At 39.0% G+C, this 263118-nt stretch overlaps 3 protein-coding genes, 1 long non-coding RNA gene, 2 other non-coding genes and 1 pseudogene across 15 annotated transcripts; 5 read left to right on the forward strand and 2 right to left on the reverse strand.

Annotated features, from left to right (window-relative positions):
- The first annotated feature begins 25001 nt into the window (after window positions 1-25001).
- LOC116597981 lies at window positions 25002-25105 on the forward strand. The gene has a single exon (XR_004288894.1). It is a non-coding gene; the product is annotated as a U6 spliceosomal RNA (small nuclear RNA).
- Window positions 25106-61408: 36303 nt separating this feature from the next.
- Window positions 61409-144061, reverse strand: METTL8 (methyltransferase like 8). Of its 7 annotated transcripts, XM_032355925.1 has the most exons (12): window positions 143840-144059; window positions 133115-133304; window positions 114111-114169; window positions 106943-107097; window positions 87559-87650; window positions 76834-77201; window positions 74587-74636; window positions 70340-70403; window positions 68067-68206; window positions 64153-64259; window positions 63967-64032; window positions 61409-63258 (listed from the first exon to the last, which is right to left on the reverse strand). In XM_032355925.1, exons 3-12 carry the CDS (start codon window positions 114141-114143, stop codon window positions 63068-63070), a joined length of 1266 nt encoding a protein of 421 aa, XP_032211816.1. In that variant the 5' UTR covers window positions 114144-114169; window positions 133115-133304; window positions 143840-144059; the 3' UTR covers window positions 61409-63067. The 7 variants fall into 7 exon arrangements, with proteins under 7 accessions (XP_032211816.1, XP_032211815.1, XP_032211817.1 ...); XM_032355924.1 differs by lacking the exon at window positions 133115-133304; XM_032355926.1 differs by lacking the exons at window positions 133115-133304; window positions 143840-144059 and adding an exon at window positions 143292-143324.
- On the forward strand, window positions 83317-85187 carry LOC116597767. Its single transcript, XR_004288776.1, has 2 exons — window positions 83317-83404; window positions 85039-85187. It is a non-coding gene; the product is annotated as an uncharacterized LOC116597767 (long non-coding RNA).
- DCAF17 (DDB1 and CUL4 associated factor 17) lies at window positions 143330-181668 on the forward strand. 4 transcript variants are annotated; one of them, XM_032355921.1, is made up of 14 exons: window positions 143330-143540; window positions 145049-145152; window positions 153188-153278; window positions 156919-157055; window positions 157975-158053; window positions 159225-159314; window positions 161507-161611; window positions 161912-162017; window positions 169761-169903; window positions 173145-173254; window positions 176517-176607; window positions 177301-177384; window positions 180105-180260; window positions 181044-181668. In XM_032355921.1, the coding sequence occupies exons 3-14, from the start codon at window positions 153219-153221 to the stop codon at window positions 181188-181190; spliced, it is 1308 nt and encodes a 435-aa protein (XP_032211812.1). In that variant the 5' UTR covers window positions 143330-143540; window positions 145049-145152; window positions 153188-153218; the 3' UTR covers window positions 181191-181668. The 4 variants fall into 4 exon arrangements, with proteins under 4 accessions (XP_032211812.1, XP_032211814.1, XP_032211811.1 ...); XM_032355920.1 differs by lacking the exon at window positions 143330-143540 and adding an exon at window positions 144172-144646; XM_032355923.1 differs by lacking the exon at window positions 145049-145152.
- A 32384-nt stretch (window positions 181669-214052) lies between these two features.
- Window positions 214053-251799, forward strand: LOC116597768 (cytochrome b reductase 1). Its single transcript, XM_032355932.1, has 4 exons — window positions 214053-214351; window positions 230282-230490; window positions 250339-250493; window positions 251019-251799. The coding sequence occupies exons 1-4, from the start codon at window positions 214159-214161 to the stop codon at window positions 251314-251316; spliced, it is 855 nt and encodes a 284-aa protein (XP_032211823.1). The 5' UTR covers window positions 214053-214158; the 3' UTR covers window positions 251317-251799.
- Window positions 220013-220116, forward strand: LOC116597970. The gene has a single exon (XR_004288883.1). It is a non-coding gene; the product is annotated as a U6 spliceosomal RNA (small nuclear RNA).
- LOC116596854 lies at window positions 222505-224963 on the reverse strand (annotated as a pseudogene).
- Window positions 251800-263118: the final 11319 nt, after the last annotated feature.

Genomic DNA, 263118 nt, shown 5'->3' on the forward strand with positions numbered 1-263118 from the left:
GAGTCCTCCTTTTCTGTGGCCAGCTTAAACGGTGACCAATGGTGGAGGGCGATCACCAGATAACCGCTCATCAATTCTCTGTTTGAGAATGACTTCTGTAAGGTTATCTTAAAGGGAGTGATTGCTGCTCAAAACACAGCCACGGAGTGGTCATCAGAAAGGCTTTTTCCGGCACAGTTCCCAAAGGAGATATTTGTACCGAATAACATATTTAAAACAAACCTACTCTGAAGAATACATTTCGGTTCTCTCATAATGCTTCTGCTTTCTATAAAACTCAACTCTGTAAAGAGTAGCTTGAACAATCATAGCTCCCAGGATATCAACCCGACAACGGTAATGTGCATTTAATGAGAACTTCAAGGAACGTTCCTTAATTTGGAAGAGGTGCTGTCTACAGGCAATGGTTGAAGTTATTGCAGGCAACCACTGAGAGTTCAGCTGTTGTGTTAAAAATAAAAGGTCGGATTCCATCTTGGAGTTTCTCACAGATGATGTTCTATTCACGCTGACAAATAACAGAATGCTTTGCGAAGTTAATTCTTTGGTGAGCACTGCTTTAATTCTGGCTTTTGTCTAGATTTAGTTTAAAAATGTATGGTTGCTCATTTAGATCCTCTATTATCTGGCCACAGATAAGAAGCGGCAGATTGAAAGAAGCGTCCATAGCAACCGTTGCCCTTGCCTGTCGCTGGAGGGCTGGGGAACAAGTCTAGCAAAAGGGAAAGCAGATTTCTTCCTTTTGAATAAGCTTTTTATTTAAGACAGTTTTAGACTGATGGAATTATTGTGAAGATGGTACTAAGAGGCTCCATATACCCCTGACCTATTGTTAACATCTCATATTAGTACATCTGTTAGAGTTAATGGACCAATATTGATACATTACTATAAACCAAAGTCTACAATTAAGTCAGATTTCTTCCGTGTTCCCCTAAAGTCCTTTTTCTGTTCCAGGATCCCACCTAGGATGCCTCACATTCAGTTGTCGTGTCTCCTGAGGCTCTTGGTTCTGAGAGTTCCTTAGTTTTTCCTTGTTTTTGATGACCTTTTGAGGAGTACTGGTCAGGTATTTTATAGAATGTTCCTCAAATGAGATTTGTCTGATGCTTTTTGCTCATGATCAGACTGGGCTTAGGTTGTGGAGGAGGAAGAACACAGAGCTAAAGGGCCACACTCTTCCTATCATATCAGGGGTACAGACCATCAACGTGACTTCTCCTGTTCAATGTTAGGGAAGGACCACTCCTTCTCCCAGTCTTTGGTACTTTTTTCCAGGTCCCCAAATAACACTGACTTGCTTTCCCTTCTGATTACTTAATTATTATAATTTTGAAAGTAAAATTGAAGATCTAATATTCAAAAGTAGAGGCAGTGCCTGATGCAGGCTGGAAGTCTATAAATTCCAGACCTGCTCCCAAGGAGATGGCAGGGGGAGACCTTTTTGTCTGAGCCTCTGTCTTCTCATTGTTCCCCTGACAAATCAAATCACCGCAGACTGATGAGACTCCTCTCACATCGGAATATAAACCAGGTGATACTGTCAGGGAAGGACAAGAGGCATTGCCAGTCGTGTCAATCATATTGTCCAGTAGATTTTTATACAGCTTCGGTTTAGCTAAATATAGTTGTAATCCGTTTCTGTTGCTAAGCATTGTATTTTTATTAGGCAAGTTACTCTACTTGAAAATGCAAACAGAGTCTGGGTTTTGTAGTGAAGTGCCTGGAGGGAAGAAAAAAAAAAAAAAAAAGAGGGGGGACGGGACTAAATGTCAACGACTTTGGTCAGTCTGAGCTTCTAGAATAGTGTGGTACAGTTTCCTGAATCCACCTTTACAAATGAGTCCAGGGAATGACCTGCTTTCATCTTGCAGCCTACTTTATTTTATCGCCATCCCTGTATGTCTTATTTCACAGATCTTTCCTGTCAGCTACGGAAAGGCTGAGCTACGGCTATGGCTGCCGAGCTCTGTCTATCCACAGTCATGTGGTTCAGGTGACAACGAAAAAATGGCTCACGCAGATGAGCAAGGGCTCTCCAGAGCAGAGTAATCTATAGGAGAGGGAAACAAAAAGCTATTTAAAATCCTTTCTCATGAGGAGACTCTGGAAATATATTAGACAGGCAAGGAGTCTAAGGGTTGCTAAAAATTGCAGCAGGTGACTCAGGGAGGCTTATGTAGAAAATTCTTCTCTGGCAGCTGAAGAAAAGCAGAATGGGTATTTGTCTATCTCCGTGGCTTAAGAATAAGCTTCTCTTAAAACAGGCATAGACTAAATGTATTAGTCAGTGTTCTTAGTTGCAAATGAGAAACTGACAGTAGGTTTAAGCAGAGAAGGAATGTTTTCACAGAGGTCAGCAAATGTGACCTGCTGCTTATTTCTGTATGGCCCACAAACTAAGAATAATTTTTAAAGAGTATTTCATGACCCGTGGAAATTATATGAAACTCAAACTTCCATGTCCCTAAGTAAAATGTTATTGGAACACAGACACACTCGTTTATTTATATATTGTCCATTACTGCCTTCATGTACTAGTGGCAAAACTGAATAGCTGGGACAAAGACTGTATGTCCCATAGAGCCTAAAATATTTACTAATGCCTTGGTCAAATTGGCTGCCATAATAAAATACCATAGACTGACTGGCTTCAACAACAGAAATTTATCTGCTCACGTTCTAGGCATTAGAAGTCCAAGATCAAGGTGCCAGAATGGTCAGTTTCTGGCCAGCGCTTTCTTCTGTGGCTACGGACAGTGGCCTTCTTGCTGGTCCTCACATAGAGCAAGATCTCTGTCTCTTCCTATAAGGGCACTAATCTGGGTCCCACTCTCCTGACCTCATCTAAAGCTAATTACCTCCCAAATCCCAATTTGATATATCATTACATTACATTGGGAGTTGGGACTTCAACGTATGAAATTTGGGGGGACACAATTTAGTCCACAATCCATCCTATAAACTACCCCTTTATGGAAAAGTTTTGCTAATCCCTGTATTAAAAGACATTAATACACACACAGATTCTCCAAGAAAGCCAGAGTATTGGGCTACACACTGTGGGAAGCAGCACAGCTGGGACATTCACAAAATCACACTGTAGCCAGGTGCAGGGAGACTCCACTTCCACCACCCTAAAGTGCTGCTAATACTTCCAACACCAGGCACTAGACAGAACTCTAAAAGCATTAGTACTGCTGCCTCTGTAAACTGGAATGTTGCTCACCAGAATAGATTAACCCAGTGCCTGCTACTCGCACACAAATATTTGACTTAAAGTCTGGTGTGGGAGGGGGTGCCTGGCTGGCTCAGTCGTGGGAGCATGTGACTCTTGATCTCAGGGTCATGAGTTTGAGGCCCATACTGGGTGTAGAGATTACTTAAACAAACAAACAAACAAACTTTAAATAAATAAATATTTAAAGTCTGGTGTTGATGGATCTGATTAATGTGTTCCAGATCACATGTCTATGTTATCTACAGCTACATGGGAGACGGAGACAATGAGTGTCTGGTTTTTGCAGTGATGGCAGTGGGGAAATCCATAATGTGGGGAATTCCCTAAATATGTAACAGTACTATCTAATAGCAAGACACTGTTAAAATGACTTAATGACTTGCTTCTGCTTTTTTTTTTTTTTTTTACCTTCAGCATTTCCCCTGACGGTTGTTACGTCTTAAATGAACTCCTGTTCTCTTTGGGAAGTATTTCCATGTGACATCCCAATATTTGCCAAGCCTTCATAGATACAGAGATTGTTCTTGACAAGATGGGCTCGGTGATGAGGAGCCCTTCTATAGTGGCACGATGTGCTTGAGACTCTCCCTCCTTTCCTTTCTAAATTCTTTGCACCAGAGATGAGCTGCTATCAGGCTTTCCCACTTTGGAATTAGGATTTTCCTCCTCTCCTTAGGCCAGAGTCTACTTTGATTCTCTCTCACCAAAACAACAGGAGACATTTGGAGATAACTAGACAGAGAAAAATCAGAGGGTTTCGCATTTCCTTTATTCTTTTTAAAATCTCATGTCAGGTGAATTTCCACTTGTAGCCAAGATGGGGTAACAGAAACCAGCTTTGATTTCGTGCACAGAACAATCAAATCTCCCCACTTCCACCACCACAACAGCAATGACAACATCAACAAAAACCCAAACCCATAAAACACCACACAAAATATATAAAATAATAGGTTTCAAAAACTGGACATCAGGCAGTGAAAGATAGGGTGTAAGCCCTATGACGATCTACCTACCTCGTCCTCATATAGAAAGAAAGAAAGAGCTTACAGTGTTGGAAAAGTTTCTAGGCAACACTATATAGGGGGAACCTAGGAGGACTATGGATGGCCCCCTCTCTCAGTGTTGAAGAGAGCCAGCTGAGCGTCCTGGTTGATCAAGATGTCCAGTATTCCAGGAAAGAAAGAACTTCACAGAGAGAGAACTCTGCAGTCTGCAGGGAGTCCCATTTGAGCACGAAGCAGAGTACTCATCAGCTCATATGGGTATTGTCCAAGGCTAGAGAAAGAGCAATCTTAGCATTTGAAAGAATAGTATTCATTGGTCACACAGGACCAGGAATATTCCTGCTGAACTTTGAGGTTTACCAGTATAGCTGCTCTTATCAGCTATACTGGTAAACCTCAAAGTTCAGAGGGCATTTAGGAGAGAAGGAAATAAAATCTTAGCGGGCAACTGGTCCTACCTAACAAAACTTAATGGCAAGATAAAAAAATATTTAAGGTTTTTCCAAGTAACTTAACTGTATCCCAGAACAAAGCTCAAAAATATTTATAAGACTACAAAAGTATTCAGCACCTCATAGAGTACAAATCACAATATCTGCATCTAGTTAAAACCTTCCAGGCATACAAAGAAGCAGGAAAATACAACCCAAAATAAGGACAAAAATCATCCAACTGAAACCGATACAAACTGACACAGATATAGGAATTAGTGAGAATGACATTAAAACAGCTATTATTTTATTCCAGATGTTCAAAAAGTTAAGCAGATACATGAAGAAAAAACCCAAATATCTAGAGATCAAACCTATAATATCTGAGATGAAAATTACATTGCTGGGATTAAGGGCAGAAGAAAAGATTAATGAACTTGAGACACAGAAACAGAAATGAAACAGTAAAGAAGATTATAAAACAACAGAAAATAAATCAGTGATACAACTTCAGGCTTCCTCATATACATGTAATCAGTGTCTCCAAGTGGCAGGGTGTGGGGGGAGCAGAAAAACGATTTGGAGAAATGATAGCTGAAGATACTCCAATTTTTTCAAAAACTATAAACCCATAGATCCAAGAAGCTCAGCGAATTCCAACCACAAGAAACATGAAGAAAACTACATTAAAATACCTCAGAACCAAATTTTTCAAAATCAGCAACAAAGCAAAAATCTTAATAGCAGCCAGAAAACACACATTATGTATAGAAAATCAAAGATAAGAATGTTTCCCTAGGGAAACAATGCATGGATAAGATAGTAGAGCAACATCTTTATAAACTGTTGAAAAACACACTAACTATGACCCAGAAATGAATACCCAGCAAAAATATCTTTCAAAAAGGAGGGCAGAACAAAGACTTTTATGGATATACAAAAACTGAAAGACTATCACTAACAGACATATGCTACAATAAATTGTAAAGGAAATCTTTCAGGTAGAAGGAAGATAACATCAAATAGAAATATGGATACACACAAGAATGCAGAGCGAAAAAAAATGGTAACTATGTGAGCAAAAATGTAAGATTTGTGTTTTTATAGTTTGTTTTGGTTTTTGGTTTTTTCTTTTTCTTTTCTTTTCTTTCTTTTTTTTTTTTTCTCAGTACGATCTATGCTCAACATGGGGCTTGAAATCATGACCCCAAGGTCAAGAACTGCATGCTCTACCAGCTGAGCCAGCCAGGCACCCTGCAAGAGTGTATTTTTTTTTTTTTTTTAATTTGAGTACCTTTAAAAGATAATTTATGACTCGAACAAAAATAATAACAATGTATTGCAGGGATTATAACTTATACATTAATAAAACATATAAAAACAATAGCATAACTATTGGGATGGAAAGATGGAAGTATACCATTATAAAATTCACATTAATTCAAAGGGATACATGTACACCTATTTTTTAAAAAAGATTTATTTATTTATTTATTTGACAGACAGAGATCACAAGTAGGCAGAGAGAGAAGGAAGCAGGCTTCGTGCTGAGCAGAGAGCCTGATGTGGGGCTCAATTCCAGGACCCCGGGATCATGACCTGAGCGGAAGGCAGAGGTTTAACCCACTGGGCCCCCGAGGTGCCCCACACACCTATGTTTATTGCAGCATTATATACAATAGCCAAGCTATGGAAGCAGTCCAAGCATCCATTGAAAGATGAATGAATGAATAAAGGAGATGTGGTGCATATATGTATATACACAACACGCATGCACACACATTCACACTAGAATGTTATTCAGCCATAAAAAAGAATGAAATCTTACCATTTGCAACAACATGGATGGAGCTAGAGAGTATAAAGCTAGGTCAGTCAGAGAAAGACAAATACCATATGATTTCACTTATATGTAGAATTTAAGGAAACAAATGAGCAAAGGGGGAAAAAAGAAAGAGAGGCAAACCAAAAAATAGATTCTTTAAAAAAAAAAAAAGACTTTATTTATTTGACAGAGAGAGAGAACATAAGTAGCAGAGAGGCAGACAGAGTGAGAGAGAGAAGCAGGCTCCCCGCTGAGCAGAGAGCCCAATGTGGGGCTCAATCCCAGGACCCTGAGATCATGACCTGAGCTGAAGGCAGAGGCTTACCCCACTGAGCCACCTAGGTGCCCCAAGAAATAGATTCTTTTTTTTTTTTTTTAAGATTTTATTTATTTATTTGACAGGCAGAGATTACAAGTAGGCTAAGAGGCAGGCAGAGAGAGAGGAGGAAGCAGGCTCCCTGCCGAGCAGAGAGCACGATGCGGGGCTCTATCCCAGGACCCTGGGATCATGACCTGAGCCGAAGGCAGAGGCTTTAACCCACTGAGCCACCCAGGCACCCCAAGAAATAGATTCTTAACTAATAGAGAGTAAATTGGTGGTTATCAGAATGGAGGTGGGGGAGGAATGGGTGAAATAGGTGATGAGGGGCACCTGGTGGCTCAGTTGGTTAAGCATCTGCCTTTGGCTCAGGTCATGATTCCAGGATCCTGTGATAGAGCCCCACATCAGGCTCCTTGCTCAGCGGGGAGCCTGCTTCTCTTTTTGCTTGCTGTTCTCCCCCTGCTTGTATTCCCTCTCTCAGTCTCTCTCCTTCTCTCTCTCTCAAATAAATAAATAATACCGTATTTTTTAAAAAAAGAAATAGGTAATGAAGATTAAGGAGTGAAGTTGTGATGAGCACTGGGTGTTTTATGGAAGTGCTGAATCACTATATTGTACATCTGAAACTAATATAAGACTGTAGATTAACTAACTGGAATTAAAATAAAATAGGGGCGCCTGGATGGCTCAGTGGGTTAAAGCCTCTGCCTTCGGCTCAGGTCATGATTCCAGAGTCCTGAGATCAAGCCCCACATCAGGCTCTCTGCTCAGTGGGGAGCCTACTTCCCTTCCTCTCTCTCTCTCTGCCTCTCTGCCTACTTGTAATCTCTGTCAAATAAATAAAATCTTTGAAAAATAAAATAAAATAAAAACTTAAAAATAAAAGAAAGTAAGAGCACCTGGTTGGCTCAGTTGGTTGAGTATCCAACTCTTGATTTCTGCTCAGGTCATGATTTCAGGATCAGGGGATCGAGCCCACATTGGGCTCTGCGCTCCGTAGGGAGTCTGAGATTCTGTCCCTCTCCCTTTGCCCCTCCCCTGCTCTCATGCTTTCTCTCTCTCAAATAAATTTTAAAACCTTACCAAAAAAAGTAGACTGTTAAGTAAAACATATAATAACAACCCTTAAACAGCCACTAAAATAACAAACCAAAAAGTTATAGCTAATATGTCAACAAAGGAGACAAAATGGAATCATAATATATACTCATGTAAACCAAAAGAAGACAAAGAAAAGAGGAATCAAGAATATAGGTGTCGGGCACCTGTGTGGCTCAGTGGGTTAAAGCCTCTGCCTTCGGCTCAGGTCATGATCTCGGGGTCCTGGGATCGAGTCCCGAGTAGGGCTCTCTGCTCAGTGGGGGAGTCTGCTTCCTCTCTCTCTCTGCCTGCCTCTCTGCCTACTTGTGATCTCCCTCTGTCTGTCAAATAAATAAATAAAATATTTAAAAAAAAAAGAATATAGGTGTCAAATAGAAAACAAATAGTGAGATGATAGATTTAAATCTAACTGTGGCAATAATTACATTATATATAATGGACTAAACACCCTAACGAAAAGGCAGAGATTTTCAGGCTGGATAAAAAAGCAAGACCTTCCTTTATGCTGTCTAAAAGGAATCCACATTACATAAAATGGACACAAACAGGCTAAAAGAAAAAGGAGGGCAAAATATATACCTTATTAGCACTAGTCAAAGAAAGCTGGAGTGGCTATATAAATAAATGAAAAGTAGATTTCAGAATAGAAAGAGAATATTGCCAAGGGTAAAGAAGGTTATTTTATAATGATAAAAGTGTCAATTCATCAATAGAACAAAATGATGTACTGCAAGGAGAAATCAACAATTATATCCAGAGATTTCAATAGTATTCTTTCAATAATTGATAGAATAATACTAGCAACCAAGACTTAATTGGCATCAGAAGACATCAGCAAAATAACATTCTTTTAAATTGTATACAAATTATTTACCAAGATGGACCTTGGTATAGGTCTATATAACAGGTCTCAATAAATTTAATAATTTAAATATATTCTCTGACCACAGTAAATTTGTATTAGAAATCAAAAAGTTCCCAGATATTTGGGAATTAAATAATATACTTCTAAGTAATCCATGGGTCAGAAAAAGAGTCAAAAGAGAAATTAGAAAGCTCTTTGACTTGGATGTAAATACAACATATCAAAATTTGCACAGTGCTGCTAAAAGATGTACTTAAAAGACAACTTATGGCTCCAAATACCTATATTAGAGGGGAATAGAGGACCCAAATTATGACTTCACTTTCCACCATAAGAAATTAGGAAAAGAAGAGAAAATGATACGCAAAATGGGAAGAAGAGCAGGTATAATAAAGATCAGAGTGGAAATCAATGAAACAGAACACAGAAAACCAATAAAGAAAAATCAATGAAACCAAAAGCTGGTTTATTATCCTTATTTGAAAATGGAGTCTTACAAATGGGATTTGCAGAGCCTCTATCTGACAAAGGATTTGCATGTAGAATATATTTTTTAAAAGCCTTCAAACATCAATAATAAGAAAATAAGCAGCCCAATTAAAAAAAAAAAAGGGCAAGAGATTTGAACAGACATGGAGGGCAGATAAACGTATTTTACGGGTGCCTGGCGGGCTCAGTCAGCTAAGTGTCTGCCTTCGGTTCAGGTTATGATCCCCAGGTCCTGGGATTAAGTCCTGTGTCAGGCATCATGCCCAATGGGGAGTTTGCCTCTCCCTCTGCCCCTCTCCCTCACCCTCTCACTCACTCTCTCTCTCACTCTCTGCTCTCTCTCTCTCTGTCAAATAAATAAATAAATAATCTTAAGAAAGCATATTTTTAAAAATGGTAAGCATCAATAATTACTAGGAAAATACAAATTGAAATCACAATTAAATACCTCTATATACTTACTGAATGGCTAAAATTAAAAAGACTGAACATACCAAGTGTTGGCAAGGAGGTAAAGGAACTTGAACTCTTGGTGGGACTATAAAAGAGTACAACCAATCTGAAAAACAGTTGGGTACTTTCCTAAAAAGTTAAACATACTCCTACTGTATGATCTAGACATTCATTCCTGGGGATTTACTTAAGAGAAAATAAAGCATACATCTACACAGACTTATACATGAATGTTCATAGTATCTTCATGTGTGATGGCCCCAAACTGAAAACAACCCAGATGCCCATCTATAGGTGAGTAGATAAACAAACTGTGGTATATGTACCCGATGGAATACTCCCCAGCAATAAAAAGATTGAATGCTGATACATTCAAAATAATTATGTTGAGCAAAAGAAGCAGGCAAAAAATGTATTGTATGAGTCCTTTTATATAACATTCTAGAAAATTGAAACTAATGTATAGTAACAGAAAAGAGGTTAGTGGTGTCTTGGAGGATGAGACGGGCAGGTGCGAGAGGAAGGGATTACTACAGGGTGTGAGGAACCTTTTGGGAGTGGTGGGTATTTAAACTATCTTGACTGTGGTGATGATATCATGGGTATTTTCATATATCAAAACATCAAATTGTGCATTTCAACCATACGTTATTTACTGTACGTCAGTCATACATAATAAAAATCAATGTTTAAAAATAATAAATATCAGTTATTTTTTTAAAAAGTCAGTGTACGGGATGCCTGGGTGGCTCAGAAGTTGAGTGTCTGCCTTCGGTTCAGGTCATGATCCCAGAGTCCTAGGATCGAGCCACGCATCAGGCTCCCTGCTTAGTGAGAAATCTGCTTCCCCCTCTCCCACTGCCCCTGGTTGTGTTCCCTCTCTCACTGTTTCTCTGGGAAAATAAATAAATAAAATCTTTGAAAAAAACAAATCCATGTTAGGCATCACCCATACTGTGACTGACCTCACTCTCTGAAGCTGGGATTCTTGAGTCATCATAATGCTTAGTGCCCAGAACTCATAGTTCTTTTGTGAAGTTTGGTCTGTTCTCTTAAAGCCAGGTCTCTGCAGACCACCCAGGGTGATAAGAACGGGTGAGGGGCCATAATGTTGAGCTTTTGCATTTCTCTCTTCAAGGTAGAAATTAAGGACCCTTGGGGTCCTCCAGTCACAATTCCCTTATCTCATTCCAATCATTGCAGGCAGGTTACTTTGTTTTATTTTATAGAAACATAAAGAATGAGCATGATTCCTAAACAAAGTAGGATATTTGTAAATGTTCTTGTCCTTCAGTGAAGATATAAACCTATCTCATGAGAAAGGACACCAAGAGTCCCGTGTGCCTTGCTTGAGAACAATAGACAGATGCCTCAGTTTGGTAAGTCCATCTGTTTCCCAAGAGAACAAAGACTTTTTACAATGAGGCCTCAGAGGGTCTTCAGCTCCCAAGGAAGGGATTTTCCTAAGGGGATGCCTTAACAAGCTCTCTGTATCTTTAAGCCAATAGGCTCTCCCTCCTAGGGTACTTTGCTTTGTCTCTAACCCTGGAATAAAAAGCTTTGTCTTATCCAGAGAATTTGAGTCATGGGGACAATGGAAAGTGTTTTGGTTAATGGGCTGTGAAGTCACATGGCGGCATTCTTCCCTGGCCAAATCAATTGTGTAGGGGAGAAACATCCAAGGTAAAGTACTGTCAGCTACCATATTCCAGAGATCATTAGCTTTCTTGAGGCCTTCAGGGACTGGAGCAGATAAACTGCTGGCAGAAGATAGTAAGGACCATAAAAAGCAAACAGGTTCAACTTCTTAGCCCATATTTGTCCATTCTTTCTTTTCTGTGAATTTGTGGGGATATGTTTGCATAGCAAGGGGTACCCTTTTCCCCCTTTCCCTAGTACAACTTCCCAAACCTCGGCTCCCACCCAGGCTCCAGGGCCTCTATCTCAGCAGGCAAGAGGCAGGCCACTCTGCAATGTGATGTGTGGATGTTCAAAGGGCTCCTACCCAAAGAACTTTCCCTTCCTTTAGGATGATTCTAGCATTCTTCCTAGTCTTCTGCACATGTGGAGCATGTGAGAGGAATCCTCGAGGGGGAGCTACTCAGGATTGCAGACTGTACTCCTGGCAAGTTTCCCTGACAGAGAATTGGGCTTTGGCTTCAATCAGCTGGATGCGGCTGAAATGCATTTTGCATGCCTGGGTTCCCAGGATATGGGTTCCTGCTTCATGAGAGCAAGGAACTGAGGGTCAGCTCTATGGTTGGGGATATGTGTGGAAAAAATTGTCTGGGTATTTTGTGTGAAAATTACTATGCAACTCTAGGGAGACCCTCAATAATGAAGAAAATGACCATTCAGTCTTTTAGTAAATTAAAGCTCTCCTCATAGAAGTATCTCAGAAAATATTTTCAAAGGTAAGAGCTGAGTAAAGTAATAAGTGTTACTTTTATCCCTATTACTTGAGGGGCTACATTAAGTTATTCTATTCCTTAAGGCCTAATCATCAGTCCCAGAAATCTTCTGAGTAAAGGAAAACTTTGGGTGGACATAAAACATTAAAATAAACTATATTGATCAAGCTTCAGTAAAACCCAACTCTATATTTTGTTCCCCCTCAAAAAGTACCTAGTGAAATATTTTGAACAAAAATGAACCCCAAATGTAATTCAATTGAGAAAGAAATACATAAACATGAAAAATATTCAATAATAAAAAAGGAGACTATAATAAAATTAGTTTCTCATCTAATCTCTGTCCCTTGTTCTCCTGTCCCTGCCATGGAGCACTGTCAACAATTATTCAATCTATACATAATCTGTACATGATGTTGATGTATACATTATGTGTATACAAATACATACACATACACAGAGCAGATAGATAAGTAGATAGACTATAGATCTCTCTCTTTTTTTAAGATTTTATTTATTTATGGGGCACCTGGGTGTCTCAGTCGGTTGGGCGCCTGCCTTCGGCTCGGGTCATGATCCCAGAGTCCTGAGATTGGCCCCACATTGGGCTTCCTGCTCAGCAGGAGACCTACTTCTCTCTCTCCCACTCTCCCTGCTTGTGTTCCCTTTCTTGCTGTCTCTGTCAAATAAATAAATAAAATCTTGAAAAATAAAAAGATTTTATTTATTAGAGAGAGAGGGCACATGCGCATGAGTGGGGAAGAGGGGAAAGACAGGGGAAGCTGGAAAAGCAGGCCCCCACTGAGCAGGGAGCCAGACCTGGGGCTCAATCCCAGGCCCCCCGGGATCATGACTTGAGCCAAAGACATTTGCTCAACAGACTGAACCACCCAGGCACCCCTAGAGAAATCTCTTATATTCTTTTTGTTATTGTCAATTTTTTCATATTACAGAAGAACATAATGTATAGGGACGCTTGGGTGGCTCAATTGGTTAAGTGGCTGCCTTCGGCTCAGGCTGTGATCCCAGTGTCCTGGGATCGAGTCCCACATTGGGCTCCTTGCTCGGCAGTGAGCCTGCTTCTCTCTCTGTCTCTGCCTTTGCTCGCTCGTGCGCTCTCTCTCTCTCTCTCTCTCTGACAAATAAATAAAATCTTTTAAAAAAAAGAATATAATGTATAAATGGTAGACAAAGATTATGACTCACATGAACATTGTTGTGTCAGTCATGGTACTGGAAACAGATGGCATGCTGAAGTGGGGAAATTGAGTAGAGTTTCATAAAATAATTATTTACAGAGTTGCAAGCCAGTTTAGGGAAACCATTAAGGGATAATGCAGTACTCAATGGTTTACCCAGGTTTTGTGGGGTCTAAGGCATACTCAATTTTTAAAACCCTCTTTAAGAAAAAGAAGGCAGTGGGGCACGTGGGTGGCTCAGTCATTAAGCATCTGCCTTCGGCTCGGGTCATGATCCCAGGGTTCTGGGATTGAGCTCTGCATCAGGATCCCTGCTCTACGGGAAGCTTGCCTCTCCCTCCCCCACTCTCCCTGCTTGTGTTCCCTCTCTGTCTCTCTCTCTGTCAAATAAATAAATAAAATCTTTTTTTTAAAAACCCACAAAATCATTAATCCAAGAAAAAAAATTTAGAGGTTAAGATGAAAAAGAAAGCATATCAAATCACAAATCTGTAAAACTACAAATACTACATGTCACAAAAGCTAGATAATGCCATCTTCATATCACTATGAAATGTATGACATCATTTTTAAATTAAATGTATCACATCTCTGTCACAGTTTTTGCCTACTTTTTTTTGCTTTTGTTTGGTTACAGGCTTTTAGTCACCACTTCATATGGCATTGACATTATCCTCTATGGAAAGAATAGAAAGCTTTGCTCTAACATAGTCTCTTTCTGGATTCTCTACTCTGTTCAACTGGTCCATGAGTTCCTCCCAGCAAGAGGATGAAAACAGCCTAGTGTCACAATTGGAAAAATAATTTATAGCACATGTCCTGCCAAGCATTGCTCAGAGACACCTTTTTTTTTTCTTCTTCAAGTGCAAAGGCCAAGGCATTTTACAAAGCTGAGGAAATGTAGTCCACCTTCCATGTCTAAGAATGGTTTTGTCACTTACTTGTGCCAGTGGCTCCTTACCCCTTCAGAATAAAATCTAAACTTTTCTGCATAACAAATGAGGTTTTTCTTTACTTTTAAGATTTTTATTTATTTGACTGGCGGAAGGGGGTAAACAGAAGGAGCAGCAGACTCCCCGCTGAGCAGGGAGCCCGATGCAGGGCTCTATCCCAGGACCCTGGGATCATGACCAGAGCTGAAGGCAGACGCTGAACCGAATGAGCCACCCAGGTGTCCCCAAATGCAGCTTTTCATCCTCCCATTGCTTCTTGCCAGCCTGGCCTCCTCCCTGACCACCTTCCTTCTACTACCTCTGCCTGTTCTGTACAGATTATCCCACAGTAACACAGATCTCTATAGCTCCAGAACATGCTATGCTCAGTCCCATCTCTGAGCCTTTGCACATGATGTTCTCTCTGCTTGGAATGCCCTCCCCAGCTTGTCCACCTGGCAAACCTACCCCATGCCTTCTGGCCACAGATGAAATGCTATTCCCTTGGTACAACTTTCTTTGACTCCCTCAGACAAATTTTAGGCTTTCTTCTCCTTCATCACAAGCCCACTGACATGACGATCTTATCCTCAAGCACAGCTTTCTGGAGATCACAGACTGAAACTTCTCAAATTCGTATCCGGGCAATCAGCACAGGGCCTGGCATGCAGTAGGCACTCAATGAGTGTGTTTTCTATGAATGAGCATTGAGCAAACTTCTTTATGCCTAGCGCTGTGTTATGCCCCCCGCAAAAATGGGTCCGTGATTAAAGGAGCGAGGCTGATACAAAGTGAAGTTGAAGCAAAGCTTTATTTCGCGCCAAGCATCAAGAATCAAACTGACCCGCCCAGGGCCGCGCCTCTTACAGAGAGGGTGACCCTTCTCTGTTTCACAGACTAGCTTTTAAGGGCAAAGGCCATGCGTTTGGGCCTGGCCATGCACAGGTGGCCAATGAAACTGTAACACACAGAGAAAGCTGCACAGTCATGCTAGGTGACCAACTGAATTACAATTTACCCTAGTAGACATTTGAACCAGCCTATCATCTTGGTCAGAATTGGCGCCCAAAAGGTGTCCAAAGGGCGGGGCCCATACTCCTTGGTAGCTAGGGAGACAGTATGCAACCCCCCACTGATCGGAAGTCTCCAGCTGGCCTGACCCACCCTTGCATTTGAGCTTTGTTACCTGGGGCTGGTTTCCGGGACTTGTTTTTAAGTAAATCCCCTGGGGGAAGGGGAGCAGGGACAGTTTAAGGGTTAAACAACAAGGTTATTGTTTAACTATAATGAAAGCCTCTTGCTAAATAGGTCCTTACAACTGTATTAAAATGTTATCTCATTTTTTGCTTTTAATAATCTTATGAAGAAGTATTATTACCCTTATTTTACAGATGAAAAAACTGAAGTTCAATGAGTTTAAATAATTTGCCCATAGCTACTTTAACCCAATTCTGATGCCAAAAAGGTATGTTGTTTCCTACATTGTGCTATTCCGCTCCCAGGTAAATTATGCAGTTTGGGTAGCACTTAAGCTAGCTGCATACAGCAGGTTGATCCAAATTTTTCTGAAAGAATGTACTATTGTTCTTCATTCCTTGAGAGAGATCAAAACCCTATTATATTTCTGAACAATCTACCCCTACTGCATTTGTTCTTTTTTCAAGGTCACAAGTGATTTTCTTGTTGCTGAATTCAATAACCACATTTGTCTTTTTGACTCCCAACAGTTTTCTACAAAGTTGACTCTCTGTTCATTCTGGAAATAAGTTTCTCTCTTGGCTTTTGGGACAAACCTCTCTTGGCTTTTCTGTTTCTTTTCTTGCCTCACCGGGCACTCTGTCTCAATTCCCTTTTCTGTCTCTTTTTCCTCTTACCTACCACTAGGGACTGGACTTTTTCAGAACAAGGTCTTGAATAGACTCTCTTCTCTGCCCACTCATTGCCCTAAGTGGACTCACGCAGTCCCAGGAAAGTAGATAGGATCCATATGCTGTTCACCAATAGAATAGCTCTAGCCCAGCTATCTGCTTATACTTGTATGTCCAACAAACTACCTGATGTCTCTCCTCAATTGCTTTACATTTTGCCCTCAGTTTTCATTGGCATCTCTTAATTTCTCCCTTCAAAGGTGTTCCTCTCCTAGTGGTCCAGTTACTGTTTTCTATATGACAAACCACCTCAAAACTTAATAGGTCAGGAATTCAGAGAGGGCACAGCAGGAATGACTTATCTCTGCATCAGGATATCTTGGGACCTCAGTTGGGAAGACTCAGAGACTAGGGGTGACTTAATGCAGGGCTGGAATCATCTGGAGACATCTTCATTCACACACCTGATTTGCAGATCCTGGCTGTTAACTGGGATCTTAGCTGGGAGTGCTGATTGGAACATTTACACATGGCCTCTTCATGTGCTGAGGCTCCTTCATAGCCTAGAGAAGCCTCAAGGTAGGTAGACTTCTTGTGAGAAGCTATGGCCTTTCATGGTCTAAATTCAGAAGTCCCAGGGTCAATTCCACTGCTACTCTATTGGTAGTAGTAGTCACAAACTCAAACTCAACTCAAACTCAAGAAGGGATGTAGATCCCACTTCTCAGTGGGATAGATACCCCTGGCGCAAGTCACCATTACCTTGCATTTCCTTACTGGTCTCACTGTTTCCATGTTTGTTCCATTCCAATATACCTTCAACAGAATAGTAAAGTGATTTACTAAAATGTCAAATCTTTTTCTTCTGCTTCAAAGCCATCAATGATTTTCCAGTGCACTCAGAATAAGATCCTAATTCTATATTTCTTTAACCTCATCTAATGTCGCTCTGCCCTTAACACATATACCACACTAGATATATGTTCCTTCTTTTCTACTTTATGGCCTTTGTACTTGGTATTACCTCTGCCTGAAACATTTCTTCCTTCCCTGTTGCTTCCATAGGATGAGTTCTTTCTCATCCATCAAGACTTGGCTGTATGTGACCTGACCACTCATTATAGTGAACTTTATTCACTTTAGTGACCTTCTTATTCACTCTCTCATCACCCTATTTTCCTGAGAGCTCATTTATAATCTATAAGTATAATATTTGTGTACGTGTTTATTCTGGGACTTCTCCATTAGAAGGGAAACTCCATGAGGGTCTCATTAACTCCTTAATCTTTAGCACCCACAGTGCCTGACACATAATAAATGCTGAAAAAATATTTGTTGAATATAATACATAGGTAGATGGATGGTGGATCGTCTATTTATCCAATGGCAGCAAAAGAAAACACGTTTCCTTCTGAGTGCTTTTTTAGCCAAGAAGAAAAAATAATTTCCTTAAGAAGTCCTCCCCCATGAGAGCCCAGGTCCAGTTCCCAGACTTCCTGAGATTCCCAGGCTTCTTGAGACTCTAGGCATCAGAGCCAGGTCCTAGAATGTACTTTGCATCTTGGATCACACTCTGTCCCTGAAGGGGGGGGGGGGTATTCTTGTCAAATGATCAAAGCAATATATCACCTGCTCTCTCTTAGAGGCAGTGACATCATTAAACCAAGCTGGTTTCTAGAGCGCAGAGAGGTCTGTGATGGGTTTCCTAAAATCAGACAACCTTTCATTCAGACAACCATTTGAAACCAGGCCTGACCGTCCACTTTTAGATCATCATCTTTGCAAACATCTTGCATTCCAAAATGTCTTCCAAATCTCTCAGCTCATCACAATAGCATATCTATGCATCTTAGTTCCTGCTCATCTAAGAGCTATTGGCGTCTATTTGATTTTCCCAAGCACAGAGAATCAGAATGAAGTAATTTTGAAAGTTTTTTGTTTTTTTTTTTGAGAATTTTTCTATTTCTTTAAGCTTAGTAAATAGCTTCAGGTGTCTAAAGACCAGTACTCCAGATCATCCACCGAAAGGCTTCTTGACAATCACACCAGTACTGAAGGTTGGCTTACCGTTTCATTTGGCCTTATCAAGATGTTATTTTTTTTTTCCCTTTTGTTCACACTGGATCTTCAGCCAAGGAAATGTACTTCCAGTTTCCATTCAAGGAAGATTTTGTTTTTATTGTTTTCACTTCACTTCTTTTTTCTTTATTTTTTCTTACTTTATGATAGCTTGCCATGTTCCCTCTATGGCTTACTCTTAAAACAGTATTTAAGCTTTTTACAACTTGCTACCTTTATTGATAACAAAATGGAAGCTTATTTGTCTCTTCCTTTTCAAACTCAGGAAGGATTTGTCAAGTGTGATGTTTAAAAAAAAAAACCCCAACAAACCAACTGTGTCTGTTTGGCAGATCCACTGCTGCATTTGCGATTCTCCTCTCTAGTACTTTTCCTGGGACTGACAGTTTTTTGGTCTATTTCACTGGCTACCGTTAACATGTTCCCTTACACTGTCTCATTCCCAGTGGTTTGGTAGCAAGTCTGTGATGAATGATTCTGGTGAGCTGGAAAATAGGATTAACACCTGGAGCCCTCCACACTCTCCCTCCACTCCTGTATAGGTCACTTCTCATCCTTTACCTGTTGCAAAGAGCCAGGCAATTACTGTGGTACCTATTCAACTATCTACAAGTGGAGAGATGAAGCCTTTATGAGTGCACAACATGGCTGCCATATGTGGGAATTTCTCTGCTATGTTTTCCCCTTGGAGAGTTTAACTTTTCTGATATTTAAAGGATAGGTTTATAGCAAGAAAAAAGAGAGAGTGAATGTTAACGAGCAACATTTTTATCAATTCTCTCAGGCTTTCCCCAAACCATTCAACTATTTATTTCTAAGAAGAATTCTACAAAGTCTTTTCAGATGGAAATTCTTTGGACTGGTGCCTTACAGACCAACCTTGAGAACAATTTAATGTGACTGGGCTTTTATTGTTTTCAGTTCCTTCAAAGAAAGGCAAATATTTACTACACTTGATACTTTGTCTCTAGTCAACTGATTTTCTTAAAAGACGGGGTCTTTTTGAGCACTTTTATTTTCTTCTAAGTACTCTGAAAAGTATTCTATTTTTCAGTGCTCTTCGTAATGTTCCATCTGTTCTGATTTTTCAGAGGCTTTTTTTTTTTTTTTTTAATCTCCTCAGAAAATTCAATGAAAAAAGGTAAAGGCTTTACTGCCAGTAAATTTTTGTTTCTCTTCTTTCTGGGAAAGAGCCAGTTTGAGTTTAAAAATAGACCTGAGAAATGTCTACAGCTTGAGATTCATTCAATCCACTAATATTTGCTCTAGAATAATAAGGAGATTTGATACATCTGAACTAAAATGATCCCCATATTTGTCACCTTTCCATTTCGCATCAAATAAAACACCACGGCAGCCTTCTGTCAAAGCAATTCCATTATGTTAACCACCCTGTCTCTCTTATTTTTAACTTATCCTGAAAAAGGTGAAGTTGGCAGTATAGGTCATTTTAGTGTCCTATGTTAAACATTCATCAACTGATGCTATTTATTATTACTTTCCAAGGGCAGTTACTGTGGACCTAGTATTAGATATCCACTGGGATAAAAATATTGGGGCAATAAAAAGAATGACTTAATTTTATAAAATTTTTTTTTAAATCAGCTCTATTGAGGTATAATTGACTACAGTAAAATTCGCAAAATTTAAGTGTACAATCAATGAATTCTCACAAGTACATATATTTGTTTAACAACCCTCACAACTGGAACATCAGTGTGGTTCAGTCGGTTGAGCATCTGACTCTTGATTTGGGTTCGGATCATGCTCTCAGGGTCATGGGATCAAGCCCTGCCTGGAGCTCCACCCTTGGTGCAGAGTCTCCTTGGTATTCTCTCCTGCTCCCTCTGCCCCGCCCCCCAATCTCTCTCTCTCAAATAAATAAATCTTCAAAAAAAAAAACCCACCTCTCACAATTAAGGCACAGGACATTTCCATCAAGCCTCAAAGATTCCCTCCTGCCCCTTTGCAATTCTCTTCCTCTCTTTGGCACCAGGCCACCACTAATCTGCTTTTAGTAACTCTAAGTTTTGACTTTTCCAGTATGTTACATAAATGATATTACAGTGTGTGATCTTTCGTGTCTGCCTTCTTTTTCTTAGCATAACACTTTTGGGATTCATCCACGTTGTTGTGTGCGTGAGTAGTATGTTCCTTTTTATTTCTGAGTTGTATGCCACTGTACGGACATAGCACACATTGCCTATTCCTTCATCAGCTGGTGGACCTTTGGGTGATTCCAGTTTTTGATGATTATAAACAAAGTTGTTAGGAATACTCAAGTATAAGTCTTTGAGTGAAGTATGTTTTCATTTCTCTAGGGGAAATATATAGGAGTAGGATTGCTGGATCAGATGGTAAGTGTATGCTTAATTTTCAAGAAACAGTCACATTGCTTTCCATAGTGGATGTACAATTTTGCATTCCTACCCGCAATGTACAGGCATTGTGGCCATTCCACACTCTTGCCAACTCTTGGTATTAGCAGTGTTTTTAAAATTCTAACCATCTTAGTGCCTGGGTAATGGTATTTTATTGCCATTTTAATTTTCATTTCCGAATGACTTACGGTATTAAACATTTTTTGATGCATTTATTTGCTATGTTCTTCTTTGGTGAGATGTCCTCCTATCTTTCACCTTTAAAAAAAATCACATTGGGCGCCTGGGTGGCTCAGTTGGTTAAGCAACTGCCTCCGGCTCAGGTCATGATCCTGGAGTCCCAGGATGGAGTCCCACATGGTGGGGGGGTCCCTGCTCAGGAGGGAGTTTGCTTCTCTGGCTGACTTCTCTCTTACGCTCTCTCTCATTCTCTCTCTCTCTCTCAAATAAAAAAACAAAATCTTTAAAAAAAGAAAAACACCTAAAAACCTAAAAAAATCATGTTATATTCTTATTATTGAGGTTTAAGAGTTCTTTATTCTAGATATAAGCACTTTATCAAATTTATACTTTGGAAATACTTTCTTCCAAAATAATGATGTAATTTAGCTAAAAACCAGAGGAGTTCTGATAAGCTGGTAAATCTAAAATTGTGGTTTCTTGAATTTCTAATTTCAAATTGGAGTTCTAGGTATTAATACACTAGTACTTTGATATAGACTTAGGAACAATGTCAAAAAAACTTCTATAATAAGATGATTTGGATTTTTTGCCCTACAAGTGGTTCTTCTATGCTTGTAAAATTAATTCTAAAGTTGCTGTCGGTAAATTCCATATAAAATGTTTCCCCCACAGTCGGGATAATTTTAAATAACTGACAACTTTAATGCTTACAGGAAAAGCAGAGTGTACTCTAGGAAGAAAGGCAGATAAAGGACGCTTAGGCAAGCTCCTATATGTGCCCTTCTGGTTTTTGTCTTACTTTCTTTAAAATACACGTTTCTTCTTTTTCTTAGCAAGTTTTAATTTTTATAATTTCAAAATTACAGAAAATATACAAGAATAATACAAGGAACTCCTAAATACTCTTTTCCAAATTCACTGATTTTAATATTTTGCTCTAATGTAAATACATTTACATTTAATTTTTCAAATATTTCATAAAAAATTAAGGCCTGGTTCTTTTTGAAGTTTTTATTTCCATTTATCTAAGTGGTAGAAAAAGTAGTAATTAACACTCCAATTTTATACTCTGGAAGACAGACATAAAGATCCTGTCACAGAGCTCTAGAAACCCAGCACTTTCTGCAGGCACCCTAATGAAGCCAACTACCATTCAGTTTTGTAGTCTAGCTTTCCAGAGCATTTGCCGACCTCTTTCTGGTATCACTGGTGCCCACCTAAAGCCCTTATACTTGACTCTTAGTCTTGATAACTGATACTGCTTTTATTAACCTAATCTCTGATGTGTCCTCTACTGTTTGTAATTCTGGGAAACAGCCAACCCAATTCAACCCATCAGGACCTTAACCTAGTACCCTGCTTTGCCTAAGCTCTAGTAGCAGGCAACATGACAAGCAGTAGTATTTTCAAGTACGTAAAACTAATGATACTAGGTATCCCAGCACTGAGATTCAGAGAACCAAGACATCTTAGCACTGAAAGGACCTTGAGATCATTCAGTACAACTCTTTCATCTTCAGGTGAGGACACTGAGACCCTAAGAGATTCAATATTTTATTCAAGGTCACAAGTAAGTTGGTAGCAAAGGATTAACTAAAATTCCAGTTTCAAGCTTTTTTTCTATAATATAATGCTGTCTCAAATAGTTATTATTACTAATAATTAATTTTCAGGAGCAAGAATTCATGTATTTGCTCATGGAGTTGACATATATTTATTGAGCATTTATAACATGCTATGCGCTATGTATACAAGAGACTTAATCTGCCTTCCCGGAGCTTACATCCTAGCCAGTGAAATTGATGATTAAAATGTAATTACACAGAGCACCTACATGGCTCAGTTGGTTGAGCATCCAACTCTTTTTTTCTTCAATTATGTTATGTTAGTCACCATAAAATACATCATTAGTTTTTGATGCAGCGTTCCATGATTCGTTGTTTACATATATAACACCCAGTGCTCCATGCAATACATGCCCTCCTTCATACCCATCACCAGGTTCACCCAACCCTCAATTCCCTCCCTCCTAAAACCCTCAGTTTGTTTCCCAGAGTCCAGAGTCTTCTCATGGTTTATCTCCCACTCTGATTCCTCCCCTCCTTTCATTTTTCTCTTCTCCTAATGTCCTCCATGCTATTCCTTATGTTCCACAAGTGAAACCATATGATAATTGACTTTCTCTGCTTAACTTATTTCACTTAGCATAATCCTTCAGTCTCGTCCATGTTGATGCAAAAGTTGGTATTCATCCTTTCTGATGGCTGTGTAATATTCCATTGTGTATATGGACCACAGCTTCTTTATCCATTCGTCTGTTGAAGGGCATCTCAGCTGATTCCACAATTTGGCTATTGTGGACACTGCTGCTATGAATATTGGTGAGCATCCAACTTTTAATTTGGGCTCAGGTCATGATCTCGGAGTTGTGGGATAAACCCCATGTCAGGTCCCACACGCAGTGCAGTCTGTTTGCCCCTCTCTCTCCCCCCCAGCTCACATACACTCTCTCTTAAATATATATATACATATATATGTGTATATATGTGTGTGTGTGTGTATATATTTTATATATTTTTTAAAAGATTATATGTATATATAATCTTCATTATATATACATATAATCTTTTATATATATATATATATATCAGTGAATTTGGAAAAGAGTATTTAGGAGTTCCTTGTATTATTCTTGTATATTTTCTGTAATTTTGAAGATTATATATACATATTATATATATATATAAGATTATATATACATATAATCTTTTAAAAAATGTAATTACCCACAGCAGAAAACAGTATAGAAGTTTCTCAAAAAATTTAAAGAAGTTCCACTTCTGGAACTGAAAGCAGGGACTCGAAACAGATATCTGTACACCATACTAGTCAGTTCAAGCTCCCATAACAAAGTATCACAGACTAGGTGGCTTAAACAACAGAAACTGAATTTCTTACAGTTTTGGAGAAGTCCAAAACCAGGTATCAGGGTGCATTTCTGGTGACATCTGTCTTTCTAGCTTGTAGGTGGCTGCCTTCTTGCTGTGTCACTTAGCCTATCTGCATGCAGACAGATCAATCTCTGATCTGTCTCTTCCTCTTCTCCTAAGGACAGCAGTCCTATCAGATTAGGGTCCCACCCTTATGATATTATTTAACTTAATTCCCTTCATAAAGGCCTTATCTCTAAATATAGTCATATTGGGGGCTAGAACTTTAACATGAATTTTGTGGAGACATAATTTGGTCCATAATATAACCAATGTTCATAGCAGCATTAGTCATAGCCAAAAGGTGGAAACAATCTAAATATCCATTGACAGATGAATGGATAATAAAAAGTGGTATATACTTACAATGGACTATTTTTCAGCCTTCAAGAAGACAGAAATTCTGGGGCTTCTGGGTGGCTCAGTTGGGTAAGCATCTGCCTTCAGATCAGGTCATGATCCCAGAGTCCTGGGATGCAGCCCTGTGTTAGGCTTCCTACTCAGTGGGGAGTCTGCTTCTCCTCCCTCCCCTTGTGCTTTTTCTTGCTCTCTCTCCTGCTGTCAAATAAATAAATAAAATCCTTTAAAAAAAAATAAGAAGAAGACAGAAATTCTGACACGTGCTACAACATGGATAAGCCTTGAGGATATTACACTAAGTGAGATAAAGGGCATCTGGGTGGCTCAGTCAGTTAAACATCTGACTTTGGCTCAGGCCATCATCTCAGGGTCCTGGGACCGAGCCCCGCCTCAGGCTCCATGCTCAGCTGGGTGTCTGCTTTCCCTCTCCCCCACCCCTCTCCCCACTTGTGTTCTCATTCTCTCTTACATAAATAAAATCTTTACACTAAGTGAAATAAGCCAGACACAAAAGGACAGATATCATGATTCCATATACATAAGATACCTAGATTAGTCAGATTCATGGAGACAGAACAGAACAGTGGTTTTCAAAGGCTGAGGAGAAGAGAAAATGGGAAGTTATTGTTTGATGGGTACTGGGTTTCAGTTTGGGATAATGGGTACTGGGTTTCAGTGGTGATGGTTTACACAACAATGTAAATGCACTTAACGCCACTGAACTGTACCCTTCAAATGGTTAAATGTAAGTTTTATGATATGTGTATTTTACCACAATAAAACAAAAAAATAATTTTGACTTCAGTATGTGGCCATAACACTGAGAAACTGGATTTACACTTTCCACTTAAAATCGAGAAGCAAGTGCTCACTTTGGCAGCAAATATACTAAAATTGGAATGATGCAGAAATCAGCATGGCCCCGGTGCAAGGATGACAGGCAGATCTGTGAAATGTTCCATTTTTTAAAAATTGAGAAAAAAGACAAGGAGTGATGGTTTTCAGCCATTGGACACATGAAACCTAGGGCAGTAGTCCCTCAGAAAAAAGAAATAAAAGAGGTGAGCCCTGTGATAGCCCTAGTTTTGTGCCTAGAGAGTTTCCAGGCTATCGCATAGGGAGGAAAATCCCAGACAGAACCTGGTAATGTCCCTGAGCTGAGTAGCCAGAGTTGTGAGTTCGGAGGAAGCAAGGTAGACAGAATTCACAGGGTAGAGTGCCAGAGAGGAGAGAGCTGCACAGAACTCTGAGACAGAGCAAGGGCCCCCAAAACCATGGTTCCTTTTCAGTCTTCAGGTAAGTAGCTGCTGGATCTGTGGTATTTGTTATAACAACTGTAGAAGGCTAATATAACAGTTCAGAGCGTTCCCATTTTTTAGCCATCCACTCACCTGAACCGGACATCCAGTTTCCCCTATTATAAACATCTTACAATAGTATGGTATATTTGTTACAATTAATGAACTCATATTGATACATTATTATCAGCTAAAGTCCATAGTTTATTCAGATTTAATCTCTCCGTAATATACTTTTTTCTCTCAGGATTCTTCTAGTACACCAAGTTACATTTACTTGTCATGTCTCCTTAGGTTCCTCTTGGCTGTGACGATTTCTCAGAATTTCCTTGTTTTTGATGAACATGAAATCTTCAGGGGCACTGGTTTGGTTAAAATAGGATGCCCAGCTATTGGAGTTTATCTGGTTTACTTTCATAATTAGATTAGGGTTATGAGTTTGGCCATAACAAAACAATAGCCTTCTGAGCATTCTTCTTGATAACCAATGTAGCACAAGGTTTTTCCACTCTGGGTGCGAGGAACATAAATTACTCTGGCCCTGTGTGAAGTCTGAAGACTATGGGCTCCTTTCCAGTGGGTATTTTCCCTTACTTGGGTAGGTTCCTCATTCACATATCCAGTTGCTACTTACTATGAGAAACTTATTTTCTTACAGTTCTGGAGGTGGGAAGCCCAAGATCCTGGTGCTTTCAGGGTTGTTTCTAGTAATCTCTCTCTTCTGGGCTTGTTGACAGCTGCTTTCTCACTGTGTCCTCACTTGGCCTTTCCTCTGTGCATGTGTGTAGAAAGAGACTCATCTCTGGTGTCTCTTCCTCTTCTTACAAGGACGCATACCAGTACCTCACCCTTACGACATCACTGAACCTTAATTGCCTTCGTAAATGCCCTCTTTCCAACTACAGTCACATTGGGGGTTAGAGCTTCAACATATGAATTTTGAAGGGACAAAATTCAGGCCATAACAGAGAAGAAAGAGATGGGAAGACAAAACATTTTGAAGAAATAATGGCTGAAAAATTTCTAAATTTAATGAAAATCCTAGGCCCACAGATCTAATGAGCCCAATAAATCCAAGCATAAGCAACAAGAAGAGAACCACACAAGAAATGCTAAAGGACATTCAGGAAGAAGGAAAATTACACCACATGGAAATCTGGATTGCACAGAGGAAACAAGAACACTGGTAATGGTCACTCTGTGGGTGGATATAAAAGACCTTTTTTTGGTTGGCATTTTCTTCTAAATCTCTTTAAAATATAATTGGTAATTTAAAGTAAAAAATATATATATATTGTGGGGTTCTGGTAAATAATTATAATAACAGTGAGTTCAGAGTGATGCTATGGCAATGACCTGAAGCTATGAAATAGGAAGAGAGCTTTAAGAAGAAGCCATTTTGATGCTCTTTCAGCATCAGTTTGTTCACAAAGCAGATGATTACATTTCATTGGATCTTTTTACCACTTGTTATACCTCAAGTATAGTGATCCCTAGGCTCATAACTCCTCTGGAAACAAGACTCCATTTTTAGTAATGTCTGTCTGGGAAAGCTGGAGTGGCTCAGAGTCCTGTCTTTACTGATTTCAAGCAAGAGTCATTTAAAATAAACTTAGGCTTAGCCTCTGGTACAAACATACTCTTTTTTTTTTTTTAATAATTTAGAAAGTTGAGGTAGAAGTATCTCTTTAAAAGTTAGAGGCAAAAAAAAAAAATTAAAAAAAATAAAAGTTAGAGGCAGACATTTCGTTAGGGACATTGTACCTGGCACAACTGATTAGACCCTTTGTAAAAAAAACTTGAGATTAGTGGAGGAATGGAGGGAAAAATTGGACATAATAGGCTGGGTTAAAGATGGGATAGTGCATTTGGATTTGTAAAATGTTCTGCATGTTTCCTTATTCCCACATATGTCCTCATTGGAAGCACCATTTTGCATCACTTTCTTATAATCTAGTCTTTTTGTGTTTTTCTCAAGAATATGGGTCTTCCTTCCTCAAGTAGAAGGCTGAGTCTTTGATCGTAGGGACACCACTTTGTCCTTTCAAAGTACAGCACTACTCCATGATAGGTGTGGCAAAATGAATAAGGAGAAAAAATGCTTCATATTTATGTAAAAATAAATGCTTTAAAAGTGATTGTCTGGAGGAATCAGCCCTGTGGGTTGGCAGGTGGTTGGGAAGAAATCAGTTACAATTTGGTATCCATTTGTTTTTTCCAGTTTTTTTGAGGTGTTATTCACATATAAAATTGTAGGATATTTCAAGTGCACATTGTGATGATTTGCTATATGTGTACATTATGAAAGGATGTAATATGCTATTAATAAAATAAGCAGGTAACAAAATAGCGTATAGTGTCAAAAGATAAATATTCATCAAGCTGAGTGGTGTGATTTTAGATGTTTTTTCCTTGTTTGCTCATCTATATGTCTACTTTCTTTTTTTTTTTTTTTTAAGATTTTATTTATTTATTTGACAGACAGAGATCAGGCAGAGAGGCAGGCAGAGAGAGAGAGGGGGAAGCAGGCTCCCTGCTGAGCAGAGCACCTGATGCGATGCAGGGCTCAATCCCAGGACCCTGGGATCATGATCTGAGCTGACAGCAGAGGCTTTAACCCACTGAGCCACCCAGGTGCCCCTCTACTTTCTTTATAAGACATATGTTTTATTTACAAAATTAGGAAAAATTACAAGGTTTCTTCTTTAGTTGAGTGGAATTCTAGATTGTCATTGAGAATCTGGACACTCAAGGAGAATTTTCTGAATTATCTGTTTTCAATGGTACAGGGGTGTTTTTACCTGGTGAGAGGTATGTGAGCACATTCTCTTCCATAGAAAATAAGCTGCTCTCCAATAGCGCAGGGAGCTCTTGAAATTATGAAGCTAAGGAATCCTCAAGAAACCAAAAGAAAAGTCTCAGTTACGTTGGAAACAACCAACAGTCCAGTGTTAGGAGATTTTAAAAGTAAATTTTGATACCTCCAGATAACTAGAATATTTGCAGCCATTAAAATCTATTTTCAAAAGAACATTTTTTAAAAAATATCTTATTTATTTTTTTGACAGAGAGAGATCACAAATAGGCAGAGAGGCAGGCAGAGAGAGAGGAAGGGAAGCAGGCCCCCTGCTGAGCAGAGAGCCCGATGCGGGACTCGATCCCAGGACCCTGAGATCATGACCCGAGCCGAAGGCAGCGGCTTAACCCACTGAGCCACCCAGACGCCCCTCAAAAGAACATTTAATATCATGGGAAGATGCTCAAATTTTAACATTAAATTTAAAAATTTATATGTAGTGTTATATATTTGAAAAGAGAATTATATATGTAATTTAATTTCTAAAAGGAAATAGACCCAAGTATTAATAAAACTTATTTCTGGGTGATAAAAATATGGAAAATTTCAGCTTCTTTACTCCTCTGTTTCAAAAATTTCTACCATGGGGGCACCTGGGTGGCTCAGTCATTAAGTGTCTGCCTTCAGCTCAGGTCATGATCCCAGGGTCCTGGGATCGAGCCCCACATGCCTGCTCAGCCAGAGGCCTGTTTTTCGCTCTCTCACTCCCCCTGCTTGTGTTCCCTCTCTTGCTGTGTCTCTCTTTGTCTAATAAATAAATAAAATCTTTTAAAAAATTCCTATTATGACTTACTTTCATAATTAGAACACACACACAATGTTATTATTCTAATTATTTTTAAAGAAGTTGGCTTCTACATTCTGAAAAATAGCATGGAGTTTCCTCAAAAAATTGAAAATAGAGCTACCCTATGACCCAGCAATTGCACTACTGGGTATTTACCCCAAAGATACAAATGTAGTGATCTGAAGGGGCATGTGCACCTGAATGTTTATAGCAGCAATGTCCACAGTAGCCAAACTATGGAAAGAACCTAGATGTCTGTCCATCAACAGATGAATGGATAAAGAAGATGTGGTATATATATACAATGGAATACTATGCAGCCATCAAAAGAAATGAAATCTTGCCATTTGCGACAATGCGGATGGAACTTGAGGGTATTATGCTTAGCAAAATAAGTCAATAGAGAGAGACAACTATCATATGATCTCCCTGATATGAGGAAGTGGTGATGCAACATGGGGGGTTTGGGGGGTAGGAGAAGAATAAATGAAACAAGATGGGATCAGGAGGGAGACAAACCATAAGAGACTCTTAATCTCACAAAACAAAATGAGGGTTGCCAAGGGGCGGGGGGGTAGGAAGAGGGTGGTGGGGTTATGGACACTGGGGAGGGTATGTGCTATGGTGAGTGCTGTGAAGTGTGTAAACCTGGCAATTCACAGACCTGTACCCCTGGGGCTAGTAATGTATAATAATACATTATATGTTTATAAAAAATTAAAAATTATTAAAAAGAAAAAAAGAAGTTAGCTTCTAAAACAAAAAAGTTGGCTTATAGAGCTGGAGAGTGGTTCATCTTACCAGGCTTGAAGCAGCATAAATTTAAATACCAGTTCTGCCAGGTAGGCAAGCCGCTATCCCTTTCTGTGCCTCAATTTCCTTTTTCTTTTTTTAAAAATAAATTTATTTATTTATTTTAAAGATTCTATTTATTTGTGAGAGAGAATGTGTGCACAAGATGGGGGGAGGGTCAGGGGAAGAAGCAGACTGCCTGCTGAGCAGGGACCCTAACACAGGACTTGATCCTGGGACTCCAGAGTCACGACCTGAACTGAAGGCAGTTACTTAACCAACTGTGCCACCCAGGTGCTCCGCCCCCTTTTAATGATTATTTAGTTTAGAGAGAGAGCGAGAGAAGTGCGTATGTGGGCACATGGCGGGGTGGGGCAGAGGGAGAGGTATAGAGAGTCTTAAGCAGACACCATGCTGAGCACAGCACCAGATGCAGGGCTCCATCTTATAACCCTGAGATCACAACCTGAGCCCAAACGAAGAGTCAGTCACTCAACCAATTGGGCCACCCAGGTACCCTGTCTGTGTCTCAACTTCTTTATCTGAAAATAGAGATAAATGATAGCACCTACATTACAGGGTGGTTGTAAGGTTAAAAGAGTTCATTCATAATAAAGTGCTTAACACAATGCCTGGTGTATAGTAAGCACCCTCAAATTAATCTATTATTATTGTTGCTGTTGTTGTTGTTATACGTTAAAAGTTCTAACTTCTACCTATTCACAAGTTCTGTTATTTCAAAAAAGGCCACTTTCCGACTATAATCACAGACCTCCAAGACTCAGTGGGGCCTTTAGACAATATTTATTGCAAAAAAACCTAACAATTTTCTTGAGTATCAGGTATTTAGCTTGCTGAATTAGGCAACTGAGAGCAAACTAGTTAGAGACCAGCCTCTGGCTGCTTTTCCTCTTTCTTGATGGCTTTAATGCTGCAGGTGTGATCACTGAGTTACACTTGTTAATTCAAAGAATAGAAGGATAAAGGAGGCTTTCCTGAGTTTTTCCATGGTGGGCTCCAAATTGAAAACTGTATCTCCACTTCTCTGAGTTTTATTCGATCCTGTGATACAAATTTGGGACAAGAGATTCCATGCCCAAGGTCACCCAGATAACAAAGGGCAGACAGAGGATTTGAACTTATGTGTATCTGGCTCTACACTTCTGTGTTCAACTTGTATCTTGCAATACTTTCCATATGAAAGAAGAAAAGCTTAAAGAAGGCCATTTTATCCATCAAAACCCAATAGTGGGACATGAAGAAGATCAGTTTGCTTCCCATTTCTTATTCTTAAATGTCATCAACATAAAATAAATCAAGATCCACACGGCATCAGTGCAAAAATCAGCTCCTGACTCTAAAACAGAGCACAGAGCAGAAGAGACCTATTTCCTTCATAAAACGGAGCATGAATTATAAAAAAGGCCCCATGTGCACCATGAATTGGGCTAGAAATCTGTGTCTCAGTGTCATTATCTCAGGGAAATCAATTTTCTCAGTTGAGGCAACAACCCCAGGTGAATGCATAGGAAGGGAGCAGTACCTTGGTGCTCTGAGAGCCTGGAGTTCCTCTAGCTCCTGCAGCACTTACAGTCTGGGCTGTCCACCGCTATCTGTCCGCCCCTGTCTGTATCCCTGCCTGCCCAGTAGTATGTCTTTGACATATCTTATTCCTGCTTTAAAACTAAAATGCCATCACTTCTGTGAAGCCTGATTCTACTCTCTGGGGACAGTTAAGTGTGCCCCCCTCTACTGAGCTTCCCATCTTTGGGCCTGTTCCTTCTCAGACTATATACGGTTGTTTTCCATCCTGTCATATCCTAATTAAGTCTCTGAGTTCAAAGTTTACAACTTTATATTTAGGGTTGATGGGAGAGTAAACTAAGATGAGGAAAGTAAAGTGATAGTGTTGGTACATTACAGGTTTTTAATAAATGTTCTGTTTTGTTGGTTCTCCCAGTTGAAGAACCAGGACCTAGTGCAATTCCTTCAAGGCCATGGTTACGAAACAGATTTTTCTTTTTTCTTCTCTCTCTCTTTCTTAAAGATTTTATTTATTTGACAGATAGAAAGAGCGCACAAGCAAGGGGAGTGGCAGGCAGAGGGAGAAACAGGATCCCCACTGAGCAGAGAGCCCGATGCAGAGCTCAATCCCATAACCCCCGGATCATGACCTGAACTGAAGGCAGCCACTTAAGCGACTGATATACTAGGCGTCTCTTCTTTTTTCTTTCTTTCTTTCTTTCTTTTTTTTTAAAGTATTTTATTTATTTATGAGATAGAGAGTGAGAGTGAGCGAGCACAAGCAAGGGAGCAGCAGGCAGAGGGAGAAGCAGGCTTCCCGCTGAGCAGGGAGCCCAACGTGGGACTCGATCCCAGGACCCTGGTATCATGACCTGAGCCGAAGGCAGACGCTAAACCGACTGAGCCACCCAGGCACCCCCTTTTTTTCTTTTTTTAAAGAAAAAAAAAAGAGAGAAAGAGCTGGGGGGAGGGAAGAGGGAGAGAGAGAAAGAGAATCTTTTTTGGGGGGTGGGGGGAGAAAGAGACTCTTAAGCAGATTCCCCACTGAGTGGGAAACGTGATACAGGGTTTGATCCTATGACACTGAGATTATGACCTGAGCCAAAATCAAGAGTTGAACGTTTAACCGACTGACCCACCCAGGACCCATAAGCAGATTTTTCTTGAATGAATAAATGAGTAAATTAACAAATGCATTCTACCTCCTGCTTCCACGGCAGGCATCATATCTTACACTGATATAGATCACTTCAATATCTTCTTTCTTTCATTTATATCCTCCAAAATATCCATTAGCACACTGGCCGTATTGCTGAGTACAGTGAATAATTTGATTGATTTTCTTTGTTGTAAAGGATATTGATAGATTGACTATTTACCTCTGGGGCAGCTACAGGCAGCTATATGTCTTATATTGTCTGTTTGGTCTTAAATAGAGTAAAATTGCCAAGGGTCTTACAGACTTAGTTTCAGTCCCTCTAGTAAAACTTGGCTTAACCCACTTGCCAAGGTCTGTTTTCCTTTCTTTCTTATTTTTTTTTTTTTTCTAAACAGCTAATAGCCAATATAAACTCTAGAGGAATAAGCCCTCCAAAGTAAGAACCCTGCTGAAATCCAAGTATTTATTGTTATGATTCTAAATAAGCATTGGAGAGTCTCATTTATTTCTCTAAGATTTATTTATTTGAGAGAGAATCTCAAGCAGACTCTGCGCTAAGCGTGGAGCCAGGTGCAGGGCTCGATCTCACGACACAGCAATCATGAGCCGATCCTAAAGCAAGTCAGACGCTCAAACGACTGCGCCACTCAGGTGCCCTGAGTCTCATTTATTTCTATATCCCCAGTGCCAGCCTAGTAGTTAGTACATAGTAGGTACTCAAAAAGCATTTCTTTAATAAATGAAATCCCTTTTAAAGAAATGAAGAGAAGTTACAAACTCTATAGTGTAATTTTGTGAAGTCTGTGGTCTTAAAGCCATACAGTACAGAGGAGAGATGAAAAAAAAATAATTCACATACCTGGATAGCATTATTCACTTGCAAAAGCATTTTCCCATGTTACATAATATTACTTACATAACATGAATTGAGCTCCTATTGTATAATAGGTGATTTAAATACCATAGTGTCTAATCCTGACAAATCTTGAATTATGACAATGCCCATTTTATAGGTGGAAAAATAAACTGAGATGAACTAAATGATTCACTAAGGCTAGGACCAATTAAAATGTGAGCTTCACAAGGGCAGCCTCTCTAGCACTGAGCACAGTACCTGACATATAGTAGACGCTAAATAAATACCTGTCAAGGAAATGTTGAGATTGGGTGACTCCAAAGCCTTTGCTCTTTCTATAACATCACCTGCAATTCTGTAAAATAGTCTTTTGAAGCATCCAGAGAAAACAGTACCTCTTTTTGCATGCATGAGGAACTGAGGTCCTAGGAGATGAAGTTAACTTGCTTACAGCTCACAAGGGTGGCTGGGCCAGCACTAGAACTCAATGTTCCGGTTTCCTGGCAGTATTTTCTGTCGACCAGTCTGCAGAGAGACCATAAGGCAGAGACAAGTTGTAGCCCACTTCCCTTCCCCAGGAAAATCCAGGGATCCTGGCCCAGAGTTACATCCAAGACTTTCTGCCTAGAAACCAAAAGGCATCCTGAAGATGGAAGGCAGTTATGTCCCCCAGTAGATGGGTGGGCATTTTGGGGTTCAGTTTTTAATTACACCAGAATCTGATGTTTTGTTTTAATTACACCAGAATCTAAGTCTTGTGATGATGTCCAACCAGGCAGCCGAGATCTGACAATAGCTACTTCATCACAGGATTCTTTACTCTTGATTGCAACATTTTATTTTATTTTTTAAGATTTTATTTCTAAGTAATCTCTACACCTAGCGTGGGGCTTGAACTCACAATTCCAAGATCTGGAGTCACATGCTCTACTGACTGAGCCAGTGAGGTCCCCCAGTCATATCATCTCAAATAGTCATGAGTGGGGGCGCCTGGGTGGCTCATTGGGTTAAGCCGCTGCCTTCGGCTCAGGTCACGATCCCAGGGTCCTGGGATCGAGCCCCGCATCGAGCTCTCTGCTCAGCAGGGAGCCTACTTCCTCCGCTCTCTCTGCCTGCACTTCTGCCTGCTTGTAATCTCTCTCTGTCCAATAAATAAATAAAATCTTTAGAGAAAAAAAAAAAGTCATGGGTGAAGTTTTCAAGTAAGAGGTATGTGTTCAATTAAACATCTTAAGGTTAAATGGACCTCTCATATATATATTTTTGCCAAACAGACCTTTTCTTCTCTTTTTTCATTTTATTTTCAATACCAAAGAAAATGCCTATGTACATTCTACTATGGCAACTCCTTTTTCTATTTGTTAAGTACCCAACTCTTACGTTCCTAGGCTGGGTACAGTAAAAAGTATGGAAGTAAATATATACATAAACAAGTAAAAGTACATAATATTCCATATAGCATTAAAGGGGCCATGTAAAAAGAGGCAAACATATACCAAACCATTCATAATCAAATAAACCTATTGTTATCTCATCTAACGGGACAATGAAGTTTTTATAGCTATAGTCAAGGGACAAGCCCATCTCAAGTGTCATTTCCCCTTTGCTTTCAGTCTGTCTTTCCTCTTTTCTTCTGCTGCTTCTTCTTGTTTTAGTCTCTCAGTTTGTTGCCCATTAATCTTTTCAGAGGATCAAAATCCTTGGAGCCAAACCAGAGCGTATTCTGGTGACATTGACCTCTGGAATCCCCAAACTTAAGTTTCTGGTCATGGGGCACCTGGGTGGCTCAGTGGGTTAAAGCCTCTGCCTTCAGCTCAGGTCATGATCCCAGGGTCCTGGATCGAGCCCCGCATCGGGCTCTCTGCTCAGTGGGGAGCCTGCTTCCTCCTCTCTCTCTGCCTGCCTCTCTGCCTACTTGTGATCTTTGTCAAATAAATAAATAAAATCTTAAAAAAAAAAAAAAAAGTTAAGTTTCTGGTCACAGCTTGCCGAAGAGCCAACAGACTATTCCTGGTGGGGAAAGAAGTCATTGACCTCCCCAGCAGCTCATATGCTGACAAAGCCACCAAAAGAGAGATTATGTGTGGTTATTATAGCACATGGCTATGTCCTATAGCTGACGCATCAGTCCCTGTATTCTCACTGTTTCTGTTGTACGCCCTGGCAAAGCTTGCTCAGAGGACACCATAGAAAACCGCAGCCATGTTTTCTTTGGCTATTGTTCCTTTCCTCATCTCCACACTTAATAACACCACATTGTGCAGTGAAACACTTGGCAAAGTAAGAAAGAAATCAAGCCTGGATGCCAGGGGCAGCTCTTGTCATCGGAAAGGACCTGTGACTGTCTCTTGCCCTTCTGCCTCCTCCTCTGTGCACTTTTGCTCTCCTCTAATTTTTCCATCTTATACATCTTTTATTGTTTTCTAAATATAGACATGCTAAAACCTCAGTGGAAAGACCATCTATTGAAACCAGAGTGATAGCAAGTAATGTGCCCAGCAGGCAAATCGCAAAACAAATAGAGGGTGCACTCAGCACTTTTGCTTCTGCTGCACAAAAGAACCCAAATAAGGCTCCTGGAAACATGGGGTGAGTAATCAAGTCCTTTTCCTGGATGTACAACAGCACAGCTTTGGGAGATAACGAATTCAGCTCATGTAACTGTACACCCGTCTAGAAGAGCAAAAGGAAGCACAAAAAGAGAAAAAAAGCGAATGGGCCAAACTTTTAACTGCTTGCCCTCCTTCTGCACCTGCCATGACTTGCACGCATAATATTGTGTCCCAGCTGGCCACTTGTCCTGAATTCTGAGACCCCAAGACACCCATTACCCTTGGAATTAAAGAATTACAAATGGAATTTTTGCACCTGCAGATTAAAAAAAAAGATAGTGAGAGAACTTAGAAAAGATCCTTTGAAACATTTCTATCACCCTTGTCAGGCTGTTTTCTGCCCCTGGTGAATACTAACCAGACATATGAGTAAGGACTCCAGAGGACCATTTGGCTGTTTCACTGAAATTAATTTTGGTTCCTACAGATTAACCATAAAGACACGCACTGGCTGCAGGTGTGCCAAAGCCAGCATCGGGAGCAAACCCAGCAAATTTTGCAAAGATGGTTAATGACTCTTGCAAAATTAATTTAAATTGAAATAGGATAAGAACATATGGAAAAATCAATCATTCTTCATTTTGAGTGAATATTATTTTAGCATGCATAGATTTGATAAAATTTTCTTTCTTTCCCTTAAGGGTCAGGATATACTCATATACTAAGTCTTTTTGCAAAAGAGAAAGCTTTTTGTGTGTGTGTGTGTTTTTTTTTCCTCCCCAGGAAAGAATAGCTATGTGTTTCATAAATCTTTCTCCTTGTCTGATGCTGGAACATACATCTGGGGCTCCATAGACACTGATAAAAGCCCTTCCAGAAAACATAACTCTGTTCTTTGGGTAATTGTGCTTTCCTAGAGTCTGGACCCTGGTTCTGGCTTCCATTTGGAATAAGATCTGGGCCCACTTATTATGCATGTCCACATTAACTGGACGGTTTATAGAATTTAAATGTGAAATGAGGAAAAAGCACAGAGGCAATGGCAATAGAATGGAAAATATAAAAGAAAAATATTTTTCAAGTGTTTGGAAGGAAATGACTACATTAACAAAAACCCTGCAGCCACATGTTCACACTCTTTTATACTCCCATTTCAAAGCCATCTCCAAATTTCGTCTCCAGTTTCTCTCCAGGGAAAAGAAACAGAAGTAGGCACACCCATTCTAAGGGATGGGTTCCCAGAGTAGGAGTCACACCACATCAGTACAGTCTCTTCTCCACAGACATTCTTTTAATACTATTTATAGTCTGTTTACCTAGGCTCCTTATACCTTGTTGATGGTCAATGGAATATTATTGATATAAATCCTCATCTCTAGCATCCACAGATATTTAATGATATTTATTCATTCTTCATTCAACAGGATAAACTAATATTTGTTCTGTACCAGATATTGTGTTAGGCACAGGGTAGTGGATAATACAAAGAAGGGCAAAGACTAGTTCCTATTCCTGAGGACCAGGATAATTTAGGAACAAAACCTATAAGTAACCCCTTAAATTTAAGTACAGCAACACTGTTCACGCAAAAATGGTCTACCAATTTTTTTCTCTCTTTTCATTATGGATTTATTTTCACATACACTTACTGGACTTCTATTATGTGCCAGGGAACATGCAAGGAATTGAGGATATAAATTTGGATACAAAAATCCAAAGAAGAATTTCAAAACAACATTCCACAATTCTAGGGACAGCAGAAAAGAAGTCAGAAGACATCTATCTGTACATATCTGTGCCAATGGAAGTGGAACAGAGAACTAAGAAAATACAAAAAAAAAAAAAAATCATTCCTATGTGGCTTTGGAAGAGATCCTGAATTTTGTAGGGAGTGGTGAAGAATTAATGACTGTCTAATTCAGCTTTCCTCAGGCTAATGTTACCATGAATCCCTGTTTGTTGAGCCTTTGTTAGCTGGGGACTGGGGGAGGAGGGAGAGCTGAGGGGGAAGATTAAATCCAGATTTCAGTAGTCAGGGTTCAAATGTTAACTGTACAAAATACACAGAAGAGAACATCTTGAATAAGCTGTAATTATTTATAAATCATACAACATCAGCAAAGAAAGGGGACATGAGACCCCTAGACAAGGAAGTCCCCAAGGGAAAAGGAAAGCTGGAGGAGAGTAAAATAAAAGACAGAATCAGATAGTAACAGACCAAAAGAATAGTAGCCTTCTTCCAGAATTACTGATTAGAATCCTGATGTCAGCACTTAACCAGTCAGTGTAATCAGTTTATGTGCTTCATCTGCTAATCCCTATGGGGCTGTGACTGAGCTCTGGTCATGGTATTGCCAAACCTTAGCAGTACCTGGCCTGAAGGTGGCCTTCAGTAAGTGTTGGTTAAGTAGATAAGACAGTAAATCAAGTGAGGAAGACAGAAATAAACAAACACATATATTCTGTATGTAGGAGGTTTTAGCTGCATCCCATAAATTTCAGCGTGTTCTATCTTTATTTTCGTCATCTCATTTCAGATTTTTTCTTTGACCCATTGGTTATTTAGGCATGTGTTGTTTAATTTCGCACATTTGTGAGTTTCCCAGATTTTCCACAGGGAAATGATAACGTTAAATTTGCATCAGTTTGGGAGGCCCAAGATGAACACGATTTGGAGAGGACATGCAGAGAGTAGCATCAACACAAGGTTTCCTGGTGACCTCTGCTTAGAACTGAACTCATCCATATAAACCAGGTGTCCTCCAGCTCTCCATCCAGGGGACACAGATGCCCTCAGTAAATGCATATTCTTCCAAGTTACAGATGAGAAATATATGTCCAGTTATACATGGTGGCAGACACGGTGAGGTGGGGCACAGGGCAGAATCAGGATTCCAGCGTGGGCCACAAAGCAGCATGGCTAGGAGCTTAGGTCCAAATTCCTATTCTACCATTTTTAGGCTGTATGATCTTTGGAAAGGTACTTACTCTCTCGAGGTTTCAATTTCCTTATTTATAAAATGGGGATAATGGTAGTATCTATCTTATAAGGTTATTGTAATAATAATAATTCGTATGAAACACTGCACCATAAGCTGTCATGAAATGTTAGCCAGTATTATTGTTGGCACTTTGGACTCTGAAATCTGGAGACTTTAAGATCAACTGTGCTGCTGTATCTCTGGGTCCCCAGTGGGTAAAAGAACTGGAGCAAGACTTCCTGGTTTGAATCCTGGCTCTCGCATGTAATAGCTACGGTCGTGACCTTTATCAGATTATTCATCTCTCAGTATCAGAGTCTTCATCTCTAAAAGGGGGTTCAGAAAGACCCTCACAAGGATATTATGAACAGGTGAATTAATACAGGTAAATGTCTTTACAATAATGCCCCACTCATGCCAAGCCAGGGACCCAAACCCAGCAATAATGAGATTTCAATTTTTGTTAAGGAAACAGACAAAAATCAGTGAGGAGCCAATGAAACAAAACAGTTACAATAAAATAGGGCTGAAATAGAGAATTGGGAGGCGAACCTAATTAAGATACTAGGCGATTTGAGGAATCGCCTTCTGAGAAATATCCTAATCTCAGCCTTGCCAAGAACTGAAGGAATCATCTTCCAGGCATAGGGAATGGGAGATGCAAATGGCCAGAAGTGCATTTCAAATGGAATTCCCTCACACTATGTACAACTGCATAATTCTTTAGCATAAATAGATCATGTTTACAGAAACATGATATAAAATGATATAACATGACTAGACATGAGAATGCGGGCAGATACACGTGCTTGAAACTTGCCAGGCATTTTGCTGAGCTATGCACATGTGCTACCGTGGTCTCCTAATACGTATAATTTTCTGAAAGTGGACACATATGGACTTGCATTTTCATAGAAGACTAATGCAGATGGAAACACTCCTAACTAATGATCCATTTAAGACCTTCAAATAAAAGTAGAGAAGAGGCAGGGGGACTCTTATTTTTAGGCTTGCACAAAACCAAATTTACCCACAGCACAAGCTGGTGGTGACATATTTCTCATGTTTTAAAAATGCTGATATATAACACAATTGGGTGTACATGTTTGTCTAGCAGAGCACTTTGGTGATTACATACATATACAGATGTATGACAAAAGAAGAAATGGCTGCGGTACTCCTAAAGTAATTTCAATAAACTCCTAGTGTCACAGAATAGTTTGAAAAACACCACTGCAAAAAGATCCCAGGTGGAAAATATTATCACTGTCCCCATTGGCTAGTTTTATCTCATTCTGTCATTTAACTTTTATTAAGTCTTGTGTTGGTTATTCTTTATCGCCTGCCCTCTTTTTGCTGTGATCAATTCTCTAGTCTTCTCTCACTGTCTAGTGCCTTGGAAGGTAGGAGGTGACCTCTAAGGATGGCATCATTCAGGATCCCCCATTCTTGGGCTTTTGATTCTCTACAGCTAGTGGGGAGCACAGCAGATGATTAAAGGCCAGTTGTGTCCCTGCTCGGTTCCATGGTTCTGGCAGTGACTGGGTCCCTTTATAACTAGAGCTCCTGATCCTCTAAAGTACCTCCCGTGCTCACCAACTCTAGTGACACCACCTTCTCCCTTTGTTCAGGCTGAGTGTTAACTGCTCCCCACTGTTGCTAGTCTCTTGATGCTTCAGCATCCTTTGTGGATTTCCTGCCCACACTTCTGGAAATCGTCCCTTCATTAACATTTCTTCAAAATCCAAATGGAGTAGATTTTCTTTTTGCTGCTAAGACCCCGACTTGAACAAGCCTCTGCTAGGTTCTAAACCAGTCTTCTCCAGTAAAAGATATAATGGGAGTCACATATATAATTTTAAACCTTTTAGTAGTAAAAGAAAATTTTGATATGTTTTATTTAACTCAATGTATCCAAAATATAGATCATTTTGATGTATTACCAATATAAAAATTTATTAATAACATTTTACATTCTCTTACTGGTATGTGAAACTCTGTATTTTATACTCAAAGCTTGTCTCAATTAGAATTAGTCACATTTCAAATTCTCAGTAGCCACAGTTTCAGCTACTGTGTTGGGGCTGGAGACACAGAGATAAAGGATACTGTCCCCACATCACAGAGCTGATGGTCCAGTAAGAATGATGGACGAGAAAATCATCACAAAACAATACAGTAAATGCATAATTAGCACTGTGAACAAGATCATTTGGAAATAGAGCCCCTTCTAAAGACCAGTGGTGCTTAGAAAGGACATAATAGGTAATACTTGTGTGGATCCTGAATGCAGATTACGATTCCACCAAGAAAATGAGAGTGAAGAGGGCAATGCAAGCAGGTAAGAAGCCCCACCTTTGCATCTGCTCTAGCTACACCGGCTCTTCTTTGACTCTACACCTAAGCAGGATATGCTGACCACCGAGGCTACATTTGGATCTCCCCAGTTATCCTGGTCCAGATTTGGGTAGATCTTAGCAGTCTTAGCACAGGCTCTGGAATGAGACGTTTTCAAAGGAAACTCAACCAGGAAACAATGGAGAGGGTGCTGGTGACATGTATGTGTGTGAGGAAAATGCCTACTAACAGACACGTTGATAAAACCTGGATCCATTTTCCTACAGCAATGTAGATCCGACGGCTGATTGGCTTAGCTGGCTCAGGTTCCTGGGCACAAAGCCCAGCTTTATTTTCCACCTTTCATGTTCCCTTTGCTATTCAATAAGCATTGTCACTGGACTGATATTAAAACATATTTGTTCCAAACGTTTGGAGATGCTTTTGTTGTTGTTTTTCATCTCTTGTCCTTACATGAACCTTATTTCTCTAGTGGTTCCGAGTTCTTAAGGACCAAAGTTGACATTCCCAAAGTCTGTCTCTTTTATATTAAAATCCTTCTGCCTTTAGCCACATAGGTCTGTCTATTCCCGTTTCAAAACACAGACTCTCAATAGGACAGTTCAAGAAGTTCTTCTTGTCCGAGGGACACTGACAGTTATCTGCCCTTTGAAGGGAGGATATAACTTAAGTGACAGTAAGGAATGGTCCTATCTTTCCTTCCTCAACTTTCCTTCTCAGTATACTTTGTTGGGGATTTTCAGAAGATTGACCTGGCTCTCCCGAATCCCCCAACTTCTGTTTTCTAGTGTAACAGTATTTCACACAGATAACATTAACAAAATAGAGCTCCCACCTTTCAAACCTAGGACCTCAAGTGAGGTTCCTTTGATGCTAGTAAAGTATCCTACTGATCTCTTTGGGAGACTGCACAATGCTTAGAAGCTGGTGATAACAGCTTAATAGATGGATTCTAAAGGACACCCAAACAGTAATGGGAGAAAAAAGGAGGATAAGGCACTATTCTTAGATACTAAAAAAGAAGTATGCACTTAACTCAGACAAACATTCTGGCGCCTTTCTGTACGAGCAGACTCTGATTTCCAGGAGGCTGGAGAGCTATGGCTGTTTACATCCTTTGTCTGAAACAGTCAGATGGTATACACTGTAGCCTTATTTTCCTTGTCTCCTTAAATCAACCATAAATCATTTTCAGTGCTGAACTTTCCACAAGAATTCCCTGTGGTTTCTTTCGGTCTCTCACTCCAACTATCATATTGCGATTCCCATTGGCAATAATGTCAGCATCTGTTCTCCATACCAGCACTATTTGCAAATACTTTGAGACCCAAGTCCTTGATTACCACTCAAAAGTTCAACTTCTGTTTTTTCAGAGCCAAAACACATACTGTAGTATCCAGTTTAAACAGTTTCCGATCCTCATCTGGGTAGTGGACTTCTTTAGTCCTCCCATTACTCATATTTTATTATATTTTATTGCTCTTTATCCTTTTCCTTCAATTTGCTCACCGTATAGATGATTAAATTTGGTCTTGAACATCACTAACCTTCCCATTCTCAGCTGCACTTCCTTCCCTCCCTAAGGATCTCTTCCAACCATGATGTTGTGGAATCTAAGAGGCTCTTTTATTCCCAAAGGCTATTTAATTCTTTATTTTCAAATTCTATTTAAGTAATCTCTACACCCAACGTGGGGCTCCAGCTCAGAACCCCAAGATCAAGAGCTGCACGCTCTTCTCACTGAGCCAGGAGGGCATTCACCCGGCCACGGGACGCAATTTATTGATGCCCCCCTTTTTGCTTTTCCTTTGAGTGGTCTAAGTTAGATCTCCCTATGCCAGGAATCAGGCAATAATTGCACACAAAGAATCAATTACTCTTAAAGAGAAATTTCCATGGCTTACATCTGCCTTTCTCTCATCTCTCTGGCTTAAAACAGCAACAGTTTTGTTGTTGTTTTTTTTTGTCATGTGCATGTATGTACATGGTTTGTTTTTGGTTTGGGTTTTGTGAATGAGTATATGTATGGGTTTGCTTTTGGTTTGTGTTTGTTATTTTTGTAAATGACTTGGTTAGACAGTTCTTCAGCAGATCTGGATGTGCCATTCTGAGAATGGTCTGCAGTTGGCATTTTGAGGGTTTGCCCTTTTTGCACTGGTACTGTCTTTGTGGACTTGTGAGAAAGCACATACTCATATGCTCATGTGTGTGTGCATATACACACATGCAGAACTCATGGGAATTAAAACTATGATCAGGGTAAATACTTTACCAAATCCAGCAGACCAAAGGAGTCATATCTATATTATATAAAGAACTCTTTCATAAAAGTTAATCAAAGATATGTATGCATTTGCATAAGAACTGAAGAAATCATATAAATTATAAAGAAAATGACTACTATCCTGTTACATAACTAATATAAATGCTATTACTAGCACTAATACTAGCATTTTTGAAGGTTCTCCACATGCCAGATACTATTCTATATGCTTCACATTTAGAAATATGTTCAATCCTTACAACAACTCTGTAGACAGGAACTATTATCAACCTGTGTACAGATGAGAAAATGGAGCCACAGAGAGGTTAAGCAACTCATCTATGGGTACACAGCCAGATAGATGGCAAAGGGCAAAAATGAGCTAATTCACAGAAGGTAAATTGCAATGGAAAAATATTCCACAAATGGAAAAATATTCAAGATTGCCAGTAATCAAAGAAATGTGCATTGAGACGTGAAGTATACTTTCAGACCTCATCTTTAGTGAGGCTGTGATTAAGATGTTGCTCTCAGATATGGTGGCAACAATGTAAATCAGTGCTAGCTTTTAGAAAAAGCCATTTGTCAGTACTTACAAACAACCATAAAGGGGCTCCCTTTAACTCAGTAATCATATACCTAGAAATTTATTCTTAGAAAGTTATTCAAACAAAAGTCATATGAGTAGAAAATGTGCCACAGCATTCTTTATGTTATCAAATATTGAAAGCAATCTAAATTTCCAAATACAAGAAATACTTGGGCAAACTTTGGTACAGGAATGAAATGGAGTATCATACAGCCATTGAAACTATCATTATGAGTGATAATGGTAATATAAGAATGCTATATAATGTCAAGTAAAGTAAGCCACATATAAAATTTTACCTATTATGGTTACAGTTATGCAAAACTATGTATGGTTATGTTCAAAGACCAAAATGGAACACAAAAGTGATAATACTTGAGATGTTAGGATGGCATCTTATATCCATTTTTTAATCTAATTTTAATTGGCTTTATTTTCTGTTGCTTTCCATATGTTGGCAAAACCAAAAGTGGGGAACAAACAGAAGACGATGTTTTGCCCTTTGTTAATACATAATTTAGCTGAGAGGGGCTCCTGGGTAGCTCAGTGTGTTAAAGCCTCTGCCTTCAGCTCTGGTCATGATCCCAGGGTCCTGGGATAAAGCCCCACATCGGGCTCTCTGCTCGGCAGGGAGCCTGCTTCCCTTTCTCTCTCTCTGCCTGCCTCTCTGCCTACTTGTGATCTCTGTCAAATAAATAAATAAATAAAATCTTTAAAAAAAAATTAGCCGAGAATTCAAAGAATCATTGACTTTTAGAGCTGGAAGGGACCTTATCGAACTCTTGGTACAACTTCCTAATTTTGCAGCTAAATACCTGAGGCAGAAAAAGACTGACTTCCTCAACGACACATACTGAATTTAGAGCCAGAACTTACAACCCAAAAATGCAAATCAGTCTTGGGTACATTTAGGGTACACTTCTCAATAAGAAATTAAATTATTAGGACCCTATCTTCAAATATATCATGTCAATAAAAAAGACTATCTAATTCTATTCTCTTACTGCACTATCAGCTGTGTTCTTTCCCCACCTGAAATAAGCTTTATGCCAAAGCAAGAGCCCTGTTTAATTCTTGACTGTATAGTACACATCATGCATATTTTTGGTGTTTGAGGCATGTCAAAATATTTATAAGGAGATGAGCATTTTAGTAACAATGGGGAAGCTGCTAGTTATTTTCCTTGATGGTAGCAGCAGGAATTCAATCAAGACTTGATAAATCAATTAAGTTGAATTTCACTTTCAAACATTAAAAAAAAAATGTTTTCCAACACTGGCTAAAAAAAAAATCTATCTAAACTTCTTAAAAACTAGTTTCTGGGATAGAAATTCAGAATATGGGTGAATATATAAATATTTACTAAGCCTTGCTGAGAGGCCCTTATGTACTCACCTGTGACCACAGAAGAAAAGCATGTCTTCAAGAAGAGACCTATGTAGCAGGTGAAGCTCTCTACTCTTAAACCCATTTAAGATTACGATAGATTTTGGCTGGGCTTTTTGAAAGGACACATGGAAAACGATAAACACAGGAAAAGGCTAAAGAAATTGTGAAGACGGCAGATTGGTGTGGGGATACTAAAGTTTTTCAAGTTTGGCGGGGGGTTGCAGTTTATACCAAGTTTACAAGGCTGATTTGCAAGGAGTACATAAATACACAACTTGAGGCTATGGTTTGCTTCCTACTGGGATTCAAACCTGCTTGGGCAGAGTGGTATCAACCCACTAATACTAACAACCAGTCATAGTGATTGCTGCTCCCACCAGTAGTACCCTGTACCTGAGCCTTGTCAGCAGCAGGAAGCAGCACCAGCTTTGGGCACTGGGACAGGATGGAGGCCCTCTCATTGGACTTGGTGGAAAACACTGGACGCCATTTAATAGAAGTTAAGAAAGCCATTGAAGGACTTTAAGGACTAAAGAAATAGAAAATAAGACAAAAAATAAGGAATGAAATAGGAAGAATTTAAGAAGTTACTTACATATGTAATCCATAGTTTCAAGTTAATATTCACATATTTAGGTTAAGAAACCTAAATTCAAATTAAACAATCTTACTCTCGTTCCCCACCCCCCCACATCTCTAAAACAGTTTAAAATTCATGGAATTCTCTGGGATATTTTCCTTTAAGTTACACTCTAATTCTGTGTTTCTCAGCTGGGCTAAACAACAAATCTCTAAGAGAATAAAAACCAACCAACCAGGGGTGCTTGGCTCGCTCAGTCAGTGGAGTGAGTGACTTTTGATCTCTAGGTAGTGAGTTCCAGCCCCACACTGAGTATAGTGATTACGTAAAAATAAAATCTTAAAAAAAAAGCCAACAACAACCAATTGATGCTCAGCATCCTTGTAGATGGATGAAATCAGAATCTGGTGGTGGGACCCCAGCATCAATAATTTTAAGAGCTTCCCAGATGTTTCTAATGAAGAGCTAAGGTAGCGATCCATTTGCTCCAGTTGGAGCAGTTAGACAACTTCTAGAACAGTTCTAGATTTAATGTGTATATAAATTACCAGGGAGATATTGTTAAAATGCAGATCTTTATTTGATAGGTCTGGCATAGGGCTTGAGATTCTGTATTTCCTTCTTTTCCTTATTTCCTTTTTCTTTATTTGAGAGAGAGAATGCTTGAGCTGGAGGAGGTGCAGAAGGAGAGCGAAAGGGGAAGCATACTCCCCACTGACCAGGGAGCCCAATGTGGGACTCTGTCCCAGGACCCTGAGATCATGACCTGAGCTGAAATCAAGAGTCAGATGTTCAATTGATTGAGCCCCCCAGGCACCCCGAGATTCTGTATTTCTAACAACCTCCCCTGGTGATGCTGACACTGCTAGCTGGCAAACCACCTCTGAGTACATAAAGGATTTAAGAAAATTAAGACCAGTGGTTAGTCACAGAATAGAATGGGCAGAGATAAACAACCAACAAAATAATGAACTTTTTACAAAAAAAGGGCAAACTAGGAAGTGTATATGGTCTCTTTAATACAATCAAAACTTTTAGTTTGATCACCTGACCTAAATATTCTTTAAAGCCAGAGAAATATTGAAATTGGTAGCATGGACCTTTTTATATTGCACCCTCCCTTCCTGGTTGGCCATCTGTGACTTCTGGTCATGTCATATCTGTTCAGAAGGGCCTGCTGGGAGTGGTACTCCCTGGAACCAAGCTGTCACTGACACAGCTGGAGGGGACACATTTGGACTGAAATAGCAAGGAAACTGAGGTAAGAGAGAAGATAAGCATGAACTCAGAAAAAGGAAAATGAATCCTCTGGTCAGAAGGCATGAGGCTAGGAACTACAAGAAGTGTAGTGTCTGGAATTCCAAATTAAGGTCCCCAACAAATGCTAGGGTTCTTTTTATGTCATGCCAGCACACCATGTAGGGAAAGTCAAAAGTAACACCTTTGCTTCTGGCCCTTTTCTATCTACCCATCACTTCAACCATGAGGACTTATAAAAGGGCTGAAATTTTCCCAGGTTTTTTTGGTGAGGGGTTTTGATTATCTGTACTTAGGGGTGGAAGGTTATGAGAAAATCCCATGGAGGTGGAAGCCCAGGATCTCCTGTGCTTAAGTCCTCTCTCCTGGGATCAGGAATGAGTATGTATGGAAACGGTCAGCCCAAGTACAAATAGGCTGGGCATGGTGAGGAATGGCAGGAGACAGGCTGGTGTATGTGGAGGTGGGAAGAGCAGAGAGCTAGAGATAGAAGGCAGCAAGTTCAAGATTTTGGAAGGCCAGGCTAAACATAAGGGCTAGTTTTCTTTTCCAGTTTAAAAATTGTGGTAAAATACACTGTACATAAAATTCACCATCTTAGTAATTTTTAGTGTACAGCTAAATGACGTTAAGTGCATTCAGTCACATTGTCCTGCTACCTTCACTACCAGTCAGTCATCCACAGGACTCTTTATATTTTGCAAAACTAAAACTCTACCCATTACATAAGAACTCCCATTTCTGGGACCCCAGCCCCTGGCAACCACAATTCTACTTTCTGTCTCTGTGAATTTTACTATTCTAGGTATCTCAAATGGAGGTGGAGTGGAACCATACTGTGTTTGTCCTTTTGTGACTTATTTCACTTAGCATAAAGTCCTCAAGGTTCACCCATGTGTCCGGATTTCCTTCCCTTTTAAGGCTGAATTATATTCCTTTATATGTATGTGCCTTGTTTTATTTATCCATTCATCTCCTGATGGACACTTGGGTTGCTTCCACCTTTTGGTTATTGTGAATAATGTTGCTATGAATATGGATGTACAAATATGTCTTAGGGTCTCTGCTTCCAATTATTTTGGATATATATCCAGAGGTGGAGTTTCTGGGTCATATGGTAACTCTATTCTAAATTTTTTGAGGCACCACCATAATGTTTCCATAAATGCTGCACGATTTGTCCTTCTACCAAAAGTGTACAAGTATTTTAATTTCTCCATATCCTTGCCAACATTTGTTACTACTGTGTCTCAGTGATGGTCATTCTAATAGGTGTGAGGTTCTATCCCACTGTGATTTTAATTAGTGGTGTCCAACATCTTTTCATATGCTTACTGGCGATCTGTGTATCTTCTCTGATGAAATGTCTATTTAAGTCCTTTGCTCATTTTATAATTGGGCTTTTTGTTATTGTTATTGTTATTCAGTTGTAGAAGTTCTTTATATATTCTGGATATTAACCCCTAATCAAATATGTAATTTGCAAATATTTTCTCCCATTTTGTGGGCAACTCTCTCACTACATTGAGTGTGTTCTTTGATGTACAAAAGCTTTTACTTTTGATGTAGTCTAATTGGTCTTTTTGGATTACAAAAAGATTCTTTTGTTGCTTGTGTTTTTAGTGTCATATTCCAAGTAAACATTGCTAAACTTGTGTTATGAAGCTTTTCTTCTGTGTTTTCATTTAAGAGTTTCATAGTTTCAGGTGTTAACATTTAGGTTTTTTAAATCCATTTTGAGTTCATTTTTTCTGTATTGTAAAGTAAGGGACCAACTTAATTATTTTGTAGGTAGATATTCAGTTTTTCCAACACAATTTGAGAAGATTGTCCTTTCCCTATTGGTGTTGGCATCTTTATTTCTTTTTTTAAGATTTCTTAATCTATTTTAGAGAGAGAGCATGGGAGCAGGGGGAATAGGGGGAGAAGAATGCAGATTCCCAACTAAGTGTGGAGCCCTATGCTTGGTTCCATATGGGGCTTAACCCCACAACCCCAAGATCATGACCCTGAATTCACAACCTGAGCTGAAATCAAGAGTCAGATGCTCAACCAACTGAGGCACTTAGGTGCCCTGGTGTTTTGACCATATATGCAAGGTTTATTTCTGGGCTCTGCAAGGACACGTTTTTTGAGATTATGTGAGAATTGGGTGACAACTGTAAAAAGACCAGGTTCTTGGTTTGGAGGACCAACTCTGGTGAATGGTGCATGGTGCAAGGAGTAGAGCTTTGTAGCACTATTAGTCTTGTAGATCTCTTGAAGGTAGCCCAAATTTCATCTCAGTTGTGACCAGTCAGATGGATTATGGTGATGGTGAATACTGCTGAGAGCCATTGTGAGTGGAATCCCTAAATGCTGTGAAGGAAGTGGTCTGTGGAGAGATAGCATTGTTAGAAATGACCAGAGGGCATGACACCAGAGGGCATAGGTGCAGGGGTTATATCTTTTTTTTTTTTTTAAGATTTATTTATTTATTTGAAAGAGAGAGAGAGAGAGATTACAAGTAGGCAGAGAAGTAGGCAGAGAGAGGGGGAAGCAGGCTCCCTGCTGAGCGAGAGCCCATGAGGAACTCGATCCCAGGACTCTGAGATCATGACCTGAGCCAAAGGCAGAGGCCCAATCCACTGAGCCACCCAGGTGCCCCTGCAGGGGCTATATCTTGGGGACTTGTTCCACATGCTTTGTTTGGCTTTCACTGGGTAGCACATGGATTAGATGTGTTCACGCAGGGCCTTGGAAAGGGTCTAAAGGCATCCAAATCAGCAAAGAAGAAGTCAAACTATCACTCTTTGCAGATGATATGATACTTTTTGTGGAAAACCTAAAAGACTCCACTCCAAATCTGCTAGAACATGTATAGGAATTCAGTAAAGTGTCAGGATATAAAACCAATACACAGAAATCAGTTGCATTTCTTTATACCAACAACGAGACAGAAGAGAAATTAAGGAGTCAATCCTGTTTACAATTGCACCCAAAACCATAAGATACCTATGAATAAACCTAAACAAAGAGGCAAAGAATCTGTAGTCTGAAAACTATAAAATACTCATGAAAGAAATTGAGGAAGACACAAAGAAATGGAAAAATGTTCCATGCTCATGGATTGGAAGAACAAATATTGTGAAAATGTCTATGCAACCTAAAGCAACCTATATGTTTAATGCAGTCCCTATCAAAATATCATCCATTTTTTCCAAAGAAATGGAACAAATAATCCTAAAATTTATATGTAACCAGAAAAGACCTCGAATAGCCAGAGAAATGTTGAAAAAGAAAGCCAAAGTTGGTGGCATCACAATTCCAGACTTCAAACTCTATTACAAAGCTGTCATCGTCAAGACAGTATGGTACTGGCACAAAAACAGACACATAGATCAGTGGAACAGAATAGAGAGCCCAGAAATAGACTCTCAACTCTATGGTCAACTAAACTTCGACAAAGCAGGAAAGAATGTCCAATGGGGAAAAAAAAACCAGTCTCTTCAACAAATGGTGTTGGGAAAATTGGACAGCCACATGCAGAAAAATGAAACTGGACCATATCCTTACACCACACACAAAAATAGACACCAAATGGACAAAAGACCTCAATGTGAGAAAAGAATCCATCAAAATCCTTGAGGAGAACACAGGCAGCAACCTCTTCGACCTCAGCCGCAGCAACTTCTTCCTAGGAACATCACCAAAGGCAAGGGAAGCAAGGGCAAAAATGAACTATTGGCACATCATCAAGATCAAAAGGTTTTGCACAGCAAAGGAAACAATCAACAAAACCAAAAGACAACTGACAGAATGGGAGAAGATATTTGCAAATGACATATCAGATAAAGGGCTAGTATCAAAAATCCATAAAGAACTTATCAAACTCAACACCCAAAGAACCAATAATCCAATCAAGAAATGGGCAGAGGGCATGAACAGACATTTCTGCAAAGAAGACATCCAGATGGCCAACAGACACATGAAAAAGTGCTCCATATCACTTGGCATCAGGGAAATACAAATCAAAACCACAATGAGATACCACTTCACACCAATCAGCATGCCTAAAATTAACAAGTCAGGGAATGACAGATGCTGGCAAGGATATGGAGAAAGGGGAACCCTCCTACACTGTTGGTGGGAATGCAAGCTGGTGCAATCATTCTGGAAAACAGCATGGAGGTTCCTCAAAAAGTTGAAAATAGAGTTACTATATGGTCCAGCAATCGCACTACTGGGTATTTACCCTAAAGATACAAATGTAGTGATCTGAAGGGGCACGTGCACCCGAATGTTTATAGCAGCAATGTCCACAAAAGCCAAACTGTGGCAAGAACCTAGAGGTCCATCAACAGATGAATGGTTAAAGAAGATGTCGTATATATATACAATGGAATACTATGCAGCCATTAAAAGAAATGAAATCTTGCCATTTGCAATGACAGGGATGGAACTAGAAGGTATTATGCTGAGCGAAATAAGTCAATCAGAGAAAGACAATTATCACATGATCTCCCTGATATGAGGAAGTTGAGAGGCAGTGAAGGGTTTGGGGGGGGGGGGTAGGGCAGAAAAAAAAATGAAACAAGATGGGATCAGGAGGGAGACAAACCATAAGTGACTCTTAATCTGAGGAAACAAACTGAGGGTTGCTTGGGGGGTAAGAAGAGGATGGTTGGGTTATGGACATTGGGGAGGTTATGTGCTACAGTGAGTGCTGTGAAGTGTTTAAGCCTGATGATTCACAGATCTGTACCCCTGGGGCTAATATGTTATATGTTAATAAAAAATTAAAAATTAAAAAAAAATAAAGACATGGAAGATCGAAAAGAAAAAAAAAAAATGAGGATGCCAACAGTAGGGTAAGCTGTGCCAGTGCTGGCCAATGGACCCAAGAGCTCTAAGTAAGTGGCCAGCTGGAGCCAGGCAATTCAAGTGGGAGATACCACATTTCAGATAAATGGGCATCCATCCTATGTTGCAGGCATCTAAGGAGCAAGGACCAAGTCTTATTCACTCCAGTACTGTCAGTGTCCAGAACACTTTCTGGCACACAGTCCATGCTTAATAAATGTTTGAACAGAACTGAACATAAGCAAAGGAAACAGCATTTACCTACTAAATTTTTTAAAAAACCTTAATTCTTGGGGTGACTGAGTGACTCACTTAGTTGAGCATTCAACTCTTAGTTTTGGCTCAGGTCATAATCTCAGGATCATGAGATTGAGTTCGGCATTGGGCTCTGTATTCAGTGAGGAGTCTGCTTGAGATTCTCTCCCTCTCTTCCTCTCCCCACTCATCTGCATGCATGCTCTCTTTCCCTAAAAGTAAATAAATAAATCTTAAAAAAAAAAAACAAAAAACCCTCAACTCTTCATAGTTAGGAAGTTTCTTACGGCTAATTTAAATTATACTATACTGCAGGAGGAGTCCATTCTGCCCCTCCCTTCAAAAGAGACAAAGACTTGATCACCATCTTTTGTAAAATAAAATAAAATAATCTATTAGTGATAGATTAAATAATTACCACTTATTAAGCATCAATCATCTCCAGGCCCCAGCCTTACATTCAGTGTGCTTTGTCTTTTGTCCTTGCAACAATCTTTAGGTAAGCAATATCATCTCCAATTTATAGTTGAGGACACTGAGGCTCAGAGATGTTAAGTATTTTGCTTAAGTTTACACAACCAGCAGCAGCAAAACCAGGCTTTATATCCAATGGGTCCCTGTTTCTTCTCTGAGGACACTTTTTGCCTGTTTCTACCTGGGAGCAATCATTCCCATCTTCTAGTGTGCTCTTCTTCTATGGTAATTAACACATGTTCTTCAGCTTCTAATCATGGCCCTTACAAACAAACTATTAATAATCTTTTATCTATCTCTGGCCTTTCCCCAAGTTCTCCATGTTCTTTGAATTTGGCATCAACTCAGTCCTTAAAATACCATTCAATGGGGGGGAAAAAATCACAAGTTTTGACTTCAGTAAAAGAATAGAATCATCTCCCTTCCCATTTTAAATCAGCCTAGAAACTATTATGCACCTATTGACAAAAAATCATTTTTAAAAAAGTGAAAAAGGAAAGGAATAATAACCACCAGGAATCCTGGTGAAAGCCAGGTGTCACAATGTAGTTTTGTGTGCTTCCCACAGCCAACTGCATGAAAAGATACCAGGAACAGCACAGAGCACACCTGAACTAACCATTTTCCAGGTGCGAGCACCCACACCTGGGAGCGGATGCCTCATGGTGAAGAAAGACCATGGGGTTCAGGAGGTGAAGCCAACCAAATACTGTGATGTGGAGTTTTAGTCTCCCTATGGTCTACAGTCGGGTGGTTCAAGGTGGGGGCTGTGGGCAAGCACTGGTCCATTTCATTCCTAGCCTGTGACACGCTAAGTAGAGTAACAAAATACTTTTTCATCTCTCAAACCTAATAAAAATCTTGGGTTTATATATTGCCCATCTTTATTTTTTCTGCTCATCGCTTCATTCCCAGACGCTAGAGCAGGGCCTGACATGTAGCTGGTATGTACTGGCTGCCTGGGAGATCATAAGAGAATGTTGGAGAGAGGGCAGAGACCAGGAAACACCAAATGCCAGCAAATGGACTTTTTTTTTTTTCCCTAGTAATTCATTTTTATAAAGCATTGGTCTATGACAGGTTGCAAATATGCAGAACAAAACAAAAAGCAAGAACTGGTCCTTTACCTCAGGTAGTTAGAAAAGTGCTGGTCTAGCAAGTAAATGTAGAAATAGTGCTTGGCAGAGTTGCTAGAACTCCCAGCCATTTATTTAGCGTCTAGTAAAGATTTAGGTGTGCTAATGTTCCCAGAATAAGTCACCAGTAATACCTTCGGACACTCACTTTTAGTTCCCCGTATTCCAACCATCTACGCGTATCAGCGCATTCCCTGAAGATTCCATCCATCCCTGAGGCAGATGCTTATGACCCCAGGCTTACAGGGAAATGCTGAAGAACTACTGATGGGCTCTCTAAGCAGACTACTGAGCGAGTCACAAAGGGCACAGGAGAGTCCACTGCACATTGCTCTAGCCCGCGTAAATGAGACGTAGGTTTCCTCAACTCTTAAAAAAGGTTTAGGTAGTGTCCACTCCTGTTGTTTTTTGCCATGTGGAGGGACTCACCTGGTTTCTTCATTCCTGGGAGAAGTGCCTTATAGAAGTGAGTTTGGGAAATGAATTAGACATGTTTAACCTAGTCCTTCTTCACTCTTGGAAACTAGCTACTCCGTACAAGGCTACACAGGGGCAGACCCCCAAGAGCAGAGTCCTGTGGCTGTTCAGCTGTGGGTGTTGATTCCTGGATTCAGTCGTAGGAAGGGAATTGTTCCCATGTACCCTAAGCCAATTTCTCCAGTATCAGCTTCTCTCAGTTGGCTTATAGTTTGGGCAGGAATACAAAGGTATTATTTGGAAGGCTTCTCTCAAGCCTCACCAAATGGCAGTGATTATACATTAAAGGTTTGTCTCATAGGCTTTGCTGGCCTATATTCTTCACTTGCCTTCCATTAGCCTTCTCGGAGAAGAGAGCAAATCCTGAAACACTCATGTGGTGACTATGCTGTATTGATACCTATTCTGTACCTTCTGCCAGGTAGAAGCCAGAACTTCCTCTGCCACATTGGTGAGTGACGGCAATCTCCTGGCTCAGTCAATGCCCCTTTCTGCCTGTACTTTTCTGGGTGTGTTTCTCCTAAAGTTGTGGCTCATCTTTCCAGGTTTTTGAAGATCAATAAGCACATATTTTGGGACACATCACGATGGAAAACACAAGGGCTCTAGAATCAAAAGGAAGAATCAGATAAAAGTGAGTCTTAGCTCCTCTACAAAGTATCAAGAAGAAAATGTCTTTCCAGGCATTTCTATAGTTCACTTTGGGTAAACAGAGAAAAGCTCATGGCCTCTGCAGCCTTCCCATTTCCAAGACCCAGTTAGGACTCTTTCTTTGGCTCTTCCTGAGTTAGGCCAGGGAGCATTAAAACTTACAGTCTATTTCTCTGAGATTCAGTTACAAGTCACTCTTGCTACAATTCTCTCTGACCTTGCATTTTTCTTTGGGTCACTGGAGTACTTTTTGGCTAATCGCCTGTGAACACTGCCTACCTTTTCTAAGCCAGAATGTGGCTTGCTTCTTCTGGTAGCCCTTCCTCGTGATGACTGACTATGCCTGGCTGAGCTGGAGGAATGAATGACCCTAGATTCTTTGTCACCGTATTCACAGCATTATGTCTCCTCAACTAGACCTTGTCTATGCCAATAGCTTTGTCTGTATTTTCCCCACCCCCAAATATGGAATTATATTTGTGATATTACTTTATGTTACAGATTAAGTCCCTAAAGAAAGATAGTACCCACCCCCTTGATGTAGTTAAGATCTTCGTCAGTGTTTTTCATTCAACTTTGCTAGTTCAGGAGCACCTGGGTGGCTAAATCTGTTAAGCGTCTGCTTTTGGCTAACGTCATGATCCCGGGGTCCTGGGATCAAGCACCACTTTGTATCTGGTAGCATGGCTTTGGGCTCCCTGCTCAGAGGGGTGTCTGCTTCTCCTTCTCCCTCCTACCCCCCAATTCATGCTCTTCTCTTGTTCACTCTCTTAAATAAATGAATAAAAATCTTAAGGAAAAAAAAAAAAAGAACTAACTTTGCTAGTCCAAACATACATTTTAATGTAAAAATGCATGAATATAGAGAAGTATAGGCTTCTGGTTTAGAAAGCCCGCCTCTTTGGAAAGTTACTGACCTCATAAGAAACTATGAATAAATTCCCCAAGGTAGGATGAACAGAAAGTAACTTATACTCACATACAAACATAATTAAGTATAGATACAATTGCATAACTAAAATGAAATTTAATGTAGATGTGCCAGAAGAAAGCACAAAGAAATTTATAGAACTTATATGAAGTAGGGATGCTCAGTCTGTTAAATGACTGCCTTCTGCTCAGGTCATGATCCCAGGATCCTGGGATCAAGCCCCGCATCAGGCTCCTTGCTCAGTGGGGAGCCTGCTTCTCCCTCTGCCTGTCTCTCCCCCTGCTTGTACACACACACTCTCTCTCTGACAAATAAATAAAAATCTTAAAAAAAAAAAAACAACCCGAAACCAAACTTACATGAAGTAAGAAAATGTTCAACTGGGTAATAACCAAAACTTCATTAACTTAGCAGTCTTGGGGTCCCAGAAAGTAAGGTAGCACCGGCCAGATTCCTTTGGTGTTGCAGGTCCTTCTAGACCAGGCCAGGCAAGTGACAGTGGATTTGGAGCTGGGGCAAGCCCACCCCATGTTGCACAGCACACTGCACTGCAGATAGAACCCAACAAACAGGGAATCCATTATAGTTGAGAGTTGCCCGGTGCAGACAACCAGCTTCTGCCAGCACTTGGAGGAGAGACAACCCTATTAAAATACCTTTTAAAAAGCTAAAGCTAAATGACTGAACATTAAAACTTTGAGGAATGGGGAGGAAAAAAAAACTATGAGGAAACGTCAGCTTGCTTATGCAGGGAATGAGCAGAACTTAATTCTCATTCCAGCATGGAGCTGTTGGGCGCCCAGCTCCTTCCACTCTGGATAGAAAACAAATCCCCAAGTTGCTACTGAGCCAAACTTGAAAGGCCAGTCAGGAAATGAGCAGCACTCCCGCATAGGAAAGACTGGATCAATGTTTTTTCTAAAGTAAACAAAAGATCTGCAAAAGTGTTTCCCTGCACTATTTGGCAAGAGAAAGAAGCACCTGGAGAGTGAGTTAGGATGAGAAACCGTATAAGAAATGGGAGTAAAACAAGGATGGTTATAATGAAGCTTTGTCTCGCTAATCTCCAGAGCCCAAGTGTTCTATTAGGAAACAAAGCTGCAAATGAAGAGACAATCAGGAAGACAGTTGATTAAGAATACATTCATGGAAAGGATAAATAGAATAAATACTTTTCTGGATCCTGAATCTCATCTTTGATTTGGATTTTTAAAAAACTTTAAAAATACCTTCTACAGAGTCAAAGTGGAATATATACATTAAAATAAATGAGGGCTGTGGAGGAAAAAGTATGAGCAATGAGAAAAGCAATTATCCTTGGAGACAGAAATTTCTTTGCTTCAATGCAGCCTGTGATGCAGGCAATTTCAGCCATTCTCTTTCAGGTTGATTTTCCATGCGAGTTCCAAATGCTGCTTGAGGGGACGTGGTCTCAGTTCACCTGAGGGACTGGGGCATAACTAAAGATGTATGGAGAGCTATCAGATTCTTTAAGGCAAACATTCTGTTTCGGTAGGACAGCCTCAGGAGGAAGTCACCCTTGGGAGACAGGTAAGAGCAATGAGGCAGCAACTGCATAGTGTTGTCTGTGTTAAATACATAACATTTAAACCACCCCCCAAAACCAATGCAAAGGACTCGGCGGCATCTCCTCGTTAATTTTATGAAGTCACAGAGTTTTAGCTCTTTTTCCCAATGAAAAAGGCTTAACAACCACAACCAATAATCAATAATACATAAAGATTAACTGAGAAAGAAAATCCATTTCTGCTTTTTCTGCAATGAGCCTAGGGGGTGTCACATAAAGGAGCAATAGATTGAGAAAACTGCCCAAGAATTTGTATAAGCAGAACAAAACTCATAGTTTCCCTGGACCAAACCCAACAGCCCAAGCAGGAGAGTGATGCTTGGGGGCTTTTTAGGAGGCGATCAATGGCTCACTTGATCTGGTAGGCAACATTTGATAGAAAAGCATATATTTTCCGGGGCCTAGGCTCTACTTAGTGCCTACCTGCTGGAGAAAATCAAAGATAAAGATGCAAATCCCTGGGAAGCCAGGGACACAGCTAACTGGACGCCATTTGTGACTATTTGAAGTCCATGAGTTCCTCAAGTATTGATCTTTTTTTCTCCTTATGAAATGTTAACGCGTGTTTTTATTCATTCACCTGCCTCTGGCTGTTCCTTACTAAAGGTTAAGTGGTTGTGAAACCACATGCACTACAGAATCCAAAGCAGCTGTTTGAAACTCTTGAACAAGGAGTAGTGCCTTGTAGCTCCAGGGGCAGCTGAGGGTGGGCTCTCTCTGACCATCTGTAGGTTTTAATGTGCTCCGTCCATCTCGTGCCAGAGTTGGAGTCACTGTGCTCGGAGACACTGCAGGAGGGGGCTGGCGGGGGTGGGGGGGTTGCTCTGCAGCCTCCTGGGCCTCTCCAGCAGGTGCACTTGCCTTTTCATTCTGAGGCTGTTTTTCTTACCCTCCGCAAGCACTCATACACAGAACTGTTATTACTTGTTACCGCATGTTGCTGATTCATACTCAGAGGAAAAAGTAATTTTGTCTTCAACACCTCTTCCCTGTCATGTAAGGCATATGTTAATGAAAGACAGATTTTGGCATCCACTCTCCTCTGTAGCTTTGAAGCCACAATATAAGATTCATTATAAATGAAGATGCAACTGTTATTTTACTTCTATTTATATTTATAACAACACCAAAGCCATCTTGCAGGTACCTTTGTGCCTCTCGAATCCCAAACCATATTCCAAGAATGCTCAACATTTTATGCTCGAATTGGCATTAATGTGGCATTAACGTACATACAATGTTTTAAAATAAAGATGTTTTCACTCTTATTTTGTTGCTGACAATCCCTGAATTCACATCTTTTAGATTATACTAAAGCTGAATCCCTTGGAAGACATTTTAAGGCTTTTCAGACTGCCTTTTTCCCCCCCCTCTCTGTTTAGTGAGGAGTATGCAGGCGATGGGTGCTCGGCTTGCTGGCTCGGCTCGGAGGGGAGCCAAGTGGAAGCCAGAAGGGGGTGGGGCAGGAGCAGAAGTAAACATATGCAGAATGCTGAAAAGAACTGATTGAAAGCTTTTGCTTTGTCATTCCTCTTAGTTCCTTTCCTTCTTTTCCTTCCCATTTTGTAACTGTGGACCAGCGCAACGTACTTATTTCATAGAATCACTGGATCTGGAATGAGCTGTCACCTTGTAGATTGTCTCATCCAAACTCCTACCCATTGCTATAATTCTCTGCTTGATTCAGGAGCTCTTTTTCTTCTCCAGCAGCTTTCCCAGCAGCATGTGAGCTATCGATTAAAAGTGTGCTGATGAGACTAGAGTTTTTGGAATCATACAGTTCTGGGTCCAAACCGTGGCTCTGCCATGGATTGGCAGTGACATCTGGGCAAGTCTCAGAGCCCCAATCTGTTAAATGGTCAGGACAGAAATGAATTCATAGGCGTTTGAAGATGAAATGAAGTAATAATGCAATACTTAAAAATATAGTATATAGAAGACTCAGCACTGGTTGCTAAATTAAGAGTAGTTAAGTGGTTCAAAAGGAACCAAGACCCATACTTTCTGTTTGACTCTGAGGCAATTCTTTCCCACCGCATCTTACTGTCTTTCTCACAAGGTCTCATAAAGCCACTGAAAAAGTTTGTATTGCTGGAATACTCTCCATATGTGGCCTTGTAGACTATAAATGCTGTTATTAATAACAATACCTCCCATATATTCAGTGCTTTAGAATTTACAACTCACTTTCACAAGCGCAGGGCGGGGAGGTAGGGAGGGGCGGTAGGGGAGTACCCAAGCCAGCTCGACGTCTACTGGTGACTAACAGAGGCCGGAAGCAGGAGCTGCGGAGGCTCTGAAAGAGGTCTATTAGTGATGCAAATACGAAGTTATCTGCACTTGTGAGGAGCATAATAATCATTAAAACCAATTAGAAGTAACAACGAGTGATATATTCAGGCTTCAGAACTTGGCTTTGAGGAGTTGGCAAACCATAGGAATACAGCACGGGAGTTTGGGGGCAAGAAATTTACCTGAAGTGTAGCAGTCTAAATATGGGTGAGTTTTCCCATACAAACTAGAGTATAGTGACTATTTAGATTGCAGAATGGTAGAAACCTCCATGTGTTCATAGTTTAGAGACAAAGCATATGGAATTGAATCAAGCAAAGCAAGTAATTTTTCAGAAATCAACATTCACTGAGTGCTTCAATACGATAAATCTATCACACTGAAAGCAAAACTTTTAATAATAGAAACTGTTACCTTGACATTCTTACAAAATTCTGAAATAGTTCTTCATGTGTGAGAGTTTTTTTTACATTTGGAAAACGCTCAAAAGCGAATTTTTAGAAGTGGAGAGAAAAGAGGCTGCATTTTTAATATAGACTATTTCATTGTTTCTGTATCGTAAGAAGATGAAGGAACATCTTTTTCTGTTAGAAAGAAAATGGTCCTTTTGAAATTCAGCTCCCTCAGAAGATGGGAATTTTTAAATCTCAAATTCTGTCTAACTAACTGGTCCTAGCTTTATGTCCATGCGGAAAAAATAAGAATTTCATGCAGCTATCAAATATTTTAAACTAATATCCAGGCAGATACATTTGCAACACTTCATGATTTTTTAATACCTACAGGCAATATTCCAAATCAGGTCTTTCTCTCCACCGGCCTCCCACCGCCACCAAAAATCTGTATTTTGTCTAGTAGCAAACTTTAAGTAGGGGGCTGATTTAGGTGGGCTAAGCAAGAGAAAAGACTGACCAGACAAGTGGAAAGACACTTGTAGAAATGGCCCTACCGAGTAGCCATGTGGCACGGGAGGTCTATGCTAGACAGAGCCCAGAAGAGCCCAGTTTGTGTCTCACAGTCCAAATTTGGCTGATGTATTTTTGAAGTTTCTAAAGGTTAACTACGTGCTATAATACATTATAGAAAGACACAAAGCTGAATTTTACTCTGCCAGTCAAAAGCCTGGCTTGAAACTGCTATTTAGGACTGAGAGAGAGAGTACAATTTACATGTGTGAGAATGTGAGAATGATTTTACCTTCTGTTGTTTTTAAAACCACCTTAGGCCACGGTTTTTAAATTGAGGCACAAGAAGATCTGCTGAGGTTCCCATAGCGACATTAACGTGTTTAACTGCCCTAGTTGTATGTAATACTTTCAGGACTAGTTTGGCATTTAAATATATTCTTTAATTATGAAATACAACTGAGTGAAGAGTCTCAGGCACATTTTAACTTCTGCATTTATTGACTGATGCCATGTATACAGAAAGCTTGATATTGTACTTCTGAGGAATTGCCACCAAGGCAAGTGTATGCAAAACCCTTTATGTGGTCTTCCTGCCCCGATGTCTGGCCTCACTGCATTCCATTACATATGGGATACCTCAATCTCTCTAAATGTATTTATAACATGAGTAGAATAAAACAGAAACAAACTAACCTTGGATTGCTCCAGACTAGAGACTAGAAGCCCACGTGCCCTCTATTCAAGGCTGTCTAGCAGCTGACTCCTACCCCATCTTTTCTCCACAATTCATCATGGGGAATGGCCCACACCAAACACACTTGTCTTCTCCCCATCAGGGACTAGGCTGACATCCACTGCCCCCCAGAACCTGATGTTTCCCCCTTCCTTCCCACCAACTAATCTTTCTCTTTGGAACCACTATTGCTGCCACTAACACTACTCTGGGACGTGCTGTTTGTGACTGTTTCTTTTGATAACAGTGTCTTCCTTTTCCTTTGAGGAACTTTCCTGCACCTCCATACATTCAGGTGGCACCATCAATGAAGCTTCCCTGCCCCAATCTGTCGAGAGATGAATCCATGACTCAAGTTAGACCAATCACATTCTTCCGAAAACTGAATTTTAAGTGCATTCAAAAAGGAAAAAGAGTGGGAACTGAATTTTTCCAATGGTAGTCCTTCAAGAGATTTCCATTTCTTCTAGATTTCTGTGGCTCAAAGTCCGCTAGCTGCTAAGTTCCTTATTTGAGTACCTGTTTATATATTATCTGAGATTGTGATTTAGAGGCTTGGGATGTGCATGTTTTGCTTTGACAGCCAGATTCTATCTATGCTCTCTGAAGACAGGGCTGGGTCTATGTTTATTGTATTAGTCCATATAATTTCGCACAGTGTAAAGTACTCAGTATATGTTGTATGACAAATGAAAAACCAATCTTAAAAACTCCATTTTTACAAAGTGCAATTTGCAAGCCAACTTAAATCCTTTTTGAGGCAAGGTGGTAATAAGAATTTGGGGGGGGGTATAACAGTTGACTTAAAGAGAGCTTACAATAAGTTGTACACCTAATAATAGCCTGAAAATGATGTTAGCGTGGGTCATACTTCCCCAATTTTAGGAAACAGAAACTAAAATTCTATTTCAGACATTAGTCTCTGAATTAAAAAAAAAAAAAAAAGAGTTTTGGGGTAAACAGAAAAGGTGAAAACAAAAAATTCACCTAGGCCTTGTGACTTGCGGGGGAAACAAAGGAGTACTGTCTCTCTGCTATCAGATAAGAGAGGAAGAGAGTTTAACTATATTAGACTAACACATAAACATATTTTTTTTTGCACTTCTAAAAAATGTCAGGGTATGGTTTCTCAGAATCATCTGACTTATAGCAGTAATTTAATTGAAAGCTTATAAATTTCAGAGAACAAACAAAATGGTTAGACATAAACACAAACAAGCTTGAGCACATTAAGCTTTGAAAACACGGAATATGGTACACTCTTCCAAATCATTCACGAGTGCTTAAACAAAAGAGCTCACCCATGATAAACAGCAGGATATACAAATTCTCTTTTCTTCTGGTTGTCCTTTCAAAAATGAAAGATCTACAGAAGTCTTTGTACAGTGTAATCCTCATGATTCAGCCATGAAAAAGGAGTGAAAATCCCAACTTGGAGGTTTTTTGAATCAAGTGTAATGGTTTCTGGAATTTGCCTTGAACCCACACTCGGTGCATTTTCACTTGTTTTTTCCTATTCACTTGTAAACGACGATCAACCAGATTTTGCTTCTCTTCTAACCCAGCCTTGCAGAACATATTGTGGACTTCCCCTGTGAGACAAAAATGGCAATCAAATGTATATGTGACTGGTGCATGGTGGTGGGAGAAGGGGGACAGTCAGGAACAATGGAATATTAATGGAATGACTGACCATCTAAATTTCAGTTATACTAAGAGACTCCCCAGTACAAACTGGTTAGGGAAACCTGTAAAACCAAGCGGATTTCTTCTACTTCACAAAAATACACCAAGTATGAACAGCTTAACATGGCAGGCATAAACAGATATACAATACTACTGGTTGCAGATTTCAATATTTTGAAAGGTGCCCTCTGTTCTGAGGTTTTTTTTTGTTTCCAGAGACCTCAAATGGCACATTATAAAAGTACTCACATAAGTTTGGAGAAAATCCTTGAGTGGAGAATTCATTTAAACACTCATTCATTTTTAAAAATGAGAAATTGACAAGAGATAAGTAATTTTCTATGGACTCTTAAAATCAAGTTCCCTCCTCTGGCTGTGGTATGTCATCATTTTATTCATATCTGGGCTAACAGTATTTCCAAAATGGAACAGACTACACCTTCACTTGGCCATAAGAATGAAAGAAGCGATTCTTTAAAGCAGTTTCAACTGGAGAAAGATTAAAAGACAAAAAGGCCATTTTCGAGCTTTCACAGAGAACAGTTACAGTGTGGTTACAGAGTAACCAAAGAGAGTTCCTTCAGCTAATTACTTTCCCTTAGAGATAAGCATACCTTTTGTAAAGAAATATACTCTGGTACCATCTCCTCGAACATAAAAATTTTCAGATAAGCAATGTCCTAAAAAACATAATTGTGATGAGAAAAACTTAGTATTCCTTAAAACAAAACAGAAATGTGACATAAAATATAAACACGGCATTTTAAAAACACATGAAAAGAATTCCAAACTGAATATACCCCTTTTAAAACGAAGCTGAGTCTTATCATATCTTCCATAGTCCCGAAATAATAGCACTCCTCCAGGTTTCAGTAAGTTGGACAGTCGGTTTACAACGCCTTGCATCCTTTGAAAACAAAGCAAGATACTATCTGCAGAAGTCTTGCTTTACATGCCACATTTAACCTTTTAAAAGATAAAATAAGGTAAGTTCCATGGGGCCAAAAAAATCTCACCACAAACCTAACGGCGACAAAACCAAAAATATTTTGTACAGAAAGGAAAATGGATATCAAAACTTGCTAAACGATTAGACTCAGAAGACCTAGAGTATAAGGTAATCACCCAAATGACTGAGTGGTGTCTTCGCAGAGCTTGATGATGTTAAAGCTGCACTGCAAAACTACTTAGATAGTTCCTGGTATTTCTATCAAGTTACGGTAGTCCCAAGGCAGATAAACACTGAAGTCACCTCATTTTCCTTGCAAGATAAAAAATATGGTGGAGCTATCCCAAATTGCACATATCTAAACAGAGATCATGTTTCCTCCAAAACTAGCCCCTTCTCCTTTATTTAGTTCAAAGGTGCCATCATTCACTGAAGTGCTACACCTCAGAGGTATTTTTAACCCCTTTTCTTTTCCTCCTCTTTCACTAGACTCTCCATAACCAGTGGTCATCCAATTCTAGGTCTTCTTTTTTTAAATGATGTTTTGTCTCCTTTTTGTTTCCCTTTTGTAGTCCTTTAGTATAAATTGACACGTCCTTAGGCCTGGAAACAGAATACTTTCTAACATCCTTTATTATTCCCCTGTTAATTCTTCCTGCATATCAGTGAGGAATTATTCTACTTAAAATGATGGTTTTGTCAAATCATCCCTTTGCTCAAAAATGTTCATGATTTTAATCCATAGGATAAAATCTCAATTTCTTAGCTGGGCTCTTAAGATCTTCAACTGGCCTCAATTTCTCCAACATCTTTCCCACTACATCGTAATGTGAAGCATCAACTCTGCCCAAACTGTTCCAAGCTTGGCTTCGAAGAAATCCATGCCCTTGTTCACGTGGTTCCCCTCAAAGAATTCTCTCTTACTTTCTGCCTATTTAAATTCTATTCACACTCCAAGCCCCAGCTCAATACTGGGAAGCCTTTACTTACTTTCTTTTATTATTTATTCTTTTCATCTGGTTCCCAATCAAATACAACCCCTTGTGACTGCTCTTGACTTAATGTTTTTGGTTAAATGTTCATGGTCTTATGTGTGATTATGGGTCAGAGATGGCAAAGATTTCAGATCTCATATCCATGCCGAGTGACTGACATGGGCTGCCTACAGAGCTCAGTGGGAATGACAATTAGGGTACAAAATCAGTTAGGAGTGTCTGCCCTGAGCAGAGAATGGTAAATGGAAGCCTGTGTGCTGAGTCCTAGCTATCTCTGCGTTATCCACGCTACTTAAAGCTTCTAGATTTTCTTATTTTAAAAATGAGGAGTTTGCATCAGATAATCTGTAAATTCCTTCCAATTAAAACAATGTTCAGTGGAATAAAGGAGAGAAAAGCCAGATTTATGTCAGGTTATGAAGGAAGTAGTGAGAAAATGAAAGTCACTATGAAAACAAGATAGAAATGTAACATAAAGAGGTGGCATAATTAGATGAAATGCTCTCTTAAAAAACTGGAACATAAGTACATGAAAGGGAAAAAAAGAAAACTCTTTTTCCTTGTTTATTTTGTTAGAGGTTATTTTCACACTGTGTTTATGGCCTTAGAGTTCGGCAATTAAAGAAAACCATATCTAAACCTTAAAATATTCGCATTCAGGATAAATGTCTTATGTACAGATAATACCTTTCTGTAATTACTACTAAAACAAAGTATGAAACATAAATGCAGAAAAATAAACAGCCAAATATTTCAAAATGCAGCCATCTCCCTCTGCAAATCCTTTCTTCCCAACTATCCTTTAACATCTAGGGTTGTAGGTAAAAGCAAGGGTGGGGGCTGCTTTTCTTCATCAGCGCACTTTGCTTGGCTCAGTGCCAAATTCCAGAACCAGTTCCTGAGGACTGCAGGTGAGCGTGGGCTGGGGGAAATGGACAAGACAAGAAATGGGAGAGGACCCCTTTTCTTTCTTTATCTGCCTTGGGCCAACTCTGCTATCCTCATCTACCTCTAGATGGAGGGTAAGGAAAAGGAAAAGAAGAGATTTTAAAAAGGATTATTTGTTGATTGCCTACTCTATGCTTGGATCTGTGGTAAACATATTGTACTTTCTTTTATTTCAGTGGTAAGGACAGTTAGCTCTTCTTTTTTTAGCCTCTTATAGTTTATTCCCATTTAAGCTGGATTCCCCAGTCTCAAGGTCTAGCAGAACTGCTTGCCATTCATTTGTGCATGGATTTTTCAAGCTGGTAGGAAGCCACTTTTCTAAAACTTCCACGGGGCTGAATATACCACCAGAGTCCCAAATGACCCTAAAGATACCGTCTTTTCACTTAGTAGTGCCTTCCTTCAACTTACTCACCTTATTTTCAGATCATTTCTATATAGGTAAGAAAGTGGCTAGGGACAGGATACATCTGAATTTATTTTATACGTAGAATAACAGTAATCTTTCCAAGACATCTGCTTCCCCTTCTTTTTAACATTCAGTTCAAATCATGAGAAAATACATTATCTACACTAATTTTAAGTAGAATTTTTGTGGTCTTATTTGGAATTCAAACATTTCCTGTTATAGGTGTCAAATAGAAAATCTTGTTCTCTAACCACCTACTCCATCCTTTTAACTATTCATTCTTTTAACTATGAAACAAAATACATAGATGACATCTCTCTACCAGTACCTGAATGATGCCAATATTCTAAACAGATTAGCAGAAAGACACAGATTATAGAAAGTGGGAGGAAAAAGTGGCTTCAGGGAATGTGATATGTCTCACCAGGTGCAAAAATATGTTTCATTCGGATTTATTTGGAAATTTAATTTGTCTTTCAACAAGCAATCAAAGTGCTCATCTCTAAAGAAGTAAAAAGACTATAAAGGGTCCTAGTGAGTTTGTAATTGCAAAGGGAAAAGCACACGTTAACTCGGTTTCTTTGGGAAAGGGTCACACTTATCAAACAAAGACTGGTTGATGTCAAGTCTCTATCTACCAGCAGAGGAAATTTTCGGGGTTGAATCTACTGCCGCAGCAGAAAATCCAATTTTAAGAAAACTTACACATGCACAACCCTTGCCACCACACGTGTGTCTTAATACAAACGAAGTGGCAGAATTTTAAGAGAGGTGATCATTTTAACAGCTGGTAGTATCTCTTTCTGTTTCCTCTCTGGACAAAAGCTATGTCGACTGTTTCAAAACAATATATGAACAAAAACTTTAAGTCATAAATATTTAAATGATGGCAATGGCCAATCTTAGATGATAAAGGTCCAAGGTTAATCTAGCAAATCTTGAGTACCTCTAATTCCCTGGAGAACTACTTTAACACAAATTTTTTAAAGCCTGTCGACAGACCGGTGTGAAACCAAACAGATTCACAGCCCACCTCTTCACGAACATTCAGTAAGATACTAAATCAAAGATGTTTGTTTCTGATCACCAAGTACAATTTCCCTCTTGGGAGTCTATTAGGCTGTTCTGAATTTGTAATTTCCTTGAAGCACCGTCACTTTTAATAGGAATGTGTCTAGCCAGAGAATGCTCACTTCTCTGACAGTGATAGAAAGCTCACTAATGAAGCAGTTTGACCAGTTTCTTTCCCAAGTCGGAAGAAAGGAAAAACTGCATTTAAAAGGCTGCATGTTCTACACAGTGTAGTTCACTAAATCATAAATTCAAGAATTGTCACTTTTTAAAAAATATTTCTGAAAACTACAACTGATAAAGGGGCTTTACACATTGCTTTGCCCTTCTGTCTTTGGTTACCTGTCAGGATGAATGGAAGAGAGCACAAAGACAAGGAGAATGACGTCCAGTATCCCATCTGGAAAAGGGTAAGGTAAGCCCTCATCACAGACGTCATGAACAAAGGCATAGCACTGGGCTGCTCTGTAGGACGAGTGCAACTATCATGATAAGGGAATAAAAACGGGGAAATAAGCAGTTAGCAGACTTCTAGCATTTTTCTTAAAATAAAAAGGTCAAACTTTATATTTCTCCTAGTGCCTTTTTCCTCTGTAAATCTGGATGCACTTTATTTCAGATTCAGTATTCTGTAAGCTTATTTCAAGTTGCCATAAAAAATTAAGTCTTGTGCTTAGACTCACAGCATTCTTCACAATCCCTCTTTCGTTTAAAAAGAGGAATAGGGGGGCACCTGTGGGCCTCAGTCGGTTAAGTGCTTGCCTTAGGCTCGGGTCATGATCCCAGGGTCCTGGGATTGAGCCCTGCATTGGGCTCCCTGCTAGTGGAGAGTGTGCTTCTCCCTGTCCCTCTGCCTGGTGCTCCTCCTGCTTGTGCTTTCTCTCTCTGTGTGTCAAATAAATAAAATCTTAAAAAAAAAAAAAAAAAAAAAAAGGTCCAGAAACTCCAAAAAAAAATAAAAATAAATAAAAAGAGGAATAGGGCAGGCCTTTGATTCAGTAGGCAACATTGTTGAAAGACTACCATATATTATTTCAGAGGCACTGAGATGATCCTCAGCTCTCTTTCCTACTGCTTGTTCCATGCCTCCTTTGGCTTAAAATACAAATATCCTCTACTAAATAATCAAAAATTAGATAATGGCACTGATAGCACAACTTTATACATATACTAAAATCAGTGAATTGTATAAAGTGGTGAATTCCATGGTGTGTGAACTGTATCTCAATAAAGGCTGTTATTAAAAAAAATTAGAACATACATACACACAAATTTGCCCATAAAACAATACCAGAAGGATATATACCAAAATACCTAACCTTGATTCACCATAGGACTCTAAGAAGTATGATTATAGGTGAATTTTATCTCTCTGTTTAGGCTTTTCAGTATTTCAGAAAATGTCTACCATGATTAACTATTACTCAATATCAGAAATTAAGTTACAAGTACTGATTATACATTTCTGTTAGCAGAATTTCCATTCCTTTCCCATCTCCTAAAAATACTTTTTGCTAAGGTAATGCTTACTAGCTTTTGGGGATTGGTCAAACAAGTCCAGGCTCCCCACTGCTTTTCCAACAGTCTAGGACAGTTTACATTTGTATTATGTGCCTTCTCAATTCTTTTTAACTTCATAATTTTTATTTTTATTTATTTATTTATTTATTTATTTTTAAAAAGATTTTATTTATTTATTTGACAGACAGAGATCACAAGTAGGCAGAGAGGCAGGCAGAGAGAGAGGAGGAAGCAGGTTCCCCGCTGAGCAGAGAGCCCGATGCGGGACTCGATCCCAGGACCCTGAGATCACGACCTGAGCCGAAGGCAGCGGCTTAACCCACTGAGCCACCCAGGCGCCCCATAACTTCATAATTTTTAATTTAATGAGTACCTCTTACATGTTAGACTGCGTGCAGGGATCTAGGGACATAAATATGAATAAGATCATCTTGTAGGGGGACCTGGGTAACTCATGGTGAAGCATCTGATTCTTGGTTTCAGTTCAGGTCATGACTTCAGGGTTCTCAGATCAAGCCCCATACTGAGATCAAGCCCTGTGCTGGGCTCCACATAAGGCATGGAGCCTACTTAAAATTCTCTCCCCAGGGCATCTGGGTGGCTCAGTTGGTTGTATGTGACTCTTTAGTTTAGACCATGACTTGAGTGTGTGACTCAAGTCATGGTCTTAGGGCTGATGAGACCCACGCTGGGATTCACGCTCAGCAGGGAGTCTGCTTGAGATCCTCTCCCTCTCCCTCTGCCCCTCCTCTAGCTTGTGTGCATGTACTCTCTAATAAATAAATAAATAAATAAGATTCTCTCTCTCTCTCTCTCTCTGTCTCTCCCCGCTCTTAAAAAAAAAAAAAAAGATCACCTTGTAGGACCTGTTGACCTTTCTGGGTGTACCAGTGCCTTCAACTTTAAATACAAAACAACTTTTATCATTTTAAGGTGATATCTTAGGTATCAGCTGATCATATGATTCCCAGAAATAGTAAAAGCTCAGTTAAAAATGGTCACAGATAACATCTGAAATATTTCAAAAATATCACAGCAGCAGCAAATAAATTAGATCCTTACCTGGCTCTCCTTAAAGAAAATATGAAGCATACCTTTACTAGCTCCACAGCTCTGGAAGCAAAATCACAACAGTAAAGAAAGGACTCTGGAACATTCCTATGAAAATGAAACCAATATTTAAATCTAGAGTTAATCTATGCTCAGGTTACAGAAGGAAACTGTAGGCTTGAACTTGTTAAAAAGTATTTCTTTAATAGAATTTTGGATGACACCTGGGTTGTTGTTTCTTCCTTTTAGACATTATTCTCTATAATGGCATATGGGTGCCTTCATGTTGCTTCTGAAATAGCATTGTCTCAAATGCTTACCATTAATTACAGGGTAACTTTCAAATTCCTGTCCTGCTTTTGAAGTTCTCCATTATGTAAGGCCACCTACCCTTACATCCCATCACACTCTCACATGGGAAACCTCCAAAGCTACCCATCATCACTGCTCCATCTTTCTCCTGCTCCCCCCACCTCCCCACACTCTTTCTTCTGTGCCTCCAGCCAGTAAGGCCTATAGCTCCTTCATAGCTTAGTCAAGTTCGACCTGTGTGCAAGGACTCTCAGACCCCTGTGTCCTTGGTGCTTCAGTCCCCTTTCTCTGTGTACAACTCATTTGGTTCTTGACCCTCTCAGAGAGGCTCTGATGCCCCTAATGGAACAGAAACATATATATATATATTAATATCATGTAAACACAACTTCTAAACATTTATTAGCCTCATTTATGTACGAAACATTAGAATACAAGGTAGTAAATGAAATTGTCTAATAAAATAGTAAAAGTATATATTTTGGAGCCAAATAGACCTGTGTTTAAATCCTGAATTTTCCATTTATTAACTCTGTGAATTATTTTATTTATAAATTTAAAGTCAGTCATTTTTTGGCAGGGGATGTTTATCCATATCAAAGTCTTGAGTAGTTTTAAGTGGCCTCCACTGAACTTGTAGACAAGTTCTATTTGGCCTTTACCTAAAATTCAGTTACAATGTCTGGATCGCGGTTACTCATGGGCACACATATACTCTGAATTTTGTGGACCAGTACCCTTACTGATTATCCCTAGTATGATGGTACCAAATAATCCTTGCATCATGTTACTTAATACCATGTCTGAATCCCAGAAAGAGATTAGTTTGTCATTAAACAATAATTATAATTATGGTCCTAGCTCTTGTGGGTTTTATAGCCTAGCTGAGGACATGATTGGTTTTATATAGCTTTTATAGCATTGTGGATAGGGCAGAGTTCCAAAGGTGTTAAGTCTTCAGAATTTTGTAGAAGGTGAATAACATTGCTGAATGGGGAGAAGGGTAAATGGTATAAGGGCTTAGAGATGGGAGTCCTATGCCAGGGATAAGAAGCAGAGTTGATCCTGAGAGCTCAAACCAGTATGTAGCAGATTATATAAGTGGGCCTTAAAACACATAATTAGAACTTCTAATTTGGTTCAGGAGACATTTCAAGCAAGGAGAACTACTAAATACATATGAAATACAAACACAAATATGTATTCCACAAATAAAATCCCACCCAGGCTCAGATTATACTCTTAAATGCTACCCATTGATGGATAGATTAGTTAAAATATGATAAATAGGATTTGGTTATGACTTGTGCTGCTTGCCTTTTTCATCTGTTCCATATAAAAAACAGTGCTTTACTCCAGCTGATACCTGTACTGTTTCCTATGAAATCCATATATTTGTGACCGCTAACTTCCTGGGTGGTCGGTCACATGTGTTTGAACTTTCTCAGGAAGCACTAACATGCATATAGACCTATGTGATATGATGGCTAAGGGCAAGGGCTCTGGAACCAAACTGCCTAGGGTTTGAATCCTGGCTTTTACCACTCCGTTGTATGATCTTGGAATAGTTACTTAATTTCTCTGTAACTCCATTTCCTCATCTATAAAGCAGAGATAAATATGGCACCTAAGGTCATTGTAAGGATTGGAGAAATTCATTTAAGTTTCCAAAAAGGTGCCAAACTCAGAGTAAGCACCTGCTAAATGTTAGTCATTGTTGTAACTGTTGTTGCTATTGCTATTATTTTTATTATAACCATCATATTATTATTATAGGAAGACCTGCCTCTGCCTTCCAGGAATTTAAAAACTTAAGAACTTATCACAGTTCTGTAAAAGCTTCCATATAACTCAAAATGCTTCTCTGGACACTAGCACATCTAGCTTCTTATAAAAGGTATGCAGTCAACCTTTGGGCACTAGTTGCTAAACACCCACAAGATACAGAACAGTCTAGTAGCTAAAGGAAAGCATGTGCCATTTGCCATGTGTCCTCCCAGGACAGCAGCATGACCTCTGAGACTGAATTCCCACTGCAATAGCAGCCCAAGCTGAGGTCTTGTGACCACCCAATGACTTTCCAGAGCTTTTCTGTAAAATCAGCTGACTGCCTTGGCCCTTCTCCCAGGAAGCAGGTGTAAATATCACTACTACCACCACACCACTCTCTTGGCAGGGGGTTTAAGCATTAAATGATCCTTGGAGAATGATATGACCTCTCAATTCCAGAGGTCTAATTATGGTAAAATATTCAGAAAATGTAAAATATTAATCCTATACTCTCCAAAAGTAATAAAACATAATTTTTTAGGTGAGGAAAAGAGTCTAATTCTCCCTTTGGAAGGTGAAAAAAAAAATCACTGATTGCTTTTTAAAAATGAATTAATTATCTTAGGTTATCAAGCTACAATGATTAAAACAAAACAATACAGCCAAGAAGTATCAGGATGTGAGGAAAAAAGTGCTTGCAATCATTCATTGGAGGGAGAAGAGGGAAAAATAGAACAACTAGGAATTCAGAGATATTATCCAATATGTATTGAACTCTAACTACCTGTATTGCACTGTTTGGTTACCTGGAAAATCAGATTAGGATAAAATATATTTTCTATTTCAAGGAATATATGCAGTGGTTGGAGAGACAAGATTAAATAAATGATATGCTAAATAATACCTTGAGATGAGTCATAAAGCAATTCATTATCAATTGCCAAAGTAGTAAATTTATTGGTATTAAAAGATCAGAAGTTACTGGGGTGAAGGAAACTGAGTATGTGGTATAAAATAGCAGGAAATGTTGGTCCAGAAATGGGGAAAAGGGAAAACAAAGAAAATAAGTATGAAAAGAGAACTGCAAATTTGCTGCTATCTTTTGCCTGGCCACTTTAACTGGTAATCTACTGGTATTAGGAAATTACTATTTATTATGTTAGGTTTAGAATAGTAATGAAGAATGTACTGTTTTTTTTTTTTTGGAGAGATATCATAAGTATTTAAAAATAAAGTGTCATGATGTTGGCATTGTGTTAACTGTTAAATCAAGGTGGTGGGTTTATGAGAATTCACTGTATTACTCTTTACTTTTCTGAATGCTTTCACATTTTCATAAGGAAAAGCTAAAAAAAAACCCATCATTAAAATTTAAAATACACATAGAGAAAAGACTGAAAGGAATTATAACAAAAATGCTGACAGCAGCTATGTTAGGATGATGGGGATGATGGGTGATTCCTACCCTCCTCTCCTTTAATGGTAATGTTCTGCAATGTGCTCATGTCAATTTTATAATGGAAAAATAATGTGAAAGCTACTGTGTAAACTTAAAAAAAAGAAGACCAGCCACAGGTACAAGTGCTAGAAAAATCTTTGTCAGGAGTGTTGTCTTCATCATGGAAATACCACAACACATATGTGAGGCAGTGAACAGGAAGGACGCATAAGGAGAACACCTCTGTCCCGATTATCTACACCTGCTTTTTTTGTCTTAGGGATAGTTGCTGTTACCTCTAAACAATTCCAAGTCTAGAGACAATCATTGGACAAAGGGAAGTCTTAATACTGGGTGTGGCTCCAGAAGTGATGACAAAATAAAATGAGGTTAAAGTATAATCTTTAAATTCAATTCTCTCTGTGGGAAATGGCTCCTACAGACCTGGAGGAGCAAACGGAACTCTGAAGTTTAGCAATTCACAGCTTAGTGGAACGGTCAAATCTCTGGTTCTTTTCTTATTCTCTCATCCACACACACACACAAGCTTAAAAAATTACTTCAACCCACAGCTGTGAAACACTCTTTTCAGAGTAATTCCTAGTTCACACAAAATTTGACACTAGGACTAAGACAACTCTTTTGAAAGCTGTTTAAGCCATTGTTTATATGTGAACAAGAATACTACTGGCATATAGATGACATTTTCCCAGAATTTCTTAATGCCCCATACATATGTAAAATTTTGCAAGAGAAAACTTTAAAACTCACTGTAAAGTGTTCAAAATTGGAAAAACACTATTTCCAGCTCCACAGCCAACCTAAAAAAATCCAAAGAATAAACAAATATCATGAAAACAAGGTTAAATTTTCCTCACCAATGTTAGACTTTTTTTTTTAATTAAAAAAAAAAACTAGAAAAAAATGTACCGGATGTCTAGGTGTCGAAGGGTCTTTCTTTCTTTCTTTCTACTTTTTAAAAGATTTTATTTATTTATTTGACAGAAGGAGAGAGAGAGAGCGCGAGCAAGTGCACACAAGCAGGGGGAGGGGCAAAGGGAGAGGGAGAAGTAGACTCCTTGTTGGGCAGGGAGCCCATGGGATCATGACCTGACCAGAAAGAGATGCTTAACTGACTGAGCCACCAAGGTGCCCCAGAGGAATCAGAGGGTTTTCTAAACTCGAAAGCAATGGAATAAGTCACAAGAATAATACTGATAAATTTAACTATGGAAATATTTAAAATGTTTACACACCAAAACTCAAACCAAATTAAAAGGTGACCAACACACTGTAAAAAAAATTGGTGGGGTGCCTGGGTTGCTCAGTGGGTTAAGCCTCTGCCTTTGGCTTAGGTCATGATCTCAGGGTCCTGGGATGGAGCCCCGCATTGGGCTCTCTGCTCCTTGTAGGGAGCCTGCTTCCCCCCACCCCTGCCTGCCTCTCTGCCTACTTGTGATCTCTCTTTCTCTGTCAAATAAATAAATAAAATCTTTTTTTAAAATTGGCAATGAATACAGTAAAAAGATAGTATTCATTAAAAAAATAACATAAATAAGCAAAGGAAATAAATAGAACACAAAAGAAGTGCAAATAGTTTCTAAACATTTGAAGAACGATGTGACCTAGTTAACAATCAAAGAAATGCAAATTAAAACATGGTATAATTTCATCTGTCAAAGAGGAAATCACTTAAAATAAGAACACTTTTTTAAAAAAGATTTTATTTATTTATTTGACATAGAGAGTGAGCAAGAGCAAGGGGAGGGGCAGGGGGAGAGTAGGACACTACCCACTGAGCAGGGAGCCCAATGTGTAACTTGGTCCCATAACCCCGGGATCATGACCTGATCTGAAGGCAGGTGCTTAATCAACTGAACCCCTAAAATAAGAATATTCTAACCAATGAGGGTATGATGAAACAGACATACATTGCCATGAATTGGTATTAATACAACTTCCTAAAAAGTGATTTGGCAATATATACTAAGGGCATTAAAATTTTTTTAAACTTTTTTTAAAAAAGATTTTATTTGACAGAAAGAGACATACCAAGAGAGGGGAACACAGCAGGGGGTGTGGAGAGGGAGAAGCAGGCTTCTCGCCGAGCAGGGAGCCTGATGCGGGGCTCCTTCCCAGGACCCTGGGATCATGACCCAAGCAGAAGGCAGATACTTAATGACTGAGCCACCCAGGCGCCCCAAGGGCATTAAGTTTTTAAAATAAATTATGAGCTAGTAAATCTAACCCAAGATAATAAAAGAAAATGGAGAAAAGTCTACACCCAAAGATATTTTCTGTAGAAAATCTGAAAACAATTTAAATGTCTAGTATTGTAAAAACAGGTAAGCAGAATTAAAGTACTTTCCATAGGAAAATATTTTGCAGCCACGAAAATATTTATAGAATTTTTAAGATAGAAAAACTGCTTATGTTGTTTATGTTATAATGTTAAGTAAAAACAAAGCAAAACCCCAAAATACAGGTACAGTATTGCTCAACTGTATAAAACAGTGTAAACAAAAGGAGAAAAGTTAGTAAAATGTTAAGCGTGGTTAACTCTCTGGTATGTGAGATGGTAGATACTTTTATCTACTCTTTTGCAAACTCTCTAATCAATATATATTACCTTTATAACAGAAGAAAGAGATTTATTTTTAAAAATAGGAAGTCAATGTCTATACTGGATTACAGTTAATTATATATCTCATTATTTCTAGTTCACTTAAAAAGGGTTAATAACAGGAAGAGATAGAAATTAAGGCCAAAACTTAATTGGAATTTAAAACTGCCTTCAAGTTAGAAATGAAAACAAATTAAAAAAAATTAAAAACCAAACTTAGAACCTGATGATAGACATGAGTCCTTTAAATATTCTTTATGCACAGAAGTATACTGAACACTTATTTAGACTTGATAATTTTCCCCCTAAAAAATCTGGATTATTAATAAAGTCATGTGGAATGCACATTTCAAAGCTATTTGCCACCTCCCATCTTTGCCCCGGCCAGACAGTACCTCTAGGATTCTGAAAGTGGCGTTGCTACCAGGAAACAGTTCTGTCTTCAGAGGTCCTTTTCTGTTTTCTTTAGATTCCAGGTTGGAAAAATGTGATCCCACTTTGCTTTGACTACCTGATGGACCACAACTTTTCTTATGATTGTTTTCTTCAGGCATAGTAGGGCAGTGCCTTCTTGAGAAACCATCTGCAGCACTAGTTTTTGCATGATCCCATGATAATTCCTGCAGCTTCTGTTCAGTTTTTTGATCAACTGGAATAATTTCAGGAAATTCCCTCAACAGCCAATTACGATCCTTGAAAAACTTATTCTTATGAATCTTATAAAATGTGTTCCAATATTTACTAGCTTCATTCTCATACTTAACTAAAAGAAAAAAGAAAAAAAGATTTATTTTACTATGAATTATGTTTACTATTACTTACTATTTTAATAACTAAATATATTTAATAAATATTGTTAAATATATTACAGACATTATGATTTATAATAATTATATTTACTATTGAGTAATTTTAATATTACAGTTTTTATCTGATTTTTTTTTTTTTTTTTTGCCTCTTACAGGTTAACACTATAGAGTATTGATTCTCTCAAAATATGTCAATGTGTGGGGTATTAGTTCCTATCCCCATAAATCTGCTTCTGCTTCAAGAGTTTGGCCAATAAATTTTTGTGAGGAATATAATCATTGCAAACTACTTTCTACAGTCTGAATCTTGGATTCCTAATAATCACATTTTCATCAATAACCTGTAAGGCTCTTTATCATCTTAAAGGAAGGACACCTCATTTTTTTATTTCTCTATAAATGTGGTTTCAACACAAGTGTCTTGTAATTGGTAATCAGTCAGGAAACTGCAGAATTATAAATGACATAATCTTAGAGCCAGAACAACCCATTGAAATAATCTACTCCAACTCCCTATTTTGCATTTGAAACTCCTGGAATCTAGGGGCCTCCCATTCTTCCTCCACCTCCAGAGAAATCTTCCTATTGAGATCTAGTATGAAGCCTTAGGAGATATGCCTTTTTTTTTTTTTAAGATTTTATTTATTTATTTGACAGATAGAGATCACAAGTAGGCAGAGAGGCAGGCAGAAAGAGAGGAGGAAGCAGGCTCCCTGCTGAGCAGAGAGCCCGATGCGGGGCTCGATCCCAGCACCCTGGGATCATGACCTGAGCCGAAGGCAGAGGCATCAACCCACTGAGCCACCCAGGCACCCCGAGATACGCCTTTTTAAAAGAAATTAGTGTTTTTAATTTTTTTAGAGGTTTTATTTATTTATTTGAGAGAGAGAGAGAGAGTTAAAGAAAGAGCATGAGCAGGGGGAGAGGCAGAGGGAGAGGGAAAGGGAGATGGAGAAGCAGACTCTCTGCTGAGCTGGAAGCCCAACATGGAGCTTGATCCCAATGACCTGAGCAGAAGGCTCAACCATCTGAGCCACCAAGGTGCCCCAAGAAATTCACACTTTATGATGTTAACCCTTAGATTTCCCTCTATCCCAGGGTCAGGTTAGGTCAACAGTCTCAGAACTTCAGACAATTCTTAGCTTTCTGCCTCTTTTTATTTGTACCTTAAATTAATAAAATAATAAATTCACTCACTCCTTCACCCCTTCACTCAACAAACATTTCTTGAATGCTACTATGGACCAGGTCTGATCCCTGGGTTAAGAATTACTCTCACCCACTCGGGGCACCTGGGTGGCTCAGTTCGTTGAGTGGCTGCCTTTGGCTCCGGTCATGATTCCAGGGTCCTGGAATGAATTGGGCTCCCTGCTTAGCGGAGAGCCTGCTTCTCTCTCTCTCTCTGCCTGCTGCTCTGCTTCCTTGTGCTCTCTCTCTATCTCTCTGTCAAATAAATAAATAAAATCTTTAAAAAAAAAAAAAAAGAAAAAAAGAATTACTCTCACCCAATATAGACATGTGACATTTTTAAAGTGCTTTCAAAGAATAAAAAAGACCATCTATTGATATAATTTAAAGATTTCATGTTGGATGAAAAAGCAAAGTATAGAACAGCATATCTATGACACAAACATTTGCTAGGAAAAGAGAAGATAAAGAACACGTATGCATACACAGAAACACAATCCACGTACACACATATTTACTTTATATGTACAGAATACTTCTGGAAGGAAAATCACGTAATTAGTAATACTGGCTGTCTCTAGGAAGGGGAACCGGGTGGCTGGGGGCCAGGGTTTGTAAAAGAATTATTTGAATTTTGATCTTTTTGAAGTGACTATCCTCCCCCAAATAAACTAAATTATAAATAAAATCAGTGGACTCAATACTTTCATAATTTTAAAGAAGCTCCAACCCTCAGAACAAGCAGCTGCCCACAGTCAGGTTCATCCTTGTTATAGAATCCTGTAGCTTTCCTTTTCTTTCCATTTTTTATCTTTATGGCCTTGTACATGGATCTCCACCCATCTGGCCACGAGACTTCCTTCCCATCAAGGCTGAATCGTATCCGGTAGCAGCACTGCTATAAAGACAGAAACTCCCATCTGTATTTAAGGTCTGAGAAATGAAAGTAGATCTCTGTAACAAAAGAACTATGTGAAGTTTAAGTCCAAAACATGCTCACATCTGCACCAATGGAAGGAAGACTATATATGGTTAATCTAAAAATGTCATATATTATCTTTAAAATAGTCCTATCTCTACTTTTAAAAACTGGAGTATACCTGCTATACTGTATGAGAAAATAAAACAACATTCTGAAATCAGATTCAGGAGGAATTAGCAAACTATCAAATTTCCCCAGGGTCTTCTCACACCTTCTTCTTTCTACCTTAAAAACTGTCTTTGTAACTCACTCTATGCTGGTAAAAAATATTTCTGTTTAATAAAAAGCAACCACCTAAGAAGAACTACCATTAGTCAAATCTCTAGTATCTGAGTTTCAATACCAAGCTACTGTGAGGTGAATTTGAACCTATCAGTAACTAGCATGTAGTATTACACCTTGATTAATTTGTGGAAATATTCCCCTAGGAATTAACTGCGGGGGGGGGGGGGGGGGGGGGGGGGGGGGCGTAAATAGCAGGACCGCACTTGAAAGAAAAGATGTTCATAGCAGTGCCATTTAAAATAGAAAGAAGTGGGAGGAAAACTTAAATACTCAACAACATAGGAATGACCAAGCAAGCCATGCAGGTCAAAACACAATAATCTTCCGTAGCAATTAAAATTTAAAGGATAATGATATTAACAGAAAACATTCACACAGACTCATCTATACACTGCAACTCTAAAATTTATTTTATGCTGATTTATAATAATCAGACGAAAATTTAGAGCAACAGTAACAATGTAATGATTATTAGGTAGTTCGTTCTTTTAGAAAGGTTCACTGCATCTTACACATAAAAACAGAATCTTAGTTGAATGCTTCATCCAACTTGCCTATGGAGTTTCCTCATTTGATGAGAGGTTGAATTAGGGTATCTCTAGGTTCAATGTCTAAGAAGTCTATGTACCTTATTAAACCCCATGAATTTATGGAGAACATTAAACAGTGTCAGTTCTACAAACTACAAAATCTTGGCTCAGACTATGATCTTAAGTATGAGCCTGTATTACTACATTTTAATATTTCCAGCTTGTAAAGAAGGTGAATGTGCTGCAAGGTGACTGGAATCTGGCTCAGATTCCAAATATATCAAGCATCTAGATTCAACCCTAGACTATGCAATCTTTAAAAAGGATCTGATTACTATGGGAAGACCACAGTCAAGGGCTGCTAACATGTATACTTCCAAGCCTTTTCCAAGTATTTCCCAAACTTCAGGAATTAAGAGAAACAAACAAACAAAAAAACACAATCATTATACCAATAACAACAATAACACATATATTGTTCATTATGTACCGGGTACTATGTCAAATGCTTTACTTGGATTTTTTCCCCATTTAATCCTAATAATCTCTCTCAGACAAATTACTATTCCAATTTACAGACAAAGAAGTTCAAGGTCAGAGGAGACAGAAAATTTCCCAATGTCACCCAGCTAGAGCCAGGACCTGGATCTATTGGACTTAAAAACTCATGTTTTTGGAGTACCTAGCTGGCTTAGTCGGAAAAGCATATGACTCTTAATCTTAGGGTTTTGAGTTCGAACCCCTCACTGGAGGTGAACCCCTTCACCCAAAATAAATAAATAAATAAACTTAAAAAAACTAAATAAATAAAGCTCATGCTCTAAACCATCACACTACATTGCCAACCTAACACAAAATCAATATTAAACCTCTTCAAAATATCCCTGAAAATAACCTGTTTTTTTTTTTATTTTGTACTTTCATTATGAAGCATCAAACTGAAATTAAAACTCCAGTATGACATAATCAGTATGACTGAACTGTAAAAATAATGCTGATTGAAGGGAACCTTCATAAAAACAGATAAAAAATGCAGAATTAATTAAACACCATTTGATTTATATAAAATATAAGCTATGCAAGATTATATGATGAAATTATGATGAGCGATGGGGAAACATAAAATGCTCTATGAGAACAGACTGGCTTGTGGGATAGATACAAAACAGAAACAGCACCCAGCATAGGTTGGGGTGAAGGCTAAAGGGCTGGAACTTTTTTGTTCTTTGCTTTTAAAGTTGTGCGTTCAGCAGTTATCTCAATCAATGCTGGCAGCTCATAGTTCCCAGTAAGATGTGACAGCTCCTGAGATGCCACAGAAGCTCAATCAGACTCACAATTATGGTTATGAGACAATGTAAACACCTTCAGCATATGAATTAATTTCCTGAACTTTGAAGGTGTCTGTGATAACGGGAAGTGGAAGAGCTATTCTCCTGACCATGAGTGAAAAATTTAGTTTTGACCTGCTGTTAACTCATTTCAAGTTCAGGCCAAAAAGTTGAATATAGTGTGGACAAATCTGCCCTGTGTTAATCTTGTCCAAAAGATTTTCTATTTATTTATTTATTTATTAGCTTATTTTAAAGTAAACTCTACCCTCAACATGGAGCTCAAATTCATGACCCTGTGATCAAGAGTCACATGCTTTACTGGACTGAGCAAGCCGGGAACTCCCAACCGATATTTTTTTTCTTTAGCAAGTGACTGATTTTCTGACCTTTTTAAATTATTATTTTTATTATGTTATGTTAGTCACCATACAGTATGTCATTAGTTTTTGATGTAGTGTTCCAAGATTCATTGTTTACATATAACACCCAGTGCTCCATGCAATCCATGCCCTCCTTAATACCCATCACCAGGCTTACCCATCCTCCCAGCCCTCTCCCCTCCAAAACCCTGTTTGATTCCCAGAGTCCACAGTCTCTCATGGTTCGTCTCCCCCTCCGATTCCCCCCTTCATTCTTCCCTTTCTTCTCCTACGTCCTCTATGCTATTCCTTATGTTCCACAAGCAAGTGAAACCATATGATAATTGACTTTCTCTGCTCGACTTATTTCACTTAGCATAATATCCTCCAGACCCATCCATGTTGATGCAAAAGTCCAGCTGATTTTCTAAACAGGTGTATCAATGATCAATTTTTCTTGGAGAAAGTTTTTTCCTTTCATTTTCCTAGGCTGTGGATTCAGAGTTAATTGGGTTTTGCCAATGGCAGTAAAAGGGTTGTAGTGATGTGTTTAATGACAGATGAAGCAAATTCTCAATTATTCACTGATTAAATTCAATACTGCTGAGGGGAAGAGGGAATGTGACATATTAACTATACTTAAATATTCAGAATTCACCCTGAATCACACTGAATATCATAACTAAGAAATAGAACCAAACCATTTATGTATCTGCCATATATACGATTAATATTAATTATGAAAAATTATCCTGTTACAATGTAACAAAAAGTTATTTAGAGTTATTTTTGCACATCAATTACATCAGATAACTCTCAAAGTTAGAAATTTCCACGTATCACTGATGAAAGTTCATTGTCTATACTTAAGAAAAAACTCTTGGGGCACCTGAGTAGTTGGTTCTGGTGTGGATCATGATCTCGGGGTCATGAGATCAAGCCCTCTGCCAGACTCCTGCCAGGGCCTAGCCCGTTTAGTCTATTTGACTTTCCTTCCCCTCCCTCCCCCCATCCCCCTGCTCACTCTTGTGTAAGCAGATGTTCTCAATCTCTCTAAAGTAAATAATTAAATAAAACCTTTTATAAAAGAAAGTTCTTATGAAAAGTGTATATATATTTGTGTGTGTGTGATATGTATATAATTTAAGATTTTATTTTTTAGTAATCTCTACACCCAACATGGGGCTCAAACATGGGGCACCCAACTTTCAACCCTGAAATCAAGAGTCACATGCCTCACTGAATCAGCCAGGTGCCCTGTGAAAAGTATATTTCTAACAGTATTGCATGAAATTTTAAACAATCAAAGCTGACTTAAAAACAAGTACTCTAAATTTATTAGTGTACAAAACTTTCAACTACTCTATTTTTTTTTTTTTTTTACATAGGACACTTTCAAGTGGTAAAGGAATTCACAAGGTAAGGTACGGTGGAATTCTTTTACGACTTTGCTGGACACAGACAACTCACTCTAGATAGGTAACTATTTGCAAGAATATTTTAAAGTAAAGTGGAAAAAAAAATAGCAGCTGCATTTGTTATTGAGTTTTAAAAACTCATTACATTTTCTAAATAACCAGCTGAGCTATAACACACTGGAGATGTTTTTAGGAAATTATAAAATATAATCATGTTAACTCAAAACTGCCAAATGTATTTTCCTTATTTCTCTGAATTAACCCGCTTTTAAAAGAAATATGAGCTATCATAAAATTTAAAGGAAATTACCAAAAGGAAATGTGGAATTAAAATGATTAATTTGGGCATCTAAGTGAAAGAAAAATTGCTCACGAGAGCTCGGATGTTATACATTTTAATCACAGGAATGAAATGTCAACTATCTCACATAAGAACACTGCACTATTGGTGATGCTTAAGCTCTTATTTTCAGAACTGTGAGGGTGTTTCCTGACTTCAGTTCTCACAACATCTGAGACAATAGGTGAGAAATGAGAAATGGGAGCAACAGGAGAGAGTGACACACACAGAGACCAAAAGGAGTGTGCTAGAGAGGAGGCTAGCATAGCTGAACCACCAGTATTTCCTCCCAGGGGCATTAAAATCAGTGAAATAAGATCAATAGACAGTGTTTATGCTATATGTCTGCAAATAGAAAGCTCTGTGATGGGAGAAAATGTGCTCTTTCAAAGACTGAGGACTCTCCTGGATAAGAAGAGATGGTGGTTCCTAAAAGGCACAGAATAAGAACAGGGTCAGAGCCTCCTTTGGGTTTTCACAAAGTTTGCTAGTTGAGCTTTTAACCGGATCCATTCACCTTGACCTGTATTCATCAGAGATGCTACATATCAAACAGGAGGCCTCGCCCAGGGCTTCTGCTGCCCATCAGGTCTCCGATGAATGGAGGAGCCAGGCAGGGTGGGTGGGAAGGTATTTACTCTCAGTTACGTCCTGTCACTCAATATAGTTCCTCAGAACAAAAGTTCCCTTTCTCTGCCATCCTCACAGCACCCTCGCTGACATGTGATCACAAAGTCACCCGGACGGTGGGGTCCTCTCCTTGTGCCGGTTTCCTGACATGTGTGAAGTTCACTGCACCGAGTCATGCTCCAGGGCGGGGTGGGGCCCAGCAGAATCCTGCATCACTTTGAGCCATTTTAAAATGTCTTTAGTTCCGTGTCTCCACGGCAGCCAGAAAACTTGCTTCAAAAAGTGACTGGACATGCTAATAAGCAAACCAAATGCTTCAAAGCAGTATCATCAGTCCTCTCCAGCCTGCTTTTCCTGCTTCTGTAGAGAGGCCAGTCACCACCTTTCTATTTCAGTCACACTATAGTTCTGTGGGAACTGTCATTTTCCTTTACTGCGGTTTCCAAGGCTCTAAAATAACCTTCTCATTAGCTTCACTCAAGTTCATTGTTAACATAAATAGGCCAAAATAGGCAGCCTCGTACAGTACAGAGCACTTTAAGGGAACATTATCAGCACTGCTCATCTATTTATGTCCTAAACAAATATTCAAGACAGCATGAAAAAATCCTTGATTTTTCATATCAGGAAATATACTGGAGATAGTTCTTAACTTCCTGGAAATGAATTAAGATGACTGATAACTTTTAATTCTGTTTAGGCTTGATGCTTTCTGTCACATCCAGGTGGCCACTAGCAGAAGCTTGAGTAATGTGGAAAATATGTCTGTGCAGCTGCTGGCAAAGAAGCAAAATTATACTTCCTCAGAAACAGTGTGACAGAGTTCCTGCAAAGGAATGCAATGTTGGCTGATTTGTAAGCAGAACAGCCACTGGTATGTACCCTTCAATCCAGCGCCAACACTCCCTGGCCATATCCCACTCTGGAACTGCATGGAGGGAGCTCATAAAAATAGAATGGTTCCATTGTGGCTCAGGTGCTTTTCTTTCCTGTCCACCCTCCAGGATACATTCATGCTTAGGATGAGGAAGGAAAACTAGCTCTAATGAAAAGCAAACAATGCCAGAGGATAAAGTAAGTCATCAATGGTGGCAGAGGATAAGGTAGGGCAGAAGTGCCCCCTTCGCTACCTAAGAGCTTCTCTACCTAAGGAAGAGCTCCCCTTAGCTCAGTGTCCACAGCTACCTCTGCTTGCAAACCTTAGCCACAACCATATGACTTCAGTCCATCAGTGAGATTAGAGATTTGCACTATGCTGGGCTTGCACAGAAGATTTCAAACATCTTCCCCAGGGGCGTTTCAGAACACAGGATCAATCTGGAAACAAAATTCTATTGCAGGGGTTGGCAAACTTTTCTGTAAATGGCCAGATAGTGAGTAGTCTTTGTGGGCTATGTATGGTCTGTTAATCACTACTCAACTGTGTAGATAGAGCTCAAAAGCAGCCACAGACAATATGTACACAAATGAGTACGTCTGTGTTCCAAAGAAACTTTATAAAAACAGGCAATCGGCTGGATTTGGCTCCTGGCCATAGTTTTTGGACACTCGCTCTATCTAGTAGGTAGACTGATATTGCTACAAGAGTGATGAAGAAATTATGATGACCAGAACCAAGCTGTTCTGGTAAAGCTAACCTAGGGTATTAGAAGCCAGAATAATACTTGCTCTTCATGGGGTCAGAGGGGTTGGGGGAAGTACTGTTGTTGGGACAGAAAATGAGGAAGTTTCTGGGTTAATAGTAATATTCAGTTTCTTGATGTGGATGTGGGGAAAATTTATCGAGTTTTGTGACAATTCATTTAGGAGTTGTGAAAATTTCTCTGTGTTTGGTACTTCAGTAATCTTTTTTTTTCTTTTTTTAAAGAAAAAAGAACCAATCTGTTTTAAGGAAGAAATCATTTTAAGAGAAACAAGGTAGAAAAGCTTATCTCAAGAGTGTACATGTTGGTCAAAGTATACCTGGATTCCTAGCTATGGCAGTGAGAAGAACACAGACCAAATTTTTTTTAGCATGCTTTAAAAGAAAAAATGTGGTAAAAAAAACACATAAAATTTGCCATCTTAACCATTTTTTAGTGTACAGTCCAGTAGTGTTAAGTATATTCACTTTGTTGTGAAACAGACGTCCAGAACTTTTTCATCTTGCAAATCTGAAACTCTCTGTTAAACAACAACTGTGTTTCCTCCTCCCTGCAGCCCCTGGTAACCACCATTCTACTTTCTGTTCCTATGAATTTGACTACTTTAGATACCTCATATAAGTAGAATTGCCTTGTTTGTGACTGGCTTATTTCATTTAGCATGATATTCTCAAGGTTCATCCATGTTGTGGAATATGACAGGATTTTCTTCCTCTTTAAGGCTAATACTCCATTGTCCATATATACCATATTTCATTTATCCATTTATCTGTGAAAGAATATCTGGGTTGCTTCTACCTTCTGCCTATTGTGACTAGTGTTGCTATGAACATGAGTGTGAATACATCTTTAAGACCCTGTTTTCAACCCTTTTGGCTCTATATCTAGAGGTGGGATTGCTAGATAGGTAGCTCCATTTTTAATTTTCTGAGGCACTTCCATACTGTTTTCCATGGAGGTTGCATCATTTTACAAGTTTACCAAGTCCGCAGTGCCAAAGGGTTCATTTCTCTACATCTTTACCAAAGCTTGTTTTTTTTGGTGTGTGTGTGTGTGTGTGTGTGTGTGTGTGTGATAGTAGCATTAGCCCATTTCTTCAGAAGCCAGCTTTGAAGGTTGGCAAGTTCTTACCTCAATTAAACCCAGAGTATCGAAAGGCCTTTAAGAAAAGTACTTTGAATCCTTATGAAACTTGAGGTTTATCCTAAAGGGCCACAACATTTTGATATGACTTTGCCATTTTTGCTCTAAGTTTCTGAATTTGTTAAACACTCCTTGCCAGTATAATGCACAACAGCAGACTAAAAGATGTATAGCAAGAGGAAAATTTTAAAATTTCCTTGTGTGTATCTCCCAAAAAAAGGTAATACCATGATTACCAAAAAAGCAACTAAAGAGTTATCTGTAACTTATTTCACTAACTTTGGTCCCACTACACTAGAATAATGGAATTCTCCCAAATGGAGCAAGTGGACTGGCACAGGTAGAAGCAAAGAATACTCCAAAGTAATGACACAATTAGGAAGAGAACGTGTGAACTGAATCATTGGAAGGCCAAACAGAAGAACCAAGCTCCAGGAGCTACAACATGTAGTTGCCTACCTTGTTCTTCCAGAAGGACTCGCACAGCTGAGTTTTCCTCTACTTTTTTCCCAGCTGCTGCTTCTTCTTCTTCAGACCATTGCATGTGATCCCTACCAAAAAATGAAAAGGTTGTAATACTGCCTCATAACTGAAGGAAGAAAAAGCATGACAAGGGATACATCTTTCTTTCTAGAATAATCAAAGGCAAATGATACAGACTAATTCCATGTTGAATGAATATATTTTGTGTCAGATGTTTCTTCTGGTAGTGCTGGTACAACCATATAACTCATACAGATCTTCTGTTAAAATATGACTGGGCTGTAAGTCCAACCACTTTTTGGAAATGACTGCTGAAGCCATGTCCCAGGAGTACTACGGTGTGTGATTATTTGGGTGCTAGTATGGTTTGCTGTATTTTACTCTAAGGCTATATTTATTTGCCTTTTTGTTCGTTTATGAATACATCATTCTTTTTAATAGTTTTAAAATCTCCTCTTATAATACTTATATTCTAATACTTCACTATCATAGAGATGAAAGTTTAAAATTATTTTGTATTACCCTCATTTTTTTATTATGTTCAGTTAGCCAACATATAGTACATCATTAGTTTTTGATGGCGTGTTCAATGATTCATATAATGCCTAGTGCCCATTACAACATGTGCCCTCTTTAATACCCATCACCTAGTTACCCCATTCCCCCATCCCTTTCCCTCCAAAACCCTCAGTTTGTTTCCTGGAGTCCAGGGTCCTTCATGGTTTGCATCTTTCTCTGATTTCTTCCCATTCAGTTTTCCCTCCCTTCCCCTATTGTTCTCTGTGCTACTCCATACGTTCCACATTTGAGTGAAACTATTACGTAATTGTCCTTCTCTGCTTGACTTACTTCACTTAGCATAATCCCTTCCAGTTCCAACCATGATGATGCAAATGGTGGGTGTATTCATCCTTTCTGATGGCTGAGTAATATTCCATCGTATATATGAACCACATCATCTTTATTCATTTCATCTGTTGAAGGACATCTCAGCTCCTTCCACAGTTTGGCTATTATGGACATTGCTGCTATGAACATTGGGATGCATGTACCCCTTCTTTTTACTACATCTGTATCTTTGGGATAAATCCCTAGTAGTGCAATTCCTGGGTTATAGGGTAGGTAGCTCTTTTGTTATTGTTGTTGTTGATTTTTTTTAAGTTGGGGTATCTCTATTTTTAATGTCTTTCCATACTGTTTTCCAGAGTGGCAGTATAGCTTGCATTTCCTCCAACAGTGTAAGAGGGTTCCCCTTTCTCCACATCCTTGCCAACATTTGTTTCCTGTCTTGTTCATTTTTGCCATTCTAACTGGTGTAAGGTGGTATCTCATTGTGGTTTTGATTTGTATTTCCCTGATGGCTAGTGATGCTGAACATTTTTTCATGTGTCTGTAAGCCATTTGTATGTCTTTGGAGAAGTGTCTGCTCATGTCTTCTGCCCACTTATTGACTGGATTATTTCTTTGGTATCCTCAGTTTTTTAAGTAACTTTAGATTTTTCTCACTGGTCATCTTAATTTCTGTAAATGGATTCTTTAACATTTAAATGATAGAATAGTTGATATAGTATATAAGAAGGTCAACTTTCCAAGATCTGGCACTTTCTAAAAGTATTTTCAGTTTCAGAATTTATATTCCTATGCAAGAAGATATTATTTTCTGCTGCTAAAATGTTTTCAAGCAACATCTTTATACAAAAAAGGTGGGGTTTCTTGGGGTTTGTTTTTACAAAATTTGTATTTCCTTTTTTGCAATAGGTAAGGTAATTTCCTGGAATAAACTATTTTTCTAAACAACAAAGAAGCCACATATCCAAAGTTCAAGCTCCACATATCCTATTGATAACTGTAAGAAAAATCACTCCCATTGTTATCTTCATATATTTGTAGCTATCTCACTGATGAAAAAGGGTGAAATACCAAATTCTTGACATGCCTCATAATGGTGGCTAAAAAACATTAATTGAGCACTTAGGATGATCATAATTGTTATAATGATAATTACTACTATTATTTATTTTGCTGCTAGGCATTGAGCTTCCATATTACACACATATATACCTTACTTAATCCTTTCAAAAACCCTATGAGGGGGTTATAATCATGCTCATTTTCATAACAGAAACAGAAATTTAGTAACTTACTCAAGGTCATATAGCTTTAAGTGACAGAACCAGAATTCAAACCCTGGTTTGTTTCACTTCAAAGTCTATCTTCTCGACCAGTAGTCTATTACTGTCTACTATGACAGTGGGGGATCCTGAGAGATTTAAGACTTTATCCCTGTCCATAATGGGTTTTATATGATCCTGATGCAGGCAGATTAACAATGTAATGATAATACACTAATATTATCAATGATAATATGTAAATGACAATACAATACAGCCTACTTGATTAGCATCTAATGTATGCAAACATAGCCAATTAATGTTAGCGTGGGGCAGACAGGAAGGCTTGAGAGGGAGGTAAGTTTGGACTCATCTTAGGGAGAAAGGAGGTGGGCAATTTGCATGTTTCATTAGGAAGCTGACAGCTGGGTAATGGTTAGATTTCAAAGGATCTTAAGTATGAACAGTTTAGTAATGTATGAGATAAAATGAAGTGGGAGGGACTCGTGGAAGGGAGACCAATGAGAAGCCTATTGCAGTGGTCTAGGAGTAATGAGTCCCAGGACTAAGATGGTGGCAACGGCAAACAGAAACACAGGGAGCCACTGTGACAAAAATTGTATCTGTGACCTGGAGGTTAATTAGCTGGAGGGAGAGAGAAAGAAGAATAGAGTCAAGAATAAGTCTAAGGTCTTAAAATGGATTTCAAGGAAAGTGCGCGTGTGTGTGTGTGTGTGTGTGTGTGTGTGTGTGTGTGTGTGTGGTGGGTAACCAAGACAGAATAAGGAGTTGCTCTGGGTGGAATGATGATAAGCTTCATACTATTTTAAGTCATGTTTATGCAACCAGGATATAAAAGGGTGTATTCCAGTGGCCTGGCTATAAATACACCACCAAAAGGTGAGAAACTGCTTTCTTTTAAGAAGGATCAAAATTGGGGCGCCTGGGTGGCTCAGTGGGTTAAAGCCTCTGCCTTCGGCTCAGGTCATGATCTCAGGGTCCTAGAATCAAGCCCCTTATCGGGCTCTCTGCTCAGCAGGTAGCATGCTTCCTCCTCTCTACCTGCCTCTCTGCCTACTTGTGATCTCTATCAAATAAATAAGTAAAATTTTTTTAAAAAAGTAAATAAACTCTTAAACACACACACACACACAGATTTTTGTTTTGACTTATTTTAAGATATGTGAGCAATAACATATGTAACTTGGACCTGGCAATTATATTTTATAATTTATATATATGAATACATAGGGTATTATTAAATGATAGTTATGGTATTAAAGGCAACAAGTAGTTTATTAAAAAAATAGGATTTATAAGGCTGGGTACAAGTTTCTCATCTATAAATTTCTACAGCATATAAGAAAGAAAACAGAACAATCCATTTCCCTGTAAAAAAAAAAAATCAAGCTTAGAGACAATAAGGGTATATATGGTCTTTAGCTTTAAGCATTTGTTTTAATGTTTAGTTTAACTTGCTTCTTCCTGAGTATTTAATAGATTTAGTTATTTCTTAAATTGCTGTAACTTCCTTACACTGTTCTTTATATTACTTCATTTTCTTAACTGCTAAGTGAGGGGAATATTATATCCTAAGCCCCTGAAGAACAGATTTTCCACTGTATAGTTACAGAATCCCCACAGAAACCTATAAAACGTTCCTACTGTATTTATGGGGACTTCCTTCAGACCTGCTGCTTTATGGCATTTCTTTATATTAGAAGAGTCTGATTCACATACACAAAAACCCAACAGACAGCAATAAGAATCATTTGGGCTTATAAGTAATAAATACAATTTCAATAGAATTTAAGCACAGAGACAAATAACCAACAGAAATAATCACGTATTTAACAACCATTGCCATTACCACCAAAGGAAAAAATGGTTCATACTGTTTGACCTAGAGTTGTGCTTCTAGGAAATTATTGTAATAAAGTAACTCAAAAGAACAGAGAATTTCTGTATAGAAAAGTACCTGTAAAATGATATTTGCTAGAATACCAAATATAATAGCAAAAATGTGGAAGCAATCTCAGTGATAGGGTAATGAAAAAATTATGGTAACTTAAAGGAATATTATGCAGATACTTAAAATGATAATAGGAAGTTTATGTGGCAACATGGAAAAATGTTTATGAGGTTAAAACAGCAGTTCCCAAAATTGTATATGTATTATAATCACAACTAAATAAAATTATAGAGACATTGGGTGAAATAAAAACAAGAACATTAGAATAGTGGAATTAAAATGTAATAGTCTTAAAATTTCCTTAATATTATAAAGCTGCTTCAATCAGAGGTAATTTTTTTTTGGTGGGTGGGGAGGGGGCAAGGGGAGAGGGAGAGAATCTTAAGCAGGCTTTACGCCCAGAGTGGAGCCCAATGCAGGGCTTGGATTTCACAACCCTGAGATCATGACCTAAGCCAAATCAAGAGTCAGATGCTTCATCAACTGAGTCACCCAAGAACCCCTCAACTAGAGGTAACTTAAAAATATACATAGTTACAAAAAAACTATATGTTTAAGATATATAACAATGGTCAATAAAATTTTTACGTCATCCTTTTTTTTTTTTTTTTTTTAAAGATTTTACTTATTTTCTGGGGCACTTGGGTGGCTCAGTGGGTTAAAGTCTCTGCCTTCGACTCAGGTCATGATCCCAGAGTCCTGGGATCAAGCCCTGAATTGGGATCTCTGCTTAGCAGGGAACCTGCTTCCTCCTCTCTCTCTCTGCCTGCCTCTCTGCCTACTTGTGATCTCTGTCTGTTAAATAAATAAATAAATAAAACCTTTAAAATTTTTAAAAATTTATTTTAGAGAAAGCACGTGAGTGAGAGAGAGCATGAGAGGGGAGAAGGTCAGAGGGAGAAGCAGCCTCCCTGAAGAGCTGGGAGCCCAATGTGGGACTTGATCCCAGCACTCCAGGATCATGACCTGAGCCGAAGGCAGTGGCTTAACCAACTGAGCCACCCAGGCGCCTTTACGTCATCCTTTTTTTTTTTTTTTTTACGTCATCCTTTTTAACAGAAAATCCAGCAATACTTACAATAAAAAAGAAAATATGTTTTCTTAAAAAAAAAATTAAGCAGAAAATTCAAAATATACTTAATATTTTTTCTGAAAACGTGAATTTGAGAAAAAGAAATCTCAAAAATAAAAGATAGGATTTTTGAGTAAGAAATTTTTACAACATGGTTGATAGAATTTGTCTTGTCATTTTGCAGTAGTTGTCAGTCTTATGACCTCAGCTCGTGAATGTGCATATATATTTCCTATTCCTTATTTATGTAAAGTATAACTCAATGATGATTCCTTGCTTTCACAGTTGATTGCAGTAACAGTCTAAATAATTGTGCATCTGGTTTAGTTTTGAAAACACACACACACACACACACACACACACACACCCCAATTGTTTAGCTTGGGTATTACCATTTTTGAGGATCATACCTACCAAAAATTCTGCCAAAATGTACCACTTACTATTGTAATTTTTAATAATCATATATAGACTAAAGTGCCCAGTGCAAGCTACGTGGATAGAATGTTTTTCCGTCTGTCATCTACTGTGTATATATGAGTATCACTATAAAGCAAAATTTAAAGACAAACTTAACAAATTTCAGATCACTCGTGAATTAAAAATAAAATATTCTTGGGGATTACTGGGTGGCTCAGTTGGTTGGCTGGTTTCGGCTCAGGTTGTAATCTCAGGGTAATGAGATTGAGCCCTGAATCAGGCTTTTTGCTCAGCATGGAATGTGCTTGGGACTCTCTCTCCCTCTCCTTTTGCCCCTCATTCATGTTCTCTCTTTCTTCCTCTCTAAAAAATAAATCTTTGGGCACCTGGGTGGCTCAGTCAATTAAGCATCTGCCTTTGGCTAAGGTCATGATCCCAGAGTCCTGAGATCAAGCCTGGCATGGGGTTCCCTGCTCAGCAGGAAGCCTGCTTCTCCCTCTCTTTCTGCCTGCTATTCCCCTGCTTGTGCTCTCTCTCACCATCAAATACATAAATAAAATCCTTTAAAAAAATTTTTTTAAAATCTTAAAAAAATACAATTTATGTAAAAGAAAGAAGTGGAGGTTATTAGTTTCAGCTTAAAATTATTTCAATAATCCTTAATTCCATAGCAAAACCATATTTATTACATAGTTAAAATTACAATAATAATGGAAAAATCTAAAGACAAAAAGTTTAACCTTTCATTTAAATAACAGATTAACAGTCCTTAATTTTTCAAGTTCCTTTCCTGTATGTGTGTACACACATATACACCAACATTTTTCTATATAGCTATAAAATCTTCATAATTATGACTTAGAACTGCTGAACAGGACTTATAATTTTGGCCATGACAGAGTATGGGTTTACCATCCTACCAAAACCAATGATAAAACAAAACAATATGTGAAGGAATTGTTTTTAGATGCTGGATTACACTTCAGACAGTGCAGGACTGTGATCCTTTAAAGAAGAGAAACACAAAAGGTCAGTCACCACATTCATCCTGGTTTTCTGTCAGGATCATGTTCTAGACTACAGGGCAGAGGTAGAGCCCAAGCAAAGAGTGGATGTCTTACTGAGTGGCACTTTTGTGACTTGAGAAGACAGAGATCAGGGTTCAGAGTTCCTGAGGTGTGAAACTTTATGCATTAGAATACTGAAAAAAAGGGGACTGGACAGAGGGGCAGGCTCCTAAAGTTTGCAGGAAAGTTCTCCTAATGCTTAACTAGCATTGGCTATTCACCAACAAGACAGAACCTACAGGTCCTGATGGACAGAGAGGATTCTGGGAGTGAAGGTAGCAAAAAGAGAACTGACTGGACATAGGCAGTGCAGTACTTGGAGATAATGGAATTCTGGCTAAGCCAGAGTGGAGAAGCCTCTCTGAACACCTCCATTATTCAATTAAGACCCCAGATATGCCATACTATAGGAATAGAGGAAATAGGAAAGAGGAAATAGAAAATAGGAAAGAGCAACTGTAGACAAACTATAGCTATTCAGACTTGGGGATCTGGTATATCTCAAAAGTAAGTAAAATGAGGGGTGCCTGGTAGCTCAGTGGGTTAGGTGTCCAACTCTTGATTTTGGCTCAGTTAATGATCTCAGAGTCGTGGGATTAAGCCCTGCATCAGGTTCTGCACTGGGTACGGAGCCTGCTTAAGATTCTTTGTCTCCCTCTCACTCTGCCCCTCTTGTCCTCTCTCTCTCAAAAAGGAAAAAAAAAAAAAGTAAATGAAATGAGCCTACACTTTAAGGAAAATAAATGACAGTTTTTGCTGCCAAAGTTAATTTTGTGTTTTAAAGCAAAAATTAGAATTTTGAAAAGTTATGCCCACCACCATGAATTGACAGCTTCCCAATACTTAAGAGATTTTCCTGATGAAAAAAGTGGTAATATTACAAAAATGATTTTTAAATACTGTAAATAAAATGTGTCAACATTCAAAAGACTTACATAAAAGAGGGAATCAAATTTTTCCAAATTATCCAAGCAAAATGAACATTTTTAAATGATGCAGAGGTAAAATATCCAAAGTACAAGATACATAAATGAAATATAATTGATATGATTTCATATTCCATATTACAACTAAGAAACTACTGTTGCTGAGATGTAGTGTAATATCAGGAAATATACCTACAATTATCTTAAAATGCTATTAAAAAACTCCTTTACTAAGGGCACCTGGGTGGCTCAGTGGGTTAAGCCTCTGCCTTCTTCCGCCTCCTCCACCTACTTGTGATCTCTCTCTGTCAAATAAATAAATAAAATCTTAAAACAAAAAACAAACAACAACAAAAAAACTCCTTTACTAGCGCATATCTGTGTGTGGCCAAATTTTCTTCACATAATTCAATCTAAACAACATATCACAACAGATGGAAGGAAGAAACAGATATTTGAATCTAACTTTTTCCATTAAGCCAGAGATTAAAGATGGGGCACCTGGGTGGCTCAGTTAGGTGGCTGCCTTTGGCTCAGGTCCATTATTGCAGGGTCCTGGGATCCAAGCCCCACATCAGAGCCTGAGAAGCAGAGAGCCTACTTCTCCCTCTCCGTCTGCCCCTTCCCCACACTGTGCTCTCTTGCTCGCTCTCTCTCCCTCTCAAATAAGTAAAATCTTAAAAAAAAAAAAAAAAGTCAGACATTAAAGAGACTTGCAATTATTTCAAACAATGGCACTATGGGGCACCTGGGCAGGTTATTAAGGACCTGCCTTCAGCTCCGATCATGATCCCAGAGTCCAGGGACTGAGCCTTGTCCTGGGCTCCCTGCTCAGGGGGGAGCCCGATTCTCGCTCTCTGCCTGTTGTTCCCCCTGCTTGTGCTCTTTCTTCCTCTCTTTTGAAATAAATAAATAAAATCTTAAAAAAAAAAAACAACCCCGAAAAACAATGCCATTCTTTTTGGGAAACAGATATTTTCATTAAAATATATAATTTATATGAGATGTAATGGATAATTGTTGGTTTAGAATGAATTAAATATTTTTAACGTCTCAGTTTTAATTTCTAATATGGGAAAAATCAATAAATACAATTTAGATAAAAGTTTTTTCAGATCCTCAAAGATTTGAGTGAAAGGGTTCTGAGACCACAATTTTGAAAATATTTTTCTAGAATAACATGTAAAAATAATGTAAAGATATATAGCTAAAAAGCTAGTAGAGAAAATAACAGAACAAATGAGACAAATAAAAAATATAAAGATAACCTGGTTATATTAATTTACAATGCTAATCAGTATTGAGTGTTATTTGAAATTTCTTTCTTCTTTTATCTTTCTATTTAGAGAGAAGGAGAAAGAGAACAGGGGAGCGGTAGAGGGAGGGGGGAGAGAGAATATTAGTTGGATGTTTAACTGAGTCACCCAGGCCCTCCCTCTCTTTTTCTTTTTTTATATTATTTTGATAGATATAAAAAGGTACCTTATTGTTTAATTTGTACTCGTTTTACTGTTGTCTATTTCTGCATATGTTTAATGTGCTTCCTTCTGGATCAACTTTCTTTGTCCACTGTCCATTTATCCACATAGCAAAAGACTTAAATGCCTTCTTTTCTAACAATGTAACAAATATTCTATATGTTAACTCTGATATATGGTCATGAAAAATCATTTTGTGTCTCTCAATTTTTGTATTAGTAAAACAATAATTCTCAAAATGGTATATAATTAAGTGCTTTGAAATTATAATTATCCTATTTCTTCAAATCTAAGATACCATTATTTTCTGTACCAGTAAGAAAGGAAAAAACACTCCAATTACAATTTTAAGATGTATCACGATTTCAGATATGTTAATTGTGAAACAAATGTGAGTCTCAGATGAATGAAATACAGTTATTATAGGTATATCAGCTAATAATTTAATTTCAATTAAATCCTTTCTACTATCGACACTAACTTATACTAATGACTCCTGGCTATCCACTTCCCTTTTCAGCCATAATAAATATTTCCATTGATTATTTTTGTTAGTTTATCAGTTTCTTACTTAGGACTGAATGACTTATAAAGGACACACAGAAAGAAACAATGGCTTCCCATTTCTGTATATAATGGAATAGAGATCATAGCTGCCGGAAGAAACCAATACCATTTCTCTCATTAAACATTTATTGAGAACCTGTATCTTTCAGGCACTGAGCTGTGAATTGGGAGACATTAAGATGAAGACGATTTGGTAGAACTCAAAACTGTTAAAGAGACGAAGAGTTGTAATCAGTTATTAAAGAATAAAGAATTTATCAGGTAGACAGTGAGTTGAGAAAAGGTACATGGAGGGCCTTCTTTAAAAAAAAATTCAAACCTACTAATGCATATAAAATATAAAGTTCAATCCCTACTTTCTCTCATGCTCTTGCCCATTCCTAAGATAAACACTTATCAAGATGATGTGGACATTTCCAAACTTTCTCCACGCATATAAAAACAAAGATTTGCATATACATGTAGCACATGTACAAGAATTCCTTAAAAATAAGACATACTAAAGATAGCTTGCTGCAACTTGCTCTTTTGATTTAATAACATGTCATGGCCATTTCTTAATATTAATATACACGGATCTCTCTTATTTTTATTAACTGTGCATTATTTTCAAATGTATGCATGTAACCATATTTTTCATGGTTTTATTGAGGTATAAATGACATACAGTAAACTGGACATATTTAAAGTACACAATTTGGTAAGTTCTGACATATGTAGACACTCATGAAACCATCATCACAATCAAGATAACGAATACATCCATCACCCTCAAAACTTTCTGTGTACACATTTATAATTCCTCCTTTCTAGTCCCCCTTTCTTTTTCTTTTTCTTTTTTTAAAAATTTTATTTATTTATAAATAAATGACGGAGAGAGAGAGTACAAGCAGGCAGAGGAGCAGGCAGAGGGAGAGGAAGAAGCAGGGAGGGAGCCCTATGTGGGGCTCAATCCCAGGACCCTGGGATCATGACCTGAGCCAAAGGCAGACGCTTAAAGACTGAGCCACCCAGGCACCCTGCAGTCTCCCCTTTCTTATCACTACCCCCCAACTCCACTGACAACCACTGATCTGCTTCCTGTCTCTATTTTTAGTTTGCATTATCTAATATAGTACTAAAAGTATAACATATACTCTTTATTTTTAATTTCTTTCAGTCAGCATATTTTTAAATCCATCCATATTGTTGTATTTATCAATAGCTCACTTCTTTGTATTACTGAATAGTATTCCCTAATATAGATAGTCCATTTACTTGTTCATGGGCATTTGGGTTGTTTCCAAATTTGGCTATTAAAAATAAAGTTGCTATAAATAATCATGTATAAATATTTGTATGGACATATGCTTTCTTTTCTCTTGGGTAAATATCCAGGAATGGAATGGCTGAATCATATTACATGCTTATGTTTAATTTTTTTAATAAACTGTCAAGCTGTTTTCCAACACGGTTATACCATTTTACATTCCCATCGGTAGTGTATGAAAGTTCCAGTTCTTCTACATCCTCTCCAACAGTCAGTACAGTATTTTGCGTTTTAGCTATTCTAAATAAGTTTGTAGTAGTATTTCACTGTGACTTTAATTTGCACTTCCATCATGACTAATGATGTTGATCATCCCTTCATGTACTTATTACCTGTGTATCTTCTTTGGTGACGTCTGTTCAAATACTTTGCCCATTTTTACTGGGCCGTTGGTTTACTGAATTTTGAGAGCTTTTTAGATATTCTCAAGAGTTTTATATTAACAATAAAAATTATCAAATTATTGACACATGCAACAACATGGATAAATCTCAAAATAATCACACTTAGTGAAAGAGGCCAGAGGGAAAAAAGAGAATACAAATTGTGATTCCCTCTACACAAAATATTGGAAAATGCAAACTAATCTATAATACATGCTATGTTCTTTCTCCCTCCTTCCTTCTTTCCTTTTGTTTTTCTGAGGATAAATTTTCTTGACACTCAACCTTTCTCAGAGACCTGTTTATCTTTCAGTGTAAACTCTAATTTGAAGGCTCAGTATTATGTATTTTCTTCACTTTCCTATATTCTTTTTTTTTTTTTTGAAAGATTTTATTTATTTGAGAGAGAGAGCACAAGAGATGGGAGAGGCAGAGGAACAAACAGACTTCTCATTGAGTGGGAGCCCCGCGCAGGCCCATCCCAGGGCTCTGAGATCTTGACCTGACCCAACGTCAGACACGTAACTGACAGAGTTATCCAGGCGCCCCTCCGCTCTCCTATAATCTGAGGGTGGAAGAGAAGGGAAGATTCCACAGGGTAGTAGACAACCTTTATAAAGGTCTGAATCTGCTCTTTTCCTCTTCCCACTTCCCTTCTTTCCTTCCTTTCTCTCTCTCCCTTTTTTTTAAAGATTCATTTAAGTTGGGGATGCCTGGGTGGCTCAGAGGGTTAAGCCTCTGCCTTCAGCTCTGGTCATGGACTCAGGGTCCTGAGATTGAGCCCCACATGGGGAGTCTCTGCTCAGCAGGGAGCCTGCCTCCCCTCCACCCCCCGTCTGCCTCCCTGCCTACTTGTGATCTTTCTCTCTGTGTCAAATAAATAAAATCTTAAAAAAAAAAAAAGATTCATTAAGTCCTATGTTTGGTTTCACTTATCTAGTTAAGACGTGTCCTATTCCTATTCCTTAGGCTTGAGATAGTTCTCTCAATTCAGCAAGGAACCTTAGAAAAATGGGGAACCGCAGGACTTTTCTTGCTCTGCTGAGACCTTACATTCTGCTGCCACAGACAAGGCATTTATTTTCAAGAGTTCATGGCTTCCAACAGGTTCTTTCTCAACCTTTGCCTAGGCTGCTAATGAGTATTAGTAATGATAGGACGGCTGACCCCCTTTTCCTGGTACTGCTTCTGAGAGATGAAGATAAGGTTAGGGGAGCCACTCTGAGCCACACATGAATCTACAATTTCTTGCCTTGATTGTAATTTTCCATGTTTATGGACTTTTGTGGTTGCTGTTGGTATAGTTCTTGTTTTTACTACTTCTCATTACTTTTCTTGGAGAAGGAACACTTTGTCTTTCAGATTCACCCCATCTTCCATATCTGGAGGATTCAGGTTTCTTAGTGAAATGAGCTGGAGTTCCTTTGGAGCAGTAATCATTTCCTCTCTTAAGTCCTCCATAGAATTTAACCTAGTGATGTGTATATGTCAATATACAAAACATGCTGGAGATAAAAGATACCACTTCATGTTCAATTATGGTTAATTCTAAGTATCCTGAACAACAGAGCCTGATTAGTTTTCCTAAAATACTTCTTTTGTCACATCACTCATCCACTTTCCAAATAAGGAACCTCTCTTTCAACTGGGCTGGTCCATGTGCTTGCTTTGGAATATACCTCGTGTATTCTCAAATGCTCATGCTGCCACTTGTCTAGAAAAGTCTTCACTATTCAAATACTCCTCATCCTTCAGAGTCCAGGTTAAATCCCACACTCTATGAAGTTTTACTGACTTTTCTTACAACCTCATCTCAGAAATCTTTTCCTGTTCTAAAGCTCATTCCTATGTTCTTCACCTCCTTCTCTGTGTGACCTTGAATACTCTATACTGTTTATTTATTCATTGGTATATATTTTAATTCTCCATCTAATAATAACAAGGACACTTATTTCAGTGAACACTTACTATGACTAAGAGTCCTAAACATTTATTGCCTTTAATACTCATAATACCCACGAAGGAACTTGCTCAAGTTCACATAGCTGGAAAGGGATAGAGTCAGGATCTACATTCACATTATTTGGATTCTGAAACCCATATTTAGCCATTATATTAAGTCTTGGTCTAGCTGTACAATTCTAGTAAATATTCATTCACTCATTCAAATATACTTATTGGGTGGGTAATATATGGGAAATGTAGTTATGAAACAGATATAAACTAAGAAGACTCTGAAGGATCATACAATCCAATAATGACAATAAAACAGATATATAATAAGTAACTTAAGTAAGTACATGTTGGAAAATGATAATATATAATTAATTCTTATGTGTTGCTTATTTACTATGTGCATACTTTTATATTATATATATTAATTTAATCATTACAGTAACCCTTTGAGGTAGATAATACTATTATTATCCCATTTTAGAGGAGTAGAAACCAGGACACCTGGGTGGCTCAGTTGGTTGAACATCTGCCATCGGCTCAGGTCATGATCCCAGCCTCCTAGAATCAAGTCCTGCATCAGGTTCCTTGCTCAGCAAGGAGTCTGCTTCTCTCTCTGCCTGCCCCTCCTCCAGTTTTGTGCTCTCTCTGATAAATAAAATAAATTTTTCAAAAAATAAATAAATAAAAATAAAGATGTAGAAACCAAGGGACAGATTAATTTCCCAACTAGTCAGACAACCAGTCAGTCTGTGCTCTCAACATCGAGACTACTACTCATGACAAATGCTATAACAGAGACAGATAAAGAAATTACTTATTAACTGTATTCAAGAACTATGTATGAAACAAGGTAAGAGGAATCAGATAATACATGTATAAGGAAAATTCAGACCATATAATATGAAAGATATCTTGATAACTAAACTCTATTGGCATTCTGCAAACTATTATTTAAATGGGTTATATAATAGGAGGTTATGTTGCAGCATACAAGTCCTATCTTGGATCCATACAGAATGGTTTAGCTCAGTATTTTTTAAACTAAAGGTCATGATCCTTTTAGTAAGTCATGAAGTCAATTTCATTAATCTAACCAATTCTTAAAATGAGAAAGAAACAGAAATGGAGTAGAAAAGAATAAATGGAAACTATTAGTGAATGTCTCACATGGTAAAATCATAAAAGAAGCTTTTGTTCCTGTTTCATATATGTACATATGTTATGTGTACATGTACTGGTCCATTATATAAACTGTACTTCTTACTGTGGATCATGCTAAAATGCTTGAAAGCCACTGGCCTAGCTGATTAGGTCATACAATTATATGTGTTTATTACTTCCTTATAAATTTCAAAGATCTTCTGAAAAATTACTAAACACTTAAACCAAGAACAGTGTGAAATAAGGAATGATTTTTCCAAGTAACTGGAATTTGCTCGATATAATTAGAGCCCTGCCCACCCCGCTCCCCTCCAAATTAAAAACTTTGCTAAGTATAATCAAAAGACTTAAAGCAGAATGTAGAATGTTTCAGTCACTGGGGAAAACAGCTTGGCAATCCCTCAAAAAGTTAACACAGATTTATCATATTACCCTGAAATTCCACTCCCAGGTATATACCTCAAAGAACTGAAAACGAGGACTCAAACAAGTACATGAACATGCATGTTCACAGGAGCTCTATTCACAAGAGCCGAAAGGTGGAAATAGCCCAAATGTTCATCAGTGGATGAATGGATAAACCAGTTGTGGTATATACATACAATGGGATATTATTCAGTCATAAAAAGAAATGAAGTAGTGACACATGCTACTTGGATGAATCTCCAAGACATTATGCTAAGTGAAGAAGCCACACACAAAAGATCACATATTGTATGATCCCTTTTATATGAAATATCCAGAAGAGGTGAATCCATGGAGCTAGAACACAGACTGGTGATTGCCAGGGGCTGGGGAAAGGGAGTATGAAGATAAACCACTTAATGGGTAAAGGACTTTACGTTGACAGAAATGTTTTGGAACAAGACAGAGGTGCTAGTTGGATAAAATCATGAATGTAATTAATGCCACTGAACTGTTCACTTTAAAAGTTACTTTTATGCTATGTGAAATTCACTTTGCTAAATTATCAAAAAATAAGACTATAGGGAGATGTAAATACTAGTAACACAAATATACAGAATCTGGAGGGCAACTCTTTCTCAAGATATTAGAAACTGAATAAAAAATGGGAATCTTAATTTTTTCCTCAAAAACATTTTTTATTAAAAAGAGGGTCATATATTGAGGAAGTGGTGATGCAACATGGGGGCTTAAGTGGGTAGGAGAAGAATAAATGAAACAAGATGGGATTGGGAGGGAGACAAACCATAAGTGACTCTTAATCTCACAAAACAAACTGAGGGTTGCTGGGGGGAGGGGGTTTGGGAGAAGGGGGTGGGATTATGGACATTGGGGAGGGTATGTGCTTTGGTGAGTGCTGTGAAGTGTGTAAACCTGGTGATTCACAGACCTGTACCCCTGGGGATAAAAATATATGTTTATAAAAAATAAAAAATTAAAAAAAAAAGAGGGTCATATATAAATAGTACTAACTAAACTAGAGACTAAACAGAAAAATAAGTTGTAGACAATTCTACATCTCCGAGAGAAAACTGACAGGTACAGTAGTTTTCTAGAAACACCTTTTTAAAATCAAAATTCAACAAGAGAGGAAACATTACTCTTAAATACAAAGGAGAAAATAAGGGTCAGAACTTTTGGATAGAACTCTGGACTTGAAGGAAGGGGAAAAGTCAACCAGTATTCTGGTTTTCAGATTAACATACAAATCTTCACTTTAAAGAAAAACAAACAAAACCCCCGAGGCCCCTAAAAAACAAAAACTAAAACAACAAAACAATAGGTACCTAAGGAGATGACAGGAGGCAAATACTCTCCTCTTCATTTGGAGGAAATTATTTTATTATTATGGTATGAATCTGCTTCTGGAGAGGGTCCACTACAAGTATCCCGGCACAGGCTGTATACCCTTTAAGGGGGTATGCTGTGGAGGAGGATAGCTACTGAGACTAGATCAAGGTTTTTCAAACTTTGATCAACAGAACCCCAAAATCCTTGAAGCTGCTACACTGAGGAGGTGAGGGGAGATATGGGAGGTGGAGCTGTTGATGCCCCGGGCCTCTCTACGTGCTTCATTAAGATCCCAGTCCACAATATTGGGATTCCATGTTAGGACTTCACTTGGAAAAAAATTCTACTGCTAAAGAAAAGTTTGAAAACCACTGGACTGAATCTAAGAGTCCTAAACCTGGCTGCTCAACAGAATTACTAGAAGAGCTTTTTCAAATTACGAATTCCTAGGCCATACCTCTAGCCCAAGGGACTCTTGTGCAGCATCCCAAAGCTACCCCACAGTGCTTGAGGGGCATTGACCCAGAGGACCCTTGCTTCCCTGAGAGCCTATGACAAAACAGAACTTAAATGGGTAGGCAGGAACCTTAAACAAAAGAGTCGGTGGTAGCAGATAGAAAAAGAGAACACAGACAGCTAACTCACTAGACTCTAATGAAGAATAAAAAACTGGTAGACGAATAGCTTGTCTAGGACCAGAAGTTCCTGTGGAGGTTTAATTGCCTAGCAATGATCTCACAACCTACTGTTACTGTCCATATTGGTGATGGCAGGCAAAGTAGTTTAATTCAGGAACTGGCCAAGAAAGTACAATGTCAGCCACAGATGTAATTTAAGATTTTCTAGTATCCATCTTTAAAAATGCTAGAAGAAATGAAATTTTAATAACATATTTTAATTCAATACTTCCAAAATAATATCAACACAAAAGTCAGTATAAAAAATGTTAATGACTTAAAAAAAAATGTTAATGATATGTCTTACCTTTTCTTTTTGTACTGTTTTTTCCCCTTTAGCTAAGACAGAAGAGATGATTTATTGTACATGTATTATATTCAGCCACAAATGAAAACAGAATTAGTCTTGAAAGTCACAGGTCCAGGGCAAAAGACCGAAAGTATGTTTTGGTATAAGCAAGGTAGGTCTCTCAAAGGTGGTCCTTGAGATCAGATGGTGATGGATGTTCTAGAAAGTATATATGCAGTTCAACAATTTGTACCAGTGTCCCTGGCTTTGGCTTTCCTTTATTTCTGCTCCTGTGGCTTCCATGGGTGCACAAGCTAGTGGTTTACTTGAACCTCTGCCTCTCCTTTCTTCTTTTACAGTTCAGCCTGCACATTTGCTTCTTCTTCCACTTGGCTCTCATGATACAGAGGTTTCCAAGAAGATGGTGCTAAGTCTTCAAAATGTTACACCATATCTCAATTCAGACTACTCAGGTTTCAGGTGCTCAATAACCACCTCTGGCTAGTGGCAACATATTGTATAATGTGGGACTAATTAATAAGTTTCTATTAGTCGCAGAGGATCAAAACTTTTTTTTTTTTTTTAAAGATTTTATTTATTTATTTGACAGAGAGAGAGATCACAAGTCGGCGGAGAGTCAGGCAGAGAGAGAGAGAGAAGCAGGCTCCCGCTGAGCAAAGAGCCCGATGCGGGGCTCGATCCCAGGACACTGAGATCATGACCTGAGCCGAAGGCAGCGGCTTAATCCACTGAGCCACCCAGGCGCCCATAAAACTTTATAGCCAAATATTTTGTTTTCCTTTATTCTACAAAAGCACCAAGCTCTACTTATTCTTCCTTCAAAATCTCTCTCATTGGCACTTTCCTGCTTCTAGTTCTACCTGTTAATCTGTCTAGTTCGCATAATGTTAACCAAATACATACACAGTACTTAATAGCCCATGTATAATGTCATGTCTCTTCAGGGGCTTCTGTAATGTCTTCCACTTCAGCTGTGAATTCAAGAATTCATGCAATCTTGCCCCCCCACCAACCCCCATACCTGGCCTATATCATTTCAATACTTTATCATTTATAAATCTCCTAGGACAGTCTTTATTTTAGGCGATACCCTGTTCACGGTCTTCTGCATATGCCTCATACTTCTTTATCTCTATGTTTTATGAATTTCTACCCACCAAGAATGCCCTTATTCCAGCCTTAACTATCCAAGTCATTACTTCACAAATATTTATGTGTCAGGCACTGTATTATGTATTGGAGACAGAATAAATTATCCTGATCTCAATTTCTCCACTTAAAGAAGTCTTTCTTTACATATCAATTATATGTCAATAAAATGGAAACTGAAAAAAGAAACAAAAAAGAAATCTTCCTATGTCAAAACAGAAGTGTTTTTGCACAGTTGAGTTGTTCTTATAAGACAAACACTGTATGTGCCTTACAAGAACACATTGGTCCCTTACAATTTGCTGCCATGTATTGCTAATTATCAACTTTTCCTATAATTGTCTACCTTTGCAAATAGAGGACAGATTTCCTGAAAGCACAGAATAGAGTCAAACCAGTGTGTTTCCCTTGGTCTCAGTAAGGGCAGGTGTGCAGGTACAGAATACACATTTGCTGATAGACAAGTACTTGTAAAATGTGGAAGGGCCTGCAGGGCAGGAGGAGGGCTCTACCTAGAAAAGAGCCTCACTTCCCACAATATGCCGGCAAATCAGGACCAGCGGTGAGCAGGGAGGGTCTGCAAGAACCCCAAAGCTGTGGAAAGCACTTGGGAAGTGTCATTTTATCAATTCTATTTGCAAAGAAATTCAGAATTGGCAACAATTAAGTTAGGATCAGTTACTCTGCCTTTCAGACCCTCAACCACACTGATCAACTTTAAAAATCTTTTCTTGGCTTTAAGTGAAAATACACCACTGCTGGGGAGCCCAGGTGGCTCAACAGGTTAAGTATCTGTGTTTGGCTCAGGTCTCGATCCCAGAAACCTGGGATCGAGCACCACATCAAGCTTCCTACTTAGCAAAGAGTCTGCTTCTCCTCCCTCTGCCCCTTCACTCGGGCTTTCTATCTCACTCTCTCTCAGTAAAATCAATAAATAAAACCTTAAAAAAAGAAAGAAAGAAAAAAAGAAAATATACCAATGTTTCATCTATCTATCTATCTATCTATCTATCTATCTATAACATCAGATGTCAAAAGGTAACTCACCACATGTTGTGTTCAAAAACTTTGGCTGGGTCAGTTAAAATCCTTGATCCCAGAGGGACCATTGGGTGATTACCACTTTGGTATCTATGTGGCACCTTTTTTATCCTCAGACAGGAAACAGAATTTCTCCAAATCACATTCATCGTAATCAGTACCTGGGAAGTTACAAATGATTAATTAGTCAGTATGCATTGTACAGGGTATTATTATTTTTTTTTTTTTTAAGATTTTATTTATTTATTTTACAGACAGAGATCACAAGGAGTCAGAGAGGCAGGCAGAGAGAGAGGAGGAAACAGGCCCCCTGCTGAGCAGAGAGCCCGATGTGGGGCTTGATCCCAGGACCCTGGGATCATGACCCTGAGCCGAAGGTAGAGGCTTTAACCCACTGAGCCACCCAGGTGCCCCATACAGGGTATTATTTATCTAATAGACAAAAACTGGTCCAAAAGGTTTACAACCCGAGAAAAGACACGAAAACTAAATATTTTTAAATGAAAAGTGGGCATGATAGCTTCTGTCCTAAAGTATTTTCAGGCCAAGAGAAGCAAAAAGAATATTTAGAGTGTGTACCATTGGCTGACATTCTTCAAAAGTCACAGCCTTGGCCAGCTTTGCTTTGTTTGGTATTTGTTCATTTAATTTTTAGCAACAGCCAAAGCATGTCAGCCTAGAATCTGAATTTTGTGTATTAAAAGTTTAATTTAAGTGATTTTATTATTTTGGCTTGGGGATCCTAAGGGAACATATTTCTTGGGAATATTTTATGACCACTAGACCAAAAACCCAAGTACAGTAGTAGCAGAATAAGAAAACAAACCTACAAAATCTCCTCTGAGCTGAGCTGAATAGTATGAAATTTAGTCAAATAATAAGTAAATACTGAAAATATGATCCCAGCAATTTTTAAAAAAGATTTTATTTATTTATTTGACAGAGAGAGATATTGAGAGAGGGAACACAAACCAGGGGAGAGCAAGAGGGAGAAGCAGGCTTCCTGCTGAGCAGGGAACCCAATGCGGGGCTCCATCCCAGGACCCAGGGATCATGACCTGAGCCAAAGGCAGACACTTAATGACTGAGCCACCCAGGTACCCCTACTCCCAGTGATTCTTAATTCTAACAACCCTGTATACATAAATTTGTAAGAATAGTTAGTAATACATTTGTAAAAACAGATTTCCCTGTACAAAAAAACATACAATCCTAGCTTAAGAGGAGAATCATCAGTTGGTTAGTCAAGTCCATCCCCATTTTTGGAAGAACTTGAACATTTAAAGACAATGTTGCCTTAATTATGTACTGACAAATATGTTGGCTTACAATCTTTATGGAAAAGTATCAAAAAGAAGCTCTGAAGAGCTTACCTTTTTTTTTTTTTAAATAAAAATCCATTGTAAGAGTGCTCAGCATTTCATCCCCATTCAATTGTTCATCATAACATTGAGCCTAATGCTGTAAGCTTCCTGGTAAAAACAGATGCTAAAAGGTGTGTATATCTTATACACACTAGAGACTATCTAAGGGACTATTTTGTGTAAAAATGACATGTATTGTACATCCTTTACCAACTTACTGAAAGGCAATGGGTTTTAAGATGGTGATTTCCAAAATGAACTGCAGAATGTCAAAAACTTCTCATTGTGTTTTCAAACACAAAATTCAAGATTTTCCTTTTGGAGGAAAAAAAGGGCTTAGTTATACACCAAAAAGAGTGTAATGGTTCCATTCAAATGTAACTAGCAGTGATGAGAAACAAAACACTCAATAGCTAGTGCAGATCTCCTGTTTGTTTTGTTTTTCTTTCTCTGCTAAATGCAAGCTCTTTGGTGGAGGCAAATGAGATGAAATGCTCTGCCAACCATTACATTTCCTCTGATGTGCCTTTGTTCTTATCTCCTGCCTGTGCTCCACGTAAGACTACAACAAAACCCTACCTGCACAATTATTTTTAGAGCTCTTTCTGCACTGAATATTATTCATAAAATCTGTATGCTTAAGAGTAGAAACTGATTATACCTAGAAAGAGAGACAATTCATGCTCAAAAGTGTAAAATGAGGTAAACGTTTTCCACCCAGAAAAGCCAAATCAAAATGAAATTTTAATCTTCAAATAATCATGTGATACTTATCTATATTTATCTATATAGACAAGAGAAAGGGGAAAAGAAGATATGAGTTTCTCTCACTAGAAATGATCAAGAATCTTGATAGGCTGCTGTTTTTCTAATTAACTACAAAAACACCTTACCTCATTTTTTATTATCTGTAACAGTCACACACAGCCTTGCATTGCTCTTTGTCTTTTTTATTATATAAAAATGATACATTTATATAATAAACACAATACAGAAAAATACATAATAAAATTATATGTTTTCTCAACTAAATTGCAAGCCTCTAAAGTTGCTTGTGAATTAACTGTTTGATTGATAATATAAAACTGATACCTGTCTGACATAAATTTAGTTTTTGTTTTTCTTTAAAGATTTTATTTATTTATTTGACAAGAGATTACAAGTAGGCAGAGAGGCAGGCAGTGTGGTGACCGTACCCAGGCAGAGAGCCCAATGTGGGGCTCAATTCCAGGACCCTGAGATCATGACCTGAGCCAAAGGCAGGGACTTAACCCACTGAGCCAGCCGGGCGCTCCACTGTCTGGCATAAATTTAATTAGAAGGAAACTATATGAAAATATTCATATTTTCAGGGTGGCTCCTAAGATCCTTACAGTGTGGAAGAAGGCAGTGACAGGAAAGTATGACAGTATATAGGCAGCAATCCAGTTACACCAGTAACAATGATTCAAAAAGTGTGTGAGAAGAAACAAAACACTCAATAGCTGGTGCAGATCTCCTGTTTCTTGTTTGTTTTTCCTTCTCTGCTAAATGAAGGCTCTTTGGTGGAGGCAAATGAAATGTTACGACTATCATGTTAGCTGAATGCCTACTAGTTCCTGGTTCCATTTTGTGATGGGAAAAGAAAAGATGGGCAGGGTCAACCCCAAACACAATTCTGGTAGAGAAAGTAGATTTCTGCCACCAGATTGTTCCACTCTCTTTATCCTTTACCCTCTCTGAACTCTTTTGGCATACCCTAACTTGAATTGCAGTTTAACTAAGATATTATTATTATCTGCATAATGAAACTGTATGAAGAAGCAGTATTTTTATTTGAAATAAAACAAATAAGTGTAGCTAAAAATATTCCAATCACCCAAAAGAAGGCAGGAAAGGAAGCACAGAGGAACTAAAACCAAAAAGAACAGTAAGAAAACAAATACTAGGATGAGATATTTAAGCCCAACTATATTAATAATTACATTAAATGTGAATGAAGTCCAATTAAAAGACATAGATTATTAATTTGTATGAAAAATCAAGACCCAACCATAAACTGTCTATAAGAGAAGCACTTTAAATACGAAAATACAAACATATTAAAATAAAGACAGATACTATATGAACGCTGCATGAGAAAACCAATGGAGCTATATTAATACTGTTAAAAACAAAACCACAGGCCCCAAATGGCATCACTTAGTTAAGACCCCAAGTCAGTATAACAAGAATTAATACCTAACATAATTGCAGTTTTAATCCCTCAGAAATGTAACCTTTTACCAGTCAACATGAGAATTTCCTGGTGCACTAGGGACTTAATTGGAAGACCCCTTCAGTTCCCTTAGGAGGGCAATGTTGCCTAAAAAAATGGATTCTTTGCTAATAATTTCCTTGTTTCCAGCCCCTCTTTACCTTTAAAAACCTTGTCCTTTCTGCAGTCCTTTGGAACTCCTCTCTACATGCTAGAAGGAATACTGCCCAATTTGTGAACTGGTTAATAAAGCCAACTAAATCTTTAAAATTTACTCAGGGGCGCTTGGGTGGCTCAGTTGTTAAGCATCTGCCTTCAGCTCAGTTCATGATCCTGAGCCCCCTTACTGGAACTCCCTGCTCAGCAGGAAGTCTGCTTCTCCCTCTCCCACTGCCCCTGCTTGTGTTCCCTCTCTCACTGTCTCGCACTCTGTCAAACAAATAAGTAAAATCTTAAAAAAAAAAATTATCCAGTTGAATTTTTGTTATTTAATAACAAAGTAGACTTAAAAAAAGACTGTTACAGAGATAAAAGGGGACATTTAGTAATGATGAGCCAATCTGTCAAGACATAAAATCCTAAATGTGCATGTACATAATAATAGAGCTTCAAAATACATGAAGCAAAATTGGACAGAACTTTTTAAAAGGAGAAATTAGTAAATTCACAGTAATTCTTGGAGATTTTAATACCCCCCTCTCAGTTATAAATAATACATTAAGAAAACAATAGAAAAAATCAATTAGGATATGGAAGAATTAAATATTATCAACTTGACCTAAATGACATACAGAAAGAACACTATATCTAGTAATAGCCAAATGCCCATTTTTTTCAAGTGAACATGAAACATTTGCCAAGGCACACCACACATGCAGGGCTGTAAGACAAGTCTCAGTATATTCCACAGTATTAAAATCCTACAGGGTATGCTTTCTGGCCATAACAATATTTAGTGTTAATATATATATTTCTAAAGATTTTATTTATTTATTTATTTGAGAAAGCCAGAGAGCATGAGATGGGGGAGAGTCAGAGGGAGAAGCAGACTCCCTGCAGAGCAGGGAGCCCGATGCGGGACTCGATCCCAGGACTCTAGGAACATGACCTGAGCCAAAGGCAGTCGCTTAACCAATTGAGCCACTTAGGCACCCCCTAGTGTTAATATTTTTGATGAATTGACTCATTAATAAATATTCCTCCTTATCTCTGGTAATACCTATTTTCTTCAAGTCTACTTTGTCTGATATTAATATAACCTGACCAGATGTCTTATGCAGTATTTTATATATTATATATATATTTTAACTGCATTTATATGTTTACATTTAAAGTGCTTCTCTTAAAAAATATACATAAAGTGCTCTTATAGGAGCATAATGTTGGCTCTTGCTTTTTTATTCAAACTTTAAATAATAATAAGATATCTAGAAAGTTCCCAAATATTTAGAAATTAAGCTTCACACTTTAAAAAAAAATAATTTATTTATTTGAGAGAGAAAGAGAAAGCGAAAAAAAGCAAGAGAAGGAGGAGAGGGAGAAGTAGGCTCTTCACTGAGCAGAGAGCCCTATGTAGGGGTGGAACCCAGGACCCTGGGATCATGACCTAAGTCAAAGGCAGATGCCCAACCAACTGAGGCACCCAGGTGCCCTAAGCAACACACTTCTAAATAACCTATATGTCAGATTTACATGAGTTAGTAAGTCTTAAGGTAAATTAGAAAATATGTTGAACTAAATAACAATGAAATCTTAAAATATTAAAATTTATGGGATGCAGCTGGAGCAATGTTTAGAGGGAAATTGATAGTTTTAAATGTTTCTATTAGAAAGGAAGAGAGATCTCAAACCAATGATCCAGTTTCAATCTTAAAAAGCTAGAAAGACAGTAAATAGGATGCAAAGTGAGTAGAGAGAAGGAAGTAACAGAAACTAAAGGCAGAAATCAATGAAACAGAAAGTGGATAAAACAGGGAAAATCAGAGTCAAAGCTGACTCTTTAATAAAACTAGTAAGCCTCCAGCAAGACTGATCTCAAGCACTTGTATTTCAGAAAACACAGATTTCTAGTAATAGGAATAAAAGAGAGGACATCACCACAGACCCTACAGACATTGAAAAGCTAATAAGGAGGTATTATGAAAAATTTTATTCCATTTATAGATGGGATAAATGCCTTCAAAACCACAATTTACCAATAATTACTTACCAAAACAGTGCAAGAAAAAAAATTTAAATAGCCCCAAATGTACTAAATAAATTAAATTTGTAATTAAAAGCAAAACAAACATCATGCCCAGTAGGATGGCTATTATTTTTTAAAAATGTATTTGTGAGGATGTGGAGAAATCATAACCTTGGTGCATTGCTGGATGGAATGTAAAATGGTGCAGATGCTGTGGAAAACAGTACAGCAATCCCTCAAAATATTAAACATAAAACTACCATGCGATCCAGCAATTCTACTTCTGGATATATACCCAAAGCAAGTGAAAACAGGGACTTGAAGACATATTTGTATACCATGTTTATAGCAACATTATTCACAACTGACAAATGGTAGAAACAAGCTGAGTGTCCACCAAAAGATGAACAGATAAGCAAAATGACATATACATAAAATGGAGTATTATTTAGCCTTTAAAAAGAAGGTAATTCTGACACATGCTGTACCATGGATGAGCCTTGACGATATTATGCTAAGTGAAATAAGCCAATTATCATAAAAGGAGAAATGTTGTATCATTCCTCCTCTATGAATTTCCTAGAGTAGTCAAAAATTCATAGAGGCAGAGAGTAGAATGGTAGTAGGTTGCCACGAAAGAATTAAATGTTTAATGGGTATAGGACTTCAGTTGGGGAAAATAAGAAGTCTTAGAGATAGATAGTTGTGATACTTACACAACAATGTGAATATACTTAATGCCACTGGATTGTATATTTGCAAAAGATAAAAGTGGTAAATCTTACATATATTTTATCACAACAAACCCCAAATAAACAAAAAATCTGCCTACAAAGAAAACTACAAGCCTCTATGGCTTCACTAGTGAATATCAAATACTTAAGGAAGAAATAGCACTAATCTTACACTGACTCTTTCAGAAAATAGAGGACAGAATACTTATCATTCTGTTTCATGAGGCCAACATAACCTGGGTAAGTAGTATACTTGTATGAAATAAAGGTCTGAATATTAGCCAGATAGTTACAATGCAGTTTTTCTAACAGACTTAGTGTTTCTCATAATAGTTTCAAATTATCAAGTGTTTGTCAGAAACAAAACTTGAGGCTATCTAAAAGTGAGAAACACAGGTAAGAATTTTCTAGGCATGTTTTAGTGTGCTCACTGCTAAGGCTGATATTTAATTTGAGTTCCTCCAGTTCAGAGCAGAGCAAAATGAAGATAACAAAAATCTCCGCAAATCCTTGTTTGGTGTTCAGAAAGTTTTTATGTACTGCTGGAAGCACCTGAAGAGTTCTGAGGTCCTCACCCTTCATTTAACTTAGCTTAAACTAATTCTGCCATATCCAATTCTAGTCCATACAATCAAATGGTATTTCTTTTACTTACTTTGTCTATAGGTTCCCAACTGCAGCTCACCATCCCAGAGCGGTTCTTCCTATCAAGTCCTGTCAAGGTCAAAATGAAACAGAATGAGCATGACTTTAGGGCAAAGGCCCTCTGAGATTTCAATGCCATGACTCAGTCATGAGTAGTTAACTGGCTAGAGAAATCACAAAGGAACAGATTCAGAAAGGAACTGAAGCTCATACAAATATCAGAATGACAGAATTTCATTATCAATAACAATACTATACTTATAAGTATACAGAAGTATGTCGTGAAATGCTGACAGACTTCCTGCCAGCTTAGATATAGCTAAGTGTGCACTTATATTAGAATACACGGAAAAGCGCAAATACACAAAATGACTCAGGTTCCACATACAGTATGACAAGCCAAGGAGAAGACAGTTTTTATACCACTTTTCTGGACTCATCATTGCTACCACATTGTGTGTAGCAAAAGCAGCCGCCTTGGTATAGGTTGACATATGAGGAAGAGATCTCTGTCCTACCTCCAAATTTTGGCTAGATGATTTGCTTTCTACTAAAAATGGATCCCTTTTCACAATGATTCACCTGTCTTACATACCAACAAACTATACCATATTCTATCAGAATATGTAATGTACAAGGATATTTCATGTTACAAACATGAAAAAGTGTTTAAGTAATTGTGAATTTAATTTTTGTAGAATAATAGTTTTAAGTACTTTTTAAATAAAAAGGATAATTTCAGTTGAAGGAAATACTCCATACTAAATTCTGAAAATTGAAAAAGTCTTTAAGGAATAAATGCCCAATCCCAGTTTATCTTTTATGTAAATCTCAATTAATAAAAGAGTCAAGTATTTGCCATGTGTGAGGCACTATTTCTTTTTTCTTTCTTTCTTTTTTTTTTTTTTTTTGAGAGAGAGAAAGAAGAGAGAGAGAGTGCGTGAGGGGGAGGGGACATGCATGCAGGGTGAGAGGGAGACAGAGAGTCCTAAGCAGGCTTCATGCTCAGTGTGGAGCACCACATGGGGCTGGATCTCACAACTCTGAGATCATGACCTGAGCTGAAATCAAGAGTCCGATTCTTAAAGGACTGAGCCACTGAGGTGCCCCTGAAGGCCCTATTCTAAGTACTTTACAGGTATTACATATATATGTGTGTGTGTGTATATGTATGTATGTATATATATGTGTGTGTGTGTGTGTGTGTATATATAGATAGATAGATAGATAGATAGATATAAAATTAACATATAATGTATTATTATTAGCCCCAGGGGTTCAAGTCTGTGAATCGTCAGGCTTACACACTTCACAGCACTCACCACAGCACATATCCTCTCCAATGTCCATAACCCAACCACCTTCCCCCTACCCCCTTACTCCCTGCAAACCTCTGTTTTGTGAGATTAAGAGTCTCTTACGGTTTGTCTCCCTCCCAATCCCATCTTGTTTCATTTTTTTTCTACATGTATTATCTTAAAAAAAAAAAAAGATTTTATTTATTTATTTGACAGAAAGAGAGAGCACAAGCAGGGAGAATTGCAAGCAGAGGAAGAGGGAGAAGCAGGTTCCTGCCTAGCAGAGAGCCCGACGTGGGACTCAGACCCAGGACCCTGGGATCATAACCTGAGCTGAAGGCAACTGCTAAACTGACTGAGCCACCCAGGCACCCCTACATGTATTATCTTATTTAACCTCTATTTTCCTATCAAGGGGTACTGCTTTTATACCCACATTATAGAGGAAAAGTCCATACAGGATGACATAAAAGAACATGTTTAAGGTCACCCAATCCATAACTGATGACACTTCAATTTGAACCCAGTCAGTCTAACTGGAGAGTCCAGGCTCTGTTTCCTTATTCTGTTTTTTTACATCCTTGCTATTCACATACATACAGTTCACCCATTTGCTTTCTACTTTTGTACACCACACATGCAAGAAGGATCACAGCACTGATTCTCCAGTCTTTACTGAGGTTGTTAATTTGTTGTAACTAATTTAAGGAGACCCAGAATTCCTTCTCCCTCCTTACCCCCTTCATCTTTTGCAGTTCCGTTTCTTCTCTTGGGCCTTAATTAAATAGGAAGCAATGCCAATGGGAGACACTAGTGCCCAGATTTAGGAAAGCATAGGTATTCTTTTTCCAGTATTCCAAACTCAAGATACAGACAAAGCGCTGTTGCATCACCTAAATAATGGAACATTTTAATACTGGTCTTCTACTTTTACACAGCTGAGGAGTAGAGGCAAAGAAGGACTTACTTCTTTCTATCTAAGCTTGATCCTATGACTGCCTTTTTACATCTCAATACTGCTAGAAGAGCACCAAAGAACTAGAGCAAACAGTACTGCTGTTTGTGTGAGTCTATAACAATTATCCTTGGAGCAGTCAGCTGGCTCTGAGCAAAAACTATTTGTTAGGCTCCCCAAGAATGATTCCCAGTTGTCTCAGCTCAGTGAAATCTCAGGGAAAGAAACCACTGTTAATCACACACTAAATGCCTGCCCTCCATTTAAAAGTTAACTCCCCTTTGATGTTTCCTGGGTTCTGAACATCTTTTAAATAAATAAATTAGTGAGACATTTGTGTTTTTCTCTTTGTAACTGTTTAGCTTTTCTTCTCAGCTGGGAAGCTGGTACAAAGGTTTCATTCAGAGGAACAAACATCATCTAGATAAAACTGCACTAACGTTACCTGAGAGGCTAGCATTAATGAGAGCAAATTAAAGTGCTATTGTTGTACTGTTTTTGGATAGTGAGAGACTACAGGTAAGAAACACTTAAGTATCAACTACACTGCAGTGAAGACTGAAGCTTCAATTAACCCTAGCAATTTTGGAGAACTCCAAGGGTGACCATCTGTGAGGCAAACAGCTCAGAAAACTCATACATCTTGTTTTCATCTTTGTTTGGATGATTATAATTTCAGGGTATAAATAAGGCTATTAGCAAGAACAGAACAACAACAATAATTACAGTAAGTATTTGCAGAGCACTTTGATCACACTATGACATCAGTCACTCTGCAGCTTCAAAATGGAAAGCTCATGTTCAGTGTTTGCTCACCATGACCACCCTTAAAGGTGGCCACACCAGGTACTTACTAGAAGCTACTGGGATTCACAAGTTATTTCTTTTTTTTTTTTTTTAAAGATTTTATTTATTTATTTGTCAGAGAGAGAGCGAGCGAGAGCGAGCATAGGCAGACAGAGTGGAAGGCAGAGTCAGAGGGAGAAGCAGGCTCCCTGCGGAGCAAGGAGCCTGATGTGGGACTCAATCCCAGGACGCTGGGATCATGACCTGAGCCGAAGGCAGCTGCTTAACCAACTGAGCCACCCAGGCGTCCCTCACAAGTTATTTCTTTAATGGATTTCATGTCACTCCATCTCAAAGCTGCCTCAATCCATACCATTCCAATTACTCTGGAAGCTGTTTCCAAAATCATGATGCTGGATCAGAATGAAATCTATTTTAACTCATCCACCTTGCATTTCAAGTTTGTATGCATTGTTTAATTTCTAGAGGCATTAATCAGATTTGGTGGGCTGAGAAAGGGTACTAAGTTACATATATACTTTATGTGCTATCAGTCCTTATAAATTCTAGTAAAAAAATGTACAAGGATGAGATTAATGTAGTTTGTCCCTTAATGAGACTTCTGTTTTCCTGTTCATTACAAAGGTCCCTATCTCTAGGTATACCAGATGGCAGGAGGTACATGTACCTGTACACAGGGTTTACCCAGTCATGTTTGGACTAATGTGTCAATAAGGCTGCCCTGTTATAAAATGGAACATTATTAAAAAATTCAAATCATAAATAGTTGTTAGATATAAAAAATCTGAAATACAGTGAATAAAGGTATCCAAATGACTGTATCTCCTTAATTTCAAAAGAACATAGAATTTAGGTAGTAGAAGTTATGTTACTAGTTACAACTAGTTACAGCTTGCAAAAAAGCAAGGCAAACTTACCATGGGCTGTCAGGAAACATTTTGACTGCAAAAGCATAGGAGGCATGATACTTAGAAAAGGGGCCAAAGAACAAAAAGTAAAGTTAATAGGAACAATCCGATTTCTAAATGAGAAGACAAGCTGAAAGTTTCCAGAGCAATACAGAATTCTCTAAGATTTTAGAGTGGGTGGCCAGAGTATGTTAGATTCCTCAATAGATGAACCTGTAACGGTGAGGTACTCCACACAGTGGGAGCACTGGGATCATTCATTTTTTTCCCTCTTGTCTTGAAGAGACTTCTTGGACTGGTCCTCTGTCAATCCTCAGGTCTTTTAACCAACAGGAAACAGATCCCTGATTTCCTTGCAGTCTTGTGACTACTTGGAGCATCTGTGATTATTCCAACATCTTGTTCTCATTTAAAAGATTAGTCTTCCTAAAAACTCAGCTTTCTAATTTCTCTTGCAGTTAGAGGAGACATGGTACCAAGTTCTGGATGAAAAAAGTCTGCTAAGGGGCTAAAGTCTTTCTTCCCTATGGAGGGAAAGGGACCAGAGGATAGCTTCCTGGCACAAACTCACCCTACCTCTTTCCTGAACTTAGATGCAATGCATCTAAGCTCAGGATGCAGTGCGCATAGGAGGGAAGTGTTCCTCCTCTGCAGCGTGCAGAGGAGGAAAGGGGTCTGATTCTTTTTTTTTTTTTTTAAAGATTTTATTTATTTATTTGACAGAGAGAGATGACAAGCAGGCAGAGAGGCGGGCAGAGAGAGAGGAGGAAGCAGGCTCCCTGCTGAGCAGAGAGCCCAATGTGGGGCTCGATCCCAGGACCCTGATACATGACCTGAGCCGAAGGCAGCAGCTAACCCACTGAGCCACCCAGGCACCCCAAGGGGTCTGATTCTTGATGGCACCAATGAACAGGTAAACCAATGTTAGTTACCACCTTCCTCTGGACTTCTTTGTAGGTAAGAAAAATCCTTAAATATTTTAACCATGGTTAGATTTTCTGTTATTTTTCATCCAAGAGGATTTCTAACATACAATATATAACACAATAGTGTTAAGTCCTGGGAATCCAGGGGCAAATCCATTTGATTTCCGCCTTCAAGAAACGTACCATCAAGTGAAGCGACATGAAATGCGAATAGTCCTGACACACATGTGGTAGAGGTGGATATAAGGTACTATCAGAGCACAGAGGAATGAGTGACTGAAGTCTATTGGCAGTGGCCAGGGAAAGTTTCCTGGTACAGGCAAAAATCTGTGCTGGGTCTAGAAGAATGAGTGGCAATATTTCAAAGAGATAAGGACAAAAACCAGGGTGTCTCAGGCAGAGGGACTGGCACAATTAAAGACAAAGAAGTGTGAAAGCATATGCTAAATTCAGGAAATAAAAAGTAATTGGGAAAATTAAAGTAAATTTGAAAATGAGTTGGGGTCTTTAAAGGCAAGAAGAAGTATAATAAGCATGTATTCCAGTTGAAAGGAGGTTAACAATTCTGAAACCACTATAAAAAATAACGGAACTGAACAATTAAGAAATAGATAGTAGATGGTGGGAACAGACCAAGTTTCTCACTGGGAATCAAAGGTTACAAACAAATGGAGGGAGAAGGTTGAAATGATCCATATAGTAATAGATTAGAATTGGAATCATCAGTATGAACTCATGTTTAACTTAATATAAATACAGATATTATATGTAGAAATATTTGTAGATATGTATATACACAAGTTAGTACACAAACATATAGTTCCCTACTCCGCAGGCTGATAAGGCCTAGAAGCTACCACATCCCAGTAGCAACAAGCCCAGGAAGCACCCAGATCTTGGTTTCTTTCTTTCTTTCTTTCTTTTTTTAAAGAACAAAGTTTAAGATTTTTTTTTTTTTTAATTTATTTGATAGAGATCACAAGTAGGCAGAGAGGCAGGCAGAGAAAGGAAGGGAAGCAGATTCCCTGCAGAGCAGAGAGCCCGATGCGGGGCTCAATCTCAGGACCCTGGAATCATGACCTGAGCCGAAGGCAGATGCTTAACCCACTGAGCCACCCAGGAGCCCCATATCTTGGTTTCTAATACCATTCTCTAACAAAAGGAACTAGGGCTCCTTGGAGAAATGCTAGCTAGGCCTAGGGCAGGGAATATACAAGATGAGCCTGAAGCATCTTTTAGTCCCAGAAAGTAAGGAAGTGCTCAAAAAGAAAACAAAACAAACAAAATTCAAAACCCCACAATGAAAGAGGTACGTCAAAGGGACATGTGAGCCAACTGAAAGAGCTCCTAATGGCCAAAGTTGAAACACTTTGAGCAACAAAATAGTTTTGGGTTATGATCCCCAAAATAAAGTATCTGTATGTCCATATGGATATAAATGATTGATTGAATAAATAATAAGTGCAGGAAATAATAAGTGCAGACAATCTCCCAGGCAGAAGAATTCCAAATAATTTATGTAGATACTCCATCCTCAAGGAGGTGGACCATAACTTCTCATTCCTTAAGTGTGTGCTACACATAGTGACTTCCTTCTAAAGAGTACAGTAGGAAAGAGGGGAAACTTAACTCTGCCCTGGAGAAACTTGACCAACACTACTCAGTCAGGTGATCAAAGTTAACATCAATAGTGGATGTCATGTTGACAGCATGTACTCTTGATATGATATAATGAGAATGGCACTTTGCCTCTGTGTTCTTCTTCCTCCCCCAAATCCATAACCCCAGTCTAATCATAAGAAAAACATCAGACAAACCCCAATTTAGGATCATTCTATAAAATACCGAACAGTATTCCTCAAAATTGTCAAGGTCATCAAAAAGCAATTTAATCTGAGAAACTGTAAGGGCCAAGAGGAACTTAAGGAGACATGATGACTAAAATGCAATGTGGTGTTGCAATGGGTGGTGCAGTCAACTGAGTGTCCTTTGGCTCTGGTTGTGATCTCAGGGTTCTGGGATTGAGCACCCTCCCCTCAATCAGGCTCCGTGCTCCATGCTCCGAGTCTGCTTGGGATTCTCTCTCCCTTTCCCTCTGCCCCTTCCTTCTATGCTCATGCTCTCTCTCCCTCTCTCTCTAATAAATAAGTCTTCAAAAAAAAAAAAATGCAATGTGGTGTCCTTAGAGTCTAGAACAGAAAAAGGATATGTGAAAACTAAGGAAATCTGAGTAAACTATGTATTTGAGTGAACAGATAACAGAAATATATCAATATTGGTTCATTAACTGTGACCATACTAATGTAAGATGTTAATAGTTGGGGAAACTCAGTATGGAGTATATGGTAGTTATACAAATTTCACAATTTTTCTATAAAGCTAAAACTGTTCTAAAATTAAAAGCTTATATTAGAAAATTAACTTTGGGGGCGCCTGGGTGGCTCAGTGGGTTAAGCCTCTGCCTTCAGTTCAGGTCATGATCTCAAGGTCTTGGGATTGAGCCGCATTGGGCTCTCTGCTCAGCAGAGAGCCTGCTTCCTCCTCTCTCTCTCTCTGCCTGCCTCTCTGCCTACTTGTGATCGGTGTCAAATAAATAAATAAATAAAATCAAAAAAAAAAAAAAAAAAAAAGGAAAGAGATAAATTGTTGACAAGCTTTAAGAAGTGGGAGGAAGGGGGGCACCTGAGTGGCTCAGTGGGTTAAACCTCTGCCTTCGGTTCAGGTCATGATCCCAGGGTCCTGGGATCGAGCCCCACATCAGGCTCTCTGCTCAGCAGGGGGCCTACTTCCCCATCTCTCTCTCTTTGCCTGCCTCTCTGCCTACTTGAGATCTCTCTCTGTCAATAAATAAATAAAATCTTAAAAAAAAAAGTGGGAGGAAGGGAAGGGACACCAAAAATGTGTCAGTCACATAAGGTGTCTAGAACAATTTCATTCTCTCACGAGTGAGAACAGGTAAGTTTGTAGTGGAAGTCCTTTCCCAATGTTATTATCCTTGTGTAAAGTAAGAGACTGCAAGGTAGGGAACTTGAGGGAGGAACAGAGAAAAAAAATGGAAAAGAAAACTAACAACATTTGAGTAAAGGAATGTTAACAGCTAACTGGCCCAACTGAAGTTGCAACTCAAATTAGCAACCACTTACTGGTTGCCTCCTGACCACTCACTCTCCATTAATAGCTCATGGATTTGAGATCTTTGAGTCTGTAGAGACATGGAGACATGACCGAAACCAGAATTTATTTTCTCACAGTACTGGTATCAAAGTTGGTTTCTGGTGAGGTATCACTTGCTGGCTTGTAGACAGCTGCATCCTCACATGGCCTTCCCTCTTGCATGCTGTGGACAGAGAAAAATCTCTCTGGTATCTTGTTCTTTCTTGTAAGGACACAATTTTATTGGATTAGGGGCCCATCATTATGACCTCACTTAACTTTTATTACCTTCATAAAGGCCCTATCTCCAATAACAGTCACTCTGGGGGCTGGGGTTTCGGTGTGAATTGGGGTGGGGGTGGGTCACAGTTTAGTACACAACAAAAGCCATCTTAGAGACTTGAGTGGCCAGGTCTCACCATGGTACAACTTTAGGATGAAACTAACTTTGAGGAAAGAAAATTGTAAAGATAAAAGGAGGTTCAGTGCCATTGTTAAGCAGCTGGGTTATGTTTTATTTGAAGCCCAACCCACCTCTGGCTTTTTCAGTTATTGAGCCAATACATTCCCTCAATTATTTAAGCCAATCTGAGTTTTCTATTATCTGCAACTAGAAGTAACCTGACAGACCCGTTACATGATTTCCTCTACCATCTGGCAGTCTGGGGGCAATATATTTGTTTTTATCTGTATTAGGCCTGTCCAGGCTGGTAGTACAAAAAGTAGTGGTGATTTAAGATGGTGGAACTGAGGGAGAATATAAATGATGACCATAAAGTAAGCCCAAAATGACCAGAAATAAAAAATAAAGAGGACAGAGGAAAAGGAGGGAGGAGGGCGAGATGTAGCTGATGGACATGATGTGGCTTAAGTCTGGGGTAAATAGAAATAAGGGGAAAGGAGGGGACGCCTGGCTGGCTCAGCTAGTGGAGCATACAACTCTTGCTCTCAAGACTGTAAATCAGAGCACCATGTTGGATGTGCAGATTACTTAAAAATAAAATCTAAAAAAAGAAAAGAAAAGAAATAAGGGGAAGAGAAGAGAAATAGAACCTACTGGTTAGTAATTAGGCCTTCTGAGTTGGATAACCCATGTCACCTAGTAACAAAAACTGTGACACTGTAACAATGAGAAGGAAATCCTGCTTTGAATGAGAAGCTCTTAAGTGTGGCTAGAAAGAACCACAAGGTTATAAACACCTATGAAATAAAAACACTTTAGAGTAGACAAAAGCTAAAACATGGACTGCCATTCACCACCTCATTTTAACCTTCTTAAGGTCATTACAATAGATTTCCATTCCTTGCTCTTCAGTAACAAACACATCTATTAAAATGGGGTTTGGGGCGCCTGGCTGGCTCAGTCAGTAGAGCATGCAACTCATGATCTTGGGGTTGTAAGTTAGAGGCCCTTGCTGGGTGTAGAGATTACTTAAAAAAAAAAAAAAAAAAAACACCCACACACATTTAAAAACAAAAGAACAAACAGGGTTTGTCAAACTCAGGTCCTACTGACAATTTTTTTTCTGACAATTTATTAAAATCATGTTTATATTATGATAATGATCTAAAAATAAAATCAAAAGGAGCAAATGTATCACTGCTACTTGATTTCAGCACCTATGTCTGCATTTATGATCTTGTTGGCAAAAAGCAGCACAGCTATATAATATGGAGATGATGCATCTGAATATACTGTCAAAGATTCTGCAGTATTTCAAACTGAGAAAAGTGGTGAGGGAATTGAGAAGACACATAGCGCACAACAGTAAAGATGGGCTAAAGTCAAAAGAACCTGTGTGGTGGTCAGTACCTTGTTAATAATGAGAGCTACAACTGGGTTCTGGTAACACATCAGCAGTCACATTATGGTGGAAATTTGAATTTTATTGGCTTTGTGATTATATCTGCACTTTTCTTTAAAGATTTCATTTACTTATTTGTCAGAGAGAGAGAGTCCAAGCAGGGGGAGCAGAAGGCAGAAGGAAAGGGAGAAGCAGACTCCCCACTGAACAAGGAGGTGGATGTGGGGCTCTATCCCTGGACCCTGGGATCATGACCTGAGCTGAGGAAAGGTGGACAGCTGCTTAAGTGACTGAGCCACCCAAAAGTCCCTCATTTGTCCTTTGATTTTATACTTGAACAAGAGCTTATATACTTTATACTTGAACATGGAGCTTATACCTAGATTTGTGTAACAATACGTCAATTTAAGTCAACCCAGGGGCCTAAGAATTTTTTTTTCTTTTAAATGGAGGTGTATACATTTTTCAATATTAAGAAATACTATATTAGGAGATTCTGTTCCAGAGAAGTCTCCTCTTATTTCTCCTTAATAGCTGAAATACCCCCAAAGTAGGGTAGAATCACCTCAAGTCTTCTCAGAAATCAATTTCAGGTGAAGAGGCAAAGGTTTTGGACTAAGTTGAATCCAGGCTCTGCGACTTGCTACCACACAACCTATGATATGATATTTAACTTTGTTAATGTCAATTTCCTCAAAATGTGGCTAATAAGATTATTTTAAGATTTAGGAAGGTCAGAGAAGGTGATCTATGTAACACATATATGTGACATAGTGCTGGGTACACAGTAAGTGCTCAATAAACTTTAGCTGATATTATTTTTTTTATTATTAGTCTGGTTCATCTTACAACTTCCACAGGGCTTCATGGACACCAAAGCACCAAGCCTTCCATTGTGCTGCTTAGCTTAAACAGACTTAAAGTAGTCACAGCTTCCCAAGAAGGTAAAAAAACTAATTTACCAGTGAAGTAGGGAAGTAAAGTAGAAAGTGCTGAACCAAGTATATAAGAAGCCTCAAATTCAAGTCCTGGTCCAACCCTCTATTATCATGACTTTTAGAAAAGTCACTTACTTTGCCTGAACCTATTGGCTCATTTGTAAAATGCAGATAATTCTTAAGTTACAAAGTTCTTGCACAGAACACTATAAACTACATAGTACTTCACAAATGTAAAGTCAAGTTACTATTTGGTGAATTCCAGAAACATTTCTAAATGGCACCCCTTAAAGCCTGAAAAGGAAAAAAATGTATCACACAAAAAATTCCCACCTCCCACTGCTAAGCAATCAGGTTTTGAGGTGGGGAATGAAGACAACAAGCCAAACTGAAAGTAACAGTCAAGCCTTTACTTACTGCAACAGGGCAAACAAGAGGCAAAGAGAAGCACCAGCTCTGAGTGTTATATTTTGCCCTATGGAACGGCACTGGGTGCGGATCACGTAGATGCAGCACTGATGGGGGAAACTGTGTCCTGTCTTTCCATAGATCCATGGGCTAGAAGGGGGTTGGTGGTGGGGGTAGAAGAGCAAGGAGTGGAATGGTACTGAGCCAAAGTGGAGAAAGTATCTCAGCAGCAGTCCCCATTATTGAGCATGACTGCCCAGGGGAGCCTTGACTACAATCCCCCCCAGAAAACTGCAATGCACTGGCGGTGAAAATGGCAGCTTCCTCCTGTGAGGCCTTCCAGGAAAAGTCTTGTAATTGCCTGTAGTCAGGTCTGAAATACCATGCATAGGATTCTGACCTACAGCCGGACTCTTCACCCAGAGAAATAAAAAAATATGAACATTCCCTTCCTAAAATATAATAAGCCTTATTGCAAGAAATTATATAAACTAAAAAAAAATCAGTAAATTTAAGAATGATTTTCTGAAGTCCATGAATAATAATGCCATAGCAAGTTGCTTAAAAATAATTGAGAATATTATATTCTTTTTTTTTAAAGACTTTAAAGTAATCTCTACATCTAACATGGGGCTTGAACTCACAACCCTGAGATCAAGAGTTGCATGCTCTACTGACTGAGCCAGACAGGAATCACAAGAGAGTATTATATTCTTAACCTTCAAGGATCACATCATGTAAAGAAACCTCAGTAATCTTCAACCTAAAAGGTCTTATTTCTAACATCATCTGTAACTCAACTGCTAAGAGCTCAGCACCACATTTTCTATAGAAACATTTAAAATGGTGATTAAGATACAAGGTTAGCCCACACATGCTTTTTAAATCTATAATGTGGACGAAAAGAAATTTGTTTGTTTATTTTAAATGATCTTAGAAGACTGGCAAATTCCATTTTCCCAACAGTTGAAACACTGCCAATCCATACTGCCTGGGGCAACATGAATCTTATTTAATATAAAAACAGTATGATTAAATGATGATTCTTTTAAAACAACAACAACAAAACCACATAAAACCTGTCAGCCATTTCTTTGCCACCTGGTAACACTAAGCGTGTCTAAAAAGTGATGCTGTTTAAGAAGTAAACCTGTGCATCAAAATAAGTGTTGACCCTTCAAGTAAGTCACTTTGAGGGATTACTACTTATTAAAGTAATAAACATCTCTGAAATTCCATTTTCAGATAATATCCTTCTAGCAAGCTTACTGATTCTTTTTATTTTTTTAAATTTAAACTCAATTAGCCAACATATAGTTCATCATTAATTTCAGAGGTAGAGTTCAGCAATTCCTCAGTTGCATGTAACACCCAGTGCTCATCACATCACATACCCTCCTTAATGCCTGTCACTCAGTTACCCCATCCCCCATCTCCCCTCCCCTCCAGCAACCCTCAGTTTGTTTCCTATGATTAAGAGTCTCTTATGGTTTGTCTCCCTCTCTGATTTCTTCCCATTACGTTTTCCCTCCCTTCCCCTATGATCCTCTGTGTTGTTTCTTCTATTCCTCATATGAGTGGAACCAGATGATTACTGTCTTTCTGACTGGAGCTTATTGATTCTTTTTCATATCCTTAGTGGTGTCAAACCGTTTGCTTTAGGATAATACCTTTTTTTTGAGTCAGTTGTTGTGGGGTTTTTTGCCAGAAAAATATAGACTCCCAATATAACCAGCTTGGAAAGATCATGCTCATTGAGATATAGTTTCTGGTATGTTCTCTTTCTTTAAGCAGAACCTCATACTTCATAAATCACACAGTACACATTGTACTACCACAAATGATAGTGTCCTTTGTGCTTACTGTTTTTTAAGAAGCCAAAACTATCTGGAAATAAGAGCTGAATTTTTTTTGTAAGTTTTTTTTTTTTTTTAACAAATATCAATAGCAAAAATAGAAAATATATAGGGAAAAAGATTCCTCTTATGACTGCAACAAAAGTAATATGAAATACGAAGGAATAAACTTAGCCAGAAATACACAGGACTGATAGGAAGAAAGCTATACAGCTCTACAGAGGGACGTGGAAGATAATTTTAATAAATAGGAAGACAATATATGGGTTTTTGAAGCTGAAGATTTAATATTGTAAAAATGCAAATTCTCAACAAAAACATCCATAAAATTAGAGAAATGCCACTCAAAATTCCAAAAAATGTTTTTGAGGAACTTGAACAAATAATTTAAAAGTTCATCTGGAAGAATAAACGTGTAGGAAGTGCCAGGAAAATACTGGAAGGGAAACAGTGATGCTACTTGTGGTAGGATTGGGTTAAGGGGGTTAGAGAAGAGCTTACCCTTCCAGACATTATAATACACTATAAAGCAAGTATATCTTCTGTCTACAGTGCCAGGATATACAGTCAATGCAGTGAAACAGGATAGATAGTCCAGAAACTAGGGTAAAATGTATGGAAGAATTCTTGTAATAAAGCTAGTATTTCAAAGCAGTGGTTAAAGGTGGACTAATCAAAAAAGTGTATTAAGAAAATGCGCTACCAGGGAGCCTGGCTGACTCAGTCAGGAGAGCATATGACTCTAGATCTTGGGGTTGTGGGTTTGAGCCCCACCTTACACTAGAACTAGGAAGGAAGGAAGGAAGAAAGGAAGGGAGGGAGGGAGGGAGAAAGGGAAGGAAGGGAAGAAAGAATGGAAAGAAGTAAAGGGGCACCTGGCTGGCTCAGTCAGTGGAACATGGGACTGTTGATCTTGGGGTTGTAGGTTTGAGTCCCATTTTGGGTGTAGAGATTACTTAAAAAAAAAAAAAGAAAGAAAGAAAAAGACTACCTATTTTGGAAAGAATAAAGTTATATGCCTATGTTATACCTAACACCAAAATAAATTCCAGGTAAGTTTAAGTTTTTAATGTAAAAAATACTCAATAGGCCTAAAAATATACAGGTGAATACTTACTTAAAAGTGGGAGTAGAAAAGACTCTTTTAAACATGATACTAAAGCTATAAAGTAAAAAAGGAAAGAAAAAGACTAATAGATTGCTTAAAAGATGTATGGGAGGATATGCTATAGAAGACTCTGGTGGAGATACTTGCAAAACACTACAATGTATTACTAATATGTAAGGAATGCTTTAAAAATACTAAGGAATGCTTAGGAAGTACTTAGAAATGACCTCAGTACAAAATACACCAATGCCACCAATAAACATTCACAAAAGAAATGCAAATGGCCACCAGACACTAAAAAATATTCATCACGCTAACAAAAAATGTTTTGGGGGATGCTTCCAATGGCAAGTAACAGAAGACCCTATCCAAACTGGCTTAAATAATAAGAGAATAATATCTCTCATAACTAGAAGTCCAGAGGTTGGGTAAGCTCTAGGTGTGGTTTCATCTTTAGTTCTATAATGTCAGCAAGGACCGAGGTTCTTGTCATTTCTCTATCCTGCTCTTAACAGGATTACTTTCCTCCCTAAGGCTGGTTTCCTTTGCCACAAAATGGCTGCAGCAATTCCAGGTATCACAACTAATACGGTAATACCTAGAGGAAGAAAAGGACCATTTCTTCCTTATATCTTTGTAGGAATGGGGAAATTTTCTCACAAGCTCCTCAACACATTTACTCTCAGATTTCACTGGCCAGAAATTGAGGGCACAAACTATTGCTACATCAGTTTCTGGTAAGAGAATGGGTTCCTACAATTACCTTAGAGGTTCTGAGAGTGTGATCTGGGGATTCCTAGGGGTCCAAAACACTTTAAGGGGGTCTTCAAGAGGTCAGAATTATTTTCATAATAATGTCAACATATTATATATATTTTTTTACAGTGGTGGCAATTGCACTATGGTGCTCAGGCAATGGTGGATAAAGCTGCTGGCATCTTCATTTGAATCAAGGCAGTTGCACCAAACTATACTGCAGGTGACTATTTTCTTCACCAACCATGCAATGACAGGAGGGAAAAAAAAAAAAAGCCAGTTTCACTTAAGCATCTCTTTGATGAAGAAATAAAAATTGTATTCATGGAACACCATTTTTACTTTGGCATTTTCTCAAAAACAAAATAAGCCTGTCAGGAAAACAACTGACACCACTTGTTGCCATTAATAAAATTCAAGCTTTTAAGCAAAAAATTAGAATTCTAGAAAACTTATGCCTACCACAGTGAGCTTAACAGCTTTCTGACACTTAAACACTGTTCCGATGAGAAAAAGGTATTTTTGATACGGTATAATGAAATGTGTCAACTGCACAGCTCAGTGAACCAATATATTCCAGATGAGACACATGATATCACAAAATCATGCCTGGGTAAAAGATCTATTCAAAGTGCAAGACAGTCAAAGGATTTTAATGTAACAGAATATGAAAAGTTCACTGACATGGTTTCAAATGTTATATTGTAATTAACCTTTACAAAACTACTGCCTATTGGAATTTGGTATAGTATCAAAGAATATTCTCATTCATCCTAAGAGACCTTTCAAGTACTCCTCCTCTTTCTAACTACTTACATTGTTTTAAATTTTATTTTTTAAAGTTCTTACTTATTTGAGAGAGAGTGAGAGTGAAAGGGCATGAGCAAGGGGAAGGGGCAAAGGGACAGGAAAAAACAGATTCCCTGCTGAGCAGGGAGCATGATGCAGGACTCGATTCCAAGACCCTGGCATCATGACCTGAGCCAAAGGCAGATGCTAAACTGACTGAGCCACCCAGGCATCCCTAAGCACTTACATTTCTGCATGAGATCAGATTTTCTTCATGCATATAAACCAGAACAATATATTATAAACAACTCAATGAAGAAACAAGCCTAAGAATCCAGTGAAAGAGGTAGGAGGATTAAGAGGTGCAAACTTGTAGTCATAAAATAAGTTGCAGAGACAAAAAGTACAGCACAAGAGATATTAATAGTCAATAATACCATAATAACATTGCATGGTGACAGACAGTGACTACACTTATCACAGTAAGCACCGAGTAATGTGTAGAATTGTTAAATCAGTATCTTGTACACCTGAAACTAATAAAACATTCTATGTTAAACATACTTAAAAAAAAAAAAAAGAAAGAAAAAGAATCCAGTCATCTTCTCTTAGGCCAAATATTGAGGAGATTTTCAAAAATGTAAAAATATGCCACTCTTCTCATTAATCTTTTTTCTTTTGGAAAAGGATTTTGAAAAAAAAAAAAAGAGAGTTGGAAAGAGAAAAAAGATTAAAAAATACTTTTAATAAAAATGGTATTCATGCTAATATGCAATGGATCTATTATTGTTATTTTTAAATTACTTAATATTTACATTTTTTCTTGGGTTTAATTTCTAATACATTAATATTGACAACTATGATCCATATAAATAAAAGCTCTTGGTATAATTTTTCAGTGTCAAGGAGTCCTGAGATCAAAAAGTTGGAAAACCACTGCCTTAGACTAATTTTTCTGGGGTGAAACAGAGGACGGAAAGTCCATTGATTCTTTTAAAAAAGAATATGATGGGGGCGCCTGGGTGGCTCAGTGGGTTAAGCCGCTGCCTTCGGCTCAGGTCACAATCTCAGGGTCCTGGGCTCGAGTCCCGCATCGGGCTCTCTGCTCAGCGGGGAGCCTGCTTCCCTCTCTCTTTCTCTGCCTGCCTCTCCGTCTACTTGTGATTTCTCTTTGTCAAATAAATAAATAAAATCTTAAAAATAATAATAATAAAAATAAAAAAGAATATGATGGCTTACTTAAGTATCTGTCTTACCATTTTGGCAAAGTGAAATGTTGTGATCAGTGATGTGCAAAAACAAGCATCCTCACACATTATTAGGGGAGACTGCACTGAAAGACCCTTCCAGAGGAAAGGCAATACCTATGAAAATTCTTTTTTTTAAGGGGGTAAAGGGGCAGGGGGAGAGAAAAAAATCTTAAGCAGGCTCCACACTCAGCACAGAGCCTCATGCAGGGCTTGATCTCACAACCCTGAGATCATGACCTGAGCCAAAATCAAGAGTCGGACACTTAACCAACTGAGTGATCCCGATGCCCCATATATATGCAAATTCTTAAAGAATAAATTTGATTGAAAATTCAATTTCTAGAAATATATCCTAAGAATATAATCAGAAGAATATAAAGATTTTGTTTTTGTTTGAAAGATTTTATTTATTTATTTGGCAGAGAGAGAGAGCATGAGCAGGCAGACAAGGGAGAGGCAGGGGGAGAAGCAAGCTCCCCGATGAGCAGGGAAACCCATGTGGGGCCTGATCCCAGGACCTTGCAATCACAACCCAAGCCAAAGACAGATGCCTAACTGAGCCACCTAGGCAGACCAGTATATAAGAATTTGTTACAGCATTGTTGTACATTATCCTGAAAAACTGTAGGCCATTAAATACTCATCTTTAGAAAACTGACTAAAAAAACTGACTAAATTACTATATATCCATAATAGATAGATATATATACACATACATGTATAAGAGAAAAACACATCGAATGAAGAAGAAGGGAATTTGAATTAAGTATGGACTTAGATTTATAATAATGTAGTAGTATTGCCTTATTAATTGTAACAAATTGTCATGATAATATAAGATTTTAATAATACAGAAACTATGTTAGGGGGGTGCCTGGTCATGATCTCGGGGTGGTGAGATCAGGCCCCATGATGGACTGCAGGACCCAATCCTATATATTTAAATATACTATAATAATTATATATATTAAAATATTGCTTATAAACCTAAATTTATTGATATGGAAAGAAGTCAATTATTTATTAGGTTGGGGAAAAAATCAGGTACAGAATAGTAGCTATAGTAAGATCTCATTTTTAAAAATTAATATATATAAAAACAAATACACATATGCATAGAAAAAGTCTGGAAGAATTTACAGTTTTCTCTGATTGAAAGACTCAGGGAGATCCTTCTATTGTTTCAATATGTCCCCAAAATGTTCTTTTCTTTTTCTTTGTAAGTAAACCCAAATAACCTTTATACTCAGGAAACATAAATTTTTTTTTTTAAAGATTTTATTTGACAGAGAGAGAGATCACAAGTAGGCAGAGAGGCAGGCAGAGAGAGAGAGGGGAGAAAGCAGGCTCCCTGCGGAGGCGCCCCAAAAGTTTTTTTTTTTTTTTAGATTTATTTATTTATTTATTTGACAGAGATCACAAGTAGGCAGAGACAGGAAGAGAGAAAAGAGGAAGCAGGCTCCCTGCTGAGCAGAAAGCCCGCTGCGGGGCTTGATCCCAGAACCCCAGGATCATGACCCGAGTCGAAGGCAGTGACTTAACCCACTGAGCCACCCAGGTGCCTCCATAAAAATATTTTTATAATCGCTAAGTATATAAACTCTACACAATATCTATGGGTAGAGGATTCATGCTTGGAAAGGAAGGGGGAAAAAATGCTATGGGCAGTAGTGATAGTAAAACTTGAAAACTGTATATTTTTTTTAGAAGTCACCCATTTACATGGAGGAAAAGATGCCATGGAATCTGTGAGAGCCTGGTAAAGGGACCCAGGCAGCGTGCTGTGGCCAGTTGGATCCAGGACCCAAACACCCTACGGCCAAAAAAGTTCAGAGAAAGACTAGTTTTAAAAAACTCCAATTTGTTAGACCACATAAGGCCGACAACTGCAGATGCTCTGAAGGTGGGGGCAAAGAACCCTGAAAGGGAAAGCAACTACTGGAAAAGACAAAGAGTAGGAGGAGGACATAGAAGACAACCTATGCTACAATACCAAATTCCAATTACCTAGAAACATCCTATTTACCAGCTACGGTGGGTAAGTACCACATTGTTACCTGATGTTATGGCTGCTCTCTCTTTCCATTTGGTAACTGTTTTTGGTGTGCCAGAACCTTTTCATTTATAGTACTTGTTAATCATCAGACACCAGTCCCGTCTGCCCAGCTCGCCTTTGAGGCCAGCTCCTGGGAAAGCTCGTGCACCCTCTGCTGGTCAGCTTTACTCCAGGACAATAGGGTCTATGTCCTAAGGAGACAACAAATTAGAGGGATATGCTTTTGTGTTCTCTATACAGCTAATTTCGGTGAAGAGTTTGAAGGCTAGTTCCTCAAACTGCTACCTGAAGGAAACAATTCCAGATAAAAACAATGCCCTCCTTTGTCACACCAAAGAAAAACATCATAAAAACTGAAGTGCTGTGAGAAAATACACCATCAAAGGCATGTTAAATTCAAATGATTTCATCTTATTGCATAATTAAATAAGTAAAGGTGTACAACACCTAATCTGACTCTAAAGCTCCATTAGAGTCTTAATCTGGTCAAAAGCCTGAGAATGACTAGAACAATAAAATTTGTATAGGCTTTACGATTCACAAAAAGCTCTCATGTTCATTTTCACACCTAATCCTTACAACAGTCCTATAAGTAAGGGAGGAAGGCAGGACAAGCATTTTGTTATCACCATTTTACAGATGTGGGACATGAGGTTCAAACAGGTTACATGAATTGCCTTGTTCACACAGCAATAAGACCCCAGAGTCCAAGCAGGATTCCTGACTTCGAATTCTTTGTTTTACGCATTACACTATCACAACTGAGCTGCTGATGTATGAGGAGTTTCCTATCAGTGTTTGTATGTATTTCACGCAGAGAAGTAAAAGGCCTCAAACATGTTTTTATATACATTTTTTAAATAATACAATCCATTTTGTTTCAAATGTCACGAAAATTTTAGATGCTGACCCCTAAATCTGAGGGATTTGTACTGTAGGCAGTACCTTGCCTTAAAAGGGGAGTAGACATTTCAATAGTAAATCTACTGAAAAACCAAATAAAGTTAACTTCAGAATTTATGTATGTGGCATGTCTATGCCCATAAAAAAGTAGATCCTGCCAGGCTTTGTAGCATCTGCATTCACTCGGCCAATACTATTTATACAGCATGAAACTGGGGGTGGCAATCCACCAGTTCTGGCCTTGCTTTCTCTTGAATCTTTATAATCTTAGTAATTTCCCCCTATGAAAAAAGCATTATAGACACTGTACTGTTGGAGTGACCAGCTAAAAATCAGTATGCTAAAGAAGGGAGATTCAGTAAAATTCAGCTATAAACACAGAGCTCCCCCAAATTAAGATCCAAACAAAGTAGTAATGATAAATGGAATCAAACATTTCTTTAGTATCTGCTATATGCCAGGCATTACTTCCAGTGCTTTACATATGATAACTCATTTAGACCTCCCAAGAACCCACTTAACAGATAAGGAAATGAGGCACAGAGAAGTTAAAGTAATTCTAGTTACTTAGCATACCCAGGCTGGCACAGCTAGCAGGTTGTGAGGCTGATATCTGAACCCAGGCAGGCCGCTGAGTTCCTCTTAACCACTAAACATTATGCTGCATCTATACAGTGGCATCTACCATATTCCTATTGCATTTTTAAAGCAAACTTTTAATTTTAGAACAGTTTTAGATTTACAGAAAAGTTACAGATGGTACAGAGAGCTCCCATATTCTAATATAGTTTCTTTTCTTTTTCTTTTCTTTTTTTTTGAGAGAGAGGAAAGCAGGGGTGCACAATTGGGGGTAGGGGAGAGGGAGAGAGAGAATCTTAGGCTCCACATCCAGAGTGCAGCCCATGCGGGGCTTCGATCTCACCACCCTGAGATCATGACAGGACACCCCAATACTACTACATTATTATAAACCTAAGTCCATATTTTATTCAAAATCCCTTTGTTTTCATCTGATGTGTTTTTCTCTCACAGAATTCCATCCGGGGCACCATATTATATTTTGTGATTAGGTCTCCTTAGGCTCCTCTTTGGCTCTAATAGTTTCTCAGAATTTGTTTTTGAAGACCTTGACAATTTTGAGGAATACTGATCAAGTATCTTGTAGAATGCTCCTCAAATATTTTCGAGATATTTTTCTCATGACTGGATTGGGGTTTGGGTTTCAGAGAGAAAAAAAAACCCACAGAAGTAAAGTGCCATTCTTATCACATCATTATCAAGGGTATGCATGGTATGAACATGACTTAACATGGGTTGATGTTAATCTTGATCACTGGCTGTGGAGTGATTGACAAGTTTCTCCACTGTGAAGTTACTTCCTTCCCTCTTTCCACAGTGTATTCTTAGAAGGAAGTCACTACAGGAAGCCCACACTTATGGAGTAGGGAGTTATGTTCCACCTCGTTAAGGGCAGAGTATATACACAAATTATTTGGAATTCTTTTGTGTGAGAGATTTGTTTCTTCTCCCCCACTTACTTATTTAATCGTTTGTTTCTATCAGTATGGACTCGTTTATTTATTTATTTATTTATTTATTTAGAAAAGATTTTATTTATTTATTTGAACGACAGAGATCACAAGTAGGCAGAGAGGCAGGCAGAGAGAGAGGGGGAAGCAGGCTCCCCGCTGAGCAGAGAGCCTAATGTGGGGCTCAATCCCAGGACCCTGGGATCATGAACTGAGCCGAAGGCAGAGGCATTAACCCATGGAGCCACCCAGGCGCCCCATCATGTTTATTTTAAACTGTGGATTATTATCCACCACTACTTTATTTATTGCTCAAACTCTCCCTGTTTCGGCCATGAAGAGCTCTTCCTCCTATAGTTTCTTCTATAGTTAGCTCCTGTATCTTTCTGACATATTCCCATCATTGTGTTCTGTTTTTGAGCACTTCCTCACTTTCCGGTACTACAAGATATTGCAGGCTCATGTTGTATATTCCTTGACCCAGTCCTAGAATCAGCTAGTTCTCCAAAGAGTACTGGTTCCTTTTTTTGGAGAACAGACCAGGTGCTGGGTGTGCTCCTTGCTACTAGGCTGCTTATAGGCCCTCTCAATTGACAAAAGAAGGAAATACATGTAGGTATACTAAACCTTGGTTAAATACATGTCTTTATAAATGTTTCTATATATATCCCTCTCTATCTATAGCAAGCTAGAGTTCATACTTTTAACATCTGGAGTAGAGTGCTTATGTACAGTTCCTATTGCCTTTAGTTTTAGTCATATTTTCAAAGTTACTTAGGTCAGCTTGGCCCCTTTCAGTGAGGTTATTGCATAGATTCTTTTATCAGTCAGCCTTCTATCCAGAACCCTATTTCTCCTTATTTATTTTTAAAATTTTGCTTATGTCAAGATAATTTACTCTTTGTGCTGCAGAGCTCTATGGATTTTAACAAATGCAGTGTCATATATCCACCATTCCAAAACCATGAAATAGTTTCACCACCCTAAAAAAATCCTCTGTGCTACCAAATCAACCCTCTCCCTTCCCTAAACTCTGTTTCAATTACATTTCCCTAACACAGAATGTACTCAACATCATTGCATCTCATCCTTTCCCTTGACAACACGTTCACATTTATAAACCCATATAATTCTCACTTCAATCCTGAGTATTTCCTCCTAGCGGATGGTTGAATGAAACTCCCTGAGAATAAGTAGCTTGGTTAAGATCTCACTAAGTGGTGGTGCTGACACTACAACTTGTGCCTTTTGACTTCTGGTATGACGCTCTTTCTACTACACAACACTGCTGCCTTATTTCCAGCTGGATGGGGGATGGTTATGCAGAGAGACAAGAAGAAGAGCAGACAGAAATGCTGGTAGTGATCATATCTTACATTAATGGAAACTTTTACACTAAAAATACTGACGTGGAATTCTAGTTCTGGTAATTTGGTGAAATGACACCCTGAAAACCTTTCTGTTATAAAATACTCCCAAAGGCAGAGTAAATAGATAAAAAAGTATGTATCTTATTAAAATACAGCACTAAGCCAAAAACAAAGAAAAATGCTTGGAGATCAAAAGCTAGCAAAAGTCCAGAAAGCTGAGTGAGAACTGAAGTGACCAGAGGCCCAAATGCCACAATGTATAAAAAAAACATAACACAAAAACTTATCAAAGTAAACTAAACCTTATTTTAACATTAGAAAATATATTTAGGTAATTCACCACATATCAGATTAAAGGAAAAAATTATATTATTATTACCTTAGCAGATACAGAGAAAGTAGCTGATTAAATTCAACACCGTTCATGATTAAAAAATCAAATATACAAGACTTTTAAGCACATATGGAATGGAAGAGAATTTCATTAACCTGATAAAGGGTAGTGACCAAAAACTTACAATGTTATCCTAATGGTGAAATATTAGAAACATTGTTTATAAACATGAATAAAACAAGAATGTCCACTATCACTGGTTTTATTCAATACTGCATTCGAGATTCTGGCCAGCAAAGTAAGAAAAATGTAATAAATAAAAGGGTAATAAATTTGAGAAGGAAGCAATGAAAGTGTCACAGTTTCCTGAGGACATGATTATCTATCTACATGGAAAAATCCTCCAAACTTTACAAATGCTTTTTTTTTTTTAAAACAAATGACAATTATTACTACTAAAGATAAAGTCTGGCAAGGTTGCTAAATAAAAGACCAATATACAAAAAGAAAATTTGCATTTTTATGTACTTGCAAAAATATAGTTAGAAAATCTAATTTAAAAATTTACCATTTATAACACTGACCAAAAATATAATGTATTTAGAAGTTTGAAATATGCAATTCCCTCAAGAAAAAAATTATAGAACTTCATTGAAAGACACTACAGATCTAAATAAATGGAGAGACATATGGTCTTCATAAGTAGGATAATTTGATATGGTAAAGATGTTAGTTCTCTTCAAGTTGATATATAGATTTAATGCTATTAACAATCAAAATTTCAATAAGGTTTTTTGTGGAACTAAAACTGATTTTAAAAAGTATATGAAAATGCAAATGGCAAAAAAGAAAATACTCCTGAGAAAAAGGAATAAGGTAGAGGAGTTGTCCTACCAGCTCTCAAGCCTTACTACAAAAGTGGTGGGGTATTAGCCCAGGAATAGAAATAGACCAACAGAACAGAAAATAGGGCCTAGAAACAGACCTAACTATGAATGTAAACTTGATATACAATAGAGTTAGCACTGCAGATTTGTGAAGAAATGAGGGCCCTTCAAAAAAATGGCTCTGGGACAAGTGGTTATTGATGTAGGGAAAAAAAAAACCTAGAGATAATAAATAGGTGTTTGTTTAAACTGTTAAATTTGTGGTAATTTGTTACAGAGCAATAGAAATACACTCTTTAACATGTATGCCAGGAGACAGGTTTAAGGATGTCTACAGCAATACCTTTCTAAGAATAAAAAACTTGAAAGAAACAAAATCCCAGTCAATAGAAAATGGATAAATTATAGTAAATTCATACAATGAAATACTATATAGCAGTAAAATAAATGAACTATAGGTACTTTGTCAAATGTTGAAAAAACGTTGAAGAAAAAATAGGCAAGAAGAGTAGAAGAACCTGTAAATATAGTATGATTCAATTTATATGATGTTCAATATACTCAAAACAATTTTTAAATTTTTTTATCTTTTTAAAAAGATCTTATTTATTTATTTGAAGGACATAGTGAGCAAGAGAGAGCATAAGCCAGGGGAGGGGCAGAGGAGAAGGAGGAGCAGACTCCCTGTGGACCAGGGAGCCTGATGTGAGACTGATCCCAGGATGCTGGGATCATGAAATGAGCCAAAGGCAGACGCTTAACCAACTGAGCCACTCAGGCACAGAATATTTTATTTTAAAGAGGAAAGAAAGTTCTGGGAACCAGGAGAGACATAAAGGAGATGTCAAAGTTTTAGGTAATGTCCTGGGTCTTTCTTATAAGTTGATGATAAATATATGGGTATTCCTTTTATAATAATTATTTATATATTATGCTCTGTTACCTACACATGTTTTTGTTTATTTGTTTGTTTTTTAAGATTTTTATTTATTTGAGAGAGCCAGTAAGCTAGAACCTACAAGCAGGGGGGCAGCAGAGGGAGAAGGAGAAGCAGGCTCCCTGCTGAGCAGGGAGCCCCATGCAGGGCCCTATCCCAGGACCCTAGGACCATGACCTGGGACCAAGGCAGATGCCCAAATGATTGAGCCACCCAGGCATCCCATACATGTTTTTTAAATAATAAGATAATTTAAAAATAAGAATAGTTGACAGACTTTACTACCAACCTTTAAACCTAAATCTTTCTGGATTTTATACATGCATGAATGTACTCCATGTTCAAACAAATATGAAAATATACTGAGAAAAGGAAACATAAAAACCAAACTTGTGGTCAAAAGCCTCAATAATTTAAAAATAAATTTCCAAAAGTGATTCTCACCTAAACTATACCAATTACCTGTTAAATGGTCTATTTCATTCTTGTTCCTAAAGGGAATGTCCTATCACTAGTGATTTTTCCATTAAATTACCATGGTCCCACATGCTCTGACTCCTGACCCACTGGGACCTGATTTTATTTCCTTCTTCCCACATGTCCTAACCACAGAACAGATCCTAACATTCCTTAGCATTAATATCTAAAAAGCTGATGTGTAAGTTTAATAAAAGGTAGATACTGCTTCATAGACATCACATTGTAAGTTGTTCCCTGCTTTCCATTTGTTCTGAGGAGTTTAGGGATGCTTATTTGTGGTTCTGCTTAATACGATTTCACTTGAATCTTTTCTTCATTGTTAGTATCTACTACACTAGAAGCCTTATCAACTCTACTTCCAAAATATATCCTGAATCTGTTCAGTTCTTTTCATTTCTCCTGCTACCATTCCAGCCCAAACACTATCATTGGTTACCTGAACCAAATGAACAGCCACCTGTTTTCCTTGCTTCCATTCTTGTCTCCCCACAGTACATTCTCCACATTATAGACATCAAGATTTTATTATAACACAAATCAGATCATGTCACTCTCTTTGTTCAAATTCTCCTTTGGCTTTCTATTACAATAGAATAAAATCCAAAATTCCTTCCAGCCTACTTCTCCAAGTTCATCTCTCTCATGCACACTAAAGCACCACACTGACCTGACAGTTTTAGAAAAAACCAAGGCTGTTATTGCCTTGCAGACACATTCAAGCATCTTCCTGCCTGGACTACTTTAACCTCAGTTTTTTGCAGACTGGCCCATCCTCATTATTCAGGGCTTAGCTCAAAAGTCCATTCTCTTAAAAAAAAAAAAAAAAAAAAAAAAGTTCAATCTCCAAAGGCCTTCTGTGACTACTTTGGCTAACACAAAGCTTCCAAACACACTCTATCAAACACATCACCCTGTTTTATTTTCATTACAGCCCTTATCACTACCTGAAATCTTATTTTAAAAATCTAGGTATTTATTGTCTATCTCCCTCCATATGTAGGGACCTTGTCACTGTTTGACCTATGCCAAAATAGTTCCCAGTATAATGTACATGAAAATAATTACATGCTGACTAAATGACTTCTTGTGGTTTTGGTTCAAGTTTATCTCTGAACAAATGTTCAAGTTTAATAACCTGAATGCTTTATTCGGTTATACTATGCTTCTTTAAACAAAGTATATGAACAAAAAGCATTTTACTAACTTTCGAATTCATATCTCTTCTTCTCAATCTTTAAAATATCATGGTAGGGGAGCCTGGCTGGCTCAGTCCGTAGAGCATATGATTCTTGATCTTGGGGACATGAATTCGAGCCTCATGTTGGAAGCAGATTACTTAAAAAAAAAAAAAAAAAAAATTAAAAAATACATTTAAAAAATCATGATAAATATGGTTAATTATTCTGTAAACACAAAGGCACAGACTGAAAAAGAAAAAACAAAAACAAAAAACAATGTTTGTTTTATGTCTCAAAAGAGAAGGTACTTCCAAACCCTAAACTAGGGATATCTGTGCAAACCAATTTACTGTCAACAAATGGAAAAAATATCTACTTTATAGGTAGAACTGTTGGGGATTTAAGTTTTTAAAAAGTTATTTCTTCTTATGAACATTGTGGTTTCCTACTGATTTGAAGAATAAAGGGATTCTATACATTGTCCTTAGAATAGTCATTTAATCAACGTATATATGCACCCTTCATATACAGCCTAAAATGTGGTCAATGCATATGTATGTTGAATGAATGAATGGACTACTCTAAAAACAGTATGTTGGGGGGCACCTGGCTAGGTCAATCAGTAGAACAAGTAATTCTTGATCTTGGGGTCATGAGTTAAAGGCCCATGTTGGGAATAGAGACTCTGGGTTTTTTTGTTTTAAAGCTTTCATTTATTTATTTGACAGAAAGAGAGATCACAAGTAGGAAGAGAGGGGCAGAGAGAGAGGGGGAAGCAGGCTCCCTGCTGAGGAGAGAGCCCAATGCCAGGCTGGATCCCAGGACCCTGAGATTATGACCTGAGCCGAAGACAGAGGCTTAAGCCACTGGGCCAACCAGGCACCCCTAGGGAATAGAGCCTCCTTTAAAAAAAGAGAGAGAGAGAGAGAGAGAGAATAAAAACAATATGTTGGGAAAACAGACAAACAACAATTCTAATATAGTGCAGCAAACAATGTATGCAGAGTAACATGTTAGAAGAGGCAAGACCATAACTAAAGTGAAGGGGTCAGGAAAAGTGTCGGAGTAGAGCTGTGATACCTGGGATGAGTCATGAGATAAACAGAAAAGAGAAAAAAAGGAAGGAAGCATCAAAGATACAAAGATGTATCTTTGAGATGCAAAGATACACTGGCTTAAGCAAGTGAGCAACATTCAGAACCACAATAGCAAATGTTAAGGATGGGCAAAGAAATAAGGCTGAAAGTGTGGGCAAGATGCAGATAACAATGCCCTGATACTACTTTAAGAGATTCAGATTTTGTCTTATAAGGCACCTACACAGACCCCAGATGTAGCCCCAAGGCCATGTTTCTCCTAGAGAAACCTTTTATTTTCAGCTTTGATTAAAATAAAAAACAAAAACATTTTTTAAAAGGATATTCTGGATCATCTGAATGGCCACCTTTTAACTGATTACTGTCATAAGATTTCAGTTCACATCTTTGTGTTCAGCAGTGCACTGGCAAACAACTGGTACCATTTGTGACTGGCACAGGTTAATGAGAAAGAAATGGGAACTACTTTATGTAAAGAATGGTGTTTGACAAGTGAAGGTCAAATAAAATCATGACACGTTGAATAAAGGAAAGCTTTGCAGTGGTTTAAAGAAAGAAAAAGACAGACCCTTTCTAAGGAAATTATGCTATGGAGAACAGTGAACATTTGCTTTTGAAGCTTATTAGGTCCAGCAAAAACAGTCTCATTGGTAACAAAGAATATGTATTCATTTGAATTTATTTGTTTTATAATTGTGCTTCATTTAACTTATAACTGGAAGTTACAGTCGTATAAGATATACAACATAAGGAGTTTATATATAGTTTTATATTTGCATATATTTAACATACTGAAAATATTTTAAGTTAACAATAGAGAATCCTGGGTATCGACTCAGGCTTGAGAAATTCTGTTCTGGGAGCCACTGAAAGATGTTACTGAAAAAATGACAAATTTGTGCTTTAGAAAAACCACTCTGCAGCAGCATGGAGGGTTGGAATCGCAAGTACTTAAGCAAGGCAAGAAGGAGGATACTTAATATAATAATGTGATAAAATTGTGAGGCCCTAAATTACTTAGGTGATATAAAAAGGAGACGGATAGGAGTTAGAGTCAAAAAGATCTGGTTGTGGGTGAGGAAAGGAAGGTATTCAGGAGGACAGCCCTCTGGGTGAGTTGGTGGTAGGATAAAAACCACAGGAAGACAAAACAAGTGAGGGTGAAGGGGAATGAGAAGTGAGAGATGATGAATTTAAGTCAGCAATGATTTGAATTTCATTCCATCCAAAGAAAATCCAGTTCTCGTTTCTGGGTCCCAGTTTTCTCGGTGACAGCTGCATTCATGAATTACCAAATTAACTATTATAGCGCGCTCTAAAAATACACATAGCACTCCACAGTATGCTGTAAATAAGTCATGAAAAATCAGCAAAAGCCCAGACCCTGAAGGAAATTCGGCAGGGTTAAAAAGAGATGTGACAAATTGTTACTCAACACTTAAATTGTGACCCAACGCACTCACCCAGTACGGTACTCTGCTCTGTCAGTCAGAGGCGATCGTTCTCTCGCCCAAGTAGGAACGAGAGGTGGCGAGCCGAGCCCACGTGGAAGATGCAAAGGCACCACCCTCAAGGGGCTCGCAAAGCAATGGGGCACACCGAGTGACCGATTACTGAAAATGTAGTGTCGTGGGAACTTTGATCCTACAGGCAGGGGTCGCTGACAAAGTTACCTTTTACTTAGACGAATCAACGTGGAATATCTTAGTCCGGTAAGAATGTAAACATTTCCTATTTTATTACCAAAAGAAGGAAAGGGGAAGAAAAAAAAAGAGGAAGAAGAGGCGAGAGGAAGGAAAATAATTATCGCGAAACCAGCCTGTGTCCCCGCAGGCCACGGAAAGGCGAGCTCTGGAAAAGAGTAATTCAACCCTAGTTCGGTGGGAATGCAAGCATCTTCCACCACTAACTCATCATTCAATAACATAATGTTCCTAGACCCAAAATGTTTAACCGTCAACCTCATCCACAACGTCCAACGTGCGACTGGGGGGAAAGCCGCGGGGCGTACCTTTAGCATGGACGCTGCTTTGGGGGAGGGGGGTCGCACTCGATACAGCGCCCCTCTCGGCACCCGGCCAGGGCCTCCCAGAACGAAAGTCGGGGGAGTGAGGGTACCGGGGCGGCACAATTCGTACTGTAAACCGACACCAGGAGGCGGCAGCACAGCGCCCCCGGAGCTCTGCCCCGCGCCGCGTGCAGAGCCGGAAAGGGGTGTCCTCCGCACAGCGCAGCCTCTTCGCGGCCGGGCTGGGCGGGGCCACGACTGGTTGGAGGCAGGGCCGACGCAAGAGCTCCCTTCGCGCCGCCTGATGGGAATTGTAGTTCTGGGGATTAGCCAGGCTCCCTCAAAGGGCTCTGGGAACTACACTTCTTGTTGAGCGAACGGCTCCGGCAGGCCGCGCGTTACGGGGGCGTCACACTGCCCGCACCTGGGTCCAGAGCTGCAGAGTGTTTGAGGGGCAGGTCGGAGGGGGGTGCCTTTTCCTTCACTCTGCGCTCAGGTGGTGCGGATCCGTGTTATCTCGCCCCTCTGCCGTGCGCTCCTGGCCCGGCTCCCGGTGTCCGCTTTTCCTGGGCCCCTCAAGGAGTTGGGGCCTGGAGGTTCGGAGGTAACGGCCGCTGCCTGGCGCGGGAGCGAGGGGCGCTCCCCTCTTCAGCCCAGCCAACCCCGCACCTGGCCCTTGCCTCCATGGGCCCAACTCAGAAACCCAACGTGTGCCGCCAGCTGAGTCGCCGGGCGCTGGGCTTCTTCTCGCGGGACGCAGGCGTGGTGCAGAGGACGAACCTGGGCATCCTGAGGGTGCTGGTGTGCCAGGTGATCGCCGGCGGCTGGGAATGGGGCCAAGGGCAGGGGGCGACTGGCGGCCAAGCCTCCTCCCGGGGCGCAGTTTTTATGTATTAGAGCCCTCTTTTAAGAAGATCACATGTCTTGAGCAGGGGAATCCAGGCCCTGAACCTGGGGAGTTAGTAAATATCTGTTAGAACCGGCAGATGCTTTTAGTTTTTAAGCTTCTTATGTCTTCCTGCAAATGATCTTCCAGAAATTTGGTCACCCCGCTTAACACGTGAGGGCAGAGTGAGGAAGATAGGAACATAATGTTTTAAATAACGTACGTAGGATTACTTTGAATACTGTAGGTTTAACTATCCCACTTAAAATCGGTGCACGGTAGAGACTTACGAGTTATTCCTTAAACCAAAATTCCTTGTCTTTCAGGAAAGTACTAAATTTAAGAATGTGTGGACAACTCATTCCAAGTCACCTATAGCCTATGAGAGAGGAAGAATATATTTTGACAATTATCGGTGCTGTGTCAGCAGGTATCTTTTTGATGAACATTTTTGCTTTAATTCACCTCACTATTAATCTTGACTAATTTTTATAGAACCACATGCTATTTCGGTGCTTAATGAAATAGGAAGAATGAAAAAATTAGCCCAAAATAAGAGTAAGTGGTAAAAATGGGTTGTAATTTTAAAATCTTGTTAAATTCGAAGTTAGAGATTTCATCTTTGCAAATACCAATTTAAAACGAATTTAGAGTGCAGGCAAAATGATGGGTTGCTCAGGGTATGGTATAATGTTTTATTATGCTTAAAAGATATCAGAGTTAAGGAAGCCAGGTATCTAATAATTAGATACTGCTTTAGAGAGTAATTTTTTTTTAAGATTTTTATTTATTTATTTGAGAGAGAGAGAGATAGCAAGAGAGAGAGAGCAGGAGCAGGGAGGAGTGAGAGAAGCAGGCTCCCTGCTGAGCAGGGAACTCAATCCTCAATCCCACAACCCTGGGATCATGCCCTGAGTCACCCAGGCACCCCTAGAGAATCTCCCTGTTTTATTTTGGAAGTACTTGCCTTTTCTTGTTTGTTTTTAGAGAAAAACTTAAACTTGCTTCAAAGAGAGTAGTATAAGTGAACCTCCCTATACTCATTACCTAGATTCAAAAGTGATCCACATTTTGCTGCATTTGCTTTTCTAACCCATTGCCACCTTTTCCTTGACCTTTTTACTAAGTATTTTAAAGCATATTTGAAACACCACACCACACTTAAGTTCACTTCTCTAAAAAAGAGGGAATTTTTTCTTTCTTTTAATAGCTTTATTAAGATATAATTCATATACTATACAGTTCACCTATTTAAAGTATACAATTTTATGGTTTTTGTTGAAATTCATATTCAATGATAGGAATTTTGGTGAACCATTGTGGTTCATATAGGTAACCATCACTACAGTTAACATTTTCATCACTTCAAAAAGAAACCCTATTCCATTAGCTGTAGCCCCATCAACATTACCCATAAGCAACTACTAGTATACTTTATGTTTCTATAGATGCACCTGTTCTGAACATTTCATCTGAATTGAATCACATAGTATGTGGTTTTTTGTGATTGACTTATTAGTAGATTACCAGTATATTATAAGAGAATATAACTCAAGAACAGCCAGATAGATGAGATATGTGGATATGTGGGAAGGGGGATGGTATATCCATTCTTTTTGAGCATACTACTGTCCCTAAATCTGTATGTGTTCACCAACCCAGAATTTTCTCTTCTTTGGTAATACATACATTTAGTGCTATTCATTTCCCTCAAGCTCTGTTTTTGCTGCATCCCACAAATGTTCATATATTTTATTCATCTTCATTTTGTTAAAAATATTTTAAAATTTCTCATGAAACTTCTTTGACCCATGTGTTAATTAGAAGTCTGTTGTTTAATCTCCAACTCTTCTGGGATTTTCCAGCTTTCTGTTATTGACTTCTTTTTTCTTTTTTTTTTTTTAAGATTTTATTTATTTGACAGGCAGAATCACAAGTAGGCAGAGAGGCAGGCAGAGAAAGAGGAGGAAGCAGGCTCCCTGCTAAGCAGAGAGCCCAATGTGGGGCTCAATCCCAGGACCCAGGGATCATGACCTGAGCCGAAGGCAGAAGCTTAACCCACTGAGCCACCCAGGCGCCCCCCTGTTATTGACTTATCATTTATTTCCACTGTGGTCTGAAAGTAATACTTTGTATTACTTCCGCTCTTAAATTTGTAAAGGTATGTTTTGTGGCCCAGATTGTGGTCTCTTGGTGAATTTCATCTGAGCTTGAGAAGAATGTGTATTCTGCAGTTATTGGATGAAATATTTTTTGGAAGTCAGTCGGATCCCATTGACTGAAAGTACTGTTCATTTCAACTATATCCTTATAGACTTCCTGTTTGCTGGACCCACCAGTTACTGACAGACATGTTGAAGTCTCCCAACTATAATAGTAGATTTGTTTCTACTTGTGTCCTATCAGTTTTTGTCTCACATGTTTTGACATTGTGTTGTTAGATGGTATACACATTAAGGATTTTTATGCCTTCTTGAGGAAGTGACCCCCTTTATCATTATGTAATGCCACCATTTATCCCTCAATTTTTTTGTGGAAGTCAACTTTGTCTGAAATTAATATAGCTACTCCAGCTTTCTTTTGATTAGTATCCGCATGGTATACCTTTATCCATTCCTTTACTATAATCTGTTTCTTTATATTTGAAATGGGTTTCTTGTAGACAACATGTATTCGAGTCCTGTTTTTTGATCCACTCTAACAGTCTCTGCCTTTTAATAGGTATAGACCATTCACATTTAGAGTGATTATTAGTACAGTTGGTTTAATATACTCCCATGTAACTATTTTGTATTCATTGCTTTTTGTTCTTTTCTTGTCTTTCATTCTTTTTTGTCTTCTCTGCTTTTAACTGAGCATTTTATATGATTCCATTTTCTGTCTACTTTAGCATATCCATTATACTTCTTTTAAAAAATTTTTAATCGTTGCCTTAGAACTTGCAATGCATATTTACAACTAATTTAAATCACTTTCAAGTAGCGCTATAACTCTACATGTGTAGCATAGTTACTTTATATTAGAGTATTTCTAATTGCTCCCTCCTGCCTTTTATAACATTGCTGCCATTCTTTTTATCCATGAGCTATATTCCCTGAATACCTTATTGCTGGTATTATTATGACAATAATATTATTATGTTACTATGCTATTATTATGACAGATAAATTTTTCTCTGTTAAATCAGTTAAGAATAAGAAAAATAAAGGATTTTATTTTACCTTTATTTATTCCTTTTATTTATTTATTTTATTTGAGAGAGAGAAAGAGAGCATCATGCACATACATGTACATGAGCAGGGGGAAGGGCAGAGGGAGAGAGAGAATCTCAAGCAGATACCCTGCTGAGTGTGGAGCTGGATTTGGGGCACAATCCTGAGATCGTGACCTGAGCCACTTACCTGACTGAGCCACCCAGGTGCCTGTATTTATTCCTTTTCTAACATTCTTCCTTTTTTAAGGTAGATCTGAGTTTCTGACCTATATTATTTTTCTTCTCTTTGAAGGACTTTTTTGAACATTTCTTATAAAGCAGATCCGCCGGCAACACATTCCCTCCATTTTTGTTTATCTGAGAAAACCTGATTTCTTTTTGACTTTTGAAGGATAACTTCTCAGGATACAAAATTCTGGATTGGTTGAGTATATTATAAGTATTTATAAGAAATATATATTTGGACGTGATGTGATGAACACTGGGTGTTATATGGAATGAATCATTGAACATTATATCAAAAACTAATGATGTGCTATATATTGGCTAATTGAATTTAAATTAAAAAAAAAATCTATATTTGGTCATTCAGATGACCAAAATATTTTTCTCAGATATAATTGCTTTTTATCTATAGTTACTGAAAATACATCAGACTTGTAAAGGTGAAGGTAGGTATCTTGTTATTAATGAAGGTAACTTTCAGACCCCACCCAAGTATAATGACCTATTGCCTGGAGGACCAACTATGTGATTAGGGGGTTGGCACTGACCCCTGACCTCCAGGCAACAGAGGGGAGCTGGAGATTGAATCAGCTAGAGGCTGATGACTTAGTCAATCACAACTATACAATGAAGCCTCCATAAAACTTCAAGAGGACTGGGTTTGAAGAGCTCTGGGTTGGTGAACACTTGGAGATGCAGGGAGAGTGGCTTTCCTGGAGAGAGCATGGAAGTTCCATGCCCTCTTCCCATACCTTTTCCTATGTATCTCTTCATCTAGGTGTTGATTGTATTCTTTATCATATCCTTTAATAAACTGGTAAACATAAGTAAATGCTTCCCTGAGTTCTATGAGCCACTATCAAAGAAACTAAAGAGAAGGTCATTGGAAGCTCAATCTGTAGCCCATGGGTCAGAAACACAGGTAACAGCCTCGGGTCAGTCTTACTGGATTGAATCCTTAACCTGTGGAATCTGATACTATCTCCTAGTAGACAGTGTAAGAATTAAGTTGAATTCTTAGATACTCTACTGTATCTGAGTGTTGTGTGTGGGAGAATTCCACTCCCCTCATATTAGAATTGGGTGCAGGAGTCTTAAAGGACTGCGGTTGGGGATTGTTTCATCACTTTAAATATTTTATGTCACTCCCTACTTGGCTTGCATGTTTTCTAGAAAAGTCCAATCTAGGGCACCTGGGTGGCACAGTCGGTTGGGTAGCTGTCTTTGGCCCAGGTCGTGGTCCTGGGGTCCTGGAATAGAGTCCAACGTGGGGCTCCCTGTGCAGTGGGGAGTCTGCTTCTCCCTCTGCCTCTGCCCCTCCTCCTTGCTTGTGTGCACTCTCTCTCTCTCTCTCTGACAAATAAATAAATAATATATTTTAAAAAAAGAGAGAGAAGTCCAATGTAATTCCTATCCTGTTTTTTTTTTTTTAGAGAAGGTACTTTTTTCCTTTGGCTGCTTTCAAGATATTTTCTTTCTTTCTTTCTTTCTTTCTTTTTTTTAAGATTTTATTTATTTATTTGACAGAGATCACCAGTAGGCAGAGAGAACGAAAGGAGGAAGCAGGCTCCCCGCTGAGCAGAGAGCTGGATGCGGGGCTCGATCCCGACCCTGGGATCACGACCTGAGTGGAAGGCAGAGGCTTTGACCCACTGAGCCACCCAGGCGCCCCATATTTTTTATTTTCTATAGTTGGAATAATACATATCTAAGTATAGGTTTTTAAATATTTTTCCTCTTTGGTGTTCTGTAAGCTTTTGGATTTGTGATTTGGTGCCTGTGATTAATTTTGGAAAATTCTCAACCATTATTGATTTCAAGTATTTCTTCTGTTCTCCTTTTCTTATCCTTTTAGTATTCCCATTATGTGTATGTTACGTCTTTTCTAATTCTCTGTCAGGATGTTGTGTTCTGCTTTTATCATTTTTTTTTTCATTGTTTTAGTTAAGTTTCTGTTGACGTATCTTCAGGTTTACCAGTCTTTCCTTGGCTGTGTCCAGTCTACTGATGAGCCCGTCAAAGACATTCTTCATTTGTATGGATTTTTTTATTTTTAGCATTTCCTTTTGATTTTGTTTTTAGGGTTTTTGTTTTTCAGTTTTGGGTTTGTTTTTTTTGTTTGTTTTTTTCTTAAGATTTATTTATTTATTTGACACATAGAGAGAGAACACAAGCAGGGGAGTGCCAGGCAGAGGGAGAGGGAAAAGCAGGCTCCCAGTAGCCCCTCGATCTGCCTCCCTCAGCAAGGAGGTTCTGATGTTTGCTTTGTCTCTTCAGTCTTTGCATTCTGCATTTTGCAAATTGCAGTTTGCTTTGTATTTTTTTGTTGTTAGTTGTATGTGATGTAAAAGTGATTGTAGTAAAAGGGTCTTTAGAGTGAGGTTTTATGTTGTGTTTGTTGTTTGCTGAAGCAGTAGGTGTCAGAGGCTAAAATTTCCTCTAGTGTCCTTGTTTTTGTTTAACTGGTACTGATTCCATTGGCTTACTCCTGCTAAGCTGTGATTCACCTCTCTTTCTAGTTTTGGGTGCAGCAGTTTGCTCTGTGATCTTAATTCTCTGATGTAACTAGGAACAGTTGTTGATTTTGTTTAACAGCTATTTTTTCCGTAAGGACAGGAGTAATGACTCTTAAGCGCTTTACAGGATCAGAAACCAGAAGTTAGAGAAGATAGTTTGATATTTGTGCTGATCCGAGGAGGGATCCTGCCAACAGTCTTTTTCTGATTCTCTCTAACAAATTAGCCAGCCTACAATTTAGCCTGTGTGACCAGTGAATCTACAAATTTCTTCTCATTTGCCTTTCACCACAAACTCCACTGGTTTTAAGAGTGCTTTTAGGCTAGAACTTCTCCATACTCTGTGAAATGAAGTCAGTTCCTCTGGGAAGAGAATAGGGCTATATGCCTTAAGGCCTGCTTCTTCTGCCCAGGCAAAATCTTCAACCCAAGTCTTTAGAGTTGGTAGTAGGAGGCAGGTTGAATCAATCGCATTCTTCTCTTTGAGTGACGCACATGCTCTAAAAACTGAGCATCTGGAATTGAGGCAGACATTAGCCTCCGCTTTTCTTGCCTTTCTTAACGTGGAACCACTACTTTATGAGGTGGGCTAAGGGTAACTAGAGCCTCTCTATTCTTAGGCATGCCACGGCCAAGATAGAGTTAGGACTAGGTGGAAGAAGGGAGCCCCACCTTTTGACTGCACTCACCAGCTGGGAGCTACATGAGAAATGCTGTCATCCTGGTCCCCGAAGAAGGTGGCCCTCTGGGAGCTGGAGGTAGAGGGAGTCCTGCGCTCTTGGCTATACCAGTCTGGAGTAGTTTTCATCTTGCTGAGCTAAGAACAGTATGGAGAGAGCACATCCTAGTTCAAACATCATTGAGTCACTGTTCTTAGTGAACTCTAGCAGATTTTTTTGAATAACTGTTTGTTTGCTATATGCTCCTAGGACCATTTCCAGAGACGTTAAATAGTTGTCCTTTTATAGTTTTCCTGGAGAGCATGCCTATAGAGCTCATCATGCTATCACATTGGAAGTGGATATCTGGACATTTCTTTATCTGATCATAATGTCATTACCACATCTAACAAAATTAGTAATAATTCTTTGGTAACACTTAATGCCTATTTCATAACTTACCCAATTGAGAAATATCTGCTTTACTTAAAAAAAAAAAAACCAAAAAACCTTAAATCTGGGAGGGTGACATTGGTTGGTGATCTAATAATAAAATAGTTGGACTTCTTTACTATGGCATTAATGGGTGTTTTACCCATAGTTTAGAATCACCTCGTAATTTAGAAGTTAAGGCTTGCTTTCAATCCTGTGAAATTCTGTTTGGTTTAAAACTTTGAATCAGAGAGGGGCTCAGTGGGTTAAAGCCTCTGCCTTTGGCTCAGGTCATGATCCCAGGGTCCTAGGATCGAGCCCTGCATCTGGCTCTCTGCTCCGCAGGGAGCCTGCTTCATCCTCTCTCTCTGCCTGCCTTTCTGCCTACTTGTGATCTCTGTCTGTCAAATAAATAAATAAAATAAAATAAAAAAAATCAGTTGATTCTTCACTTTAAAAAAAAAAACTTTGAATCAGAGAACATCAAAGGTAAATAAAATTGTCACTCTGAAAAAAAAAAATTTTAAGATTTTTGTTTATTTGAGAGAGAGAAAGCACAAAGAGGGAGTGTTGGTAGAGGGAGAGAGAGAAACAGCCTCCCCACTGAGCAGGGAGCCTGACAGGGGGCTTGATCCCAGAACCCTGGTATCATGACCTGAGCCGAAAGCCGATGCTTAACTAACCGAGTCACCCAGGAGCCTCTGAAAATTGTTTCTAAACTGTAGTTTAATTTTAATGTTAATCAGTTAAAAAGGGGGAAAACATCTATGATCATATATCGATAGTAATCAGGTAAGTATAAACTAAAGGTAAGGGACTATTTTTCATATAAAAAATGTAGTGTTAACTACTGGTAGAGGTACAAACTTGTTTAACCTTTCTGAATGGGAATTTGGGAGTAGAAAAACCCCTAAAGGCATTTCCTTTTTTACCTACTAATTTTTATTCTAAAATAAAGGGACTCCTTATCTAATTTTCATTTTATAATATTAGAATAACAGTTTAGGAACCCCATGGAACTCAGCAGACATATTCACAGTTAAGGTCCAAGGGTAAAGAAAGTCTAATTCAATATGATCCAATTTTGGAAAATAATCTGAAGGTAAGTATATGTATATACAGAAAACCCAGAAAGAAATGAACCAAAATGTTAATAATAGTTATTTTTGTAATTATATAGTATTATGATCTATTTTATTTTTCCAATTTTCTTTTTTTTAATTTTTTAATTTTTTTTTAAAATTTTATTGTGAATTTTGTGATCAGAAAAAAAATGTTAATATTTAGTTAGGAAAAGGAAAGCAAAATAACAAGTTATATCTTGGTATTCCAAATCTCTGGAAAAAAGTCACTGAGAGCTGGGCAAACACTATCTGAGTTATCAAGAATAATAATCGTTGATTTTTCTTTTTTTCCCAGTGTTGCCTCAGAGCCAAGAAAACTTTATGAAATGCCAAAGTGTTCCAAATCAGAAAAAATAGAGGATGCATTATTATGGGAATGCCCGGTGGTAAGATTTGCTTTTAGAGTATTTGTTTCTGACACATTTTTAGCCTAAAATAATTGATTATTGTTAATATATGTAAAAAAAATAATAAAGCTTAAATATCATAGTTATTTCTGACTCCTGAAAGGAGTCAAGAAGAGAGTATATCCTTTGCTTACTTTTCTCATGAAATAACTTTTATTTTTAAAAAATATACATTAATATTATGAAGGCATTTAAAAAACGATGTCATTTATAAATCTTGAAAACTGGAAAATGTTATGAACTGGTTAAAAGTTTTATAAGCAATGTAAGGAAGTTATTCTCAGTGTTTAAGAGATTTTTCTACTGATTTAAGAGATCATTCTGTCAAAATAAAATATTAATTTAGGCTACAGTTATATTACATGGCTCTTTGAAAGTAGATTTTTTTTTTTTAAGGGGTTAATCAACTCTTTATGTTATCAGTAAGGCTTCCAGTCAACAGGTGACTATTGGTAGTTCAGTTTTGGGGGAGTTAAAAGTTATACACAGATTTTTGACCTTGAGAGTCACAGGAAATTGACAAGGATACTTCTTTCTTTCTTTTTCTTTCTTGCTTCCTTTCTTCCCTTCCTCCCTCCCTCCCTTCCTTCCTTCCTTCATTTCCTTGTTTCTTTCTTTCTTTTTTTTTAAGATTTTATTTATTTGACACAGAGAGAAAGATTTCACAAGTAGGCAGAGAGGCAGGCAGAGAGAAGGGGAAGCAGGCTCTCCACTGAGCAGAAAGCGGACTCCAGACTTGATCCCAGGACCCTGAGATCACTACCCAAGCCGAAGGCAGAGACTTAACCCACTGAGCCACCCAGGCACCCCCATTTCCTTTCTTTCCTTTCCTTTCCTTTCCTTTTCTTTTCTTTCCTTTCTTTCTTTCTTTCTTTCCAAAAGTAGATTTTTATGAGTTTACTCCATGAATCTTGTTAGAAAAATAACAAGTCAAAAATAAAAAATAATAAAAAAAAATAAAATAATAGGCTAACTCATTTTATGAGACAGACCAACATTGTCCTGATGTGTATTTTTCAGAAGACTGTTTTAATAAAATGATAGCACCTTATATTTGCTAGAGGAGTTGAGAGAATTGAGTTGTAGACAAAGTAAGTGGGATTTTCTGAGCTTAAAACGTATAACAAATTTTATATAATTACTTCTTAAAGCCTTTAATAATATTGTACAATAGTAATAATGTTCTTGGTGATTTTGACAACCACTTTGAAACTCTTGATCATAGAACTTCCTTTTTTGAGGTATATTTCTACATACTGGTTTTCCATAGGATCAGTGTTTTTAAAACAGCACTTAAGAAATGCTGCAGCGGGCTGCCTGGGTGGCTCAGTTGGTTGAGCATTTGCCTTCAGCTCGGGTCATGATCCCTGGGTCCTGGGTCTCTCTTTTTTAAATATTGTTGTTTTTACATAAAACTAGTTTTTCAGAGCTGCTGCTTTTTATCTAGACACTTACTCTTTTTAAAAAGAGACACCTATTTAAAAATCAGAAAGCTTTAAATCTATGTTTTCTCCCTTAATCCCTTAATTACTTTTTTTTTTTAAGATTTTTATTATTTATTTATTTGACAGAGAGAGAGATCACAAGCAGGCAGAGAGGCAGGCAGAGAGAGAGGGGGAAGCAGGCTCCCCACTGAGCAGAGAGCCTGATGCAGGGCTCGATCCCAGGACCCTGAGATCATGACCTGAGCTGAAGGCAGAGGCTTAACCCACTGAGCCAGCAGGCACACCTCTCCCTTAATTTCTTATTAAAAGCTGAAAATAACTGTTGTGCCTCCAACATCTAAAGCCTTTTTTTTTTTAATTATTTTTAAAAGTATTTGTTTATTTATTTGGGAGAGAGAGAGCATGAGCCAGGGGAGGGTCAGAGAAGCAGGCTCCCTCAGAGCAGAGAGTAGGGCATGGGACTTGATCCCAGGACCCTGAGATCATGATCTGAGCCAAAGGCAGACGCTTAACAGACTGAGCCACCCAGGTGCCCTCTAGTAACCTAATTCCTGTTCTCACTTATCTTTTACCATTTTCTTCTCATTTGAAGTTAAGCAAGATTTTCTATTAAGAAAAACTAAGAAGCATATCGTATTGTTGTTAACATTCTGGTGTGAAACCACATTTAAATCAGCACCTTGTTTTTCTGAGACCATGTATGAAATACAACTTTTGGTTTAGGAAAATAGCTCAAACCTATTACATATGCTATTTTTTTCTTTCTTTCTTTCTTTTTACATACGCTATTTCAAATTCTTCTTTAATAAGCAAGATATAAGTAGTGTATTTTTTTTTTTTCCCCTAGGCTTTTTTTTTTTTTTTTTTTTTTATTTGTCAGAGTGAGAGAGAGCGTGAACACAGGCAGACAGAATGGCAGGCAGAGGCAGAGGGAGAAGCAAACTCCCTGCCGAGCAAGGAGTCCGATGTGGGACTCGATCCCAGGACGCTGGGATCATGACCCGAGCCGAAGGCAGCTGCTTAACCAACTGAGCCACCCAGGCGTCCCAGTAGTGTATTTTTTAAAATTAAAAATCTCCAGGAGATGATATATAATACGCCATAGAATAAAAATAATTGCATCATTGCATGTAATTTTAATGTAAAACCTCCAGTAGTTAATAAGCTTCCCTCCCCCTACACACGCAACCAAAAAATAAACACAAGACAAATCTTTAAAAGCATATATAAGGGGCGCCTGGGTGGCTCACTGGGTTAAAGCCTCTGCCTTCAGCTCAGGTCATGATCCCAGGGTCCTGGGATCGAGCCCCGCATTGGGCTCTCTGCTCAGCAGGGAGTATGCTTCCCCCTCTTTCTCTGCCTGCTTCTCTGCCTACTTGTGATTTCTGTCTGTCAAATAAATAAATAAAATCTTAAAAAAATATATATATATAAAATAACTGTGCCTTCATTATTTTCTATTCACTTTTCAGCCTGAGTGAATACTAGATTAATTCCAACTTTTCTATTTTTAACGTTCTTTTAGGGGTGCCAGGGTGGCTCAATTGGTTAAGCATCTGACTTTTGGTTTCAGCTCAGGTCATGATTTCAGGGTGGTGAGATCAAGTCCCGAGTGGGGCTCTGCACCCAATGAGGGGTCTGCTTGGGATTCTCCCTATAGCCCTCCCTGCACTACACTCTCTCTCTAATAATTTTTTTTTAAGGGGAGGGAACTTCCTTTTTATTTTACAAATCAAAGGAGAACTCCTTGCTTCTCTTTGTTTTCCTGCGTTAGATTTCCACCTTGTGGCAGCTGCTCAGTTGCAGGTATGCCCAAGTAGCTATTCTCTCTGATTTTGGGGGGTAATTCATTGGTGACAGAGAATATCTTTAAAACCTGGCCATCTTCTGTTTTTCTTTGGCTGCCTTGAGTCTGCATTCTAGCTTTGCATTTGGAGTTACAGTAGAGCCTCAGTGAATCATGGAACAATTTGTCCTTTACCATTTGACATCTATCAAAAGGAAAACAAGTCTTGGAATAATATTGGAATAAATATTCATTGAGGGGGTGGGCAGAAGGAAAGGGAGAATCTTGAGTAGCTAAAAAGTAGCTAAAAAGCTGTTTTCTTTGATTTAGATTTCTGCAGATTTGTTTATGATGAACCAATTTCATTTTTACACCTTGTATTTTTTAGGGGGAAATACTTCCCAATTCATCAGATTATAAATCTTCACTCATAGCACTGACTGCTCATAATTGGCTATTTCGCATATCAGCAACTACTGGGAAAGTACTTGAGAAAATATATCTTGCTTCATATTGCAAATTCAGGTATTAACTGTGATTTTGATACTCAAATTTTATTAAAATATATAAAATATAAATATATATATAAATTTGAGACTTGTGGCCCCAGAAATTTCAAGGTTTTTTTTTGTTTGTTTGTCTTTAAGTTTGTATATCTGAATCTCAATTCATAAACCTTTCCCCTTTTTCTCTTCTTATTATTACATTTGAAGATCTGAGGATATAGACCCTTTATCATTTATTTTTGTATCACTCATAAGTAACTAACCTTGGCAGATATCTCTCACCCCCCCTTTTCAAATTTCTCTTCTACATATAGTATTTTATATGTTCTGCAAATAGTATTTTATATGTAGGTTACATTTCACAATAGGTTTTCCTGAAGCGTAGTCTGTTTCAGTTAAATCATCTGCCTAGTATAGTCTAAGAACAGTTGTTGTTTTTAAGTGATCTCTATACCTGATGTGGGGTTCAAACTGATGACCCCAAGATCAAGAATTTGATTCTGACTGGGCCAGCTGGGTATCCCTAAAACCTCTTATTTTAATTTAGTAGTTTTATATATTATTTATAGACGTATTGGGAGGGAATATATGTATGTAGACTATGAAAAATAACATTTTTAATGCTTTTTGTAATATTAATGTCCATTTTAAAGTAGGAATAATCTTTTGTTTTCTAAGTTTTGAATACTGTTTCATCAAACACAATTTTTATTTACTGACACTCTAGAAGGATTAAAATTAAATATATATATGTATTTTTAATAGGATTATATCCATATAAGCATGTAGAGGGAATTTTTAAGTTACTTGTTTTTTAAAATAAATGACTTTGCTTTTATAATTTAAATAAAGAACTGTTTATTTATGAAATACCTATTTTATCTTGGTTATAAGGAAACTTAACCAAATGAATAACCTTCTCTTCATTATTTTACAAGATACCTGAGCTGGGACACTCCTCAAGAAGTCATTGCAGTTAAGTCAGCTCAAAACAAGGGCTCAGTATTGGCCCGGCAGGTAAGACATATTTAAATATCAATAAATAAATATTTAAACATCAATAAGATGAGGAATTTGTTTCCAGAGGAAATTGGCTGCAAATTTGTTAGGAAAGAGCTAATCATCTTAGATTCTTAAAGAATGGTATAAAAATTAAATGGTATAAACTTAAGAAATACACTTTAAGCCACTTTGGGGAAGTATAACAGATTATTTTACATTCCATAGTGGAAAGAAATTGACAGAACCTGTTCTTTAAAGTAAGGGAGCTTTTTCAAGCAGAGAAATCACTCATGCGTTTAACTATTGATAATTTTTTCTCATTTCATATAGACATGTCAGTGTAATTGTACTTTCAGATGATGTGACTATGATAACTGTGTCTTTTGATTAGGCTCTTTATTATTAGAATTCCAATTTATAATATAATTTATATTATGTTAATATAACAATGTATAATAAAACAATATGTGATATATATCAGAAGTATATATTTATTTATAATATAGAAATGTTTTAGGGATGCCTGGGTGCCTCAGTGGGTTAAAGCCTCTGCCTTCGGCTCAGGTCAGGATTCCAGGATCCTTGGATCGAGCTCTCTGCTCAGCGGGGAGCCTGCTTCCCCCCTCTCTCTGCCTGCCTCTGTGCCTACTTGTGATCTCTCTCTCTCTCTCTGTGTCAAATAAGTAAATAAATAATCTTTAAAAAAAAAAAAAGAAAGAAAAAGAAATGTTTTATTATGCATTTAAGAGTTTTTGTTGTATAGTATATATGTTTCGATGCTTAGAAATGTTTATTGTTAGTGTTCATTTATTTTTATTTTTTTTCTTTTTTAAGTAGGCTCCACAAAGTGTGGGGCCTAATGCGAGCCTTAAACTCATGACTCTGAATTCCAGACCTGAGCTGAAATCAGGAGTCAGACACTTCGAGCCACCCAGATGCCCCTATGTTTACTTTTATGGATTTTTATGTGTATGTGCATGTACATCAAAGGACTGAAGGTTTAATGGACATATTTTGAACATGTATGCTTTCCTGTTTAAGTAAATTTGCAATGTAGATAAATGTTTTCAATTCGTGCAAACATCTACATAACTGTATGCTAGGACAGATGGATGCTTTCAGCTCATGAAAAGAGTGTTTCTAAAATTCTTTTGAGAGCTGCCTGTAATTTCATCTTTCCTTTTAGGCGGGCATTCAACAGCCTGTTTTGCTGTACCTTGCAGTGTTCCATGTTTTACCTTTTTCACTCATAGGGATTCTGGAGATCAACAAGAAGGTAAGAACTTACTTGTTATTTGACTGCAGTATTAATTTTTTGATAAAAGATGGGATGTCAGTATATGTTTGTTTATTAGGTGTTTTGATTGCAAATATTCCCCTGACTGTAAAAAGCTTTCTGAACTAGTTTGTTTCATAGCAAAATTCATGAGAATGTTTCATTTAGGAAGAAAGCCTAATCATCCTTTCATCTTTCTGCATGTTCTTATGCTATTCAAATGGATAGTATTGAATACCTTTGGTGTCATTAACAAACCACTACTTTATAAAATTATGAAATGAGTAAGGTGGTTTTTTTTCAGAGGGATATTCCAAAGCTTGTTAAAATGACCATTAGGAAGATAAAAAGCTTGAACAAAATGAATCATTTTAATTGCAAAATATAGATCTAAAATTTGTTTTATGTTACATAAACAAGACCTGTAATTAAATTCATGAGTTTTCCAACTTGTTCAGTTATAGGTTTTATTCTTGACATTTCTCTTGATTTATGGTATGTTATATGGGAAGAAAGAAAGGACGGAGTTCCTTTGAGTAAAAGAATCAATAGCCTCCTACTTTCCATTAAAAACTTGTTACTTAGTCTAGGCAGAGAGTTATTTATTGGTCTATTCTACTAGTCTTTAATTAAGCACCTCAAGTATTACTGAGGTCAGATCTTCATGGTCCACTAAGAGTCATTAGCAAATAAGATGAACATATTAAAAAGAAATTTGTATAAGCATAATATACTAAGCTACAGGAAGGTGAATGAGTAGTGTCAGTTGCTTATTCATTGTATTGTGCCAGGCTCTTTGAGTAGTTTATAACTTTGTAACATATAGTGGGTTCATCTAGGAAGGTAAGCAGCTTCCAAAATCCTAAGTAAATGGAGAAGCTGGAATTAGAACCTAGATTTGACTCCAAAGTATGAACCAAGTTTTAAAATAGAGTGGCTACTTTATTAGAGCACTCATTATTTGAAAACTTGCTTGAATTACACAAGTCCTCCTTTTCAAAGTGGGAAACAAAGATCAGCAAATAAAAAAATCATGAATTAGTCAAGATTGAAGCAAAGCATAATTATCTAAGAGATGACAAGAAACACAACTTATGAATTTAACTATTTTCTTTTTGCTTGTGGATTGAGTAGTTATGTGTGCTTATTATAGTCTGTAACAGGAATGAACACTTAACTAAATCATAAATTGTTTTTATTTATTCCTAGATGCCTATGATAATCACGGGAAGGATTTGGTTTTTATTAGGGTTAGTTGGAATTGAAGCATATCTTCCACTTCCCATGTATAGAAGACTACCCAGGGGCCAAGCCCAATATATTCTTTAAACTAGTTATTGGGGTAGTAAATATTCACTAAATAATCTGTGTTGAGTAGAAACAGAAACAGATTTCCACTTAATTTCCTCTTGTCCTTTCATTGCTATGAATATTTGTCTATGTTGGGTTTTGTTAAATATTAAAATAGGCACAGAATCAAGTTATTTTATCAGAGCTCTGTGGAGGACTATGGCAGGATCCAGTCCATTGAACAAAAACAGAAAGGAAGCAAAGAGCCAAAGCCTTACTCAAGGTTAGCCAGGCTAAATGTCTCTAAAGGTGCTTCCTTGGGCTTTAACATATTTGGTTTTTATATGACCAAAAAATTAAGCGGTATTAGATATTTAAAGGACAAAGTAGTGATAAAAATCTGGAGTTAGCTGTTTTTCATTATAAGTACTTTCTTAGATTCAATCTTTTCACTTTGAGGTAAAAAATAAGTCTCTTTATGAATAACATTTTAGCATGAAGAATAGGTCCCTATATTTACTCTACCGCATATATCCTGCAGGGTAGAATTAGATGATCTCACTGTATGCTGATGTCCACGAGGAATAGACTATGTTATTAAAAGATACTGACAAAACTGTATAGCGAATGGATGAAGCAAGTGAATGCTGCTGAATCATTTTGAGGGTTAAGTGCTGCACCCCCATCAGTGCTCCACTCCCAGTAGTGCTTCTGTTCAAGACTCTAGAGGCCTACTACCCTAATGACGTCTTAACTTCAAGTCTCTAAATTGTAATTAAGTCAATGATAAGAGCAGTGTTGTGGTGGTGACCCGAATATTAAGCAACTGCCCAAACCACTGTGAACACTCAGAGGATTGGCCTTCTGGTCTTTTCTCAGGTGATATCTACCTTTCCCCTCAGATTTTCGGGAATGTTACAGATGCTACCTTGTCTCATGGAATACTGATTGTGATGTACAGCTCAGGACTGGTCAGACTCTATAGCTTCCAAGCCATCACTGAACAGGTAGAGAAGACTGAAATTTGCCATATTATAATATCTCGAGGTTTGGACTGAGGTATGATTTTTTTTTTTAATGAAATGCTTCTAGAGTAAGACAGTTGTATAGATTTTAACTCTACAAAACTGTACAAATGCAGAAAGACAGAGTAACCTTTAAAAGAGGGGAGGGGAGATAAACAGAGAGGCCCTCAAGTCAGTGAAGATATTTTCTCTGTCATATACGTGTGAATTTGACTTTTTCTCTCTTTAGACAGCAAATAAGTAGGTGCTAAAGCCACCATTTTTGTTTTGTTTTGTTTTTAGTTCATGCAACAGAAACTTGACTTAGGGTGTGCATGCAGATGGGGTGGGACTGCTGGAACTGTAGGAGAGGCTCCTTTTGGCATTCCTTGTAATATTAAAATCACAGGTATGGCTACTATGTAGCATTTTTTTCACCTTAAAAAAATAAGTGGTCATATAAGTATTTATTGTAATCATCCAGATGTTTTCTCATAATTTAATTATAAACTCAATTCATTTTACTTCTCTACAGCATATTCCTTGCTATTGGATAGGTATTATCAAAATCTATCAGTTATTCATTAAACTGAAGGCCTGGGGATACTGAATCTCATTTGGCTTTTAATTAGGGGAAGGTGAAACCCAATATCACTGATAAGATAAATGCGGATTAAAATTATCATAGGATAGGGGCACCTGGGTGGCTCAGTGGATTAAGCTGCTGCCTTCGGCTCAGGTCATGATCTCAGGGTCCTGGGATCGAGTCCCACATCAGGCTCTCTGCTCAGCGGGGAGCCTGCTTCCCTCTCTCTCTTTGCCTGCCTCTCTGCCTACTTGTGATCTCTGTCTGTCAAATAAATAAATAAAATCTTTAAAAAAAAAAATTACCATAGGATAGATCTTTTCAGATTCTCAAATATCAAAAAGTTATATAACAGGGTTGTTAAAAGTATAGAAGTATGTAAGAATCTAACAGTATATTCATTTATTGTTGGGGTCCTTTGTGGAGGACAGTTTGTCACTGTGTACCAAAGCTTTAAATGTATATACTCCTTGAACAATTACGTGCCTAGGAATTTATACCAGATATATTCACGTGTGTACAAAATGACAGATGTACAAGTACAACATTCTTTCTAATAGCAAATGATTGGAAATAACGTGTACATTGATAGATGACACTAATATTATCTCATTGTTTCACTGTATCATAAATTTAATTGTTTTTTTATATTCATTTTTTTCATAAATCTCATTGTTAAAAAATATTTTTTTGCATTGGTATAGAGCAGTTCCTAATATATATTACTAAGTGAAAAAAGGAGTATAAAATTGTATATAAAAAGCTTCATTTGTATAAAGAATTCATATTCACATGTTAAAAGTGTACATATAAGCATATGCATTTAGATTTGCTTGAAATATATGAAAGGGCACCCAAAAACCTGATAAACATTAGTTACCTCTGAGGGATACAAATGAAAGGAAGACTTAGTTTTCATTATATATCTTGCGATACTTTTTGAATGGGGTGCTTACGTTGTGATTCCTTGTGTATGCATGTACACACATAGCTTCTTGAAATTTTAAGAACTTGACATATACTATTTTATTGATGAACTCTAAATTTGTTGAGCCAGTTCACTGCTTTGGACATGTAGGTTGTTTTTAATTTTCTGTGATTACAGATAATATGAGAATATTCCTGTAACTATTCGTGATTCTTGCCTGAACCAGTTATGTCATTTGGGGTGGCAGAATAGCCATTTGAAGGATTCTGTCATTCCTTCTCCCTTTAATAACTGACATTTTTCTATAAAGGAAAACTTTCATTTATCACCTAGGGATGAACTATAATTCCTCCTAAAAAGTCAAAGTAAATACTTACTCCTTTTCTTTAATTATCAGTTTTTGAACAAGGAGTTGGTGTTATAGTTACTTCCAATGGTGGCAAAAATTTTTAGAGGTCAGCACACATTCATAATCAAAAAAGACTCAAGGATTTTTATTTATTCAAAATTATATAGTTACAGTCATTATTCTTTTTTTTTTTTTTTTAAGATTTTATTTATTTGACAGACAGAGATCACAAGCAGGCAGAGAGGCAGGCAGAGAGAGAGAGGAGGAAGCAGGCTCCCCGATGAGCGGAGAGCCCGATGCGGGGCTTGATTCCAGGACCGTGGAATCATTACCTGAGCTGAAGGCAGAGGCTTTTTTTTTTTCTTTTTTAAGATTTTATTTATTTATTTGACATAGAGAGAGAGATCACAAGTAGGCAGAGAGGCAAGCAGAGCAAGAGAAGGAAGCAGGTTCCCTGCTGAGCAGAGAGCCTGATGTGGGGCTCGATCCCAGAACCCTGAGATCATGATCTAGGCCAAAGGCAGAGGCTTTAACCCACTGAGCCACCCAGGCACTCCTACAGTCAAATTCTTAATGATGTTCAAATTGCCCCAAATTTGGCCAGTGAGAACTCCATGTTGACATACCTCAATAGTCTTTGAGAATTTCCCTGCTTTCTGGAACAATAATATATCCCAGGTTTATGTTTTACTTTCCTTGTCCTAAGTCTGACAAGAAGCCATTTTAGTAGAGAACATTATCATTGACTGCGTTAGCTTCCTAGGGCTGCTATTAACACCACAGACTGATAGCTTTAAAATTTAATCTCTTATGGTTTTGGAGGTTAGAAGTCTGAAAATAAGTTGTTGGCAGAGACAACCTCCCATACTCTAGGAAGGAATCCTTCTTTGCCTCTTTAGCTTCTAGTTTGTTGCCGACAATCCTTGGCATTTCTTGGTTTGTGGCAGTGTAACTCCCATTTCTGCTGGTCCTTATAAGGCCTTCTTTACTCTGGGGCTTAGGACCCACCCTTATCCAGTATCACTTGTGCAAAGACCCTGTTTCCAAATAAGGTCACCTTCACAGATTATTAGGGGTTAGGACTTTGACTTATCTTTTTTGAGGAACACAGTTCAACCCGCAACACAGACCAAGATCTGATTGTGCTCAGTGCAATTGGTTGTCTTTATTTTTTGGTGAACAGAGCTGGGAAATAAAGTAAAACAAAAATTCATTAGTTCATTCTCATATTTCCAATTTAATTGTTCTTTGATTTTATATTTGTATTTCTTTTGGCTCCCACTGAACTTCTTGATTCCTAGTAAAATTTTATTTTAGTATGTATGTGATAATCTTAAAATTGCCTTATCAGCGCTACTACTAAAAACTATAGTGTGAAGGTTAAGATTTCTATACCGTTGCTTTTGTCCTTCGTGTACAGCCCAATAAGTGTACTACAGAGTAATGTGTTAAAAGATTATTTGAAATTATTTTTCTATATGATTAGATTACCAGTTTTATGTAAATAGATTCATTTGTTTTAGTTTGTTTTTAATTTTAGGTTTGTTTTTCCCTTTCGATTTTATTCTTAAAGTTGTAAATGTGTATATTTCAAAGGTCAAAAAAAGATATTGTCTGAGAAATTTTGCTTCCATATATAGTACTTTTATTCTCTTACTTCCCTCCCCCTACCCCACCCTGCCCTTATAAGTAATCATTATTTTTGGTTTCAAGGTATCCTTCTATTGTTTGTTTTATAAAAATAAGCAAATGTGTGTATGCATTCTTTAAATGTTACCTTCTTTCTTATACCAAATGTAGTATATCATATACTCTGTTATGTACCTTGTATTTTCACTTAACATGTATCTGAGTTTTTTTAATTTTTTTTTAAAGATTTTTATTTATTTGACACAGAGAGACAGCGAGAGAGGGAATATAAGTAGGGGGAGTGGGAGAGGGAGAAGCAAGGGAGCAGGGAGCTCAATGCGGGGCTCAATCCCAGGACCCTGGGATCATGACCTGAGCTGGAGGCAGATCCTTAATGACTGAGCCACCCAGGTGCCCCTAAACATTTTTTTTAGTAAAAGAAATATATAAGATTGACTACCTGTTTTTCTTATTGAAATAACATTGATACGTATATATATCATTTGATTAGTTTCCAGTGTACAGCATAATAATTCAGTTTTTCCCAGGACAAGTCATCTCCCACTTGCCAGTGAGTCTTCATAATTAGGATATTACTAAGGCTAGACATCAGTCAAAGAGGGATTCTTGATGGCTTTATCCCTTAGCCATATTTGTCCCAGAAACGTCCTCTCTAGCTGTAAAATTACAAATAGAGACTTTAGCCAAGCATGCAACGGCCATCTTTAACCAAACTCAACATGCAGTCACCCACAAATTTGAAAGGTGGCCCTCCAAAACCAGGTGGGCCTTGACATCCTGATTGTAACTCAAGAAAAAACTTATACTAATATTGAGACTAAATATTTTGTATATATCCCTGATGACTTTAACATATCCACAGTTTTAGCAGATACACACACACAAATTAAAGCAGTATCTGTCTCCTCTAATTCTCTCAGTGATTGGATTTCTTTCTGGTTAAGCAGAAATGGATAGTCTTGGTGGAAAACACTTCTTTTCCTAGCTATGATAATTATGCTAGGTTTCTTTCTTTATTGAGGGAGCTATTGTTATTACATGCTCTGTGTAAGTATGTCAGATAAATTATCTCAATGGAAACTGTAGGAAGCATCTCATTCTTATGATGCGACCTCATGATTGCCTCCAATGCAAACAATCTGCCACTAGGGACCCTTCATTTAATGAGATAGCTCAGGATTTTTAATGTGTCTTAGTAGGTAGGATCTACAATCTTTTTCAGCCTGAAGAAGCTACAGAACATGAGACTTTCACTCTTCAAAACCCCTTAAGAATTAGGAGGATAAAAATCTTATAGTAGGGAATGAGAGAGAAACTGAAGGGGACCCAAAGAGAAAAGACTGCTTTTTTCCTTTGCTTCTTTTCCAGTTTCTATTCATGCTAGGACCGGCACCCCTACCCCACTTTACACATGCCTTATAATGCAAATAGTACATGTCCTCCTTGTAAGGGACAAAGAGTTAATGATTCTCTAGAATAAATAACATCTAAGGAAGAACCAGGTGAGAATGACTGGATGAAACTATCATATGTGCATTCCAGGCCACTGGAGCTAGACAGCTCCATGCCAAGACCCCCTAACTCCAAGGAATAACACCTGAGCCCTCTTCTTTGTTCTAAATGGTTCCTGGATGCCAGAGAGGACACATATGCCAGATCACCATCTTCAGTAAAAAACCCCAGACCCCAAACAAAGATGAGACTCATGCTCCTTTCCTTTCCAAGTCCCGTGGAGTGTCTGTCTATATCTGCTCGCTCTATATCTTCAATAAACTCTGCTTTCGCCACAAAAAATTTATTTTTGTATACACTGCTAAGTGATATGTAGTATAAATCTGCATGAATCCACAGTAAATCTAGTTACCATTTATCACCATACAGTTGACCCCCTTCATCCATTTCACACACCCTTCAGCCCCTTCCCCTCTGATAACCATCGGTCTGTTCTCTGACTCTATGAACACCTGTAAATAATGCTGCAATGAACATAGGGGTGCATATTATCTTTCCAAATTAGTGTTTTCATTTAATTTGGGTAAATACCCAAATATTCCAGTAGTGGAATTGCTAGACCATATGATAGTTCTATTTTTAATTTTTTGGGAAAGATTTCATTTATTTATTTGACAGAGCACAAGGTGAGGGGAGTGGCAGGCAGAGGGAGAAGCAGTTTCCATGCTGAGCAAGGAGCCCGGTGTGTGGCTGGATCCCAGGACCCTGGGATCATGACCTGCGCCAAAGGCAGATGCTTAACCAACTGAGCCACCCAGGGGTCCCCTATTTTTAATTTTTTGAGAAACTTCCATCCTGTTTTCCATAGTGCCTGCACCAATTTGCATTCCTAACTGCAGTGCCTAAGGGTTCCCTTTCCTCTACATCCTGTTGTCATTCTTTTTCTTTTCGATAATAGACATTCTAATAGGTCTGAGGCAATATCTCACTGTGGTTTAAGTTTTCATTTGTCTGTTATATACCTATATTTTAAAATTGTAGAAAAATCATATCCTATTATAGTCATTCTTTTATAAACCATACAACATTTTGCACAATTTGTATTAGAACTCTAAAGTATCATTGATTGACCTTTTCACAGACTCAGAGCATTATAATAATTATTATTTTCTTTTTAGTGCCTCTCTTTCCACAGTCTAGCCAGTAGGAGTCCCTTTTGTTGGTTCTCTGATTCTTTTAACACTACACTGACATCCTTATAAATATCCTTTATAGCAATACTGGATGGTTGAGACCTATCCTAAAATTTCCTCACTACAAAACATGGAATCAGCTACTCTCAGAATTTCTAGGACCCTCTCATCACTCCTTGGCCTTTTGGCTAAGATCAAGTGTAGAATTTCTAGGAATCTTTAATTGAAAATAGTATTAGAGATCAAAATTCGGGCTCTTGAGGTTAGTGGGGACCCATTAGAATTATGATGAACAGAGTCCTGCTGTTACTTTGGGGCCATTTTTAGCAACTGCTGGAAAAGCCTTTCTTTATAAATACATCTTTTTGGATTGACTTATTTTTCCTATTGTTCATACCTATTTTATATTCTCTACGACATACCTACTTGAAACTTTAACTGCAAATTCAAACTCTAATTATATTTTTTATTTTTATATTTCTTTCCTCATTCACCATCATTTGATAGCTACCATATTATCACATATGATATTTGTACTTCTTTCATAATTTACTTACTGATTTTTTTTTTGCCCAGTTTTCTGTTGGGTTCATATTTTTCTTATTAAAAAGACTCCTTTATATATTAAGAATATTACTCTTCTCCTAAAAAGGTTTTTAAGAAAAAAGCACTTTAAGTATGCTTAATATGTTTATACTTATCTCTTTCTCAGGATTGTCCATTTGTGAATTCACTTTTCATTATTTTTCTATATATAGCACCAAGTAGTAAATTGTCCTTATGAAGAAGCCTAATAGAGTCAACGTTTCTGTATATAACACGTGACTCTTGAGTGAATGGTCTTCCTATGGCAAGCCTCTTTACTGACAGTGATGGCCTCATAACTAAAGAGTATACTCTTAAGGTAGAAGGATTAAAAAAAAAGAGTCCTAGATTATCCACCTACTGAAAGACTGTGTGCTTTGTGGTGTTTCCCAAGGACTGCCCAAATGGTATTCTGGTCTTCTAAAGCCATAGTACCTTCAACTTCTGCATTTCTCTAGGAGTACATCTGTTTCGCTCTACTTAAACTTAGTTGTCATCAAGAAGACTAAGAAGCACCAACAGATATCTTTTTTATGGTGTCAGTCTTTATTTTATTTTATTTTAAGATTTTATTTATTTATTTGGCAGACAGAGATGACAAGCAGGCAGAGAAGCAGGCAGAGAGAGAGTTGGAAGCAGGCTCCCTGCTGAGCAGAGAGCCCGATGTGGGGCTCGATCCCAGGACCCTGGGATCATGACCTGAGCCGAAGACAGAGGCTTTAACCCACTGAGCCACCCAGGCGCCCCTGGTGTCAGTCTTTAAATGACAGTAACTGACTAGGTGTATCTAAACTAGTTAACTTGTCTAAAGATGATACTACTACTGGTGGATATCTTTTAATAAAGCTTTCACTATGACAGGACCTGTCCTAAGTGGTTACATTCATTATGACTAATATCACTTCTACACTGGAAATCTTAAGACTTCTCTCATAAAGTTTGCTAAGTGTAACCTGCTAGTCTGGAAGATCTCTTCCTCACATCTGAGGGAATTATTAGACTTAATTACCTATTAGGATTATAATGAGTGTTGCAAATAGTATCTAACCCAGAGTCTGAGACATACATGCCTAGTAAATAGCAGCTCCTTTTATAAGGTGTACTTTGTCATTTTTTTCCCCATCATGGGCACCTTCAGCCCACTTTTTATCTCCACTTCGTTGCAGGTCACACATACTCTGAAAACAGATGTCTAGATTTTGACCTCATAACATTTGTTTCCTACCAGCTTTCTCTTTTCTTAGCCATCAGCCTCTTTCCTGGATATATTTTATTTCCTGAACATAGTAATTTTTCATTAATGGAAATTCACTGATGTGCATGCCAAGAAGGGTTGAATTGAGTTCATGAATGTTCCAAGGCTACCAGAGCGGAGAAAATAATAAAATTCCTTTTGCCCATCTCTGCAGACACACCACCACTGCTCTTTGAGGTGTCCTCCCTGGAGAATGCTTTTCAAATTGGAGGCCATCCTTGGCACTACATCATCACACCTAATAAGAAGAAACAGAAAGGGGTTTTCCATATTTGTGCCCTGAAAGACAACTCCTTGGTAAATCATAAGTAGTCAAACTTTTTAGTAGTAAATTTGTATCAGAAATTCTTTATTTTCTACTTCTGTAACAAGAATTCCTAAGAATTAGTTTTTGTTTATATTAGTAATTGGTAAACAATGTTAGATACAGAAGGATACAAAGAATATAACAAACACTTGTGTGTACTACGAAGAACTTATAAGATTCGAAAATTTTTGGAAACCAAAGATTTCTTATGGGATCTCTGCAAAACATTTCTGAAGCTCTATAGTAGAAATTATTGATGGAATATATTCAGGCTGCTTCTGAAATTGTTGATGCAATGTGTGGTTGGTTCTGTTTTGTCATCGTTTGGTACTATTAGCTTCCCAGAGCAGATCCAGGTAGAACCCTGTTGGTCACAATGTAAGCATTGAAACATTGAATTTTCAAGAAGATTGTTAAGTTACTTATGGCAGAATAGGAAGAAATGGTACATGGTAAGACAATAGAAATTTCTACCCCTTGAATTAATTTTCTTTTTGAAAATGATTTACACATGATTTATAATTTAATTTAATTTAATTCAGTTCAATTCTTTGAGGGCCTAATGTGTGCCAGGAATGGCTGCATACATATTCTCTTCCGTCAAGTTGCTTATGCTCTTGAAAACACACATGTAGTTAAATAAGATGCAGCGCAAAAGAACAAGTGCTCTGGGAGTGGTGGAGGGGTTCCCCTTTGCTTTGTATTGCTGAGTTAGTGTAATTCATTTCTGGGATATCAAACATATAGGTTCAGCTAATTCCACACCCATCTCTTCCAGGATCACGCTCTGTCACTGTTGGACTCAGTGGCTTTTAGTCATAGGCCACCTTTCACCACACCAAAGATCAATACAATCTTGGGTCCACTTACCCATTTCCTTTGATGTCACTACCAGGGAACACTGTGTATAGTGTCTTATAGTTTTCTTTTATGGGGACATTGTCCCCTTTCATTTTTTCATTTACCCATCACATGTAGCAGCTCCTGTTTGCCCCAACCCAGTGACATCTTCTTTTAGAGTGGCCTCTCTAGGGACTGTTTCCCGGCATGACAAGTCTGTGATTTGATTGTTCACCTCTCAGCCAGGGAACATTCTTCAGCCACCAGGACCTGTCACATCTCTCTTTAACTTAACTTTTCTATCCAGTCAAACCCTGTACGATTCACATTCTGGATATTTAGTGCATATTCTTTTTATAATAGAACTGATGATACATATTTGTGTGTGTGTGTATGTGTGTGTGTGTGTGTAAAATGGCCTCCAAGATTTATATCAAGCATGCCTGTCAAGTACTCACTTTCTGTAATAACTGATAACATCTAGTCATATCTATATTTCAACATATTCATGAGCAATTGCCAAATCCAGAGGAAGTTTTCAATCCTTTTGCCAGACAGCTTAGATGTAGTCACATTAACTTAAGGATGCTTATGCCCATTACTTCCTCACCTGTCAGTCAGAACAGTAAGTAACCCACAAATACATGCAGCCAAACTGAAGAATTCAGAAAATGTTTCATAGCTTTCTATTAAACTGAGGTTTAAAATCTAGCATTCCAGCACATAACATAAACTACAGAGGCTGGTAATAATGCCGCCTTATATTCAACACAAAAAGAGATAGTATTTCTTTTGCATGTTATAATAATTACAATAAAGGGAATTGTCTAAGGAAAGATGTGTATAGTATGTACATGTTTTATTTTAAACAAAGGGACATCCAGAGCTAATACCATCTTGGACACATTAATTTCAGTGGTTTCAACCACGGTGTTTAAATTGATTTCCTTATACGTACAATGTAATAATTACCACCATTCCTATTAGAAATTATTAGAATACTTATAAAAATTCCTGAAAAATTAAAACTCACTAATATAGAAAATGTGTTAAAATTCATTTTTTTAGAAAGCGTGGCATACAAAGCACTTTAGTAGGTGACATAGCCCTCACCTACTTTTCTAATCATATTTCTTTTGTAGGAGCCAAAATTAAAATTTTTATTCATCTGTACACATGCACATGTTACATGGATTAACATTTCTGTGTTTTGTGTTTTGGCATCTCTTCTTTTTAGCCATTTTCTGCTCATCCTTTAAGGCTTAGTTTAAGTTCTGTTTTTTCTTCTGATATTCTGCTCACCTGAGCTGGATGCTTGAAAATATCCTGTGCATGGCTTGATTACTTTGTTTTCTATACCATCTTTTTGTTTGTTCATTTTTGGTTTTGTTTTTTACATTGTCTTATTTCTGTTATGTTTCTGCCTCCCTTCTTGATTATGAGCTTTTTGAAGGCAAGAGTTATGTTTAGTTCATGTGAGGTACAAACACCTACTGCGATACCTAAAACATGTCCTGTCAGTATGTGCTAATGAAATTAATAAGTTAATATTTGGAAAATTTGTATGTAATAGGAAAGGTGGTGTCACTTCATTTTACATTGAAGAAATTAAATGAAATCAATGTATCCATGCTGGTGTTAGTTCCCAGTGCTCCTGTGTGTAAGGTAAAACATTTATGTACATATGTGATCATATAGCCTGGAGGTATCTTTTTCTTTATTTTAATGTCTAAATATCTTACCGTGAATAAATCTTTACTTACCTAAAAGGCTGAGCAGTATTAGACCATTTCTCCATTATTAGAGGTTTATATCTGACTTATCCAAAGAGATTATATGACCTGTTTCTGAGATTTGGGGTTGGGGTGCCTGTTTATCTTTGTGTTAACCACTCCTTTTGACAGTTTATTGGGGATAGGCAAGGGAGGAAGTTAAAGGGAATTATGTGTGCAATATTTGTACAGAGCTATATCATGGAACAAGTCCTTGGATCTCAGAATCAGAGCAGCTGTTTAGCACGTGTAAAACATCGAGCAAATGATTCATTCTTTTTGTATATCAGTTTCCTCATCAAAGTGGGGATAATAATATATGCTTTGAGTGTTATTAAATGAGATGACTAAAACATTTACTGCAGTGCCTGACGCAAATTAAATGCTTGAGATATGATTACTGTTAAGTTATTATTTGTGAGGCAGATTGTATGGTACAGGGTAAATGTTCTGAATTTCTCAAGTAAGAATGGCTATATTCAATTCTTATACATATCCCAGTCCAACTGTTGATATTTCCTCTTCCCTGTACCTTTGATTTACTGATCTGTGAGTGAAATTAGATTTGAAAACTTATTTTCCCCTAATCTCTATTTTCAATATTTTTACCCAACTTCAGGCAAAAAATGGGATCCAAGAAATGGAATGTTGTTCTCTAGAATCTGACTGGATCTATTTTCATCCTGATGCTTCTGGTAGAATAATACATGTCGGCCCAAATCAGGTCAAGTGAGTATTTTTATTCATTACTTTAAAGTGAAAGGTAGCTTTTAGAAGCATTTATTGACATGTTTATTTTTGCCAGCCAACTGTTGACTCAATTATAGAAATCATTAGCTTGTTATACGTTGTTTCCTCAGAGACTGGCATCTAGAAGACTATTCTTTCAGCCTCATCATTACTCTTTGTAGACATTAAATTTAGATAAATTCTTTGATGGATGATATATGGGTAAAAGGAGATTCAGATTGGCTTGTCCTCATCATGTTTTGATTCTCCAGGATTAAGGAGAGAAGTGATTTCTTTGTTCTAAAAGACGGCTTTAGAACAGGAGTTGTTTGAAGTAAACCTTGTTTTGCTTTGTTGACCCACATCTTGCATACAGTTGACCTTCCCTTCCTTGAAACATTCTTCATTTGGCTTCCCTGACACCAGTTATGAATATTTTGCTCCTTAATACCCTTTTATGTTCTTTCTCTTCTACCCAGACTTTAATTATTGGATGTCCTCAGGATTTAGACCCTATTTTCTTCTCATTCTTCATTCCCTTTCTGCATGATTCTGTTTATTGATTCTTCTTATTCCCTTGGCTTCATAAATCACATATACACCAAAACTCCAAAATTTATCCTAGCCGAAACCTCTCATCTAAGCTCATGCCAGAAATCTGGAATGATTCTGAGCACTTTGTTATACTTTTTGTCTTTCATCCATACATATACATATATACTCGTGTGCATTTTCTCTCTCTCTCTCACACACACCCACAGATCCTTTGAGTCCTTCTTTTTCCCTTTTTTTCTTTTCCTTTCTTCCTTTCTTTTTTTTTTTTTTTTTTTTTGTTGTTGTTGTTGTTGTTACTAAATATTTCTTAAATCAGCCTCTTTCTGCCCTTGGCCTGTTACCATGTTGGTCAGACCATTGCCATCACTAGCCTGAATAATAGTAATAGCCTACTTACAGGACTCCTGAGAATCCTTTTTTGCACTCTTTAAGTCTGTTTTCTTCTCAGCAGTAAGAGTGATTTTTAGAACTATTAACAAACACAAAAACCTAAACAAGTGGATTCTGCTTTAACCTTTTTATGGTTTCTTGTTCCTGAGATAAAGATCATCATACACTTAGCATGATCTGAAAGACCCTCCTCCCACTCAGTTTATTGCAGTCATGCTATCTTTTCAGACAGTCAGGGACCTCTTTCCTCCATTTGGAGTGTGTTTCCCCTTCCTGTTCTCTTAATCTTAATCAGTCCCTGTTAATCGCTGTTCTCTTAATCCCTGTTCTTCTGATTTCTATTTATATTTTGTCCCCAGCTTAAATATCCCCTTTTAACAGAGTCCTTCCCTGATACCCCTCATTAGATTAGCTCCCCATCTTCTTTTTTTTTTTTTTAAAGATTTTATTTATTTATTTGACAGACAGAGATCACAAGTAGGCAGAGAGGCAGGCAGAGAGAGAGAGGAGGAAGCAGGCTCCCTGCAGAGCAGAGAGCCCAACGTGGGGCTAGATCCCAGGACCCGGGATCATGACCTGAGCCGAAGGCAGAGGCTTAACCCACTGAGCCACCCAGGCACCCCCATCTTATTTTCATACCAGCCACTGTGTTACCTTCCTCTAACACAGCAATTTTAATTAATTATTTGTTTGATTATCTGTTTAAATATCTAGCTTTGGAGTCATCAGCTCCATAATGACAGGGAAAGAGTCTGTTTTGCTGACTATAACCCCAGCACTGAGCATAGCACTTAGTAGCACAGAGTAGGTACTAGTAAACTGGTTGAATAAGAAAGACATTATCTGCCTTCTCTATTCCTTATGTTTCATTTTAATTAGTTTACTTCTCTGGAAAGAAGATAAAGGGACTTAATTAAATAAGATTATGAACTTTTCTAAAAAGTCTTAAAAACTGTAGTTCAGCTTTAATAAAGCTTGGATTTTAATGCTTATTGCCTACTCATGTTTTCTTTTTTCTTTCTTTCTTTCTTTTTTTTTTTAAGAGAGAGAGGAAGGGATGGGCAAAGGGAGAGTGAGATCTTAAGCAGGGTCCACTCCCAGTGTGGAGCCTGATGCAGGGCTTGATCTCATAACTGTGAGATCATAGCGTGAGCCGAAATTAAGCATCAGATGCTTAACTGACTGAGCCACCCAGGTGTCCCATAACCCATTTTTTTAAAGATTTTATTTATTTATTTGACAGAGAGAGAGAGATCACAAGGAAGCAGAGAGCCAGGCGGCAGGGGGAGGCGGGGAGCAGGTCCTCTGCTGAGCAAAGAGCCCGATGTGCGGCTTGATCCCAGGACCCTGAGAGCATGACCTGAGTCGAAGGCAGAGGCTTAACCCACTGAGCCACCCAGGCGCCCCACATAACCCACCTTTTTTAATAGTAGTTTGAGCTTAAGAAAATAAGGTCCAAATATACTGCGCCCTTTTGCCAGGTTCTAGAGGATAGGCACTTTTAAACATTGGCATGAATTAAGATAACAAATTGAGTAATTTAAAATCTAATCTGATTTCTTTGCCTCTGGCAAGCTCTAAGACTTCTGGCTCTTTGTAGCCACGGTATCTACTCCTCCCTGCTATTCTCTTTACCTGTGTCTGAGACTTTAAGCTTTGGGAACATTGTGCTTTTGAAGCTTGTTAATGCTGTGAACAGATTTGTGTGGGCAGTGGACAAATTATTTTCTTTTCTCTTCCTTAGTAAGCTTGATCCATTAAGCCATTTGTACTCAGAAAACCCAAATCTTTAAATATAATCCTACAATAAAAGTATTAAGTAAATTGGAGTTTTTAAATATTACTCTTTTATGAAAACTCTTAGTTTAGGTTCAGTTGCTTCCAGTCTGCCTTTTAGTTAACTCTGAGTGTTGTTCATTGATATCTCGTTCTATCTTCAGAAGTAGAAAATGCCAACATCTACTCTAATGCCACCGTTAAAGCTGAAACCTTAAAGGCCTATTGCAGGATGACAAAGATGAGGTCCTTTAGGGGAACTTTCATTAAGCCAGCTTGGAAGATGGCCTAAACTTGAGGAAGTAGCTTCATTATCTACATCAGGAATACCTATTGTCACAGGTTTTTTTGTTTAACAAAATCTGAATTTGAAGTTTATAGACACTAAAGTGATCAGACATTACTATTTCAGATTCCACAGGAGGAAACAAGAACTAACAGTTTTTCCTGTAATTTACATTTGTTGAGTTTCATTTCAGTAGTTCAACTTGGGTATTCTGATGATCTGTTGAGGTCTTAGGTTCTTTATTTCCCTTTTCAGAGTTCTAAAGCTAAATGAAGTAGAAAATAATAGTGCCCAGCATCAGATCTCTGAAGATTTTGTCATTTTGGCCAACAGGGAGAAGAACAAAGTAAGCCAGGAGTACTTTAAAATTCTTTGTGTATCACTGTCTTTCTATTTGAGAATATAGTATATAAATGTGTTTGTCTTTTAGTGTGCTGAAAAGAACAGCACAATAAAAATCTGGGTTTTTTGTCTGTGCGGGTAACTGGTCTCAGCCCTGTGCACAACTGAGAATTGAAAAGAGCTGATTATATTGAGCTTAACTTTTGCTAATATCTGTTCCCTTTCTAAATTTCTCTTTAGGTTTTTATTGATGAATTTTCAACCTTTGGGTTTAATTTATTGTGCAAACATACAGTAGGTTGGGGTACATATGAATCTTTAGAAATCACATGCCATGCTTTAACTCCAAATAGTTCTTTCCCTTTAGTGTGCAGATTAAGAACATGAAGAGAATTATGCAGAGAGAAATTTCCAAAAGCATATCCAGTGTAGCATTGCTGTACTTATACTAAAGCAAAAATTAGAAGGGCGAGTGTATTTATTGTTTGTCTATTTTGGTATTTTATCCATTAACTTATTACGGTCAAGTATTTTTGCTAATTGGAAGATCAGAAATTTGATTTAGAATTTTCTCAGTAGAAGAAAGAATTGTGGATGTTGGATAAGGGTTAGTTGTTTAATGAAATTTGGTACAGTTTTGCTATTTATTGCACATAAAAGGACTCATCGTATCTTTTTATTTCTCTCCATGTGATAGAATGAAAACTTACCCACTGTTACAGCTTCTGGACGGGTGGTGAAAAAAAATTTTAACCTTTTGGATGATGACCCAGAACAAGAGGTATTACTTTAGCCAGAGATAACAAATCAAACTAGTGTGTACTAGCCCTGTGATTTTTAAACGATGTTTTCCAGACTCTGGGATAGGGGTTGGGGGTGAGTAGTTCCATGCAGACTTCATTGGTAGGATTGTGCATGGTATTTCAACCAGTGCATCCGCATCACCCTATCTTCTCATACTGGAATTATTCATAAGATTATGTTTGCAGAAAGGTTCTTAGGACTGAAATAATTTGAAAAAACTACTACTAGCTTATTGTTTTGTTAATGTGCACATTTACAGGGAAATTTCTTAATAGAAAATACTTGAATCACATCCTGATGACTTTATGGCTTTTGCTTTTTTTTTTTACTTACAAGACATGAATATGTATGTTAATGATCGTGGGCCAGGGAAGAAGGGTGTGAGGGTGTGATAAATTCAGTTAGCCTCAAGCCTGAACTTGACATTGCCAGTCACTGAGCTATTACATTTTTATCCTTTCCTTTTAAAGAGGAATTGAAAGTTCTTACAAAATCAGCTGATAGTGATCATGCTTCAAATATATATCATTGCATGAATTCTGATCTGTTTGGAGCAGAAAACTATTTGCTTGTATGACCATTTCTAGGTAGAAACATTAGAGTAGGCTTCTAAGGATAGTTTTTGAAACTCTTTTAAAAAGGTTGGAGGTGGGGGCGCCTGGGTGGCTCAGTGGGTTAAGCCGCTGCCTTCGGCTCAGGTCATGATCTCAGGGTCCTGGGATCGAGTCCCGCATCGGGCTCTCTGCTCAGCAGGGAGCCTGCTTCCTTCTCTCTCTCTCTCTGCCTGCCTCTCAGTGTACTTGTGATTTCTCTCTGTCAAAATAAATAAATAAAATCTTTAAAAAAAAAAAAAAAAAAAAAAGGTTGGAGGTGGCGCACCTGGGTGGCTCAGTGGGTTAAAGCCTCTGCCTTTGGCTGAGGTCATGATTCCAGAGTCCAAGGATCAAGCCCCACATCTGGCTCTCTGCTCAGCAGGGAGCCTACTTCCCCGTGTCTCTTTCTCTCTCTCTGCCTGCCTCTCTGCCTACTTGTGATCTCTGTCAGATAAATAAATAAAATCTTTAAATAAATAAATAAATAAATAAAAAGGTTGGAGGTGACTCAGTATGTTGCTACTCTCAAAAAAATATATATATGTACGTTTGTGAATTATATATTATATATGTACATATTTTATAAAATATGTCATGTAAAATATATAAAAATATAAAATAAATACATGTATTTTTTTGGACCATAGAAATCTATTGAGAACAAAGCAGAAAGCTCCCTGTAGATAAACCATATTCAAGAAAGACATACTAAAATTTCTAAAAGATAGCAAAAAATAATTAACAAGGAGAAGGTGGTAGCAAAGAGAGATATACTCTACATCAAGAGATTAGAAAACAAAAACGTTTAGCCTGTAAAAGAGAAGCTGAAAGAAGTTGGGACTCAAGACTATTAAAATCACTAGACCCAGGCAAGAAGTCTACTCTTTGAAGTTTGACCAAAGTGATATTAGGGCAAAAAAGTAAATAGAAAGGAGCCATGTGTAATAAATCTCTGTAAATTTTTATATCATGGGTAGTAAAGGCAGAAAATATAAATAGATGAAAAAGAAGTTTGACCAAATGTGAGTGAAGGCTTAGTATGTGGTGGTTCAAAGAAACTTGTTGTGCCTGCCAAAATGTCCCTTCCTGTGGTCCATCCCTGGATGGCTGCCATGGATCTGCTTCCCCTGTGAGGTTGCTGGAGTCCCAGGTTTACTTCCTTAAACAGAGTTTGAGGTTAGATTTTTTTCTTCCTTAAGACTTTACCATCATGAATCATTTCCAGCTAACATCTCTCATCCCAGTTCTATTCTGTGGGTTGGATTTCAGTTCCCAAATAATATTCTCCCTCAAATATAAGTGGCCATTTTTGCTTTCTTTTTTTTTTAATATTTTATTTATTTATTTGACAGACAAAGTGAAAGAGGGAACACAAGCAGGGGGAGGGGCAGAAAGAGAGAAAGAAGCAGGCTCCCTGTGGAGCAAGGAGCCTTATACGGGGCCCAATGCGGTACTCAATGCAGGACTCCATCCCAGGACCCTGGGATCATGCCCTGAGCCAAAGGCAGATGCTGAACAACTGAGCCACACAGGTGCCCCATCATTTTTGGTTTCTTTAGGAAACCGAAAAACGTTGAAAGGGGAAAAAAAAAAAAGATGGCAAATAGAGTCATAAATAGTATGTGATAGGCTATCAGTTCTTCTTAAAATGACTTGTGTTTTTCTGAGGAAAGATCCTTCTGACAAAGTGGGTCATTTTTAGGTTTCAGAACTGAACTTCATATTTTTTTTTTCTGAACTTCATATATTTAGTCCTCTCTGGAAGCTAGTGAACACACATGTCAGAGGCAGCAGTTGAATACCTCTTTGAATTTGGAGAAGTTCTAGTTTGCTGTCATAATAGAGAATTTCCGTAACACTTTGGCTGAGAGCTACATAGACTTTGTTCTGTTAAAATCTGTAGGATACTGCTGCAGTCTTCAGAATCTTGGGACTTTACTAGGCATAAAAGTAGAGACCTATTTCTCCTTATGCTCTGACCCATTCATTCCTCTTTCTGCATTTTAAAAATAATAGAATAGTTAAACTACAAATAGAAATAATCCTAACTGGATAACTGGATTTTGCCCCTCTTTTCCTCTGTCTTATCCATCTATTCACTGAGACTTTTAAAATTGTGGACTATGAAGATGAGCTGGATTTGCTTTCCGTGGTAGCTGTTACCCAAATAGATGCTGAAGGAAAAGCTCACCTGGATTTCCACTGTAATGAATATGGAACTTTACTTAAAAGCATTCCACTAGTGGAGTCATGGGATGTGGTGAGTAGAGTCCATGGAATGCAAAATTGTAAGGATTTTCTTTGTAGGTGACATTTATTGGAACAGATGTTACTGTGTTCTTGTCAGTCCATGGTCACCTGTACCAGTGACCACATCAAAGAGGATATCATCCTGCAGGACAAAATGAGTACTTCTTAAGCCTTCCTTTCCTAGGAGTTAGAGGATGCCTCCTTTCTAGAGGCCTTAAAGATAAAATTTTATGTTTTATTCTGAGACATGCTGTCTATTTCCTTACCATAGTCTTTGGTTTTCTCACATTTTATAAGTTTGGTAGCATTTTTAAAAATAGAAGTATACTGTATTGAATGCCCCCAGTTACTTAATAGAGATGATATCTAAACATGTAGGGTTTGCAGGCACTCTTGGACATATTTGTCTACTTTTTTGATTATTACAGAACATAAAAACTGTAAGGAAGAGCCACTATTATTTTAATCTAGTCTTTTGTTTTATCGGTGGAGTACCTAGGAGGTTTAGCAACTTGACCACTGTCACACAGTGAAATAACAGTATTAGGCAATAGAATCTGGGTGTTCAGATTCCTATGACCCAGCACTCTTTCCATTTTCAACGTTTTATATGATACTTTTCTTATAAATAATCTGCATATTCATAAATAATGAAAATAAACGATTTCTAGCAATTATTTTCTTACCAAGTGTATTTTTGAAGAGCCCGAGCATAGGTGCCATGACATAGTGATATAATTGCGAACTTGGTTGTTTGAAGAGGAGATTTCATTTCACTGTGTTTTCATTACAGACATACAGCCATGAAGTCTACTTTGACAGAGACTTGGTACTACACATAGAACAGAAACCAAGCAGAGTCTTCAGCTGCTATGTTTACCAGATGGTATGTGACCCTGGTGAAGAAGAAACAACAAACAGAAGTTGTGAAAAAGAGTGAGATAATTTTAAATTTTGAGATATAACTTATGAGAACTTTAGCCACATAACCCCCAGCAGCTATGTTCAATCCTCCTTTTTGTTATCTGCGTAGCAAGTTCTCTAGTATTTTCTAGAAAAGGTCTTGTGTTGTCTTCAGATGACTGTGACTTCTTTTTTAAATTCTTGCCATTCAAGGGGGTGGTAAGGAGCATTTTAGAGCTTTTCACTGGTGGTGGCGCAAATATTAAGTGTTGGGGAGCACAAAATACAAGTTAATTTCAGTTGTTGGGAGAGGGTTATTGATGGAGAAGTATTTAACATGGTTCTTAAAGGATGATATGGAATTTTGATAGGTAAGACTAGACAGGAGAGACAGACAGATGTAGAAGATACAGAAAGAAATCCTCTAACCTCTACACCAAACTTTGCCTAAGGGTGAGAAAGGAGATCTGTAATGTGAAAGAATACTTTTGAGCCATAAATATGTCATCACATTTTAAAAATAATATATATGTATATGTATGTTTTATATTTATATATAGCATTAGGAATTGGCTCTAGTTCCCAGATTGTCTTTTATTCCATGGTTTTATTTTCTTGGCTTGGTGTTCCCATTGATTATTTTTCTATCATAGACTAATGTAAAAGATTCCAAGAAAAGAAATTTTTTTCTGGTATATAGACTGTTCAGCTCTTAATATATATAAGAATGTTGTACTCATCTCACCATTCTATTTATTTGGTGAGTTTTCCAATTCTGCTTCTAGGCAGTATTTTCATACCTATGCAATAAGATAAAGGTATCCTGGATCCCACCAGTTCTGCTCCTTGTAGAAGAGTAGATAAAGTCTTAATTCCTACTAGCTTGGGAATTGACTGATTAGCTAGAAAAGGCTTTTGGCTCTATCTTAGTTGTGAAATGAGTATTTTTTTCTTTGTTAGGACAAATCTAAATTTAATCCTTGAACTCAGATAATCATTCTACAGATTGTTAAATAAAAGCAACCTAAGGGAGAAAATTGTTTCTTTTTGCTTCCTGTTTGAGAAATCCAGTTGCTGCAATCCACATGTTCAGCACATTTCTGATTCAGTCTCAAAAGAATAGTAAAAATAGAAGGGGAGGAAACAGAGTAAAAACCATTGCTGATTCAAATTTAAGGTTAAATTCAGGATTTTAGCTTAGATAATTTACATTAAAATTCAGTTTTGGGGGGCACCTGGGTGGCTCAGTTAGTCAAGTGTACCAACTCTTGATCTCAGCTCAAGTCTTGATCTCAGGGTCATGAATTCAAAGCCCCGCATTGGGGTAAAGAAAAAAAAAATTTAAATCCTTCCATTTTTCCTTCGGCTTTGGCTTCATCCCATGTTAAGAATGATGTGAATCTTCCCTTTTTTGCCCTTGAATTTTGCAGATAAATTTCAAACTTATTAGAATCAACAGGGCTGAGGACATTCCAGACATCAAGAAATTAGTAACACAGTCCTTAAATTTAAAAAGAAATAAAGAGAGCAAACCTAAAACTGTCTTTTGTGCAGTAGAAAAGAAGATTGCTGACATTTTAGAGTAAGAGAAAATATTTATATGTGGGCTAAAGATAAATCTTTCTGAATCTGATCCAAAGTGTAATAACCATTTGGGAAAGCAGAAGTGATTACCTCATGAGCAAGATAACTATCTTCATGTATTAAATTCTATACTTTTATATCTACTAATTGAAAAATCTACTCTTGTTTTCTGTACCTTTAATAGTACTATTTAATATAATGTTTGAAGCTTTCAGAGCCTTTTAGAGACATGATTATGGTTACAGCAGTTGAATAGGTATAATGTGCTGGATATTGCCCCAAACTCCCAACTAGACACTAACTGTATCAAAACAGTCATACCCAGTGAATTTACACCTTGAAAAACAAGTTCTGGATAAGAGGTAATAGATAATAAATACCAAAGAAAAGAAAGAAACCAGCGTTATATGGGTTTCAAAGAGATGCAATGCTATATAAAAGCCGAAGGCCTACTCTCCAAGAGTGTTTCAGAAAAGGATGTCCTAAGACTTCAATCCTGTTTGGTTTTTTAAAGAAAGAGCTTGTAGAGTTTCCCCTTCTCCTCTAAGTCATTATCTTCTTTTGATGAAATCATAGGAACTCATTGGCTCAGAAAGGCATCTGAGAACTAGCTGAGATTCTTAGCTGCTTTTTAGGCTGGGCAGGTATGAGTTGGTGGGTAGAATATTTCAAGGCTAGGTATGAACTGACCACTAAGAAACTCCTAATGTTTCACTACTGCCAAAATCAAACCAGACCAGGATCCACATGCCCTATGAGCCATGCAGGAAATGCACCTGAGGTGAAAGTCCATAGGGAGTTGTGGGGAGTGTAACAAACAGAAGGGTTATGCCCCAAGTAAGAGGACAGGCTGCTCCTACATAGTTTCAGCCAACCGTAACAGTATGTGGGAATGTGGGCTACATGTTTGTTAACAGGATGGTTGATAAAAAGATGCCAAAAGGTAGAAGATTCTAAAGAATGTAGGAAGTGTATGGATAACACACACAACAGGAAACAGTACAGCATGCTTCCCAAACAAGCTTCCCAGCTTCCCATAGGGCTACTGCAGCTGCTCATTCATTGCAGGCATGACACTGCAGTTCTCTGGGGTGGAGGAAAGTGGCAGTTAATATTCTCCTGGCCCCACCTTAACCCCCATTGTCTGCCTGACTGTTTGAGTCTTTAACTGTGTGCCCACCTTCTTAACAAGCACTAGTGATAAGCATAAAACATTATGGGTAACGTTTCTGAGTGTTTAATGCAAAACCGAGGGAAGCAGTATAGCTTCTTTGAGCAAGTCTAAACAATATGCTAATAAGTGTATTTCTGCATTTCACTACTTGCAATTCTGTATCCTCCCCGTATCAGTGCAGCAGGGTTATCCTCCTTTGACTTTCTAAAACATTTCTCACAATTTGAGGGGTTTGAATTACCTAGCGAGGAGATGTTCTATTTAAACAAATTAAGGTACTCCACATTCTTCCACCAATTGAATGTTTTGTTTTTTGTATGTACTTTTTAAAAAATGATAACTTACATATATTGAGTGCTTTCTGTCTACCAATCACTGTGATACATGTAAAACGAATTGGCTCACTCAAAATTCAGAATAATCATATGAAGTACAAACTACCATTATCCTTCCACATTTTGTAAATGAGGAAAGTGAGTCTTACAGAAGTTAATTTGCTCGAGGTCCTACAACTAGTAAGTACAGAGTTAGGAAACATCCAGATTTGTTTGACACATTCTTATGCCAGATTTCCTCCAGAGCTCTCAAAAACAAATGATTTTATTTTATCTCATATATAGCATACTTACAATGATAATACTGGGTATAGGAAAATGCTTAGTAAGTGTTTTTTAAATGGTTAGATATCCAAATTTTGGACAAAGTTTGAATGAGATACAATTGGCCTATTCACATATATTACCTGATATAAAAAAAAGATGATTCTTCTATTCAGTGGTTAAAAGTATTTAAAAAAATATACAAAATCTGGTATTCTCATCCTGTTTGTGGATGATAATAAACATCAGTATTAGTAATTACTCTTAAGGTAACTTGGCTTCCTTTTTAATAATTTTTATAGTTTCTTACCTTTCTTACCATGTTTACATATGTTATCTAACTTAGAATTTCAATTTCAGGGAAAATTCTGGGGCTAATTTCTGGTCCCTGTGTTGCTATAGAACCTACCTCATCTTACAGAAGGAATAATTTATTACAGGCATAGAATATATATTAGAAAAATAAGACCAACCGAGGGCTCTTCTCCATCATTTTAATATGAAAATTTTCAAACATACAGCAAAGTTGATGGAATTTTACAGTAAATACCCAATTGCCAACTTCATGGATCCTAAATTTTACATCTATATTTTATTACTCATCTATCCATGTTACTTTTATGATGCATTTCAAAGTAAATTGCAGACATCAGTATACTTCCCCCAAATACTTCAGCATGCATATAAGTAAGTAGAGTTTAAGTTTGGTTTTTAAATTTTTTGATGTACACTTAACATGCAGTGAAATGCACAAATGTTAAATATAAACTTGCTGAGATTTTGCAAATGCATTCATCTCTGTAACCCAAACCCTTTTCAAAATTTCAAACACAGTAGTCATTCCAGAGAGTTTCCTCATGTTTCTTCCCAGTCGATTCCCACCCGACCTATCACCTGTTTTGATTATTTTGCCTCACAGATTAAATTTACCCATTCCAAAACTTGATATGAATGAATTCATACAAAGCATAACACTTCCTTGGTCAGCATGTTTTTGAGGTTAATTCATGTCGCATGTACCAGTGACTCATTCCTTTTTATTGCTGAGTAGTCTTCTGCATGAATGTCAGTTTGTTTTTTTCCATTTTCCTGTTGATGGACACCTGGGCTGTTTCTGCTTTTTCTTTTTCTTTTGCTATTATGAATAAAGTGCTCTGAACATGTATACACTTATTGTGAACATATGTCTTTATTCCTCTTGGGTAAACATCTAAGGATGGAATTGTTGGGTCCTAGGGTGGGTGTATGTTTAGTTTAATAAGCAACTGTCAGACCTTTTTTCCAAAGGATTGTACCATTTTACATGCCTGCAGCAATGTATGAAATTTCCAGTTGCTCCACATTTTCTCCAGTACTTGTGGTTGTTAGTCTTTTTTATCTTAGCATTTATGGTGGGTGTAAAATGTTTCCTAGTTGTTACTTAAATTGTACTTGCCCCTAGCAGCCCTCCCAGCAGGTTACCCTCTTTATATTTTTTAACCTCATCTCCATCAGGAACTGCTGAAAACATTCTTTCTTTGTGATAATAATCAAGATAACTTAGAACTCAGCAAAGCAGAGGATGCAGTGTCACCAAAGAACCCTGTCTCCTTTTGTGGAAACTCGCAGAGAACAAACCCAGGTTGCTAATGGTACATTAGACCGTTCCACATGACTACTGGAGCTGGACAGGATGACACCAGAGCAGAGGCTCCATAAAACATTGTAATAATAGCAGAAAATGACCTTTTCCTGTAAAGAATAGGAGTTCATGTTATTTGTAAATGACATGAATTTTTTAAAAAGATTTCTTTATTTCAGAGAGAGAGCGTGTGTGTGCACCCACTCAACAGGGCGTGGGTGGGGAGAGAGGGAGAGAATCCTCAAGCAGACTCCCCACTGAGTGCAGAGACATGGGCTCAATCCCAGGACCCTGAGATCATGACCTGAGCTGAAACCAAGAGCCAGATACTTAACTGACTGAGCCACCTAGGTACCCCAATGAAATGAATTTTTGCTATGATATGAAACCATATTAATATTAAAACAAACTCTATTATTTTTCCAATAACTATTGGATCTCAATATGGTTTTAATTTATATTTCCTTATTAACTAATGATGATAAGCACATTTGTGTGTGTTTATATACCATGCGTAAACTTAATTATTTTATTTTTAAGTTGTAAAAACTGTGTTCATCCTACAAAAAATATGTGCTATGTTCTGGGGGGATTGGGGAACTGTAGCACAGGCCTCCTCTGAACTGGTAATGTATAAATTTAAAATTTTTTTAACAGATTTTTTTGAGGTATAATGGACATAAAATAAACTGCACATATTTAAATTGCACAATTTAATAAGTTTTGACATGTATACACACATGAAACCATCACCACAATCAAGATATTAAACATGTCCATCACCCCGAAAAGCTTATTCTTGGTTCTCTGTAATACCCCTTGCTTCTCTTTCCTGTCTTCCCAAAGTAGCCACTAATCTATTTCTGTTGCTTTAGATTAGTTTGCATTTTCTAGAATTTTATATAAATGGAGTCACACAGGAAGTACTCTTTTTTTTTCCTGGCTTCTTTCACTCCATATAGCTATCTTGAGGTCCGTCTGTAGTATATGTATCATAGCTCATTCCTTTTTATTGCTTAATAGTATTTCACTGTGTGGTTATAACACAGAATTCATTTAGACATTTACCTGCTGCTGTACATTTAGGTAGTTTCCAATTTTGGGCTACTACAAACAAAGCTACTACATACATGCAGTAGAAATTCTTTCTATGGACATATGCTTTATTCCTGTTGGGAAATACCAAGTAGGTAATGGCTGGATTGTATGTTAGAAATATGCTTAACTTTTTCGTTAAGCTGTTGTTTAAGAGTGGATATCCAATCTTACTGTTTAAAATTGTTTTTTATTGTTGTTTAAGATTTTATTTATTTATTTATTTATTTGAGAGAGAAAGAGTGTGTGTGTGAGTGGGGAGGGTCAGGAGAAGGGGAGGGTCAGGAGAAGGAGAGGCAGAGAGCCTGAAGCAGACTCCGAGATGAGCAGGGAGACTGATGCGGGGCTCAATCCCGTGACCCATGAGATCATGACCTAAACCAAAACCAAAAGTCAGACACTTGACACCCAGGCACACCTATGCTTAAGACACTTCCAAACTGTTTTTCCAATATGGCTGTGCCTTTTTATATGCCCATCAGCCCATCATCGGTATATGAGAATTCCAGGTGCCCCATATCCTTGCTAACCCTTGTTATGGTCAGTGTTAATTTTAGACATTTAGTTTAGGTTTTACATTTAGACCTATAATCTATTTTTTGTTTATTTTTGTATATGGTGTAAGATGGATCAAAGTTCTTTTTTTTCTATATGGATATCCAATGCATAAATGATGGCATTCCGTCTTTCACCAAGTATGATATTAACTGTAGATTGTTCATAGATGCTTCTTATCAATTTAAAGAAGTTCCCTATTATTACTAGTTTTCTGATGTTTTATTGGACATAGATGTTGGAGTCTGTCAGGTAATCATTCTGCATCGCTTGAGATGATCATACAGTTTTTAGTCTGTTAATATGGTAAGTTACATTGATTTTTTTTAATGTTAAGCCATTCTTGAGTTCTTGGGATAAATCCACTTGATACCTCTAAATTTCTTTTTCTTTTTCTTTCTTTTTTTTTTTAAGATTTTATTTATCCACTTAACAGAAAGAGCACACAAGCAGGGGGAATAGCACACGGAGAGGGAGAAGCAGGCTTCCCCACTGAGAAGCGACCCTGATGCGGGGCTCAATCCCAGGACCCCAGGATCATGACCTAAGCCAAAGGCAGACACTTAACAGCTGAGCCACCCAGGCACCCCCCTAAGTTTTAAATCATATTTTAAGTCAGATAGTTTCTGCATTTCCACCTTCTCACATGTGTCATTTCCACAATAGTGAATTCATAAATTTTACCATTACATTTGTATTATGGTACAAATTAATCATTTCAAGTTCATTACATTTAGATAACTTTCTTCCTTTACAAATGATTGCCAGACATTTTTGGACCTTTTGCCAAATATTTCATTCCCATATAAACAGAATTTAGCAAGTTAGGGCTTACAACCTTGGAGAAGCTCTGAGCATATTGCCAGCCTCTCCCGGTCTTATCACAGCCCAGAGAGTTCATATACTAAATAAAATTACATCTGAAGTAGAAAAGTCAGTTTACAGCTGCTGTAACACCAGTGAGTGCTTTGAACCCATTTTAATTCAATACACTTTGAAACCGTGAATTGCTGTGGAAGTGATGAAGCTGAATAACTAAATTCATAAAGATGACAACCAGTGAAATGGGTCATGGTGGGACACTCTACCTGCTCAGGTAATATGTATCCATAAACTGATCTCCCAAATGAAATTTTCAAAACAAAATGATTTATTCACCAAAAAATTATTAATTCTTTTCTCCAGTAAAAGTTTTAAGGCTCAATTAAAGATTTATAATTTTCTTTTAGGAGGGCATCTGCTCAAGTAGATAATCATTTCTGAAGCCTATTGTGAAACCCCTTTTCTCTTTGAAAAATCACAGGCTCCAAGGGCACAGCTTTTTGAGGTTTATCTGTAAGAGTAACAAGACGGGTTAAAATATGTTTAAAGAATTATAGTTTAAAAACCATTCTAACATTTAATTTTTCTGTCTATAATCTATCTTTCTATAGAGAGCAAAGTCAGAGTAAAGCATTTCCAGCTCCAACCTCTCCCACATCTAAAACCACAGTTTTGACACAGTATCTGCTTGAAGATATGCTGACTTACACTGTATGGTGAACTTAAAGAGGTCCTTGAGACCACTACCACATCTAATACACAGTCCCAGACGTCACTTTTCTAGAGTGTGTCTTGGTTTCCCTTACCAGCTGGACTCCTGATCCAATGGCTTCCATTTCAATTTTTGCCAGAAAGTCTTGGTTGCTTCTGCCACTTTGGCTAGAGTTAGAGTGCTCTTACATTTTTTATGCATATCCAGACACTTTTAAAAAAAAAATTTAAATTCAAGTTAGCAAACACCTAGTGCATTATTAATTTGGGGATGCAATTTAGTGATTCATCAGTTGCATATAACACCTAGTGCTCATGACATCAAGTGCCCTCCGTAATGCGCATCACCCTATTAACCCATCCCCCTGCCCCTGTCCCCTCCAGCGACCTTCAATTCGTTTTCTATAATTAAGAGTCTCTTATGATTTATCTCCCTCTGTGTTTTTATTTTTCCTTCCCTTCCCTTACATTCATGAGTTTTCATTTCTTAAATTTCACATATGAGTGAAATCATATGGTATTTGTCTTTCTCTGACTGACTTATTTTGCTTAGTATAACACACTCTAGTTCCATCCATGTCATTGCAAATGGCTGGATTTCGTTCTTTTTGTTGGCTCAATAATATCCCATTTTGTGTGTGTGTTCCATATTTGCTCTTTTGCATATATTTGCTCATATATGCTCTTTCCATATTTCGACTATTATGGATACTGCTGGTGTAAATATTGGGGTGCAGGTGCCCCTTTTAATCATTATTTTGTATCCTTTAGTTAAGTACAATTGCTGGGTCATAGAGTAGTTCTATTTTTAACTTTTTGAGGAAACTCCATACTGTTTACCAGAGTGGCTGTACCAGTTTACATTCCCACCAACAGTATAGGGAGGTTCCCCTTTCTTCACATCCTCACCAACATCTGTTCTTTCCTGAGTTGTTACTTTTAGTCATTCTGATCTTTGTGAGGTGGTATCTCATTGTGGTTTTGATTTGTATTTCCCTGATGCTGAGTGATGTTGAGCATTTTTTCATGTGTCTGTTGGCCATTTGTATGTCTTCTCTGGAGAAATGTCTGTTCATGTCTTCTGCCCATTTCTTGACTGGGTTTTTTTATTTTTTTTTTTAGGTGTTGAGTTTGATACGTTCTTAATAGGGTTTGGATGCTAGTCCTCTATCTCATAAGACATTTGCAAATATATTCTCTAATTCTGTAGGTTGCCTTTTAGTCTTGTTGATTGTTTCCTTTGCTGTGCAAAAGCTTTTTATCTTGATAAAGTCCCAATAGTTCATTTTTTACTTTTGTTTTCTTTGCCTCTGGCCCTAGCAAGATGTTGCTGTGGCTAAGGTCAAAGTGTTTGCTGCCTGTGTTCTCCTCTAGGATTTGGATGTATTCCTGTTTCAATTTAGGTCTTTCATTCATTTTCAGTCTAGTTTTGTGTATGGTGTAAGAAAGTGGTCCTGTTTCATTCTTATTCGTGTGGCTGTCCAGTTTTCCCAACACCATTTGTTGAGGAGATGGTCTTCTCTCCACTGGCCATTCTTCCCTGCTTTGTCAAAGATTGGTTGGAACGAGTTAAGGGTCCATTTCTGGGTTCTCTGTTCTGTTCCATTGATCTATATGTCTTTTTTGTGCCAGTGCCATACTGTTTTGATGATTATGGCTTTGTGATATATAGATTGAAGTCTACAACTATGATGCCTCCAGCTTTGGTTTTCTTTTTCAAAATTTCTTTGGCTATTTGGGGTCTTTTCTGGTTCCATGCAAATTTTAGAATTGTTCATTCCAGCTCTGTGGAAAATGCTGATGTTATTTTGATAGGGATTGCACCAAATGTGTAGATTGCTTTCAGTAATACAGACATTTTCACAATATTTATTCTTCCAATCCATGAGCATGGAATGTTTTTCCATGTCATTGTATCTTCCTCAGTTTCTTTCATAAATGTTCTATAGTTTTCAGAGTATAGGTCTTTTACTACTTTGGTTAGGTTTATTCCTAGGTCTATTATAGGTTTTGGTGCAGTTGTAAATAGGACTGATTTCCTTAATTTCTCTTTTTGCTGGTTCGTTGTTGGTGTATAGAAATGTAACAGACTTCTGTGCATCAATTTTATATCCTTGTGACTTTGCTGAATTCCAGTTGTAGCAATTTTCTGGGGAGTCTTTTGGCTTTTCTACATAGAGTATCATGTCATATACAGACACTTCTGAGAGTAACAGCAAATATTACTAATCATTACACTGGGACCACTAAGTGCAACTAAATGCTTAATCTGATGGACCAGCCTCTAAGAAGCCACATAAACTACATCTCAGAGCAGTATGGCAGGGACAGGTTAGGGAGAAAGGGGGAAGAATTTATCCCCAGGTCTAATCTGTCACTTTCAAAGATTCAAACATAACTCCATTTCCAAATTGCACAAGGCAGAATTCACTTTGACATCAATGGGCAGGAAGCAAGGGGAACTCAGCAACATGACATGAATTGAGGTCCTAGTGTTGCCAGGTTGTGTGGGCATGAAGTTTGCCGAGTCACAGAGAACAGTGTTGGTAGCAGTGGCTGGATCAAGAGAGGGGTAAGGCCAAGAGAATCTGAATTTGTGTAGGATGTCTAATAAAAGGGAGAATTGGCAAAAAGCTGGAAGGAATTAGATTTTTTCCTATGTGTCTGAGTTCTGGTCTGCTTTGTGTCCAGGGGGTGTGGCTTATGCCAGAAAGATGGCACAGAGCACTAATCAACAAACTCAGACCTAAAGAAAAAGGCCTTGGCCTTATATCAAAGGTAGTTAAATGAAGGTACCCTTCTGTTTTAAGTTGGAATAAAATGTTTACAGATTATATATATATTTATATATTTATATTTATATAATATATAATATAATATATAATTACATATTTCCCTTGGTTAGTCTCATATATATATTATATATAATATATATATAATATATAAATATATATTTATATATTTATACAGTGGTTTCCTTTCTAATTAACTGTTCAAATTAATTGTCCAGCCTTCTTCAATAACATCAGATAATTGAGTTCTTTATTTTTAATAAAGAAATATTATATATATACATATATATATATAATATCGTATTTTTAATAAGTTAATAAATAACTTAACCCACTGAGCCACCCAGGCTCCCCAATTTATTTATTTATTAATCTGGTTTTCTCTTCCTTCTTGTGTCAATCTTGGACAACTGGGTCTTGCTAAAAATCTATCCCTTTCATCAAACAAAGCTATAATCCTGAAGTTGTTTATACTAGCTTTTTGACTTTATTTATCTATTTGAAAGAGAGAGTGAGAGAGAGCATGAGCAGGGGAGAGGGGGAGAAGCAGACTCCCCTGCTGCGCAGGGGACCCAATGCAAAGCTCGATCCCAGGACCTGGAATCATGACCTGAGCCAAAGACAGTTACTTAACCAACTGAGCCACCCAGGCACCCCCCCCCACTTTTGACATCTTTTAACAGCTAAAGGACTTGTAATAATGGTAGACAGTTGCAAAGCCCCTGAAAGCTCAGTTCACAATTGACCCAAGTGTTCTCTTTTTCCCTTGGTTAGTCTCATAGGATATTTATTATGCTCTTTAGGCTTTGGAAACTGGGGGTACCTGGGCTGCTCAGATGGTTAAGTAGCTGCCTTCGGCACCAGTCATGATCTCAAAATCCTGGTATTGGCCCTGCATCAGGCTCCCTCCTCTGCTTCTCCCTCTCCTGCTCACCCTGCTTGTGCTCTCTCACTTTCTCTCTCAAATAAATAAATAAAATCTTTAAACAAACAGAAAAGAAACCGTCTTTCAACTGTGTTGATTTTCTCCATCCTATGTACTTTTCTAATTTCATGAGATAGACATTTAGACCATTTGGTTTTCAGTTTTCCTTCTTTTCTGATCTATGCACTTTATATACTAAAAATTTCCCTCTCAGCATGGCTTTTACTATTATCTCACAAGTTGTGGCAGGATGTATTTTTAATATTAATCAGTCTAAAATATATTCTGATATTCTTAATGATTTCTTCTTTGTACAATGGGCTCTTTAAAAGTGTATTTCTTAATTTACAAAAAACTGAATTTTCAGCTTTATAATCTTATTATTCCTAGCTTGATTCTACTGTAGTCAGAAAATATACTCAGTATTATTTCAGTTCTTTGAAATTTGTCAAGAGTTGCTTTGTCATCCAGCATTTGGTCCATTTTGCTTAATTTGCATATGCATTTGAAAATTTCTACTTTTCCTCAAATTTGCTTGTTCATTTCTGGTGTTCCCCTGGGGCTTGTTTATCTTGGTGATGGTTTCCTTTATTTCCTCTTTAAAAAAACTAAACTGTGAGGGGCGCCTCGGTGGCTCAGTGGGTTAAAGCCTCTGCCTTCGGCTCAGGTCATGATCCCAGGGTCCTGGGATTGAGCCCCCCATCAGGCTCTCTGTTTGGTGGGGAGCCTGCTTCCCCCTCTCTTTCTACCTGCCTCTCTCCCTACTTGTGATCTCTCTCTCTCTCTGTCAAATAAATAAATAAAATCTTTAAAAAAATAAATAAAAAACTAAACTGTGAAATATAACATGCATCCTGGAAAAAGCATAATTCAGAAAATAGCCACAAAACAAATAACCACCCAACTCACCCTCCAGGTCAAGACATAAAGTAGTATCAGCATTCTAGAAGCCATATATATATGCCTTTATGATTATAGTTTTATCCCCCCTCTAAGATATTACCTTTATCCTGATTTTTGGTAATTTTCCTGTTTTTCTTCATAAATGTACTACTTCTATATGTATATGTAAACCAAAGGGTTTATTTTTGCCTTTTTATGAACTTTAAATGTATAACTACATTGTATATATTGTTTTGTGTCCTGCTTTTTTACTCAACATTAGGTACATAAGGTTCATTTATGTTGCTTTATGTATCTCTAGCTACTGTGTAACATTCAGTTGTATAAATATAACAACACCACCCTGAATACTCTTGTACATACATCTATATGCACATATGTGTGTATTTCTCTAAGGTATCTAAAATTCTTGGATCAGGGTGTGTGTGTGTGTGTTCAACTTTATTGGATGCCACAGAGTTTTTCAGAAAGATTATGCTAGTTTATGATCCCACCAGCAGTGTTTGAGGGTGACTATAGATCCATTTTCTCCCCAAAACTTAATATTATCAGACTTTTAATTTTTTTCCAATCTGATAGCTGTGTATCCCATTGTAGTTTTCATTTGTACTTCCCTAATTACTAAAGGAGAGCTTCTTTTTGTCTGTTTATTGGTCATTTGGATATAAAATTTCATGTAGTACCTATTAAAGTATTTTACCCATTTTTCTATTTGGCTGTTTTTCCCATCAGTTTATAATAGTAATGCTTACTAGGTTTTGCTAATTATATGTACATCTTTTCCTATCCATTTTTCTTTTTCTTTTTTTACTCTAATAATACCTGGTGGAATCTTTTGAGGAACAGAAGTTCTTTGTTTTGACTTGGTTAAATTTATCAATCTTTTATTTTATGGTTGATGCAATTTTCATCTTCTTTCATAGATTCTTTACTGTCCTGGACATGAAGATACTCTCCTACGTTATTTCCTAAAAGCATTATAGTTTTGACTTTCTTATCTAGATCTACCTAAAATGGATTTTTGTTTCTTTGTTTCATTGCTTTTCCATATTTTATTATTTATGCTGACTCTCACTAATGGTGGCTTGGGTGGCCTTGGGTTCTCCTGAGCTTAATAATCTTTTGATTGTATACTTATTTTAATCTGTGAGATTCCCATAGCCCCAAACTGGAAAAACTCTCCTCCAGAGAGGATTTATTTCTACTTCTGCCTGTAGCTAAAGTTGCCAACATCCTGGGACAACTTCAGAATCTTGGCTCAGTTCATCCTTCCAAACCTATGTTTGGTGCAAGCATCCATCTCTTGATAGTAGTATCACTACTATCATCATTTCCCTCATGACAACTCTGGTTTTGTTTTTGCTTTTGGAGGGGAAAGGTCTGCAGAAACCTCCTCTACCTCTTGAGAGACCAACAGTGCCTCAAAGAAATGGGTTCTACTCAAGGTCTACTTGTTCCTTAGTGGATGGGGGCCTCTGTGCACCTAATTAGCCATTAGTACCATACCTGGAAGTCCTTAATAATATATGATGCATAGTGTTACAGATCAGTGCATATAGAGCCTCATCATTCTTTTATAAGACTGCAGAATCATCTCTTGTATAAAATTCTTTAACCAGTTCCCCAGTGATGAACTTGCAGATTCTGTCTAGTCATTTACTATTACAATATTGCAGTGTCATTTCACACCTATATGAGTATTTCTGTATTATAAATTCCTAGAGATAGAATTATTGGATCATACCGCCCCCATACAAATTGTATCAATTTATATTCCCACCAGAAATGTAGGAGCATGTCTATATTCTCATCAAATATATTATAAAACTGTTTGATATTTATCCATCTAATGGGTGAAAATGATATTTCTTAATTTTGATTTGCATTTTTTACTGTGGGTAAGATTGAGTATTTTTTACACATCTAAGGGAAATTTTTATTTCCTTTTCTGTGAACTGCTATGTTTCTAGTTTTTGCCTTTTTTTCTGTAGGGTTTTCCAGGTAATTCTTAAGAATCATGGAGTTTGCAAGGTCTTGTTGCTTTACTACTGTGTTTCTCTCTTCAAAAGAACACTGCTTAAGAATACTAAAATATATGTAGATTATTTGCCTTATGCAATTTTAGAGAAATATACCACAATGCCTTTTGACAAAGTATATGTTAGTGTTGAAATTTTTAGTATTTCATTAAACTCATTAAAAAAGAGATTTTATGGGATTTGGAGAAAAATATAGAACTTTCAAAGTACTCATGGAATATTAAGCAAAACTGATCAAATGCTGGACCATAAAGCAAGTCTCAAGTGTCCCAAGTGTTATTCTTTACATATGGAAGAATATCTTTTCTTTCTTTTTCTACCTAGAACCAAGTTTACAAAGATTTACTACTGCTGAACTTTTAATCTAGTCAGTTAAGTTGTGCATCATTTATCTCAAATTTAAATAAGCATGTAAGTCTAAAGTCCTATAATAGATATGGAATTGAAGGTACACAGCTAAAATAGGCAACAGACCTTCTTACCTTAATTCCTTTGCACCCATGATATTTTTATGGTAGGAAATTAGATCAGCTTCCTCCACACTAATAAACTTAAATATAGTAAATCTTAAGAATATAAACACTAATCAATAACTTAGTACTTTGTTAATTGAACTGAACCCTATATCTTGTTTTAAAATTATAGTAGTAAATTTCTTTGGAAGTCTGGGTGTCTCTGTCAGTTAAGTGTCTGACTCTTGATTTTGGCTCAGGTCATGATCTCAGGGTCATGAGATCAAGCCCCACATTGTAACTTCATTCAGCAGGGAAATCTGCTTCTCCCCTTCTCGTTCTGTTCCTCCGCGCATTCACACACTCTCTCTCTAAAACAAATAAATAAATCTTTTTAAAAAATTCCTTTGGAAGCAAACAAAGGAAAGGATTTTCAGAGCATCCAGGTTTTCCAGTTTAGGATACCAGGATATCTAATGCAGAATAACTTCAAAGTAAAGCAAATTCCCACTCACATTACTTTCAAGGTCTTTGATGTCTTTGGAGACATAATCACTCATGTTTTTGACCAGCAGAATATATTTTTATACTTGCTATGCTTGAGCCATAATTATATTTTATTAAACTGCACAAGGATTTGACATTTCCCCTTCAGAATCTATCCAGACTAAGTAGATAGCTTTAACACTATGGTTAGAAAAGCTGACAGTTTATCCAAATTGTTAATTGTGCAATGCATGTACCCTTTCGCACTTGCCCTTAGAAAACTCTTGACATTTTAAACTTTTGGGCCATAGGGTAAGTACCATTTGTTAGAGATCAAATTGTTTTAGGATTAGAAGAATTGTAAAGAATATCAGTATTTGGGTGCCTGGGTGGTTCAGTCAAAAGGCGTCTGCCTTCGGCTCAGGTCCTGATTCCAGGGTCCTGGCATTGAGCCCCACATGGGGCTCCCTGCTTGGCGGGGAGTCTGCTTCCCCCTCTCCCACGCCCTCTGCGTGTGTTTCCTCTCTTGCTGTCTCTCTCTGTCAAATAAATAAATAAATCTTTAAAAATTTTTTTTTAAAGAATATCTGGATCATTCCCCTACTTAACTGTAGGTGAAAAGTGAAGCACAGAGAGATTGTGCCTTACCCAGCAGATGAAAGCAGTTCAAATACACAGACTTTCTCTGTCAGTCTGCTTCCAGCATATTAATAGAATTATTCTGTTCTAAGTTTCACTTTTGATGCACAATAGTTGCCAGTAATGGAGACCATCCGAGGAAAATAATCTCTCATTCTTTGGAACTGGATTTCAGTAATAAAGAGGACATAGCACTTAAAAGGCTCCCACCAGAAATGTAAAGCTGATGGCAAATATCCTTATGCCCCAAATCATAGCAGTCCAGAATCAATGTAAAGTGTTCTAACTTTAATCTTGAAAAAATATTTAAGGTCAGAGTATATGAATATATTCTTCTCAACTTCAGTGTCTATGCCAAACCACAGAGCCAAGGGTGGACTTTCAGATCATTAAACATTTCCATAAAAGGCCTTCCTGTGAGTTTAACATGGGTGAATCATGCAAATTCTCTGACAGAATAAATTCTAAAGTTAACTCTTCTGAAGGATACCAAATAAAATTGTATTTTAATCATACATATTCATTGTACTCATCCAGTGTACATTTGCTGAGGTAATGGAGAATTTATTTTGAGGATATGTACATAATATATGCAAAGAGACATCAAAAAATGTCTGGAAAGATATATATAGCAAAATGTTAGTAGTTATTTATGGAGGGTGGGAAGGTTATAGGTGAGTGTCTTCTTAATTGGCTATCTTAACTTACAGGTTTGTTTGTTTGTTTCAAAATAAGTATTACTTGGGTAATTTTAAAAATTAAAAATACAGGAAGCAAGCAAGGAAAAAAAAAACCCAGGTTTATACGATAGTGATACTAACCATCTTACCATCTGGATTCACACACCTTGTCCCATATTAAGTCCTGTCAGAGAGCCTGGGCTAAAAGTATGGGTGTAACTTACTGCAGCTCCCCAGGGTCCTCACTCTCTAGCCTTTAGTCTGCCTGCGTATGGAGAATGCCATCTTGGGACCTCCTGAATGGGAGTTGAACTCTGAATATGATGTCTTTGAATATGTCATTGACTGCTTGGGACCACCTTACGACTCCAGCCCTGGGTTCCAGCGTGAGAGACTGACTTCCTTTCCTGATATTTGGCAGGAATCTGGAAATTAATGTAGCATTTTACTCTTCAGGCAAAGCCTACATTCCCTCAATCCCCATTTGCTAGGTGCTCTGCATGGGTAGATGTTTTTGTGATTTGTCTCATAGAACTGACCACCTGGGCCTGCATGTACACAGGCTAGGGAATGTTGTTTGTAAGACTTATGCTCTGTGATTAACCTTAGGAGCCTAATTGTTTAAAATATATTATCTGGGGGCACCTGGGTGGTTCCGTCAGTTACACATCTGTCTTTGGCTTAGTCATCATCCCAGAGTCCTTAGATTGGAAGGCTCTGCGCTCAGCAGGGAGTTTTTTGAGATTCTCTCTTTGGCTCTGCGCTCAGCAGGGGAATTTGGCTTGAGATTCCCTCTCTCCGTCTCCCTCTGCTCCTCCACCAGCTTGTGCGCGCCTGCTCTCTCTCTATCTCCCTCTCTCTTGCCTACACTCTCAAATAAATAAAATCATTAAAAAAAAAATGAAATGTATTATCTGGCCTCCAGGTCAGAGCTGGCCCTTCTGTCGTGGATGCCAAAGCTACAAATCTTGTCTCACGCCCCTTCCTGCTCCAGGCTGCCCCCCCCCCCGCTCCCACCCCAGTGGAATCCAGAAGGGGAGGCAGACACACAGAGCCCAGGCTCCTTGAAATACAGAAACTTGATAACATGGAAATGCAGCTCCCTCCAAAAGGCACGTAGGCAAACAACTGTTTAATTTGAAACCTATTACTTGCCCTGTAAATACGGCCCTTAGGGGCATGGTCAGTTGGAAATTTCACCTGAGAGGAAGGCCTCCACCCAGGCCTCTCCAGCCTGGCCGTTTCCACGGGGCTTCCCTAGCTAATGAGGTTGGATGTTGTTACGAACCCGATTTGGTGTAACTTTTGCCTTATTCTCATTTATTGCCTACTATTACCTTCATCTATGTGTAGATTCCTTCCCTCTTCTGTTTCTATAATAATAATAAAATTTTCTTTCCTTTTCAAAGCTGAAGCACGGTTTGGCAAATCTTTTGCAGGACACCAGGATGAAAGCTTTAAGAGAGCACTTTGTTTTGTTCACTGCTGTGTCCCAAGAGCCTAGAAGAATGCCTGACACATAATAGATTCTCAAGATATTGAAATAATTTCTTCTGTACAGGAGGAAATGGCTTGATCTTTTACAGACCACACAAAATAATAATCTCTTTATATTCTAGGACAAGGCTATTTTTTTTTTTTTTTTTTTTTTGCTTTCTCCCTCATTCTCCACCCACACTTACCGCATCTCCTGGAAGAGGAATGCTGATTAGTTTGTCAGAAACTTGGACAATGACTGAGTTTTCTAGGGGTAGAGTGTTCAAAGATGTTAAAGCTCAGTAAAAGGTCGTGGTTTTTGAGTGAATGGCCTCCCCTCAAGCTATCTGCCTTCCACATTCTCTCACACCCTGGGGCTCCATTCCTCTGCTGCTAGAAATGGGTACTGGATGTACTTTTCCTCATATTTGAACTGATTACAGGTCCAGGACGCAGGTTTAGTATTTGGAGGGGACTGGGAGTTCTATGAGAACAGAGACCTTGTCAGTTTCTGCTCTCAGTTATGTTCTCAGTGCCTAGCATGGTGCCTGGCCTCTCTCTCTCTCTCTCTCTCTCTCTCTCTGTTTCTCTGTCTCTTGTCTCTGTCATCTCTGTCTCTCTCATCTATCCAGGTTGTTTTAAACGAAAGAATGTGGTTGGGACACCTGGGTAGCTCAGTCATTAACCATCTGCCTCGGGCTTAGGTCATGATCCCAGGGTTCTGGGATTGAGCCCCATGTCAGGCTCCCTGCTGAACAGGAGACCTGCTTCTTCCTCTCCCACTCCCCCTGCTTGTGTTCCCTCTCTCACTGTCTCTCTCTCTCTATCAAATAAATAAAATCTTAAAAAAATAAAAAAAAAATTAGTGAATGAATGTGGAGAGGTAGAGCTCAAACCATGATTTGGATAATTTAGGAGAAAGGAGACTTCCTCATGATCTAGCTTGGCAGATCAGATTACTACTGTGAAGTATGGGGTCAAAATCCACTCATTGTTAAATAAATGTCACTTCACCTTCTATGTGTTGGTCATTGAACTAGGCATACATTTCCATCAAGAACCTTGAAGTTCTGGGGTGGCTCAGTGGTTAAAGCCTCTGCCTTCGGCTCAGGTCATGATCCCAGGGTCCTGGGATCAAGCCTCACATCAGGCTCTCTGCTCAGCGGGGAGCCTGCCTCCTCCTCCTCTCTCTCTCTGCCTGCCTCTCTGCCTACTTCTGATCTGTCTGTCAAATAAATAAAAATCTTTAAGAACCCTGAAGTTTTACTGGGTTCTCTGATCATAGCATCATTTAAGTGCCTCAAATCTCATCCTATTTTCCAACACGAGTCATTTTTTTAAAAAGTTATAGCATCTATGCAAGAATTATGGTCAGGCTTCTTAAAGGAGACCTTTCAGGACAGATTGTAGCCTTTGAAAAAGCTTATTGATTTGAGATACGGAGCCTTGGAAAATTACAGACCCCTGTCCCTGGCACTAGCTAAGTAAGCATCTGAAAGGTTCGCAGCTGGCCACCTGTGGTGGTTAAGTTGTGATTGCCAGGTGCTGGGCTCCTTGAGGTGGAGCTTCTCAAACTTTAATGTGCTTATTAATCCCCTGCAAGTTTATTAAAATGCAATGCAGTGGAGCCTGAAGTCCTGCATTTTTTTAAAAAAGATTTTATTTATTTATTTGACACACAGAGATCACAAGTAGGCAGGGAGAGAGAGAGGAGGAAGCAGGCTCCCTGACCTGAGCCCAAGGCAGAGGCTTTAACCCACTGAGCCACCCAGGTACCCCAAAGTCCTGCATTTCTAACAAGCTTGTCCATAGATCGCCCTTTGAATAGTGAGCACCTAGAACACTGACTCCCTCTTCTTCCCTTATGCCCAAGTTGCCCCACATGAGTAGAGCAAAAATAGTTTTTGAAAGTGACAGACTATTTAAGCTTATGTCTCTGTTTAATTACTTTTTTTGATAAAACTAATATTTGGGTAAAGTCCTTTTCTTCAATATATGTTAAGCCATCACCCAGGAACAGAGTGAATTTTTTTTTTTTTAAGACTTATTTATTTGTTTTAGAGAAAGCACGTGAGAACAGGAGCAAGAGGGCCAGAGGGAGAGGGAGAGAGAATCTCAAGCCATCTCCACACTGAGCACAGAGCCTGGGGTGGGGCTCGTCCCAGGACCCTGAGCTCATGACCTGAACCAAAACCGAGAGTTGGATGCTTGAATGACTGAGCTACCAAGGCTCCCACAGAGTGAATTTTTTAAAAATAAATAAATAAATCAATCTGTCCTTTCTTCTGCAAAGGATTGATTTTGAAATTTTAATCTACTTAAATATCTCACAGTATGATCAGTATAAATATAACCTAATCCAAAGCTGTGAGAAGCTGCGATATTATTTCTTTGTTTCCAGCATAGTTTAGGGTGAACACATTGCATATTAAGCGAGTAATCTGATTTGAGATTAAAGGACTTCTTTCTCTCAGCACAATTTTGATCATGTCTATTATTAATTTCTTTTTTCCCAGCATTATCTCATCATTCCTTTTTTTTTTTTTTAAGATTTTTAAAATTTATTTGACAGACAGAGATCACAAGATCACAGGCAGAGAGGCAGGCAGAGAGAGAGAGGAGGAAGCAGGCTCCCTGCTGAGCAGAGAGCCCAATGTGGGGCTCGATCCCAGGACATGACCTGAGCTGAAGACAGAGGCTTTAACCCACTGAGCCATCCAGGTGCCCCTATTTCATCATTCTTATGATTTTTTTTTTATTTTGCTGTGTCAAATTGACTGCTCTATGGCCAAAAAAAAAAAAAAATCTTATAATTCATTTCACAGTCTTTTCCTTGGTTATTTTACTATAGGCCTAAGAACTGTATAACTGTTGAGAGTGCTAATAAACATGGTTATATTTGCAAAGGACCCCATGAGTCAATTTTATTTGCTTCTTCTGATTTGTAGCTACTTAATCAGACTGAAAAGAGCCATCAGGCAGAAGAAGGCTTATGGGGCCACTAGATTCTAACCTACAACAACAACGTGTGCAAAGTAAAGGTCAGAAATAAGAGCATGACATTTGGGGGGACACTACAAATAATTCAAGATGGCAGCATCCAAGATTGCTGGAGGAGGGCAGAAAGAGATGAGGCTCATTCAGAAAGGCCTTACATGCCATGGCAAGGAAGTTTTCTTGAAACCTGAGGCCACAGGAAGATTTAATCAAGGGAATGTGCTCAGGTTTGTATTTTTGGATATCTTTTGATGTAGTGTGGGAAATGTGTGGCCTGGGGAAGGAGTGGTGAGAATAGAAGCAGAAAACCTATTGGGTGGTTGTTTGCTAATCTAGGTTTGAAAACAGAGTTGCTGGAATTAAAGTAGCAGAAAAGATGGAGAGAAATTAATGGATTTCTCAGGGGGTAGAATGGATCCATTAACTGGATGTAGGGACTAAAAAGGGGAGGCAACCTCGAAAGACACACAGTTCTCCCTCTCCCTAGTGATCTGTGAAGAACATTGAAAATAGAACCTCATGGTGTACAAATTTGAGGTGCCAAAAAGGAGTAATTGAAGGTAGGATGAGTAATAGTAATCAGCATTTATACTAAAAAATGTGACATCTATAAAGGAAGGTTGAGAGGAGAAACATGCTTAGTAGGGAACTGTTTTAAAATACAATGTTTTGAAAAGCAGCTTGAGAATCTCAAGAACAAGATATGGGAACAGAAAGTGATCCCTGGTCCAAAACAAGGTGTTGCTGACTTACAGCAAACCAAGTAAGTTTCCAGGTCTCATGACACTGGAACATTGTAAGACATTGTGAAATCTCAGTCTTGTCCTGCTTAGCGAAGAACTAACATTTATTATTTCCAGTTAAATCTTCCCAAAGCTATATGTTAAGAATTTATTGGGGAGTAAAGATTACACAAAATTATACACACACACACACACATACATACATATATATATACACACACACACATATTTATTTTAGAGTGAGAGCGCACAAGCAGAGGGAGGTGCAGAGGGAAAGGGACAAGCAGACTCTTTGCTGAGCACAGAACCTACCCCGGGACTGATTACAGGAAACTGAGATCATGACCCAGGCCAAAACCAAGAGTGGGAGGCTTAACCAACTAGCCACCCAGGCACCCCCTACACAAAATTTTATTTAAATGGTCAAAAGAGAGAAACAAGTAATCACAAAAGACATACAAATGACCAATTAATACATGAGAAATACTACATTGTATAACACAAATTATAATGAGATATCATGTGATGTCCATCAGATTGGCAAACATTTTGGAAAGAGGGGCAGAGAGAGAGAGGAAGAGAGAGAATCCTAGGCAGGCTCCATGCCCAATATGGACCCCCATGCAGAGCTCAGTCTCAGGACCCTGAGATCATGATCTGAGCCAAAATTAAGAGTCAGACAGTTAACGGAGACACCCCCAAACATTTTTATGTTTTTTATTTTTATTTTTTATTTATTTATTTTTTAAAAGATTTTATTTACTTATTTGTCAGAGAGAGAGAGAGCGAGAGCGAGCACAGGCAGAGTGGCAGGCAGAGTCAGAGGGAGAAGCAGGCTCCCCGCGGAGCAAGGAGCCCGATGTGGGACTCGATCCCAGGATACTGGGATCATGACCTGAGCTGAAGGCTTTAACCCACTGAGCCACCCAGGCGTCCCCCCCAAACATTTTTAAAATACAGAACAATAATGCCCTTTATTGGCAATGATGTGAAGGGACACGATCATACAGTCTGGTCAAATTGCTGCAATCTTTTGTAAGATAATTAAGCAATTCGTTTAAAAAAATTTAACCTGGGGGCGCCTGGGTGGCTCAGTGGGTTAAAGCCTCTGCTTTCTACTCGGGTCGTGATCTCAGGGTCCTGGGATCGAGCCCCGCATCGGGCTCTCTGCTCGGCGGGGAGCCTGCTACCTCCTCTCTCTCTGCCTGCCTCTCTGCCTACTTGTGATCTCTGTCAAATAAATAAATAAAATCTTTAAAAAAAAAAAACTGATTTAAAAAAATTTTAACCTGGTAGTTTCACTTTTAGGAATTTGCCCTAAAGAAACAACCGGAAGTGTAAAATTATTTATGTATGAAGACATTCATGAAGGCAATTTCCTGGTACTGAAAAGCTGTAAACAACATAAATGTCAACTCAACAAACAGGGAATTTGTTACGTAAATCATGGTAGTTTAGCATAGTATTCACAAGTATAGGAACGGAGCCAAACTACTTGAGTTTGAATTCCAACCCCACGACCTCCTTGTTGTGGGAACTTGAGCAAGTTGACTACCTTCTGGGTAACTCAATTTCCCCATCTATAAAATGGGATTGTTCTAAGAATCAAATTATTTAATAACATGAATAATTTATAGAACTGTGCTTCGGGTATGCTCAATTGTCAATAAGCATATGTGTAATGCTCATGGTGTTAGTATGACCACCAATACTCAGCATGAAAGAGACCTGCAATCACTCAATATTAATAGATTGTAAAAGAAGGTTTCATCTCTATCCAGGGACCTTGATGGTAGTAGGAAGATCTGAGTGTTGGGGGTTCTTGTACGAAATGTGGGTGTTGGGAAGAACAGCCAGGGGAGGGAGAGGAGGCTACCAAAAGAGGGAGCAACAGGACACCCATGACAAACAAGTAATGTTTAATACTCTTGCCTGGCTCAGCTATGCTTTTAGACTACATCTATCAAACCATTGGTAAATAAAGATTAAGCAATGAAGGAACAGGCTTTTATTCTTGAGGAAGTATGACACTCAGGACAACTCAGCATTTAAGAGTAGCTCTGGATTAAGAGAATACAAGGTTTTTCTAGGTTGGCTTTTCAAGAGTTGTATCAAGTTCTTCAACTATTGTTTTTTACATTCGTACGTAGTAGAATGGTGACCGTACTTTGTAAGATGTGAGTTGGATTGAGTTGATAGCCTGCCCCTGGATTTCTGGGTTAAAAAAGCAAAAATAAGCCCTAGAGGTCATTTAACTCAGGGGTTCTTAAGCTTTTGTGAGCCATGGACTTCTTTGGCAGGCTAAAGAAAACCTATGGACCTCTCCACCGAATATTGTTTTAAAATGCATAAAATTCAGGGGCATCTGGGTGGCCCAGTGGGTTAAAGCCTCTGCCTTGGGCTCAGGTCATGATTCCAGGATCCTGGGATGGAGCCCCGCATCGGGCTCCCTGCTCGGTGTGGAGCCTCCTTCTCCTTCTTGTGCTCCCCCTGCTTGTGCTTGCTCTTTCTTTCTTTCTGTCAAATAAATAAATAACATCTTTTAAAAAATAATAAAAAATAAAATGCATGAAATTTTTAAAAATAGGACTACAAAGAAAACCAATTACATTAAAAAAGGAGTTATCACAGTTTAAAAGGAAATTATGATATGTGATTTGTTATTGATGCATTAACAAGATCTGCAGGTCTAATAACTGCTGTGACTCTGAAAAGTGCTGAGTATAAATGATACACTGAGGTGTCTGTAACAACTCTTAACGAGACATAAAAATATCTATGATTTCTATTGGTGACAGGGTCATAGCCACTGCGAATACTAGTGGGGTTTGTTGTCTGCATTCATAATTCAAGAAATTGCTAAATTTCAGTTATAACATAAGGAAAATAACGTTGCAGTTTCCCCCCGCTCCAGATCCTATCCACAACCCTGATCTAATTCCAAGCTGTCCTGTCACAGATTAGCAAACCGCAGGCCAGTTTTGGGCCCCTGTAAATTGTCTGATTATACAGCAAGCGAGTAGCAGATTGAAGCCCCAGAGCAACGACCGCTTGCTTCCTCATTCCAGACTGCTTCCTGCTGACTGGAGCTCAAGGATCTAGTCTTGGAGGCAACATACAAATGACAAGAGGCCAAGCTAAATCATTCTGGAACAAAAATAAAATTTGAATTTATACCATTTGGTTTTCTCTTTAAAAAGAACTTCTAAGAGGGGCACCTGGGTGGCTCAGTGGGTTGATCTCAGGGTTGGGGGATCCAGAGCCCCAAGTTGAGCCCCGAGTCCAGCTCCGTGGTCAGCGGGGAGTCTGGTTGGGCTTTTCTCCCTCTCTTCTATCCTCCCCTCCCCATCCTCACCCTCTCCCAGGCTTGCTCTCTCTCTCTCTCTCTCTCTCTCAAATGGATTGATAAATCCTTTTTTTTTTTTTTTTTTAAAGAACTTCTTATAGTAATTATAATCTCTTCCCGAGATCCAGTGCGGTCAGTTTAAGCTGTTTGCAGATAAAAGTTATGTAGCCAAATATTTGAACAAGTAAGAGAGCCTCTGTGTTCTACTTTCAGAGTTCTTTTTTGGACATGCATGATTCTTTCAAACTTCAATAAGATCCTGAGATCCATGAGTCAAAATTCTAGAAATACATTTCTGAATCTGTGAACTCCCTTAAAAAATTAGAATAGCTTAACTCCTGTTATTTCAGTGCCAAAAAAGGAAGCATCCAATAAAGTTCTCCAAAGGTAAAATGATGTTTGGCTACTCAATAATACTATAACTCAATTTTTAACATACTTTGATATCCCACCTCAATAGTCCAATGCACTTATAAAATCTGGATGAGGTGGCAGAAAGGTTTTCTAGAACATTCTTTCTCTTGCAAATTCCCCAATTTGACCTTAGGCTCTCCAATCTAACCCTACAGTCAGGCAGTCCACAAACGTGTTCTTAAATGCCTTTTCCCCCGTCAACAGTTGTCCTAGGCTGTATTAACTGTCTTTTCTTCTTTTCCATATTCTTGATGCTCTGGCACCTGGGGCCCTGTGCACCTGGGGACTGCCTCTCTGAGGGTTAACTAATTTCTAAAGATAACAGTTGGCCTGCCAGCACACCTTTGCTATGTAGATCAACCACTTCAGAGTCCACTCCCCTACCTAGCTCTTTTAGCAAATTCCAGTACTTCCTGGGCACCATCCCCTGGCCCTAATCACCATAGGACCAGGAACAAGCCTACTGGGAACCTCCTCAATAAACCAGAACCCACGGAAATTATTCCAACTACCCAATCCTGAGTTTGTTCCACTTGCTTACCTTGCCTCACCCATTCCTTCCCTTAAAAACCGCAACGAAGTCTCCAGCCTGTGGTTCTCCTTTCTGCCTACTCATCTGGTTTTGGCCCTTCCCTGGGTGGCCCTGCAGGGGCATGCCGTACTTCCAGTGCTTCCTGTTCCTTGGGAACTATGAATATATAAAAGTAACCTCTTCCTTCACTGCAGTCCTTTCCACGTCTATGTGTCCAATGCACCCAATCACAACAATTCTCAGCACAGTTTTAAAACACAGACCCTAAAAGAGCAGCAGCAAATAAGGTAGACCAAATCCTCACCTTCAAGTTTACATTTTAATCTAGGGTTTTTAAGTTTGTGTGGGGAGGGGGGCTATAAAGTAAATTGAACCTAGGTATGACCAAGCCCCATTCTGTTCTTCTTCATCTGGCTATTTCCTGCTAATGTATGAAATAAAGGTGGTGGATGAGATTCGGAGAATCAGAGAATTGAATCCTATTTATCTTCTGCCTGGGCAAAGGCCAGGCTTTGCTTGGACAAGGCTCGGCCTACTAATGTCTTGGGCTGAGGAGTTAGCGCCAGAAGAGGAACATTGTAATTTTACTTTGCCAGATGGTTAGGAGAGGGCAAGATGATTAGGAAGAATTACTAATCCCTTTCCCAAGGGCTTCCTGCCTCACCAAACTCCCAAAACTCTCATGGGATGATGATGGACTCCATCTAAAAATTAAATGAAGGGTCAGTTAGATCTTACAGAGCAGTATAGAGTGAGCGAACAAAAGCAACACCTTGATATGACCACAGCCCCCCACCCACCAACCCTCCAGGGGGAAGAGGCCCTTATTGAGTTAGGCCTTTTGCTTGGGCACCTCTTAAAGTGCTTTCCTCGCTTCCTCTGTTCTCCCTGGCATCTTCCTCTTTTTGTGTCTGCTTTCCAGGCTGGTGGCCCATTCTGCTTTCTCAGGAAGAGAGCTACTTTCTGCCTATCCCCAAACTGGGGTTCCTGAAATGAAATCTATCTTTGTTTCAGCTCTGCCCTCTTGGGGCAGGTAGATTCTGAGAGCCTCTAGAGTTAGAGAGATAAGAGAGGCTGACTCCACAGCCGGTCTCCCCACAGCCAGAGCTGGAGCTAATCTCCTCACCAGTTTTCCCTTTAGAGGAGAAACATCTCAGCAAAGCAGACATTCGTTTTTTTTCTACAAAGACAACAGTCTAGCCTCACATGGGGAAGTATATTCCTCTTATTAACATGGACTTTTGTTCTTTTCAAAGTCATAATCCTTGCTCTATTTTGCTAAGGAGCCTTGGACTACTGCCCGAGCTTGGTTACATCTTGGGTCAGGGTGTCAGCTGTGAGTCACCGAGACAGCTTTCTGATCCTCAGATCTCTTGTCCAGTAGAAGGGAGAACAAGATGTTTGAGTACATTCCTCCCACTTGTGGTTTTTTTCTTGGTTCATATATTTGTCCTTTCATAATATGTCCTAAAAAGGCATAGACAATTTTGTGGGGCTAAGGGAAAAGTCACAATGGTGAGACAATTTTTCTACTTGTCTGTCAGGATCCTGCAGGAAACAGCTGGTGTGCGCCAAGTTTCATGAAAGACAGTGTAATAAAGGGAGTATTTACAGAGGTGCAAACAGGCTTAAGAAAAGCCAACAAGGAATAGTGAAGAGAAGGGACAAGCAAGGGGGCGCTCACACTGCACATGGGCTTGTATAAGTAAGTGGGCATGGTGTTACCTGACCCTAGGAGAGTTCCAGATGTGGAATAGGGGTCACTCAAACCTTGTTATGGCAAAGGAATGTACCATTGCAAAAACCATGGCCTGGGAAGGAGGCAGAGAAAGATAAAAAGGTGGACCTCTCTTTCTTCCTGCCCTCTAATCTCCATCTTAAGCACATTGGCCAAAGCCCATTGGAAGCCAATTGTCAAGGAGCCTGCCCGGGCAGAAGACAAGGCAATGAAGGATGGAGAATGGAGGGTCAAATAGAGTAACCAACACACAGTCACTATTTGAAAATTTAAATAATGGTCCACTTATTCCATAAAGCAAACCAGTAGGCACAATTTACTACACTTCACATTAGAATAGTGGACTTCTGGGGCGCCTGGGTGGCTCAGTGGGTTAAGCCTCTGCCTTTGACTCAGGGCATGATCTCAAGCTCCTGGGATCAAGCCCCACATCAGGCTCTCTGCTCAGCAGGGAGCCTGCTTCCCTCTCTCTCTCTCTCTGCCTGCCTCCCTGCCAGCTTGTGATTTCTGAGTGTCAAATAAATAAATAAATAAAATCTTAAAAAAAAAAATAGTGGACTTCTGTATGCACCAAAAGAAATGTAACAATACCTCATGCATCTAGGACACCTGGTTCCTGATCTCCTGATGGGTGGGGTTTGGATTTTCTTTCCCTATCCCTTCTGGTCCTCTCTTTACTCTGCATTCTATGTCTGTCAGGGACAAAGCAAAACAAAACCTATACCAACCTGTGCATGTTTGAAGCATCCCAGGGTTTCAGGAAGACTAGCCTGTGGTGTGCATTGCCACACCCCCACGCCCCATCTTCCCCCACAAACATCAGGAATCCCTTTGATAGCATTGCTGACAGATTGTCTAGTCTGACTTTGGTGACAAATTGTTTACCATCTCCCAAGGGAAACCTCTGGTATTGAACAACTCTTGTTTTAAAAAGTTGTTAATACTAAACCACAACAATATTTATTAAAAATGTTTCTCTTTCGGGGCACCTGAGTGGCTCAGTGGGTTAAGCCTCTGCCTTCAGCTCAGGTCATGGTCCCAGGGTCCTGGGATCGAGCCCTGCATTGGGCTCTCTGCTCAGAGGGGAGCCTGCTTCCCCCCCCCCTCTGCCTGTCTCTCTGCCTACTTGTGATCTTTCTCTCTGTCAAATAAATAAATAAAATCTTTAAAAAAAAAATGTTTCTCTTTCAAGTGACAAGTTTTATCAAAGTTAGGTTCTTCAAGGATATTAAGAAACAAATGGAGACCAGGCTTGAAAATTGCCTGAACAGACAAAATGAGTTTAACCATACAAGCAAAGCTTAATTTAGCTCACTTTGTAAGACTAATTTGACAAAGGTCATTTTTGGCTTATGCCTCTGGAAATCATAACCAAAACTTGGAGTGTTTCACAAGATTGATATGAGATAACCACTGATCAATTCCCTATCTTTTACAAAAATCTAATATTAAAACCAGTCACTGAGAGGGGCGCCTGGGTGGTTCAGTCCTTAAGTGTCTGTCTTCACCTCAGGTCCTGATCCTACGATTCTGGGATGAAGCATCGGGCTCCCTGCTCGGTGGGAAGGCTGCCTCTCCCTCTCCCACTCCCCTTGCTTGTGTTTCTTCTCTCACTGCTTCTTTCTCAGTCAAATAAATAAATAAAATCATAAATAAATAAATTAATCAATCAATCAATTAATTAATTAAAAAAGAATATCTAATATTAAAATCAGTCACTGTGAAGGGTGCTTGGGTGGCTCAGTCGGTTGAGCATCTGCCTTTAGCTCTGGTCATGATCTTGGAGTTCCTGTGATCCAGCCCTATGTCAGACTTCCTGCTTGGTGGGGTGCCCATTTCTCTCTCTCTCTGCCTGCCTCTCCCCTTGCTTGTGCTCTCCGTCAGATAAATAAATTAAAAAAAAAAAAAAAACTTTGACAAAAAATCACTGTGAAAAACTAATAGTCACCGATTTCTCACTACATAAGCTGCTTTATAACAATATACCTGTACCCCTGAACTTCATTCCATGTTTTGATTTGAATGCTCCTATTCTGTAAACTGTCTTTTTGCTGTGTGCCCAATAAATAAACTTTTACTAGTAACTACTTGCATGATTTATTGGTTTTCTGTTCTTTCTGAACTTTTGACAAGAACGACTTAAAAGTTGAAATCCTCTCAGTTTAGCTTGTAAGTGCAAGATAATTCAACACCATCTGTACCATTTGGCCATGTTTTCATTCTCCTAAGATGTTTTGTTAAATGGAATGGAATCCATTAACTGGATTGAATGGAATCTGGAATCCCAGAGATTCTTATTTGCTGCTTCTGTGGAGCAAAATAAACTCCAGAGTGGAGTACAGATGTTGAGTAAAGGAGGTGAAGAAGTTAACCGGGGACAAGGAATTAAGGGAAAAGAATAGGAACACAATGACATTGTTAAAGAATTACTAGCTGAAGATCACAAAGGAAGAGAAACAGCATAAAATTAAATAGGGAGGGCGCCTGGGTGGCTCAGTGGGTTAAGCCTCTGCCTTCGGCTCAGGTCATGATCTCAGGGTCCTGGGATCGAATCCCACATCGGTCTCTCTGCTCAGCGGAGAGCCTGCTTCCTCCTCTCTCTCTCTCTCTCTGCCTGCCTCTCTGCCTACTTGTGATCTCTCTCTGTCGAATGGATGAATAAAATCTTTAAAAAAAAAAAAAAATTAAATAGGGAATGTTTACGGCACTCAGGAGCCAAAAAAGTAAAAAAATAAAACTGGACGATTCGGTGATAGTTTCTGTTCATTCCTATGGGTTTGCTTCTACCCTTTTCCACCCTGGTGTGTGTCCTGGAAGGCTGATCTATACAGACTACATCAGCTTCTGAGAAGGGTCAGCCATTTGGGACCCTGGGCAGGAAATTGGAGGGGAAGAGAGTCAGACTGGAATATTCATCCTGCTTCTCATTCTTCCTGCGTGTGAGGTCGCTGCAGGCTCAACTCAAGGCCAGAACCTCAGTGAGACTGCCCTCTTTACACAGTTCTCTCGATTCCAGTAACCGTCTTCCCTTCAGGCCTGGGCACTGCCAAACCCTTGTGGTTTCCTATGCCCTGCCCACAACTTTGCAAATAGTCCCGTTCATTATTAAATTGCCCAGTTGGAATGTGTCATCTATTTCTGGCCAGGATCCTTATATGCTCAGTCCGCTTCATTTACTGAGTAACTACTAGATGCCAAGGAAGAATAAAATGATAAATCAGACAGTTCATACTCTCAAGGGGACGGTCTGGGGAGTGGAGACAGCCACAGGAACAGATGATTACATCACAGTTTGAAAATGAAACACAGAGGCATTGGATGGGGAGGTAGGTGAGTGGAGGCATAAAGCAGAGGCAAAGGCAGATTTGGAGAAGATGTGTTGGTGGAGATGGGGTCAGGAAAATTCAAAGGCAAGGATGTGGGTAGAGGGGTCAGGAGCTGGGTGAGAAGTTTACAGCTATGGACTTAGGGCCAGTCAGGGTGTGAAAGGACGAGAGAGGAGGGTGAGGCTGGGCCAGACCACAGAAAGCCTTATACTGCAGGCACGGGTCCTTCTTTCCGACATACGTATTCTCCCTCTCTTTCTCCACTAAGGGAAAAGTAATGACAGGTGAAGTGTGCCGCCTCCTACTCATAACCCTTAATCCTGCCCTACCACCAGGGCTCGACACTCCTACTTCCTTGGTCTTTCTGTTGAAAATCACTTCTACATGCTGCCTGCGCATCCAAAGATCTTTCAAAATGGCAACAAGACAATATGGTAAACCAGTCCTTGGAGATGAGCTACAGGGAGAAGCTAGAAGTGAATGTTCCAATGCATTCTAGAGGCCCTAACAGCCAGAGTCACGTTTTTGGTTTTGTTTTGTTTTGTTGTTGTTGTTTAAGATTTTATTTATTTAACAGAGAGAGAGAGAGAGCATGGGCAGGGGGAGCAGCAGGCAGAGGAAGAGGGAGAAGCAGGCTCCCTACTGAGTAAGGATCTGGACATGGGGCCCCATCCCAGGACAAAGGCAGACATGCTTAACAGACTGAGCCACACAGGGGCCCCAAGAGCCACGTTTTCTTTTATAGCAACAGACAGTCTAATGGAGACGGTAACAGGGATGCTGGAAAGAGGGGAAAGAGTGAAGTTTCATTTCATCAAAGTGGGGCTTTGGTCCAGATTAGTCTGTGTAGGTGGGCACTTTTATGATCCATTATTTATCACACTGTGTAGGCAAATTCAGGGTCCAGGAGATGTCTGTCTTCCCTCTCTAAAGCGCAAACTGCAAAGAGTTTCCTTGTTAGGTAAGGCCTCTTGGGCACATTCCTGGCATCTACTGAAGACAGCCAGTCCTCAGGGCTGGGGCTCAGCAGGCTTCGTTAATTAAAATCAATACACAATCCCAACCTCTCTTCTCAAAACCTAGCGGTAGCCCTACTCCTTAATCATCTCACAAACAATGGACACGGCAAGCGGTGGGTATGTAATCCTTCCAGCTCTCGCCCCAGCAACGAACTGGGTGAGTTACTGGATGCCGGGCCAGGGGGCGGCCCCGAGATTCCAGCGGCTGGCGGGGAAGCCCCTCCTCCCGGGCGGAGGCAGCTCGCAGGAGTAGAAGCCCGCGTCCCGCCCCGGAGTCAGAACATTAAGGCCGCCGCCGCCGCCTGGCAGAGTTCTTGCGGCTGGCTATGGGGCTCTGATGGCCATGGACGGCTACAAGGGCTTTCTGGGGCTGCTGGTGTCGTCGCTCCTCGTCGGCTTCCTGTCCGTGATCTTCACCCTCATCTGGGTCCTCCACTACCGGGAGGGACTCGGCTGGGATGGGACCGCGCTCGAGTTTAACTGGCACCCGGTGCTCATGGTCACCGGCTTCGTCTTCATCCAGGGCATCGGTACTGGCATCTCCTGGGAGGCAGCGGGGAGGGAGGCAGCGGGGAGGGACGCAACGGCCGGGGCCCGGGACGGATCGCTCTCAGCCGAGTGGGGCCGACGTGGGCGAGCGAGGGGGTGAGGGGGGTGAGGGGGGTGCGCGGGGCGCGAGCGGAGGGCGCCCTGGCGCCGAGACGGCGGGGCGCGGCGGCGGGACCGAGTCGGGGGCAGCGGGCGCGCAGAGCCGTGACTCGGCCGACGTGGGCTAGCGGGCAGCGGCGGCCCTGGGGCGGCGCGCGGGGCCGGGGAGCGCGGCCAGACGCCTCGGGGAGAAGGGAAGGCAGAGCACAGCTGCTGCCGGGCGGGTGGCCCGCTCCGCCGGCCCCACTTGGTTAACTCTTTGCTGCGAGTGGCGGGGGCGCGCTGGAAGCGCCGGGTGACCCCCGAAGCCGGGACGCAAGAGGGAGGCTGGAGAGCCGTGCCTCCCTAGCGCAGTAGCCCCGAAAATCGCCCCCTGTGAAAGGAGCCTGCGCGGTCCCTGGCGCAGAGAGGCTCTTTAGGCGAGGCCTTTCTCGGAACTTTATTCAGGGGGGCAGATTGGGAGAGAAACGCAACGGGGGAAATGGTGGGGCGAGAATTTGTCGGTCCCGGTACCGGCCTCGGTCCTGAGTGAAGGGGCCGGCCGGTCAGCCGGTGGCCAGGGTGAGGAAAACATCAACTGGGGTTTCACTCCACGTAGAGCGTTCAGTTCAGTGCAGTCCGGGAAGCCTCCGGGACTCAAAAGGGTGTTAGGCTGCCCTGCCTGGTCATGGGACAGACTTGAGCCCAACTTGTTTTTGTGGCTGCAGACCAGGGAAGTTTCCCCTGCGGGCCTTCCCGTTGGGCGCTGGCCCCGAATCGGGCAGGAGATGCCAGGTGAGGGCCTGCGGCCGGCCGCCTGGCTCCCAGACGGGCTTGTGCTTGAGACATCCTTGGGGTTTGCCGTGTCCATGTTTGGCCCCACACGAGCCAGCTCCGGGCCTGCGCTGCCTGGGATGAGGCTGACCGAGAGGGAGGGTTCCGTGGACAGCAGATTTTGTTTTGATTTTTGTTTTGGGGTATAATTGACACACATGTTTCATGTGTGTAACATGGCCAGGTGTATGATTATATTCAGGATTTATAAATCGGAATGGTTACCACAGTAAATCTAGCTAACATGCACCCACTCACATTGCTACACATTTTTTTTTTTTCTTGTGATAAGAACTTTGAAGATGTGCTCTCTTAGCGACCTTTAAGATCTACTTTCTCAGCCACGGCTCAAATATACAATATAGTATTATTCATGTAGTCATCATGCTGTGCTTATTTTATACCTGGAAGTTTGTAACTTTTGACCACCTTCACCCATTTCACCTCTGCACTCCCGCTTCCCCCCATCCATGGTGGTTTTTACTGTGGCTGTGTAGTGACACTCAGTGTCCTGACAGTTTCCTTCCTCTGCTGCTTGGCTGGAAAGGAAGCTTTAGCTAGTGGGGCAAGCCCCATTTATTTGTAGACACTTTTCAAAAAGTGGAGTCAAGGCCTGGTTGATAAAGTATTTAGAAGAAGGTAGAAAGCGGTGGGTGGGGGGTGGTTATAGCTCAGAAAACAATGGATAGAAGCATAAAGGTTTCAGAAAGAGGTGCCCATCAGCTGAAACCTCTAAGCCTTGTCTTTGAGCAGGCCACCTTTTCTCCACCAGTATCTGGCTCTCCAAAACAAACAAGTGAAGAAAAGAGCTCTGATCTTTTTCGCAAAGCAAAGATTTTTGTTTTGGTGTAAAACGTTGCTGCTGCCTTCCACAGGTGTGGCCAGCACCCTCTCACCCTGGGATGCAGTGGTAGGTGTTGCTCAGGCTTAGTTCACCTGGGTTGCCATAGGCAACGGGGTGCGAGGGCCATCAGGCAGCCAAGTTATTTCCTTAGGTAAGTCTAGGTGATTTTGCTACTGACCGAAAATGAGAAAAACATACTCCATTTCCAAAGTCGCTGTCATCAGAAGCACTCTTTCCTTGGTGGTGGAGCCCTGAAGTGTGGCCAGAGCTGCCAACGTCCTCTGTTTGCTCAAAGTAGGAGAAACAGTCTCCTTATCTCTTCCAACCAGCACTTCAGAGCATCTCCTAATACCAGAAAATTTTCCAGAGTCTTCTCATAATTGTGAGGATAAGGGAAACACAGATGATACTAGTTGTTTCCTGATTGACCCAAGAGGAGATGGTCACAAAACAGTCACTAACATTTATTGAGTGCATTCTGTATGCCCACTAGTGCATTCTTTCACAGGGATTTAAGAATAAACCAAGACACAGAGCAGCTAAGTACCTTACCCTTATTTTCAGGGTTCATTTCTCTGCCTTTAAGGTAATATGCTTACTTTCTGCAAAATATTCTTAAGAGGAGCAAACACTTCATCTAAAATACACCTTGAAATTCTTTATTCCTGTTAGAGTCCATTAGAGTTTTCCTAAAAGTTTTCTAGTTTCTCTAAACTATGGGCTTTTCTTAATCTGTCCATACTCACTTTGGGGCAAAAACATGTAAATGGAAGGGCGCCTGGGTACCTCAGCCCATTAAGCTTGATTATGGCTCAGGTTGTGATCTTAGGGTTGGGACATCAAGCCCCACCTAGGGGAGTCTCTCACTCTCTCTTACAAAAAAAAAAAAAAAAAAAGAAAAAAAAACCCCAAAACTTGTAAATGGATATTTGGGGAATTTTCATCTGTTTATTTTATGCAAACTTTGTTTTCTTAAAGCTTAGTTATGGTATTTGTATCTGTTTTGGAATATCTCTCCTGTTTACTATTTGGATTCCAAATTTGCAAAGCACTTAAATCAGATAATGCATTTAATCAACATAAACATAAGCTGCTTCCTGCAGACAGGCACATGCATAGTACTCCCAAGTTTGTACAAATCTCAGTGGGCCAGTGTCCCCTCGGGTCCAGCAGTGGAAGGAGAAGTGTTCAGTAATCAACATTATAGGCCAGGAGGGAAACACACATTACAGACCAGTCATGCTAGAACAGGGCTTTTTTACTGTGTGTAATTGTTTCAGGGAGGAAGTTTTTAGGTTTTGCTCTTTCAGATCTCTAGTAATGAAAAGGATGCAACTGAATTTGTCTGTGATGCACAAATATTTAGAGATGAGGAAGGGAAGGCTAAATTACAGTTATTATTCTAAGCATGAAATGCCTTACAAATACAATACACAAACAGTAAGCAATACTTAAAACCATTTGAGAACAAGCAAGAGTCTTGTGAAACACCTTTAAAAAGTAAGCTCTGGGGTTAGCAGAAAAGTTACAAAATAAATGTGTGCACATGGAGGCCCGCAGACACATAGTCCAGATATATTTTGAGAAATACATGTGTTCTAAAAGAGAATATAACCAACAGTGGGATATCTAAAACTGAAATAAAATTTTAAACGAGTGGAATATCTAGTAAATATCTAGTGATTAAGGAAGAGTTTCAAAGAGAACTTAGAAGAGGCTTTGTGCTTCTCTGAAAGGAATGTTTCCCATGAAGTAAATAACACTGCCAGGAAACCAGAGAAACAACCTTGGAAAAGAAGGCTGCAGAAAAGAGTGAAACAAATAAACCCTCTCAAAGTGGCAGCTGACCTTTTAAAAGGTTCAGCAAGGTGGAATGTGTTATTCGGTAAAAGGTAGAAAATTCAAATATTTAAATTTGTGGAATAGAAGTTTCAGCAATTCTATCCTCCTCCGTTTTCCACATGTAGAATTCCGTTTACTGTATAATCTGAGGGGAGAGAAACTGAATTGTGTAATGATCTCAAGTTGGCTTTGTGAGAAAATGTAACTACGTTTCAATAACATTTAAAAGGCGAACAAAAAGAAACTGAGTACTTCTTAAAAGGCAGTTGGCATATCCGATAAATGCCTCTAGAAGTGACCACATTCCAAGTCCACTTAAGTGTGGTTGAAAAGGCTCTTGGGATAGAGCCTGGCCCAGAGGACAATGGAGAGAATGCCCCAGATACCTACCCCAAAACCAGTCTTGGGAGCACCACCCAGAACAAAACCTACCAATTTTAGGGAAAGGAAGCTTGCTACAGGGCATAAGGACACAATGCAAGGCAACCCAAAACAGAATTTTTGTTATAAATAAAGACATGCAGATCTCTTTGTAATGTAACTAATAAAAATGTTATAGAAATGATTATTTTGCTCACTTTTTTGTATATCTGGCTCTAAAATAACACCTAGAACCGACAGACAGTAGGCCAGTAAGAACAAAGGAGTGATTAGCTCTGTACCTTCATTAAACTGTTAGTAACAAAATGCAATTTTACTCATTTGGGATGATAATGATAGCATCTAAAGTAAAAGTGCCCTCCCTTGCCCCTCAGTGATTAGCCTGTTTAGCCAGTTTGGCTGCAAAGATTTATTTAGGAAGAACGAGCATCAGATTATATTGGAAGTGCATCTTTCTTCTAAAGACCTCAGGCCCATTAGAATGTTGCCATCTAAGTAAGACCTCTGTCTCCTCTTGTCTACCAAAGACATCAATCCTCCCTTTTTCCTTCTGCATCATAAACTTTCTTCCCACCGTTGGATTATTTCCAACATGTTATAATGTCTGTCCTCATAAAACCAGCAGCACTCTTAACGCCATGTTCCCCCTTCAGCTACTGTTTCAGTTCTCTGCTTCCATTACCATAGAACATGTTTGGAAATTTTTGTCAACACCTGAAGTATAAACAAAAAAGTATCTCCCATTCCTCTCCCTTGTCCTGTTTTGAAGCCACTCCAGTCAGACTTTTACTCCACTGCTCAGTCAAAATTGCTCTTAACATAGTTACTAGTGGCAAGCACGTAGCTAATTCAATGTCTCTTCTCAGCCTTCATCTTGCCTGATCAGAAAGCAGCATTTGGTGTAACTGACCTCCGTGGGACACTTCCTTCACTTGGCTTCCAAGAACACATGGTGTGCTTGGCTGTACTCTCTTCACTGGCTATGCCTTTCAGTGTCCTTCGCTTGTTCCTCCTCTTCTCCCTGATCCTTAAAATTTAAAGTGTCCAAAACCCAGTCTTTTGAGCACTTCTCCTTTCTTGATGCACTCATACTCTTGGTGATCTCATCCAGTCTCGTGGCTTTCAACACTGTCTATTCACTGAATCCGATATTTATGTCTTTGGCTTGGACCTCTCCCTGGAATTTCAGACCCACGTATCCATCTGTCTACTCAGAATCTCTGTTTGGATGTCAACTAGACATGTCCAAACCTCAGCTCTCCATCTTCTTCATACCTCCAAAACCACTCATTACACAGGTTCCCCATCTTAGTAAATGGTAGCTTCATCCTTTCTGGACGTTCATATGGTCATCCTGGATTCCTCTTTTCCTGGCATACTTCTCATCCAATCCTTCAGAAAATTATAGACTCCAAACTCAAAATACAGTATTATCCAGACTCTGACCATTGACTATTTTAGTTATTTATTCACTCATTGTCTGTCTTCTATTAGAATGTAAGCTCCCTTGTCTGTTTTCTCCTCTGCTGTATCCATTGTGTGTGGAATGCTACTGAACATACAGTCTGCATTTGATAAATATTTACTAAATTAATGAAAGTTTGGTCAGTTGTCTAAACCACAAGCCATACTTACAAGGATGGCTTATAAAATCTATATGAGAGTGCTCGCTTTGGCAGCACATATACTAAAATTGGAACGTTACAGAGATTAGCATGGCTCCTGCGCAAGGATGACATGCAAATTCGTGAAGCGTTCCATCGTTTAAAAATAAATAAATAAATAAAAACAAAATCAATATGAGAAATGGTATAGCACCCACTACTGTGTCTTCCTCTGTTCAACTAAACATTCAGATACACAAGACTGCCAAGACTACACTGGGCATCAGAGCTTGCTGCCAGGGCAGCATTTGGTATTCTTTTGTAATGGGCATCCTTTCTGCAATTGTTCATATAGCAGCCATATATCCACCCATAAACCAGTCTTTCTCTGGGAGACCATTCAGACATCAGAGGCAAGATCTGTATTGGTGGGATCAGAGCTTAAGGTCCTCATGCCCCACAGAAGCCAATATATTTATTTTATTTTATTTTTTATTAACATATAACGTATTTTTAGCCCCAGGGAAGGAGCCAGTATCTTTTGTAATACTCTACAGACCTGGTTGCCAGTGTCCCTGAAGGGGATATACAGTGAGTTGAACAATGGCCCCAAAAAGACACATCTAACTCCTAATCGTACAGATCTGTGAATGTGACTGTAGTATCTTTGCAGATGTAAAGTTAGGATCTCAAAATGAGATCATCCTTATTTAGAGTGGGGCCTAAATCCAATGACTTGTAACCTTAGAAAAGAGAAGACTTGGGACACAGACACAGAGGGTAGAGGCAATGTGAAGATGGAGGCAGATATTGAAATGATGTGTCTATAAGCCAACGCACACCAAGAGTTGCCAGCAGCCACCAGAAGCTAGGAGAGAAGTATGACTGGATTCTGCCTCAAAGCCTCCAGAAGGAACCAATCTTGCCAGACACCTTGATATTGGACTATTGGCCTTCAGAACTGTGGGAGAAGACATTTCTGTTGTTTGAAGCTACTCTGTTTGTGCTAATTTATTACGGTAGCCCTAGGAAACCATCACAGGTTATAACAGTTTTGCACTCTGGGAAGCCCAAAGTTTGGCTTTATTGGGTATTTATAGAATTTTTATTGTTTCTCCCAGTCCATCAGGGGGTAATTTTTATTATAAATTGACGTTGCCTAATAACATTAATGTCAAGCCCCTGGTATCTGTTTATTAGGACAGTTAACCAAAGGTCAGATCCTCGTGCAACAAAAGGTAAATGCCGTGTGTGTGTGTGTGTGTGTGTGTGTGTGTGTGTGTGTGTGTGTTGAGGGCAGAGGGGGGATTGTAAAGAATTAGAGAGCGCCTACTCTGGACAAAATAGGAAACTTCTTAGCTGCAGCGGAATGTAGCTCTATGGGGATGCCAGCCCAAAGTGCCTAGAGCTTCCAATTATCCAGGAGAACCCAGATTTTTAAAAACTGGTTCAATCTAGGGGCGTCTGGGTGGCTCAGTGTGTTCAGTCCTTCGGCTCAGGTCGTGATCTCAGGGTCCTGGGATCGAGCCCCGCATCGGGCTCTCTGCTCAGCGGGGAGCCTGCTTCCTCCTCTCTTTCTGCCTGCCTCTCTGCCTACTTGTGATCTGTCTGTCTAGTAAATAAATAAAATCTTTAAAAAGAAAAGAAAAAAAACCTGGTTCAATCTAAAAGTAAACCAGCCACAAAACCAAAACAAACCCCCAAACATGATGCTGATCAAACAAAACACATCTATGGACCAAATCCAGTCCATACCTTCCAGTTTACAAGTGACTCCTGCTAGAGCTTCTCATCTTGATTTTGTGGGATTTAAAATTTTTCCCTTAAAAAGTAGAACAATCTTCTCTTTTAAGAAATTAGACCAGAAATCTTTGTTATAACTTCTTTTCTTCCTGTAGAATCTTTCTTAAAAAGCCAAAATATCTTTGAAATAATGATACAGACTTAGGCCATACTTTTCTAAGTTCATTCATTCATTCAGTTCTCATATCTCATGCTATTTAACTAGCATACATTAATTAAGCACTTACTGCATGCCAGACACTCTGTAAAACAAAGAAGTAAAATGTAGTCTTGCCTACAAGTTGTTCCTATTTGAGTTTGCTAGAGCCGAATTATGGTTTCCTTTGGAAAACCTGAGCCGTAGGATTTGAAGTTCAGTGCCTGATTTTAGAGATTTTAGAGATCACAAAGAGGTGATGTCAGAGCCAGTACTATTTCTAATCTGTTATATTGATACGAGGCATAAGAAAATATAGCTGATGTTTCTAACAATGCAGGATTTCTGGATATTTATAAATGTCTAGCAATTAATTGGATTTTTCTCTCTTCACACACTATTTGTTACCAACTAGCCGCCTTTGTGATTTCAGTCACTTCAAAGAGATGTTTAAGTGCCAAGATACTAAAACAAATCTTCCAAATCATCCAAATCACTTCCTGCATTTTGATTCTCTAAAGGTTTTCAGTTACATGATATTCATGTGGTGAGACAGTTTGAATACACAGGCATGTTTCAAAATTTAGATTCTACCCCCCCACATCCCCCCCACCCCCCCGCCCCGTGGCAGGTGGATTTTATTGGACTGGGACACACCGGGGATCCTCACCCATGGCAGAAAGTGGGGGACAGGTTGAAGATAAAAATCTGATAGTCACTTGTGGTAGGACCACAAGTTCTGGGGCTTTGCTGGATGAGGGGAGGTGAGAACCAGGTTGCCTGGTAACTGGGAAGCCCGACTTTACTGCTGGTTGCCTGTTCCCCAGAATCTGGAGGGAGGCAGAGAGTCCGGGGGGTGCATGCAGAGCTTGGGGATACATAGGGTGCAGGAAGAGTCAGAAAAACCAGTCTGTTGGTTTCATCTGCCTTTGTAAGGACAGCCTACCGCCAGGCTGTAGGAAACCTGTCTGGGTGGGCGGAAAGTGCCCTGCGTAGAGCTGTGGCTGTGGCTAAGACAGGTACCATGCTGCCGGAAACGCCGAAGGTGCTCTGAGCTGCAGTCTGGGCCTAACGGCTGGCTAAGTGGGTCCATAGTGAGGCGGGCGGTTCCGTAGGCACTGCTGGGGCCGCCTTGGAATTGACCGGGCTCTGGGCTCCCTGCGAAAGCAGCTGCTGAGCCCACGTAGTGCCGGGTTCCAAGCACTTGGCGTCTGAACATCTGCTTGGCCCTCTCAGCCACCAGGAGGGTACCAGGTTAACTGTCTTCCAGGGCTCTTTTGCACGCCGAGGAGGTGAGCCCCTGTGTGAGCAGCCAGGCTCTGCGGGGCGCAGCTGACGGCAGAGCGGTCGGGTCCCTCTTCACGCCCGTTCCTCCTCCTCACGTCGAACTTTTCTTGAGCTGCAGGAAAAGCTGGTGCTTCTCTTCCTCTAGGGCCCAAAGCTTCTCCTGCAACTTCAGATTTGTTCCTTGGGCTCCTGCAGTGACATTCTCACGTCCATCTTCTTTTTCTTCCTTCTCCTCTGCTCCTCCTTCATCTTCTGTTCCATCATCTTGTCCCCCTCTTCCTCCTACGGGAGTTTGTGCACAGACTCCATCTCGATGTTCTGGTGCAACACCCCGGGGGCCAGGAGGCTCCAGAAGGGCAGGCGTGGTGCTGCCGGGGGCCCTTGAGAGGGTGAGGTAGGCACCCGGCTCTGTCACTGCCAGACGTGGGACCGGCCCTACCTGGAGGTGGGCACTCAGGGGGTCACAATGGGCAGTGCCCGGTAGCAAAGCCTGCAGGCCTCCGCTGCTGCAGCGTCACCGGGTCCCTGGCCCCGCCAGCCCCGACTGCTCCGCCTGCGCAGTGCCTGCAGGCTGGGGGTCTCAGGCCTCTGCGCTTCAGAGTTCAGATTCTCTTTGTGAGCCACTGCAGGAATCTAAGAAGATTATTTTATTTTATTTTAAGATTTTATTTATTTACTTGTCAGAGCTCAAGCAGGGGGAGCGGCAGGCAGAGGGAGAAGCAGACTCCCCGGGGACTTGATTCCAAGACCCTGGGATCATAACCTGAGTCAAAGACGCTTAACTGACTGAACCATCCAGGCGTCCCCCCCAAGAAGATTATTTTAAAACGGTTCTCAGGGGGCGCCTAGGTGGCTCAGTGGGTTAAAGCCTCTGCCTTCGGCTCAGGTCATGATCCCAGGGTCCTGGGATCGAGCCCCGCGTGGGGCTCTCTGCTCTGTGGGGAGCCTACTAACTCCTCTCTCTCTCTCTCTCTGCCTGCCTCTCTGCCTACTTGTGATCTCTGTCTGTCAAATAAATAAATACAATCTTAATAAATAAATAAATAAATAAATAAATAAATAACGGTTATCTGCTTTTACGTGTTTTGTTTTAAGATTTATTTGAGAGAGAGAGAGAGAGAACATGAACAGGGTGAGGGGCAGAGGGAGAAGTAGGCTCTCCACTAAGCAGGGAGCCCAATGCGGACTTGATCCCAGGACTCCAGAACCAAGTCCTGAGCGGCAGGCAGACGTCTGACTGACTGAGCCACCCAGTCACCCCTGCTTTTACGTTTAACCTTGAAGTCTTTGGATACATTCTGGCACATTTTTTGGGTGCACAGGGAAATTAGTTGATAATACTGCTTGGAGCCTATACCAAAGATGTCAAAATAATGCTTTATTCAAAGAGTTAAGAAAAGTGTAATAGGTACCCCATATTTAATTAGAATGTATAAGCGTATAAAATTACAATGTACTTCAAACAATAACTTACTCTTATTTTATTTTGGGGTTCACTTAAAGCTAATGTAAAGCTGTTAAGTGGGCCCGAGTGTAGAGTACCTATTACTTACTTAAAAAGACCATTTGGTCTTATATGAACTAACACTTGGATCAGCAGTACAAATTGTCTTGAGTTTTTGATTCATGCATTTTAAAAGAGGATCTGCTCATTTCCTGGGGAATACTGAATAAGTTACTGTACTTCATTAAATTTATTTATTCAACATACACTTAATGATTTCTGCAGTGTGCTAAATGCTGAGATATGGCAGTGAACGAAATAGACATGCTCCTACCTCCATGAATCACAAGATATGAGCACAGAAGAGCTAGAAACAAATTGTTGTCTGTGTTTGGGGACTTTTCTCCTTCCAAGTGTCCCTCTCTCCACATATCCTTTGACAGATTCCAAATTTGCATTGCCTACGTCAAACCAGAGATTACATCTTTGAAAGTAAATATTTTCACATATTCCTGAATTGATTAGGCAGTGAAGAGCTGAGAAATTTTCTAATAATTAAATTCCATTCAAGTTATTGCATTTTTCACCTTCATTTGTCCAAAAACCAATTAAATGCAGGTGTTGATGTCCTTTTTCCTTTCTTTCCTTGCTTTCTTTTTAAGTTTATCAGAATAGCATATTCCACTACCAATAATTTTTCTTTTAAAAGATCTAACATGTATTTCTCATATATATGTGTTCATGTTTTCCATCATTTTCTGGGGAAAAAATGGTCTTGCCAATGAGGGCCTCTAACAGAAAACCCTTGTTTCAGTTACAAGTAGCTGTTTGATGCCACTTCCCTTCCTCATGGGCTTATGAGACCTTTTTCTTCCTTCTCGCTGAACCTCAGGAATGGTGTCTAAGTAAATGCCAAGCCAAAGAAGCAAGAAATATTTAAATTCCGCTCTCCAGGAAGTTTTTATAACTGTTAAGAGTAGCTTCTTGTTTAAGAAATGTGGTTTGATTTGTTAAGGTTGCCCTTTCTCCTCAAGTCCACCATGGTTTGGTTATTTATACATTTTTAAAAACATGTAAACACCTTATGCAAACATGGTATTTTGCAGTTATCCCTCATTTACCTAGGGAGTTTTTGAATGATAGTGAACTATGTAGCAGAACTACATAGCCAGGATGGGCAGAAAACTCCATGCCTCACTCACATGAGAACCTCTCCGATTTCCACTGACTTAGTAGAGATTAATTCACTCTTAGGTTTGTGAGCTTATGAAAATATTGTTTTAACTTCAAAACTATTAGAAACTCTTTCAATCATACAGAAAATAACATAACCAATCCCCATGTATTCATCACTCTGATTTAACAGATGTTCCGATTTTTGCCAACATAAAGATTTATAAACTAGAACTTAAAGCTGGTAGGAATAAAAGATAATTCAGGATGATGGAGGGAAGGTAAGCACCCTAACCTGAGCAAGATACTTAAAGAGGAGACTGAAGAACTCTAAACTAGATCCAGGGACTGGAAAACCGTAATTGCCTGGGCTCATGTGAATCAGAGACAAGCCCCTCTCCTGCTCAAAGCCCCTAAGGGCTTTCTCTGGCAAGAGGATAATATGTTTCATTGGTAACCCCAAATCCACAGTAAAAGATTGAATTGAGTTCCTTTTGTGTTACTGCTGGAGAAGGAAAGCTAGTGTGCACCCAATCTAAAATCATTTAGGTAAATGTGAAAGGTTTAAAAATTCAGTTTTAACAGTTAAAGGGGAAAGATTTTAGTTTTATCACATTCCTCTGTGATGCCTGTAGTATTTAGAAGAGTAAAGATTCTTTGCTGAACATTTTTGTAGCTATTTTATTGAAGAACCACATACATGCAGAAAAATACCTAAATCATAAGTTACATGTTTTCATAACTTGAACACATTCATGTACCCGAACCATGAAACATCATCCCAGGCATCTGAGAATTAACCATCGTAACATCTCTCAGTCATGATAGCTACTCCTGACTTCTAACATCAGAGGTTAGTTTTGACTTCGGAAAAAATGCAACGTAACAGGATCCAGATGGGAGAGAAAAAGCTGTTGTGATTTATTGTTCATAATTTGCTTTCCAAGCAAACATATTCCAAGTATTTCCTTTTCATATGTAGATGTTCAAGTTTCCTCATCTAAGATGAGGGCAGTGTCTGAGTGATAGGATGGCAATGAGGATGATGACGACAATAATAATATTAATTTTAAAACACTTACTAAGATTACACAAGCTACTTAACCTCTCTGTGCCTTAGCTTCCTCCTCTGTATAATGCTCACGGTAACGGTAATCATCCCTTCCTCACAGAGTTGAGGTAAGAATTATAATGTAAATGTAAACAAGTAGAGCACTTAGCATGGCCACTCTTATCTAGCAAGGGCTCAGTTGTGTGTGTGTGTGTGTGTAATAAATGAGGTTAACTCAGAAGAGGGTGAGATGATTGCTAGATTTTCATATTAGCTACATTTTTATTTTACTACTGCCTGATCACACATACTGCAAAATGCTCCCTACCATGTGGATGAAAGGTCACAAAGGCATTGGGTCAAGAGGCATTTGTTTTTCTTGAGAACTAGAAAATCCTATATGGTGTGCCGCTGAATCAGAGGAGAAAAAGCATAAGGAGGGGAGGCTGTGTGTTTGAGTTGACTTCAATTTTATTTCTAGACTTTGATCAGCCTGCAGAGAGTATTTTATATTTATTTTAAAAACACTTAATGGGTCACATACACAAATAAAACTAATGAAATCTGAATTAGGTCAGTGGATTATATTGACGTCAGTTTCTTAGTTGTGATATTGTACTATGGTTATGTAAGATGTTACCATTGGTAACACCAGGTGTTGCTAGCTGTATGAAGAGTATATGGTCTCTATCTGTATTATTTCTTTCTTTCTTTCTTTCTTTTTTTTTTTAATTTATTTGACAGAGAGAAGTAGGAAGAGCAGCAGGCAGAGAGAGAGGGGGAAGCAGGCTCCCTGCTGAGCAGAGAGCCCGATGCGGGGCTCGATCCCAGGACCCAGAGATCATAACCTAAGCCAAAGGTAGAAGCCCAATCCACTGAGCCACCCAGGCACCCCAATATGCAGATTTTCAACTGTGTGGGGATCATTACCCCTAACTTTGCTCAAGGATCAAGCACTATAACCTTGTTTAAGGATCAGTGGGTCTACCTGGTTGCACTAAATGGCTTGAAAAGAGTCCCCAAATATAGAAATGATTATCCGAAAAGTCCCCATGTCCTCAAGGAAGTATAACCAATCATAGTCATAAGATACCCATATATGCACTAAAATTAGTAAGTAGCAATTCTTCAGACTTTGGATTCGAAAAGAATCCTGTCTTAATGGTCAGGGCTGTCAAGTGTTGGGGAATAGAATGAAAGGATAGGAAGATTGACATTTTGTGCTGAAAGTTTAAAGAGGCTGAATTCACATCTTGCTTTGTGGGTTTATATGTGTCTCTGCCTGAGAATGGATTAGATAATCTCATACATTTTTGTGATCCTATGAAGTTCTTTATATTCAAATTATAAATGTCTTTAGTAGGAATGTGCCCTTTTTTTTTTCTTACTATAACTAAGCAATATACAGGATACACTGTGGATATAATGGAATCTATCTTGCAAGGAAATATTCTTCAAACTTTTTCAACCTGCCCTACATTTTTAGATCCCTAAATTTTCCCTGACATGGACCAGAGATGTGGGAATGAGGGTAGGTAGCAGCAGGATATTGTCTTCAGAACAAAAATTAATCACATGCTGGTTAAGGTGACCATATAATCTGTTGCTTAAACCAGGACACTTTAAAAAAAATGCTTTCAAAAATGTTTTTGTTAGGGGCTCCTGGGTGGCTCAGTGGGTTGGGCCTCTGCCTTCAGCAACAGTCATGGTCTCAGCGTCCTGGGATAGAGCCCCGCATCGGGCTTTCTGCTTGGTAGGGAGACTGCTTCCCCCTCTCTCTCTCTGCCTGCCTCTCTACCTCCTTGTGATCTCTGTCTGTCAAATAAATAAATAAATCTTTTTTTAAAAAATGTTTTTGTTGAAGTTTAATCTACATGCAAGAAAGTGTACACTGATTCTCCCCTCAGTGAAAACTGATGTAACCTGCACCCAGATGGAGAAACAGAGTATTAGCAGGAAGCTAGGAATCCCTTGAATGTTCCTTTCCAATTACTGCGCCCTTTCCTCACAAGGGTAACCAATATCCTGACTTTTCTTATTGCAGACATGAGTTTTTCTTCTTTTTATACTTTGTATAAATTGAATCCATACAGTACATACTTGTTTATGTCTCATTACTTGGCATCAACATTATAGGTGGATTCATATTCTTGGGTGAAGTTCTAGTTATAGATTATTATATATATTATGTATATATATTTTATATATAATACATATATATTATATATAGTTATTATTCATTCTCTTTATTGTGTATTATTCTATGGTGTGAATATATCACAATTTATTTTTTTAATTTTTTTTTTAAGATTTTATTTATTTGACAGAGATTACAAGTAGGCAGAGAGGTAGGCAGAAAGAGAGGGGGAGGAAGCAGGCTCCCTGCTGAGCAGAGAGTCAAATGCGGGGCTGGATCCCAGGACCCTGAGATCATGACCTGAGCTGAAGGCAGAGGCTCAACCCACTGAGCCACCCAGGTGCCCATATCACAATTTATTTATTCATATTATTCAAGATGGTCATTTGGGGAGTCTCTAGTTTTTGGCCACTACAAATGGTGCTGCTAATAATGTTCTAGTGCATGTCTTTTGGTGAACATAAATACATACTTCTTTGGAGAATATACCCAGGAGTAGAATTGCTGGATCATAAGTTATGCTCAAGTTTAGCTTGAATAAATACTGCTGGTTTTCCAGAGTGTTTGTTCTCATATATCTCCTGCTGTGGAACATGAGAGCTCTGATTGCTTTCCATCCTCTCCAATACTTGGTATTTTTCATGTTTAGCCATTCAGATATATAGTAGACATAGTCTTATTTGACTTTAATTTGCATTTCTCTGTTGACTAATGAAGTTGATATTTTACTTATGTTTCTCTTTCTATTTTTGGATGTAGTTTTTGGTAAAATACTGGGATATATTGTCTATTTAGATCGTGTTGCATATTTTTCTATTCCTTAGTTTATCTTTTCTCATCAAAGTAAGACGCACACACACAGAACCAGTCATAAGATTAATAATTTAGTTTTGAATTTGCTGAGCTTGAGATATATGGAGGCATATATACAGAGATGTCAAGAAGCTGTTGCATTATGCGGATCTGGAGTTCAGAAGGAGTTCTGGGCTGGAGATATGAATTTTGGAGTCCCTGCCATGTAAATGGCATCTCCGTGAAAGAGTGAATGAGGTCACCCACAGAGAAAAAGTCTTAGAACTGAGCCTGAGAGCCACCAGAGTTTGTTCATATGTTGGGAGTAAAGAAGATGCTGGCAAAAGAGCCCAAAAAGGAATTCTTGAAAGGCAGGGAAGAGGGGAGAAGCAGAAGCCATGTGAAAATGGTTTCATGCAAGGGAGTGTTAAGTGCATCAAAATGTTCAACTTGTGTTGATTTAAAAAAGCAACACCTCATTCTGTCCCCCTTCGTCTCTTTCTAGCCATCATCGTCTACAGACTGCCATGGACCTGGAAATGCAGCAAGCTCCTGATGAAGTCCATCCATGCAGGGTTACACACCGTTGCCGCCATTCTCGTAATTATCGCTCTGGTGTCTGTTTTTGATTTCCACAATGCCCTGAATATCCCCAACATGTACAGTCTACACAGCTGGGTCGGACTGACGGTTGTCATACTCTACATCTTACAGGTCAGTCTTTTGGTGGTTTATAAACACGTTATAAAAAGTAAAACACTTCAGATACCAGAGATGTTTTCTATACATTCATATTTCTTGGAAATCGCCTTGTCATTCCCCCACTAGACTCTGCTCCGTTTTCTTTCCATTCAGTATTGTTCCCTGAGGGACCACCAGAACTGCAGAATTCAGTCTTGAGTGTGTGAGTTTAGATATGGGCATATCTATGTAGGGAAACTGCCATCTCCATAACACAGAGGCTGCCATTATGTAGACTTCAAGTTCCATGTGCCAAATAAACAAGCATAGGTAAGAGCTACAGATTTCTTCCCCATGTTTCCTATCACTTCTATTTTCTAACTTTGTGAATGAAGATGTAAATTTTACTTCTCTGTTAGATTTTGTAGGCTCAGCGATTAGTTTAGTTTTCCCCTTTCCTCACTTAGTAAAAACACATACTTCGGAGAGTACTGTTTTTAAACATAAGTTAATGGAGTTTGAAAGGGATGTGGCTGTTCTAGGTCACTGAAGGGAAAGGTTAATTTTAGAAGTCTTTTTGGTGTTAACCACCTTGATGAAAAATCTTTTTTTTTTTTAAGTTTTGTTGTTGTTGTTGTTGTTTAAGATTTTATTTATTTATTTGACAGAGAGAAAGATCACAAGTAGACAGAGAGGCAGGCAGAGAGAGAGGGGGGAAGCAGGCTCCCTGCTGAGCAGAAAGCCTGATGTGGGGCTCGATTCCAGGACCCTGAGATCATGACCTGAGCCAAAGGCAGAGGCTTAACCCACTGAGCCACCCAGGCGCCCCTTGATGAAAAATCTTTGTCAACTATGTCAACTCATTTCCCTTGCCTTGTACAGCATATATCCAGCTACGTAATTGGGATATCAATGTAAACTTCAGTTTTCTGTGAATAAAGGAGAAGAAACTGGAGTGAATCTACAAAACCCCAAGGCATATCTTTTTTTTTTTTAAGATTGATTTATTTATTTGAGAGAGAGAGAGAGAGAAAACATGGGAGTAAAGGGCAGACGAAAATGGAGAGAGGATCTTTTTTTTTTTTTTTTTTTTTTGGAGAGAGGATCTTAAGCAGACTCTGTGCTGAGCACAGAGCTCAACATGGGGCTCAATCTCATGACCCTGAGATCGTGACCTGAGATCATGACCTGAGCCAAAACCAAGAATCTCTCAGCCAACTGTACCACCCAGACACCTCCTGCAATAAGGCATATCTTAAAATATATGAATGTATGACCTCTTAGAAAAAGACCTCTTACCAGGTATCTGTCATTTTTCTTTTTAAAGAAAGGCTTTTAAAGACATAAAGCTTCTTGAATTTTAATTAAATAAAAGTGAATGTATGTATGGACTGTATTGATTATTTCAGTTTGCATTACCATTGAAGGACCCCAGGTCAGAACTATAGTATAGCCTATAAGTTTTAACATTCTTTTTATAACCAGCTTATGCTAACTAAGAAACTGTGGCCAGCTGACCATAGATAAGGGAGTCAACAAGCAGCACAACAGGATAACGAATAGCAAAAATCTGTGTTTAACCCAGCTGTTTCTGTCTTCTGTATAATAATGCTTCTAATGCTTTGCTAAGAAATGAAAAATTGCTTAAACCCTCGCTCGCTGTGTAATCAAATAAAGTTATACCCTTCCCCTGTTAAGAATTTCCCCTACTACTAAGTAAAATTGATAAGGATTGTCTCCCGTACCAAGGCCGGAGACGTGCGGGTACGCTAGCTGGAGACGTGCGGTTCAGCAGGTATACAGATAAAGGTTAGAAATGTGCAATTCAACACGTACCCTCTACTGTACACTACCTGAACGGTGACTGGCCAGAATGTATGGTTGATTTTAAAGGATTGGCTACCTGTGTGTAGGCCTTACTGTAATGCTTTGAAATTACTGGCTAGAAAAGTGAGGGCTCTGATGTAATGGACTGTAAAATTCTATATTAAGTCATTCCCGAAACAGATCGGGGCTCTCAGACACTGACCCATCCCTCGTGGATTTCGTAGTCAAGTGTCCCTGGGAGTCCGAGCATGCCCGAATAAAATCCTCTTGCTTATTGCATCCAGTGGTCTGTGAGTGCGTCCTTGGGTGCGGGTCCCCTAGGGTCTTTCATTTGGAGGTTCCACCGAGATCCACCATGGACCCCAGCCCAACAACCACCGGTCCCACCGGGAGGTAAGCTGGCCGGCCATTGTCTCTATTGTCTTGTCTGCTGCCTTGTCTGCCTGCTTGTTGTTTGTGTCTTGTTCAGTGTTCGGTATCGGAATTGTGCTATTACGCGTAATAGACCGGTGTTCGGTTCGGGGCAGCTTGAGAAGGAGTTGACGGACTCCCCTGCCACCCTGGGAGACGTCCCAGGGATTCGGGGAGCCTGATTTTTCGGTGCTCCAAGCGTATCCGAGGGATACGTTCAATTTTTGGCTGAGGGAACAGCTTCTGCTTTCCCCCGACCGTCGGAATCGGTTTCGGTTTGGCGCCAAAGCCGCAAGGCACATCTTGTGACCGGTCTGTTTGTCTTGTTCAATGTTATGGCTATTTGTTACTTCCTTTATTCAGAATCTAAAATGGGACAGTCTTCTTATCCCAATAGCCCTTCTGAACAACCCTTTGTCCTCACCTACCCAACTCCTGTGTATATAACCAGCCACTCCTCACATGCCCGGCACAGCAGCATCTCCGTCTGCCCACGGGTCCTGTCCCCGTGCTCTAATAAACCACCATTTTGCACCAAAGACATCTAAAGAATTCTTTCTTAGCCGTCGGCTCCGAACCTCACCCTACTGAACCTCACCTAGGTTCAAGAACTTCATCATTTGGCGACCACGAAGGGACTATGAGTTTTTACATTTGGACTCTGAGCTTCGGTGCAAAATTGGTGAGTTCTTTCTCTTTTCTTCCTTTACTCTCATTCCAGGGCTTTTTCAAGGAGTATGGTCTTATTGGAACACTTGCATGTCAATTGCTCAGGCTGTAATCCTCTAGCCCGTGGCTACTCTACGGGGAGGAAAACGTCTGCCTTTTGGCTGTAATTTAGTACCCTGGCCGGAATGGCAATAAGACCCAGAAACTTGATGGCCTCTCTTTATTCCTGTTCTTATAGAAAGCTGTCTCTCTTGGGCACGGGACAGCCACCTAAGTCACCAGGACGGCTGCCAATCTTAAGACTCCCGTGTGAGGTTTCCTCCTGATTGATCTAATGTGATCCCCTCCACATCCCTGGTCTAGCCACTTCTGGCCGCGAGACCTCCACTGGGAGCCGGCCAAAACCAGTACCTGATTGAATTAAAATGCAACCGGGGACCGTTTCCTAGGGAAGTTGGCTGTAAGGACCAAATGTGTTGGAATGTCGCTTAGACCATGATGGATTTCAGTCTTTACTGTTTCTTGTCAGTGTCTTATACAGACTACTTAAAGCTATGAAATTGGGTAATTTCCCCTTGCCAAACTTTTCTAGTATTTCCATGGGTTAAAATGGCAAAACAGTATGCAGTCCTCAGGACAGACGATGGCATGGTATGGCACAGTGTTTTGGTCCATTCACCAGGCACCCATCAGCAGCCTAGGATGCGATGGGGAAGTGGAGGGACGCCGGCACCCCTCCAGGGCCTTTAGGGCAGAAATGCCTTCACAGGGAAGGCAGGATGGTGATCAATAGTGATATCTTGAGGGACGCCTCTGGTCGCTTTTGACACACAGGAACCTCTGACATACCCTGTGTGGGACGCTACCCAGGAGTCAGGGGGGATTTGGTAATGGACCTTCTTTACTTTTCTGGAAGCATGGCCTCAGTAGGCTTCTTCAGTTCCCAAGGACTCTACCTTAGGGGGGCCTTTAAACCCACTGGAAATAATTTGGATTGCAAAACTTAGGAAAGGACTGAGCTCCTGTAACACTGCATGGCCTCAGTGGGATCTATCAGTTAGATCTCCTCTGCAGGAAGCAGGGCAAATGGACCTAGGATATCTTCACCGCTCATACCTAGGCTTTCATTGCTCTGCACCAGGACCCCAGACTAAGGGGCTTTTGCGGAATGTGTTTGCCCAAATGAGTCAGCTAGTAAACTTTCTCCTGACATATTCGATGAGAATTACGTAAATAAGCCTTCTTCTAGTAAACCCAGGTTGTTGGGCCATCCCTAGCAAAGGGGACTCTGACTTTATTTATCTGTTTCTCCTAATAGATGTGGGGGCTTCTCCCTCACTCACTTCCCATGTTAATGGCTATAACTGGAGCCAACTGGGGTTGGTCTAACTCGAGACAGAGACTATAAGGAATATTCCCAAGCAGCTGCCGAAACTCCCTTTGTTTCAGGGAAGTTTCCCTGTGTTCTCTGGCCTGACTTGGACTGCCTAACCCCTCCCCGCTGGTTGATGGGAAAGCATGGTGTCTGCTCCTCTGTTGGGCCTTATGAGCTCTAAAACCGGGAATCCTTTCTCTGCCTCCTGGCAGCACTTTGTTTCCTCTGTTTCCCCCTACTGTTTTTGCACCAACTTGCGTGCAGCCTGCATGACTAGCTTCTAGATCATGCACCACGGCTCCTCTCTTCACTGTCAAGGAGCAAGAAAAGCACCCCCTGGACCTAACACCCCCACTCCAGATCTTCCCACGCATGTCTCAGGTAAACATTCAAAGTGGAGTGGGCCCAGGTGGAAAGTAAATCAGTATTGGAATTAAGTTAAGTTTGTTGATTTAATTAAGATAGACATGTCTCTTAAGGTATTAGCAGTAAATGTGAAACTTCAAAATTTACTGAAGGTCACTCGTGTTATTTGTTAAAATTTATTAGCAAAGAAATGACTAAACTGATGGTTAATTGTCTGTCTCAAAGTTTTAATGGGTAATTGCGGAAGTAACTTTCAAAGTCTTTGGTAATCTGAAAGTTTTAAAGTTTTGCTTGGATGACAAATGGAATTGAATTGTGGACATCTAGGTCTTAACCAAACAGGATAAAATGCTAAGTCGTTAATTACTGGATGTAGGTTTGTGCTTTTTGACTTCTTACTGCAAAGAAACTAAAAGTATTTAAGTCTGTTGATAAACTTGTTTGCCACTTAACTGATTCATAAATTTGCCACCTGAAGAATTCTGTTGTAGCAGTTCACAATTGGTTAATAACTAAAGGTGTTTCTAAGAATACAAAGTTCTGCTTAATGTAACTAAGACTGATGGAAATAAAAGGAAACTCTGTATGTAGGAAAGTAGGAGATATGTAAGAAAGATTTAAGGAAGGTAATTTTGTCCTAAATGAGATGGTTGTTTGGAAGGAAATGGCTTGGGACAAAACCTGAATGCAAAGGAAAGTTGTAGAAGGTTTGTGAACAGAAATCTTCACAAAAGAAATTTTAGATATGGTCAGGACAGACTAAAAAAAGAAAGAAAAACAGCCTCCAAGGTAATTTAGCACTCTCCTGACCTGCCTCCACACAGATTATACTTCCTAGTATAAGGGCCATTTGGCCTTGAGAGATTAAAAAAACAGCCCAACCTTGAGGGACTGCGAAAACACCCTGTTACCATCCTCCATTGCCTGTAACCATAGAAACTCACTCTAATCTGTAAAGAGTGAAAGGGGAGACTGATCACCTCCCATTAGCCAGAGATGCCCAAAAGGGGAGGGTATCCAACCTGTTTGAATCTGAAGAGTGCCTAACTGTGTGAATGTGTCTGTATGGCTCCACCACTTCGGCTACGGAGTCTGAGTGGGCTGCACCTTGAGTCTGGCGGGGCGTCATATGGCATAACGGTCATCTACTCCACGGAGTAGCCTGGTCCAGGATTTATACGGACAGGCCTTAGCTAAGACGCTCCTAAATTCCCATGAGGGATGGGAACAGGACAGCAAGGGAAAGATCCCCCTCCTTTGTCTGCGACATCATTCATGATGGGAGGGAAACCCAGAAAACTCCTATCTTAAGACTGCACACTTAGGGGCGCCTGGGTGGTTCAGTGGGTTAAGCCGCTGCCTTCGGCTCAGGTCATGATCTCAGGGTCCTGGGATCGAGTCCCACATCGGGCTCTCTGCTCAGCGGGGAGCCTGCTTCCTCCTCCCTCTCTCTGCCTGCCTCTCTGCCTGCCTCTCTGCCTACCTCTCTGCCTACTTGTGATCTCTCTCTGTCAAATAAATAAATAAAATCCTTAAAAAAAAAAAAAAAGACTGCACACTTAGAAATAAAATAAAAAAGGGAAAGACACTGGTATAAAAAGCTGGTTTTCTTTCTGTTTAAAAGGGGCAAAGTTTTCTTAGCTAATTGATCTGTTAAAAAGTGTAAATGGTGGGACGCCTGGGTGGCTCAGTTGGTTAAGCAGCTGCCTTCGGCTCAGGTCATGATCCCAGCGTCCTGGGATCGAGTCCCACATCGGGCTTCTTGCTCCGCAGGGAGCCTGCTTCTCCCTCTGCCTCTGCCTGCCACTCTCGCTCTCGCTCGCTCTCTCTCTGACAAATAAATAAATAAAATCTTTAAAAAAAAAAAATGTAAATGGTTATCTCTTTGCCTGCCTGGAAAATTCAGTTCCTATGTTTTGTTTTATCAGATGTTTAACATCCCTAATTATATTTAGGCATGTGTTTTTAAACTTTCTAAGGTTTTAGCAATTGTTGACCTTGGGTTACATTTGGGAAAATGCTATAACTATTCTAGAGATTCTACGCACTTCCTAAAGTTTTAATGTTTTGAGAGATCACCGCTTGATACTGTAATTATGGAAATGTTATGTATCACAGAAATAACCTGATTTCCTTGCAGCTAAATTGTAAACTCCCGTGTCTCTTTAGCTCTAACCATAACCATTCTGAGTTTTTGTCATTTATAATTGTTTTAATTCTCTTGTAAAATGAGTTTTATCTTCAAGGAGATTCCTATAAAGGACTTTCAGGACAAATACAGATATTTGATATACTTGAAAATCCTAAAACTGAAATGGGTAAGAATTTCCAAAACTGACTAAAGCCGCATTCACCAGATTTAGTAACATGGGACTAAATGAACTAAAAGATTATAATGTTATGTCTCTTAATGTTTTGTCTTACTTTAAACATTGCTGGTTCCCTATAATGTTGGCTCTTCCAGACTAGGGATACTTCCTCCTAGTTATCTGTAACTTATAGAGTTGTATAAGTGCTCATTTGTAAAAGTGCTCAAAGCATTCAAGCTTTTCTCTCTATCTGAACCCTCTGAAACCAAAAGGTCTCAGTATTCATTCTTCCATGGCAATCAGTCATTTGCATAAGTTCAATAAGAATCTGTTCTCCTTTAACAGGACACCATTGGAAACTGTTTATTTTACCAAGGCTTTGACTGGGATATCATATTTGAAAAGACTCAGATATGACCAGACAGTTTAAAGGAACTAAGGTTGACTTTATGAAACCTGGAGCCATAAAGCCCCTTGGGACTGTTAGCCTGATACCTTGCTTACAGAGTTCCAGCAGCCTCACCAGGTGAGTAAAGAATGTCACTCCTTGGTAGGTGCGGAGACTCAGAAGAGGAATTCGCCCAAATCGACAGGTATTGCAGGCATGCCTGATGGCAAGTACAGGGCTTGGCTTCTGGCCCGGAGAGGCTACTAAAAGTTCAACCTAGAGATTCCTTATAAGAAGTTCCAGCAAAGCAGACTCTAAAAGATCTATTGATCACACTCAACTGTTCTTGCTGAGCTTATGTAAATAGTGGGCCAAGTTTGTTAAAACTGAACTTGTTTCACAAGTGAATTAGTCCTGATTTGGCTATCTCTGTAAATGAGGGTTATTTTAGAGAGAAAAATTATGTTTTAGTAACACACCTTTATGGATGTTAAATTCTAGATTTGATTGTCTTTAAATGTTTGTTTACCTAAGCTAAACAATTTGAGGTAAACTTCAGAGAAGTTACACATTAGCTCATTTAGATGATCTTCTTGTTTTTTATTTTGTGGGGATATTAGTAGAACCCCCTCACACATGATTAAACAACTGGAAAATGGGATTAATTCCCCTACAATTGTATAACTTAACTAACACCTTATGTATGGCTGGGATAATGAAATTGCCTAAAAGCCAGCCTATTGTACTCCATAGGATTAACTATGGACTTGTGGAGACAATGGATGACCCCATTTTGTTTATGAGTGGATTATATGATGCATGGGGGACTCCCCTTATCTCTTGACAAGTTTTCTCCCACTTGACAATGATCCTCTGTAATCAGGATATTGTTAAGGCTGGACCACTCGAAGGTCGTCTTATTGGTTTCATCCCTTAGTCATATTTATCCTAGAGGCCACCTCTGTTGAGGTGCAATTGCAAATAGATGCTTTAGCGAAACCTAGAACAGCCGCCCTCATAAAAGAGCCTCAAAGCTCACTATGGGACAGTCCCTGACTGTAATGATGTCACATCAGGTCCAGATTTGTCTTAGAAGCCAAAGGCCACCAATGGATGATGGAGGCCGACTTATTAAATACTAGGCTACACTAACAGATATGCCAGAAATAATACTTAAAACTTGTCAAACTTTAAACCTAGTTACCTGTATGCCTGAACCTGACCACTGTACTTCTTTCTCTATAGAGCAAAAATGTTCAGAGGTTATTGATCTTGCTTACTCTATTGGTCCAGATTTAAGATGCCCCTGTTAAAAATACGAATGACAGTTGGTTTTCTGATGACAATAGTTTTCATAGAAAAAATAAGATAAGCTAGGTGTGCCATAGTGCTCACTAGCACTTTGCAATTGCCAAAGCCTAAGAATTAACATTTATACTGACTCCAAATGTGCTTTCCTGGTACTACATGCCCATGGAGCTATTTGGAAGGAAAGGGGATTGCTATCAAGCCATAACTCCCCAATCAAATATGGGCCTAAGTTCCAAAACCCTCCTTATCGCTATACTAAGGATGGCATATATTAAATCTGAGATACATATCTGTCTTACACCCACGATTGGAAGGCTCAGTCGGAAGGCAGTTTTATGCTGGGAACAAAGGAATCATACGAGTGGTACTTGGGCAAATAACACACGATGTCTAGGATGGCTCACTAGAAATGTGTTCCCAAATAATAGTACTCCAGGCTACTGACTGGTTTGCTACTGACTGGGCAAGGCGACCTGGCATTAGATGGCCAGCTCCAAATGGAACCCACTGGATATGTGGAACCAACCTGTGGCCCTGGCTTCCTCCAGGAAGTACAGGTCGCTGTACTTTAGGATTTGCCTGGATTCATGGGCGCATTACTAAAACCATTACAACTCCAGCTAATCTCCCCAACTTGAAACAAAGATGGACACGATCTGTTTTTAAATGGTATGATCACTTAGCATCCATTTTTGTTCCATCTGCGGGACTAGAGGATGTCATGTGGCATGTAGAAGCCCTTAGTAAATATACTACAAAGGCACTCAATGATTCACTAAATAGCATCTCCCTGCTTAATACCGAAGTGTCACAGATACGCAAGGCAATCCTACAAAATAGGATGGCCTTAGATGTCCTGACAGCAGCCCAGGGTGGCACATGTGCAATCATCAAAACAGAATGTTGTGTGTACATCCCAGACTATCACAAAAATGTCACAGGACTAATAAAATATATGAATACCCAGATTAAGGCCCTACAAGATCCTTCTCTCTCTCTCAATGAATGGTTAAGTTCCTGGTTTGAAGGAGGACTATGGCCAAATCTCCTTCTCGGGCTTTTCATTCTTATCGCCTCATTAACCTTAATATGTTGCTTTGTTCAATGTTTCTCTACTTGGTGCCGAGACTCCATTGCTGCAATGACTTCACCACGACAGACGATCCTTGTCGCGCAAGAGGACGCCTCTTCACTGTCAGCGCTGGATTCAGCTGCCTCTACCTTTCGTAACTCCCTTATACATTCCTACCCTGATCAATATTGACCCCAGTAGGTAGGGACAGCTCTACGCCCCTATTCAGCAGGAAGGAGTTACAGAAGATGAAACCTTCCACCTTCAACCACCTAAGGGTCAAAATTGTTCAGGGGGAAATAATGAGGGAGCAGGAGGCTGGCTAAAGATGGAGAGGGGGCTAATGCCTTGCACCCCCTCTCCACCCACTCCCCTTGGTAATATGTGTGACATTCCACAGGCACCCCTGACCGCCTTAAAAGAAGAATGTTGCTTTTATGCAGATCAAACTGGAGTAGTCAGAGAAACTATGGATAAACTCAGAGAAAGACTTGCTCAAAGAAAAAGGGATTTTCAGTCCCAGCAGGGATGGTTCAAAAACTGGTTCAACAGATCGCCTTGGCTTACTACTTTGTTGTCATCTATAACGGGCCCTCTCATCATTCTGTTATTAATTCTAACTTTTGGTCCTTGTGTCTTAAACAGGTTAGTACAATTCATTAAAGATCGCCTGTCTGTTGTTCAGACTATGGTCTTGACTCAGCAATACCAACTACTTAAACAAGTAGAGTCCCAAAAGGACTCAATTGAAGAACAAAACAGATGGATATAAGATTATATCCATGTTAAAGAAAAAGGGGGAAATGAAGGACCCCAGGTCAGAACTATAGTATAGCCTATAAGTTTTAACATTCTTTTTATAACCAGCTTATGCTAACTAAGAAACTGTGGCCAGCTGACCATAGATAAGGGAGTCAACAAGCAGCACAACAGGATAACGAATAGCAAAAATCTGTGTTTAACCCAGCTGTTTCTGTCTTCTGTATAATAATGCTTCTAATGCTTTGCTAAGAAATGAAAAATTGCTTAAACCCTCGCTCGCTGTGTAATCAAATAAAGTTATACCCTTCCCCTGTTAAGAATTTCCCCTACTACTAAGTAAAATTGATAAGGGCTGTCTCCCGTACCAAGGCCGGAGACGTGCGGTTCAGCACGTACGCTAGCTGGAGACGTGCGGTTCAGCAGGTATACAGATAAAGGTTAGAAATGTGCAATTCAACACGTACCCTCTACTGTACACTACCTGAACGGTGACTGGCCAGAATGTATGGTTGATTTTAAAGGATTGGCTACCTGTGTGTAGGCCTTACTGTAATGCTTTGAAATTACTGGCTAGAAAAGTGAGGGCTCTGATGTAATGGACTGTAAAATTCTATATTAAGTCATTCCCGAAACAGATCGGGGCTCTCAGACACTGACCCATCCCTCGTGGATTTCGTAGTCAAGTGTCCCTGGGAGTCCGAGCATGCCCGAATAAAATCCTCTTGCTTATTGCATCCAGTGGTCTGTGAGTGCGTCCTTGGGTGCGGGTCCCCTAGGGTCTTTCACCATGACTGGAGCTAGGGATCAGAGAATGAAAAGGGGCTAGACAGGATGGGAGCACAGAGAAAACCCTGGATCAGACACTATCTTACTGATAAGAAGGAAAAAGAAAAGTATCTCTAATTGGATACCTGAGCTTAGCTCAGACCTCCTGTCCTCAAGGTTGATTTTCCCTCCGTGTTTTCTCGTCTGGGAGGCAGCTGCTTTTCTCCCCCAGCAGCTGGCGGATCCTCCCTGTTCAGAGAATAAGAGGCAAGAACAAAGGCCATTGAGATGCTGCCAGTTGCTTTAGGGCCCCCCTTGGCTTCCTGGTGTCTCTTCAGAACTTTCCTCAGCTCCGTGTTCTGCTCTCAGCTGTCCATTCCCCTCACTTTGTCTCCATTCCTCTGCACCACTTCAGAATGCCAAACACAGAAGCCAGAGCTCTGTGTGAAGCATTCTGCTTCTCTCTCCTGGTCCTTCGTGGGAGATGGCCTTTGCCGGGGCTGAGGAGGCAGGAGTTACACAACCAGTGGCAGAGCTGGGACTCATGCCCAAGTCCGCAGCCCTCCCCACGAGCACTTAGTTCTGCCCTTCCCATGATGTCCCCATGATCACTCAGCTAGCCTTCGAGCATCCTCATCTGGAGGGTGTATCTCTGAAGAATAGAATGGAAACCACCCCAAAGCTATGTAGCTTTTTCTTTCCTGTGAGAGAGTTCTGTGGTTCTGAGTGCAGTAATTATGTGGGACTAGATAAAATACCTTAATGGAGTCATGTGGTTGTATAGAGCTGTCCAGATAATTCAAGATTATCTCCCAATCATAAGATCCACAAACTAATTACATTTACAAAGTGTCTTTTGCCACGTAACATAACATATTCACAGCTTTCAGTGATTAGGGTGTAAATATCTTTGCACGTGTTGGGGGCAGCATGATTCAGCCTACCACAACTATGAATAAAAAAATAGAAGAAATTCTAAATGAAATGAAAAGCTGATTCTTTAAAAAAATAGACAAACCATTGCAAACCTGATTGAGGAAAAACAAAATATACAAACTTCAGAATAAGAAAGAAATATAATCATAGTTACAAATAATATTTTGAAATTAGGACAGGTTATTAAATTTTAATACACAGTAATATACTTAAAAATCTTAAAGAAGAAAGGACTATTTTCTTGCTAAATATAAACTACCAGATTTGATCCAAGAGGAATTAGAAAACATAAACTGGCTAATAATATTAGACAAAATTGGTAAGTTTGTTTGAAATCTATCACTAAAAAAGGCATTGGGTCCTTACTGTTTTATACTTTTGAACTTCTAGGAACAGGTACTTTCAACTATTCCAGGACACCGAGAGAAAACAAATTTTCTTTGATATGACCCCATTGTGCGTTACATACCACACCCAAGATGGCGGCTCCAAGGAGATACATCTTTACTAACATCCAGCATCAAACACCAGCTGAAACTGTGAAACACTGAAGACATTTCTGTCAAATTGTCATTCAACTTTACCATGGAAATTTTAGCTACAAGATGAAGAAAAAATCAGTATAAATAATAGAGAATTATGACCTTTTTTTGATTTGCGGATCATGTAACATATGTCTAGTAACCCAAGAGATGGCTAGAGTAATACGAGCATTTGGAAAGGTGGCTGGGTATAAGATAGTCATTCATAATTCATTAACTTTTGCCTAAACTGGAAATAGCCACTTAGAATAAGAAGTAGAATTCATTTAAAATGTAGATACAGGGACGCCTGGGTGGCTCAGTGGGTTAAGCAGCTGCCTTCGGCTCAGGTCATGATCCCAGCGTCCTGGGATCGAGTCCCACATCGGGCTCCTTGCTCGGCGGGGAGCCTGCTTCTCCCTCTGCCTCTGCCTGCCATTCTGTCTGCCTGTGCTCGCTCTCTCCCCCTCTCTCTCTCTGATAAATTAAAAAAAAAATGTAGATATAAAATTATAAAATACCTAGGGATAAATTGAACAATGAGGGTATAAAATCTATATGTAGAATACGTAAAATACTACAAAATCTTATTGAGAAAACATGGTATAATTAGAGAGATACCATATTACTAAAAGAGAAAAATTAATATGGACATTATCTGTCCCTCTTCAATCATATTTATGTTTCATATCATTCTCATTTTAAGCCCAATGGGAGTCTTAAACTTGCAGAGCAAATACCAAGGATAATAAAAAAAATTTTGAAAAAGAAGTGAAGGGATACTTGCCTTATTCAAAACAAGTTATTAACACAAAGGTAAACAAAATATAGTCATGGAAAGACCAGAGAGAACAAAAATGGTCCAAGTATGTAGGAGAGCTTTTTTTTTTTAACGACACTATAGTGTTTCAATTTAGTGGGAAAAAATGCTTATTTAATAAATGTTACCATCAGGGGCACCCAGGTGGCTCAATCCATTGGGCATCTGTCTGCCTTCCACTTGGGTCATGATCCTGGGCTCCTGGGATTGAGCCCGGCATTGGGCTTCCTGCTCAGCTGGCAGTCTGCATATCCCTCTCCCTCTGCACCCACCTTGTTCATGTGCATGCGCGCACACACTCACTCTCTCTCCCAAATAAATAATATCTTTTTTAAAAAAGTTATCATCATAATTGGTTATCCATTTGGGAGAAACCAAATAAATAAGCAAAACAACTCTGCATATAAAACAAAAGAAGATAGATTAAAGTCCTAAATACTTAAAAAAAAAAAAAGCCAATGAAAAGAGAAGAAAAAAATTAAGAAACATATAATCTGATTTTGGGGAGTCCATAAGGTTGATAAGAAATACAGAAGTCGTAAAGGAAAAGAAAGACCTATTGGATTACATAAAATTTTTTAAAAATTATATGGGACGAAAGATATCAAGGTCAACAGAAACTGCACCAGGGGATATGAGGAATAATCAAGTCGTGTGTTAAGGGTTAATGCATTTAACATATAAAACAGTTTTCTCTTTTTGTTTTAAGATTTTATTTATTTGTCAGAGAGAAAGTGCACAAGCAGGGGGAGTGGCAGACAGAGGGAGAAATAGGCTCCCCGCTGAGCAGGGGCTGTAGGACCCCATTCCAGGACCCTGGGATCATGACCTGAGCTGAAGGCAGGCGCTTAACTGACTGAGCCACCCAGGTGCCCCTAATATATAAAACAACTCCCAAAAATTAGTGATAAAGAGGCAACCTCATAGAAGAATAAACAGAAAATTTGAATAGGCAGGTCAAAGAAGAAAAACTTAAATTACCAATAAGCATATTGGTAATATGCTTACCTCACTAAGGTAATATGCTAAGGTAATAAGCCAAGGTAATATGCTAAGGTAATATAATAAGGTAATATGCTAACCTCACTAAAAAGTTAGGAAAATGTAAGTGAGGACAATAAAATGGTCATTTTCCCCCACAAGATTATCACAACAACAGTGGTGATGTTCCTTGCTGCCAAGGGTGTGAGGTAAAGGGTGCTCTCTTCTTCTGCTTTTCCATTGCTGGCAGGAAAATACATTGTTACCAAATTTTAGGGAAGTAGTTTGTTAATAGCTACTATTTTTTTTTTTAATTTGGTTACCTTTAACCTAACAATCCCACATTTGGAGAGAGTGGAGATTAAAAATACTATAACATAAGGAACTCTAAAAAGGATTTTTTTTTAAAGATTTTATTTATTTATTTGACAGAGAGAGATCACAAGTAGATGGAGAGGCAGGCAGAGAGAGAGAGGGGAGGAAGCAGGCTCCCTGCTGAGCAGAGAGCCCGATGCGGGACTCGATCCCAGGACCCTGAGATCATGACCTGAGCTGAAGGCAGCGGCTTAACCCACTGAGCCACCCAGGCGCCCTCTAAAAAGGATTTTTAGTGGGGCACTGTTTATGCAGGCAGGAAACAAGAAGCAACTGAAATCTCCATCAATAGGAATGGTTAAATAATCTGGGGTAAATCAGTGGTGGATATTATAAAGCTATTACAAGGAATGTAGCTCTGTCTACTGACCAAAGTAAAATCATCATAGGTTCTTCAGTATAAAAAATACTGAAGAGGGATGCTTGGGTGGCTCAGTCACTTAAGCGGCTGCCTTCGGCTCAATTCATGATCCCAGGATCTTGGGATTGAGTCCTGCATTGGGCTTCCTGCTCAGTGGGGAGTCTGCTTCTCCCTCTGCTTGCTGCTTCCCCTGCTTGTGCTCTCTCTGACAAATGAGTAAGTAAAATTAAAAAAAAATATACTGAAAAGTAAAATGTATAGTAAAATGTCATTTAAAAAAAGACAAAAAAAGGAGGGGCACCTGGGTGGCTCAGTCAGTTAAGCATCTGCCCTTGGTTCAGGTCATGATCCTAGGTCCTGGGTTCAAGCCCCATGTCAGGCTCCCTGCTCTGCCTGAAGCTTGCTTCTCCCTCTCCCTCTGCCCTTCCCCACTGCTCATGCTTGCTCGATGTCTCTCTCTCTCAAATAAATAAATAAAATCTTTTTTTTTTTTAAGATTTTATTTATTTATTTGACAGAGAGAAATCACAAGTAGTCGGAGAGGCAGGCAGAGAGAGAGAGAGGGAAGCAGGCTCCCTGCTGAGCAGAGAGCCCGATGCGGGACTCGATCCCAGGACCCCGAGATCATGACCTGAGCCGAAGGCAGCGGCTTAACCCACTGAGCCACCCAGGTGCCCAATAAATAAAATCTTAAAAAAATAATAAAAATAAAGGAAAGAGAGAAAGAAAAAAAAGCATATATGTGTTGATGTGTAAAGAAGGGTGTGGGAGAATATACCACACTACTACATTGTGGGAGTGGGTAGGCTTGGTTGGGGGGGTATTTTTAAATATGTCTTGTTTGACTTGTTTGGACATGTGGCTCTTTTGTTTTAAATATAAGTAAGTCATATGTTACATAAAAATCATATATACATAGTTTTTTTTAAAGATTTTATTTATTTGAGAGAAAGGTAGAGCGCACAAGCTGGGGGAGGGGCAGAGGGAGAGAGAGAAGCAGACACCCTACTTCTGCTCAGTGAGCCGGACTCGGGGCTCGATCCCAGGATCCTGGGATCATGACCTGAGCCCAAGGCAGATATCTAACTGACTGAGCCACCCAGGCGCGCCCCTGCGTAGTTTCTAAAACTAAACAAGCAAATGGGTGCCCCTTACCACAGTTGTGAGTACTCACATTGTGCTTGGTGCCTGTGGTTGAGGTGAACATGTCCTGTCAGGGAAAGAGGACTCCATTCCAGCTTTACTGCTTTGTTGCATGACGGCTGTTTCAAGTTATTTGCATTGCTTCTCCATGGAAGTGACAGAATCGATCACCCAGGTGTGCTCAGGAAATGATTACATTGAAGAACATTTCCTTTCCCAGAGGAAAGAAACCAATTGTCAACTTGCTTTCTTCACTTCAAGCTCCCTCCTTACTATGATTTACAAAGATTCCTGCCTGCATAGTCTTAGTTGTAAAAATTGATGAGCCACAAAAATACGCTTCACCTGAGATCTGCTTCTGTCAGATTTCTGAAGTCAAAAGTACAAAAGGGAAGCAGTATCTCTGAACCAAGATGAGTTCTAGGCAGAGGTTTTTGGAGCTGCCACTTGTGGGTGGAGAACAGGAAGCCCCAGTTTCCTGGAGCAGCAGCAGCTGCAGTCTTTCTGCCAGCTTCCCTGGCCCCCGCAGCCTGCACTAAAGTCCCAGAGTTTAACTGTGTGTGGACCATTCACCGAGTTTGAGGTTGGTTTGCACTCCCTGCCCCCACCCAAGAACACTTCAGGAAGCAGTCCTACTACAGAGTATGAAGAGCGCAGAAGAGATGGTCAAGTTCAGATCCTCTTACCTTAGTGCTTAAGGTTGGCTTAGCTTCCCTGTCAGGATTTATCCACCAAGTGAAGCCAGTGTCAGGTGATTTCAGCAAGTAAAGGAAAGAAGGAGGCAAGGAACAAAGGCCACAACCAGAAAAGGCTGAAAGGTCTTCTCCTTCCTCAAGTTTCGCTATGGATTATAAAGCGTTTCAAGTGTAGAATTCTTTTCAATTTGTGACATCTAGCCTCTGGGGCATTTTTTAAAAATAACAAACTATCAGAGGTCCAAACTGTACTCTGACTGGGCTGTGTTGTTGCATATCTGACCTCTGCTCCCCTCAGCCTGTTGCCGGGGTGGAAATAGGTGGATCCTACGATCCTTGAACCTACCCCCAAAAAGAGAGGGCCCATCTTTCCCGAGTCCATAGATTAAATTCCATAAAAATTCCATAAAAATTTGGGTCTACTTGTCTGTTAGATGTTTTCTTGAGTGAGGACTTGGGCCCAGGGTTGGACCAGCCTAGATCATCTAATCTGCTGCCTGCCCCCTACCCAATCCCACAGCCCTGAAAACAAACACAGTAATGATTCCCCTGCCAAGCAGAGATCCTTTGTTTACCCTTTTGAGGAAGAAATTAAGCTGAAATTTCTTTATGAGAGTCTTCTCCCAGATTTTGCTAACACATATTTTCTTAAGATTTTATTTATTTATTTGACAGAGATCACAAGTAGGCAGAGAGGCAGGCAGAGAGAGAGGGGGAAGCAGGCTCCCCACTGAACAGAGAGCCTGATGCAGGTCTTGATCCCAGGACACTGGGATCATGACCTGAGTTGAAGGCAGAGGTTTTAACCCACTGAGCCACCCAGGCGCCCCCGAAAAGGGCATTTTAAATTTTATTTCTGCTATAGATCTTAGGCACCTTTGTGGTTAAGAACATATATTTTGTATCAAGGAAATTTTGTTCAGGAGTCCATCCACTTATTCAACAAAGCTAAATTACCTACTATTAGATTCCTTGCTAGGCTGTAGGGTATGTGTTGTTCCACAAGACAAGCATGGATACAAAGAAACATGCTTTCTGTCCTCATGCAACTTGCAAGGGAGACTGGTCTTTCCCTATTTGGTAGATAAGGTGGGTACGGAGTATTCTGGGCAAGCCCTCATATGGTATAGGGATTAAAGGAAATCAAACTAAAACCTGAAGTCATGAGGTTGGTGGTGAAAAGGACATATTAGAGGGAGATGGGACAGTATGTGGGTAAAAGTTTGTTTTGTTTGAGGTACAAGGAGGTCAGACTTCCTGGAGTGGAGTATGGTAGATGAATTGGAGGCTGATTACTCATGTTTCTCTTCTCAGAAATACCTGTTTGTATCTTTTGTCCATTTGAAAAACGAGGGTTTCTTTTTTCTTTTCCTTGAAGATATGTAGGAGTTCTGTGTCAGATTCCTTTTCATTCCTTTCAGGTAGATAGACTAGCTTGAAAGTATTTACAGAGTTTCAAATGAGAAAGGATGGTGGCCTGAAATGTAGCAGCAGTAGTGACCAAAGTGGATAATTTCAAAAGATAGTTCAAAGGTGAAATTAACGAGATTTGGAAAGTCAGCATAAGTATGGGATGAAAGTCACTTGCAGGCTTAAGCAAGTAGGGGATGAGAAAGGGAACATTAGAGGGGAAGCAGAGGGCTTGAGGAGTGTCAGATGCTCTAAAAAGTCAACGAAAATAAGGTCTGAAAACTGTTCTTTGGGTTGAGTGACCTGGAAGTCGCTGATCACTCTGGAAAGCAATTTTCTTGGAGGACAGAATCCAGATTTCAGTGGATTGAAGAAGGGTGGAAAGTGAAAACTAGTTAATCATTGATCTGGGCAACAAAACAAAACTGCAAGTGTCACCTGACTATATTTCCTTAAGAATCTTGACTTCCTCTGCAGAGAAACATCCTACTAGGGCTTTAATTGTCAAGCAAATGGACTCTGCAGGATTCATTTTTTCCTCCTAAAACAAAATTGTCAACTTCTCGGCACATACTGTTTTAGGCTGAACTGAATGTGTCCTATTGTATCTGCTTTTAGTGACTTGAAAATCTTTTATTTCCTCTTCTACTTGGCAACCATAAGCAAATAGATAAAAACAAACAAGAAGATACCAGAATGTTCACTGTAACTTTGTTAATGATCAGAAAAAAATAGAAACAGGAACATTCATACAGAGAGAATTGAGTAAATTACTAGAAGAGTAGCCATGAAAAAGAATAAACCAGATGCACGTGAGCTGCCATGAAAAGATCTCCAAGGTATACTATTAAGGGAAAAAAGCAAGATGCAGAACAAGTATGTAGAGTAACATGCCATTTATACTTTTTTTTTTTTTTAAAAAGAGTTTATATATTTATTTGACAGGCAGGTATCACAAGTGGGCAGAGAGGCAGGCGGGGAGAGAAAGGAAGGGAAGCAGGCTCCCTGCCGAGCAGAGAGCCCAATGTGGGGCTCGATCCCAGGACTCTGGGACCAGGGACCTGAGCCAAAGGCAGAGGCTTTAACCCAATGAGCCATCCAGCTGCCCCGCCATTTATACTTTAAAAAAATCTCTCTCTGTCTTTACACACACACACACAAGCTTGTACAGGCATAAATATTTTCTGGAAGGGTTCTTGAGAAAGTGGTAAGAGGTGTTGCCTTTGAGTAGTGGAACTAGAGCGTGGAGATATAGCTTTCATCTTATGCCCTTGGCTCTGTAGGAAGGTTCTTCCTTTTACACATAATTGCTTTTACAGTAATAATTTTAAAATTCATTAAAACATAGAATTAAATGATAACCTTTGTACTTGTTGATGTTCAGCTTCTCCTAGGGGTTTTCATCTTTCTGCTTCCTTGGGCTCCGCTTTCCCTCCGAGCACTTGTCATGCCCATGCATGTCTACTCTGGGCTCCTCATCTTTGGAACGGTGATTGCCGCAGTGCTTATGGGAGTGACTGAGAAACTGTTCTTTGCCCTGTAAGTTGCATAGTTCTCCTAATTATATTATTTGAGCTATAAAATGTTAAATACTTGTTCCTTGGAAAAGCATAATTTAAAGTAACAAAATTTTTAAAATTAAAATGTATTACGCTTGTGGTATAGCATTAATAATGCTTGGAAGAAGGACCAAAAAGTCCAAAAAACTGTATCACTCTTACAAAACAACTACTGAAGTTAGGCATGCCCTTTTAATCTTTTTGATGTACATGTTTTTAAATTCATTGTGATTATGGTATACATACATTTTTATATCATGCTTTTTCCAATTTTTAAGTGCTCTAGGTGTTCCAGGTTGCTATAGTATTTTCACACTTACCATTTTTAACAGTTACATGCTATTTCAATTGAGTTATTTTGGCACAACTTAAATTTCTCCTTAATGTCAAACTTTAAGGGAATTTATAAGGGGTACCACTGTGCATTTTTAAGCAGATAAATTCAAGACTGACATGTGGCTGGATCGCCCTATTTGTAATTGGACACACTCTCTCTTTTTTGTAGGAGTAGTTCTGGATACAGTAAGTTCCCACCAGAAGGTGTTTTCACAAATACCCTCGGCCTCCTGATGGTGCTCTATGGGGCGCTCATTTTTTGGATAGTCACCAGACCGCAATGGCAACGTCCTAAAGAACCAAATTCTGTCCTGCTTCAGCCAAACGGGGGCGCTCAAGAGGGAGCGGGAGGCTTAACCGTCAACTTCAGCAATGTGGACGCACCAGATTCAAAATTAAACCACGAAGCCTCAGCAAAGAAAAGAAACTTCACTGCTGATGAGGTCGGCCAGAGATCCACCATGTAAAATGTTGTAGAGATGTGGCCCAATAACTTCACTTTGAAAAACCAGCCTTCCAGTTTAACTTCTCCTGGTTAGCCCCAAGATGATTGAGCTGTGCAGTCGATATTTATTTTAATCATAAAGTAGGATTCCTTGAAAGAGTTTGTATGGATTGAGGCCTATGATCTTACCTGAATTGGAAAGGAGACGATCTGTGTAAATAGTAGAAGATATAAGTGGTGGTTATGTTACTTCTTTCTTATCATGGACCAAAATATTTAGCACAGTGCCTTACATAGAACAGATCATCAAAAGGTGTCTCTCCAAAACAAACAAACAAAAAACTTAAAAAAACCAAAATCAAAATCAAAAATATGTCTCTCAGTTGGTAAATGCCATCAGTTGGCAGCATCTCTGGTCTCTTGTCATGAAGTCATTTCCTGTTAATTCCAGGAATCCAATCCTAATGTTTTAGAATCAGATCTGGGGCAGGGTTTATGCTACACAGATAAGGAGTAGAGTGCAGAAAAATTCAGGAAAGTGACTGGTTCCCTTCTCCCAGTGACTGTCCCCTGCTATCTATCCCCCTCACTCATTTGAGCTCAGATTGGCCCTGGAGACCAGGGTTTGTATTAGAGAATTTTGGAGTGATGACTGAGCCAAAGGTAGCTAAATAAATCTTCTCTTGTCAGACCTGGAAGTTTTTTCCAAAACTCCACTTCATCCCAAAGTTTCCTTGGGGTTTGGTGTACTTTCTAACCCAGATTCCAAAACCTAATTAGTAGGGACCATGCCTGAAAGCGTACGTAGCATAAACTGTTCTCCACACCTCAAAGGGCACTTTTTCCCAAGTTTCTGGTTTTTTTGTTTTTATTAAAGGTTTTATTTATTTACTTATTTGACACAGAGATATCACAAGTAGGCAGAGAGACAGGTAGAGAGAGAGGGAAGCAGGCTCCCTGCTGAGCCCAATGCGGGGGCTCGATCCCAGGACCCTGAGACCATGACCTGAGCTGAAGGCAAAGGCTTAGCCCAAGTTGCTGTTTTTTATTTTAAAAAGTACTTACGTGGCACTGACTACATGCCGGACACTCTTCTTAGTACTTTAATAATATTAACTTGTTCAATCCTCAAACTTTATACTATCATTATCACTATTTTACCACTGGGAGATCTGGAGGTGAGAAAGGTTAGTAACTCTCCCCAAGGTCATACAGCTCATTGGTAGCAGAACTAAGGTTTGACTCGTGGCTGTGACTCCTCAGTCTGTGATCCTAACCACTTCACTCTGCTACATTTTCTGTTTGATACTAGTTTGTGCCTACTCTGATTCACTCCTGGATAAACCCCAGTTGCTGGAGTGTAGTGGTGTTGTTAAAGTGTACCTTCTGTCTCTCTCTTCCAAGGCAGATTCCTCAAACAACCAAGAAAAGAGGTACACCCGTACCTCGAAATAGATCATGGCACCCCACCATTGCCGACCAGCCGTGGCCCACCCGGAGGCCCCTTTGATCTTAAAATTGTCTTGGTAACAAAGAAATGTTTGGGCAAAAACAGCTGTAACTTTCAAGATTAATCAATCACAATTTTTGTTCTTCAGCATCTTAGCTGCTGAATAACTTTGGGTTTGGGGATTAGAGAGACTCACCTCATGGTCTGCCCTTCCCAGTGGCAACAGCTAAGGTCCTTCCTGACACTGGTGGAGTTTTAGGAGACATCTGGAGCTTTGGGTTCTCAGTATGAACTGAGACTCAGAGGTGACCTCGTTCGAGCGTGGAGACCGCTGTCTAGACTCGGGGCCGACTTAAATTAAAACCTAGAGTTGGAGCACCTGGGTGGCTCACTCAGTTGAGCGTCTGACTCTTGGTTTCCACTCAGGTTGTGATCTCATGGGTCATGGAATGGAGGACCCCCTTGGGCTCCGTACTCAACAGGGAGTCTGCATGAAGATTCTCTCCCTCCGCCCCTCCCCCAGCTCACGTGTATGTACCTGGGCGTGCTCTCTCTCTAAGATAAATACATAAATCTTAAAAAACAACCCCCGCCCCCCGCAGAGTAGTACCTATGCTGAACTGATGCTTTTTATTTGGATTTTTTGTTTGTTTCCCTGTGATTTTAAACTGGATCATTTTAATGTAGGTAAAAACGTTACAGTTTACACCAAACACATTTAACCTTTTTGGTGCTTAGTGGAGTTCCTTTTAAGTGAAGTGGTAATTACCTCCATAGACTGAATATGAGCTTCACTCCATCCTATCGGTTAAACTTGACGGCTAACCATTGAAGATTTCCTTGCCAAAATACTCTTTTCTTCCTATTTAATTCTATTTCCAAAATTGGTAATGGTGTCGTAAGTATGCCCAGTGCCCAGCCCAGTACCTGGCATGTAGTAGGCACAATTCAATATGGGTAGATGATGCTTCAATTTTGGTGTCAGGTGGAAGTAATAATTGCACTGTCATACACAAACATATTTTTAATAAATGGATGTTTCTTTATATAAAGGTGCCCCAAATTCCAGGAATTTTTGGAAGGGGAAGGGGTCAGTGACAGTATCAATGATTGAAGCCAAGGAAGCGGTTACTAGTGAAGAGTTAATTATGGTTTTGGCATGAGAATATTCTGTTCCATTGCAAAGTATTCGAGCACCCATCATCTCAGCCCTTTCTTTTCTCTCTCTTGTGGGCTAATGGGAGAGCAATCTTACGGATATTATAGGAACTTCTTTCTTTCTCAACCTTTATGAAAACAATGCATAGTAAAATATATCTAGAAAACCTTTCCGAGACTCTTCTTTTAATGGGCTTTTTATTCTAATGGTAATTGTACCTTTATCTTTCAAAAGCTGGTATTTCCTACCTAAAGCCATCTCTCCCCAAAATATCTCATTAAAAAGTCCACAAAAAGAAAGAAGGGAGAAGAAAGCCTTAGGTATCATTTCCAAAACAGTGATTGAAATCTTCCCAAGTAATTATAGCTTTTATCATCAGGAGAGGTAGTCTGGCTTGGCTTACCCCATAATCTAATTTCTGGGGTTGGGGGTAGGGGGGAGCTTTATTTTAACACTCATCTAAATCAACACTAAAGCCTTTTCTCTGGAAGGATTTATTGAGAAACTCAAATGAATATGCTTTTTGAATTAATGTTCTCAAAGGCGTACAGTTTCCTGTGCTTCTATGTCAGACTGAATTCACCCTCCGGAAACTCTCCTTCCCTTGCCTCGTGTGGTTTCATGTAAGCCGCTAGTTCGAAACAGCATCTCAGACCTTACAATCAAATGACAAAGAAGGCAATTGGACTTTCTCAGGAATACTGACGAGTAGTTTCTGTTTTCTAAAGGACGAATTAAAGAGAATGTCTTGTTTTTAATTAGGCTCTTTTCCCTGCTGAGTTGAAAATTGCAGTACCATACCGATTGACCACAACTGCCAGATCTAAAAGCTCAAAGAAAGGAGTAAAGTGTTATGCTAATTTTATTGCCGTGTGATAGAATTTTTTATCTTGTTATGCCCTTTCTTAGAGAACTCTGACAGAACACTGTAACTGCTATGTCTCTGAGCTGCACATAAGGAAAGTACAGTGTAAAAAAAAAAAAAAAAAAAACCTATTATTTTTTATCCCTTAGGAGATACCTGAAAACTGAAGTGGAAAATATTAGTGTTTTAATTTTGCCTTCTTCTGGAAAAATATGAAGTAGCCCAAATATTTTATAATTTTGTAGAAAAAAAATACACATCTATTTTTTCTTGACTTTTTTTTATATAGTAATAAAAGTTATTTTGGAAGCTATTTGTGTGTGTTAACCATTTGTCCCACGGCAAGGTGTACTTTCTTCTTCGGCAAGTTTCTGTCCCATGTTTTTTGTTTTGGGGGGGAAATTCTTTTTTTAAGTTTCTTTATTGAAAATGCTGTCAGATTTTTTTAAAAAAAGATTTTATTTATTCATTTGACAGAGAGAAAGAGAGACGGCGATAGAAGGAACATAAGCAGGGGTGTGGGAGAGGGAGAAGCAGAATCCCCGCTGAGCAGGGAGACCAATGCAGGGCTCCATTCCAGTACCCTGGGATCATGACCAGAACCAGAGGCAGACGCTTGATGACTGGGCCACCCAGGCATCCTGCGGTCAGATTTTTTTCAAATATACTCTGAGTACCATACTTTTTCCATTGCTGGAAGGATGAGAGGATTGTTTCAAAACTGCCAAGGTATCCTCCTCTGTGTGGGAGCGGAACTGGAGCCACAGTCCAGGGCAGAAGGGAGCCATAGGTTTATGCAGCCAAAGCAGATACGGTTTAATTTGGAAAAGCATGGAAGGAGGGCCCTATTAAGAGAGCCGATTATTACAGAACTCTGTGCTTACAGTCACTCATCCTTAAGAAAGTACATAACTCATTATGGATGAATTATTAGATTTTTTTTTCCCAAATAAAAAAGGATTAGTCACATCTAAGTAGTGCTGATGCTCCTTGCATCTTAATTTTAACTGCTCATATAGCTTTTTTTCCACCTACTTATTTTTTTCTCTCCTGAGAAATGTTAATGGCATTTTATATTGTATACCCATCATAACACCATAATATTACATATACTATTATGCAATATAGCAATAACACTGGGTGTGAACTAATTTTTATGTTACATCATATTTTGTCTTTGATTTATATTATTAACTTCAGGGGTGCTGTATTTTATTTCAAGTTGACTTTAATAGACAAGTACTTTTGATACTTTATAAACACATGGCTCAAACACAGTAACATGTAATTTTACATATGTTAGCTCATTTAATTTAATTTGCAGTTGTACTGGACAATTACTGAACAATTGTCCACCATGCCCAGCCTTCCCAACACAGCTCTGCTTTACTGACTAGTGACTATAGGTGATAGATAACCTGTTTCCTTAGCTGTAGCTAATTGGTACCACTCGAATGCCGCCTCTCCATAACTGGCCAACTCACTGTGAAGTAGCCTGGTATGAAATGAAAATGTCCTCTTTCATTTAATTTCAGATTGAGGAATGAGCATTTCAGAGGATTTTGGTTCTCTCCCTTCTAGGAATTTGAATAGGGAAATATTTCAAGAGTAAGTCAGGGAGAACAGAAGTTAAATGAATACCTAGAGACAGGAACTCTGAGGAGATCTAGACCAGGGGTCAAGAAATTGTCTATAAAGAGCCAAATAGGTTTTGTGGACCACGTGCTTTCTGTGACAACTACTCAGCTCTGCCATTGTAGCCAAAAGGGGCCACACACAATAGTAAATGAACATGACTGTGTTCCAATAAAGCTTTATTTATAAAAACAGTGGCAAGCTACATTTGTCCCGCAGGCCAAAGCTTGCCAATCTCTGGTCTGGACCATGAGGTAAGACCATGACTGTTCATGAGAGACTGAAATGATGAGAAATCAAGAACTATGTGATAAAAAGAAAATACTTATCTGGTAGAGAGGAAGAATTGGTAGGTAGTAATAGGAAACATAAGTGGGCAGTGGAGTAGTTGTGGGAAGGGTGGCCAACTCAAATTAATGGGAGGTTCCAGAGTGAAGAACCAAGAAATCCTGCTGAGGGTTTCTCAGGGAGGCAATAGATTCAGCTCCATTGAAACTGCCCCTCTGGGAATTATGGGAGATTCCAGTCTCTTTTTTGGTCCTAAATAAAATTCAGTGAGTTAAATACCATGAATCCTGTCATGAATGTGAGTTCTCTTAAGATATGGGCTCAGATTCTCAGAATGTCACTTCTGCATTCCGTTGGCTAAAGGAAGCCAAAAGGTCAGCCCAGATTGAGGGAAGCAGCAACAGATTTCATCTCCTGGTGTAAGGAGCAGTGTGTACATACAGGAGATGAGGAACTGATCATGGTCATCTCTGGAGATGATCTCTCATGGTAGCATACCAGAATGTCTACTTAACCTTGTTAAAGATACTTAAGCTTTATAAATGAATAGGTGGTGGTTTATCTTACAATATCAGACTTTGTTTTCTAGATTATAGAGTTTGGTTAGGTAACTTTTGAGCACACTGAAGTGTTGGTTCAAGAGTGTAGTGAAAAGCATTCTAAACTTAAGAGTCAGAAGACCTGTGTGTGTGTTTTGATTGTTCACCAGCTGGGGGACCTGGGCAAACACTTAATCTTTCTGAACCTAAGTGCTCTTGTTTGTAAAGCAGGATTCATGGTATTTAACTCACTGAATTTCTCAGAAAAGGAAAGAAGGAAGTTAGGAAGGAAAGAAGGAAGGATGGAAGAAGGGAAGGGGAAGGTAAAAAAAAAAAATAGCCTTTTCCATGTATTTACCATTTCCAATGTTCTTCACCCTTCTTGAAGTCTATGTTTCCAATAAAGCATCACTTACCCTCCTATTGAAGAACTTCCCTTGGTATTCCTTTAGCACAGATCTGCTATTGATGAATTCCTGTTTTCATTTTTCTAAAAATATCCATATAATTCTCATTTTTGAAAATATAGTCCCTGGATATAGAATTCAGGGTTGGCAGACTTTTTGTTGCAGTACTGTAAAGATGTCCTTCTACCGTGTTCTGGCCTCAATAATTTATGATCCTAAAACAGTAGTTCTTTATATCATTGTTCCCTTGTATATAGTGTGTCTTTTGTTCCTGGCTGATTTTAAGATTTTCCCTTTGTTTTTGGCTTGCAGCAGTTTAATTATGATATATCTGCATGTAGGCTTTTTTTTTTTTTAATCATACTTTGAGTTCATTGTACTTCTTAAATCTATACGTTGATGTCTTTATCAAATTTGGGATATTTTTAACTATGATGCCTTCAAATATTTTTCTGCCCCATTTTCTCTTCTCATTTTAGAATTCCATTTATAATGTGTTTGACCTTTTTTTTTTTTAAGATTTATTTATTTATTTATTTATTTGACAGAGAGAGAATGAGCAATCGCAAGTAGGCAGAGAGGCAGGCAAGGGGCAAGCAGGCTCCCCACCAAGCAGAGAGCCGATGCAGAACTCCATCCCAGGACCCCGGGATCATGACCTGAGCCGAAGGCAGAGGCTTCAACCCACTGAGCCACCCAGGCGCCCCATGTTTGACTTTTTTTATATTGTTCCTACATCATTGAGACTATTATTTTTTTTTAATTATATACAATTTTAATTTTTAACTATATGAAAGCTCCAGTCATTTTACATTTCTTTAGATATTTTATATTCCCTTTTCTTTACTTTAAAAGAAAACTTTTAACTTGGAAGTAATTACAGATTCATGGAAAGTTGCCAAGATAGTACAGAAAAGTCTTGTCTATTCCTGATCCAGTTTTCACCAATGATTATATCTTACCTAAGTATAACACAATATAAAATTGATGTTGGTATAATGTATGCATATAATCTATGATAGTTTATCATGTGTGGTCTTGCAAAACCACTATCACAACCAAGATACAGAATTCTTAAAAAAAAAAAAAAGTTACAGAATTCTTGCATCACCACAAAGATCTGTCTCATGTTACTCCTTTATATTCATACTCACCACCTCTCCCCCAACACCACTGACATCCTTTTACCCTCCCCATTTATAACACTGTTGTCTTAACTATTTCCTCTATCAGTTGAGAATCATATCAAACAGTGTTATAATTTTTGCTTCAACCACCAAAAAAAAAAAATTAGAAAACCCATTAAGGAGGAGATTTATGGTATTTGTCCCATATATTTACTTTGTTCTTTCTTCCTTCCAGGTATTCCAAGATTCCTTTCTGTTTAGAGAACTTCTGTTAGCTGTTCTTTTCAGTTAGGTCTGCTGACAACAAATTCTCTTAGTTTTCCTTCATCTAAGAATGACTTTATTTCCTCTTCATTCCTGAATGATGTTTTCAGTGAACATGGAATCATGGATTGACAGTTTTTCTTTCAGCACTTGAAAAATGCAATGCCATTTCTTTCGGCCTCCGTAGTTTCCGATAAAAAAAATCTGTGTTAATTTTTACTGTTTTTCCTTTGTAAGGAGGGTGTTTACTCTTGTTGCTTTGAAGATTTTTGTCTTTTTTTCTTTTGGAAATTTGATTATGATGTGCCTTGTTATGGATTTCTTGGTCCACTCATTTCAAGCATATTTTTCATTTATACCCCTGAGCATACTTACAGTAGCTGCTTTATAATCTTTGTCTATTAATAACAGTGTCTGGGTCATTTTGAGATGCAGTCCTATTCTCTTGAATTTGGGCCACATTTAGCTATGTCTTTGTATATCTACCAATTTTTATTGTACCTGGACATTGAGAATGGTAGAAGAGACTCTGGCTATGTTATGAAGAATATTGGCTCTTTTTTTTTTTTTTTTTTTTTTTTAAGATTTATTTATTTACTCAGAGAGAGAGAACCTGCACAGGCAAGTGCGGGGAGGGCCAAAGGGAGAGAACCTTTCAAACAGACTCCCTGCTGAGTGAGGAAACTGCCAGAGGGCTCAATCCCACAATTTTACGAGATTATCACCTGGGCTGAAACCAAGAGTCAGACTCTCAACAGACTCAGCCACCCAGGCGCCCCTGACTTTTTGTTTTAATAAGCAGTTAAGTTGGTTAAGATTCAATCTGCAAACTCTATTTACCCTGAAGCAAGCAGCAGCGGAAACCTCTCCTCTGTTCTTTTAGCCTTAGATGGGTTGCTTAGTCTGCCCTATGTTATGTATAGTTCCAGGTTAGCCAGAGTTATGAGTAGAGTTAATGTGCAGAATTTAAGGCTCTTCTTAGAGGTTCTCTTCTTTCCAGGACTCCCCTTAGTTTCAAGCTGCTGTGGTCACACTGAATTTTGTTCTCTTGTTCTTCAAGCCATTAAACCTGATCTGAGTTTTAGAGGAGGTACTGAATTTAGCAAGGCAGACAAGGCAGGGTGATGTTTGGGTATGTTTTTACCAGATCCTGACCATCTTGTACGCTATTTTAGGGCAGAGATTAGTCCTAAGCCTAGCAGGGAACCACTCCTCAGGATAGACTCTCCCTGGCTCCTGCTGCTTGGCTTTCTCTGTTGCTTGGTCTGAGTGAAGTGTTTCTCCTCACAGCATTGAAAGAATCCTGTTCTCTCCCCTAACTCTTTTTATCAAACTGTATCTATTGGTCATTATTTCTTCCTCCCTCATTTCTGTAACTGTTGGGGCATTGGGCTTTGTACCCCAGGCTTATGGTAGGGTGAGAGAGACATATGTTCAATGTTTATGAAAAGTTGATCAACCAGATTAGTAGGCTATGACAGCAAAGAGAGGTGGTCAGTGGTAGATAAGAGAAAGAAGCATGGGGAGCAGAACTGGTGAGGGCTGCTGCCCCTTTGTGGCTGGACAGGAGGGATTGTTGGTTGGCCCTAGGCTGAATTAAATCTCCCTTCCTGGCTCACTGGCATTTTTTCTTAATTTCTTCACTCCCTAGTGTCTCAGTGCCTTTACCTTACTATTTTTCTCTCATCGAAGGCCATTCGCATTAATGTGCATGGCAAGATGGAAATGAGGGGGGACACCTCTGATTCGAAAGAGTTTTCTTGGGACCATCTGGAGAGCTTGATATGTGCCCACAGTGGACTAGTGTCTGCCTCTACCTGGAAAACAGGTAGAGAGACACTCCCCCCGCCACCCCAAAAAGGGTGAAGAGATAGGCTAGCTAGTTGTTCAAATGGGGATGGGGGGGGTAGAGGCGGGGGAATAGAGGTTACTGCTGCGCTGGGTTAGACCTGCAGATCCAGAAGCTGTTGGGCAAAAAGGGCATCTCCTCTGTCACTTACTTACTCTGGCCTTAGCCAGCACCTAGAAATCTGGTGATACCTATGCCATTTCTTTTTTAAGAGGGTCTTTTGCCTTTTTAGGTAGTCCTTGTAGACAAGAGCTAAGATGACTTCTCACTGTGCACCTCCCCTTGGTCCATATCTCTTCTTACAGAGATGTGGACTTTCTTCCATGGTAATTTGATGCAGGGAGGACATTCTTGGACCCCAGAGAATAAATCTTTAATTATAGAATGTTAGGCTTTAGGCAGCTAGAAAAGAGGAGAAGAGAGTATAAGTTGAAACGGATCTTCCTCACTCGCCAGGGAGGCATGGCCTATAAGGCTACCCATTTTAAGGATGGGCCAATTTGGATGGAGAAGATGCTGTGTAAATGAGGTGTATTAGTTCCCACACTCTGCCAATCTCTGTTCTTGTTGGAGGTAGCCCAACATGCTAATGTGTATTACAAATCTGGATAAGAGGGTATGCATTAAAAAACAAACAAACAAAAAAAGACAAAGAAACCCTATGAAATTATCTAAGTTTTCTTATTTAGATCTTAATATAGCTAGGGAGTCAGCTACCATCACTTTCCTCTTGTGAAGGAAGAGTGAGATTTTATGGATTGAAAAGTAGCATTCATGAGTGATTGATGAGTGCTCCATTAGGATAGGATTTTTGGAAGTGGAGGAGGTTTTCTGATTGACTTTAAGTACATCTTTGATTTGTTTGATATCTACTGGTACATAACTGGGATATTTCCAGGCTTAGTGGAGTCATAGGGGTTTTTAGTCTCAACTAGAAGGACATCTGGCCCTCAGCCTCAGGGTCAGAATCTTGCTTAAGCATTTTCTCCTGTTGGGCAATGTTATGGTTGAAATTTAACCTGAAGCCCAGTCCAAATAAATATTACATGTACTTCTATCTATTCACTTGAGTCTGTCACACTGAGGTTAGACTGAGGCTTGTTACCAATTTTCTTCTTGTAGCATGAAAGTGAAAAGGCAAAATGGAAGCAACCGTTGAATGTTGCATAAGGTCTGGGATTCCTCTGAAGTTAAGATTCGGAGGTAATCTTCCCGAATCTGGGTCCCAGGGGCTGGAGGGCCAGCCCCCAGTTCAGCACCCGCACACACAGATAAGCAGGCTGGAGTCCAGGAGCCATTCACTGTTTTTCCTTCTCCCTTGTGGCCCAGCTGGGGGAACTTGGAGAGACATGGAAGCATCCTCATCTCTCCCAGCTCGACCCAGCTTCCTCTCTCTTCTATCAGAACTCCTGTTTCCCCTCATGTGTCTAGCAGACTATGGAGGATTCTGGGCCCAGTGAACTCGCCTGGAACACTCAAATGGAGGAAGGAAAGCAAAAGAAAGGGAAGCAGCAACTTTTAAGTATGACTTTATTCACCATAGAGGGAACAAAAGTACAAGTATAATTCAAGGGTGTGCAGAAGTATGGAGTGGTGATCATGAGTCAAGTCCCGTGGGATGGAAAATCATCCCTTCCTCACCTAGCCTTCCACCTCCATGCCCATTCTCTCCTTTTCCCTGAATCAATCTCTCTCTCTCTCTCTCTCTCTCTCTCTCACACACACACACACACACACACATCTATCCCTCCCTAACATGTGATTTATCAATTTAAACCAGCATGCAAAACTAGATATGTGTTTCTTTACTTCATTAAAAAGATTTTTTTTTAATTCTACTTCCACCCTGCAAGATTATATTAAATTTATAAAGTTGTTCTCCTCACCTCTGTTCGATTCCTTGATTCCTGACCTTACCAAGCACAAATATTTGATTGATTTGGAGAAGGAGACCCACGAGATTTGTGAAAACCTTTGTTCCTTCAAGGAAGACTAGGAAAAGGGCACTGCGGTTAGATGGTCAACTTCTGTTTTCCTCCAAAGCTCTTGTTCCCAGAGGCAGCCCAAAGTACATGGCCATGCTCTCTTTCTCCTATATCCAGAGCACTGGATTGTGGGTGAGATGCAACAGAAGACTGAGAATCACTACTTCAGTGATTATCTGTATGACAAATCATCTTTAAAGATTTCTTGTCTTTGGAAACAGTGTCCCCATAGCCATCAATAACCCCAAGTGTTCCA

Source organism: Mustela erminea, chromosome 8 (assembly GCF_009829155.1).
Source record: "Mustela erminea isolate mMusErm1 chromosome 8, mMusErm1.Pri, whole genome shotgun sequence".
Lineage (NCBI taxonomy): Eukaryota > Metazoa > Chordata > Mammalia > Carnivora > Mustelidae > Mustela > Mustela erminea.

Bases quoted from the DNA above. Each gene is read 5' to 3' on its own strand.
- METTL8 (XM_032355924.1), bottom strand. From the start codon at position 114,143: ATGGTGAGCTGCAGTTGGGAACCTATAGACAAA. The intron at 107,098-114,110 runs GTAAGTAAAAGA...GTAACTTCCCAG, and splicing joins GTTGGGAACCTATAGACAAA to GTACTGATTACGATGAATGT. The intron at 70,404-74,586 runs GTGAGTTTTAAA...TCATTTTCATAG, and splicing joins CCAATTTTGAACACTTTACA to GAATGTTCCAGAGTCCTTTC.
- DCAF17 (XM_032355920.1), top strand. From the start codon at position 144,521: ATGGGCCCAACTCAGAAACCCAACGTGTGCCGCCAGCTGAGTCGCCGG. The intron at 144,647-145,048 runs GTGATCGCCGGC...CTTGTCTTTCAG, and splicing joins TGAGGGTGCTGGTGTGCCAG to GAAAGTACTAAATTTAAGAA. The intron at 153,279-156,918 runs GTAAGATTTGCT...TGTATTTTTTAG, and splicing joins TATTATGGGAATGCCCGGTG to GGGGAAATACTTCCCAATTC.
- LOC116597768 (XM_032355932.1), top strand. From the start codon at position 214,159: ATGGCCATGGACGGCTACAAGGGCTTTCTGGGGCTGCTGGTGTCGTCG. The intron at 230,491-250,338 runs GTCAGTCTTTTG...GTTGATGTTCAG, and splicing joins TCATACTCTACATCTTACAG to CTTCTCCTAGGGGTTTTCAT. The intron at 250,494-251,018 runs GTAAGTTGCATA...TCTTTTTTGTAG, and splicing joins GAGAAACTGTTCTTTGCCCT to GAGTAGTTCTGGATACAGTA.